Source organism: Ostrea edulis, chromosome 10 (genome assembly GCF_947568905.1).
Source record: "Ostrea edulis chromosome 10, xbOstEdul1.1, whole genome shotgun sequence".
In the NCBI taxonomy this organism is placed as follows: Eukaryota; Metazoa; Mollusca; class Bivalvia; order Ostreida; family Ostreidae; genus Ostrea; species Ostrea edulis.
The window spans coordinates 26,836,025-27,115,748 of NC_079173.1; the positions used below are offsets into that span (position 1 = coordinate 26,836,025).

At 33.7% G+C, this 279,724-nt stretch overlaps 1 protein-coding gene and 3 long non-coding RNA genes across 9 annotated transcripts; 1 reads left to right on the forward strand and 3 right to left on the reverse strand.

Moving 5' to 3' along the window:
- Nucleotides 1-51,051: 51,051 nt before the first annotated feature.
- On the reverse strand, nucleotides 51,052-56,676 carry LOC125665245 (uncharacterized). 5 transcript variants are annotated; one of them, XR_008799484.1, is made up of 7 exons: nucleotides 55,349-56,662; nucleotides 54,830-54,931; nucleotides 54,195-54,315; nucleotides 53,334-53,550; nucleotides 51,868-52,055; nucleotides 51,420-51,625; nucleotides 51,052-51,327 (listed from the first exon to the last, which is right to left on the reverse strand). It is a non-coding gene; the product is annotated as an uncharacterized LOC125665245 (long non-coding RNA). The 5 variants fall into 5 exon arrangements; XR_008799482.1 differs by having other exon boundaries at nucleotides 51,868-52,029; nucleotides 55,349-56,659; XR_008799485.1 differs by having other exon boundaries at nucleotides 51,420-51,639; nucleotides 51,868-53,550; nucleotides 55,349-56,676.
- Nucleotides 56,677-56,746: 70 nt separating this feature from the next.
- LOC130046610 (leucine-rich repeat transmembrane protein FLRT3-like) lies at nucleotides 56,747-205,207 on the reverse strand. 2 transcript variants are annotated; one of them, XM_056152356.1, is made up of 4 exons: nucleotides 205,142-205,207; nucleotides 202,245-202,316; nucleotides 196,915-197,084; nucleotides 56,747-57,045 (listed from the first exon to the last, which is right to left on the reverse strand). In XM_056152356.1, the coding sequence occupies exons 1-4, from the start codon at nucleotides 205,186-205,188 to the stop codon at nucleotides 56,939-56,941; spliced, it is 396 nt and encodes a 131-aa protein (XP_056008331.1). In that variant the 5' UTR covers nucleotides 205,189-205,207; the 3' UTR covers nucleotides 56,747-56,938. The 2 variants fall into 2 exon arrangements, with proteins under 2 accessions (XP_056008331.1, XP_056008332.1); XM_056152357.1 differs by lacking the exon at nucleotides 56,747-57,045 and adding an exon at nucleotides 192,480-192,963.
- On the forward strand, nucleotides 114,490-115,256 carry LOC130051070 (uncharacterized). The gene is made up of 2 exons (XR_008799487.1): nucleotides 114,490-114,624; nucleotides 115,039-115,256. It is a non-coding gene; the product is annotated as an uncharacterized LOC130051070 (long non-coding RNA).
- Nucleotides 187,609-189,953, reverse strand: LOC130051069 (uncharacterized). The gene is made up of 3 exons (XR_008799486.1): nucleotides 189,072-189,953; nucleotides 188,448-188,549; nucleotides 187,609-187,932 (listed from the first exon to the last, which is right to left on the reverse strand). It is a non-coding gene; the product is annotated as an uncharacterized LOC130051069 (long non-coding RNA).
- Nucleotides 205,208-279,724: the final 74,517 nt, after the last annotated feature.

A 279,724-nucleotide genomic window follows, 5' to 3' on the forward strand; every position in this document is an offset into this window, starting at 1 on the left:
GGTGGCAACACCTTAAAAGCAAATTTGCCCTATAACGTGAACCAATGTTGAAAAGTGACTGTAGCATTAAATTTTCCTTATTCTCATTTTGCATGTAATGTAAATAAATATGTTATTTTGCGTATATATTGAGCACACTCCAAATCCTGTTTGGAACCTCTTTTTACTGTGCCCTAATTGGAACCTAACTTGATTGGACTTTAAACCACCAGCCCGTGCGTAATTCAGTTTGGACACGGCAGTCTAGCAGGATTGACGTTTCCATACTTCTCTGCATATCAGTTTATATTGATCAACAAACCTTTTCTGTTCCTATACAAGGCGTATACATGATACAGCATGTGATCCAGCTTTTCTGAGGTAAGGTGTTTTATTTACTATTCAGCAGTTTGTCTATTGTTTTATGTTATTTTAACTGTCCTAAAACATCCAGTTATCGAGTTCCTTAGTGTTAACTTAATTCCATGCATGTGCTTTTCATTCGTTTCAAAATGGTATTAATTGAAACAAGTATTCAGTGTATGGTGCAGTATTATAGTCATAAAGTAGATTTTGTCCAATATCTGTAAATGCATAGCAATGCAGTGTAAAACTTCAATGTCTTTGTGGGGTCTTTCCAATAGACAAAAGTATAAATGTATTGTCTTAAACAGAAGACATGTCAAGGATGTTATCTGCAAATAAGATAATTTTATGTGTGTATTTATGTGTAATGTATCGCCACTCAGTGCGTATAAGTAATATATTACATTATATGGATGTGTATCAAAACAGGTCCTCTCCCTGTGGTATACTACAGTTATCCTCATATAACCAGTGTATGCAGGATGTGGAGAGTAATCGTATAGTACAAGAACAACCAAGCTACAGGAGTGGGTACATCCGTCAAACCCACAGAGGTCTACGCTAATGATCCAAGATTATAGACACTTGTGGAATTAGGATCATGTTCTTTATGAGATATTGTACATAATAAACTCTTTATATCTACATTGTGACTTTTTAATGTGTTACCTTGATATGGTTACAGCCAGTTCGTCCATCTGTGATAGTGACCAGTAAATTCTTAGAACTATAGTTGTTAGATTGTCAACTTTACATTTAGATATATCAAACACGTTTTACCTATTAACAAAATCATTTTCATTCATATATTGATTCGATATATCCAAAAAAAAAAAAACACTAATAAATAAAAAACACCACATATACCTCTACACCTGCTTCGTACTTAGATATTTTATTTAAAATAGATCTTATCAGCAAATTAATGACAGAAGAAATTATTTGAACTTCTCCATTAACTTCCCATATCTACTTAACAGGTAGCAACTAGTCCATCATCAACTATAAATAGTGTATATATCTACTCAACTGATTCGGAATGCAAAACCCTGTTCTCTTTATGATTCTTTTTTAAAGCAAGACGGGCTACTTACAAAATTTCAACAGTCTTGTTTAATTTTAGCATTTTGCAAATTATATGATCGTTATAATGCTCTAGTTTGCAAATACAACCTGTCATTGCAATGTTTGACGCGTTTGGTATCAATTGTTTTTTGTACACACTGATTCTAACTACCCATTATTCTGTTTTCCTTATCAAGATATAGGACTCAGGAAGGATGTGACCGGTCACAGGTATGATTACTCTTTATAAGCATCTTATCCCAACTCTGGTATATCCAGGGGTCCTTATTTGTCAAACTCCTTTTTTTGTATTCCTTATTGGAAAGGTGAAGATAACGAACAGTGATCGATATCATAACTCATATAAGCGGGTCACACTCGCCGTGAGCCCTATATCCTAATCAGGTAAACAAAGTTATCCGTAGTCAAAATAAGTGTGCCAAGAACGGCCTAACAATCGGCATGAAACACGTCAGACAGCATATGACCCAATGATAGGTTGTATTGACGAACTAGATCGTTATAAAGACCATAGTAATTGGGAAATGCTCACTTCAATCGAGACCGTTGAAACCCCTGTACCATCACATTGTTTGTCAATACCTTGCATTGCTTTAATAACTGACCACACGCAAAACAAGATTTTGCTTCAGTTGAGAGATGTGAACATCACATGCAGGTGATACTGGAATATTGTTACATAAATATGGGAAGTTGATGATGGAGAAGATGAACTCATCCTGTTTGTCATACAGTTGAATGGTCAGTTTGCCGTTAAAGCTGACATGAATTAATAAATATAGTGTAATTCTATAGATCCGCCATATTTCTCTGATAATCCGCCATATTAGTTTGATATTCTGTCGTTATATGTATCAGTTTCGCATGGTATACAATGTATAAGGGGGCGGGTTTCGCTACGCTTCACTTCACATCAATGTCTTCGATTTACCTGTGCGAGTAGCTTCGACAGGTAACAAGTACATCTCCGATACTAAATTATAGGACATTAAGAAGAAATGAAATCACGTTTTGGAACACCACACAGTGCTCAAAATTATAGTAAACATATCGTACAGTAGTAAATCATTCTAACAGCTTTGAACAAATATGCATGTGTATATAGAATGCCTTTTCTTTACGTGAATGTGCGTACATTTGTAGTCAATATGTCAAAACTATACAAAAACGCAGAGGAATATTTCATCGATTATCTATTGATAAAATAGAATAAGCAAAGTGTATATATCTATACAATTCACAATTGCATTAAGGAAAAGGCAAATACATAAATACTACTGTACTTATAAACATGACATGTATGCTTGCCAAGCAAACACATAGAATGCGGACGACTGTTTACCTGGGTCTACTCGTAATATCTGTAAAGAACAGCAGATGTACGTGTACACCTGTCGAAATACTCTAAGTAGTTGTAAAACTCCCTTTATTTGCATAATCCATGAAACAAAACGATAAACTCCATTTGCATTCCAACAGTAAATACCATTCTCTATTGTGCAGAATGCGATACACTTAGCCCGTGTCGATCAGTTATCTTCAATCAGGGGAAGTATCAGAGTATTATATTTACCCTGTATTGTGCGCGAATCCTTATACCATATTCTTTACTGGTCAGAATATTGTAGATTTTTAAAAATCAGGAAATGATTTAGGTACATTTATGCATTTAAGAGAGAGAGAGAGAGAGAGAGAGAGAGAGAGAGAGAGAGAGAGAGAGAGAGAGAGAGAGAGAGTATAAAGATAATCTAATATTTTCGGTAGGTGCACATCTCCGATACCTGTTGAATAGACGCCCGTGTTTGACAGGTTTTTTTTTTGGCGAATATACCTTGTGGATTATATATTATGCATATGGCCTACACCTTTATTTTGCAAGAAATGATATAAATAATATATGTTATGCTCTTTGCTTCTTCCATTCTATCAGTATGTTATTGGCAAATGATTTATCTGTATTTATTTTATAAAAAACGAAAATTTATCTCAATTTCATTCTAAGTAGTCTGGAAAGTAGGCAGTGGTTTGTCGAACAAACGGGGACAGTAAAACTGAAAGCTCCTTCATCTGGAGTTCATAAACATTTCCTTGTCTAGAAACAATTATTTGTAATTAACACTAACAGAGAAATAGGAAGTTCCGATCTGAAAGGAAAAATCAGTAAATTACATTGTTTATTACATATAATTTACTAATGGTTCTTTTTCTTCCGATTTTGTTCACCTGTATTCAACTTATATATCAACTACTGAACTTGTGCGCGTTCTTATCTATCTGATTTTGTGTATCACCCGTGTTTTGACAGTAAACATTCTCAGGGATATTGTATTTCACATATTTAGAAGATTAGGTTTTAAAAGAGTGCAAGGGTATATTACATCTCACAAAATTCTGCTCAATTGGGCACGATTCAGCTGTCATCGTTGTTTTTTTTATTTGTACATGTACACATATACCAAAAGTCGTAAGTGTAGATACTGGAAATTTATGCTGGATTTGATGGTTATTTGAATTTTTTACATGCTAAACACAAACATTTTAAAGCGTCTCTAAATTGCGACTTTAAATCAAGCCGGGTTTCGTATATGTTTTTAATAGTTTATTTATTTTTTGTTAACAAAATATCAATTCATATAAATATTGTTCCAATTACTTATGACTATCAATTATCACTCATAATGTGGAAATATCTAACATATGAGCATATGGTGTAGTGCAGTGGATTGTATTTAAAGCGGTCATTATGAAAATAATTGTAGTTGTTGAATGAACGGTGAACTCAGAGCTTGATGCAAAATAACCCCCTCCTCGCTACAAACAAAATATTACTTAGTTTTATTTGATATCGAAGATAATAGACATTAGAATAAGAGAGCTATTGAAGCATGATATCACTACATTATATTACATTTTGTCAATTCCCTGTTTAATTGCTAAGCGCTCGGCATCAAGTGTGAAAGCCACAGGTCCTCGGAGATGACCTTAAAAACAGATTGTCACGGTAGGTGTGGCACCCTAAAAAACCCTCACTGCTCAATGGCCGTAAAATTTTGCCGAGGATAAGCCTAAATTTAAAAGTTCTTCACTGGTCATGGTGACGTCTCCATATGAGTGAAATATTATCGAGCGAGACGTTAAGCAACATGAAAATCAATCACTCCCTATATGATTCATATATTAAACATTCAAGGTGACAATATACGTTTTAGAATCATTGGCTGAGAAAATTCATATAGATATCAAATAATGAATTCAATACCGTATATAGTTTAGCTTCCGGATTTTAGTTGTAATGACGTTAAAAAAAACCCATAAATAGAATTTTAAGAAAATAAGAAATAAACGTACAACTGTGGATAAATAAATTATATGCTTTAGGTATATATTGAGTATTGAAATCCTTCAATATTATTATCAACAAAATATTATTATTTTGTACGTATCAAACTTTCGTTCTGTCTAAATTTACAACATCTCTATCAGGTTTTCCGTTTATCGTGAAAAATGTTTATCGTGTTTTGCGTTTATCAGGTCTGTCGTGAAGATCGATTATCAGGTTTTGCGTTGATCAGGTTTACTGTGTATCCTATCGTATCGTGCGTGTATCCTATCCTATCGTGCGTGTATCGTGTTCTATCGTTTATCATGTCAAGAATAACGTTGCGGGTACTGTATACGGGTAGAGTAAATTAGGCTACCTGAGAGAAATATGGCGGATAAGATGAGAAAGGTGTACGTATTTATTAATTCCTGTCAGCTTTAATATCTACTTTCAATAAGACATCTAAGAATGAAGCAGACGTGGACGACTCTCTGGTGACTTTTATTTCTAGCTCACATGTATATATCGAATCGCTCTATGGATGAAAGTTATTATTGTTAATAGAAAAAACGTTGTCGATATACAGTCTATCTAAAGGTCCAGGCGCATTTAAAACAACTCAAGAGGATCTGAGAATATTAACACATTTTTTTAGAATGGATAACATTATGCCTTTTCTTTTGTTTAGCTTATCAAATCATTGGAAAACTTCAAAACCTTATATTAAAAACGTTAATTTAATCAAAAATTGATAAAAAAAGCCAACTTATTCTAAGGACTACAGAAACCCGGAGTCAACACAAAACACCCCAAAATATAAGTAACGTAGATTACAGGAAACGTAACATAGATTACCAGATTATCATTTAGCAATTAAACACTGCCACCGTCTCCTTTTAAGTCAGCATTTCTCACATTATATGATCGTTGCAACGATCCAGTTTGCCAACTCCTCCTAGGATCTGATTCCCCCTCTGATGTGTCCAGAGGGTCCGCGTTGCCCAACTATCTATTTTGTATTACTTATAATAGTTTTGAGATTGATTACTGTTCCTTATCTTCACCTTCCAACCTATCATTACGTCAAATGCTGACTTGTTTCATATCGATTGTTAAAACGTTCTTGGTACACTGATTTTGACTACGGATAACTACATTTACTTGATGAAGATATAGGGCTCACCACGGGTGTGACCGGTCGACAGGGGATGTTTACTCCTCGTAGACACCTGATCACACCTCTGGTACATCCCGGCGTTCGCATTTGCCCAACCCTCTATTTGTATTGCTTACAGGAATTATGAGATCGGCCTGACGTGTTTCATGCCGATTGCTAGGTCGTTCTTGGCACAATGATATTGACTACGGACAACTCCATTTACCTGATCAAGGTATAGGGCTCAAGGCGGATGTAACCGGGTGACAGGGGATGATTACTCCTCCCAGACACCAGATCCCATCTCTAGTATAGCAAGGGGTTTGTCTTTGCCCAACTCCATTTTTATTGCTAATAGGAGGTATGAGATTGATCAATGTTCGTTATCTTCACCTTTCATCACTGTTCGTTATCTTCACCTTTCATTAATGGCGTGTAGTAAACCTTTATGATCAATTCGTTCATCCGACACCATTGTGAATGTTCTAATTATCGTTGATTTACTGATTGTATATCGTTTAACGATATCAAGAATTTTTCACTGGTGAAAGTTTTGATAATAACTGATTTTTTTGCAGTTGGTACTGAACATGTATGTTGGTGCTGAGAATTACTGACATTTACTGTGGTTTTTACTGTGAATTCTGATATTTAATGATAAGTGCTGTGAGGAAAGTACTTTCGTAATACATTCTCTACACACTGATGGAGACTGATTGATCAACGCTTCAATGATGAAATACATAATTGTCTAAAATGATTCAATACGTGATAGCATGGTATTTGCACTAAATTTGGCTTCAAACAAGTAGTTTAAATCAATAACGAACAATTTGTCCATTTTCTAATAATAATAATTTCCATTAAGGGTGTTGATCAGAAATTATCCAGGCAACTCGAAATAAAAACATCAATTTATCCTCTATCTGTGTTTTATGTCTAATGTTGTTTCTTTATTGTTTTGGGACGTTAATGGTAAACGAACATATAAGGTTTATGGTAGCTAGGGAAAACTAAGGTCCGCCACCATCTCCCTATATGTATATAGAACTATTCCACTATCACCTGGGATGATATATATGTCGATTAACTGATTCGATAAACAAGTGTATGTTCTGGGTATGATCGATTTACTTTGTAATTTTGCATTGACTCAAAACAAATCCTCAACCTATATTTTATATAGATATACGGATTGTAACATCTTATATGCAAATTTGCATTATAATGAGAACCAAAGTTGAAAAGTGACTAGTAATAAGTCGGAATTACAGTTGTTAGGTCTTCCATTCTACACTGAGATATATCGACGACGCTTTGCCTATTAACGAAATAATTTTCATTCCATATTTCCACATAAACTTGAAATAAGAAAAACACCACATATACATCTACATCTGCTTTGTACTAAAATATGTTATTGGAAATAAATCTTTACGACAAACTAACGACACACGGAATTATTTCAGCTTCCCCATCAACTTCCCATATCTACATAACATATAGCAGTATCCCTTTATAACCTGTATATGATGTTTAATATCTCAACTGATTCGATACCCAAAACCTTGTTCTCCTTATGATCTGTTTTATTAAGGCAGGTTTCTGACAAATAATTGCAAGTTGATATTACAGGAGTTGCAACAGTCTCGTTTAAGGAGACCATTTTGCGAATTCTATGCTCGTTATAACAATCTAAGTTACCAATACAACCTGCCATTGAGTCAAATTATGTCTAATGAGTTTCATACTAATTGTTAGGCCATTCTTTACACACTGGTGTTGACTGCGGATCACTCCGCTTATAGAGCTCATGGTAGATGTGACCAGTCGACAGGGGATCCTTACTTTTCTTAAACACCTGTTCCCATGTCTGGTTTACCCAGGGCTCCATGTTTGTCCAACTCTTAATTTCGTATTGCTTATAATAAATATACGATTCATCACTGTTCAACATTGTTCATTATCTTCACCTCCTCTGCATAAAATAATTATTATGTATATAGATATACTTACAATGTCTCTAGCTTCGTCAATGCATCGAAAATTCCATTTGGTAACGTTGCTATTTTATTTCTCCACAAGAATCTGAATCAAAAAGATTTCCTGATTAACCTTAATTGGTCAACGCTCAAATGAAGAAATAAATCATTTTCTAGACTGATCCAATCTGCGACAGTATATTTTGCACTAAATTTGGTTTTAAACAAGTAATTTGAATCCATCACGAACGGTTAGTCAATTATCTAATAATTATATTTTGTTTTAAACGTGTTGATCAGCAATTATCCAGTCAACTCGAAATAAAAACATCACAGAATTCTCTATCTGTGTTTTATATTTGAATCTCTTTTTTATTGATTTGGGACGTTAATGGTAAACGAACAAATAAGTTTTATGGCAGCTAAGAAAAAACTAAGGTCCGTCACGATCAAATTCCTATATGTATGTAAAAATATTTCACTATCACGTGTGTATGATATCTGCGTCACCCAAATGATTCGATAAACAAGCGCATCTGTGTATGACTGATTTTGCTTTTTAATTTCTCATGGACTCAAAAGAAATTCCCAACTTATAGTTGATATAGATGCACGGGTGGCAACATCTTATATGCAATTTGCTTTATATCGTGAACCAATGTTGAAAAATGAATGTTAAATTAAATTCCCCATATTCTCATTGTATGTGTAATGTAAATAATATTCTCTTATTCTGTGTATATAACACACCTCAAATTCTGTTTGGAGCCTTTTTTATTGTGCCCTAATTGGAACCTAACTTCACTGGACTTTAAACCGCCAGTCCGTGCTGAATTCAATTTGGACACGGCAGTCTAGCAGAAAGGACGCTTTTATACTTCTCTGCATAACAGTTTATATTAATCAGCAAACTTTTCCCATTTCTATACATGACATATACGTAATGTTGCATATAATCCAGCTTCTCTGAGGTAAGGTGTTTTATTTACTATTCACCAATTTGTATATTGTTTTATGTTATTTTAAAAGTCATAAAACATCTAGTTGCGGAGGTCCTTTGTGTTAACTTAATTTCATACATGTGATTTTCATTCGTATCAAAATGGCACTACTGTATATCAGGTTTTTTTCCGCGTCATGTTTTTTCCCGCGAGTTCAGAACCTCAAACAGTATATCAAATTTACGCGAATGAAATATTCACTATTTCAAAGTCATAGCGAAAAAATAATTCACGATTATTTAAACTTATAAAGGAGTTGAGGGGAGAAGCTAGCATTTTTACCTATAACTCGTAATTGTTTATGTAAAATTCAGTCAATGAAACGATTTACAAGATTTCTTAGTTACTGTCGCAATTATAATCAAATCTGGATATGGATGATATTCCTATTTCTCTGAATCCGTCTCTGACCATTTCGGGTTTTGTTCGCACGTAATCATATGCATAGAGATTTGTCAGCCATTTTGATCCGAGTGGCTTGATCCGGGTTAGATATAAATCGAACTGCACCTCGTCAATTTCTAAAGACGTGCTCAGGGGATCACCCTCCTGTGCTGCGAACCAGTTTTCAAAAGAATTGTACATTTTCGTTTACACTCAAATGTATTTGCCGGTATAGTAACACAAATCATTGTTCCTTAACTATAATGATACTCATACAAAATATTTATCGATAATTAATTTCAGTTTAAAACGATAAACCATGCACCGTTACATGTATGAGTAGCTCAGGTATAATTATACATTGATTGAAGCAAAGAACGCGGCCCATTTCAATAGATTGTCATATTTTGAACAAACACCAAAGCTTACATACCTGTTACTTGGCGATTATCAGATATAGGGGGAACGGAAGACAGAACTTTCACCGCACTATTACCTTATGCTATATAACTCTACTTCAAAAACAAAACTTTGAATCAAATTTACGAGGATTTATTCTCCGCGATTCGGAAATCGTCGCGAACAAAGTGGAAAATAGATACACGCGGAAAAATCCCTGATATACGGTACTTGAATCAAGTGCTCACTGTATGATGCGGCATTGTAGTCATCAAGTAGACTTTGTCCCACATGTGTAAATGCATAGCAATGCAATGTAAAACTTCTATGTGTTTGTGGAGTAAAAGGTTTATAGAGCCTTTCCAATTGACAAAAGTATAAATGTATAGTCTTAACAGAAGGTATATCCAGGATATTATCTGGAAATAAGCTAATGTTGTGTGTGTATTTATGTGTAATGTAACGCCACTCAGTGCGTATAAGTAATATACATGTATTACATTTTATGTACAGCTAAAAAGTGATGTTCATTTCTTAAATAGATAGTGCTAATTTTTAGTTTTAATTTGTGGGGATATCATATCTACCTTGCTATGCTTCTTCCATGCAATGACACAGTAACTGGGATTGCACCAGAGAATCACACATCCAGTGTAGATGTCGTATATTGTATTGTACGACTTCCACACAATCATTGCACGAACGAAAGTTGCTAATCGGACATTAAACGTACTGTAGTTTAAGTTTGTTGTGCAAACAATTAATTTTACAAATAGTGTAGTGTTGTGGGGCACTCAAAGGGTTTTTCACAGCTCTCGAACGACTTTGGGAGATCGCACAAGGGCTGTTATAAAAGTATTCGATAATCTAACAATTTTCATACGACCATCATACAAATTTCCCCGAACCTCTTTACAATAAGTCGTGCAAAAATAAGAACGGTTTAAAAATTGGTATTACACGTCAGATAACATTTGACCCAATGATAGGTTGTATTGGCAACTAGATCGTTATAACGACCACAGAATTTGCGAAATGCTGAATTTAAACGAGACTGTTGAAACCCCTGTACCATCAACTTGTTTGTCATCGATTTAGAAACTGACCATACACAGAACAGGCTCTTGTGTATCGAATCAGTTGAGAGATATAAACATTATTTGCAGGTGATGATGGAATATTGCGACATAAATATGACAAGTTAACGATGAGAAAGCTGAAATCCTTCCGTTTGTCAAAAGGTTGACTTATTGGTTTGCCGTTAGCATCTACTTTCAATAAAATATAAAGCATAAAGCATGAGTGGACGACTCTGTGGTGTCTTTTATTTAGAGTTCGCAGGGATATATGGAATCGACACATGAATGGAAGTTTTTGTTGTTAATACATGAAACGTCGATGTATCTAAATGTCGAATTACATTGCATGACACAGCAAGAGATTGTTTCTTCTCATGTAGAGGTTTTTGAATAGATTCTGCTTCATAGGATAAAAACAGCTCAGCTAACAAAGGAGCAAAATTGTTGCCCATGGTAAATTACAACATACTGTAGGACGAACTGCTCACCAAAGACCACGAAGATATTGTCAATGGAGCACTTACTGGATACAGCAATGCATCTTTGTTTGTTAGGGTTTTTATAGTTTAGGAATCTTCATATTCATTTAACCCATAGACTGGGATATTAAATATGTCAAAACTGACTAGTTCGTATATAATACAGTTGTAATAATGAGCCTTACAAAGAAATAGTGTTACAAGCGTTGTCAGTTGCAGCCAAAACATATTCCTCATATAACCTATCTAATTCTTTTATCACCTCTGGTTTACTAAACACAAGGGATAGATGGTAGGTACTTTTGTTTTTATATATCTAATGCGGAATTTTAATATTCCTCTTATACTTTTAATCCATTCTGAAAATGTAGCAAGCCCTTTCCTATATACTCCATCGTCTGACATATTCTTCGACATAATTCATAATAGGTATGGACTTCTCTCACTACTTGAAAAACCGAGATTATCTGTATTTATGAGTTTTAGAATAAGTGATTTGAGGTCCTCATATTCAACTATATCAACATCACTAGTAATGACTTGCCCCGCTGAACTATAGTTGAAAAAAAAGAAGAATATGTTGGTGGATTACGTAGAAAATGGTCTATATCTAAGCACTGCAAAGTTTGTTTACAATTAGAAAGTTTAAATGCAATAGTAGAAGTATAGTTGTAGGAACTACTATGTGTATCTCTATCAAATGTAAATTGATATTTTCTAAGTATGTCAATATACATGTATCAGAGTATCCTGATAAAGGACTTTTCACACGCTTGCTACATACTGTGATATGTGTACTGCAAATGTCTGCGTCCATGTGCAAACGTATAAAAACAAATAAAAATTATCCACACTTTCGGCTAATGTGTCCACGCTTTTTCTAATATCCTACTCTGTTTCGATATCTTTATTCTTTTTCTATCAGGATATATAAGACATTGTGCTACAACCAGTCCAATGTGGCACCCGTGTCTTGGGTTTATATAGGAAGAGTAAGATAAAGGCTCGGAAAAAAATGACGAAATTGCTCTATTTAGTTTTTTTTTTACAGCTATGTCTAATTAAAATGTCATTAGAATTTTAATTTAGGAAACTTTGATTATACATACTTGTTATTGAAGTCATCATATCGCTATTAGCTTACCAATGACTTAAAAACGACAAACTTTTATGTCAAGCATTGCATTTCACATTCTTAGATGTATAAAGTACAAACTAGAACACTTACTGCTTATAAAAGAATATTGATATTACAAATAGCATTTTCCTCTATGAATCAACCGATTTCAGCGCAGCATACAATCCGTTCATATTGAATATGAACGGATTATGAATTTGTTTAAAGCACGCAACTTATTTTCAATTTTCAAGCTTTGAAACATTTTATAAATCACAGAATTAAAATGAACTCTTAAATAAAAAGGCCGTTATATTATGTGGTACATGGGAGAGATTCTGAATTGTTTTGCAATCTTTTCAAACATATCACATTTCTCATTTTTAAAAAATAATAATCTGACAATAAACTAAACTATAAAATGAGGTGATCTAATTTGTGGACCTGAGTGATGAATGGACATGTTATGTTAATTCATTGATCAACAAATGATAGAGGATTCTAGAACAGTATCCTGCCGACTACGGCTTAAGGTACATTTCTCCCGCAAGGACTTCTAATATAACAGAGCCTCCCAACCCCAAGATGCAACTGACATTTTAATGTAGCAACCTCTCCACAGACCCAGAAAGACTTGGGAACCACCTCTAGGCAAATGTGGAGTTTTGGAGTCTTATAGATGTAGTGGATAAAGAAATAGACAAAATCCTTTCAATGCCAGATTTAACCCGATACAATCTAAACAAAGAAGAAAGGTCGGCATTGCAACCATTAACAAACCGGGATAATATTGCCATTAAAAAGGCAGACAAAAGTTCTACTGATGTTGTCATTGACAAAGATACTTTCTTAAAGGAGGTTCATCAACAGATCTCGGACGAACGCTTTTACAAAAACTTAAGTGTTATTCTCTGTAAGCATCAAAACGTGGAAAACGACGGACACGGAGTTTGACGAAATTTTACACAAAGTATACATATCATGACACCTTTAAAAATGTGCTTTGGTTTGTGTGTCTATGACAACTAGACATCCGACTTTGTGCAAAGACGTGAGCCTCAACAAATGATGAATTTTCCTTTATAAAAATGTGTGTATTCATTTTTCATTTAACTCCCCATTGCTGTTTGATTAAGCTATGTTGTGTGTAATTTTTGAAAAATAAAATCGATTTCCTGCAACCCCTTGACACGAAACATATGCCCTCAAATACCAAAACAATTCACTGAAAATGAAACAAATTGTTTAAAATTTGTGCAGAAACATAACCACTGGTAGATCGTATCTACCAGTATGACATATAAAAAAATAGAGATGTCAGATTTCATTTTAAGAAAGTAAATTGATTTTAAAACTTGCGCTATTGTGAAATTATACGAGTTTTTCTTAAATCTATATCACCTCGACCCTTGACTGTAATGCGTTTTCCAAGTATATTCATGATCAAGACAGGTTATGTTCCTTTTCCGAAGTGAAAGTAGAAATTCATTAATTTTGATTTGGATATGTTGAGCTAGTTAAAGTCTTTAAATTAACTGGAATTATTCATTTGATACATAAGTGTTTGTCGGAGATCATCATGCTCTTGATGGATAGCGTTCAAAGATGATGTAGCATTGAATTTACGCTGCGATCGTGATTACAACAGGGATAGCTTATATGCAAATATTTCTGAAGAGATTAGCCGAAAAATAAAATCACAGGTGGCATTAAATGTGCCCAATGCCGTTGTCATAACAATTCAGAAGTACTTTATTTTCATTGATTTTGCCTCATTTTGCAAAATAACTAGACCATAAACAAATATATCGTCGACTGTCCTTATTACAATGATTGACCAGAATCAATAACCTTTTGTTTACGTGTGCGTGTTGTCGTTTCCGGGTTTTGATTACGTCATCAAATTCACTGTATTGTTTTCAAACATACACATGTAGAACAAGTCATTTTTTTCGATAATCAACTACTAGAAGGAGAGTATGAAAAAAATACCAACTTGGGCAATCCAAAAATAAGCCTATTTACTTATTACTTTTTCAAGCAAACCTTCAAATCAACATAAAGCCCAACAATATATTTTGTATTGCTTGTAGGAGTTATGAGATTGATCACTGTTCGTTATTTTCACCTTGCATACTAAAAGTTTAAAGTTTAAAGGTCTGCACTATGTTATTTTATCAATTGACGTTTAGTTGCACATTCCACCTGTATATACATTTTTACAGTTACAAACTTTGCAAACCTATATTAACAATGGTCACCGGAATAGGTGACGTTAACGTTTTAGGAGTACAAAGTGACATGTTTTTGTTACAAATATATATTCAATTGACATACCCATGGGATTGGAATTTTTCGATGAAAGTAAAGAAATCTAATTACTTTAAAGGTAGTGTGTTGTTTATTTATATAATCCAAGTGATTAATAAGGAAATCGCGGTTTATCACTAATGTCACCGATACTGGTCCCATATGCAATTCACTGGTGAATATAAGCTTTAAGCAAAATAGTGTACATGAAAAATGCCTGTGCCAATAGAGATTTGTGAATAAGATTGATCACATTAACTTTAAGGGTTGTAAATATTCATAAATCTGTCAATTCAGTTTCATTTTTGAAATTTCCAATTGCTCATTCTGAAGTTATAAATTTGTTAATCAACAAGAACTATTTATTATTTTAGTATACATTTTTAGCGCTGACTTTCAGGGGTGCGAATTCAAGATTGGATGTTCTAATTGAAACTAAGACAGATATGTTTTCTGTTAGGAATGTATTAGACTCAGCATCATCATATGACAACACAACTGTGGGTCATAAAAATAAGTGGATCCAACATGGCTGTAACTTATTTAAAGATTGTTCAGCTGTAATGTGTCCACTGATAAATTACAGAGGCTGAAAATGTTTGGAAATAATTGATGACCTGTTTATTTTTTTTTATTTATTTCTCGTTCCCTTTCATGGAAGGAACTGTACTCAACTGAGCAATGCAACTCTACATGTCCATCCATAGTTTACTGATATATATATATATATAGATAGATAGATAGATAGATAGATAGATAGATAGATATATATATATATATATATATATATATATATATATATATATATATATATATATAAACACTCCGGCCGCCAAAATATGTAGTGTTTGGAATCGAAATGAATTGTTTAGTTGGTTAGTTGTAAGAAATCAGTTCATGGTTTTCATCATCAAGGGAATATATATGATTTAATTTATTGATGATTTCCGCCACATTCAACAATTTTTCAGTTATCTGGTGACGCCTAGTTTTTATTGGTGAAAGAGAGAACCGAGATACAATGTACCTGGGAAGAGACCTCCGACCTTCCGATAGTAAACTGGGAAAGTTTCTCCCTTACCGGCGCGAGCGAGATTCGTGTGGTGTTGAGTGCGATGCTCTAACCACCCGGCTACGGAGGCCCCGAATATATATGGAATAAGTACCAAGAAAATTATGGTGCCCCGTGCATTGCGCAAAGACAGCTGCGTCAAACTGCCTTCCTTAACGAAGAAGAAAAATGATCCAAAAATACATTATTGTGCATGTATATGCATGTCAATGACATACATAATGGTTTTATTTTGTATTGTATTCATAATCAATTTTCATACCATTGTTATGTCATCAATAAATGTGAAGAAATTCATTGAAAGTTTTGACAGTGATTTCTGTACTTATTCATATTTCATTCATTCCATCGACAGAAAAACGAAATGAGTGAAACACCAGTGGCGGTTGCTTAATGGCTAGATATTTCGCTTTCGAGAAGTCATCCTGTCAACACAGCAACATTCGATTATAAATTGTCACATAGATTATCATTAACTCTTTCTGACATAATAGTGTTGATCGAACCTGTTTAATGTTTAATTTTTGAAACCATCAGAGGACATAACTCTATTTCTCCCGATAATGGCTATGGAGGAGACTATGCTGGCTTTTGAGGAAAATGTTAAGATAACGAACAGTGAGGAATTTCATAACTCCTATACAAATACAAAATTAACAGTGGGCCACATTAGGACATCTGGACATACCAGTGATGGGATCCAGTGTCTATATGGGGAATACGCATCTAACGTCGACCGACACACACCCCGTAAAGCCTATATATCGATCATATAAAGCGAGCAATCTAAAATGCTAATTTTAAACAAGGCATAGAAATCCCTGTAATATCAACTTAAACGTATTTCTCAATACCTTGCCTCGATTTAACAAGAGTACCGCAACCGGTATAATATACGCCCGTCGGACAGTGAAATTAAACCTGGAAGTATATTATGCATTCCGAATTGATACAACACATAGTGTGGATGAAAGGTGAAGGAGAGTGAATATAAAAGCCCTAAAGTGGGTCATGATGCACCAGTCCATCTGACACGTGAACAGATTATGTATTTCTCTGAGAGGAAGGTATTAACAAATTTTCAGAGCAATACCTGTGAACATACTGAAGAAAAAATGGGGAAAATGTTTGATTTGATCTTACCCTCAAGTAGTTCATAATGCAACAACCCAACTGAAATGCCAACTGCACTTGTATTCCTCTGAGAGGAAACCTTTGAATAAATACCAGGGCAATATCTGTATCCGTAATAAAAAAAAAAGCGAAAAACTGTTTGAACTATTTTTTCAAATTCATTTCAAAATTAAGGATTATCTCCCTCGTGCATAGCTCTTATTCTTAGACGAATTTGACTCCACTTTTTTGGCACGCTGTTTTTGGCTATAATAGCTCTAAAGCTTCATTGTTTTTTTTTCGGATTTCAAACATTTCGGTTATCACTGAAGAGACATTATTTGTCGAAATGCGCATCTGGTGCATCAAAATTACCGTATAAGTTTTACATTATGACCCCTGGGTCGAGGCCTCTGCTGGTGGACTGTTAGTTCCCGAGGGTCTCTACAGCCGAGTAGCTAAGTACGTCGTTACTAGCTTGAAAACACGGATGTATATTTAATTGCTGTTATAAAAGTTAGAAATTCATTTCAAAATTAAGGATTATTCCCTCATGTATAGCTCTTATCCTTAGACGAATTTGACTCCACTTTTTTTGGCACGCTGGTTTTGGCTATAATAGCTTTAATACTTCATTGTTATTTCGGATTTCAAACATTTCGGTTGAGCATCACTGAAGAGACATTATTTATCGAAATGCGCATCTGGTGCATCAAAATTGAAACCGTATAATCTTTACTTTAGCCTAAAAGTAGGTCAAAGATGGGTCAATCCAGCTGAAATACAAACTGAACTTGTATACTTCCAAGGGGATGTATGTGGCTAAATTTCAGGGCAATATATGTACCATTATAAAAACCCAGAAAACTTTTGACCTACTTTTAATCCCAATGGACGTCACGTACGTACGGGCGATCCAACTGAAACTGAACTTGTATTCCCCTGAAAGGAAGCTTATATGTAAATATGTATTAAGTAACAAAAAAGTGCGGAGGTCTGTTTGACGTACTTTTAGCCCTAAAGTAGGTCTATGATGACCCAATCCATCTGAAATGCAAACTCAATCTTACAGTTCTTGAGGGAGATATTTTGACATAATTTCAAAGTCTTACATGTACATGTACACGCTACGTACAAAAGTCAAACACGTCCGCCAGCCAGACAGAAAGACGAACAAACAGCGTCATAACATAATACGTCCGGTCTAATGACGGCCACATCAAACTGACCATATCCAGAACAAACACATCCTTATTGAATCAGTTGAAAGACATTGACACCACATACATATAATAATGGAATATTGTTACATAGATGTAGACAGTTGTCAAAGGGAAAACAGAAGTGATCCTATTTCTCACAAAGTTGGGTTTCTAGTTTGACGTTAACATCTATATTCAATAAGATGTCTACGTATCAAGCAGATGTGGAAGAATTTGCGGTGTCTTTTATATTGAGTTCACTAGGATGTATCAAATCGACATTTTAATGAAAATGAATATTTTTGATAGATAAAACGTAGTCGATATGGAGTGCTGTATCGGTGCATGTAAACTCGGAATAAATGTTGTATTGTTGACATGGTGACGTAAAAATTTATAACGTTTTCAAATTTAAACATTTTAACACATATTTCCTATTTTCACTTTTACTGGCACTGTGTCATACAAGTAATTATTATTCAGATATAGATACTTACAAGGTCTGTAGATTCGTCAATCCGTCAAAAATCCCATTCTCTAAAGTTGTTATACCATTGTTCCACAACGTTCTGAATGATAAATATATATTGATTAACCTTAATTGAATAACTTTATTATGATGAAATATATCATAATGTATACAATTGAACACATTTATTAAATATCTTGACCTTAATTAAATCCCCTAAAATAAAAACAACATGATCTGGTTTTGTATTATTATGAGACAAAATTTATACAATGTCACCTACATGAAAAAGAAAGAGTTTTTGTTTTGGTTTGCAAGTCAATATTTATATTGATCAACAAACTTTTTTTTATCTATGAACAATTATCAGTAGTCTTGTTTAAAGTCAGCATTTCGAAAATTGTATGGTCGCTATGATAATCTAAATTGTAAATACGGCATACCATTATGTCGAAAGCTGTCTGACGTGTTTCATTGCAATTATACCGTTCTTTTAAATCTGCTTTTGTCTACGGATTACTCTGTTTACTTGATTGAAATACACGGCACACTGCGTGCGTGACCGTCCATATTAGTTTAGGATGATGGTAGTGATTTTATGCAAAATGGTTATTGAAATGCAAAATAACAATCAAACCTTCCTCTGTACATATTTTAAGCATGTTCATATAAGTATATGGTAATATATGGCATGTACTGCGCATGCTTGATTATAACGTCACACCATGACGCTGTGTATTGCTTACTGTAAAGTATGTCAACAAAACGACTTCGACAAAACCACAATACTAGATACCGATTCTGAAGCATATTACTGCACCATTTGAACCGTTCCCATATTAAACCCTTCCGTTTAAACCGTTTAACGTTCCATTTCGAACCCAAAACGTTCCGTTTCCAGACCAAAGCGTTCGTTTCCTTATAGTTTTCGTTGCCGTATAGCCATTCGGAACTCGTGCGTCCGTTTCTTATTGTAGGTCAATATGGCACTTGGTCCAGATAGTAGACTACAACTTCTGATTGAACATATTTTAAAGTTATACAAAGGTGGATAGTTCTACAGTTCAAATCCGTAAGAGTTTACAGACAAATCACCAGCTCATCACGACATGAAAGGATATATTTTAATTTGGGATAAACGGCAAATTTACTTCCATCAAGATTCTGAACGAACACCAACGTACTGAATAAGAAAATATGTGCAATGGGCTTATAATTTTGAAACCAATGATTAAATAGCAGCAATGTTACTGTTGATCAAAAGAAAAAGTTCGTGAAGTGGGGATTCTTTTATCACCATTGCTATTATCATTATCATCAGTGTTGTCAATAGGGGATTTCTAAACAAACAAAATATCAAATTATAAGAGCTGTTGTAAGTGCACATAACTCTTTGACTAATGGGAGTTTGACATATTTCAAAATAGTGAAAATGTTGGGAAATTAAAATGAATTTAACTGGTGTGGTGTCGTCTTCAAAAGAAGTTATAAGGTGATCGAGACACTAAGAGTTGCTAAAGTAACGGTACACGTGTACCAATCTATGGGTGAGTGGTCACGGTGTACACACTATAGGTCCCCGTTTCAGATGAAATTGGCTTTCTTGATATCCCTTTTTAGATTTGGCAGGTTTCGTCAAAGTCTTTTAATGTAGGTGTATGGAATTGGTACATTTACAGATACCATCAAACAACATCAAAACTCACCGTGATACTGAAACAATGAGAGTATTCCCCAATCTGACTTAAACGCAAAATGAATTATTTCTATTGAAGATAATTAATTACACTGGTTTTGAAATTACAATCCTTTATTATCATTTATCCTTAAATTCGATACGCAATAGCTTGTTCTCCTTATGGTAAATTTTTAAATCGAGACAAGTTGATGGTATAGAAGTTTCAACAGTCTCGTTTAAAGTCAGCATTTTGCAAATTATATGGTCGTTATAACGATCTAGTTTGCAAATTCAACCTATCATTGAATCAAATGGAGTTTAGTGTGTTTCATACCGATTTTTAGACTGTTCTTGGTATTCTGATTTTGCCTACGAATAACTCCTTTTACCTTATCAAGAACTCAAGGCGGGTGTGACCGGTCCACTGGGGATCCTTACTCCTCCTAGGTACCTGATCCCACCTCTGGTTGTCCAGAGGTCCATATTTCCCCATTTATCTTTTTTGTATTGTTTCTAGGAGTTAGGAGGTTGATCATTGTTTGTTATCTTTCCCTTTGATGCGCATATATCGATCTCATTTTGGATACATTTATTCTGAATGTGCATGATGAAAATTTCAAATGGGTTGTACATTTGTATAGTATATGAGCATTGATTAAAGGTTACAAAAATGCATGTAATGCAATCATGTACAATCTAAATTCCTCTTTAAAATCGCCTGTCTAAATACCTTTTTGTGTTTCAAATAATCGAAAAAATATAACATTTCATCAGTAAAGAGTGACAATTTTATGATAGGGACAGCGAACAAAACCTGAAATGACGCAATTCGATTTGTATTTGTTGTTGGTGAAAGTTTGAAGTTGTTGTCTATTGATTACATTACATAAATATAAATATCCCAATGTGAAATTTAAGGCACGTATGCTTGTAATATTAATTAACTTCAATTACCTTCCCTTCACTGTTCATGATATCAATAAAAATATGAAACTTTCAGCGTGGCAAATAATATATTTTTCCCTACAATACCTATGTATGAATAAAGAGTACCAAAAATGTCCAAAATGTATAATTTGAGGCCAAAACGTTTGCTCCCATATTTGAACAAAGCGTTCCTTCCCCGATGGGAACCGTTCATTCCCAATCCCAAAGCGTTCCGTTTCCGTTAGAAACCGTCCGTTTTCCCTGAAAACCGTTCCGTTTAAACCCATTAACTTTTTTTTCTAAACAAAACCGTTCAACGTTCGTTCACATTTTCACTGGTGTAGTAGTACGCCTCAGGGTCTGTCAATTGAGACAGTAGTAGAGTGAGAATAAACATCATACACCCCATTCTTTAGCGTTGTTACGCTATCGTAGCTCAGTTCTCTAAATGATAAAGATATATTGATTCACCTTTATTGATCAACGCTACAATTATGCTATACATGTATTATAATATATGAAAATGAAAACCATTATTTGGCTTTAATTACATCTGCTGGAGCAAATTCATATGATCTGGTTTTGTAATATTATGAGGCTTCCGCGTTCAAAATACACTAGGAAAAAATATATACAATATCAGTATGAGAATAGACAAATATATCTACACAATATCGTTTTATCGCACAAATAATCATTCTAATTGATATTTCAAGTGCAACAATCGACTATCGACAAAGTGCGCGATCTGATATACTTTTGAAATGTAATTGAAAGTACATTGCATTACACATTACATATCATACTGATACTAAACAAATGGTTGAAAAATATTTATTTATATTGGATTTATGAATTCAAAAATACAGTAGTATAAGCACACAGTATATCAATGAATTTTAGAAATGTATCTAAGTTATTTATTGCATTTTGTCATCAATATTTCAGAAAACATTGACCTGTTCTGTATATCTTTCATTCAATACTGAACGCAAGTGGCAGGAATAGCTAGGTATCTGATTGTTGTATTAGATATCTACAATTATTGTCTTTCCAGAATTTTACAACACTATCATGCATATCAATACATGGCTCAGACAGATATGTATCAATTCCTGACACTCCACACTTATCTCGAATTATCTCACTAGTTGACTGAGATATAAATCTGAAGAAATATTTCTAAGCTCTCTTTGGCGGAAGTAATTGTTCTTCATCGGCTTCTTCGTTATTATAATTTTCCTGAGATAGAACTGCATATTTCAATGTTTCGTTTTTACTAGCTATTGATTTACTGAGGCTAACACCGCCTTATTTAGAATTTTGGATTTAATACTGCAACTAAAATGAAATACCGATCTTCAAACACAGAAAGTAGCAATGACAAAGATTATTTCAATGAGCTCATCATTTTGTTATTGTACACTAAAGATAAAATATTTGCATGGACTTGGTGTTTAAGTTCAAGAATGAACGGAATAGTAAGACTAACACTTTCATTTCCTTGTATCAGAAGTGTTTCGTATTCAAATGGGTCGAGAATGGATGTTAATTAAGTCCTTAAATATATTACGCTCATATGATGCAAGGAACTACTTATATTGTTGAGTTTCTCTTCAAGACGGACCTCGTCAGTTTCAGCTGAGAGTTCCACTTGATTGCATTTGAGCCCTGTTATCTTCATTCATATCATAAATACTCTGATGCATGATTTGATCTCCTGACAAAGTTAACAATTTGAGATGCTTTGGCAATTATATTGTTTAAATGAAAACAACAATTCTTCAAACCATTATTAAGCACTCCCTGCAGGGAGTGCACATTTAGAATGTTTGGCAAGTGTTCAATATTATCTTCCTTGTCCTCATTTGCTGTGTCATCTATTAAAGGTGAAGATAACAACCGGTGATCAATCTCATATAAACTATGCAAAATAAATAGTTAGACAAACACCAAAGATGGGATCAGGTGCCTATGAGGAGGAGGCATCCCCTTATTGTTGCCCCATACATTATCATTATCTTCAGACTCATCTTCATTGTCAAAATGAAAACCAGGCCAGATAATGAAATATCAAGTAATTCCTATGAAAGCTTCCATCTGTCTATATGGCGGCAAATCCATAGTTAAACATATGCTTTTGGTTTGAAAAGTGGAATTTTAAGATTCCTTTTTAACTCCATATATTTCTCACGAATGATTTGTTTGAAAGACATTTATGACTGGGCATCTGGTATCAGGGGTCGGTACAACTTTCCAACAATTCTCCTAAAATTTGAACTTTCAACAATTGGAAAAGGTAAAATATCTCCAGCTTTTAAAATATAGCAGTGCTGATGTTGTCAGCTTTGTTTTCCATCACTAGTACTATAGTTGGTATCATTAACTGTCTTAAAAAAGGCGAATATAACGAACAGTGATCAATCTCATAACTCTTATAAGCAATACAAAATAGATAGTTGGGCAAACACGGACCCCTGGACACACCAGGGGTAGAATCAGGTGCCTAGGAGGAGTAAGCATTCCCTGTCAACCGGTCACACATGCCGTGAGCCCTATATCATGACCAGGTAAACGGAGTTATCCATAGTCAAAATCAGTGTGCCAAGAACGGCCTAACAATCGGTATGAAACACGTCAGAAAACATTTGACCCAATGATAGGTTGTATTAACGAACTACATCGCTATAATGACCATAAAATTTGCAAAATGTTATCTTCAATCGAGACTGTTGAAATCATTGTACCATCAACTTGTTTGTCAGTAGCTTGCCTCGATTTAACAACTGAATATACGCAGAATAAATTATGTTTTATATGAATATAGAAACATATTAGCTAACAAAGGACCTCGATTCATACCAATGGGAATTCCACCAGACTATTGGAAAACTTCATCACCGAAGACCACAAAGATATTGTCAAAGAGAAACTGTAGCATGTTTTTTATTTCAACTTCAGAGTACTTGTGCGTGGAATCAGAGATTTTTTGGATGAATGATCACTAGATAAGAATATTTCCCTTTTCCATTTTTGTTGAAGGTATTTGCTCATTGGCTCTGACAAATATGTCCACGGGTCTGTGTTTGCCCAACTCTTTATTTTGTATTGCTTATTGGAGTTATGAGATTGATAATGTTCATTATCTTCACCTTTCACTCAGATAGAAAGAACAATTTCTGAAAACAGTTCACAATAGTCTGCGTTGAAACCTTACAAATAACCATAGGGAAACATTCAATAAATATCTGTGTTGATTTACCATATCATTTATATTAGAACTAAAATGTTGTTCATTAAATGCTTTTAACTGTTAAAGACAATATCCATGAATTTAATAATTTTGTTCATAAGGTATAAAAGTCAATCACTAATATAATGAATTGATCTAAACCTCCAAAATATCATCAAATATTTGACGTAAGGTAAATGTGATGGGATATACTGGAATGAGCAAAAGTATTTATCTACAAGTAATTTATTACATTAACATTTCTTGCAATGAAAACATACCCATTACACCCCATTACAGTTAAATTGGATGTCCTTACATTGCCATTACATATTATCATTACCCAATGTCTGGCTACACTAATGAAATATATCAAAATGTATAAAACTGAAAACTACTAACGAATCTCTTGGTCTTCATTCCATCTCCTGGAACAATGGAAAAGCATCTTGCTGTGACCTTTTATTCCTCATTTATATATGTCGACGACATTTTATTGATGAATTCTCAATATAGTCTTTTTTTAAAACCAACATTTTGCTAATTTTATTATTGTCATAATGATAAAATTTGCAAATACGACCTACTACTTTGTCGAATTCTGTCTGACGTTTTTCATAGCTATATATACCGGTCTTTACATTCTGATTTTGACTACAGTTACATGTAACTCCGTTTACCTGATAAAGATATAGGTCTCATGGTGGTTGTGATCAGTAAACACGGGGTGCTAATTCTTCCTCAGCACCTGATCCTATCTTTGGTATGTCTAGTTGTCCGTGTTTGTCATTTGTTTTACTATGAAATTTATGAAATTGTTCGCTATGCATTATCATCACTTGTTCATAGACCATATGCAATAATTAATTGTCAATAAGTCAAACGTCAATTGTGATATACATTCATAATTTATCTATAAAAATAAAATTATGTTGAAAAATTCGAATTTATTTGCATTTACCAGATAAATATGCACTAATGCCAAATTTATAGTAACTTTTTTGGAGGTGTTTCAATATATAATAAACTACATATGAATTAAATTGAAGAATTATATAGGTCACCCACCTTGCACCATACAAACAGAATCAAATTATAAATTTGACTATGCACAACAAATTCACCATCCTCATTATGTTCACTCGTTTTTAAACCTCATGGAAGTGTCCGTATTTTGACATTCATAGAGAAGCGTTTTTGAAGACATCGGTATAGATTCGTATCGTCTCTTACCTAAGTTTTCGATCTCGCAACCCCAAAAGTAGTGCATAATTGATGAGCATGTGTAGCATTACAACGAATCTACATTCCATACTTATCACTTTGGGATCATTACATTTCCGACGTTTTTGCCTTTTGGTATATTTACAAAATGTAACGATAAACAAATATTCACAAACGCAATTTAATTCGTAGTAATACAAGTATGAACGTATATCTACTTGATAGATATACAGTGTATAAGAATGTTGACAGAGGTGAGAGGAAAACGTAAAAGTAAGAAAGAAATTTCATTTTAGGAATGAACTGTGAAAGGTGGAAATAACGAACAGTGATTAATCTCATCAATCAAGAATAAAGGGTTGGGCAAACACGGGCCCCTAAGTGTGATGCTTAACACCGGTATGTGTTATCCTTATTTCTTAAATGAACCTAGAAATGACTTTTAACGACAACATCAATACGCTGATAAAAACCATTGAACGCAGTGTATAGATCCCAATATATTCTTTTTTTAAAGGCGTGTCTTCAAGCACTGACTATTTATGTCCTTTGTTAAAATTAAAAATACGTGTCTTATAACGCTGATGTTTTTATATCACATGTATTTGTTAAGTGCGGAATTTCACTTAAGAAAAAATATATTCCTATAATGCAATAACACAATTAATATAGCTCTATAACAACTATTTAACGTTGTTAACATGTGTTATACTTTCTAAGATGCTTCGAATAACTTACAGAAAACAAGTGTCCGTGGGGATGTTAGTCGGTACTCCGCTCAGTCCTCTAGAAAAACAAAATATATTAGTCCCATTACAGTAAGATGACTGTTCACAGGAACACTCGTCAGGACAGGCGTCCGTCCCCTGGCTGTAAAGCACAGGGAACAAGACATACAGCCAAACCACCAGCCACATAGTTATTACATATGTATGTAATGGAGAGTTCTATCTATCTATTCTCATTAAAGTATAACTATTCAACTTCCTTGTTAGTACAAGAACTGAATCAGCATGGACCCTGTCTCTAACTCAAGGACATACGTCATTTGATCTCGTGTCAGCATGTGCATATTCGTATCCATTAAAACTAATATCGGGAATATCCAAGAAAATACTTGGAATTTTTGCCTTATGATAATTTGTGTAGTGGTAGATATTCAGCACTGGATAGGAGATAATATAAAGGAATCCACCCATTCTCCTTCTCTATTCAGAATGTATGTTTGTAAATCTTTAGTGTTAAAACAGAGAGTAAAACTTGCACAATCAACAGAAAAGACGAAGGATTTACTGTATAGCAGGTTAAAAAAATCGCAAATTTTTCATTTCGCAACAAATCGCGGTCGGTTTAATTCGCGGAAAAACAAATCTTAATACCCTGAACCCAATTTCGTATCAATATGAAATATTAATTCACTGAATGTTGAATTTGCGGAAATTTTGTTTCAGCGAATATAGCGTAAATTACCTCCGCGAGTTAATTTACTGCTATACAGTAATTATGTGCATTCAAATTGAACCGTCTTCAAGAAGTAACCAGACACGCACATCAAGAAAGCGAGACAGATAGTCCGGAGTTAACGTTCACATCAATATAATTACTTAGTCTCTAAACATACAATGTGCTTTAATTCAAGAAAAATGACTTTGTATTCGTCAAGGTTTTACAACAGTAACAAAGCAAATTGGATTTCATTTGCTAAACACGAAATCTTACTGATATCAACTCAGATTATGACAGTATCGAGGTGTTTTAATATTTAGAATGAAGTAGCATGAATAAATAGACATACAGATCGATAGATAGATGTACATTCATTGCTATACACACAAACTCAGACATTTAATGCGACAATTCTCCCCCCCCTCTCTCTCTCTCTCGTATATAATTGTTTATCACAGCATTATTTCTTTTTCAGGAATGAAGGTAATTTTTGCTTATGTTATATGCTATGAAGTAACTTAGGACACTCTGTCTATCATAAACTGCATTGAGAGTCTCAGAAAGTATCATATTAAACGTTAAATTGAGTGTTATTCTACATTGCAACGGACGGAAGTGCAATATCAAAAATTAAATATATCACAATATGTCAACAAAGCGCAATTAGCTAAATTGTCGAAAATGATTGCTATGTAAACCACGGATATATGTTCATTTATTGTAGTGTCTGAAAGTACTCGGAACTTATTAATATCTTCATGACGGACGTTGTATTCCGAATGTTTTATACCAATCAAAGCTTCATTAAAATTGTTTCAATGAAGTTGATAAGAAGCAAATGCAATAGACATGAAATTCATGTCTGATATCCAATATTGTAATTTATTTTCAATTGTGCGTCATTCTTAAAACGGGCAAACGGACATCTTTGTTGATAGAATTTAACACTGCAGATGAAAGTCAGCATTTTGCAAAATGTATGGCCTTTAAACATTTTGATTTACCAATACACCATACCATTGGGTAAAGCACTGTCTCACATCTTTCATACCCATTGAGGCAATTCTTTGCACACTGATGTTCACTACGGATAACTCCGTTTACCTGATTAAAATATAGGGATTACGGTGGGTGTGAACAGTCGACAGGAGCTCTAAGATTGATAACTCTTGGTTAGTTTCACCTTTTCATTGAAACATTATCTGTTTGAACATGTAAACTTGTGGTGTATCCTCGAAGTTTGTGTTAGTTATTTCATTATAAATGTTTACCATACATTATGCAGGGTTGAGTTGGATCCGTGTTATTTTCGCCTTTCTGTATTTGTTGAAGGATTTGCCCCTTTTAAATTCTTTTAAATTTCTGTCAAAAACGATTAGAGGAAAAGCAGATTCGCCCAGTTTTAAATTTGTCCATTGACAACGAAGGCAAAAGAGGCCAAATTAAAAAGAGGCAAAAATGCGTTTCTTAAAACTTCAAAAACAATATCATATGGTAAATATATCTTGTGTATGCTAGGTTATTCCATCGAATTCCGTTTGATAATATTTGAAATAACAAGGGTTGTTTATAAGTTAAAATGGGATACGATGGGAAATGTCGTTATGTGGCGTAATGACTTATGACTGTCGACTTACTTATTTTCTCCAGCTCTGTTGTTTTGATGCATGTATAAGCTATGTTTAATGTTTTCTTATAGTATATAGCATTCGTGAAAAGAAATGCACAGAGTCAAATGATAATGAGATTTTTTTCTTAGATAAGAATTCATAATTCATATTATTATCATCCAATTTGAAATGACGGTTAGCACTTATTTGATGATTTAAACATGCTAGGATCAAACTATTGAGTATTGTTGATAAGAGTAAAAGTGTTGCAGGCAACAGAATCAATACCACTACACATCAAGATAAATGGTTAAATGTAGCGTCCCAGGTCTTTGTACATATCCTATCCATGCAATTTTATGAAATACCAATATTTTATTGCACGTCGGATTCGCACAATTCAATGTCAGTTTTTTTCACCATCAAGGATACCATCGTTTTTCCTCAAATACAGAGTCACTATTGATTGTTTCATTGGATGCAAAGTTCTCCAAACGTTACACTATCTGAAAAGATTATGTTCTGGGGTGAAAAAATATAGCACAAATGGGATGGATTATTGTTTTCGATTTTTTTTATTATTAAAGTCGAATTTGATTAAATTGATATCATTTTCCCTATAACTGTTCATTTACTTAGTATTAGTATACCATGTATTACCAACACATGAATGTGTACAAATAAATCACCAAGTTAATTTTAATTCATATTCTACTACCAATTCTGCAAGTATAATATAAATAAATTGCAGTATGATGATCGATCTATGATAATGGTTGGGAACAGAGATAAGTGTGATTTCATGAATTTTCTTAAAGGGGTCATATAGTGATAAAAAAGAGAGATAAATAGAGAGAGAGAGAGAGAGAGAGAGAGAGAGAGAGAGAGAGAGAGAGAGAGAGAGAGAGAGAGAGAGAGAGAGAGAGAGAGAGAGCTATAATATGTTATGTGTTACCTACATGGTGATCTCAAACATTAAAACTACTATAATATTTTTAAAGAACAAGGTACGATTGTATACATAAAAGGCCCAAAAAAATTCTCTCTTTAAAATGTGTCTGGAATTAACCTTAACCAGCGTTTTAAGAAAATAAAATGTATGCCAGGTATATTGTGTTAACAAAATCAGAATGATATTCCTAATTGAATAGCATTATGACATCATGAACAACACATTTCCCGCTTTTTTTTCCAAAATCAGCCTGAAAATTGTCAAATAGCATACAGATTATTGTTCAGGAAAAGATGTGCGCATTTGTGGAGCAAAATGAAAATGATATATATATTGTGTATTATTTTAAGATGAAAAACATGCTTGAATATGAATTTGCTAGACCCATGCGCTGTATGTTTCCTGAAAGGAAAACCACTTGAATTTCTGGATATTTTAATTGAAAATGGCATTTTTGCAATTTTTTGCCAACTTCAAGCTCTGGTCATATGACACAAATCATATTGCTGATCAAACTGAGCGGATTTGAGGTTTGCTAATATATTCCTGATTTGAATGCCAGGGTTTGAGCTCCAAGTGATAACTCCGTTTACCTGATCAGGACATAGGGCTCACGGCGAGTGTGACCGGTCAACAAGGGATGCTTACCCCCCCCCCCACCCCCAGGCACCTGATCCCACCTCTCGTGTGTCCAGGGGTTCGTATATATAAAGCACAAACAAACACTTATAACACCCAACCTTACGTTTACCCCTAGGATCTAAACGATACATGTGATAATCGTTTATTATGCGCATTCAAATTGAAAGAAAAAGTAACCAGACACCTACATAAAGATGTCTTTAGACTTAAAGCGACATGGATAAAGTCCGTAGTTAATGCTCACATAAATATCATTACTTAGTCTCTAAACACAGACTGTGCTTTCAGGAGTTCATTTTCAGGGGAAAAAATATTATATATAAAGCACTAAATAATCACAACTAGGTACTGGAAATGTTCAGGCTGGGGTGAATATTTCCAGTACCTAGTTGTGATTATTTAGTGCTTTATATATATAAATATATGTATATGTATGTATATATATATATATATATATATATATATATATATATATATATATATATATATATATGTATATATATTGAAAATAAGTTTAGATTAGACAGAGTGTCTTACATTACTTCATAGCATATAAAATAAGGAAAAATTACCTTTATTCCTGAACAAGAAATAATACTGATATATATATATATATATATATATATATATATATATATATGTATATGGGTTAACTCGTTCCACTTGAGATTAATTAAGTTTATTGTTTTTCTTTTCGGACATTTTGGATCAGCTCTTTGGACGAATAAGGCATGTCCTAATTCGCTCCACTTTTAACATTGATTGGCAAGCCTAAAGACCAAAAACATGTAGTCTTCGTTGTAAATACGTTTGTAGATTAGTGTAGTTGTAGTGCTAGATGTATTTATATGTAGTTTTTGTTATTATGCTCTGCTGATATTGACCAAATTATGTAATTGTTTTCGTTTGTCCTGAAGAAGGGACGGGTCTTCCCGAAATTTTGACAATCTCATTGTTCTTGTCGTTGGTCATTTTAGTGTATTGTATACACACACACACACACACACACACACACACACACACACACACACACACACACACACACACACATATATATATATATATATATATATATATATATATATATATATATATGTATATCAGTATTATTTCTTGTTCAGGAATAAAGGTAATTTTTCCTTATTTTATATGCTATGAAGTAACGTAAGTCTAATATAAACTTCTTTTCAACTTTTTTCGAGATTCTCAGAAAGTATAATATTGAATATCAAATTGACTGTTATTCTAAATTGTAACGGACGGAAATGCAGTTTCGAATATTCAACTTATGATATGTCAACAAAGCGCAATTAGCTAAATTGGTCGATAGGATTAACATGGAAACCCAGGATATATATATATATATACTTATACTGTAGTGTATCAAGGTACACGAACTTTATTCATCTATTCACGACGGACGTTGTATTCCGAATGTTTTAATACCAATTGAAGCTTCATTAAAATTCTGTTGACAGGAATTTGATAAAGGCAACTATAATAGAATTAAAATATATGGCTGATATTCAGAGATATATCGCGTGCACACAAATTTACGGTTACCTCATTTCTATAAAGATCAGTTTCTTCAATCAAAGCGTAGAAACACGCTCATTTAGATTGATCAAATCGTCCAATTCAAATTGAATCGTACCTTAGAACAGTCAGCACTCTCATTTAAAGTCAGCATTTTGCAAAATTGATGGTCTTAAAACGTTCTGATTTATCGATATAACCTGCTATTAGCAAAAGTACTTTTTCCCATGTGTCATACCAATTGCGGCCGTTCTTTACACACTGATGTTGACCACAAAATACTCCGTTTACCTGATCAAGACATAGGGATTGCGGCGGATGTGAACAACCGATAGGAGTTATGAAATTGATCTCTGTTTATTATTTTCACTTTTTCATTGAAATATAATCTGTTTTTTATTGAAAATCTAAAATTGTGGTATATCCCCGAGGCTTTTCTCAATTTTTATTTCATTATATATATTTACTGTACAGTATACAGGCTGTTTTCGATCAGTGTTATTTTTGCCTTTCTGCATTTGCTGACTGGGTCACCCCTTTCAAATTCGTTTAGACACAGTTGCCAGAGTTGTGTCAAAAGGGAAAATTGTCCACTGACAACAAGGGCAAACGGGGAAAAAATAAAACGAGAGTAGAACATTCTTTGTGCTCAGTCCTTAAGCATCGTTTTGCCAAACATAATCATGTGGTAAATACATGCTATGTGTCTTTTAAGTTTCCATATTATGGTGTTTGCTTTATCGATCTTTTTCCATTTTGTTTTCATTTTCCAGGTTGTTTATCTGATATTGTCGTGTTGACATGGTGTGTGATAAACTGTCAGTAAACTTCATTGTGATGGAGTGATTTTTCACCTTTATTGATAATGCTTGTCATGATGATCACCACGAATTTCCGCTAACATACGAAAATTTGTGAAGGCGTTTATCGACTTCCCTCTTCCTGAAACACACAGCATCATCCAAATATCCGTCAACATAAATATATATTGGATATGATATTAAAACATTAAGTCATTTGACATAGAAATATACGGCTTCCTCTTTTCGTAACATAAATAATACACTTTCGTAAAAGAAAAGTATATCTTTTCCTAGTTTTTTTAAATGTTTAGAATATATATTATATCTTCCCCTAGTGTTTGTTAAGGGTGTTTACGATAGAAAGTGGATAAACCTAATCACATGGGTGTATACAGTGTGCACTTTTTACAATCATCTTAAACTGACATTGAATATCTCACAAAACTCTTTAAAACTTCAGATCTAGATTGATTTACATATAACAGCGTTGTACTCAGAGCTGACCACACTGGGTGGTTGTAATGGATACCCCAATCGACCATTCACTGTGGGACTGCAGAGTTCACACACTTCAGGACTCTATAATTGTAGAATTTATAACGTTTACCTAATCAGGATATAGGGCTCACGACGGGTGTGACCGGTCAACAGGGGATCCTTACCCCTCCTAGGCACCTAATCCCATCTCTGGTGTGTCCAGGGGTTTGTGTTTGCTCAACTATCTATTTTGTATTGCTTGTAGGAGTTATGAGATTGATCACTGTTCGTTATCTTCACCTTGCATCCAGGGGTCTGTGTTTGCCAAACTATCTATTTGATATTGCTTATGGAAGTTATGATATTGATCACTGTTCGTTATCTTCACCTTGCATAATTCTAGTTTATGTACCTTCTATTTTTTCATCCCTAAGAGAATGGTTTGTTCACACCGGATGTTAACAACTGTAACACAGACTCTGTAATTTTAATTCTTATTTTTTTTCGAGAGATCCATGATCCCCATTATGGAATGCTGAAAAGGTGGCGAAGGTATAGTCTTTACCCGCTGTTTTACTTTGTCCAGTATTCAATGCGGATACATCAGAGATGGGATTAGGTGCCTAGCATGAATAAGCATCACCTTTTGACCGGTCACACACGCCGTGAGCCCCATATCCTGATCAGTTAAACAGAGTTATCCACAGTCAAAATTAGTGTGCCAAGAACGGCTTAACAATCGGCTAAATAAAAAAATGTTACTTTCTGCAACAAAATTCCAACGCAACAGTGTCCTGGGAAATTAACAAAATTTAAAATACATATATTGTTAGGTTTGTTTTCAAGAAGAAACCAATGGATTAAATGGAAAAAGGAACATTTTGTCCTCTTTTTGAAGTTATCGCACAGTCCCTAATTTAATATTTGTTTAATTGTCTCCGGTTTCCAAAATATCATTACCAAAGCTTAGAAACATCATGTAATATATGCAGGTGGATTGTAATATTTTCAATTTCTAAATTACTTATTCTCTGCCCCATACTTGTCATTCTACACATACACACATATATACATATCAAAAGCATTTGACTCAAATAGTGAAATGAACATTACATCCCTTCAAAGTAGTCTCCGCAATTTGAAATACATAATTTCAATCTCGGAATCCATTTCTGAAATGTGTCAAGGTACGCTGATTTAGGTAGAACTCTGAGTCACTGACTGATGGCTGAGTCCAGAGATTTTCGAGACTTGTTACGACGACCAAATAAGAATTTTTTTTAAGTTTTGGAAAAAGGGAAAAGTCGCATGGAGCCAGATCTGGGGAATATGATGGGTTTGGCAAGACAGTAACCTTATCCGACTTCTAAAGGACAGTTCTGTTTCTCTACTCTCATTAGAGTATAGCTATTTAACATTTCTTCCTTGTTAGTACAAGAGCTGAACCATTACGGACCCTGTCTCTAACGCAAGGACCTTGTAAACGCACCTCGTTTCATATCGTGTCAGCATACACGTTTTCGTGTCCATTAAAACAAATATCGGGAATATCACAGAAAATACTTGGAATTGTGGAATCATTTGTGTAGTGATAAATATTCAGCATTGGAAATTATAGGATATAAAGGAATCAGCCCAGTCTCCTCCTCAGATTAGTTACAATGTGTGTTTGTTAATCCTAAAAGTTACAACATAGAGTAAAAATTGCGAAATCAACAGAAAAAAAGACTAAAGATAAATTATGCGCATTCAAATTGAATGAAGAAGTAACCAGACGCCTACATAAAGATATCTCTAGACTTAAAGCGACACTGATATAGTCCGTAGTTAACGTTCACATAGATATCATTACTTAGTCTCTAAACACACACTGTGCTTTCAGGAGTTCATTTTCAGAAGAAAAAACATATTCGTCCAGGTTTTACAAAAGTAACAAAGTAAATTGGATCTTTCATTTTAATTTAGGTAACATTACACCATACACGGAGGTTTGAAAATATCAGCTCATATCATGACAACATCCGGGTGTTTTAGTTGACATTTAGAATAAAGTAGCATGTATGAATAGACATATAGATCGATAGATGTATTTATAGTCATTGCTATATCTAAGAACACTGATACTTAATGCAATATATATATATATATATATATATATATATATATATATATATATATATAAAGCACAATCAAACAATTATAACACCCAACCGTACGTTTACCCCTAGTATCTATATAAAGCACTAAATTATCACAACTAGGTACTGGAAATTTTCAGGCTGGAGAGAAAATTTTCAGTATCTAGTTGTGATTATTTAGTGCTTTATATATATATATATATATATATATATATATATATATATATATATATATATATATCAGTATTATTTCTTGTTCAGGAATAAAGGTAATTTTTCCTTATTTTATATGCTTTGAAGTAACGTAAGACACTCTGTCTAATATAAACTTCATTTCAACTTTTTTCGAGAATGTCAGAAAGTATAATATTGAATATCAAATTGACTGTTATTCTAAATTGCAACGGACATAAATGCAGTTTCTAATATTAAACTTATGATATGTCAACAAAGCGCAATTAGCTAAATTGGTCGATAGGATAAACATGGAAACCCAGGATATATATACTTATACTGTAGTGTCTCAAAGTACATGGACTTTATTCATCTATTCACGACGGACGTTGTATTCCGAATGTTTTAATACCAATTGAAGCTTCATTAAAATTCTGTTGACAGGAATTTGATAAAAGCAACTATAATAGAAATAAAGTCGATGGCTGATATTCAGAGATATATCACGTGCACACAAATTTACGGTTACCTCATTTCTATAAAGGTCAGTTTCTTCAATCAAAGCGTAGAAACACGCTCATTTAGATTGATCAAATCGTCCAATTCAATTTGAATCGTACCTTAGAACAGTCAGCACTCTCATTTAAAGTCAGCATTTTGCAAATTTGATGGTCTTAAAACGTTCTGATTTATCGATATAATCTGTTATTAGGAAAAGTACTTTTTCCCATGTACCAATTGCGGCCGTTCTTTACACACTGAAGTTGACCACAAAATACTCCGTTTACCTGATCAAGACATAGGGATTGCGGGGGATGTGAACAGCCGATAGGAGTTATGAAATTGATCTCTGTTTATTATTTTCACTTTTTCATTGAAATATAATCTGTTTTTTATTGAAAATCTAAAATTGTGGTATATCCCCGAGACTTTTCTCAGTTTTTATTTCGTTATATATATTTACTGTACAGTATGCAGACTGTTTTCGATCAGTGTTATTTTTGCCTTTCTGCATTTGCTGACCGGTTCGTCCCTTTCAAATTCGCTTAGACACAGTTGCCAGAGTTGTGTCAAAAGAGAAATTTGTCCACTGACAATAAGGGCAAAACGGGCAAAAATAAAACGAGAGCAAAACATTCTCTGTGTGCAGTTCTTAAGCATCGTTTTGCCAAACATAATGATGTGGTAAATACATGCTACGTGTATATGTACTTTAAGTTTCCGTGTTATGGTGTTTGCTTCATCAATCTTTTTCCATTTTGTTTTCATTTTCCAGGTTGTTTATCTGATGTTTTCGTGTTGACATGGTGTGTGATAAACTGTCAGTAAACGTCATTGTGATGGAGTGATCTTCCACCTTTATTGATAATGCTTGTCATGATGATAACCACGAATTTCCGCTAACATACGAAAAATTGTAAAGGCGTTTATCGACTTCCCTCTTCCTGAAACACACAGCATCATCCAAATATCCGTCAACATAAATACATATTAGATATAATATTAAAACATTAAGTCATTTGACATAGAAATATACGGCTTCCTTTTTTCGTAACATAAATAATACACTTTCGTAAAATAAAAATATATCTTTTCCTAGTTTTTCTTTTATATGTTTAGAATAGATATTATATCCTCCCCTAGTGTTTGTTAAGGGTGTTTACGATAGAAAGATGATACATGTAGTCACATGGGTGTATACGGTGTGCAATTTTTACAAACATCTTAAACTGACATTGACTATCTCACAAAACTCTTTAAAACCTCATCATGGTCATGACGTCGTTCTATCAAAACTAACACCATCGTTAAAAATGTGTAATCATTGAAGAGCTTAACATACACGGTTTTGAATGTTTTATAGCAAGCAGGACTTCGAAAAAGATCAGTCATGGTTATGGAATATGCCTTTTCCACGTATGTGTTTTGGGGTACTGTAGACATGAACAAAAAAGGTAATATCACTCAAAATATGTCACATTCTAGAGTCGGCTAACATTAAGTTCAAAATGACAAAAGAAATTTTCAACAGAAGACTCTAGGGAAAATCAGCTAATCCAATTGTACACCAAAGTCTGATTTCCCCCAAAGAAGACAAAATAACGAAAATAATACTACGTTTTAGGATGACAAATAAAAATGCAAAACAAAACCAAAGCAGAACGACGGCGAACAAATCAGGCCAAAATAATGTTATAAGATCACAAATAAACACAAACTATTGGCAATCATCTCTTTATCATGACAGTGTATTACAAACGTGTAAAATAAACATCTAAACACATTACATAGCACCATTAACCCACATTGAGGACAGAAAGTGGGGGTGGTGGGTGTTTTAACATATTGATTTTTTTATCCACTCTACAAATTGTGTTACATTGTAATTAAATTTCATGTATATGGAAAGGCTAACGCATGCAAAACACAAGCTATCGCAAGTCTTGTCAAGTCAGTGATTGGCTACAAAAACGTGAGGCCCCTAACGGGATAAAGTTCTGCGTGGTCCCAAATAGGATAATTGACACATATATACTCTATAAGCATACATGTTATTATGTTCCACAATATTGATCCTTTGTTACATCACTACCGTGCACTTAGTCAGAGAAAGCAGAAAAAACCTGTAATTTCAACAGATAGTGAGTTTACAGTTTTCACATTACATCATTCAGCGACAGAATCAGAGAATGGAGAGCTGTAACATACTGTGATATTACAAATCTCGAATTGAGTTTTCACATTATATGTAGGTAATAAAGTTGCGCACAATGGCTGCCGTGAATAAAACCGTCAATCTGTGATGTGATGAATCCTAAATGACTTGTTGTTTAAATAACCGGTGTGTGACACATGGTATGTTTGATGATTTCATTTTATCTATTAATTCCATAAAAACCATACTGCATTAACTAAACAGATATTCATCGTCTGCAGTAGTATTTTGTGGGGACCTGCAGACATGTTCACGAAAAATTCCTAAAATTTGTCGCAATATAGAACTTAGGAAAAAGTTAGGAACATCTCAAGGTCAACTTAGCACACGTCTTAGGATTTTTCTCGGCGATATCTTGGGAACATTTTAAGTTAGGACGTCCTCACTATTCATGGCCATTGCTATTCATTTATATTTTTTTTTATATATGCATATATTTGTGACATATTTCCGAATAGACAATTAACATCTAGACACATACAGGTAAAAAAAAAAGACAAATAATATTCATTTATATAAATTTAGAGATATCGTATATGCAATATAATTATGTTATAAACTAGAACATTGTAAGACCATTAACATATTTCAATAAAGTAAGAAAATATATGAGAAAGAAACGGATATTATATGCGTTTGGCATGTACTAGTATGTTTTTTACAACTTTGATTATTAAAATAAAAAAGATAAACGGATATCGTGATACTTGAACCAATACAAGTGCGTTTCATATACTAGTATATTTATTTCCTTACTTTGAATAAGCATTCTAAAAATATACAGAGATCGTAATACTAGAACACACATATATGTTTCATATACTATTGTGTTGTTTTTTTTAAATGAATTCAATTCGAAACCACTGAGCCACGCATTACCTTTATAGAAATATTTAGAAATGGAACTAATATACCTTGACAACCTGAAAGAATTATTTTAGCACACTAAAACTGATGTCTCCCTTTCCATTTTCCGAAAACAAAATGTTCCAATTGTTTTTATTATTTGACCTTGACATAAAAAGTCAAGGTAAAAAATCATCAAGAATGTCCAAAAACATTGTATAATCTTACCTTTACATAAAAGGTCAAAGTGAGGTCGTCAAAAATAGCACGTGACACACTGTCATATCATGGTATACCAACATATTAAACATCAAAGGCCTATGTCAAAAGGCAAAAATGTTATGGCCCGGACAAACTTTTACTGAGAAGCAGAAGACTAATACACACTAAACAATGTGTTCCCCTTCTGGGAAGAGAAGATATACTTACATGTACTCTCGTCAATGTCATAGATAGAAATGATTGGACAATCGTTATTCAAACAAAGGTCATACCAGTTTGTATTTGATTAGTGAGTTGTGTGGATTAGTATGTTATGAAAGGTGAAGATAACGAACAGTGAACGGCAAGAAGAGGAACCCAAATTTCTCAACTGAATACATTTAAGCAATCTAATGGGTTGTCGTATCTCTAAATATACTTTCAAGATTTCTATGAGTTCTTCATATCAATATCAAGATTGTCGCCATATTTATACAAACAGATTATGATGCCCTAAAGTTAGGATGAACGTATATCGAGGCCCAGATTTAGGAGAACTCAGAGAAACTGATTTAAGACCAGGACGTCTCCCACTACAGCTTCATCAGCACCACTTCAGATCTAGATTGATTTACATATAAGAGCGGCGTACTCAGAGCTGACCATACTGGGTGGTTGTATTGGATACCCCAATCGACCATTCACTGTGGGACTGCAGAGTTCACACACTTCGGGACTCTATCATTGTAGAATTTTTAACGTTTACCTAATCAGGATATAGGGCTCACGACGGGCGTGACCGGTCGACAGGGGGTGCTTACTCCTCCTATGCACCTGATCCCACCTCTAGTGTGTTCAGGGGCCTGTGTTTGCTCAACTATATATTTTGTATTGCTTATAGAAGTTATGAAATTGATCACTGTTCGTTATCTTCACCTTCCATCAATCACCGCGGGAATTTGCGTAATTGAATATGATGCTGAACATTTACCGCGGAACAATGCAGGGTTCATACCATTAAATACTAAATGTGGAATTCAGCAGGGTTTTCAGTGTAACCATTGGTATTTTGTCAACTTAGCTTTAAACGAACTTTAAACATAAATTATCATGATTTGTTATGTCGAAATACAACAGGAGTCTGGAGGGGTTAATATTTTTTTTCCGGTTTCCTTTAATACGGTATGACTTTAAGATACAAACGTCGCCAGATATAGATTGATCACTGTTTGTTATCTTCACCTTTCATAATCATTGCAGTGTAATGTTGTGATGGCCATATAAAGCACGAGAAACTGCACTACAACACTGTACATGCACTACATTTAACAAAGTACCATATATCTTACATTGGTTCTACAACCAGCAATCCTGTGGGATTCCGGGGTAACATATGTCCTTAGCACCCCTTGCGTGTCGTAAGAGGTGACTAAATGGGACAGACCTTCGGATAAGACTGCAAAAGCCGAGGCTTCGTGTCACAGCAGGTGTTTCACGATAAAGATTCATCCCTGCTGAAAGGTCGTAAGCATCGTAATAGGCCTAAATTTTCAGGCCTTCAACAGAAACAGTAACCTCTGCATCTGAGTGAAAGATTCGTAAGCAGAGCGTAAAACAATATACAACAAACAACAAGCCATTATGATTAATCAAATCACAAACTTCTATCATTTATCAGATTTTAAGTTTGATATTTCATGCTAACATTGATGGCCACAAAAAATCTCGTATATGTTTCAAAAAGTGTTTATTTCTAATAAGATTAACTTATAAAATCTTAAAAGATGTCATTTTTATTCCTTTGATAAATAAATGAAATATAGAAGGGGAATATTTCATTCATTTGCTATTGTCAAACTGATAGGAAATGATCTTTCAAAGATGAAATTATCTTTAACCTTTCAAAGTGGTTCAAAGTGGTTTTCACCATACACGTAAACAAATACGACAATAATTCATTGTAAGAATAATGTACTAGTTTTATGCATACGAAAGATACCCCTAACCGCCAGAACTCCAAAAAAAGACCATTGTTGCGAAATAGCATTGTTCCATTTATCTGATCAAGATATAGGAATCATGGCAGATGTCACCGGTCAACAGGGAATGTTTACGCCTTCTACACACCTTATTCCTATTTGGTATGTCCAGGGTGTGTGCTGTCCCTTATTTAGTGTTCTTTATATGATCACTGTCAGTTATCCTCACTTGATCACAATCATGTGCGATGAATCAGTATGATTTCAATATATTTTCGTCACTGTATCGTATAAAATGTTAGAAAGCCTCAGAAACATTGCCCTATTTAGAACATACCTGTTTCCACCTCTGGTTCGTGTTTCCCTTCTCATAATTTCGTATTCTTTGTGGGATATCAGATATTGGTCATTTGTCGTTATAGTTTTTTAGATTACGGCATATATTTCAACTGTGGTGATCAGACAATGAACGCCTTCAATGTTTCACGTCGTTACGTACCCAGATAGGTTTTGAACTTGGGCTCACTGGTCAGCAGTCAGCTTATACGCCGATTCAGGCGTGGTACAAAGGCAGATCACAGTGTTAAACGGAAAATCAAGATAGTCACTGGATTTTCCAACACCTTTTATCACTGTCCACAAAATGGAGTGCATACTCGTAATTTAGTTTCACTACAAATCGATGATCAAACTCAAAGCAGTGCAATACCAGTGAGAATAACGCAATGTCCTGCTATACATCGTTACCGTTTCTTGACATCTGAACATTTAACACATTCAAAAGGTGTGCCCATTATACGAGAGACTCGGATAATCCATAATTTAAAGCTATATACTTTGAATTGTAGATCAGTCAAGAACAAAGCTCTTTCAGTTTCTGATCTTATAATTTCGAACAATATAGATCTTACTACATAAACTGAAACATGGTTGGGAACCGACATAGCTAGCATTGTGCTAGGTGATCTGGTACCAGAGGGTTATGACATATTTAACATTCCTAGGAAGATACGAGGTGGAGGTGTCGCTCTGATATACAATAAGACTATTAGTGTGAGATTATTAACATCTGACTTGACTTTTACACAATTCGAACACCTAGAATGTGTTATAATGTCTCAAAACACGAAACTGCGCCTCTGTATCATCTATCGTCCACCCCCGTCGAAATCCAACAAGTTGTGTGTGTCCACTTTCTTTGAGGAATGGTCGCAGTACTTGTCTCTTCATGCTTTGTCATCTGAAGAGATTATCATCACAGGTGATCTCAACTTTCATCTGGATGTACAACAAGATACAAACTCACAGAGGTTTATACAGTCATTACATGAACATGGCTTGAAACAACTAGTTGATTAACCAACCCATGTCCGAGGGCATATTCTCGATGTAGTTGTCACTCGCGAAAACAGTCGTCTTCTACAGGCAAACCCAATCGTTGATGATAAGTATATCTGGGATTCTAAAGGTATTGCGTCCTGTGATCATAGAGGTATAACATCGCTGATTAACTCAACTAAACCACTGAAACAACAGAAAACCGTATCGATCAGAAATCACCGGAATATTGATGTTGGTGATTTTGAGAAAGACATAGCGTCCGCACTAAAGGTGACAAACGAACTTGGTTTAGATGGTATTGTTGACTTATATCACGAGGGTGTAAAAGCGATCATCGAAAAAGATGCAAAAAATATGTTCGGCGCTTAAGGTCAGTGAGCAGTGAGGGTTCTTTTGTGTACCGTACCTACTGTGACATGGGACATCAGATTTTAATGTGGGTCTTTGTCCTGGATTTTTCGGGTTTAGGTAGCTTTTTTTCTGGAATTGATAAATTAATGAATGTTAATTTGCCCTACTGAATAAAAGCAACTTAATTCAGGATTTCCATATAAATTTTCATTACAGACACTACTGAAGTCATATACCCCTATGTAGATCTTTATGAAATTTATTGGAAACAGTTATTTGTCGTTATTATAAAAGAAAAACAAGAATTTGTTTTAATTACATTTATTTATCAGCAAACATGTCAATAACTAACACATATGTCATTTTCAATATGTTCATCAAGTTTTAGAATAATAAGTACAAAATTATTGAATTAGCGTTATTCTCCAAAATGTTAAAAAAAACGAACAAATATGGACATAATTTCCTTATACAAGGTTTACATATCATGTATTCTGTTTATAGTAATAGATGTACATCTGTTATAGTTATTCATGAGAAAGTCCATACCTCTCCATAATAATTTCAAATTTATAGCTTCTAGAGTATGTATACCCCCATAAAAAAACTGAAGTCTGGAACCATACAGCTGAGCTATTAAAAAGCACTCATGGATTAAAATTTGAAGTAATTCCACAAAAAGACACAGATAATGATTCCTTATCACCTTGGTAAAATGTTTGTGAAAAATAAAGGAAATCTATCGCATAAGGGACTTGATAAATAATTTAATGAAAACAGTTGTTGTCCTTTAATTCAATATTTTGAAACATATCATTGACTTTTCAAATATAGCTAAGACTTTTGAAATATTTATGGCTAACAATGAAGCAATCAACAAGGATAATTTGATTTGAATTTGCACGTTTCTTGCATAAATGAGGATATTTGAAATGTCCCGAGGATAATCGTGTGTTTATGATATCTTTCTCGGTAGTTCTCACCTGCATGTATATAAACTGTGACATTCTTAAGTGTTATGATATATGTTCTCGATATGTACATATGTTAAAGAGAGCACCATAGTGTAAACTAGTTTGTATAACTAATTGTACAATGCTGTATAAATAAAGAATGTTATTATTATAGGGGCAATTCGGGGTAACAAAAGAAAATATATTATATGCAACATTTTTCGTGAGTACTCAGAAGTTGAAATTGAAAAGATATACATGCGTTCTCCATTGACAATATATCCGTGATGTTTGGTGATCAAGTATTTCGACAGTTTTTTTTTTTAGTTTACCAGAGTTTATCAGTTTTAAAGACAAGGGAATATATATATATATATATATATATATATATATATATATATATATATATATAGGGATTATGTTTCAAATTTAAGACACACTTTACAAGGAATCACAGATATGTACATTTTTTGTTTGTTCTATTTAACGCAAATCCTTTAGTATGTAAAGTGTGACGTTAAAATGACGTTAACAGAAATACAAGAAGTGACAAACTCACATATCTGTGTAGCAACATCGTATATATATTATATGCATACAAAACAACACATTTCAATGCTTCAAATCAATATGAAAAACGCCATATCATTAAATCAATCTAAAGACATCATCTAGATATAATCATCTGTAGATGAAATCATGGTACAGTACCCGCAACGTTGTTCTTGACATTCCTATCGTGTTCTATCGTGCGTGTATCCTATCGTATCGTGCGTGTATCCTATCGTATCGTGTTTTGCGTTTATCAGGTTTTCCGTTTTCTATCGTGTTTTGCGTTTATCAGGTATATCGTGTTTTGCGTGTATCAGGTTTTCCGTTTATTGATAAAATCGATTATCGGAAACTATCGGGATTTTATATCAAATCTAATGAAAAAGTACGCTACTTTTCGAAAGCTTTGTTGGTTTTGTTAAAGAAGCTATTTTTAGGAATCGAGAGAAGACAATATATTTAAAGGATAACTTAAATCTGTCGATTTTAAGGCAGAAGAAGAACTATTTATCTGTCCCGAGAGGGTGAAAATTTATCACAATTTCATTCCAAGTAATATGAAAAGTAGGCAGTGGTTTGCCGAGCAAAGCGAGGACAGTAAATCTAAAAGCTACTTCATGTACAGATCATAAACATTTGCTTGTCTAGAAACAATCATTTGTAATTAACACTAACAGAGACATAGGAAATCCGATTTGAAAGGAAAAATCAGTAAAGTACGTTGTTTATTACATATATTTTAATAAAGGCTCGTTTTCTTCCTATTTTTTCCCACCTGTGTTGTATTTATATACCCACCATTGAAGTGCGTGTCTGTGTATCACCCGTGTTATGACTGCAAACATTCTCAGGTACATTGTATTTGACACATTTAGAAGATTAAGTTTTAAAAGGGTGCAAGGGTAGATACTGGAAATTAATACAGGGTTTGATGATTATTTGTATTTTTTTTTTTTACATACTAAATATAATTTTTTAAGCGTTTCAAAATTGTGAATTTAAAAAAAGCCGTGTTTTATTCATTTTTATCCCATAGATTATTTATTTTTGTTATTAAGATATCAATTCAAATACATATGTTCCAATTACTTATGGATATCAATTATCACTCCGTGTAGAAATATCTAACGTAAGAAGATTTGGTGTAATGCAGTGGATCTTTTTTAAAGCGGTCATGATGAAAATAATTGTGATTGTTGAATGATCAGTGAACTTAGAGCTTGATGCAAAATAACTCCCTCCTCGTTACACAAAAAATTTCCTTGGTTTATTTCACATTCAAGATAATAGACATTATAATTAGAGAGCTAATGAAGCATGATATCACAACATTATATTACATTTAATTAATCCCCAGAATGATTTATATATTAAACATTATACAATTTTAGAATCATTGGCTGGGGAAATTCATATAGATATCAAATAATGAATTAAATACCGTATACAGTTTAGTTTTCTGATTTTAGCTGTGATGGCGTAAAAAATTGAAATATTCTTTTTAATACGACCGTGTATTAAGAAATTATACGTTTTAGGTGTATAATGAATATTGAAATCCTTCAGTATTATTACCAAAATAATGTAATTATGTTATCGGTATCAAAATTTCGTTCTGTCTAAATTGATTCTGAATTTACAACATTTCTAATCATTTCCGTTTATAGTGAAGATCGTTTATCGTGTTTTGCGTTTATCAGGTCTATCGTGCAGATCGTTTATCAGGTTTTGCGATTATCAGGTTTATCGTGTATCCTATCGTATCGTGCATGTGTCCTATCGGATCATGCGTGTATCCTATCCTATCGTACATGTATCGTGTTCTATCGTTTATCATGTCAAGAATAATGTTGCAGGAACTGTACTACAATTCAATAAGTGGAACTCGCAATGAATTGAAATTCCCACACCTAGAGATGAAATAATGGTACTATAAATCAATAAACAAAAGTCACCGCATCGTGTTTGCCCAACTATCTGTTTTGTATTGCTTATAGGAGTTATGAGATTGGTCACTGTTTGTTATATTCACCTTTCATATGTACAGTGTGTGTTATACTATTATAACAGCTGTTTATGAGATTTATTATGATGGTTTGAATGCCCTCTGTTCATTCTAGATGAATCGATGTATTACAAATATCGGGAGAAATATCATGACGTAAAATGTACATAGGGATTATGATGTAATCACAACGTTAATATGCGTACGTCTTATTTTGCTAACAAAACACCACTTGCCGGTACATCGAATTCTTTTTTCATGAATACATTATATTCATCATTTTCGGAGAAACAATGTTTCATTTCTTGTGAGCCGATTGTACAAGTTGTCCATTGAAAGAATAATGCGGTGGTGTTGTTATAGATATGCCTTCAAGTACTTCTTAAATGGTAATTTTTTTTCGATATCTGGAATAGTGATGTCCTTTTGTGTGGTGTTTCATGTCCTGGTACGTCTCTCTACGATGATACCTGTCATATGTTGTGTTCATGGGACGAAGTTCGTGACTATATGTGACTCTGTGATGTGATTTTCCTGTTCGTGGATTTTCTGTGATGCACTGTTTGACCGTGACATTTTGTGTTATGAATAATTTTAGACTGCTAGAGTGTTAATGGTTTCATAGAATAAAGTTTTATTATACAGTAAATCATAGGTGTAAATCATGCATTGATTTGCAAAATACATACGATTTTAATGTATAGTGCTGCGGTTAAACTTGTCAGAATTTGAATATTCTACCAAAACATGGGGGGAGGGTGGAGTGGGGGTGGGGGCTTGATGTGATTTGGGAGTAAATTTTAAAAATTGCGGTCTGACTCGGGCTCCTGTGGTATTGTACATGTACGTGCTAATTTATCTGTTCCTTTTACCTGCCAAGGGGAACGTACGTGTTTCTTGGAGCGCAGCACTGTAGTTATAGCATTCGTCTAGTTTGTGTAAAGTGTTTGTTATTCATCAGTTAATATCCTGTGTTTATAAGTTTTTGTGTGGTGTTCAGTTTCTAAAACAATCTTTATTATTAAACACATGTATGTGTGTTCTTCTGACATTTATTCTACAGCAAACCCCCGTTAATCAAAAACGTTAATTAGAAAAGTTTTTATGCTTAATAATATTTTTCAAATGACGAATCCCAACTATTATTTCCATCTGCCTTTTTATTTTTTTTGGTCAGCATCGGTAATGAGAGTGCGGTATGGGCGCTTGAGTCGAATCTGGAAAGTGAATTTGAAACTAGAAAAATGGAGGGGATGTTGTAGATGTTCTCTCCCTGTTTTACCTTCAACATTTTCTGAATTTCCGTTCTAATATATATATTAAAAAGCATGAAAATTTGGTTTAAACAACAACAAAAAATATTCTGTTTTCCTACCGTGTAGACCAATCGTAACCGAGGCAGATTTCTTCATAATCAGATGGTGCTTCCTCGAGTGGTCCAATAGTCGAAAGCCTAGTATTAATCTGGCAACAAAAACTTTAATCCAATGACTGGCAGAGCTGTAGGGGTTAAAGGGATCGCAACCCCCTTTTTATTTGAATGAAAAAGGTCATTATTTCCCATTATTTTGGGGCTGTCGATCTCTGTTCCCTTCCTTTGGCATGAAAGGTACAAACTTTGGGAGTAATTCCCCCTCTCCCCCCCCCCCTTTCAAATTGTTATGGATCCACCGCTGAATGATATAAATATAGCAACAAAATATTGATGCTTACTAGCTTGATCAGGTACACGGAATTATCCGTAATCAAAATCAGTTTACCACGAACGGCCTAACAATCGGTATGAAACACATCAGACAGCATTGACGAACTAGATCGTTTTAACGACCATATAATTTGCAAAATGCTGACTTCAATCGAGACGGTTGAAACCCCTGCACCATCAACCTGTTGTCTTTAGCCTGCCTCATGTTATAAAATTTAGAAATTCATTTCAAAATTAAGGATTATCTCCCTCATGCATAGTTCTTATCCTTAGACGAATTTGGCTCCCCCTTTTATTTTGGCACGCTGTTTTCGTCTATAATACCTCTAAAACGTCATTGTTATTTCGGATCTCAAACATTTCGGTTGAGCATCACTGAAGAGACATTATTTGTCGAAATGTACATCTGGTGCATCAAAATTAGTACCGTATAAGTTTTACATTATGACCCCTAGGTCGAGGCCTCTGCTGATGGACTGTTAGTCCCCAAGGGTCTATACAGCCCAGTAGCTAAGTACTTCGTTACTAGCTTGAAAATACTGATGTATATTTAATTGCTGCTATAAAATTTAGAAATTCTTTTCAAAATTAAGGATTATCTCCCTCATGCATAGCTCTTATTCTTAGAAGAATTTGACTCCACTTTTTTTGGGAACGCTTTTTGTTATTTCGGATTTTTATAATTATTTGTCGAAATGCGCATCTGGTGCATCAAAATAGGTACCGTATAAGTTTTACAGAATTACATACAGATTGTCTTCCTTATGGTGATAATAATAAATTATAATAGTTCGTTCGACGAGATATTGCGAAAATTAATCACAATATAAACTTAAATAAAAAAAAAGTCTAATTAATTAGTTAGGTAGTCGCGTGGTACGTTGACGTCACATACGCCCTTCTTCGATCAACTGATTGTGAAAGTAGTGTGAGATATTAAAAACTCGGCTTTTAAGGGCCTAATTTATTCACCATGGGCAACATTTAAATTGATGTTGACACAAAGTCCGCGTTTTATATGTTTTTGCCACTAGTGTATACAAATAGCGATGGTTATAACCAAATATAGCGAGGAAAGCGAGAATGAAATATCGGCAATATTGCGAGTAAATCATTTTTATATAGGTCGCTGTCTGCACACCATTTGGTAAAGTTATTGCTTTATACATCTGTAATTAATTGGCGCTATAATCAGTGCAATTATTATTTATTTTTGGATTAGACAAATTATGATACGTTACATTGTTGACAACTATAAATAGTACTAGCTACTGCCATGAATGAATTTAGGAAAGAAGAAAAGAAAAGAAAAAAACCCACACACAATTCCATAAAAAAAATCAAATTTAAAGTGGAAATCACAATATTTTATATTAATAAAGCAATCTTGAAAAAATGCGTAAATTGCGATAGTAAATATGCATATCGCAAGATTTAAGTTTCATCGCTTTCAAACTCGAAAACTATTTAATATCTTTCATTAAAAACACATTTAAAGTAGTTTTAGACAAGAAAAGAATTAATTTTGCTGACAACATGAAAAAGTTTAGAAACATACTTTGTGTCCTTTTACCCAGGTACTTGAGGTGGGTTAAAGTTAACACAGAATTAACACAGTGTTAACGCAAACTCGCTTTTGAAAAAGAGTTAATCATATTGTTAAACTTAACACAGAAGTTAACACTGAGTTCACACCGTGTTAAAGTCCACTATCTTTCGAAAACCAGGCCCAGATCACGATATCGGTTCACAGTGGATATGACCGGCCAATATGTTTTCTTACTCCTCCTAAGTATCTGATCCCAACTTTGGTGTGTTTAAAGGCCCGCCTTCGCTCTTCTCTTAATTTTGTATCCCTTATGGGATTCATGAGATTGGTCACTGTCCGTTATCTTCTACTGTTTGTGTTTTATGTTTAGGTGAGTGAGAGATTGTGTTCCTGATATAAGGTATTTATTTTTTTGGCATAGATGTGTTTATGACGAGAGGACCACCATTATTGTGAGGAACGCATGTAAATGAGTGTGGTCGGTCGACAGGGGATGCTTACCTGTCCAAGGCACCTGGACCTACCTATGGTATATTCAGAGGTCCGTATTTTCCAAACTCCTTATTTTGTATTCCTTGTAAGTGTTCTGTTTGACTCAGTAGTTTTCGATCATCTCAATTCTAAACCATTATTGTATCAGTAAAGGTGATTGTGAGGAAATTTCATCGCTGCTACATATGTAATAACAAACGAATGAGCCAATGTATCTAAAATTTTATTACAGTTTGGATTATATTTTTAAAAGACTCATGTTTAATCCTGCAAAACGTGTAAACATTGTTCTGTGATATTCCAACAATGTAACAATATGATATATATAACCAGGGCTATATATAATGCTCATATAAAGACATGGTAGAAAATTAGATATACCCATCAGGTCAAATGCGCTATTTAGCAATGTAACCAAAAATTTAAAAAATATGAATATTATATTTTTTCTAAGCAAGGAATGTTTATCATGACGAATATTTAGACGGTTCATCCATGATCCACACTCTGGTGTGTCCAGGGTTCCATGTTTGCCCAACTATCTAATTTGTATTGCTTGTGGGATTTATGAGATTGGTCACTGTTCGTTATTTTCAGCTTTCAAAGCTTCAAATTTGAGAAATGTAAATCTGCATAATGCTCCCCGTATGTAAAACAGTCATATACCTAGGTTTGATAATATGTGATTTCAAGAATGTACGGATCTAGATTTAAATACAGTTTTAATTGTGTATATTGTTTATGCAGTACATTATATCGTCTCTTGTAGTCAGTTAACTGAAGCTTTGGTGTTTTCCGTCGCGTTGCATATAATTCAGTCATATCTCAGTGGTGATTAAAAATCCAAACTCTAAACAGGCGTTGAAAATTTCTATTAGCCGTGGCTTACTACTTCGAGTTTCATCTTTTCAAAACATTGGATAAATGAAAAAACCACAAATAAAACATACATGATGGTTAAGTCCATGAGGAAACAAAGATTCAACCAATAATTTCGACTCCGCCATGCCTAAATAAAATATTTTATTCAAACAAAACGTAATTTTCTCGCAAGTTGACCACATATTATTACAACACGCATTTTATCTTTTATTTACGATGACAGCCAGTATATCGTGTATCGTCATATAGTTATCACATGTATACACTCCTCAACATATTGGTAGCAATTAAGTTTAATATCTACATCTTAAATCGAGTGCACACAATTATGTGTCCGTCCTGTTGGTTGGTTTCCTGTGGAATTAAATTTTTGTGGAGCCGATTATGGACGATACACCTCCTGTAATGTATTGCATTCAAAACTATTCATTGATGTATTCAATAAAATGAAACGATGTATGGTTCTATGATATCTTCAATCATAAATTGTACCGTGATCCGGGTTAGAATAGGTCCTCAGTATCCCTGCTTGTCGTAAGAGGCGACTAAACGGGGCGGTCCTTCGGATAAGACAACATAACCCGAGGCCCTGTGTCACAGCAGGTGTGACAGAATAAAGACCCCCTGCTCAAAAGTTGTAAGCTCCAATCATAGGCCTAAATTTTGAAGTCCTTCACCGGCATTGGTGACGTCTCCATCTGAGTAAGAAATTCTCAAGATGGACATAAAACAATTTACAATCAATCAAATACCATGCAGATATTTAGTAAATGAGTTTACTGTGTTTGAACTGATCAGGTGTTTCCTCCGTATATTCTTGATTAGCATTGCTAATGGTTTACAATGATATGGTGATTGTTATTTTTCTGGTCATTTAGAACGAACGAGTTCTGAACGAAAATCAATGATCAATTGAAAGAGACGAACTGAGAATAAATACCATGAGAAAGTTTTGTCATCCTGTGGCACTTTTCAGTTTCAGTTCACCATAGGGAATGCGGGTTCTGCATCAACTACATCATTTGAGCTTGGGGTGAAAAACTCTACTATGAATACTTCTGAATCCTACTAGTTGCGGGGGTACTGATGAATTCTGATCATCCTTTGGAATATCAGTGTTAGAATGTGCTTATAAAAAGGAAAATGATAAAAATCACATCAAATACGGACAAAATATACAAGTGTGGCTAGAATCTAAGTTCCGTGCAATAAGTGACACCTGCACAATCATCAACACCGTTGTTTAAATGTTTTAAACATGCATAATCAGGGAAAAAAACTCAAATGCATTTTTTTAAAATTCCAGTAGGGTTTCTTACATGGATTCTACGAAAATGAAAATGGGTGATGCCAAAACTCAGACCGGATAATGGACGGCTTGTGATGGTAGGTTGTCATAAAAAAACTTAAATCCACAAAAAGAACAAAAGAAAAAATAGATAGATTAAGAGAAAAGAATAAACCTACAAAAACCTAAGTCCAAAAAAAGACTAGAATTAGAAGTCAATTTTTCAAAGTTTAGTACATATTTTCTGGCCACCAACTCGACAAAAGATTTAAAATGCCCATCCAATTAAAACAAAATCCCCCCTTTGCTTAACTAGATCTATAAAGATAAATCATGTCCTCAACAATTTTTCTCCAAGCACAGGTTTTTTAAAACGAAAATGTGTTTGATTAAGCTAGATATTCTGAAGATAATTGAAATTGAAATCTGATTATACTTCAAATACTTGATATACATAATCATATATCATATCAAATTTAAAGCAAACGGATGTGATGTTTGAAAATGGTTTGCCTCTGTGATCGAATTATGCAAAGTGAAAGTTCATGCATGTACCGATATCCTGCGAATGTGTTAAACCCAAAAGAAGTACCGCGTTTTAGCAAACCCAACTAAAATAAGCCAACTTTTAAAATTTAAATTACATGGTGGATTCATTGAACACTTTCCAACAAACCAAGCCATTGATGTATTGCAGACTGATAACAAATGCATGTGGTTCTCTGACATTCAGAAGTTTTTCTGTCACATTTGGGATTGGGCTGTAATGAGCTGGTTTCGAAAAACTGATGTGCTTATAATGGACCTACACTTTTCTGATCTGAATTGATATTAATTCAGATGATGTTGTCTTGCATCCATTATATCAGTTAAAACAATTGAATTAAATTTGATATTTCAAACGTAAAGATCTAACATCAACTACAAATTGGATTCGATTAAGATATTTTAAAAATATTTTTCATATCTAAAGCCGTTCTGATCTTCTTAATAAGTTACCCTATTCATGTTTATCACATTTAGTATTAAATAACAACAAGCAATATGTAACGGAAAAACGCAAGTATCATAAAGATAGGCACTATGTCGTCCGTAGCTACGGAGACTGGAAAGCTTACATTGTCATTCCTCGGAATGATAAGTGGTTAACGGATAAGAGTAACAGAGTGAGACACCAGTCCATCACAGTCTAAGCTCTCCCTCCAACCGAAGACAATACTAATTCAATGTACAGCCGAGTGAACTGGAGTGGCAGTCGTGGTATGTCCAGTGGGCAGGGCGCAAATCATCAAATGGCGATATTGCTCCTTCTCTTACTGTTGATGTAATGCTTATCTGTAACAAAGAAGAAACAATTTGGAGCAGTCAACATAGCACTACACTTCATTTCACTGTACCATCTCATTTCCCTGTATTAGAAGCCTTGTGTTAAAATCAACATTATTGTGGTCTCATAGTTACAATGATGTGGATTTAATACTGCTCTTTATGTTATAGAATTGTTAAGCAATATGAGTGAGGTGTTGTGTGAATACCACATAGATGTACGAAATAAATAGTGATTTCCAGAATAGGAGAGGATTTTTTGTGAATTTGCATACAATCACATTAAATTGTTATTTACAATACTTAAATATTGACCATGTATCGTATATATAATATGGGTTGTATATTAAGATTTGACATTAATTGCATGCAAAGATGAAGTCACAAGCCTTGTAGTTATGTTCTGTATTTTAAGTTTACTTTTTGAATGTTTAATAACATCAAATATAACGCGAGAAAATTTCAGACAAATAATTCATAATCAGAAAAGTAGTGGCCAAATATAAAGGAAACTCGAGAAATAATTATATTCTTTGACTGTAACATGTTTTAAGATAGTCTCTAATTCAAATCCTCAGCATTTCGCCAGTTTCATATAAAATCTTAAAATTTAAAACATCCATTTTCCCTCCATAAGTTGGTGCTCGATTTACCTCGTGCTATCCAGTATTCATCATTTATACACCCTTCTCAACATATTGTCCTTGAAATATATTTGGGGATAGTGTAACCAGCAGAATTTGAAGTGATTCCATATCTTCCAAACAGGTTATGCTATAAGTAAATCAGTATAGAATTATGTCTGACAACACATCGATTGATTTTGATAACCAGTTGCCTGATATCTTTGAACCATAAACAGGGTGGTATATTATTTTAAAAATGTTAATACTATACTTTTCATTATTTTTGAATGGTATTACATACTCGTATTTTTGGTTTAAATAAAAATTGAAACTTTGTAACAACACAATTTCTTAAATCCTGAAAAGTGGAATGTATTTTAACAGGAAAAAAAACATACGACGGTATTTTTACGTATAGGTTAATGCCCGAGTACCTATCCATTCCATAAAAGTAATGAAGTAATGGGACCGAGGCCTCGAAGGGTATATTGCTTGTAAGGATTGAACAGTACGATACTCGTACCCACTTAAATTGACCCACTTAAATTTCAGTATCTTATAGAGGACAGATAATTTCTTTTATGCATTATGAATATACATCTTAATATTATATAAGCAAGGACGATGTATATTTTTTTCATATAGAACATCTGTTTAATTACTTCAACAGATGTCATCAACGCCAGCGGCGTAGTGGATAGAGCTTCTGAATTATGTGCGGAATGTAGAATGCACGAATCCCATCTGTGTGTCTGGATTTTAATCTGAAATGAAAATGTTCACGATATTTTGGTAAAATGTAAAAGCTCCATAGTGATAAAGAGGTATTGAAATTTGTACATACAGAAAATGATAAAAATCGACTCAACAGAACAATGTCATGTAGTTGTCTGAAAATCTGTATAATATGATAACACTACAGGTGGATTTTAAACTAAAATACTTGTACTTTTTTTGTGATATCAAGTCACCATGAACTTAAAGGCATGAATTAGTATTATGCTTTATCAAAATGAAATTTGGCCACAATATAAATGACTAGAAATAGCTTATACATTCACTTTCATACAGTTGTATTATTTCTGAATTGATTGGCTTCCCAGATGAATATAAAATTGAGAATAAGACAAACGCGGACTACTGGAAACATCAGAAGTAGGATCAGATGCGTATGAGGATACCTGCCGTGTGTCTTATATCTTGACCATGTAAGCAAAGCAATCCATAGGCAAAATCAGTATATCAAGAACGGTGTAACAAACGGTATGAAAAACCGGCAACCCTAACCCGCCCGTCAGTATCTGGCACCGATCCAAAGAAAAAACCCACAGCAGACCACGCCATTGTTTACCCAACAGTCACATCTTCTTCTTTTCTGATGTCCTGAAATGTTCAAATACGATAATAGAAATAAATAATAAAATAATATTTAAAACTTACCGTATTACATGTTTGTGATTATTGTCGTCATTGTAATAAGTGTAATAAACATGAAAATAATGTGATTTTTTATTCGATCCCTCATCTCTCCAGACGTACAAAATACGCGCACAGCGAGTACATTGTACACGAATAACTTGTATAGACAATGTAAACGTATGCCTTATACACACCGAGTACACTTATAACTAAAGTAAAAGTGGAACTTGAACATACCAAGTGAACGTATACCATGTATATACCGAGAAAACGTATGACATCATAAACACATACCTTATAGACACCAAACAAAAGGTGAACTTGTACATAACAATTAAACGTGTAACTTTTTACATAGTTACATTAAGAATGTTTTGCTTTATATACAGTAGCCTATTCCATAGAGAGAGAAAATAGTTTTACTCACCAGCATTGACAAATGGAATATAAATACACACCAGAGTTGAATATATGGATATAAAGGCCCATCAGCGCTGAAGACAGGGATGCATGTCTACTACGGTCTCTAGGTAGCAGTGCATTGGTGAATCTTCCATGGTTTTATTGATTTGTGAGCTGTTCTAATTGATCACTTTTCATTTTATACAGTGTGTCCGTTTGATGGATTTCAATACATGAATGAAAAAAGTTGTTGCTGTTTTATAATATAGATTACATTACGGACATTTATTTGAAATGTATAAAGGTATCATCATTTTTCCTAATCACATGACGATATGCTACTTTTGAGACAATAACTAACAGTAAATTGTTGTGCAAGTTGACCCCAGGTAAAAAAAAACCAACTTTACAATTAATCAGGATCATGCAAAGATTCAGTTGACTCGTATTGTCAGCTGTATGAGAATGATGACTGTTTCCACGTTTTACTGACAACACCTTAATCAGCGGCATATCAAACAAGACATATCTGATTATGTAGACAGATGTCAGATGTCTGTAATGTTTAAAAGTCATTCGAAATCGCATCAAATTAGATCCTACTCACGGTACACAATGGTATGTGGGACAAATTGTTAACATTAGAGATGTATCTGTACATATATATGTCTGCGCATGTATATGCATTGATAGGGTATGTCATACTATTTGTAAATAACTACATAAAATAACAAACTTACTTCCGATGTCAAGGGCAGTTTAGATATTGGACAATAATCCAATCTCTACACAAGGAGTTTACCTCGTGGATTGGAATTCTTCAAGCTTTAAAGCCATTTCAAATCGATGTTTTCAATGATGTTAGCGGCAAGAGATACAATGTCATTCATTGCTGATAAATTCATGCATCATGTGTCATTGACGTATACTGTAAATTGCTACTTTACAAATCAGTGTTGTATACATTGTTCAAAATGTTTGGTACATGTTGAATACTTGCCAAATCCGGTTATTGTCGAAAAGACAGTTTCTGCATCAGTGGAAACTGGGATGAAATCTAAATAGATAATGATATTCATATACGAAGATGCATGGATATTTCTTAGGTGGATAGGAAAGAAACCACTTCTAAGATTCATTTCAGAGTAACTTGGGCTTCCGGGGGTTTGACACTCAGTACTTAATAACCAAGAACGCAGAATGAAAGGAAAAACACAAATTCTTTTAAGCAACTCCTGTAGATCAGCTTTTGACTCGATTCGTTTGTATTTATGAAAATTGAAGATACCGACCAGTGATAAATCTACATAACTCAAATAAAGAATGCAAAAGTAAGAATAGGGCAAACACGGACTTCTAAACACACAAGAGGTGGGTGGAATCAGGTGTCTAGGAGGAGTAAGCATCCTTTGTTGATAGTTGTATAATTCTAACTCATAGTGATGCTTCACCAGCTGTTTGAAAAGAGCTTCAAAGTTTGTCTCTTTAGTGTAGTGTTAGTGCTAGTGTTTTAGTTTAACTTTTAGCCATGGCACGAGTAGGACCCGACCTGACAACGCCCTGCTTATGAAGCAAATTCTCTACCACTGGGCTACCGCGACTGATCACCGAACCTGGGAATTGTATTGATTAAGTATATGTAATATAATTTTTGGTAAAGTCTATCCTTTTTTAGATATAAATTTGTTTTATTGCTCTAACAAATACACATCACTTTTGATATAGGCGTACCCATACATATCGTACACCCCCCCCCTTCAAAATGAAGTTGTTTACCTTTCATGTTTCTAACAATGAAAAGACGTCATAAAATCCATCAGCATTATACAATTTATTGCATGGTAGCGAGGGAGATACAAAGATTTATTTACCCTATTTTTCTTGGGTGATCAAATCTTCACATCTCCCGAGCATTCATTAAATAAATTGTTATCATACCGAAACAAAGTAAGACTACAAGATGCATTCGAAATTGGAGCCAGGTCATCTATACATTGTATGTAGCTGTGGTCGTCCTAACGGTAACACCGCGCCGTCAACGTATTAGTAGGTACACACAAAGGAATACTGTGATGTATTTCTATTCTGCGTGAATTCTGATTTACTTGCTTGATTTTGTATAAGCCAAAATCAGACGATTTCACTGTGTATCAGAGACCCGCACATTCTGTAGCTTATGGACTGTGAAAATAGAATGACTCGGCCTTATTGTGACATCACAGTATAATATGTCTACCTTGACGTAAAATGTATGGAAAATGCACGAGGCTACCGAAGGGGTGAAACATGATGGGGATATATAATGTTTGGGAGACAAGTGATTGTCTTAACCAGTCAGATTAGGCGTTGCATAGAATTCTCATACTGCGCTATAAAAATCACTTTAGCAGGTCAACAGCTGATATATCCTGCAATATACGCTGGATGTACTTAGCATTGTGAATAGCTACTTGAGATGCATGATGTATATTGAGTTTATTATGGTCTCTATAGCGCGTATAGTTGGATTAGACTCTAGAATATATGGTTTATGATATATGAATTCAACGATTACATGTATTCAGATTAGTACGTTACATGAACGGTGAAGATAACGAACAGTGGAACTGATATACATTGATGAAATATATCAGGGAACAAACTTGTTGTGGAGACCAAACCGGTGTCTGTATTCCCGAGGGTAAATGCTATACCTGAATCACAAATTACTTCTTGGAGTTTCAGGTCCGTCAGCAATGGTTTTCTTAGAGTCACATGGCTGTGACAGGAAGGACTGCGAAACCACTGTAATCGTCTTCTTTTCACCAAGAGAACAATGTCGACTAATGGACAATTGCAAATTAGAGGATTTCCATATAATCCACTGAAAAAGACAAATATCGTGTATTGATGAAAGAGACAAGATTGTATTATAACCATGTGATAGAAAATTGAAACACTGCTATACTTTGTTGCATTTGCCGGGGGAGGTGCAGTGATAATATTATCATGATATGTGTCCTTTCATTGAGTAATCTATTCCACATTCGTTTGAAAGTGTATATACTATAAACCAATTCAAGATACAATGTATGTGTGTGTGGGTACGATATAACACAATGGTGAAGTAAAGCTAACTCCACATGGCCAGGACCCATATTTACTAAAGTTCGTAGACGTAAACGTAAACGTAGGATTTACGTCTGACTTAAGATTAGAGTTACGTACTCATAAAATGGTATTCACAAAACCGTTCGTAGCCACAAACGTAACTTACGATGTACGATTGCACTTACGCGTACGCAGTGGCTATTTTCACTTCGAAGCGTAAAAAGTGCCGCATTATGACGAAAAAGAACACAGAACTTTGTGAGAAAGCAACGAATTTCAACGTATACGTATGCCTGCCAACGGCATGTCGATCAACTGTACCGTTATTCAGTGTTGTTTACAAATCCAAATGGAAGGTTCATCAAATCTAACGCATTTGACTTGTGTATGGATCTGCGATGTTGTAGGTGTTCAAAAAGAAGTCGGCATGGACTGACAAATAAGTTAAGTTGTTTGTGTAGTAATAACCTTAAATGTTTTACCACTGACTACTCGTCACTAGGCCCCTAAATAATGTTAAATTGACTTCAAGGGGATTCAGTACATGACACAAATGACAAAATCACAGTCCCTTATTCATTTTGTTCTCAACCTATGTAACTGCTATAATGCCTGGATCTTAATTTCTAAATAGTGAGCACATATGTGTTAGTTATTTACAATTTAATATGTGCCCACTATTAACACATTAAGACAAAAGCTCATTTGTGTACATGGTAACTTCAAACTTATTTGACTTGTGTATGGATCTGCGATGTTGTAGGTGTTCAAAAAGAAGTCGGCATGGACTGACAAATAAGTTAAGTTGTTTGTGTAGTAATAACCTTAAATGTTTTACCACTGACTACTCGTCACTAGGCCCCTAAATAATGCTAAATTGACTTCAAGGGGATTCAGTACATGACACACATCGCAAAATCACAGTCCCTTATTCATTTTGTTCTCAACCTATGTAGCTGCAATAATGCCTGGATCTTAATTTCTAAATAGTGAGCACATATACATATGTGTTAGTTATTTACAATTGTATATGTGCACATTATTAACACATTAAGACACAAGCTCATTTGTGTACATGGTAACTTCAAAGTTTTGACAATACCACAATTGAAATTCAAAATTATTTATCCCATTTTTTTTAAATTTCATGACTGGGACAACATCAAAGCAGTAGCATAGCTACCTGTACACAAGTACTCACATGCTTTCACATCATTTCGCAAAAAGAAAAACAAGAATATTGGTGAAAAATGAATCTAAAATATACATTATATATACAGGCACTAATTCTAAAATGTGTGATTTGTACGTGCCTCTCTATTGCATGGTTATAAAATATGAAAATTATTATTGCTTTAACAATATATACTCTGGGCGAACAGGTAGATAGGGTGAATGGACTCGGTACCAGATGAGAACAGTTACAGTCTCTTTTAGCATCATTTCAATTATTGCTTGTGCACACCCATGTGCAAAACTTTCAGCAAATATTGTGACACAAAATCGCATTCAAATACAGTTGTACAACTGTGTGAAGTCAGTGTTAATTTATTTAATGTAGAATAACATTGACTATATATTAATTGGAGATATTAGGTGTGATATACATGTAACATGCACTAGATATCCAAGTTAGCTGACCTCTGTTATTTTTCAAAGGATCATAAAGATGGTCAAGAAATAAATTGCCAACAAACAGTAGCATTCCTTGATTTAGATGCATTTCTCTTCATGTCCTCTCCTGAAAGATTTTTCATGATGCCTCAGGGTTAGGATTGGGATGCAAGATGTACAGTACATATATATGATGTAAGTATATCCACTGTTTGTACATATTTAATCATTTCTGTACTTACAAAGTTTTAAAAAATCCAAAACAAATTATGGTACATGATGTAATGATTTTTGTAATGCATTGATGGTTAAATCCTTAGGCAAAGATTTAAGAACATAAATTTATGAGTTTTTATGATCAAAGTTTGTTCATTTTGCATGTTTTGTACCTGTCTGTCTAAGCATATCTTCACCTTTTTGGCAAAGAGAAATTTAACCAATCTAAGGACATACACTATGTTTCTTTGAAATTATTTTTTATCTCCTCGATATTAAATTTTTTTTGCATGATTTCCAAAATAATAGCTGTAATTTTGTCACCAAAATTTTAAATCAAGACTCAATAAAAATTGCTCTATATCATATATTTCTGATCAGTAATAACACATGTATTCAGTTATTTGAAACACCTTTTAATCTCAAAGCAAGCAAATGAATATATGTAATTTTGGTGATTAAGGTAACTCCATACTCGCAGTTTTATCTGATAAAGGTTTAAAATGTGTATTTATTTCCATTCATTACAGTTAAATCTAACAAATTATCAAATAAAATAATTAGGTCATCACACTTTTGAAGATGTAAGACGTACATAAACAGAATCGTATATCACCGTCAGAAAATTGCAATTTTCCTTGAACAGTGTTATTAAAATTCCATACAAACTGGTTATGACAATATAGCAGCATTCATAACAATTACATGAAACTGTATCTTCGCAAAAATATACAAAATGTCTGTAAAAAATAAAGGAAATCATCGCATAATAGACTTGATAAAGAAATCAATAGAAACAGAGTTATTGCCCTTGGATTCAATATTTTGAAACGTATCATTGATTATTCATCTATAACTTAGACTTTTGAAATATTTTATTTTTAACAAGATTTTTTACAATAACCATAGGAAAAGACTCCAACAAAATTTATGTTCCTATCATGCATAAATCTAAACAAATCATTGATTTTGGAAAATCTGATGACATCACAGGAGGGTGGAATTACTTTAAATAATTATTATCTTGCAAGCCAATAATTCTTCCTTATATATTTCTTTACACTAAAAGCGGTTATCAAATGTACTTTTATTAGGTCACCTGAGTTTACTCAGTAACCTATTGCAATTAGTTTTCATTCGTCGTGCGTTAACAATTGAACATTTTTAACTTCTTAATAATTACCAGTCCAATTCTTTTCAAATTTGGTATGAAGCATCATTGGGACAAGGGGGACCAATTTTCAAAAATCTTCTTATCAAGAAACACACATATATAAGAAAAACTAAATGCATAGTGATGTAGAGCAGGTAAGCCTCTACCAAAATTGTAAATTTTATGATCCCCGAGGTAGGGGTTTGACCCCAGGGCGGGGTAAATCTTGTTATATAGTGTTTATGTGTATGCAAGGTGAAGATAACGAACAGTGATCAATCTCATAACTCCTACAAGCAATACAAAATAGATAGTTGGGCAAACACAGACCCCTGGACACACTAGAGGTGGGATCAGGTGCCTAGGAGGAGAAAGCATCCCCTGTTGACCGGTCACACCCGCCGTGAGCCCCATATCCTGATCAGGTAAACGGAGTTATCCGCAGTCAAATTCAGTGTGCCAAGAACGGCTTAACAATCGGTATGAAACACGTCAGACAGCATTTGACCCAATGCGAGGTTGTATTGACGAACTAGATCGTTATAACGACCATAGAATTTGCGAAATGCTGACTTCAATCGAGACTGTTGAAATCCCTGTACCATCAACTTGTTTGTCAGTAGCTTACCTCGATTTAAGAACTGACTATACCCAGAACAAGCTCTTGCATATCGAATCAGTTGTATAAAACACTTAAATTACATCTGCTTTAATGCTATTGATACTAAATTGAAACTAAATGGATAGAGCAGGTAGTCTTTTACCAAAATTGTAAATTTGATTTCTCCCAGAGTAAGGGTTTTGACCCCAGGGTGGGGCCAAACTTAGTATATAGTATTTATGTGTAAGTTTGCTGAAACTGTATAAAATATAAATGCAGAAAAGGATGTACAAAAAAAATGGTGAATTTCACAACCCAGGGTTATGACTTTAAGATGAGTCGAAATTAGTCATATCTTTTGATGTTTTCATGTGAATACACCCATTTAAAGCCTTTCATCAGTGTATGCACTTTGAGGGATGTGAAGTTTTAAGAACACATCTTGTTTTATACTGTTGCTGAACATTAGATTATAATTAGCTTAGATATTTATAACAGGAATTTTTTTTCTAGATTTCATTGTCCATGGAAGTAATGATACTTTTCCACTAGTATTCAGGTGACCGATAAGGCCTGTGGGCCTCTTGTTAGGTTTCTGTTGTTTGGTTTTTTTATTTTACTAAAGAAATATTTTATTAGTCAGTAATACATATTCCTTTGCCATTGGGAGATTTTGAGAGATAAAAATGGTTGCCATCACTTTCACAGCAAATATGCCCCTTTAAATTTATAATGTTGTACTACCATGTATTATATGTCAGCCTGAGTAGCTCAGTGCAAAGGTACCAGGTTCAATACTCAATTGTGCTTAAGAGTTTTCTCACCTTCTTTGCTACAGTAAAATCACATTCATATACCTTACTGCAGTACATATCAGCTGATTTTACATTTTTACTTGCCACAATCAGGAACTATCAACTAACTCTAGACAAATTAAACCTGAGAATTTTGTAGAAAGAAAATAGAATGCAAGTGAAATATCACAAAAAATATCTTTTATTTATAAACGTGAATGACCTTAACTGAAACTTACCATTCTTGGTAAAAAGTATTTTTTTCTGGTTTGGAAAGAAGCCAATTTCATTACAAGGGGAATGGTTAATGAAAAAATACTAAAGTTGACCTTGGGGTCATTTGAAATCTTTTTCTTAATATGGGCTCTTGGGTTATAAATCATTAAAATTAGAAATTGTAGGTGATACTTAATGATATCTTCCCAGATATGATGTACGGTAGATACATATAATGTAAATAAAATCAGTATTATCACAATTTTACAGTTTATTTAACTAACAATTATGTTGCATGTATTTTTCAAGCCTTATGAAATTTGATTGCAGTGTAATGACAGTTGTTTATTTAAATCAATGTAATACTATTATTTTTCTAGGTCTATGGGTACATTGCTGTAATGGCCTGAAAAATATTTTGCGAAACCGAGAAATGTTCATCTTCCATTGCCTTGATTGTGTAAAAGGACGAGCAGAGGAATGATTCAAAAATATATGGCAGGATTGAGAATCTAACCCATGACCCGTAGTATGGTACTCTACCCACTGATCAATCCATGCTGATGGTCCATCTGCTACATTGATGTCATCTTATATATTTATTTATTCATTTATATCATATGGACATTTAAAAATTGACAGTAAAATAAAAAAAGTTTGATATTCAGCAAAATAGAATTTGTTACAATACATGTTTAAGATATTAAGTACATGTACATGCATTGTTATGCATACAATTATGTACATGTAATTATATTTGTTAATAGATAAATTTTTAGATGAATTTTCATGTTGTTATTGATATTGACATGTATATGTATTACTTCCATTTCTAGAATGATTTTAACATCTTGATATTAAAAAGATGACATAATAAATAAATCTTAAATATTTGTCAACAAAGTTATCTGGTGGGTTAAACTTTGTAAAGAGGAGCATTAGTACATATGTCGGTTTAATGTGAGAAGCCTTCAGAATGAACTTTTATCAGTGAGATTTTTGTAAATTGGGGGGGGGGTGGGCTTCAACAAAATAATATGTATGTTGAAGGCATCATCCTTGGAGTTTGGTAATATACACTGCAAAGACTTTTACCTAGCTGATCACATATAAAGGTCAATTACATACAAATTATGAATGGTAGAAATATTCATATATATGCATTATCAATGAAGGTTTGACTCCTGTAGGATTATAGTTAAAGGAAATGGCACTCTGAAAGATTGAAAGTCTACACATGACTACACTAGTAGGTATCACAATTGCTCTGTGCAACAAATTACACAAAATTGTATTCTTGGAATGAAATGCATATCTTTTTTTTTAAGAAATATTTATTTAGAGGCTCATTTCCCTGTTGTGTAAGTTACAATGTAACAAATAGTTATTTGGACTACCAATATTTGTTTATAACCACAAAGTAAAGATCACATATCTATAAGTAGAAATAGTTTTTCTATAGCTGTCAATCACCATGTATTCTTGTACACACAGTGACTCCCTTCTTTTCAAATCTAAAACATTGCATGTTTGATTGCATATATATATACATTAATTCTACCATATTTGGAAAAATAAATAAAATGTATTTCCCTGAAAGATGCTAGACCTACCCTATATAATAAGATAAATGGCAAATATTCTTTTTTTAAATAACCTGCATGACTAAAATAAATTATTTCTAAAGGCAAGGTTAGATCGACCCAGTCTGATTAAAATCAAATTTCGCACTTTGCTCGATATACGGACAGCGACTGTCCGTATATCGAACGAAGTGGGAGGTTTGATTTTAAATCAGACTGAGATCCGCCACAAGGTAAATTAGATCGGGCTCAAAATTTTGAGAATTGTCACACAGATGATCTCAAAGAAAACGATAATCTGAATAAATACAATTAATTTGTGTATTACTAACCAGCTTATATGCATCTAGAGGGTTTGTAAGGTCTTTACGCAAGAAATTATCGATAAAAATGACAAGTCGCCATTTGCTTTTTTTATTCTTAAATTTACGATCAGCTTACGTGTACTAGTATAGCACACGTAGAGTTACGCTTATTTCTGACGTAAATCTACGTCTACGACTGTTAGTGAATACCGTCCCACACGTAAACGTACGCTACATCTAGATTTACGCTACGTTTACGTCTACGAACTTTAGTAAATATAGGCTCAAGAGTCCTTGTTTACGTTTTTCTATTTTGTATTCGTTACAGGAACATTGAGATTGATCACTGTTCTTTATGTTCACTTTTCCATTCATTGTGAATATTCTCGGAAAATATCGCTTACTGTTTCATTTAAAAAATGTTGTTAAACTTTGATATTTAGTTATATTTTACTAACAACATAATTACAATGTTGAACCCAAGGGAAGTTCACAATGTCTATTAAGTATGATGTCGGAGTAGATCTTCAGGTTATGTTGTTTGTTTGTTTTTTGGGTCAGGAACATCTCCAGGTCAATATCATTAGAATTACAATTTGGAAGAAGGTAATCACTGAATCAAAATATTTTTAAAGATGCCATTATATAAGCCATTATATATTCAATTTTATGAGAGCTCAGATAGAATAATTTCTTCAGACGAATTAATTTATATGAGCAACTTACATAATTTTGCATCATTCATTATAAGATATATCACTGTTCGTTATTTTCACCTTTCATTGGGTAAAGTAACAAAAATCAACACCATTTTCAAATTTACACTTTTCGTACAATTACTCTCATCGACAATATTGAATTGTCATACAAATAATCGGTATCTATATAGATATCCTTACAATATTCATAGTTTCGTCAGTGTATCGATGATTCCACTCTTTAACGTTTTATGTACTAATTAAGTTTAATTGATCAACACTACAATGATGAAATATATTAATCTGTAAACTGATTTAATACACGAGCGCATAAATATGGTTTTAAAGATGGGAATTAGATCCATCGGCCACCATTTATTTATTTTCTAACAAATATAATTTTCATACATATATTGAATAGAAATAACACAGTGAGTTCCAAAATAAAACACCACAGAGATGTTATTCTATATTTGGATATTTTTTTTTCTTTACAGAACGGAGACGTTGATGGCAATTGAACTCATACACATTATGGCAAATGGGATATTTTCACGTTCTCCATCATCAGTTCCTATATCTATGTAGCGATATTCAATTATCACCTAGTCACCGTACCTGTGTCTCTCAACTAATTCATTTCATTAACGCAATTTTTCCTTATGATCTATTTGGATTGTAATTGTGAACTGCCTCAAAATAACATCTCAAACAATGAAAGGCGAAGATAACAAACAGTGATCAATCTCATAACTCCTATAAGCAATACAAAGCAGAGCGTTGGGCAAACACGGACCCCTGGATATACCAGAGGTGGGGTCGGGTGAATAGGAGGAGTAAGCACCCCCTGTCGACCGGTCACACCCACCGTGAGCCCTATATCTTGATCAAGTAAATGGAATTATTCGTAGTCAAAAATAGTGTGCCAAGAAACAATCATATGCATATGTCACATCTGTCAAGATATATCATATCTGAAAGTTTCAAAATGAAATATTTGAACGTTTATGAAATAATGCCTCGACAAAATCTTTTTTTTAAATCAAAACTCGGACATATCACAAGTCAATTTTCAAAACAAAAAAAAAATACTGACGTTACTCTAGAAATAGATAATGTCAATGGTATATGTGAAAATCAAATCAAACACTTGATTTATGAACGAGATGTATAGGGACGAAGAAAGACCAATTTTCAACATTTTACTCCATAAACCGGAAGTTACTATTTTTAACAGTAAGTATTTTTTCCGGCAAGTATTACATTTCTGAAACTATGAAAGAGACCTAATCATACCATGCAAGTTTTGTTTTAGACACATAGTTTTGAAATTTGACGTTTTCTTTATTCATTTCCGGTGACGAGCGGAAGCGACGGCCGAAAAAAATTATATGCGTATGTCACATCTAGAAGTCGAGATACATTATCTCTAAAAGTTTCAAGATTCAATCTTAAACCATTTATGACAAAAAAATTGAACAAAATGATCTTTTAAAAACGGTAGATCGAACGTAATTAACGATCAGAAGTAAATATCGAAAAAGGAAAAGGAATGTAGTTCATTTTATGGTGCATCTTTCCTGACAGTTTGATGAAAATCTGTCAAGTCATTTCCAAGAAGTCGTGTCCACAAAATCGGGAAGAAAAAGACCAATAATCAAAATAATAAGAAAAAGAGGACAAGAAACATAAAAATAAGAAAAAGGTCTTCAGTTGGAAACGGAAGACCTTAATAAGAAACAGAGTAAAAACAATATGTTCCCAACTTTGTTTGGGGAACATCATAATGATAATACAAGGTGAAGATAACGAACAGTGATAAATCTCATAACTCCTACAAGCAATACAAAATAGATAGTTGGGCAAACACGGATCCCTGGACACACCAGAGGTGTGATCAGGTGCTTAGGAGGAGTAAGCATCCCCTGTTGACCGGTCACACCCGCCGTGAGCCCTATATCCTGATCAGGTAAACGGAGTTATCCACAGTCAAATTCAAGTGCCAAGAACAGCTTAACAATCGGTATGAAACACGTCAGACAGCATTTGACCCAATGCGAGGTTGTATTGACGAACTAGATCGTTATAACGACCATAGAATTTGCGAAATGCTGACTTTAATCGAGACTGTTGAAATCCCTGTACCATCAACTTGTTTGTCAGTAGCTTACCTCGATTTAAAAACTGACTATACACAGAACAATAATAAGAAACAGAGTAAAAACAACATGCTCCCAAACTTTGTTGGGCAACATAATAATAATAATAATAATAAAAATAATAATAACAATAATGATAAGAAACAGAGTAAAAACAATATGTTTCCAAACTATCATGGAAAAAAAAGATGCACAGTTTAGAATACATTGTATACAAAGTTGTTTGAAAATGTGACCCACCAAAGCATTACAAAATAGACAGTTGGGCAAACACGGACCCTGGACAAATCAGAGGTGAGATCGGGTGCCTAGTAGGAGTAAGCATCCCCTGTGTGATGTAAAACTTTTATTTTGGTACATTTTTCGTATGGAAAAGAGAGAAATCAATCTCTATTGATCAGTCAATCAAGAAATTCTTTTGTTCAACAGCACCCTGACTCTGCAAACACGTACTCAGAAGTTGATTTTAAAAAGAGGTTGGATTTTCTCACTGATAAGACATCTCCGTAGTCTGTGTTGACAAGGTCTTCCAACAGTCTGTTAGAATTCAAATGGACACAAATTGTGCTCCTTTGTTAGCTGACCTGTTTTATATTTTCATGAGGTAGAATTTATTGAAAGAATTCTACATGACAAATACTATCTTTCCTAACCTTCCAATCGACATTTCGATATATTGTGAAGTCGAACTAAAAGAAACTGTATAGCCTACTACTTCTGTATCGTACTTAGGAATTTTATTGAACATACATTTTAAAAGAAAACTAAGCACTCAACCTGATGACAAACACGATGACTTTAGCTTCTCCATCGTAAACCTTGATTTATATCTATTTAGCAGTATTCAATTATCACTTTTATTAGGTATTTATGTCCCTGAACTGAGTCGATGCGCAAGAGATTGTTATGCTTATGATAATTGTTTAAATCGAGGCAAGGTACTGAAAAAAAATGATATTACAGGAGTCTCAACAGTCTCCATTAAAGTCAACATTTCGCAAATTCTATGCTCGTTATAACGATCTAATTTACCACTTCAATCTGCCGTTGAGTCAAATGATGTATAATGTGTTTCATATTAATTGTTAGGTCATTCTTTACACACTGATTTTGACTACGGATCACTCCGCTTATAGAGCTCATGGTAGATGTGATCGGTCGACAGGGGATACTTAGTCGGTCAATTGGGAATGCTTACTCTTCTTAAACACATGTTCCCTTGTCTGGTTTACCCAGGGTCCATGTTTCTCCAATTCTTAATTTCGCATTGCTTATAATACATATAAGGTTCATCTCTGTTCAATAGTCTTCATTATCTTCACCTCCTCTGCATACAAATAATTATTATGTATATAGATATACTTACAGTTTCTGTAGCTTCGTCAATGCATCAAAGATTCCATTTGGTAACGTTGTTATGTTATTGTTACCCAAGTCTCTGAATAAAAAATACTCCTGATTAATCTTCATTGATCAACGCTCAAAGGATGAAATATATAATTTTCTAGAATGATTCAATATGCAAAAGCATGATATTCGCACTAAACAAGTAATTTACATCCATCATGAATGCTTTGTCTATTTTCTAAAAATTATATTTTCCATTAAATTTCTTGATCAGAAATTATCCAGTCAACTCGAAATGAAAGCATCACACAATGCTCTATCTGTATTTTATATTTGAATCTATTTCTTTATTGATTTGGGACATTAATGGTAAACGAATACATAAGGTTTATGACAGCTAAGGAAAATTAAGGTTCGTCACCATGAACTTTCTATATGTATGTATAAATATTCCACTATCACCTGGGATGATATCTACGTCACCCTACTGGATTGATAAACAAGTACATGTTCTGCGTATGATATATTTCGTTTGTAATTTCGCATTCACTCAAACACATTCCCAACTTATAGTTTATATAGATGCACGGATGGCAACACCTTAGATGCAAATTGGCATTATAATGAGAAACAATGTTGAAAAGTGACTAGTAATTTGTCAGAACTACAGTTGTTAGGCCTTCAATTTTACATTTAGATACATCGACGACGTTTTACATATTAACAAAAATAACATTCATGTAAAACTTATACGGTACCAATTTTGATGCACCATATGCGCATTTCGATATGTCGATTCGATATGTTAGGCCTTCAACTCTACATATAGATATATCATCGATGTTTTACCTATTAACACAATCATTTTCATTCATATGTCGATTCGATATTTCCACATGAACTTGAAATAAAAAAAGCACCACATATACCTCTACATACGCTTCGTACTTAGATATTTTATTGAAAATAGATCTTAACGGCAAACTGTTGACATACTGAATTACTTCAGCATCTCCATCAACTTCCCAAACATAACATGTAGAATATTCCATTATCACCTGTATATGATGTTTATATATATCAACTGATTCGATACGCAAGAGTTTGTTCTCCTTATGATATTTTTTTTTATCAAGGCATACTTCTTACAAACAATTGCAAGTTGATATTACAAGAGTTTAAACAGTCTCGTTTAAAGTCAATATTTCGCAAATTCTATGCTCGTTATAACGATCTAATTTACCAATACAATCCGCCGTTGAGTCAAATTATATCTAATGTTTCTCATACTAATTGTCAGGCCATTCTCTAGACACTGGTGGTGACTGATTGATCAACGCTTCAATGATAAAATATATAATTGTCTAAAATGATTCAATACGTGAAAGCATGGTATATGCACTAAATTTGGCTTTAAATAGTTCAAATTAATCATGAACAATTTGTCCATTTTCTAATAATAATAATGTCCATTAAGAATGTACTGTAGTGGTAATTTTACCGCGAGTGGGTCGTCATACTTTTTAAAGTCGTAAATCTGGGAATGCCTGTATTTTATTTTGTATGCACACAGTAGAAAAATAAAATGTGTTTTTATTTGTAGGTAATGTAAATAAACTAACAAAAATTAATTGAAACATGACAAATTTTTTCTTCTTTTCCCTCAGCTTACGACATTCATGATGACGTTACGATTGTAAAGAAACTCGAGCTCCAAGACGCACACTACGATGTCGCATGGAAAGTCTATTCTAAAGCAGTCCAGAAACATATAGGGCAATTCGTTAGAAGTAAAACGGCTGTTATAGATCAGGCTGCATCCGATATTCTCACAAGTGAATGGAAGACAAAGAAAATTACAGACAAGCAACCATAACCACACACATGGTGACACAGTACGTGTACTGTACATAGTGTCGGACGAGAGGGGAGAATGGAAGCATTTTAACGATGTAGTACCCGAACCAGAGTTGCTGATATAGTGTTGAATGAATTTATAAGTTTTTCAATATACAAGAACTTTTTTGTGAAAATAAAATCTATAAACTATGTAGATCTGTACCTAAATTGATCTGCGATTTTCCCGATCCCGCCAAGTCGGTCATGAGTGAATCTCGCTCCTAACGTTCAATGTATCATTATTGAAGCATCATTTTGATTAAAAAGTGTAATCTATATCATTGTTTTAAAACAATCGCCAAAGTATACAGCGAATTTAATTCATTAAAAAGAGTACAAAGGGAAAAAAAGTGGGGGGGGGGTCTCCCAGCTAGAGAATTATGGCACGCCATTCGTGTATAAATTAGTTAAAACAAAAGATAACTTTGTTGACTATATATACATGTATAGATCTGTTTCTTTTGGGCTACTAGATTGATAATTTGTTTCTAATCAGTTCTGGAAAATTGAATTATTTTATCAAAATATGATTTTAATTATTCCTCCAAAGTTTAATTGTCAAAAAGTTTTTATAATGTTAAAATTTGTTTATAGGGTATTGAAAATGCACAATTAAAAAAATCCTGATTAGAATTTCAGCATATATTTCATAAACAGTCATTTATGCACTAACAAATTCATATATAACATTTTGCATAAGAAATTCTTTTAGAGTAACAATTTGTTGAACAAGGCATTGAAACATAATCCCTGGCTAGACAAAAATTGGAGTTAGTTGAAGTTGGTGTATTAGCAGTCTGGTGGTAAACCTAATGATATATTCTGTTCTATTGTTAAAAATTTACAGTATTGATAGAAATTGAGTCCAATGTTTGCTTTTTAGCTACATCCATTTGGTAACTACAGTGAGAGGGATGAGTTGTACTATCATCACATGAAGAACCATACCAGGAAGTGCAGATTTCTTCCTCATGGCCACATGGAAGTTGACTGTTAAAAGTACATGCATACAATATACATGTAGTTCCTGGATAATTCAAGTACTTTGTATTCTATTCAAACCAATTTTGGACACATGGATACATACAAATAAGGAAAAATGCCTATCAGTTTTGGGGTCAGAAGGTCAAAGATCAAGGTCACATTGGATGGAAATTAGAAAATTATGATGCGGGGGCATTTGTGTTTTACACATTCTATAGATATAAATGAATTAGTATTGTGTATATGTATATATTATTTATGTTTTCTGATTATGTATCATATAATGAAATACATTTATAGAATTTGTAAATATGAATTGAAAAATAAACATTTAATAACAAATCGTATAATGTTATTGTTTAGAATGTATGTCAGTGTAAGAGAGGGGGTGGGGACACAAAATGGTGAAAATCTTTCTTCCAATACACACTATCCCACACATTTTTTTCATTTAAATTAAGCATAAATATGATTCAAATCTACATTAGTAATTTCAGAAAAAAGTTCGAAAAAAATGTTCTCCCTAGGTTGAATTTTTTGATGAAATAGGTCTTCACATTTGTGTGATAATTTATACAATTATGTTAATTAATACTTGATTTTTTGTAGAATTGGTCATATATTGTATGTGAAAGTTATTGAAATAATCAATTATACTTACTTTTATAATATAAAAGAAAATCAACATTATTATGTCCTTAATATTTGTTTTATATTGTGTTTCTTGTGAAAATTGGTGATTTTCATGAAAAATTAAGTTTCAGCAAAGGGACAACTTTGAAAAGCTGTAATTCTCTGAAGTTCACACTAACATACTCCTTTTCATCTTTTAAATGTCTTTCGGATAAGGATGTATCAGTTAAAATGGTTTATCAAAAAAGTTTGATACTTCTGAAAATAAAATCAAACCAGGAGAGAACATCCTTAAACGTGTTGATCAGAAATTATCCAGTCAACTCGAAATAAAAACATCAATTGATCATCTATCTGTGTTTTATGTCTGAAGCTTTATTTTTATTAATTTGATACGTTAATGGTAAACGAACATATAAGGTTTATGGTAGCTAGGGAAAACTAAGGTCCGCACCCATCTCCCTATATGGATGTAGAAATATTCCATTATCACGTGGGATGATATATACATCGCCCAACTGATTTGATAAACAAGAACATGTTCTACGTATGATCGATTTGGTTTGTAATATCGCATTGACTTAAAACAAATTCCCAACTTATATTTTATATAGATGCACGAGTAATTTGTCAGAACTACATTTGTTAGGCCTTCAACTCTACATTGAGATATATCGACGACGTTTTACCTATTAAGAAAATCATTTTCATTCATATGTCGATTCGATATTTCCACATGAACATGAACTTGAAATAAAACAAACACCACATATACCTCTACATCTGCTTCGTACTTAGATATTTTATTGAAAATAGATCTTAACGGCAAACTAACTACACACGGATTGCTTTCAGCTTCTCAATCAACTTCCAATATCTACATAACATGTAGCAGTATTCCATAATCAACTGTATGTAGTGTTTATATATCTCAACTGATTCGATACTCAAAACCTTGTTCTCCTTATAATCTTTTTTATTCAAGGCAGGCTTCTTACAAACAAGTTGATATAACAGGAGTTTCAACAGTCTCATTTAATTTCAACATTTAACAAATTCTATATATGCTCGTTATAACGATCTAATTTACCAATACGATCTGCCGTTGAGTCAAATTATGTCTAATGTGTTTCATACTAATTGTTAGGCCATTCTTTACACACTGGTAATGACTGCGGATCAGTCCGCTTAAAGGGCTCATGGTAGATGTGCCCGGTCGACAGGGGATTCTTAGTCGGTCAATAGGGAATGCTTACTCTTCTTAAACACCTGTTCCCATGTATGGATTTCCCAGGAGTCGATGTTTGTTCAATTCTTAATTTTGCATTACTTATTATAGATATCAGATTCATTACTATTCGACATTGTTCATTATCTTCACCTTCTCTGCATACAAATAATTGTTATGTATATATATATATATATATATATATATATATATATATATATATATATATATATACTTACAGTATCTCTAGCTTCGTCAATGCATCAAATATTCCATTTGGTAACGTTGCTATTTGATTTGCCCCCAAATATCTGAATCAAAAAGATTTCCTAATTACTCTTAATTGATCAAAGTTCCAATGAAAACAAATCATTTTCTAAACTGATTGAATTTGCTGCAGCATGATATTTGCACTAAATTTGGTTTTAAACAAGTAATGTTAATCTATCACGAATGGTCAGTCTATCATCTAATAATTATATTTTCCATTAAATCAGAAATCATCCAGTCAACTTGAAATAAGAACATCACATAATTCTCTATCTGCTTTTTATATTTGAATCTCTGTATTGATTTGGGACGTTGATGGTAAATGAACACATAAGGTTTATGGCAGCTAAGAAAAATTAAGGTCCGTCACCATCAACTTCCTATATGTATGTAGAAATATTCCATTATCACATGTGCATGATATCTGCTCAACTGATTTGATAAACAAGCGCATATGTGTATGAATGATTTTGGTTTGTAATTTCTCATTGACTCAAAACAAATTCCCAACTTATAGTTTATATAGATGCACGGATGGCAACACCTTGAATTCAACTTTGCTCTATAACGTGAACCAATGTTGAAAAGTAATTGTCACATCAAAGTCCCCTAATTCTCATTTTGTATGTAATGTAAATAAATATGTTGTTATTTTGTGTATACATCGAACACACCCCAAATCCTGTTTGGGGCCTTTTTTACTGTGTGCTAATTGAAACCTCACTTCACTGTATATAATCCAGCTTCTCTGAGATAAGATGTTTCACTTACTACTCAGCAGTTTGTCTATTGTTTTATGTTATTTTAACTGTCCTAAAGCATGCAGTTACGGAGTTCCTTAATGTTAACTTAATTCCATGCATGTGATTTTCATTCGTTTCAAAATGGTACTAATTGAAACAAGTGTCCAGTGTATGGTGCAGAATTATAGTTATCAAGTAGACTTTGTCCAATATCTGTAAATACATAGCAATGCAATGTAAAACTTCAATGTATTTGTGGAGTCTTTCCAATAGACAAAAGTATAAATATATTGTTTTAAACAGAAGACATGTCCAGAATGTTATATGCAAACAAGATCATGTTTTTAGTGTATTTATGTGCAACGTAACGCCATTCAGTGCGTATAAGTAATGTATTACATTCTATGGATGTGTATCAAAACAGGTCCTCTCCATGAAACTCCAGTTATCCTGATGTAACCAGTGTATGCAGGATGTGGAGAGTAATCGTAAAGTACAAGGACAACCAAGTTCCAGGAGTGGTACCCACCGGTCAAACCCACAGAGGTCTAAGCTAATGAGCCAAGATCATCGACACTTGTGGAATTAGGATCGTGTTCTTTATGAGATATTGTACATGATAAACTATATATATACATTGTGACGTTTTAATGTGTTAGCTTGACATAGTTACAGCCACCTCGTCCATCTATGACAGTGACCAGTAAATTCTTAGAGCTATAGTTGTTAGGCTGTTAACTGTACATTTAAATATATCAACCATCTTTTACCTATTAACAAAATCATTTTCATTCATATGTCGATTCGATATATCCAAACAAATTAGAAATAAAAAAACCCACCACATATACCTCTACACCTGCTTCGTACTTAGATATTTTATTTAAAATAGATCTTAACGGCAAACTAATGACACGCGGAATGATTTGAGTTTCTCCATCAAATTTCCATATCTACTTAACAGGTAACAACTAGTCCATTATCACCTGTAAATGGTCTTCATATAACTCAACTGATTCGCAACACAAAACTTTTTTCTCTCTTTATGATCCCTTTACAAAGCAAGACGGGCTCCTTACAAAATAGTTGAGGTTAAAGGAATCTCAACAGTCTTGTTTAATGTTAGCATTTTACAAATTATATGGTCGTTATGATGATCAAGTTTGCAAATACAACCTGTCATTGTGCCTAACGATGTTTGACGTGTCTCGTAAAAATTGGTAGGTCTTTTTTATACACAATGATTCTGACTACCCATTATTCTGTTTTCCTCATCAAGATATAGGACTCAGGAAGGATGTGACCGGTCACAGGTATGATTACTCTTTCTAACCATCTTATCCCAACTCTGGTATATCCAGGGGTCCTTATTTGTCGAACTCTCTATTTTGTATTCCTTATTGGAAAGGTGAAGATAACGAACAATGATCAATCTCATAACTCATATAAGCGGGTCACACTCGCCGTGAGCCCTAGATCCCAATCAGGTAAACGACGTTATCCGTAGTCAAAATCAGTGTGCCAAGAACGGCCTAACAATCGGTATGGAACACGTCAGACAGCATTTGACCCAATGAAAGGTTGTATTGACGAACTAGATCGTTGTGGCGACCATAGAAATTGCAAAATGCTCACTTCAATCGAGACTGTTGAAATCCCTGTGCCATCACATTGTTTCCAGGGGATACTTAGTCGGTCAATAGGGAATGCTTGCTCTTCTTAAACACCTGTCGCCATGTCTGGTTTACCCAGTTGTCCATGTTTCTCCAATTTTTAATTTTGTATTACTTATAATAAATATATGATTCATCACTGGTCAGCATTGTTCATTATCTTCACCTCCTCTGTATACAAATAATTGTTATGTATATAGATATACTTACAGTGTCTCTAGCTTCGTAAATGCATCAAAAATTCCATTCGGTAACGTTGTTATGTTATTGCTACTCAAGCTTCTGAATTAAAATACTCCGTATTAACCTTGATTGATCAACGTTCCAATGATGAAATATATAATTTTCTAGAATGATTCAATATGCAAATGCATGATATTTGCACTAAACAAATAGTTTAAATCCATGATGAATGATTTTTCTATTTTCTAAAAATTATATTTTCCTTTAAATTTGTTGATCAGAAATTATCCAGTCAACTCGAAATAAAAGCATTGCATGATTGTCAATCTGTGTTTTATATTTGAATATCTTTCTTTATTGTTTGGGACGTTAATGGCAAACGAACACATAAGGCTTATGACAGCTAACAAAAATTAAGGTCCGTCACCATGAATATTCCACTATCAGCTGGGATGATATCTACGTCACCCAACTGGATTGATAAACAAGTACATGTTCTGCTCATGATCGATTTCGTTTGTAATTTCGCACTGACTCAAACAAATTCCCAACTTATAGTTTATGTAGATACACGGGTGGCAAGACCTTAAATGCAAATTTGCATTATGATGGGAAACAATGTTGAAACAGGAGTTTCAACAGTCTCGTTTAAAGTAACCATTTCGCAAATTCTATGCTCGTTATAACGATCTAATTTACCAATACGATCTGCCGTTGAGTCTAATGTGTTTCATACTAATTGTTAGGCCATTCTTTACACACTGGTGTTGACTGCGAATCAGTCCGCTTAAAGGGCTCATGGTAGATGTGCCCAGTCGACAGGGGATTCTTAGTCGGTCAATAGGGAATGCTTACTCTTCTTAAACACCTGTTCCCATGTATGGTTTACCCAGAAGTCGATGTTTGTTCAATTCTTAATTTTGCATTACTTATTATAGATATCAGATTCATTACTGTCCGACATTCTTCATCATCTTCACCCTTTCTGCATACAAATAATTATTATGTATATAGATGTACTTACAGTGTCTCTAGCTTCGTCAATGCATCAAAGATTCCATTTGGTAACGTTGCTATTTGATTTGCCTCCAAGTATCTGAATCAAAAAGATATCCTAATTACTATCTGCTTTTTATATTTGAATCTCTTTATTGATTTGGGACGTTAATGGTAAACGAACACATACGGTTTATGGCAGCTAAGAAAAATTAAGGTCCGTCACCATCAACTTCCTATATGTATGTAGAAATATTCCACTATCACATGTGTATGATATCTGCTCAACTGATTTGATAAACAACAGCATATGTGTATGATTGATTTTGGTTTGTAATTTCTCATTGACTCAAAACAAATTCCCAACTTATAGTTTATATAGATGCACGGATGGCATCACCTTGAATTCAACTTTGCTCTATAACGTGAACCAATGTTGAAAAGTAAATGTCACATCAAAGTCCCCTTATTCTCATTTTGTATGTGATATAAATAAATATGTTGTTATTTTATGTATACATCGAACACACCCCAAATCCTGTTTGGGGTCTTTTTTACTGTGTGCTAATTGAAATCTCACTTCACTGTATATAATCCAGCTTCTCTGAGATAAGATGTTTTACTTACTACTCAGCAGTTTGTCTATTGTTTTATGTTATTTTAACTGTCCTAAAACATACAGTGACGGAGTTCCTTAGTGTTAACTTAATTCCATGCATGTGATTTTCATTCGTTTCAAAATGGTATTAATTGAAAGAAGTGTTCAATGTATGGTGCGGAATTCTAGTCATCAAGTAAACTTTGTTCAATATCTGTAAATACATAGCAATGCAATGTAAAACTTCAATGAATTTGTGGAGTCTTTCCAATAGACAAAAGTATAAATGTATTGTCTTAAATAGAAGACATGTTCAGAATGTTATCTGCAAACAAGATCATGTTTTGTGTGTATTTATGTGCAATATAACGCCATTCAATGCGTGCAAGTAATATGTTACATTCTATGGATGTGTATCAAAACAGGTCCTCTCCATGAAACTTCAGTTATCCTGATGTAACCAGTGTATGCAGGATGTGGAGAGTAATCGTAAAGTACAAGGACAACCAAGTTCCAGGAGTGGTACCCACCGGTCAAACCCACAGAGGTCTAAGCTAATGAGCCAAGATCATCGACACTTGTGGAATTAGGATCGTATTCTTTATGAGATATTGTACATAATAAACTATATATATACATTGTGACGTTTTAATGTGTTAGCTTGACATAGTTACAGCCACCTCATCCATCTATGACAGTGACCAGTAAATTCTTAGAGCTATAGTTGTTAGGCTGTTAACTGTACATTTAGATATATCAACCATCTTTTACCTATTAACAAAATCATTTTCATTCATATGTCGATTCGATATATCCAAACAAATTAGAAATAAAAAAACACCACATATACCTCTACACCTGCTTCGTACTTAGATATTTTATTTAAAATAGATCTTAACGGCAAACTAATGACACGCGGAATGATTTGAGTTTCTCCATCAAATTTCCATATCTACTTAACAGGTAACAACTAGTCCATTATCACCTGTAAATGGTCTTCATATAACTCAACTGATTCGCAACACAAAACTTTTTTCTCTCTTTATGATCCCTTTACAAAGCAAGACGGGCTCCTTACAAAATAGTTGAGGTTAAAGGAATCTCAACAGTCTTGTTTAATGTTAGCATTTTACAAATTATATGGTCGTTATGATGATCAAGTTTGCAAATACAACCTGTCATTGCGCCTAACGATGTTTGACGTGTCTCGTAAAAATTGGTAGGTCTTTTTTATACACAATGATTCTGACTACCCATTATTCTGTTTTCCTCATCAAGATATAGGACTCGGGAAGGATGTGACCGGTCACAGGAATGATTACTCTTTCTAACCATCTTATCCCAACTCTGGTATATCCAGGGGTCCTTATTTGTCGAACTCTCTATTTTGTATTCCTTATTGGAAAGGTGAAGATAACGAACAATGATCGATCTCATAACTCATATAAGCGGGTCACACTCGCCGTGAGCCCTAGATCCCAATCAGGTAAACGACGTTATCCGTAGTCAAAATCAGTGTGCCAAGAACGGCCTAACAATCGGTATGGAACACGTCAGACAGCATTTGACCCAATGAAAGGTTGTATTGACGAACTAGATCGTTGTGGCGACCATAGAAATTGCAAAATGCTCACTTCAATCGAGACTGTTGAAACCCCTGTGCCATCACCTTGTTTCCCAATAGCTTGCCTTGAATTGTGTTGCTTTGTTAGCTGACCTGTTTTATATTCTAATGAGGTAGAATTTATTCAAAGGATTCTACATGACAGAAACATCTTTCCTGATCTTCGAAATAAAAAAAACCCGCATAGCATTCTGTTTCTGTATCGTACTTAGACATTTTATTGAACATACATTTTAAAAGGAAACTAAGTACTCAACCTGATGACAAACACGATGATTTCAGCTTCTTCATCATAAACCTTGATTTATATCTATTTATCAGTATTCAATTATCACTTTTATTAGGTATTGATGTCCCTGAATTGAATTGATGCGCAAGAGATTGTTATGCTTATGATAAATTTTTAAATCGAGGCAAAGTACTGAAAAACAGTTGATATTTCAGGAGTCTCAACATCTCGATTAAAGTCAACATTTTACAAATTCTATGCTCTTATAACGATCTAATTTACCACTACAATCTGCCGTTGAGTCAAATTATGTCTAATATGTTTCACACTAATTGTTATGCCATTCTTTACACATTGGTGTTGAGTACGGATCACTCCGATTATAGGGCTCATGGTGGATGTGACCGGTCGACAGAGGATACTTTGTCGGTCAATAGGGAATGATTACTCTTCTTAAACACATGTTCCCATTTCTGGTTTACCCAGTGGTCCATGTTTCTCCAATTTTTAATTTTGTATTACTTATAATAGATATATGATTCATCACTGTTCAGCATTGTTCATTATCTTCACCTCCTCTGCATACAAATAATTGTTATGTATATAGATATACTTACAGTTTCTGTAGCTTCGTCAATGCATCAAAGATTCCATTCGGTAACGTTGTTATGTTATTGCTACTCAAGCTTCTGAATTAAAATACTCCGGATTAACCTTAATTTATCAACGTTCCAATGATGAAATATATAATTTTCTAGAATGATTCAATACGCAAATGCATGGTATTTGCACGAAACAAATAGTTTAAATCCATGATGAATGATTTGGTATTTTCTAAAAATTATATTTTCCATTAAATTTGTTGATCAGAAATTATCCAGTCAACTCGAAATAAAAGCATTGCATGATTGTCAATCTGTGTTTTATATTTGAATATCTTTCTTTATTGTTTGGGACGTTAATGGCAAACAAACACATAAGGCTTATGACAGCTAACAAAAATTAAGGTCCGTCACCATGAATATTCCACTATCACCTGGAATAATATCTACGTCACCCAACTGGATTGATAAACAAGTACATGTTCTGCGCATGATCGATTTCGTTTGTAATTTCGCACTGACTCAAACAAATTCCCAACTTATAGTTTATGTAGATACAGGGGTGGCAAGACCTTAAATGCAAATTTGCATTATGATGGGAACCAATGTTGAAACAGGAGTTTCAACAGTCTTGTTTAAAGTAACCATTTCACAAATTCTATGCTCGTTATAACGATCTAATTTACCAATAGAACATGCCGTTGTGTCAAATTAGATCTAATGTTTTTCATACTAATTATTAGGCCATTCTTTACACACTGGTGTTGACTGTGGATCACTCCGTTTTTTAGTACTCATGGCAAATGTGCCCGGTCAACAGGGGATGCTTAGTCAGCCAATAGGGAATGATTACCCTTCTTAAACACCTGTTCCCATGTATGGTTTACCTAGGAGTCCATGTTTGTCTAACTCTTAATTTTGTATTATTTATAATAGATATAAGATTCATCACTGTTCAGCATTGTTCATTATCTACACCCCCCCCCCCCCTGCTTACAAATAATTATTATGCATATACATATATTTACAGTGTCTTTAGCTTCGTCAATGCATCAAAAGTTTTTTTTTTGGCGAATATACCTTGTGGATTATATATTATGCATATGACCTGCACCTTTATTTTGCAAGAAATGATATAAATAATATATGTTGTGCTCTTTGCTTATTCCATTCTATCAGTATGTTATTGGCAATTGATTTATCCGTATTTATTTTATAAAAAACTGCAAATACATGAATGCACTGACAAGTATGCAAGAACAGCTTTTTTTTGTTTTTTGTTGTTGCTTTTTTGTCGAACTTATCTAAACTTCCAGAATGTTGCATTGGTATACCATAAATATTTTGTAATTTTGAGCAAAGTATAATGTTTTCAAATGTGATTTTATGTGTCTCTCATTCCCTATATATTACTATCGGAGATGTGCACTGGTCAAATCCACCTAGAAAAATCACTCAGGTGTGACAATCACATTTGGGGTATACAGTACCCGTAACGTTATTCTTGACATTCCCATCGTGTTCTATCGTGCGTGTATCCTGTCGTATCGTGCGTGTATCATATCGTATCGTGCATGTATTCTATCCTATCGTGTATCAGGTTTTGCGTTTTCTATCGTGTTTTGCGTTTATCAGGTCTATCGTGTATCGTATTTTGCGTGTATCAGGTTTTCCGTTTATCGTGAAAATCGTTTATCGTGTAGCTTCGGAAACTATCGGGATCGTATATTAAATCTAATGAAAAAGTAAGATACTTTCCGAAAGCTTTATTCGTTTTGTTGAAGAAGCTATTTTTAGGAATCGAGGAAAGACAACTTATATTTGAAGTAGAACATAAAGCTGTCGATTTTAAGGCAGAAAAAGAGCTATATGTCTGTCCAGAGAGGGCGAAAATTTATCGCAATTTCATCCTAAGTAGTCTGGAAAGTAGGCAGTGGTTTGCCGAGCAAACGGGGACAGTAAAACTGAAAGCTCCTTCATCTGGAGTTCATAAAATTTCCTTGTCTAGAAACAATTATTTGTAATTAACACTAACAGAGAAATAGGAAGTTCCGATCTGAAAGGAAAAATCAGTAAATTACATTGTTTATTACATATAGTTTAATAATGGTTCTTTTTCTTCCGATTTTGTTCACCTGTATTCTACTTATATATCAACTACTGAACTTGTGCGCGTTCTTATCTATCTGATTTTGTGTATCAACCGTGTTTTGACAGTAAACATTCTCAGGGACATTATATTTCACACATTTAGAAGATAAAGTGTTAAAAGAGTGCAAGGGTATATTACATCTCCCAACATTATGCTCAATTGGGCACGATTCAACTGTCATGGTTTTTTTTAATTATTATTTGTACATGTACACATATACCAATAGTCATACGTCTAGGTACTGGAAATCTATGCTGGTTTTGATGGTTATTTGAATTGTTTACAATTATGCTCAATGGCCGTAAAATTGTGCCGAGCATAAGCCTAAATTTAAAAGTTCTTCACAGGTCATGGTGACGTCTCCGTATGAGTGAAATATTCTCGATCGAGACGTTAAGCAAGATAAAAATCAATCACTCCCTATATGATTCATATATTAAACATTCAAGGTGACAATATACGTTTTAGAATCATTGGCTGAGAAAATTCATATAGATATCAAATAATGAATTCAATACCGTATATAGTTTAGCTTCCGGATTTTAGTTGTAATGCCGTTAAAAAAAGAACCATAAATAGAATTTTAAGAAAATAAGAAATAAACGTACAACCGTGGATAAATGAATTATATGCTTTAGGTATATATTGAGTATTGAAATCCTTCAATATTATTATCAACAAAATGTTATTATTTTGTATGCATCAAACTTTCTTTCTGTCTAAATTGTTTCTAAATTCACAACATTTCTATCAGGTTTTCCGTTTATCGTGAAGATTGTTTATCGTGTTTTTCGTTTATCAGGTCTGTCGTGAAGATCGTTTATCAGGTTTTGCGTTGATCAGGTTTACGTGTATCCTATAGTATCGTGCGTGTATCCTATGGTATCGTATCGTGCGTGTATCCTATCCTATCGTGCGTGTATCGTGTTCTATCGTTTATCATGTCAAGAATAACGTTGCAGGTACCGTACACGAGTAGAGTAAAATAGGCTACCTGAGAGAAATATGGCGGATACGATGAGAAAGATGTACGTATTTATTAATTCATGTCAGCTTTAATATCTACTTTCAATAAGATATATAAGAATGAAGCAGACGTGGACGACTCTGTGGTGCCTTTTATTTTTAGCTCACATGCATATATCGAATCGCTCTATGGCTGAAAGTTATTATTGTTAATAGAAAAAACGCTGTCGATATACAATGTATCTAAATGTCCAAGCCCATTTAAAACAACTCAAGAGGATTTGAGAATATTAACACATTTTTTTTTTAGAATGGATAAAATTATGCCTTTTCTTTTGTTTAGCTTATCAAATCATTGGAAAACTTCAAAACCTTATATTAAAAACGCTAATTTAATCAAAAATTGATAAAAACGCCAACTTATTCTAAGGACTACAGAAACCCGGAGTCAACACAAAACACCCCAAAATATAAGTAACGTAGATTACAAGAAACGCAACATAGATTACCAGATTATCAACGATCCAGTTTGCCAACTCCCCCTAGGCATCTGATTCCACCTCAGATGTGTCCAGAGGGTCCGTGTTGCCCAACTATCTATTTTGTATTGCTTATAATAGTTTTGAGATTGATTACTGTTCGTTATCTTCACCTTCCAACCTATCATTAGGTCAAATGCTATCTGACTTGTTTCATATCGATTGTTAAAACGTTCCTGGTTCACTGATTTTGACTACGGATAACTACATTTACTTGATGAAGATATAGGGCTCACCACGGGTGTGACCGGTCGACAGGGGATGTTTACTCCTCGTAGACACCTGATCCCACCTCTGGTACATCCCGGCGTCCGCATTTGCCCAACCCTCTATTTGTATTGCTTACAGGAATTATGAGATCGGCCTGACGTGTTTCATGCCGATTGCTAGGCCGTTCTTGGCACACTGATATTGACTACGGACAACTCCATTTACCTGATCAAGGTATAGGGCTCAAGGTGGATGTGACCGGCCGACAGGGGATGATTACTCCTCCCAGATACCAGATCCCATCTCTAGTATAGCAAGGGGTCTGTCTTTGCCCAACTCTATTTGTATTGCTAATAGGAGGTATGATATTGATCAATGTTCGTTATCTTCACCTTTCATCACTGTTCGTTATATTCACCTTTCATTAAAGGCGTGTAGTAAAACTTTATGATCAATTCATTCATCTGACACCATTGTGAATGTTCTAATTATCGTTGATTTACTGATTGTATATCGTTTAACGATATCAATAATTTTTCACTGGTGAAAGTTTTGATAATAAGTGATATCTTTACAGTTGGTATTGAACATGTATGTTAGTGCTGAGAATTACTGACATTTACTGTGGTATTTACTGTGAATTGTGATATTTAATGATAAGTGCTGTGAGGAAAGTACTTTCGGAATACATTCTCTACACACTGGTGGAGACTGATTGATCAACGCTTCAATGATGAAATACATAATTTTCTAAAATGATTCAATACGTGAAAGCATGGTATTTGCACTAAATTTGGCTTCAAACAAGTAGTTTAAGGACGACAGACCTAATTCGAAATTTTGCACTTCTGCGCAGAAAGCCACGCACATCGCTATTTACAGTCTCCGTGCATTGTGACGTCGCTGCAATTATTTCATCACACTATGAACATGCGATATTTACGAACTGAACTTGAGACTGTATAATTCTTTCATTATACAAGCAATACATCTTATCTTAATCCATATTTCGTATGAATTCTTCAATAAATGTATAGCATTTCCGTAACTTTTGTATCTGTGAATCCGTGACTTTAAAAAATCTGTCCGTGATTCTTCCGTGTTTTATGTGTAATTTCTGGGATTCCGTAATTGTCCGTGTTTTACAACCCCCCCCCTCCCCCCCGCGCATATGCCATGAATAAAACTGTCATAGGTATGCACAACAAAATTTAAAAAAAAATAGAATCTTTTGTTATTAAGATTTTACTTCTGAATATAGTTTAATATCATGAATATTCTTAGCTATTAATAGTAATTACTGTATTACTCTATAAACAATAATTATTAACGATTTACGGCATGCACCAGAAGCGTATTACTCAAAAACCCACGATAATTTCTATTTACAACCAACTGCGGAGAAGAGCAGAATTATATTTTGAAATCTTTCGAACATCCATTAAAACGACACAGAAAAAATGACTAAAACCGTATCAATCAACAACAACTGAAGAACAGAGGCAAGGCCAGGGTAGTTTCTCTCTCGGCTGACAATAAACACGCTATTGCCCCTACCCATTGGATAGATATTTTATTATTATACCAAAGCAGAATAATTCCCCTCCCGACAACAAAGCAAATCGTCCCATCATAATGTTTTGAACAGCTGCTATAGTTGTGCCGTTGAATACGCCTCTGGGCTTTGTATTTGACGTCACAATGCCGAATTGCGCGAAAAATCGATGCTGCCGTTGAATAGTTTGAAGACTATCACCCTAGCGCAGTTTATTTATATAGTTTATATAGATGCACGGGTGGTAACATCTTATATGCAAATTGCATTATAATGAGAACCAATGTTGAAAAGTGACTAGTAATAAGTCGGAATTACAGTTGTTAGGTCTTCAACTCTACATTGAGATATATCGACGACGCTTTACCTATTAACGAAATAATTATCATGCCATATTTCCATATAAACTTGAAATAAGATAAAACACCTCATATATATCTGCATCTGCTTTGTACTAAGATATCTTATTGAAAATAAATCTTTACGACAAACTAACGAAACACGGAATTATTTCAGCTTCTCCATCAGCTTCCAATATCTACATAACATATAGCAGTATCCCATTGTAACCTGTATCTGATGTTTAATATCTCAACTGATTCGATACCCAAAACCTTGTTCGCCTTATGATGTAAAACTTATACGGTACCAATTTTGATGCACCAGATGCGCATTTCGAAAAATAATGTCTCTTCAGTGATGCTCAACCGAAATGTTTGAAATCCGAAATAACTATGAAGTTTTAGATCTGTTTTATTAAGGCAGGTTTCTTACACACAATTGCAAGTTGATATTACTGGAGTTTCAACAGTCACGTTTAAGGAGACCATTTTGCGAATTCTATGCTCATTATAACGATCTAAATTACCAATACAAACTGCCATTGAGTCAAATTATATCTAATGTGTTTCATACTAATTGTTAGGCCATTCTGTACACACTGGTGTTGACTGCGGATCACTCCGCTTATAGGGCTCATGGTAGATGTGACCGGTCGACAGGGGATCCTTACTTTTCTTAAACACCTGTCCCCATGTCTGGTTTAACCAGGGGTCCATGTTTGTCCAACACTTAATTTCGTATTGCTTATGATAGATATAAGATTCATCACTGTTTGACATTGTTCATTATCTTCACCTCCTCTGCATACAAATAATTATTATATATATATATATATATATATATATATATATATATATATATATATATATATATATATATATATATACTTACAGTGTCTCTAGCTTCGTCAATGCATCAAAAATTCCATTTGGTAACGTTCCTAGTTTATTTCCCCACAAGTCTCTGAATCAGAAAGATTTCCTGATTAACCTTAATTGATCAACGCTCAAGTGAAGAAATAAATCATTTTCTAGACTGATCCAATCTGCCACAGCATATTTTGCACTAAATTTGGTTTTAAACAAGTAATTTGAATCCATCACGAACGGTTAGTCAATTATCTAATAATTATATTTTGTTTTAAACGTGTTGATCAGAAATTATCCAGTCAACTCGAAATAAAAACATCACATAAGTCTCTATCTGTGTTTTATATTTGAATCTCTTTTTTATTGATTTGGGACGTTAATGGTAAACGAACATATAAGTTTTATGGCAGCTAAGAAAAAAATAAGGTCCGTCACCTTGCTATATGTATGTAAAAATATTTCACTATCACAAATGTATGATATCTGCGTCACCCAAATGATTCGATAAACAAGCGCATCTGTGTATGATTAATTTTGCTTTTTAATTTCTCATTGACTCAAAAGAAAGTCCCAACTTATAGTTTATATAGATGCACGGGTGTCAACATCTTATATGCAATTTACTTTATAATGTGAACCAATGTTGAAAAATGAATGTTAAATTAATTTCCCCATATTCTCATTGTGTGTGTAATGTAAATAATATTATCTTATTCTGTGTATATAACACACCTCAAATTCTGTTTGGGCTTTTTTTTTTATTGTGCCCTAATTGGAACCTCACTTCAGTCCGTGCTCAATTCAATTGGATACGGCAGTCCAGCAGAAAGGACGCTTTTATACTTCTCTGCATAACAGTTTATATTAATCAGCAAACTTTTTCCATTTCTATACATGACATATATGTAAAGCTGCATATAATCCAGCTTCTCTGAGGTAAGGTGTTTTATTTACTACTCAGCAATTTGTATATTGTTTTATGTTATTTTAAAAGTCATAAAACATCTAGTTACGGAGTTCCTTTGTGTTAACTTAATTTCATACATGTGATTTTCATTCGTATCTAAATGGCACTACTGTATATCAAGTTTTTTCCGCGTCATGTTTTTCCCGCGAGTTCAGAACCTAAAACAGTAAATCAAATTTACGCGAATCAAATATTCACTATTTCAAAGTCATAGCGAAAAAAACAATTCACGATTATTTACACTTATAAAGGAGTTGAGGGGAGAAGCCAGCCTTTTAACCTATAACTCGTAATTGTTGATGTAAAATTCAGTCAATGAAACGATTTACAAGATTTCTTAGTTACTGTCGCAATTATAATCAAATCTGGATATGGATGATATTCCTATTTCTCTGAATCCGTCTCTGACCATTTCGGGTTTTGTTCGAACGTAATCATATGCATAGAGATTTGTCAGCCATTTTGATCCGAGTGGCTTGATCCGGGTTAGAGATAAATCGAACTGCACCTCGTCAATTTCTAAAGACGTGCTCAGGTGATCATCTTCCTGTGCTGCGAACCAGTTTTCAAAAAGAATTGTACACTTTCGTTTACACTCAAATGTATTTGCCGGTATAGTAACATAAATCATTGTTCGTTAACTATATTGATACCCATACAAAATATTTATCGATAACTATTTTCAGTTTAAAACGATAAACCATGCACCGTTACATGTGTGAGTAGCTCAGGTATAATTATACATTGATTGAATCAAAGAACGTACTCCCATTTGAATAGATTGTCGTATTTTGAATAAACACCGAAGCTTACATACCTGTTACTTGGCGATTATCAGATATAGGGGGAACGGAAGACAGAACTTTCACCGCGCTATTACCTTATGCTATATAACTCTGTTACAAAAACAAAACTTTGATTCAAATTTACGAGGATTTATTTTCCGCGATTCGGAAATCGTCGCAAACAAAGTGGAAAATAGATACACGCGGAAAAATCCCTGATATACGGTAACTGAATCAAGTGTTCACTGTATGGTGCGGTATTGTAGTCATCAAGTAGACTTTGTCCCACATGTGTAAATGCATAGCAATGCAATGTAAAACTTCTATGTGCTTTTGGAGTAAAAGGTATACAGAACCTTTCCAATTGACAAAAGTATAAATGTATAGTCTAAACAGAAGGTATATCCAGGATATTATCTGGAAATAAGCTAATGTTGTATGTGTATTTATGTGTAATGTAACGCCACTCTGCGCGTATACGTAATATACATGTATTACATTTTATGTACAGCTAAAAAGTGATGTTCATTTCTTAAATAGATACTGCTAATTTTTAGTTTTAATTTGTGGGGATATAATATCTACCTTGCTATGCTGCTTCCTTGCAATGACACAGTAACTGGGATTGCACCAGAGAATCACGCACTCCGTGTACATGTCGTATATTGTATTGTACGACTTCCACACAATCATTGCACGAACGAAAGTTGCTAATCGGACATTATACGTACTGTAGTTTAAGTTTGTTGTGCAAACAATTAATTTTACAAATATTGTAGTGTCATGGGACATTCAAAGGGCTTTTCAGAGCTCTCGAACGACTTTGGGAGATCGCACAAGGGCTATTATAAAAGTATACGATAATCTAACAATTTTCATACGACCATCATACAAATTTCCCCTAACCTCTTTACAATAAGTCGTGTAAAAATAACACTGAAATATAAACAATATGCAATAACTTCTTGGGATGCCCTAAATCGTACAGAAAACAGCATACTAAATAATCACAAGACCACCGTTGCCAATGTAAACCGAGCTTTATAGAACAGTTCTTCTCATTATACAACAGGGGCGATAACCGTCCAACATGCGTTGAATTATTGATATCACACACGTTTTAATTATGTGTTTGTAAATACTGAAAATTGTGCAACTACTAGTAATTGAGATGGATTAGCGGAACTATTTGCCCCAGTGATAGGAACAATGAAAATACATTGTGACATCGGAATAGAAAAACTGCACATGAAGAGAATAGTCATGGTTTTAATGGTTGAAGAACGTCCATGGAGTTAATGTGGGTCAGTACGTTTCTACTTGCTACGATAATCATAGATTTGTTCCTTAAAGTTGACGAAAACGACGATGAAGTTTTCATTACTTTTTTGCACGGAAGACAGAAACATTACCAGGAGCGCGAACCTTGTTTAAATTGTCAAGTAATCCTGACGAGCTACGAGTTTAACAAATTAAAGCAAATAACAAAGTCTCTGAACCCATTAATCATGACAGAATTGGAAATAAATTTTAAAAAGGAAAAGCGACGACAAAGTGTGCGTTTAAAGTAACAGAGTAAAAGGGTCTGGTGTTTGATGGTTATAACGTACTCTGTATTGCTTGAAATTTTGTAATGTTGTTGGATAAGGAATTCAGGTAATAAATGACATTATTAGAGGTAGTAAAAGTGTTTTAAAGACAATAAGAGAATTTATCTTCAATTACTCATCTAAATATTCATTAGTTTTAGTATTTAATTGCTAAATGATAATCTGATAAACTATGCTGCGTTTCTTGTAATCTACTTCCCTTATGTTTTTGAGTAACTTTAGTATGACATCCGCATTTGGGGAGTCCTTAGAATAAGATTTTTTTTAAATATCAATTTCTGATTAGATTAGCGTTTGCAATAGGACCTATTTGAAGGTTTGCAATGATTTGTAAGATAACCAAAAGAAAAAGCGATATATCCCAGTGAACTCGAAATAAAGACACCACAGAGTCGTCCACTCCTGCGCCATACTTAGATATTTTATTAAAAGTGGATATTAACGGCAAACCAACAACTCGATTTTACGACAAACGGGATGATTTCAACTTCTCCATCGTCAACTTCTCCATCGTCAACTTCCCATATTGATGTAGCAATATTTCATTATCACCTGCATATGGTCATTATATATCTCGACTGATTCAATACACAAAAGCTTTTTCTGTGTATGGTTAGTTTTTGAATTGAATCAGGCTACTGACAATGCCTCGTTTAAAGTCAACTTCTATGGTCATTATAGCTATTTAGTTTGCAAATACAACCTATAGTTGTGTCAAATGATGTCTGACATGTTTCATATCGATTGTTAGGCCGTTCTTGGTACACTGATTTTGACTACGGATAACACCGTTTACCTGATCAAGATATAGGGCTCACGGCGGATGTGACCGGTCAACAGGGGATGCTTACTACTTCAAGGCTCCGGGTCCCACATCCGGTATATGCAGGGGTCTGTGTTTGTCCAACTCTCTATTTTGTATTGTGTGTATGAGTTGTAAGATTGATCACTTTTCGTTATATTCACCTTTCATGAATATGCAATGCTTGATATATCAGCTCTTTTATAATGGAGGTTCATTCACTATTCTTTCATTATGCTAGATATAACGATTAGGGTGTAAAAAAGTGAAGATACAAACAGTGACCAATTTCAATCTAAACAATGAAATTATGTGATGTAAAATATAGCATAAATTCTTTTCTTTTTTTTCAAATTCGGTATTAGTTCGATTTAAATTGGTTGATATGCATTATCATCAGTGTTCGTATTATTATTGTAACAAGATTATGATTTAATCCTATTATTATTGCCATTCACGGTGAAAGTACAGTGCCATATTTTACGCTCATCAGTCTTGTCCCGTTGACATGTTTACATTTGTTTCAGCGAGCCATTTCCAACCTGATCATCGTTTAAATCATGACTTTGTTTATTTGATCACTTATAAGGGTTTTTATAATTACCGAGTGAATCTCATCCATCTTTCTGTGGACTCTGTATGCCGTATTTCTGCTGTAAATCAGTATTTACCGCTCTCAAACTTTCTCGTGTGCTGCCTGTATTGACGTCCGACAGACCGATTCACTCCGGACTCTGACTGCCTGCATTGTGTTCCGGTGCTTGATTTTAATATATTACTACTTATTGTGCATTATTTATATATGAATCGTTGTAAGCAGATGCTGACCAACCTTTTTGTATGAATTTTATCCCGATAAAACCGCTTATCTGTCTTATTTTTTCATGTAATCCGAGTCCTAAATTTTTGTATCTCACTTTCGTTTTCTTCGATATTCCTACGTGCATTATTCACAGGGCGCTTAAATTCAAAATGTTAGAAGTCTAATAAATACTACGATAGTGAACAATTTCCAAATATGAATTTTAGTTATCAATTATGGCTTTATTTAATGAATTACATCCGGACAAGGCTTTGTATATATCTTATATGGTTTTATTGTCATTAAAATTCACATGTCCGGAATTTATGATAGTCTTGTCTGGAATGTCCGTATCCGAACAATTATTTGATTGGATAACTTTTATCCGGTCAATAAGGACAAACAGTGATTGGTTGGACAAGTCTATATAAGGAAGCTCAGTCTCAGTATCCATCATCTTCTCCTAGGGAACACATCTCATTAAGCAGAACAATCAAGGTAGATAAAAAAAAATGAACTTGGTAGTTGATGACGCTAATTTCTATAAGGACTTTATTCGTCCGGACAGTCCGTATCATTATTCAGTCATGAATTTAGATTTCACTAAGTAGGAAATTATTATAGTTCTTATCAATATTTTAGTCTATTGAAGACTTTGTGTTACGAAGTTTAACTTGGATGATAAGTTGTCCGGAATGTTGTCCGGGACGTTTTACAGCGTTTAAGAATCACTTGTTTGGATTCCAGTTCCTAAGAGTCAAGTTGTATAAATTAGATGTCAGAGTTTATGACCGCAGGAGTAGTAATTAAGTTACTGTGATATTCACTTTAGGTTTTAGCTGGTGATGTAGGAGTTAAAGACAGGTAGTAAAACAAAGGGGGAGGGGGGGGGAGTCAAGTCTGTTATATCACAGTTAAACTTTCGACTGTCCGGATCGACACTTTTAATATTTCCTTTTGATAAACTATTTAGAGTATCTATAGTAAATAACCAAAGCATAATTTCAGTCTGCATGTTTATTAAGCTGAGAGCGTTAGTCCGCGGAGATACACGTTTTAGGATTTCTCAGCCTAAATGTCACGAGTCATTCCCCTTTGGTCATGCATTGTTGAAGGGTCAGCATCTCGGTCTATGTGTTGTTGTTTTATCCTGACATATTGTTATTTGGAGTTGTGAGCCATCCTGAATAAATTGTTGGTTGTTTTTAACTTGTATATGGTGTTTATTTCTTCCTTTCTTTGTGACTAGGAACCGCTCGACTTGTTACATTATTAATTAACAGCGTAAGTTTACATCGTTTTAATCACAAAATAAATCACAATCAAGGTTAGATTTAAGCTTAACTATCATAATGACATTTAGTTATGTCTAAGATACATGTACATGTTTTGATATGTATAGACTTACGGTTGTTTAGATGATAAAAAAACTGTTTTGTTATTAATTTTCCTATGGGATTCTTCTATTGAAATATGAAGATCTATTTCTCTGCCACTTACATAATGTTATAAAAAGAAGCTATGAAATTTTCCCTTTTAAAAATTCTTGATCGTAAAGTTGCTGAAATGCACTTCCAATTCAAAATGCCCATCCAACCTTAAGATGAATAAGTGAAATGTATATAGAAATACTTACAATATCCGTAAATTCGTCAATGTGTCAAAAACTCCGTTCGGCAACGTTGCTATCTTATTCCCAAACAGATATCTGCATAACAATGATATATTAATTTACGTGAATTGATTAACATTAAATTGCTGAAATGATGTTTCGTGTATAAAACCCGGGTCTATGATTGAATGAGTTGATCTTGGAAATTTTGATCTCAGTAATATCAGACAAATCATCGAATGGTTATGGATATGCAAGGTGAAGATCCATATTCCTGCATATTGATTACGAGGTATATTCAATCATAGGCACAGTTCAGTTTGTACAGATATACTTGATAAAATAGGATAATACTAGCATGAAAGGTGAATATAACGAACAGTGATCTCATAACTTTTAAGCAATACAAAATAAGATATTTGGGCATACAAGGAGTCTTGGATATACGATAGGTGGGATCAGGTGTCAAGGAGGAGAAAGCATTCCTTGTCGACCGGTCACACCCGACGTAAGCTCTATATCCTCAGGAACGGCCTAACAATCGGTATGATTGAAGTCGGACAGCATTTCACCCAATAATAGAATTGTAGTAACCACTAATTATGTTAAATCCAGTGAGGATAAATTTTGCATTAACGGATGCATTTGTGTTTTCTTATGCAAAAACTGAGATCATTAATGATGGGTCATCATAACTATAAATCATTAACAAATGAAAAACTTATTTCTCATTAGAGGAAAGACGAATAATCCATTAATGATGAAAATTGAAATTAGAAAATATGTACAGTGTCGTCCACTAATGATAAAAAATATTAAATTTTCATAGTTAATAAACGACGCACCTATCCTCTAATGCTATTTTTGCCAATGGAGAACGATAAAGAACCAATAGTTCATTGTGCGTAAATATTAATTATGTTAATGCTCAAAGGCCTGAAGGGCCTGAGAGTCGACTCGCACTTCATTGTTCACTAGAATAAGTAATATTGAAGGCACGAGATACCAGTAATCAAGGATGACGAACATTGTGTGTGTGAGATAGGATATGCACGCTTCGTTTCACAGGATTTATACTTTAATGCATCATGCCTGTGTAAAGTGACTAAATTTGACTAAGTCATGACCACTACAATTTAAATTACATGTACATATCCAACATTGATGTAAAAGGGCATTGCTAACTGATGCTTGTGCTAAACAATCCATGATGTACAAATGCTAGGAATTGGAGGAAAATCAGTATGTAGTCATATAGTATTTACATCACAAAGAAACCCTCAAATAAGCAGCACAGTGGTTGTAAGAAGATACCATCCTGCAACAAGAGGCTCATGGGTTACATCGTCCACCTGAGTCACCTTGTCTCATATCTAAAGATGTTTCATATATATATATAGTGGAGCCTCGGTAATCCGGACGCCATTAATCCGGACGCTTCAACTTCCGGACGATTTTTCTAGGGAACAAAATTTTTATACTTTATTTTGCATCTTTAATCCGGAAATTCGCGTTCCGGATCCGGACGGTCACTTTTTACTACAAAACGTTATAATGCAATGAAAATTGTACCGTTAATCCGGACGGTAATTATGTTTAGGGAAGGTCTGTGTCGGACAATTTTAGCAAGGCGTAAATTATAAAGAAAACAAGCCAAACTGTCTAATTGAAGCGATTACCTGTACCCTGTCAACACTTCCCTCCAATTAGGTGGTGTGTGATGATAAGTCCGTTAGATAGCACGTGCCGATCGAGACATTGTATTGCCAATTTTCGCACATAAGATCTTTATTGCGTGTAGTGTTGAATTTTGTAAATAAATCTGTAGCATATTATTTTATAGTCTTGAGCAATACCCTAATAGTATTAATAAATTAAACATCACGCCGTAATGATATTTTTTAACTGCTACACATATCAGTTGTACTGATTCGTAAATTGATATCGGCTTATTCAAATCTAAAGAGTGTAGATTATACTTCTAGATTCTGGATTTTATACTGTTGATTGGCGTGAAATATACATGTATGTTCATGCACATGTATATGTAGTAAGTTTTTAATGTTTAGAATGTCACGCATGTAGAATGTACCTGTGTACGATTGAATCTTCTTACGATGTTTTAGAGCTTTATTGCTTTCGAATGTTTAAACTCTGGGTAGAAGTGAGAAAATTACCATTTTAAGGAAATGACAGTTAAAGTTTGTATATACCCGTAATGTTAGTTTCACCCGAGTATTGTTCCGTTATTATTGCATCATGAAAATAATAGGTGCACGTGACTAGAACAAAGCAGTAGTAAGTCTTGATATTACAAGCTTAAATTATTTTGTTCTCCCGATATTGTCTTGGATGATTATAGAACAAGAAATATAAACTCTGGCAGATTGAATTTTGGTTAAAGAATGTTGTCAACTGACATGATAATTACGAAATTCTTATATCAACTTTGGACGATGGAGATTGTTTTAACAGACCGCCGAACCCATGCATCGTGACAGATGGAAATTACCGGCCTCTTTAAGAAGTAAAAGTGTGATGAAATGTTTGAAGTGTAAATGATTATGTTAGTTACTAATGATTCATTTATTTATAGTTACATAAAGTGCTTTATTATTTGTTTTTGTGCATATAGTACAGTTTTGTATATTCATTTGTAGGGATCATACGTATGTACAATGTAAGCACAGGCAAATACACCGAACACGTATATTAAATTTTAGTGCTTTGAAATACATGTAAATGTAAACATTATCATAATTTATTTACTAATGCAAATGGTGAAATTCAATGATAGAATATGCTTAATTCACTATGCATCAATAAAGTAGCCACATATCGGCTACTTATGCAAAGCTAGAAAATATGTGATTCAAATATCCGGACGCTTCATTTATCCGGACGATTTTGCTGGGAACCAAAGTGTCCGGATTAACGAGGCTCCACTTTTCAAAACATATCCTCTCTCTCTCTCTCTCTCTCTCTCTCTCTCTCTCTCTCTCTCTCTCTCTCTCTATGTATATCATCATACTCAATAAAGAGCAACTTTTGTATTCTAGAGAAATTCTTTATAATATGTCATCCCGAAAAATCTTCATTGAATAAGCGTTCAGAACTTGTCAGCACTTGCCGTCATTTCCATAAATTTCTATTTACTCAATCCTGTGTGTAATCATGCTTAGCAACTATCCAGTATGTTTCTGTGTAGCATATATTCAACCATGCGTATGTTTTTCGTTAGATGTCATTTTTCTAACAAAGAGTGAGGGGAAACCATTCCCTTACGAAACAGCCTATAGAGACATAAATGTTATGTGATTGAACTCCATCTGATCATCAATTTATGTATCTCCGTGAGGCCAGGTCGAGCACTATAGAAGATTATATTGGAGATTGATCCCACTATATATATAAATGTAAAACTTTGATCCCTATTATGGCCCCAAACTACTCCTGCGGGCCATTTTTTATTGAATCTGGACTATGTCAGGAAGCTTTCATGTGAATGTAAACTGTTCTAGGCCAGTGATTTTTCAGATTTTTAAAATGACTTCCCCCATATATTTGTATGTTAAAAGTTTGATCCCCTATTGTCGCCTCATCTTACACCCGGGGGCCATGATTTTGATAAAATTCAATCTGCACTATGTCAGGAAGATTTCTCGTAAATTTCAACTTTACTGGACCAGTAGTTTTTTTTAGAAGATTTTTAAAGATTTCCCCTATGTAAAACGTTGATTTCCTAATGTGACCCATCCTATCCTCGAGGGCCATGATTTTAATAAACTTCAATCTGCACTATGTCAGAAAGATTTCATGTCAATTTCCATTTTTTTGGCCCAGTAGTTTTTGAGAAGATTTCAAACAATTCTCCCTATATATTTCTATGTAAAGGTTTGATCCCCCTTGTGGCCCCGTCCTCGCTCCAGGGCCATGATTTTTACAAATTTGAATCTGCACTGTGTTAGGAAACTTTCATGTAAATATCAGCTGTTCTGGGTCAGTGGTTCTTGAGAAGAAGATTTTAAAAGATTTTCCCAATATATTTTTACAGTGTATATAAAACTTTGATCCCCTATTGTGAACCCATCCAACCCCAGGGGGCATGCTTTTAACAAATTTGAATCTGCATTATTTCAGGAGGCGTTAACGTAAATATCAGTTTGTCTAGCTCAGTGGTTCTTGAGAAGATATTTAAAGATTTTTGCTACATATTTGTATGTAAAACTTTGATCCCCTATTGTGGACTCATCCAACTCCCGGGGTCATGATTTTAACGGACTTGAATCTGCACTATGTTAGAGTACTTTCACGTAAATGTCATCTTTTCTGTCTCAGTGGTTCTTGAGAAGATTATTAAAGATTTTTCCTATATATTTCTATGTAAAACTTTGAACCCCTATTGTGGCCCCATCCAACCCCAGGGGGCATGATTTTAACAGACTTGAATCTGCACTATATCAGGAAACTTTCACGTGAATTCGTAAATTTTAATTTTTTCTGGCCCAGTGGTTCTTGAGGAGAAGATTTTTAAATGACCCCATTAATTGTAATTATTTCCCCTTTCAAAGGAGCATGCCCCTTCATTTGCACAAACCTGAAATCCCTTTACCCAAGGATGCTTTTGGCCATGTTTGGTTGAAATTGATTCCAGGGTTCTGGAGCAAAAGTCGAAAATGTAAAAAAGTTTACAGACAGACGGACAGACGGACAGACGACATATATTGAACGGACAGTATATTCATATGTTCAGAGTGGACACTTTTTGACCTAAAAATCAATAGAGACCCTCTTCTACTCATAACCAACCAACATATGAAATATCATAACGATCAAGTGAATGGTTCCCAAGATATTGAGCGAACATGAGGTCTGCCGAACGACAAGTACAAAGTAACCTCTCATTTTCTTCTTTGAAAGGGGCATAAGTAATTATTTACATAATCTTATATAACTCCGGACATTTTACTCACAAACTGAATAAAAGTGCGAAGCACTTTTATATTAAATTTGTGAGTAAAATGTTTACACATCGATAAATTCTTCTAAAAGAATGCTTGATTCTTATAATTCCAATTCATTCACTTTATCAACGATTGCAAAAAAAATTGAATAGTTTCCCCGCACTATGTTATTTGTTTTCAGGCGTGTACGAATATATCGGGTTTTCGGATTTATTGATGTTTAAACTCTTGTTTAGCTTTATTTTTGTCCAATCAAAACAATTGTAATACATAACATTGGAATTATATTGTTATAAAAATGCCAACATACTTGGATGATATGCCTTCAAAACTTTATGAAGCTGTTAAAAAAGCCGACTGAAAAATCAGAAATGATGCGAGATGATGGTACCGTTCCAACCTCTGCACTTGATCGCCTGTACACTGTAAGCTTTTAAGTGTAAGAAGTGTGTGCTATTTTATCTCCTCGAATATAGGGGATATATTAATGACATTATTTGTATGTGTGTTTGTGCGTTGGGGGTGTAGTTGAGTGCGTTTTAATATTGAGCTGATAGACAGTCTATACTACACAAGCTTTTTCACTCGAGTTATTTGATACTTCACATCTAGCTTTGTTATCAAGAGATGAAGAGCCCTATTGATTCCGGGGTTGGCACACTGATTTTGACTGCGGATAACTCCGTTTACCTGATCAGGATATAGGACTCACGGCGGGTGTGACCGGTCAACAGTGGATGCTTAGACCTCCTAGGCACCTGATCCCAGCTCAATTGTGTCCAGGGGTCCGTGTTTGCACAACTATCTATTTTGTATTGCTTATAGGAGTTATGAAATTGATCACTGTTCGTTATCTACACCTTACATACACTTTATGGCAAATGGGATAATTCCAGGTTATCCATCATTAGTTCAAATATCTATGTAGCGATATTCCATCATCACGTAGTTATCGTACCGATGTATCCCAACTGATTCATTTCACTAGTGCATTTGTTTTTTCTTATGATCAATTTGAATTGTGATTTTGCACTGCCTCAAAATAACATCTCAAACAATGAAGGGCGAGGATAACGGACAGTGATCAATTTTATGAGAGATCAGATAGAATCATTTCTTCAGACGAATGAATTTGTATGAGCAATTGAAATAATTTTGCATCATTCATTATAAGATATATCACAGTTCGTTATTTTCACCTTTCATTGGGTAAAGTAACAGAAATCAAGACCAATTTCAAATTTACACTGTTCGCACAATTACTCTCATCGACAATATTTAATTGTCATACAAATAATCGATATCTATATAGATATCCTTACAATATCCATAGTTTCGTCAGTGTACCGATGATTCCATTCTTTAACGTTTTATGTACTAATTAAGTTTCATTGATCAACACTACAATGATGAAATATATTATTCTGTAAACTGATTTAATACACGAGCGCATAAGTATGGCTTTAAACATGGGAATTAGGTCTATCGGCCACCATTTATTTACTTTCTAACAAATATAATTTTCATACATATATTGAATAGAAATAACCCAGTGAATTCCAAAATAAAACACCACAGAGATGTTATTCTATATTTAGATATTTCTTCTTTACAGAACGGAGACGTTGATGGTAATTGAACTCATACCCTTTATGGCAAATGGGATATTTTCACGTTCTCTATCATCAGTTCCTATATTTATGTAGCGATATTTAATTATCACCTATTTACCGTACCTGTGTCTCTCAGCTGATTCATTTCATTAGCGCAATTTTTGCTTATGATCTATTTGGATTGCAATTGAGCACCGCCTCAAAATAACAAACAATGAAAGGCGAAGACAACGAAAAGTGATCAATCTCGTAACTCCTATAAGCAATACAAAGCAGAGAGTTGGGCAAACACGGATCCCTGGATATACCAGAGGTGGGATCGGGTGCATAGGAAGAGTAACTACCCCCTGTCGATCGGTCACACCCACCGTGAGCCCTATATCTTGATCAGGTAAACGGAATGATCCGTAGTCAAAAACAGTGTGCCAAGAACGGCCTAACAGTCGGCATGAAACACGTCAGGCAGCATTGGACCCAATCTTTTATTACGTCAATATATAGATACACATATTATCTACCTATGCTGTGAATAACAACTAATTCGCATCATTCATAAGGGAGTTACAGACATTTTAGTATTATCCAATCAAAATGAAGCGCACGTGCAAGTGCATGCAGATTGGTAATTGTGACCATTTAGATCAGTTAAGGATATCAATACCTACCTAAGACCTGGATTTCAAACCATTTCCACGAACAACAAAAAGTGAGACTGATTACAAAGTTAGCGTACGAAAATCGTTTTTCACATCTACAAATGATATACTATCATCCTATAAAGGTTTCATATCGATCCCTTGTATATTCTGATTTTCCAATTTTTATACCCAAATTCTAATGCACGTGCGTGTGCGTGCATGCATGTGCGAACAAAATGACTATCGTTCTGCACATTTACAAACACCATACTACCACCCTTGAAAGTTTCATATCAATACCTTTTGTAGTTTCTGGGAACACTCCCAGACACAAAAGTACTGGAGAAAAATAATAATAATAACTACACTCGATCTCGTTGCAAGCAACGAGTAGATCTTTTATCCAATTTCTAACGAGACAGGATATTAACTGGAATAATTCAATTAGTGAAGATTGACTTGATATGAAAGGAATAAATATCTACATTATTAAAAATAGAACGATAAACAAATAAAATATTTTATTTGTCAATGATAAACAACATACGTTTTATTTTATTCACTTCCGGTATCTCGGAAGTCCATAAAACGACTAAAAAGTCCACATTGAGTGTGCAGAAATCCCCACTAAATGTCTTGATGAAAAATACAGAATTTTTCGACAAATTCCGGTTTCTAATAATCAACTTCCGGTTGAAATAATGACTTGTTATACTCTACTAGACGATATTATGAGCATTGGAAATGAAAAAAATGAAAAATTACATATTTAAGCTACTTCCGGTGGACGACCGAATTGACGGAAACGGAAGTGAAACTCGTATGTTACGTATACAAGTCACTATTTAACAACTCTGAAATTTTCAAGACTCAATATTAGACGGTTTACGAGAAAATAGCCGCAGAAAATATTAACAAATATTGGACATATCTCACAAATGACAGTGAATTTTGAAAAACAAATTGACGGTGGTCTTAAAATGGATAATGTTAATAATATATGTGAAAATCATATTAAACACATTATTTACAAGCGTGATTTATGAGGACAAAGAAATAACCATTTTTTGAAGTTTTTCTCAATAAACCGGAAGTTGCTGTTTTAACTTCCGGTAAGTATTGCACTTTTGAAACTATAAAAGAAACCTTATTTCATCATGCCAATTTCGTCTCAAGCACAGAGTTTTGAAATTTGACGTTTTCTTTGTTCACTTCCGATGACGATCGGAAGTGACGGCCAACATAATTATATGTGTATGTCACATCTGTCAAGATCTATTATCTCTAAAAGTGAAATATTTGAACGTTTATGACAAAACGCCTTGACAAAATCTCTTTTTAAAATCGAAAATCGGACATATCTCATGTATTGAAGAAACATTTTGGAAAAAAAATGGACGTTACTCTAGAAATAGATAATGTCAATAATATATGTGAAAATAAAATCAAAGACTTGATTTATTAGCGAGATTAATAGTGACAAAGAAAGACCAGTTTTTCAACATTTCTCTCCATAACCCGGAAGTTACTTTTTTTAATACTAAGTGTTTTTCCGGCAAGTATCACATTTTCTGAAACTATTAAAGAGACCTAATCTTACCATGCAAGTGTCGTTTTAGACGCATAATTTTGAATTTGACGTTTTCTTTGTTCACTTCCGGTGACGATCGGAAGTGACGGCCAACATAATTATATGTGTATGTCACATCTGTCAAGATCTATTATCTCTAAAAGTGAAATATTTGAACGTTTATGACAAAACGCCTTGACAAAATCTCTTTTTAAAATCGAAAATCGGACATATCTCATGTATTGAAGAAACATTTTGGAAAAAAAATGGACGTTACTCTAGAAATAGATAATGTCAATAATATATGTGAAAATAAAATCAAAGACTTGATTTATTAGCGAGATTAATAGTGACAAAGAAAGACCAGTTTTTCAACATTTCTCTCCATAACGCGGAAGTTACTTTTTTTAATACTAAGTGTTTTTCCGGCAAGTATCACATTTTCTGAAACTATTAAAGAGACCTAATCTTACCATGCAAGTGTCGTTTTAGACGCATAATTTTGAATTTGACGTTTTCTTTGTTCACTTCCGGTGACGAGCGAAATTGACGGCCGAATAAATGCTATGCGTATGTCACAACTTGAAGTCGAGATATATCATCACTGATATATTGGACGTAATTAACGACCGGAAGTAAATATCGAAAAAAGAAAAGGAATTTAGTTCATTTTATGGTGCATCTTTCCTGAAAGTTTGATAAAAATCTGTCAAGTCATATCCAAGAAATCGCGTGCACAAAATCGGGAAAAAACAATAATAATAATAATAATAATGACAAAAAAGAGGACAAGAAACATAAAAATAAGAAAAAAGGTCTTCATATGGAAACGGAAGACCTTAATAAGAAAGAGAGTAAAAACAATATGTTGCAAAACTTTGTGTGATAATAATAAGAAACAGAGTAAAACAATGTTCCAAACTTAGTTCGGGAACATAATAATAATGATAATAATAATAATAAGAAACAGAGTAAAACAGTGTGTTCCCAAACTTTGTTGGGGGAATATAATGGGGGGAAAAAAGATGCACATTCTGGGATACATTGTATAGAGAATTGTTTTAAAATTTGACCTACCAAAGCAATACAAAATAGACAGTTGGGCAAACACGGACCCTGGACACAACAGAGCTGGGATCAGGTGCCTAGGAAGAGTAAGCATCCCCTGTGTGATGTAAAACATCGATATTGCTTTTATTTTGTTACACATTTCGTATGGAAAAGAGAAATATTAATCTCTATTGATCAGTCAATCAAGAAAGCATTTTGTTCAACAGCACCCTGACTCGGCAAACACGTACTCTGAAGTTGATTTTAAAAAGATGTTGGATGTTCTCACTAAAAATATATATCCGTAGTCTTTGGTGACCAGGTCTTCTAACGGTCTGTTAGAATTCAAATGGACACGAATTATGCTATTTTGTTAGCTAACCTGTTTTATATTCTCATGAAGTAGAATTTATTCAAAGGATTCTACATGACAAATAACATTTTTCCTGGCCTTCAAACAGTCATTTCGATATATTGTGAAGTCGAAATAAAAGAAACCATATAGCCTTCTATTTCTGTATCGTACTTAGAAATGTTATTGAACATACATTTTAAAAGGAAACTAGGCACTCAACCTGATGACAAACACGATGACTTCAGCTTCTCCATCGTTAACCTTGATTTATATCTATTTAGCAGTATTCAATTATCACTTTTATTAGGTATGTATGTGCCTGAATTGCTATGCTTATGATATTTTTTTTTAAATCGAGGCAAGATCCTGAAAAAAAGTTTATATTGCAGGAGTCTCAACAGTCTCGATTAAAGTCAACATTTCGCAAATTATATGCTCGTTACACCGATCTAATTTACCAGTACAACCTGTCGTTGAGTCCAATTATGTCTAATATGTTCCATACTAATTGTTAGGCCATTCTTTACACATTAACGTTGACTACGGATCACTCCGATTATAGGGCTCATGGTGGATGTGACCGGTCGACAGGGGATACGTAGTCGGTCAATAGGGAATGCTTACCCTTCTTAAACACCTGTTCCCATGTCTGGTTTACCCAGGGGTCCATGTTTCTCCAATTCTTAATTTTACATTGCTTATAATACATGCAGATATAAGATTCAACACTGTTCAACATTGTCTTTTATCTTCAATTCCTCTGCATACAATTAATCTACTTACAGTTCCTGTAGCTTCGTCAATACATCAAAAATTCCATTGGGTAACGTTGTTATGTCATTGTTACGCAAGCTTCTGAATGAAAAATATTTCCTGATTAATCTTAATTGATCAACGCTAAAAGGATGAAATATATAATTTTCTAAAATGATTCGATACGCAAATGCATGATATTTGCAGTAAACAAGTAGTTTAAATCAATCATGAATGGCTTGTCTATATTCTAAAAATTATATTTTCCATTTGGTCGAGGCCTCTGCTGGTGGACTGTTAGTCCCCGAGGGTCTCTACAGCCCAGTAGCTAAGTACTTCGTTACTAGCTTGAAAATACGGAAGCATATTTAATTGCTGTTATAAAATTTAGAAATTCATTTCAAAATTAAGGATTATCTCCCTCATGCATATCTCTTATCCTTAGACGAATTTGACTCCACTTTTTGGGCACGCTGTTTTTGGCTATAATAGCTCTAAAACTTCATTGTTATTTCGGATTTCAAACATTTCAGTTGAGTATCACTGGAGAGGCATTATTTGTTGAAATGCGCATCTGGTGCATCAAAATTGGTGCCGTATAAGTTTTACATTATGACCCCTGGGTCGAGGCCTCTGCTGGTGGACTGTTAGTCCCCGAGGTTCTATACAGCCCAGTATTTAAGTACTTCGTTATTAGCTTAAAAATACGGATGTATATTTAATTGGTACCGTATAAGTTTTATATTGATCAGAAAGTATCCAGTCAACTCGATCTAAAAGCATTACATAATTTTTAACACACTCCTCTATCTGTGATTTATATCTGAATCTCTCTCTCTTTTTTTATTATAATTTTTTTTTCCATATTCACATAATCATCAGTAATAGTTATGAAGATACATATTAATCATTTTATACATTCTCACACTCTTTCACACTACTAGTTCAGCATTATTGGTTGAATACTTCTTATTCTAGGTTACAGATCAAAAATAATGTTCCAGTTTTCCCAAAGTCTGTCAAATTTCAAAACTTCACATGATTTAAGAGCCACTCTCTGTAACCACTTAAAAAAATTCAGCACGCATAGTCACCGATTTTCACGAAACTCACCTGAATGAAACATCCATATAACATATTCAAGAAAATATATTTTAAAATTAGATAGTGATCATGGTTGCTATGGAAACAGGTACAATTTTATCAAGTTTGGCTATTTTCTAGAATTTGGTAGTTTTGGCACAAAAGTTGAATATAAAAGATTATGAATAGTCTTACAATTCTAATTTTCATATTAAATTATAAAACAGATCCCATCTTTTTCATTTAAGAAAAAAAAATGAATAATTGACAATCCTAAATGATTTTTGTATTTGAACAAATCTGTAAAATTGTGTTTAAATTCAATGGTTTTTATGTCTTAATAACTTTTATTCGCATCCACCTCAAATAAAGTGACACAAGTTTTTAAAACAACTAATCTACTTTCTTAATAAATCTAAACTAAAACTTTTGGGAATCTACCTATTTCATACAATTTGAAGTGAATTATTTATGGGGGAAATGCATTATGTAACCAAGAGTTATTCCCCTTTGAAACTCTTCAATGTGATAAGGCAGTAAAATCACATAGAAACACAAATAATATGGCGGGATAATGTCTTACTGCATGCTGACAGAAGTTTAGACGAAGACATGTGGCATTCAAAATATTCTCTCCACTCACCCACACGAAAGGAGAAGGTGTGAGAGACATATCTCCGAGTACCAGCGTTCTAGTAATACAGGTAATTAATATATTTACTTTGAAATTCATTCACAAGCCTTGAATTAATCAACTTGATCACAATCATTTGATGTCAAATGTTTTCATAGACATCGTGTTTCTCTAGATCTGCCAATAGCATGGCACATGTATATGATGTGCGTGCGTGCTAAATATTCACTCTTCAACTTCCCACTGCTTCAGTTGTATTGATATGACGTCAAAATGTAGATTGTGGCGTCACACATTACAGTACTTAGATCTACTTAGGCCTAATGCAGCACACTTTATTATGTAGGGGATCGTATGACTAGGACGAAATTGAAATAATAAATGCAAAATCGTTATCATTATTTGTTTTATAATAGAATTAAGTAATAGAATCATTAAAAAAATCATAGATATTTATTAATTTGAAAACTGCATGAGCTTTCGTTATTATACATATTACATAAAAGAAAAGAGACGCCCTGTTGTGATTAAGCCATTGCATACTTTTTTCCATTGATACATGAGAAAACATTGAATAAGCTCTCCTTCGTGAAATAAAGTACTGGGTCATAACATTGAATTTTATCTCTAATCTTTTCTACTTGTATTAATTCGGGGGTGGGTGGGGGGGGGGGGTGTTATACATGTACAGATGATACTCAACTCAGAAGTGAATTGAGGTGGGGACACTATTCAGTTTTATTACACATCCATGTATTAATTATTCTTTACTTTTGACGATACTTAAAAAAATTATCAATTCTATGAATATAAATTCAATTAATTAAACAGAATTGAAATATTGTAGAAATACCAATACTGATACACCTTAGTCTATACATGTTATGCATGGAAATTTACTCTATTTGTTTTTATTTTTATTTTTTGTTCATCTTGATTTTGTTTTCATTTTACACATGCCACTAACAAAGCAAAATTATTTATTAAGGACATACAAGCAACATTTCTGATATTTTCTCAGGATTGTTCTCCACATCTTCTTGATATAAAGAGCTATTGTATGATTTCGGGAAATAAATTCAAATTTTACCGGCCTGTCCTTATATATACAACCTGCTGTAATATTTGATTGCAACAGTTAGAAACTATCAAAATACTGAGTAGCAGTATGCTATCTCTAAAACAGACATGGTAATACAACGTGCATCAAGATTTTTTTTTGTACAAACGAGACAGAGCGCACATTCATGAAAATTGATATATATTATTGAGAAACGTCGCATAAGTCCTCAAGTGATAAAACACCGCAAAACAATTCTCACTGTTTTGAATATTATAATTAACCCATGTGTTGATTAAATGAGGTCATACAATCACCTTAGAGTTTAGATAAAACTAAATCTAGATAAGAATACATGTATTTAAGTAAGTTATTACCTACCGTAAGAAAAGGGTTTGAATAAGATTTCATTCAAACATATAATTTAAGGAATACATATTGCAGCTACATGTAGTAGTAGATGCAGATGACATGGGGAGAACAAATAATACATTTTAGATGGGACATAAGATTTTGTTATGCTTGCATATATTCATCTTGGTATTTCTCTTAAAATTAATATTATTTATTGATTTTGTATGAAGTGCCGTATTGTCATTTTGGTGGAAGTCAGAAGCATCAGTGTATCTTCGATGCTTATGTTGCCGCAAAGGATATGATAGGGTGTGGTTCATTTAACCGGAAAGAATTTCTATCAGGTCAGCAGATCACATTATATTTTAGTTGCCTCTATGCCATCGAGAAGACGATTAGCTATGATGACTATATATGCGCAAAATTAGAAAATGAAAAAGATTGTATGTGATTATCTTGTGTATTTTGTAATATATGATTCTAAAATAAAGGTATACCATTTATAATAGGATACGATTATGAAATATTCATCATCGGAACCCACTGCTCAAAGGCCGTAATTTAAGCGCCGAGCATAGGCCTAAATTTTGCAACCCTCACTGACAATGGTGATGTCTCCATATAAGTGAAAATTCTTCGGCGGAACGTTAAATGATAATCAATGAATCAACCCGTGGTTTCCAACGATGTCAGATATTAAAGATATTCACTTTCCCAGCATACTAAATGACTTCAATATGACCATCATTGGTATGTTACAGTTAGAAGCAAAGTCTTCGTATGATGTTGAAATATAATTCACATGCCTATGTTCAAAAAGATACGTTAAATGAGTGAAAAATGATGAACGTCCAGACTCTAAAAAATATAGGCCCTCAATTGTTTTGAATCAAATGCCAAGGTCACGATTCAAGGTCAAAATACTTCCTCATAAGTAACTGTAAATTGTCAAGTCATGTATTAAGAAATGTTAGTTTAATAGATTTCATAGATGGTACTGGCATAATATTTCTTGCACATACATAGTAAGCAGAGCTAATATTGAACTGCAGAGAGGGGGGGGGGGGGGTAAGTCCTCATGAATCAATGATAAATTACAATCTTTATGTATCCTAATTAGTTTATTTAACTTGAACAATTTTTTCAGATCAATGATTCAATTTCAATGTCACACTTAATTCGATTGGCAAGGTGAAAAAATGTACATGATAGTTTGAAATAACTGAAATATTCAAATATGCATTTTCTAAATATGGTAGTTATTTTGATGAATTCTTAAGATATACAATGCAATTTGTGATACATGTACAATACACAAATAAAAATCATGCACATTTGAATAAAAAAAAAATAAATAAAAAAACCCCAAAACTATGCATTGATTTAATTATCTGTTACAAATTAAGAGTTTTTATAATTGAATAACATGCATGATGTATAACAAAATGAGATTTACTTGAAAAGAATGTGAACATCAAGTTTGTTGTTTTGTGATATTTTATTACCATAGCAACAATGTAATATAAATTATATATCAGTATTAATATTTTATCAACTATAACATTGACTTCAGTTGAATCTGTCTATAAAAGCATTTTTTTTTGGTCTAAAAATTTATTTACTTTGCATGGATTTCGAATTTGAAAAGAAATAGCAATTTTCGTTTCCATGGCAACCAACATGAATTCTCACATTAAACTTGTTAAAATTTAAAATCTAACATCAGCAGCAGTCGGTTATTAAGATTATATACTTTGAATACATAGAAAATTGTATTTGGAATTACATTGAAAAATGCATCTCTACTGTCATATCATGACGAAATGCATCATTTTGTTTCCATGGAAACACAGCTTAGATGGTAGATTCCCAAACATGTCTCATTGTTATATGATAGTACTCTATCTAATGTATGTTGTACAAGCATTTATATATTTCAAGCTGAATGCGGGAATTTTTATCCATCATTCAAATTTGCCTCTAAATTAGCTTTTTCAGAATGTATCAAACAACCCTCTTTTTCAGACAGAATGAAAATATAACAGAATTATTCAAACCTTTATCTAAATATCAAACTAAATAACAAAAATGCTATATAGTATCATTTGATAATGATTAAATAAGAACTAAAACAGCTTAATACAGTATAGTTGAATAAAAAATGGTCATTTTTCATGTGAAAATTGACTCTTTTGTGACCTGAATGGCATGCACGTGTTACCATGACAACAGAGTTGCATAGCAACCAAATTATGATGATTTTACATTACTTATGCCAGATTAAGTCGATGTGCCAAATTTGAAAAAAATCGGTGACAGTGCGTGCCGGACCCCTTATATAAATGTTTAAGTGGTTACAGAGAATGGCTCTTAATTGCTACAAATTTTTCAACTTTGTATTTGAAAGAAAGATAATATATCAGTCCAGTGATATGAGGAATTTTGTTTTGTTTTGAACAATTGAAAACATATTGTTTGGTATACATAATTATGAAATTAACAACTTTATTACACAAACTGAGAGGTGTTTCACCCAAAATAACATTACTAACATTAAAACCAATTCTTTTTTATGTTTTTTTTCTGAAAATATGCATGCAAAGATTATTCCACAGTGCTAAAGTATAAGAACAAGACATAAACATATGTTGCATTGTTTCTACATTTTCTTTACAAAACGAACAACAGTCATTTGAAATTATACTGATTTTCTTGGGGTAATATTTCGTAGGAAGAAGCTGGTAAAGAATTCGGTACTGCAACCACTGAACTTGGGTATCAGTACTTGTTTTAAAACAAACTTTAAACAGCTCTTTGACAGAAACATTGCCTTCTAAATGTAAAACTTGTACGGTACCAATTTTGATGCACCAGATGCGCATTTCGACAAATGATGTCTCTTAAGTGATACTCAACCGAAATGTTTGAAATCCGATATAACTATGAAGTTTTATATCTAAATATAGCCAAAAACAGCGTGCCAATCAAGTGGACAGATAATTCAGTGTTCCATTTTTGAATTGATTTGGGTATGAGATCATTACTATTTATCATATCATATAACACTCTGGAACATTTATCATTCAACAGTATAAATTCAAAGTAAAAAGGAATAAATGGTATACAATTTTCTTTAACATCTGATCTCTTAACAGACAAAGTCTTTAAAAACTTAGATATAGTACTGGTAATACTGTTGTATTGCATTGTGCATACATTTGCTAGTCTAAATTTTTGTGAAAAATCTTGTAGTAATAAAAAAAATTCCATCTTTATCTAAAAAGTCTCCAATTATTTTCACACCATGTTGATACCATGTTTTAACACAAATGTCTTTATTACCAACACACATATTTGTGTTATGCCATACTGGAATAGAACTGAGTTTTTGCATGAAATACTTTTCATCCATTGCTCGAATCATTGCTAACCATGATTGAAAAACATCACGCCAAAAATCATTGCTATGGTTTATAATAGTATAAATATATTCATCTCCAAAATCTATCATTTTTTTACCACCTCACTGCCATGTACTGCCAAAGAATATCCACCCATGGTTTGTGACTGTTTGTTAATCTTTTAATCCAAGAACATTTTAAAGACATTATAAAATTGTTCACCTCAACCATTTTCACGCAACCTTTTAAGTAATCTTAGGTGACAATTTGTCTCTTGACCTTGTCAATCTTTGAATTCCATATAAATTAAAAAAAAAAAACAGTTATTCAGAAAAGACAAGATATCTTTATCAGGATTTGGTAGTGTAATAAACAGATGGTTTAGCTTAGGTAAAATCAGTGATTTGGTGACTGTGACTCGACCAATGGGGGTGAGTATTCTTCTATTCCACTGGCGTATCAACGCTTTAATTTTTGGTATCTGAATATTATAATTTAAATCGACTATTTTTTTTCATATCCACAGAAAATTCTATTCCTAGTAAGTTGAAAGTAGTGCATCCCCTCTCTAGTTTCCATCTTGTGTGGTGATATACTTGACTAGAGAATTCTTCAGAGCCTATCCAAACAATTTTTGTTTTTGAGCTGTTTATTTTTAATCCAGAGAAACTTGATTAGTAATCTATAGTGTCAAGTGCAGCAAAAAGAGATTTTGGTGAACCATCAAGAGCCAAAGTTGTGTCGTCAGGGAAATTTTGTGTTCCTTACCATTTACTATTATACCTTTGATATCTGTATTCTGTTTCAGAAGAATAGCTAAAATTTCTGCACAAAGAATAAATAAATAAGGAGGAATAGGGTCGCCTTGTCTACAGCCGCTCTGTATATCAAATTGCTCTGATAGGAAACCACTTTGTAATACAGATGCTTTAATATTTGTATTTAAGGTTTATATCCAAGTAATTATGCAATCCCCAAAACCAAAATAACTTAAAACCTTATATATAAAATTCAAAATCTATCAGTACAAGTAAACCTGGTGTGTTGCTGGGTTCAGTGAAAGACATGAGATCATACACATACCTAGTGTTTTCTCCTATGTACCGGCCTTTTATAAACCCAGATTGAGTTTCCGATATCAAATAATCTAAGGTAGATTTTATTCTATAACTGAGACACCCCGATATAAGTTTATAAAGCACATTTAGAAGAGTAATTGAACGCCAGTTTTTCAGAAATTGTCTGGCTTTGTCATCTTTTGGCAAACATGTAATAATCCCCAGTCTTTGTGATAAAGGGAGTTCCATTTTCTCAAAAATATGATTAACAGCTGATATAATGTGGTTTTTGAGGTCCTTCCAAAACAATTAAAAAAATTCTACGGTGGAGCCATCACTTCCTGGTGATTTATTATTTTTTATATTTTTAAGAACTGTATATATTTCACTTTCATATATCTTGTCATCCAAAGAGTTTGAAGCTGTCTTGTCTTACCTAGGGGTGTCCGAGACATTTATAAAATCTTTCAAATTTATATCTAAGAGATCTGAATCTTTACATGTGTAAAGAGTTTCATAAAAATCTTTGACATGATGAAGAATATCCGCTTGGTCATATATGACCTGATCTTTATGTGTTTCTACTTTTTTGATAGTTTTGTTTAAAAAATTACGGGATTCTAAATAACAGAAATATTTACTAGGTTTTCCCCCTTCTTCTACCCATTTAGCCCGCGATCTAATGATGTGACCTTATAATTTTTCCTTCCTTACAATTTCAAGTTCAACCTTTTTTTCCTCTAAAAGTTTAAAATTAATGTTATAGTCCGACTCTATGATTTCAATCTCTTCCAGTAATTTTTTTTCAAGCCTGTCTCTTTCTTTTTTCTTAAAAGAAGAGTGTGAAATTGTTATACTTCGAATTTCCATGAGAACTTCGAGAAAAATACTATGATTGTTGTCTGTATTGAATCTCTCTCTTTATTGATTTGGGATGTTAATGGTAAACGAACACATAAGGTTTACGGCAGCTAAGAAAAATTAAGGCCCGTCACCATCAACTTCCTATATGTATATAGAAATATCCCACTATCACTTGGGTATGGTATCTACGTTCCTCAAATGTTTCGAAAAACAAGCGCATTAGTGTTTGGCTAATTTTGGTTTCTAATTCCGCATTGACTCAAAACAATTTACCAACTTAAAGTTTAAATATATGCACGGGTGGCAACACCTTATAATCAAATTTGCCATATAACGTGAACCAATGTTGAAAAGTGACTATCGCATTAAATTCTACTTTTTGGAACCTCTTTTTACTGTGCCCTAATTGGAACCTAACTTGATTGGACTTTAAACCACCAACCCGTGCGGAATTCAGTTTGGACACGACAGTCTAGTAGGATTGACGTTTTCATACTTCTCTGCATATCAGTTTATATTGATCAACAAACCTTTTTCCGATTCTATGCATGGCGTATACATGATACAGCATATGATCCAGCTTTTCTGAGGTAAGGTGTTTTATTTACTACTCAGCAACTTGTGTATTGTTTTATGTCATTTTAACTGTCCTAAAGCATCCAGTTACTGAGTTCCTTAGTGTTAACTTAATTCCATGCATGTGATTTTCATTCGTTTCAAAATGGTACTAATTTAAACAAGTGTTCAGTGTATGGTGCAGTAATATAGTCATAAATTAGATTTTGTCCAATATCTGTAAATGCATAGCAAAGCAATGTAAAACTTCAATGTCTTTGTGGGGTCTTTCCAATAGACAAAAGTATAAATGTATAGTCTTAAACAGAAGACATGTCCAGGATGTTATCTGCAAATAAGATAATTTTATGTGTGTATTTATGTGTAATGTAACGCCACTCAGTGCGTATAAGTAATATATTACATTCTATGGATGTGTATCAAAACAGGTCCTCTCCCTGTGGTCTACTACAGTTACCCTCATATAACCAGTGTATGCAGGATGTGAAGAGTAATCGTATAGTACAAGGACAATCAAACTCCAGGAGTGGGTACATCCATCAAACCCAGAGATGTCTTCGCTAATGAGCCAAGATCATAGACACTTGTGGAATTAGGATTATGTTCTTTATGAGATATTGTACATAATAAACTCTTTATATCTACATTGTGACTTTTTAATGTGTTAGCTTGATATGGTTACAGCCAGTTTGTCCATCTGTGATAGTGACCAGTAAATTCTTAGAACTATGGTTGTTAGATTGTCAACTTTACATTTAGGTATATCAACCACGTTTTACCTATTAACAAAATCATTTTCATTCATACATCGATTCGATATATCAAAAAAAGAAATAAAAAACACCACATATACCTCTCCACCTGCTTCGTACTTGTGTAATAATTGAACACACGTAAAACAAGAATTTGCTTCAGTTGAGAGATATGGACATCATATGCAGGTGATACTAGAATATTATTACATAAATAGGGGAAGATGACGATGGAGAAGGTGAACTCATCCTGTTTGTCATACAGTTGAATTGTAAGTTTGCCGTTAAAACTGACATGAATTATTAAATCTAGTGTAATTCTATAGATCCGCCATATTTCTCTGATAATCCGCCATATTAGTTTGATATTCTGTCGTTATATGTATCAGTTTCGCATGGTATACAATGTATAAGGGGACGGGTTTCGTTACGCTTCACTTCACACCAGTGTCTTCGATTTACCTGTGTGAGTAGCTTCGACAGGTAACAAGTACATATCCGATACTAACTTATAGGTCATTAAACTTTGAAACTATTTGTTGTACTCAATATTAGACTATATTGATAGCATTTTCATCAATGTATTTCGTGGATTTAAGAATAACTCGTCATTTTGATAGAATATATATATCTTGATACCTTGTCGAAATGGATCAAAAGTATAATAGGAGTATCAAAATCCAGCATTAGGCACATCCAAACGAAAGTACGTACAATCTATTTTTTCCGTGTAAACCAGAATTAATAAAAGAATTAGATAGCTTACATGAGGAATGTGTCTTGGTTCTAACTGAAAAAGCTTGTAACAAAATTTTGTTTGCTTTTAAGGCTCATTATTACAACTGTATTTTAAACAAACTTGGCATTAATTCTACTTTTGGTAAGCGTAGTTATCCTTCAACTACCCTTTCCAAAGTTTAAATTCTTCAAAATCATGCTTCAGTTTTAGACACAATTGATGTACCAATTTTAGACATATTCAATATTCTAGTCAATGGTAATGTTCTATAGGCATTGTCTGAAATTTTGGGAATATGACTTCAACGTTCAGAGGTGTGTATTTTCTAATGGATTGCCATATAAATAACAAAAATCGACCTCATAACAAGTTTTTTGTAATATTTCATTTAAAATAAAACACTAGTTTTTGTTAATGATTAACATACATAGTTGAATTTTGATCATAAAATGGACATAGAACATTTCATTTGAGAGGAGTTTGATTTGATTTCAAAATTAAAATGTTTTTGGACATAGAACACTTAGGTGTAAATAAACGAATTTTTTTTCACTCTTTGGACTTAAAAATACTTTCTTTACAACTGAAAACAATATGACACATTTCTAATGCATTTTATTGAAAAAAAAAGTCAATTCAAACATTTTTAAAAAATCAAAACACTACTAACAATATCAAAAACTATTTAGAACATTATATTAAACTGTGTAGCTCTTTGGACTCAGAAATTCATTTTGTTCAAATGAATGAAAGGTGAAGATAACGAACAGCGATAAATCTCAGAACTCCTATAAGCAACACAAAATAGATAGTTAGGCAAACACGGACCCCTGGACACACCAGAGGTGGACTCAAGTGCCTAGGAGGAGTAAACATCCCATGTCGACCGGTCAAACTCGCCGTGAGCCCAATATAATGTGAAGCATTTTAAATGCAGCTTAAAGTCGATTAAAACATTTTTGAAAAATCAAAACTACAACATCAAAAGTAATTTTCAATACAATGTAAATGGCAACGATAATAAACTCTTTCCACAAAATTTGATATTAGGACATTCTTGTCTGGTTTTGTATACAAAAATCGAATAATTTATAGAATTTATTTTTCCTTTGTAATTTTAAACAATATATACATGTACAAAACCAAATTGTTTTTAAGATGATAAAATACAATAAATTTCAAACGAATAAATCAAATTAGATTTAATTGGCAGGAACATATTTTAAACTTGCCTATTCTGAGAATCAAATCATTTATTTGGAATGTATTTCTGTAACACAATGAACACATTCAATGTCCATTAGCGACGAGCAGTGATCATAAATCATGACAAAGCACTAAATTATATTTTTGTCACATAAACACACAAAAATGATCGTTTTGTAAACAACACAACACACACACACACACACACACACACACACACACACACATTATCTACTTTAACTCTAACAGTCCCTGTATATGTATAATTTCACTTCTTTTGGTTTTTTGATAATTTGCGTGACATTTCAAAATATTCCTTGCCTTGTGCAGGCATACATTTCAGCATGGACACATACTATTTCTTTCTTCTTGGCTAGACGGTAAGTTTCCTCGACTTCAAAAATTAATTCACATTCAGAAAATCCTTCAATCCATATATTCAAATCCTAAATTGTTAGGGCGAGGCGGGAGAGAGGTCGATGCAGTTCAAAACCAGGTATTTTTTCTGTCTGATAGACAAAAAGGCGACCACTTCGATTATTCTAATTTTGCATGTAAACAAGGAAAAATAATGTGTGCATAAAGTCCACGTTAAGTATCAGAATAGTATATTTCATTCAAACTTGAAAATAAACATTAAATTAACTTTATTCGTTCCTGTCTTGTACTATAATAATCTTTATTTAAGAAATGAAATTTCACTTTTAAAAACAATCAGCCTGAAAATCTGCATATGCTAATTGTTAAAAGTAGTTTTTAAATACAATTTTCTATATTACATATGGATATTATATTCTCCAAACTCCTCGTGTGGTTTTTAATGTCGATAATAAGTTTAACAGTGTTCAACTTTTATCAAGATTGAAGAGATTCATTGCGTTTGAACATAAGCAGAATAAACTTTTTGAAAAGAGATATATGTATTCTGCATTTTCAATGTTAAATTTAGTATATATTTGCAATTAACACATTTCAATTATTTTTTTTTCTTCTCTTTTTTTCACTTTGTTTTTTACATTTCTTAAGTTTCACAAGTTTAAACGATCGGAATCTGTAAAATTTTATTTTCACGGTTTTCAGTAACTCTAATGATCAAGTGTGAAAATAAATGTGACACCGTAATCGTAAACAAGAATACAACTTTTAAAGTTTAGGCATTGCTTTGTTAAATCAACCACAGAGAAAAAGGAATTTATTGTATGAAGTTTGTTAAATCAACATCAAAGTCGTCCGACTCACGATCGTATTACCAGATATCTCTTGATATTTTACATTGCTTATAGGTGTTATAAGATTGCTCATTGTTCATTATCTTCAACGTTCATGTTTTTTATTCATATAGAAAGCATTTGTATACATTTCTACTTTTATTCTTATCTGTATGATGGTTTCAAGGACCTTCAACCATCTGATGTAAGTATGCTATTCATTTTTTGTAAACATTCATATAATGTATGTTTGAAAACAGATTTAGCAAACAAACAAAAACACACAGTAAATATATTCATAAAATAATGTATGACATATGTATTCGAATATGTAACGCAAGTGTTCGTGTGTACATGTGTCATATTTGGTTTTACAATATGTATAGTATGTGGTCAGAATGCGTGTCTGATTTGTAATGTATGTGTCAGGTATGTGAACTGTATGTATTATTTGAGAACAGATACATTTAATGGCTTAAATATATTCTCAATAACCTGCAGTGCATTATCTATATCAATGTTATTCATGAAATGATATACAACCACTGCTATTTCATAATTTCTAAAGGGATTCATGAATAAGTGTGTATAGAAATAGTATATATTTGATGCTATTTACATTATGTTATCAAACAGGAAATAATGTTTTAAAGTTTTTATAATTTTCATTACTCTCTGTTATATTCACCCTTGCATTGTAAATAATTGGTATCTATATCAAAATACTTACAGTGTATGTAAATTTGTCAAGATCGGTTGGTACCAGTGTGTATTGAATTTGAGAGCTGAACAGAAAGCACATGCCTTAGGCCTACATGTTACAGTGCGTAGCTTCGATATAACCATTTTCTCGCAGTCTATCTACGTATTTGTCCAAGTGCTTGTTTGAAAGAGTACAGGGACAAAACCTACTGTTTTTTATTGGAAAGTCGTTGTGCCGACAAAAAATATTCAAGGAAGTTTTGTGTAGCTAGTGTAGGGCGGGTTATCATAAGTCTCTGAGGACACCAGTTAACTACATTCAAAATGATGACAGCAGCATTAAAAATCACGAGAACGATGATTCTGAATAAAGTATTCAAGAACCATCTAACACTAACTCTGTCCCATAAATACTGTGTTGTTGTAGAAAAATGTGAAGGAGTGAGATTCTGTGGTATCCCACTGAGTGAAATAACACAGGCTTTCATACACAATTCACTTTTTGTAAATATAAAGACAAGGTGTTGCTCCCCTCATTTAGAAGGACAACATTTTTCACAAACTGTTTTGGTAGCTTTGAAATCCAAGAATTCAACGTCTTATTTCAATCGTACTGATATACTTTCACTTCTTGAGATTGTGAGGACAACTCTGTCAAGGACTGCTGTGTTAAATTTTGACAACGCTTCATCATTGACTGAAGACGATTATTACAACATGACAGACTAAACAAAAGATCAGTTTGAAGATTTAGCAGCTTTGCCACTTCCATTCGTCATTCAAACATCAGATCAGTCCGAGCATACATAGCTGCACTTCTAACAAAGCTAAGGACAGTTTGCCCAACCATATTCTTGGAACAATATTTTCCTTGAAAAAGTGTCAGGTTCAACGATGTGTTCAGAGAGCAAGACCCCCCCCCCCCCCAAAAAAAAACAAAAAAAAAAAAACTGTTCGTTTTTCGAAACGATGGATTTCATCACATCAGTTATGATGAATTAGCAAACAAACAAAAACACACAGTAAATATATTCATAAAATAATGTATGACATACGTATTCGAATATGTAACGCAAGTGCTCGTGTGTACATGTGTCATATTTGGTTTTACAATATGTATAGTATGTGGTCAGAGTGCGTGTCTGATTTGTAATGTATGTGTCAGGTATGTGAACTGTATGTATTATTTGAGAACAGATACATTTAATGGCTTAAATATATTCTCAATAACCTGCAGTGCATTATCTATATCAATGTTATTCATGAAATGATATACAACCACTGCTATTTCATAATTTCTAAAGGGATTCATGAATAAGTGTGTATAGAAATAGTATATATTTGATGCTATTTACATTATGTTATCAAACAGGAAATAATGTTTTAAAGTTTTTATAATTTTCATTACTCTCTGTTATATTCACCCTTGCATTGTAAATAATTGGTATCTATATCAAAATACTTACAGTGTATGTAAATTTGTCAAGATCGGTTGGTACCAGTGTGTATTGAATTTGAGAGCTGAACGGAAAGCACATGTCTTAGGCCTACATGTTACAGTGCGTAGCTTCGATATAACCATTTTCTCGCAGTCTATCTACGTATTTGTCCAAGTGCTTGTTTGAAAGAGTACAGGGACAAAACCTACTGTTTTTTATTGGAAAGTCGTTGTGCCGACAAAAAATATTCAAGGAAGTTTTGTGTAGCTAGTGTAGGGCGGGTTATCATAAGTCTCTGAGGACACCAGTTAACTACATTCAAAATGATGACAGCAGCATTAAAAATCACGAGAACGATGATTCTGAATAAAGTATTCAAGAACCATCTAACACTAACTCTGTCCCATAAATACTGTGTTGTTGTAGAAAAATGTGAAGGAGTGAGATTCTGTGGTATCCCACTGAGTGAAATAACACAGGCTTTCATACACAATTCACTTTTTGTAAATATAAAGACAAGGTGTTGCTCCCCTCATTTAGAAGGACAACATTTTTCACAAACTGTTTTGGTAGCTTTGAAATCCAAGAATTCAACGTCTTACTTCAATCGTACTGATATACTTTCACTTCTTGAGATTGTGAGGACAACTCTGTCAAGGACTGCTGTGTTAAATTTTGACAACGCTTCATCATTGACTGAAGACGATAATTACAACATGACAGACTAAACAAAGGATCAGTTTGAAGATTTAGCAGCTTTTGCCACTTCCATTCATCATTCAAACATCAGATCAGTCCGAACATACATAGCTGCACTTCTAACAAAGCTAAGGACAGTTTGCCCAACCATATTCTTGGAACAATATTTTCCTTGAAAAAGTGTCAGGTTCAACGATGTGTTCAGAGAGCAAGACCCCCCCCCCCCAAAAAAAAACACTGTTCGTCTCTCGAAACGATGGATTTCATCACATCAGTTATGATGAATTTGCAGATCTTCATACTACTCCTCAGGCTAGATATCTTTTATTTGGCAAGAATGAAAAGTCAGCAATTTTAGTTATCGATGGAACATATATTTTCATTCAAAAAAAATTATATCTATAAGTCCCAACGCCAGTCGAACAGTCTGCACAAGCATCGTCCTTTGGTGAAGCCAATGGTCATCGTTGGAACTGATGGATATATACTGTCTGTATTAGGCCCATACTTTTCAGATGGTAAGCATAATTATGCAGCAATTAAAAAGCACATGATCACTTTAAACGCCAAGAGATTGAATGATTGGCTTCAGGAAAATGATTTGAGCATAATAGATAGAGGTTTTCGGGATGTGGTGGAGTTTCTTGAGGAACAGGGATTGTCAGTACATATGTCAATGTGTTTGAAGAAGGGTGTCAAACAACATTCTACGGAAAATGTAAATGCTAGTCACCTTGTTATAAAAACCAGATGGATTTGTCGAGAGTGTGAATGGAAGGCTGAAGCAGTGGCAAGTTTTCGACAAAGTTGCTTCTAATCATTACATACCATATATCGGTGAATTAATTAGATTGGTTTCAGCAATATGAAATAGATATCGACCGCCGCTTGCAAGACAAAATCCAGACGGTGTCAAATTAGCAGAGGCAATGCTTGAAAAGAGTAAACAGGGAAACCATATCCAGAGTCTGTTAGAACAAGAAGGCTTGCTGAAGAAGAGATCAGTGTATACAGTTGTAGACGGATCGTCTGACCCGCTGAACGACTTCACTGTACTTACTGAGGAAAAACTGCGTCAAATCACATTAGACATTTATCAATTAGAGGAAGCGCCATTATATGCGATAGCGCAAATGAAGAAGAACAACTCATACGACCTGAATGTTTGTAAAATCAAAGAAAACCTTCTAAACATCAAAATGCAGTCTCGTCACAGAAATAGTATCTCACACACTTTGTTGGTACAGAACAACTTAGATGGAGAAATAACTGGATGGTACTGCACGTGCAAAGTTGGAGTCAGAGTGGCAAAATATGCCCATGTTTCCAGTGTACTTTGGTACCTAGGGTATCAAATGTTACAAGGACAACAGTATGATTCAGGCTTAATTTTTCCTAAATCTTTATTATATGCTAGTGATATTCCGCAAAGTGATTTTGACTGTAGTTCTGTTATGGAGGAGTAAAACACAGTTTTCTGAGTGTAACACTCCCCTAATTATTGATAACAGAATGTTAGTTAATTGTTGACGTGATACTGACGTTTGATTGCTTAGAAACAAATGATACAGATAATTAAATGTTGGTGAGCTATTTGTTAATGTACAACGTTTTGAAGTTGGCTATGGAATTTATTTCTTTTGTTTTAAAACAAGTTTGTTTCAAATCTTACTGGATGGTATAGTAAAACACAACATAACGTCACTATCAGTTAACATGACGTCACAATCAGTTGTTATTTTCACTAGAGAAAATATAAATTATGATTTTATTTTTGGTTAAATGGATAAATATTAGCATTTCATTGTTGAAAGTGTAATAAATCAGTTTTATTTAATGCCATATGTTAGATGTATATATTTACAATATGAACTGTTGCTAAGGAATACTTGTGCATAACTAAGGAAAATATGACTATTGAACACCTAAAAAAGTACTATCGTTAATTTTTGTTCAAATACAAGGTGATGGAATTTGAAATTGATAAAATGTTATCATTCCAGTTTAAAAATTTGAACTTTCGGTCTTGCATTTAAAATATATATGGAAATGAACAATTTCATTGTTGATATGTTCAATGCTTTGTTAAGCAATCAATATTAAAGGTATCAAAGTAAATCATGTATTTTTTTATCCACACATGTGTACTGTAGATAGAAATGAGTAAATTTGAAAATCGGCCATAAATGCCTCTTGTCCTATCTAGCCCTTTATTTCCTCACAAACTGATTTAATACACAGCAACATATTGTTTGCACAAAATGTGGCTTTAAACATAACATTTAGATACATTAACGGTGATTTATCTATTACAATGATCATTTTCACTGATATGTCGATAAGACATACTCCTGTCAGCTTCAAATAAAAACCACATACTGTATTCAAGTGAGTAAGTATCCCCTATAAACCGTTCACACCCGCCGTTAGCCATATATCTTGATCAGGTGAACGGAGTTATCCGTAGTCAAAATCAATGTGCCAAGAACGGTTTAAAAATTGGTATGATACACGTCAGATAACATTTGACTCAATGATAGGTTGTATTGGCAACTAGATCTTTATAACGACCATAGAATTTGCGAAATGCTGAATTTAAACGAGACTGTTGAAACCCCTGTACTATCAACTTCTTTGTCATCGATTTAGAAACTGACAATACACAGAACAGGCTCCTGTGTATCGAATCAGTTGAGAGATATTAACATTATTTGCAGGTGATGATGGAATATTGCGATACAAATATGACAACTTAACGATGCGAAAGCTGAAATCATTCCGCTTATCAAAAGGTTGACGTGTTTGTTTGCCGTTAACATCTACTTTCAATAAAATATAAAGCATAAAGCATGAGTGGACGACTCTGTGGTGTCTTTTGTTTAGAGTTCGCAGGGAATCGACACATGAATGGAAGTGTTTGTTGTTAATACATGAAACTTCGATGTATCTAAATGTCGAATTGCATTGCATGACACAGCAAGAGATTGTTTCTTCTCATGTAGAGGTTTTTGAATAGATTCTGCTTCATAGGATAAAAACAGGTCAGCTAATAAAGGAGCAAAATTGTTGCCCATGGTAAATTACAATATACTGTAGGACGAACTGCTCACCAAAGACCACGAAGATATTGTCAATGAAGCACTTACTGAATACAGCAATGCAACTTTGTTTGTTAGGGTTTTTATAGTTTAGGAATCTTCATATTCATTTAACCCATTGACTGGGATATTAAATGTGTCAAAACTGACAGGTTCGTATATAATACAGTTGTAATAATAAGCCTTACAAAGAAATAGTGTTACAAGCGTTGTCAGCTGCAACCAAAACATATTCCTCATATAACCTATCTAATTCTTTTATCACCTCTGGTTTACTAAACACGAGGGCTATATGGTAGGTACTTTTGCTTTTAAGTAAAACTTATACGGTACTAATTTTGATGCACCATATGCGCATTTCGACAAATAATGTCTCTTCAGTGATGCTCAACCAAAATGTTTTACAGCTATTATAGCCAAAAACAGCGTGCCAATAAAGTAGAGTCAAATTCGTCTAAGGATAAGAGCTATGCATGAGGGAGATAATCCTTAATTTTGAAATGAATTTCTAAATTTTATAACAGCAATTCAATATACTTCCGTATTTTCAAGCTAGTAACGAAGTACTTAGCTACTGGGCTGTAAAGACCCTCGGGGACTAACAGTCCACCAGCAGTGGCCTCGACCCAGGGGTCATAATGTAAAACTTATACGGTACTAATTTTGATGCACCAGGTGCGCATTTCGACAAATAATGTCTCTTCAGTGATGATCAACCGAAATGTTTGAAATCTGAAATAACAATGAAGTTTCAGAGCTATTATAGCCAAAAACAGCGTGCTAAAAAAGTAGATTCAAATTCGTCTAAGGATAAGAGCTATGCATGAGGGAGATAATCCTTAATTTTGAAATGAATTTCTAAATTTTATAACAGCAATTCGATATACTTCCGTATTTTCAAGCTAGTAACGAAGTACTTAGCTACTGGGCTGTAAAGACCCTCGGGGACTAACAGTCCACCAGCAGTGGCCTCGACCCAGGGGTCATAATGTAAAACTTATACGGTACTAATTTTGATGCACCAGATGCGCATTTCGACAAATAATGTCTAATGCGGGATTTTAATATTCCTCTTATACTTTTAATCCATTCTGAAAATATAGCAAGCCCTTTCCTATATACTCCATCGTCTGACATATTCTTCGACATAATTCATAATAGGTATGGACTTCTCTCACCATTTGAAAAACCGAGATTATCTGTATTTATGACTTTTAGAATAAGTGATTTGAGGTCTTCATATTCAACTATATCAACATCACTAATAATGACATGCCCAGCTGAACTATAGTTGAAAAAGAGAAGAATAATATGTTGGTGGATTACGTAGAAAATGGTCTATATCTAAGCACTGCAAAGTTTGTTTACAATTAGAAAGTTTAAATGCAATAGTAGAAGTATAGTTGTAGGAAATACTATGTGTATCTCTATCAAATAAATGTAAATTGATATTTTCTAAGTATGTCAATATACATGTATCAGATTATCCTGATAAAGGACTTTTCACACGCTTGCTACATACTGTGATATGTGTACTGCAAATGTCAGCGTCCATGTGCAAACGTATAAAAACAAATAAAAATTATCCACACTTTCGGCTAAAGTGTCCACGCTTTTTCTAATATACTACTCTGTTTCGATATCTTTATTCTTTTTTTATCAGGATATATAAGACATTGTGCTACAACCAGTCCAATGTGGCACACGTGTCTTGGGTTTATATAGGAAGAGTAAGACAAAGGCTCAGAAAAAAAGACGAAATTGCTCTATTTAGTTTTTTTTAAACACTTATGTCTAATTAAAATATTATTAGAATTTTAATTTAGGAAATGCAAACTTTGATTATAGATACTTGTTATTGAAGTCATCATATCGCTATTAGCTTACCAATGCCTCAAAAACGACACACTTTTATGTCAAGCATTGCATTTCACATTCTTAGATGTATAAAGTACAAACTAAAACACTTAATGCAAGGTGAAGATAACGAACAGTGATAAATCTCATAAGTCCTACAAGCAATGCAAAATAGATAGTTGGGCAAACACGGACCCCTGGACACACCAGACGCGGGATCAGGTGCCTAGGAGGAGTAAGCATCCCCTGTTGACCGGTCACACCCGCCGTGAGCCCCATATCCTGATCAGGTAAACGGAGTTATCCGCAGTCAAAATCAGTGTGCCAAGAACGGCTTAACAATCGGTATGAAACACGTCAGACAGCATTTGACCCAATGCGAGGTTGTATTGACGAACTAAATCGTTATAACGACCATAGAATTTGCGAAATGCTGACTTCAATCGAGACTGTTGAAATTCCTGTACCATCAACTTGTTTGTCAGTAGCTTACCTCGATTTAAAATCTGACTATACCAAGAACAAGCTCTTGCATATCGAATCAGTTGAGATATATAAACACCATATGCAGGTGATAATGGAATATTGCTACATAAATGTGGGAAGTTGACGATGGAGAAGCTGAAATCATCCCGTTTGTCATACAGTTGAGTTGTTAGTTTGCCGTTAATGTCTACTTTCAATAAAATATCTAAATATGAAGCAGAAGTGGACGACTTTGTGGTGTCCTTTATCTCGAGCTCACAGGGATATATCAAATCGACATATGAATGAAAGCTATCATTGTTAATAGACAAAACGTCATCGATATATTTAAAAGTCGAAATGAAGGTCACAGCGAGAGATTTTTTCTTCTCACGTAGAAGTTTTTGAATAGATTCTGCTTCATATGAATATAAAAACAGGTCAGCTAACAAATGAGCACAATTCGTGCCCATGGGAATTCCAACAGACTGTTGGAAGACCTGATCACCAAAGACCACGAAGATATTGTCAATGAGGAACTCTAGCATATTTTTTATTTCAACTTCAGAGTACTTGTGCGTGGAATCAGAGTGGTGCTTAACAAAGTAAGTTTTTGAATGACTGATCACTAGATATGAATATTTCCGTTTTCCGTTTTTGTTGAAGAAGCAACTGTCTATGATGTCAAAAAGTCCAGTCTTTAATTTATCGCGAGGAATGGTTGTGTATAGTGTTGAAAATTCATAGGTTTTAATGCTATTGATTTGGGAAAAATTCTGTGATTTCAAGTTTACTAAAAGTTCTTTAGAATTTTTTAGAATCCGCATTTGATTAACACCACTTCTGGCATATGTAGTCGCACAGTAAGTTTGAAGTTTCTCCTTCACAGCTGTTAACATTTTCGTGAGGAGCAAAGATAGGGGCTTGGTAGAGCACTTACTGGATCCAGCAATGTATCTTTGTGTGTAAGGGTTTTAATGCTTATACAACAATATTGATATTACAAATCGCATTTTCCTCTATGAATCAACCAATTTCAGCGCAACATACAATCCGTTCATATTGAATATGAACGGATTATGAATTTGTTTAAAGCACGCAACTTATTTTCAATTTTCAAGCTTTGAAACATTTTATAAATCAGAGAATTAAAATGAACTCTTAAATGAAAAGGCCGTTATATTCTGTGGTACATGGGAGAGATTCTGAATTGTTTTGCAATCTTTTCAAACATATCACATTTCTCATTTTTTAAAGATGATAATCTGACAATAAACTAAACTATAAAATGAGGTGATCTAATTTGTGGACCTGAGTGATGAATGGACATGTTATGTTAATTCATTGATCAACAAATGATAGAGGATACTAGAACAGTCTCCTGCCGACTACGGCTTAAGGAACATTTCTCCCGCAAGGACTTTAAATATAACAGAGCCTCCCCCAACCCCAAGATGCAGCTGAAATTCTAATATAGCAACCTCTCTACAGACCCAGAAACACTTGGGAACCACCTTTAGGCAAATGTGAAAAAAACTTGTATGTGAGAAGAAAAAATATCTTAATGTTGCCTTCATCATCAGAGTTATATGTCGTCAAAATCAATGTACCAGGAACGATCTAACAATCGGTATCATAAAAGTCGGACAACAATTCACCCAGTAATATGTTTGTAGCAACCACTAATGATGTTAAATCCAGTAATGATAAATTTTGCATTAACGGATGTATTAATATTTGCTAATGCAAAAACTTTAATGATGGTCCATCATAACTATAAATCATTCACCAATGGAAAAACCTTTTTTTTTTCATTGGAGGACAAACGAATAATCCATCACTTTGTATCAAATAGCAATTGTTAGACTCAAGATGAAATTGATTGATTACGTTTGAACATAAGCAGAATAAAATATTTTCAAACAAAACATACATTCTGCATTTTCAATGTTAAATTTAGTACATATTTGTAAGTAACACATTCAAATTAATTTCTTTTTCGCATTTGTTTAAGTTTCAGATCGTTTAAACGTTTAAACGATCGGAATATGTGAAATTCGATTATCTCGGTTTTCAGTACTTCTAATGGCCAAGCGTAAAAAAAAATTATGACACCGTAATCGAAAACAGGAATACATCTCTTAAAGTTTAACCATTGCTTTATTAAATCGATAACAGAAAGAATGAATTTCTTGTATGGATGTAGTTAAAATCACCATCAAAGTCGTCCGATTCACGATCGTATTACCAGAGAGATCGATCGAGATTTTATATTGCTTATAGCTATTATGAGATTGATTATTGTTCGTTATCTTCAACTTCCGTGTTTTTTATTCATATAGAAAACATGCGTATACCTGGTTACTTTCATTCTTATATGTATGTTGATTTCAAGGAGTTTTAACCATATAAGGTAAGTATGCTATTCATTTGTTGTAAACATTCATATAAAATATGTTTGAAAATAGATTTGTCAAGCAAACAAAAACATACGTTAAACATATTCATAAAACAATGCATGACATACATACTCGAATATAGAACGCATGTTCTCACGCGTAGATGTGCCATATTTGTTTTTACAATATGTATATTATGTGGTTAAAATGCAGGCGTGATTTGCAATGCATGTGTCAGGTATGTGAAATGTATGTATTATTTGAGAACAGAGACATTTTATGATTTAGATATATTCTCAATAGCCTGCAGTGCATTATCTATATCAATGGTATTCATGAGATGATATGTAGCCACTCATTTCATAATTTTTAAAGGGAATCGTGAATAAATGTATAAAGAAATATCATATATTTAATGTTATTTACATTATGTCATGAAACAGGAAATAATATTTTAAAGTTTTTATAATGTCCATTACTCTCTGTTGTATTGTAAATAATTGGCATCTATATCAAAATACTTACAGTGTATGTAGATTTGCCAAGTCCTCGAAGATTCCAGTTTGCAACGTTGCTATGTTATTGTCAACCAGATATCTGAATTAGAAATATTTTCTGATTAATTTTGATTGATCAACACTACAGTATTAAAGGACTGGATTGGACAAACTACAAAAACTGGCTCCCATTTTCCTTGAAAATTACATATGTGTAAAAATTACAATTAATGGAGCAAATCTTCTAATTTCTATCCTATCTTGTTGTAACCAGATTTGTTTTATTTTTACCAAACATTTTGCTTTAGCATGATATTGGGCTCCAATTTTAGTATAATTTGGAAAAGATTGGAAATTTATCGATTTTCAAGCACTTATATTGAGTTTTTTATACGATGAGCAAGAACCTAAACCACGACTATATTTGGACAATATATTTGTCTGAATACATAATAATTTTCTGCATAAAAGTTTTCGTGGTTTGCTATCTTGCTCATATTAATAATTAATAGAACAGTTGTTGTTATGTAAACCATTTTAAATTCAAAACCGTAAACGGACCGGATTCATCGACACTAGTTTTTCGAAACAACTCACGAGAGACGTTTTTCTTCCAGAATTCCAGAGTTATTAGGTAAGAGATTACAGATTGTTTCCTAAAAACTTTATTTAACGACTTGATTTTATATAAACATATGATCAATTATATTTCACTCCCGTTTTTGCTCTAGATAGGCCTACACCGTAGATTTCGTCTATAAGTAAAAATAATTTAGCTGAGGGAATAGCTATTTTGAGAGTTTGTCAAGAATGACCAGCCCACATATACCAAACGTTAGAAGAAATGCTGCGGAAAGGGTGTGAAATAAAACATCAAAAGGCTTTAAACATTCAATCTCTTCAAAAAAAGTACCAGATCCGCCACTGTTTTCGCAGATCGCCGATGCATGTAAACAAATGACCGGGACTGTGCTTCAACATGCCGTGCTCAGTACATGGGCTAGTTTTATGATGAGTACATTACAATATCGTATTTTCCCATGTTTAATACCCCTCCCCCAAATATACCATTTATAACGAGTTAATGTACATAAGGATATGTTGTGCTACATATTCGCAGACGATTGAAGTTACAACCAGACGAATCTTCTTATAACTCACTTACTCAGCCGTACAAATAATTAGATATATGAAATAAATGTGCTTGTTTGTAGATAAAGTTGAAATACTTGTTTCCACTATAATGTATATGATGCAAAAATGTTTTGTTGAATTACACACCTATTATATATACTGTGTAGCCTTACAAACAATTATATTTAACTTTTGCATAAAAGTATACACTTCGTGGTGGTGGTGCAGTGGTTAGCGTAATTGCTCAACAAGCAGAGCTTTCCGTGTTCAAATCCCCCGGCGGTGAAAGTTTTTATTCCCCATTCATACATCATCCTAAAGGTCACATCTCGTGTTTTCAAAGTATACAGAAGTATGTATTTTGTCTTCGTTATGCTTGTAGAAATTAATTGTAATAGTTCGTTCGCTGAAGTATTGCGATAATTAGCCACAATATGCGACCTTCGTCGATCAACTTATTGTAAAAGTAGTGTTAGATACTTTTAAAAACTCGGGTTTTAAGGGCCTGATTTATTTACCATGGATAACATTTATTTCGATGTTGAAACATTTCCCAAGTTTTATATCTTTTAGCCACCAGTGCATACAAATAGCGACCAAAATGTTGCGAGGAAGGCGAGTATGAAATCTGCATTTGCGAGTAAATAATGTTTACATGGAATCGCTGTCTAAACACTATTTGGTATTGTCTTTTCTTTAAACAACTGTAATTAGCGTTGTAGAATTTCTAAAATAAACAGTGCAATTATTATTAGATTTATTTTTGCATGAGTTAAATAGGCCTAAATTATGATAAGACTACGTATCATTGACAAATAGGCCTACTTGTCAGGTGTGCATTTCGAAAAAAATAAAAATGATCAAATTTATGTAGTAGAGTGCGTCTGAACATATTTTCCGTATTCCGGGTTTTGTTTTTAGGCACTGTGTATAGAGTTCCCCTCACATGGCGTGAGTTCCATGAATGTGTATTACTGCCTGCTTTAGCCGCATGTTGGGTAAGTTTTACTTGATAGTTTGATATCTTAGTATGTCTTAGATGACGGCAGTTATGCATATCTTGTGTATATTAATTGTCTTAGTTTACAACTTAGAAATACATTACACAGATAGCCAATGCTTACTGTATGTGTATTCCCGCAAAAATGTATTGTTTTATTTGTTTGTTGTATCACATGTATGAAACTCGTCCCAAATAGGTGTTGAGGTTTTTTAATAATACTCATGAATATTTCTAGATGCCAAATTGTGAGAGTGACTTGGCTGTATTATTTAGCCATTATTACATGTCATGTACATTTTGAAATGGTTAGTTATATTGTTTATTTAGTCAAACCATGTTTGTTATATCTAGTAAATCTAGGCAAAATATTTGGTATCAACTGGCACAACTCTCACAATGGTCATTGTAAGTTATGAGTGAGGAATGTTTGTAAATGTGGATTTCTAATCAAAGGTCTTGATAGTCATAGTTACATAGGTGATGTACTGTGTTTGTATTATTACACAATAATGTTGTTAGAAATCAAGACACATAGGGTTGTACTATATTTTAGGTATCATAATAATAAGCTTGAAGTAGCATATGTATTTATGTAGTCTTACCTACATTATCTTAAGGATATGTAAGTCAAATCTGTTTACACACAAAACTGAGTATATATCATATGCACCCTAGTACATGAGCCATTTGGGGTAGTGCCTCTATCAATGTTTCTCAATGATAGCTCACATGAAATATTCTCTTGTTTACTCATTTATTCTATACATGTTTATTTGTGTTTTAGTGCAGTCATATGTACAACTTGTTCTTCTTTATGTTTCAGGTTTCCATGTACACTGCCACCTTTTTGTGAATAAACTTTATGAACCAATCCACTCGTTCACATTTATAGTGAAAATCACAATATATTTAAATTATTTTATTCAAGCAATTTTATTAATCATCATTTTTTTTATCTACACGTTGTTACTTAGGTAGTGGGAGCGCGGAGTACTGTTGTTACGTATGCGTTCCTTAGAAAAATTGAAAGCATTATGATTAAATTCAAAGTTGGGAAATATCATATTTTATCATTTATAATTGAAAGTTCAATTATTTTTTTATCTTTAAATTTCTTTTTTAAAACTACCAGTTGGTAGAAACTGCAAACACAAGTTCTGCCTATGTGTTGTCACAAGGTGAAGGTTGGTTGGTGCGAGTGTGTATTGAATTTCAGAGCTGAACAGAAAGCACATGCCGTAGGCCTATATGTTACAGTGCGTAGCTTCGATAGAACCATTTTCTCGCAGGTTGTCTACGTCTTTGTCCACGTGCTTGTTTGAAAGATTACAGGGACAAAATCTACTGTTTTTTTTATTGGAAAGTCGTTGTGTTGACAAAAAAAAAATCCACGTCTTGTCCTTCATGCCTTCCTTCGAAAGTCGAAAAAAACACAGTCCAAATCCTCTCTATTGACAACAAGTACACCCTTAAACGGCAGAAAACACCCTGATGCAGTGTTATTTACAAACCGTTAATGTGATAATTGTTGTTTTTTTTCAAATTAAATCTAATCTGTTTATGAAATGGCTAACAATTGTTTTCAAATCTTCTCGCTCGAGATCACATATGCCGTCACATATAATGGCGCGTAAAATATCGAAGAAAATCGCTTTCAAACTCGAAAACTACGCAAACTGTTTCATTTCAAACACATGCACAGTAGTTGTAGGCATGAAATGCATTGATTTCGCTGAACAAAATTAATAAGTTTAGAAAAATGCGATGGGTCCTTTAAGACTAACCAAAACATATATCTTGTACTTGCACATGAATCAAAGTTATGTGTTTGTTGAAATATTACAATTAAAACCTGATAAAAGAATAATTACATAAACAGTCTTGTTAATGTTTAAATTTCTGAATAAGGAGTAATAGATACAAATATATCATTACAAAACGACCAGTCACTGTACAGTACAGTGTTATAATTAAATGGAGTTGCACATATTAAATAAATATCAATTAAAACGGTTTAATATACATATATACATGTAATATATACGTGAATATTATACAACTGTCTTTTAAATAAATATCTATTGTAAAACAAGAAGAGAACTGTAATTTGTTGATTGTGCTTACTTATTCATTATTTTAGATCTATACAATCTCGTCATGTAGTCTTGATTTTTTCCTCAATATATTCATAATAATTAAGTAACATTTTCAGAGACACATGTATTTAAAATTACATGTACGTATATTAAGAGTAGTTTAGAACTTTTCCAGATGCCAAAATCATACAGCTGTACCTTGTGTGGAATATCGATTGTGAAAATAGACATCCACTGATATTACCAGATATATGTAGCAAAACGAGTAGGAAGGAAAGTTGGTGTCACACGGAAGTTTTGTGTAGCAAGTGTAAGGTGGGTTATCATAAGTATCTGAGGACACCAGTTAACTACACTAAAAATTATGAGAGCAACATTAGAAATCATGAGAATGAGGATTCTCAATATTGTGTTCCAGAACCATCTAACACTAACTCTGTGAGTACGAAAACAATTCAGTTAAACATTCAGTCAACATATTCGTCCCATAAATACTGTGTTGTTTGTAGAAAAAACTATCGAAGAGTGAGACTTTGTGTAATACCACTGAGTGAAAGAACGCAGGCTTTCATACACAATTCACTTTTTGTAAATACAAAGACAAGGTGTCGCTCCCCTCATTTAGAAGGACAGTATTTTTCACAAACTGCTTTGATAGCTTTAAAATCCAAGTATCCAACGTCTTACTTCAATCGTACTGATATACTTTCACTTCTTGAGATTGTGAGGACAACTCTGTCAAGGACTGCTGTGTTAAACTTTGACAACGCTTCACCATTGACTGAAGACGATTATTACAACCTGACAGGCTTAACAAAAGATCAGTTTGAAGATTTAGCAGCTTTTACCACTTCAATTTGTCATTCTAACATCAGATCAGTCTAAACATGCATAGCTGTACTTCTAAAAAAGTGAATGACAGGTTTTCCCAACGATATTCTTGGAACAATATTTTCCTTCAAAAGGTTTCAGGTTCAACGATGTGTTCACAGTGCAAGAACCCCTCCCCCAGCTGTTCCTTTCTCGAAACGTTGGATTTCATCACATCAGTCATGATGAATTTGCAGATCTTCATACTACTCATCTGGCTAGAAACCTTTTCTTTGGCAATAATGAAAAGTCAGCAATTTTAGTTATCGATGGAACATATATTTTCATTCAAAAAAAGTTCTAATTATAAGTTCCAACGCCAGTCGAACAGTCTGCACAAGCATCGTCCTTTGGTGAAGCCAATGGTCATCGTTGGAACTGATGGATATATACTGTCTCCATTAGGCCCATATTTTTCAAATGGTAAGGATAATTATGCAGCAATTAAAAAGCACATGCTCACTTTAAACGCCGAGAGATTGAATGATTGGATTCAGGAAAATGATTTGTGCATAATAGATAGAGGTTTTCGGGATGTGGTGGGGTTTCTTGAGGAACAGGGATTGTCAGTACATATGTCAATGTTTTTGAAAAAGGGTGCCAAACAACATTCTACGGAAGATGCAAATGCTAGTCACCTTGTTCTAAAAATCAGATGGATTTGTCGAGAGTGTGAATGGAAGGCTGAGGCAGTGGCAGGTGTTCGACAAAGTTGTTTCTAATCATTACATACCATATATAGGTGAATTAATTAGATTGGTTTCAGCAATATGAAATAAATATCGACCGTCGCTTGCAAGACAAAATTCAGACGATATCAAATTAGCAGAGGAAATGCTTGAAAAGAGTAAACAAGGAAACCATATCCAGAGTCTGTTAGAACAAGAAGGCTTGCTGAAGAAGAGATCAGTGTATACAGTTGTAGACCAATCTTCTGACCAGCTGAAAGACTTCCCTGTACATACTGAGGAAAAACTGCGTCAAATCACCTTAGACATTGAATTAGAGCAAGCGCCATTATATGCGAAAGAGGACATGAAGCAGAACAACTCATACAAACTGAATGTTTGTAAAATAAAAGAAAACCTTCTAAAGATCCAAATGCAGTCCCGTCACAGCAATAGTATCACACACACTTTGTACAGTACAACTTAGATGGGGAAATAACTGGATGGTATTGCACGTGGAAAGTTGGAGCCAGAGTGGTATGAAGTTGTGCCCATGTTTCAAGTGTGATTTGGTATTTGGGGTGCATGCACCAAAGGTTACAAGGACAACAGCGTGATTCAAGCTTTGATTTTTCTAAATCTTTATTATATGCTGGTGATATTCTACAAAGTGATTCTGACTGTAATTCTGTTATTGAGGAGTAAAACACAGTTTTCTGATTGTAACACTCCCCAAATTATTGATAACAAAATGTTAGTTAATTGTTGACGTGATACTGACATTTGATTGCTTAGAAAGAAATGATACAGATGATTAAATGTTGGTGAGCTATTTGTAAATGTACAATGTTTTGTAGTTGGCTATGGAATTTATTTTACTCGTAAGACAGTTTCTTTTATATCTTTACGAATGCAAAGCACGACTCAATATATAAAAATAATATTGTCTTACGAGTGGATACAACGCATTAGATTTTCTGTTTATTACATTTTCTTTCAAGTTTTTTTCAACTCTTACATGATGGTATAGTAAAACACAACATAACGTCACTAACAGTTAACATGACGTCACAATCAGTTGTTATTTTCACTAGTGAAGATATAAAGTATAATTTTATTTTTATTGAATGGATAAATCATAGCATTTCACTGTTGAAAGTGTAATAAATCAGTTTTAATTAATTTCAAATTAATTTAATGCCATATGTTAAATGTATATATTTACAATATGAACGGTTGCTAAGGAATACTTGTGCAGTAACTAAGGAAATATGAGCATTGAACACTTAAAAAAGTACAATCGTTATTTTTTGTTCAAATACAAGGTGATGGAATTTGATATTGATAAAATGTTATAATTTCAGTTTAAAAATTTGAACTTTCAGTCTTACATTTGAAATATTTATGGAAATGAGCAATTTCATTGTTGATTTGTTCAATGCGTTGTTAAGCAATCAATATTAAAGATATCGAAGTAAATCGTGTATTTTTTTATCCATACACATGTACACTACCACTGTGATAGAAATGAGTAAATTTGAAAATGGGGCATAAATGCCTCTTGTCCTTTATTACCGCGCAAACTGATTTAATACACAACAGCATATTATTTCCACAACGCAGTTGTGTTAAGTAGGGCCATAGAAATATGTCAGGAAAAAAGCGTTAATAAACAGATCAATTTGTGACAAATTCTGTAAACACAACCCTTTTATACAAAAACAATATGTATATATCATTAAGTGCATATTTACCTCCTATACATTTTTTAACCAGACCGACAGTCTCTACATCAACTCTGTACCACGTGATCAAACAACAAGATAAAAACGTATTGTGTATGTATAAATCGTTGAATTAGCACGATATCCATATATCAATGCAAGTTTAAGTTAATATAACTTCAAAGCATATTAATTTCCTAATTTGAAAAGTACTGAGAGCAAGTTTATTGTGACTTGTAACATGTCTAATATTTGTATTGAATATGCAAGATGCAGCGATTTTTGCGCATACGAAGTTGAATCTAGCCTGAAAAACATATTTTCTGTCGAAGAGAGAACTTGCTCTCCTAACTTTCCTTTGGCACTGAAGTTCACATGTCACATAAATCAAACATCTTTCACTTAAAAACCTCGGGATGTCGTGCCAATGATGAAATTGTTATGTATGGAAACCCTGTTTATTCCATTGTGAAAGTAACAATACGTGTAGATTAGGGGCGATATCAAGATCACAATATAATATGGATATCACTTTAACATGTATGCTACATAAAGAAGAAATTTAAACTTTTTCAATATCAAAGACAATTAATACAACCCATTTGACAGAGACTTTTACGCGATTGCAGTTTACCGTTTGACAGCGGTGGTAAATAACGAAACAATATTTTGACATTTCCAACCACAAAAGGACTGTAGATATGTACGTCATGACCTTCGTCATGACGTATTTTTCATTGTGACGTCGTGCAATATGCCTGTACGGTAAAGTATATTTATGTACAGCACTATTATTAAAAATTTTATGGGGAAAGCCTTAACTTAACCGCGAAAATGTGGCTTTAAACATGATATTTAGATACATTAACGATGATTCATATATTGCAATGATCATTTTCACTGATATGTCGACAAGACATACTCCTGTAAACTTCAAATAAAACACCACATACTGTATTCACGTGAGTAAGCATCCTCTATAAACCATTCACACCCGCCGTTAGCAATATATCTTGATCAGGTGAATGGAGTTATCCGTAGTCAAAATCAATGTGCCAAGAACGGTTTAAAAATTGGTGTGATACACGTCAGATAACATTTGACCCAATGATAGGTTGTATTGGCAACTAGATCTTTATAACGACATTAGAATTTGCGAAATGCTGAATTTAAACGAGACTGTTGAAACCCCTGTACCATCAACTTCTTTGTCATCGATTTAGAAACTGAACATACACAGAACAGGCTCTTGTGTATCGAATCAGTTGAGAGATATAAACATTATATGCAGGTGATGATAGAATATTGCGACATAAATATGGCAAGTTGACGATGAGAAAGCTGAAATCATCCCGTTTGTCAAAGGGTTGACTTGTTTGTTTGCGGTTAATATTTACTTTCAATAAAATACAAAGCATAAAGCAAGAGTGGACGACTCTGTGGTGTCTTTTATTTAGAGTTCGCAGGGATCTATGCAATCGACACATGAATGAAAGTTTTTGTTGTTAATAGATGAAACGTCGATGTATCTAAATGTCGAATTACACTGCATGATACAGCAAGAGATTGTTTCTTCTCATGTAGAGGTTTTTGAATAGATTTTGTTTCATAGGATAAAAACAGGTCAGCTGATAAAGGAACAAAATTGTTGCCCATGTACTGTATTGTAGGACGAACTGCTCACCAACGACCACGAAGATATTGTCAATGAGGCACTTACTGGATACAACAATGTATCTTTGTTTGTTGGGGTTTTTATATAGTTTAGGAATCTTCATATTCATTTAACCCATTGACTGGGATATTAAATGTGTTAAAACTGAAGCATGGTTTTGAAGAATTTCATCTTTTGAAAGGGGAGTTGGAGTATAAGTACGATTATCAAAAGTGGAGTTACTGCCAAGTTCGTATATGATACAGTTGTAATAATGAGCTTTACAAAGAAATAGTGTTACAAGCGTTGTCAACTGCAACCAAACATATTCCTCATATAACCTATCTAATTCTTTTATCACCTCTGGTTTACTAAACACAAGGGATAGATGGTAGGTACTTTTGTTTTTATATGTCTAATGCGGGATTTTAATATTTGTCTTATACTTTTAATCCATTCTGAAAATGTAGCAATCCCTATTTCTATATACTCCATTGTCTGACATATTCTTCGACATAATTCATAATTGGAAATTCTCTCACCAATTGAAAAACCGAGATTATCTGTATTTATGAGTTTTAGAATAAGTGATTTGAGGTCCTCATATTCAATTATATCAACATCACTATTAATGACTTGCCCAGCTGAACTATAGTTGAAAAAAGATGAAGGATATGTTGGTGGATTACGTAGAAGATGGTCTGTATCTAAGCACTACAAAGTTTGTTTACAATTAGAAAGTTTGAATGCAATAGTAGTAGTATAGTTGTAAATAGTTGTAGGAAATACTATTTGTATCTCTATCAAATGTAAATTGATATTTTCTAAGTATTTCAATATACATGTATCAGACTATCCTGATAAAGGACTTTTCACACGCTTGTTACATACTTTGATATGTGTACTGCAAATGTCTCCGTCCATGTGCAAACGTTTAAAAACAAATAAAAATTATACACATTTTCGGCTAAAGTGTCCACGCTTTTTCTAATATACTTTTTTGTTATTGAAAGTAGACATTAACGGCAAACTAACAACTCAACTGTATGACAAACGGGATGATTTCAGCTTCTCCATCGTCAACTTCCCACATTTATGAAGCAATATTCCATTATCACCTGCATATGATGTTTATATATCTCAACTGATTCGATATGCAATAGCTTGTTCTGGGTATAGTCAGTTTTTAAATCGAGGTAAGATACTGACAAACAAGTTGATGGTACAGGAATTTCAACAGTCTCGATTGAAGTCAGCATTTTGGAAATTCTATGGTCGTTATAACGATCTAGTTCGTCAATACAACCTTGCATTGGGTCAAATGCTGTCTGACGTGTTTCATACCGATTGTTAAGCCGTTCTTGGCACACTAATTTTGACTGCGGATAACTCCGTTTACCTGATATGGATATGGGGCTCACGGCAGGTGTGACCGGTCAACAGGGGATGCTTACTCCTGCTAGGCACCTAATCCCACCTCTGGTGTGTCCAGGGGTCCGTGTTCGCCCAACTATCTATTTTGTATTGCTTGTAGGAGTTATGAGATTGATCACTGTTCGTTATCTTCACCTTGCATACTACTGTGTTTCGATATCTTTATTCTTTTTTGATCAGGATATATAAGACATTGTGTTACAACCAGTCAAATGTGGCACCCGTGTCTCTTGTTTATATAGGAAGTGTATGACAAAAGATCGGAAAAAAATTGACGAAATTTTTCTATTTTTTTTTTTTTTTACAGCTATGTCTAATTGAAATGTCACTAGAATTTTAATTTAGGAAATGCAAACTTTGATTATACATACTTGTTATTGAAATCATCATATCGCTATTAGCTTACCAATGCCTCAAAAACGACAAACGTTTTTATCAAGCATTGTGTTTCACATTTTTAGATGTATAATGTACAAACTAGAACACATAATGTTTATACAAGAATATTGGTATTACAAATCGCATTTTCCTCTATGAATCAACCAATGTCTACGCAGCACACAATCCGTTCATATTGAATATGAACGGATCATGAATTTGTTTAAAGCACGCAACTTATTTTCAATTTTGAAGCTATGAAACATTCTATAAATCACAGAATTAAAAGGGAATCTTAAATGAAAATGCTGTTATATTATGTGGTACATGGGGGAGATGCTGAATTGTTTTGCAATATTTTCAAGCATATCACATTTCTACTTTTTTAAAAAACTAATCTGACAATAAACTAAACTATAAATGAGGTGATCTAATTTTTAGACCTGAGTTATGAATGGCCATGTTATGTTAATTCATTGATCAACAAATGATAGAGGATACTAGAGCAGTCTCCTGCCGACTGCGGCTTAAGGAACATTTCTCCCGCAAGGACTTTAAATATAACAGAGCCTCCCCCAACCCCAAGATGCAGCTGAAATTCTAATATAGCTACCTCTCTACAGACCCAGAAACACTTGGGAACCACCTTTAGGCAAATGTTTATAAAAACTTCTATGTGAGAAGAAAACACATCTCAGTGTTGCTTTCATCATCAGAGTTATATGTAGTCAAAAACAATGTACCAGGAACGGCCTAACAATCGATATGATAGAAGTCGGACAACAATTCACCCAGTAATATGCTTGTAACAACAACTAATGATGTTAAATCCAGTAATGATAAATTTTGCATTAACGGATGCATTTATGTTTGCTAATGCAAAAACTTTTATGATGGTCCATCATAACCATAAATCATTCACCAATGAAACAAACTTTTTTTTTTCATTGGAGGGCAAACGAACTTTGTATCAAATAGCAATTGTCAGACTCAAGATCAAATTGATTCATTACGTTTGAACATAAGCAGAATAAAATGTTTTCAAAGGAAACATACACTCTGCATTTTCAATGTTAAATTCAGTACATATTTGTAATTAACACATTCAAATTAATTTCCGTTTCGCATTTGTTTAAGTTTCACAAGTTTAAACGATTGGAATATGTGAAATTCAATTTTCCCAGTTTTCAGTAATGCTGATGGTCAAGCGTAAAATAAATGTTGCATTGTAACCGAAAACAGGAATACAACTCTTAAAGTTTAGCCATTGCTTTATTAAACCAATAACAGAGAAAACTGAATTTATTGCATGAATGTGGTTAAAATCAACATTAAAGTCGCCCGACTCACGATTGTATTACCAGAGAGAGATCGAGGTTTTGTATTGCTTATAGCTATTATGAGATTGATCATTGTTCGGTATTTTCAACTTTCATGGTTTTTATTCATATAGAAAACATGTGTATACCTGGTTACTTTCATTCTTATGTGTAAGCTGATTTCAAGGAGCTTTAACCATATAAGGTAAGTATGCTATTCATTTGTTGTAAACATTCATATAAGGTATGTTTGATTTGTCAAGCAAACAAAAATATACGTTAAACATATTCATTAAACAAAGTATAACATACATACTCGAATATTGAACGCATGAGAACATGCGTGTATGTGTCATATTTCTTTTTACAATATGTATTGTATATGGTTAAAATGCAGGTGTGATTCGCAATGTATTTGTCAGGTATGTGAAATGTATGTATTATTTGAGAACATACATTTTATGATTTAGATATATTCCCAATAGCCTGCAGTGCATTATATATATATCAATGTTATTCATGAAATGATATATAACCACTCATTTCATAAGTTTTAAAGGGAATTATGAATAAGTGTATAAAGAAATAGCTAATATTCAATGTTATTTACATTATGTTATGAAACAGGAAATACTATTTTAAAGTTTTTATAATCTCCATTATTCTCTGTTGTATTGTAAATAATTGGTATCTATATCAAAATACTTACAGTGTATGTAGATTTCCCAACTGATCAAAGCTTCCATTCTGTAACGTTGTTATCTTTTCTAAGCTCAGGTGTCTAAATCAGAAAGATTTCCTGATTAACTTTAATTGATGAACACAACGATATTAAAATATATTACTGTGCAAATTGATTCAATACACCTACGCTGATGACACTCAAGATTATCCAGTGATCAAGACGCTCGATAACTGGAACAATATATCCAGATACCTTGAGGCTTCCTTGTCAGATATAAGTGTGTGGATGAGCTCAAATATGTTAAAATTAACCCAGGACAAAACCGAACTTATCGTGTTTGCGACTCGACATCAAGTAAACGAAATAAACGATTGTCATCTTTCGTTTGATGGATCCGTTGTGCATGATGTTTCGTTTGTTACAAACCTGGGTGTATTTTTTGACAGAACACTAAGCATGTGAAAACAGTAAATCGCTATATCAAAGGCATGCTTTTTTCAGATCCGAAACATTGGACGCATAAGACCATTCATTTCTGAAGACGCCTGCAAGATTTTGGTCAGTTCGCTAGTGACTTTGCGTTTAGACTATGGAAACGCCCTTTTCTATGGTGTTAATTCTGGCATAGTGTCAAAGTTACAGCGTGTGCAGAATTCAGTCAAACGGCTGATTACAAGAACTAAGAAAAATGAGCACATAACACCAGTTTTAGTGAAACTCCATTGGCTTCCAGTACATTTCAGGGTTCAGTACAAACTGTTAATGTACACATTTGAAGCTCTCCATGGTCTTGCACCTGTCTACCTTGAAGAACTGGTCAGTCCATACAATCCATCAAGGTCTTTACGATCCGAAAACGCCATGCTTTTTCAAACACCAAGAGTTAAGACCAAAACGTATGGCGACAGGTTTGACAAAGCAACCGCCACACTCTGGAATAACCTTCCACGTTACATCCGCAACGAAAATTCTTTCGAACTTTTCAAGAAAAATTTAAAAACTTACTTCTTCAGACTTGCTTATCACGATTTTATGTAAGCCATTTCCAGTGCCAGTATTAACATTCTTTTTTATGAAGCCTTTTTGTATGTGTTTTCTGTAGTTTAATCATGATTTTGTGTAAGCCAGTGATAAAATTCATATTCTTTTAATGAAACAAATATTTTTAAACTGTTTTAGATATGTTCAATTTTTCATTGTAGTTTATTGCTGTTTTAATGTAAAGCGCTTAGAGTAATTTTCTTTTTTTATTATATAATGTGCTATATAAATATTGTAAATGAAAATAGATAAATAAATAATTAAGTATGGTTCCACGTAAAAATCAGGCAAAATCGCATTTTCGTGATAAGCCCATGTTCACGAAATGAACCCAAACTTAGCATAATAACTCACGGTAATATGTTTAGCAAATATACAAAGTAGTTTTGATTTATTTCGCCTTGTTCCAAAATTATGGACAGATAACTATGAACATGGAGAATTCACGCTTAGTGCAAATCTATACAAACCATTACTTGTAATCCCTTTGAAATCTAAAAACAGCAAAGCGGGTATGGAAATATATCATTATATAACATTAAACAAGTAAAAAATGCATGCTCTGATATAAATATGTTTTTTTTTTAAGTTTCAATATAACATTTAAAAACCTCTCTGAATGTTTCGATTTTAATGCAATTTCGGTTATCGTTCTTGAATTCTACCTCGATGATCGCTAGGGGCGCTGTGTTATCAACACGCTAAGTGCGCGGAATATGGCGGATCCAAAACTGAATGCCGCGTAGGACAATATTCCGACAGAGTGTGATCTACCCTCAAGCCTTATCTAAATGAAACGAATATATTTACCTTCGGAGAGTGTCAGAAATGCATTGATGCATATAGCGTCACTGAAGATAGACCGTGTGTTGTGGAGCAGCCGACAACGAAGACCGAGCAACATATCTTATATGACGTGTCATCAAGTCGGCGCATTCTGGTAATTTCAAATGGTGTGATATACATATTTAATAAGTCAAAATTCGCAATATTTATTATTACTAGCATAAAAATCATAACGAATGTTGTATTATACAATGTAGCATTCTATGAGACGACTGTGTACAGATGACACCCTCTCCCTTGTTTCAAAAAGTCATACTTTCAACAGTTACACTATGATATGTTTTAGGCCTAGGCTAATCGACGGCATGTTTCATTTGTAATGGTCTGCAATAGTAGCAGACATCTACGTATTCTCCACACATACGCTTCCTGTCTCAGATAGAAATGTAGATTATACCTAACTGAGGATCAATAGGAGTAGGTATCATCTCAAAAGAGTGTGGTTTTATGTACTACATGTAGATTTCAGTCCAATTTGCATATAAAAATTTAAGACACGATATGACTTTCTGAGATGCAATGCTTAGTATATAATGTAATCCACTTTTATTCAATTCTCAGATAGCGTAGTGGTTAGGTAACTAGAATGATAAATCATCCATTGAAAAGCGATGGGAAACTGTATGGGTGTTATACAAAACACCAGATATTACTGAACTGGATTTCAAAATGTTTCACAATATTATATTTACATATGAGAAACCTTTTAGGATATGGAAGTCTGATTCTAAAATATGTCCAATTTGTATGCTAGAATGCGAGGACATAATGCGTTTATTTATTACATGTAAAGAGTTGGCTGAATTTAAGAATAATTTTGTTATTTATCATCTTGAATCGTTATTGAAATATTGTGAAAGTGATGTTTTTAACAGATTAAACTTTGAAGAAATATTCATGACAGCATTACATAAGGGTATCAAAAACGTGAATGCATTTTTGGTAAATTATTTTATATCAGTATGCAAATTTTGTATTTATAGAAGAAGACAGCTTTTTTGCAAAGTGAAAAGAAAATTGATATTGAAGGGCTTTGTAGATATACATTGAGACATTACATTTCATATAACCATTATCAATTGACTGTTTTAGAAAAGAAAATCAACCTGTTTAAAAAGTTTTTCTTACATAGAAATCCTCTATTGAAAGAAACAGAGGGAATATTATTGTTCATATTTTAGATACAAAGTGTTTTAAATGTGATTGTAACTGATGATCTGTTTAAATGTTAATCAATAAAAGAGAAACAAAGGTAACTAGGTTGGCATACCGGAGGTACCGGGTGCAAATCTCAAATTTGACAGGATTTTTTTCTCCAATTTATTTTATATACACATCATTGTTTTCCTTCAAAGTGTTCTATATAAACACACACAATTTTTTAAATATTATTTTATATGCACAAAATCATGTTTTAGTGGTCACCATCCAGCTCTTGACAAATCAGAATTCATATTTTAAAAATATATGCATGCTATTAGACATATCAAAGAAAATATCTAGGGTCTGTAATTTTTAAAGAATTCCATTTTATTGTCAAACAATTCATAATGTTAATCATAAATCTTCATATCAATCAATAAAACTAAGTTGAGTCTTCTTGACATTTTTATTAAATATCTATTATATTACTATCTTTAAAAAGTCTGCCTCTGAGTCAATATTTGATATGGTCATGGGGACTGGTCAATGCATGGGTTCTTGAATGTATATTTCTAATAATAATATATAAATATAACAAAGATTAAGTCATTTAGCTAATGTATATTTCTTTAAAGTTTTCATACCAGCATCATGGAGTGTCATTACCATCACTACATGCATTGAAAACCTCTGTGGTAATAACATAACTGTAAATACATGTAGCACATATGTACCAATGAATCTACAGTGTAAATGTTTTATAAACCTCAAACTTGGTAGAGCAGCTTTATATAAATAATCCTGATATACAAGCACTATATGACCCCTTCTGATAATGAGGTCAAAGGTACCCCATTATAGGAAAATATTGGTCACTCAGAAACCAGACTCAAAACCTGATACAGCTGCTGCCCTGACTAGTATCTGAACCTACTTGTCACTGATTTAGAATATTTGGAACACCTTCTCAATGCTATATACAAGTTTCTTTAAGCATTTCTTGTTTTCAAAAGTGTTATATGCTGTTTTAGTATTTTTATTCTTTCTAACTACATGTATAATTTAAATATCAATGTGGACTATGATTACTAAGCTCTGAGGTGTGTACTTTAATTGAAAGTTTTATGATATAAAATTTTAAACATTCTCAAAAACTAAAGAAATATATATTATATATTGAGGAGAGAAAAAAAAGTAAATTCTTGTTTCCTGAAAACCAGTGTCTATCTTATTGTATTATAGGTCTCTGCAAAACCCAAGGACATACTTAAAGTGGTGACAGGAGGAAAATCCATCAACCAAGTGAAAGTACAAGACAATATTACAAAGCAAAGTAGTCCATAAATCCAATGTGGGAACATCAAGACAGTCTAAAAAATTCAATCCAAACAAAATATCAAAACGTTTTGAAGAAATAAACGACAAATTGTCAAATAAACATGAAAGCATTCTTATATATGGTGTTTATTCGAATTATGTCAACTGAAATTCCAAATGTACCTAAATTCGAAAGGGATACAACTTATGAAAAAATTAAACACCAATGGGTTAAATTGTGTAATCAAGTTGTGTTGACATGCAAAAATACATGTATAATGTAATGCATCATAGAATGGCTCAAATGGTCTATTTTATGCAATTTTGGGGCTCTTCACCCATCCCTTTCTGGACGGAGAAGGTGCAGACATGAGTCACAACCCCTCCATTCCCATCCTTATATTTTTTTTCTGGATCTGCCTCTGCTTTGTAAATATGTTCATAACAAATATATTTCTGTGCTCGTTTGTTCCTTTATCATGTTTATGCCTTGTTTGGGGTTACACTTTTAAAAAAATATGATTTTGAAATAAATTTTTAAGATTCAAAGAACTCTTCCGTGTACATTTATCAGTATACAGTTTATAAAGGATCTAAACTTAAAAGTTGCAACTGTTAAAAAATGTTATAGATAATGGAATGTATTGATGAAATAATTAAGAATTGATTTTCAATTCACTTTACAGACACTAATATGTAAAACACAATTGTTTTGTCATCTGAAAGCAACCTGTAATCATACTTGGTAAAAGATAGTGCCATAGACATGATAAATGAGTCAACTTACATTTTTGAATTTTAAAACAATCCCATTTCTACATTACATGTATTTTCATAAAAGTATATAAAGTCAATATAAACTGTCCAAATATTACAATATTGCTGAAACAAATATCTGCAGTTTCTGTTCTCAGTTTTATTTTTTCCTGAACAACCATATACATTATACGACTGTAAAAACGTACATTTCACTAAAAGTTTTTGTTCCACTCTTACAAAGTGCTAAAAAGTTTATTTTAAAATTTGAGCCGTATCATGTTTCTAGAATTGTTAGCTAAAGTTTTAAATGTCCAGATGCTTTGTAATAAATGTTTATAAATTTCATATTACATAGAGCAAAAATGAATTCAAAATGATTTTTCAAATAAAATATATCTTCAATGAATTATATAGGGTAAAACACAAAAGTTAATAAATTATATCTTTGTTTTATCATAAAGGATTCCCTTGAACATGTTGAATGTATTTTCAGATTTGTTTTTCTGAAGATATACGTTTTAAAAGAGCATGGGCATTCATTCTCTTTATACTCGGGACTATAATGCAAATCTCTTGTCATTCGAGCAACCTACAACGAACGTCGTTGTGACCAGCCTCACAAGAGTTGTTGATAGGTGAATTTCAAATGAAAAACAATTGCCAACCAAGCATTTTTTCTTTAATCTGTTAATTACCCACCCACTCCAAACTACCCAGCCAAAAATACTTGCAAGTTAAATTCGCCATTCAATGCAAAATATCATATAAATGCCGGTCTAATAAGTTGTTTACAATAACCTGAGGAAATCTGAAAGAAATGGGTTAAAAATAAACGGACTTTTGATCCCGACCCAAAATGCTATGCATCGTTTCTCGCATTTACATCTATAGATATATCATTATGGTATGTAAACACATAAAGAAGATAATTTTAGATATTAATGAATATGATAATTACTAGAACATGACAGAAAAGTGTGCTTGTTGAATAGTTTGTAAGTAGAAGAAAACTGAAAAACATGAAAATATAGTATTTTCCCACCATTTTTCACAATCTTCATATATTTTTTTTCGAGTACAGTAAATACTTTCAAAAAATATTGATTAAGAATTATTCAATAGCATATACTTTATCCGTCTATTTATAAATCCTTTTTGAAAGTGTTTGCTGTTTCGACAAAAATGGTCTTAAAGTTGAAATGTTTTACCATTAGAAAATCCCTTTGTTAACTACAGCAATGGTTACCATGATAACACATAACAAATACTCACTATCACAACAGAAATTCGTAAACAGTAGCCTTCTTCTTCATTTTATATAAGTCATTTGAAAATGTATGATCTTTTCATTTAACAAAACCTTTAAGAATATATAGCATTTTTATGAATCAGTTTTGGTCAAAACATGGGTGTTCTATTTTTAGTAACACAGCTCTGTGAAGGTGCATCGTATGAAAAAAATATTATCACCGAATGATTTCCTATAAACAATGTTACTATATATATAAGTATCGGCTCAATCCCTGACGGTCGACTTATCACCATCTGCTTGATTTTTACATGAAACCATACTTAATACAAATACGCGAAAGCTTAGCGTTTGCACAAAATATGGCTTTAGACTTGATCTTTAAGTACATCAACGATGATTTATCTATTACATGCATCCAAAAATAATCATTTTCACCGATATGTCAATAAGGCATACTCCTGTAAACTTCAATTAAAACACGGTATATCCTTCCAAATGAAAAGTGAATATAACGAACAGTGATCCATTGTTTCATATTTTGATGTTTTACTTTCCTCCACTGTATATAATGCATTAATTGAAAAAAATGCAGATGAAATTCATAGCAAAGGATTATTTCAGTTTCTCCACTTACCCTTTACATATCGATGTAGTAATATTCCATTATCACCTATCCAACTAATTCGATACACAGGTATATTTTTTGCGTTTGATGAATATGATTTATAATTTTGCACTGAGTTAAAGCAAGTTTCCAAAGTACAATTTATATGAAAATGATGTATTGGTGCCAACACCTTATTTCAAATGTTGAAAAGAAACTACCAGCTTTATATCAAATTATCATGGGATTTTATGTACTCAGTATTATACTATATTGAGAACATTTTCAACAATGCATGTTGTGGTTTTAGGAAAGGTGGTATATCACCTAGTTTCGGAATAACTCGTCATTATTATAGAATTCTTATCTCTTGATACCTTGTCAGGATTAATTAAAAGTATAAGAGGAATATTATATTTCTGTATTCGACACATCCAAACAAACATATGTATCGTCTATTATTCTGTGTTTAATAAACTAGAAGTGATAAAGGAATTACATAGGTCACAAAAGGAATACATTTTGGTTGCTGCTGACAAAGCTTGTAACAACATTGTTTTTGTTTGCAAGGTCCATTATTACAAAGACATTTTAAACGAATGTGGAATTAATTCCACCTTTGGTAATCGTACTTATATTCTAAATGTCCTTTCCACAAAAGAAATTCTTCAAAATAATACTTCGGTTTTAGACATATTAAATATCCTAGTCAATGAGATATTTAATAGGAGTTATCGTACCTTTGCTGGATTCTTGATCTAAACTACATCAATCAAATACCCGATTTATTAATGTTAAAAGATTTTGAAAAAGCACCAATATCCCGGGATTTATATATGAAACACTTGACTTCTTCAATTTTGGTACATCAATCAAGAACTACATAAAAACCTTCTCTAGTAACATAAAATATTGTGTCATACAAAATGGAATAACCTCAAAGTATTTTCACACAAAAAGAGGCTGGAGGCAAGACGACCCCATATCACCTGATCTTTTGTTTTTGCTCTGTGTCCTTGGAATAATGATACATGTAAATATATAAAAGGAAAACCAATTGAGAGGGAAAAATACAAATGTTTACAGTATGCCGATGATACCTCATTGTTCTCAGATGGATCACCTGAATCCATGGACGGTATCCGTAGAGAGCTAGATACTTCACCAAAGTCCCTAGTCTTAAAAAACATTTTTTTCTAAAAATAAAATGGTATGTAGTTTTTAAATCAACTGGAATTTTTCATTTGATACATAAGTGTCGGAGATCATTATGCTCTTGATGGGTGACTTTCAAAGATGATGTAGCGGTGAATTTACGCTGCGATCATGATTACAACAGGGATAGCTTATATGCAAACGCTTCTGAAAAGATTAGCCGAAAAATAAAATCACAGGTGGCATTAAATGTGTCCAATGCCGTTGTCAAAACAATTCAGAAGTACTTCATTATAATGGATTTTGCCTCAGTTTGCAAAATAACTAGACCGTAAACAAATATATCGTCGACTGCCCTTATTACAATGATTGACCAGAATGAATAACCTTTTGTTTACGTGTGCGTGTTGTCGTTTCCGGTTTTTGATTACATCATCAAATTCATTGTATTGTTTTCAAACATACACATGTAGAACAAGTCTTCAATTTTTCCGATAATGAACTACTAGAAGGAGAGTATGAAAACAAAATCATAATGGGAACCCCAAAAATAAGCCTATTTACATATTACTTTTTCAAGCAAACCATCAAATCAATATAGAGTATACTAAAAGTTTAAAATTTTACACTATGTTATTTTATCAATTGACGTTGACCAAACGTCAAATTGACCAAATTGACCAAAAATACATTATTGTGTGTATATGCATGTCAATGACATACATAATGCTTTTATTTCGTATTGTATTCCTAATCAATTTTCATACCATCGTTATCTCATCAATATATATGAAGAAATTCATTGAAAGTTTTGACAGTGATTTCTGTCCTTAATCATTGTTTCAGTCATTCCATCGACAGAAAAACGAAATGAGTGAAACACTATTGGCGATTGCTTAATGGCTAGATATTTCGCTTTCGAGAAGTCATCCTGTCAGCACAGCAACAATCGATTATATATTTTCACACAGATTATCATTGACTCTTTCAGACATAATAGTGTTAACCGAACCCGTTTAATGTTTAATTTTTAAAACCATCAAAGGACATAACATATTTCTCCCGATAATGGCTATGGAGGAGATTATGCCGGCTTTTGAGGAAAATGTTAAGATAACGAACAGTGACGAATCTCATAACTCCTATACAAATACAAAATTAACAGTAGGGCACATTAGGACATCTGGACATACCAGTGATGGGACCCAGTGTCTATATGGGGAATACGCATCTAACGTCGACCGACACACAAGCCTATATGTCGATCATGTAAAGTGAGTAATCTAAAATGCTGATTTTAAACAAGGCATAGCAATCCCTGTAATATCAACCTACACGTATTTCTCAATACCCTGCCTCGATTTAACAAGTACAATATACGCCCTTCGGACAGTGAAATTAAACCTGAAAGTATATTATGCATTCTGAATTGATACAACACATATTGTGAATGAAAGGTGAAGAAGAGTGAATATGAAAGCCCTAAAGTGGGTCATGATGCACCAGTCCATCTGACACGTCAACAGATTATGTATTTCTCTGAGAGGGAGGTAGTAACAAATTTTCAGAGCAATACCTGTGAACATACTGAAGAAAAAATTGGGAAAATGTTTGATTTGATCTTACCCTCAAGTAGTTTATAATGTAACAACCCAACTGAAATGCCAACTGCACTTGTTTTCCTCCGAGAGAAAACCTTTGAATAAATACCAGGGCAATATCTGTATCCGTAATAAAAAAAAAAGCGAAAAACTGTTTGAACTATTTTTCAAATTCATTTCAAAATTAAGGATTATCTCCCTCGTGCATAGCTCTTATCCTTAGACGAATTTGACTCCACTTTTTTGTCACGCTGTCTTTGGCTATAATAGCTCTAAAACTTTCAAACATTTCGGTTAAGCATCACCGAAGAGACATTATTTGTCGAAATGCGCATCTGGTGCATCAAAATTTGTACCGTATAAGTTTTACATTATGACCCCTGGGTCGAGGCCTCTGCTGGTGGCTGTTAGTCCCCGAGGGTCTCTACGGCCCAGTAGCTAAGTACTTCGTTACTAGCTTGAAAATACGGATGCATATATAATTGCTGTTATAAAATTTAGAAATTTATTTCAAAATTAAGGATTATGTCCCTCATGTATAGCTCTTATCCTTAGACGAATTTGACTCCACTTTTTGGCACGCTGTTTTTGGCTATAATAGCTTTAATACTTCATTGTTATTTCGGATTTCAAACATTTCGGTTGAGCATCACTGAAGAGACATTATTTGTCGAAATGCGCATCTGGTGCATCAAAATTGAAACCGTATAATTTTTACTTTAGCCTAAAAGTAGGTCAAAGATGGGTCAATCCAGCTGAAATACAAACTGAACTTGTATACTTCCAAGGAGATGTCTGTGGCTAAATTTCAGGGCATTATCTGTACCATTATAAAAGCCCAGAAAACTTTTGACCTACTTTTACTCCCAATGGAGGTCACGTACGTACGGGCGATCCGTTCAAATCCGTAAGAGTTTACAGACAACTCACCAGCTCATCACGACATGAAAGGATATATTTTAATTTGGGATAAACGGCAAATTTACTTCCATCAAGATTCTGAACGAACACCAACGTACTGAATAAGAAAATATGTGCAATGGGCTTATCATTTTGAAACCAATGATTAAATAGCAGCAATGTTACTGTTGATCAAAAGAAAAAGTTCGTGCAGTGGGGATTCTTTTATCACCATTGCTATTATCATTATCATCAATGTTGTCAATAGGGGATTTCTAAACAAACAAAATATCAAATTATAAGAGCTGTTGTAAGTGCACATAACTCTTTGACTAATGGGAGTTTGACATATTTCAAAATAGTGAAAATGTTGGGAAATTAAAATGAATTCAACTGGTGTGGTGTCGTCTTCAAAAGAAGTTATAAGGTGATCGAGACACTAAGAGTTGCTAAAGTAACGGTACACGTGTACCAATCTATGGGTGAGTGGTCACGGTGTACACACTATAGGTCCCCGTTTCAGATGAAATTGGCTTTCTTGATATCCCTTTTTAGATTTGGCAGGTTTCGTCAAAGTCTTTTAATGTAGGTGTATGGAATTGGTACATTTACAGATACCATCAAACAACATCAAAACTCACCGTGATACTGAAACAATGAGAGTATTCCCCAATCTGACTTAAACGCAAAATGAATTATTTCTATTGAAGATAATTAATTACACTGGTTTTGAAATTACAATCCTTTATTATCATTTATCCTTAAATTCGATACGCAATAGCTTGTTCTCCTTATGGTAAATTTTTAAATCGAGACAAGTTGATGGTATAGAAGTTTCAACAGTCTCGTTTAAAGTCAGCATTTTGCAAATTATATGGTCGTTATAACGATCTAGTTTGCAAATTCAACCTATCATTGAATCAAATGGAGTTTAGTGTGTTTCATACCGATTTTTAGACTGTTCTTGGTATTCTGATTTTGCCTACGAATAACTCCTTTTACCTTATCAAGGACTCAAGGCGGGTGTGACCGGTCCACTGGGGATCCTTACTCCTCCTAGGTACCTGATCCCACCTCTGGTTGTCCAGAGGTCCATATTTCCCCATTTATCTTTTTTGTATTGTTTCTAGGAGTTAGGAGGTTGATCATTGTTTGTTATCTTTCCCTTTGATGCGCATATATCGATCTCGTTTTGGATACATTTATTCTGAATGTGCATGATGAAAATTTCAAATGGGTTGTACATTTGTATAGTATATGAGCATTGATTAAAGGTTACAAAAATGCATGTAATGCAATCATGTACAATCTAAATTCCTCTTTAAAATCGCCTGTCTAAATACCTTTTTGTGTTTCAAATAATCGAAAAAATATAACATTTCATCAGTAAAGAGTGACAATTTTATGATAGGGACAGCGAACAAAACCTGAAATGACGCAATTCGATTTGTATTTGTTGTTGGTGAAAGTTTGAAGTTGTTGTCTATTGATTACATTACATAAATATAAATATCCCAATGTGAAATTTAAGGCACGTATGCTTGTAATATTAATTAACTTCAATTACCTTCCCTTCACTGTTCATGATATCAATAAAAATATGAAACTTTCAGCGTGGCAAATAATATATTTTTCCCTACAATACCTATGTATGAATAAAGAGTACCAAAAATGTCCAAAATGTATAATTTGAGGCCAAAACGTTTGCTCCCATATTTGAACAAAGCGTTCCTTCCCCGATGGGAACCGTTCATTCCCAATCCCAAAGCGTTCCGTTTCCGTTAGAAACCGTCCGTTTTCCCTGAAAACCGTTCCGTTTAAACCCATTAACTTTTTTTTTCTAAACAAAACCGTTCAACGTTCGTTCACATTTTCACTGGTGTAGTAGTACGCCTCAGGGTCTGTCAATTGAGACAGTAGTAGAGTGAGAATAAACATCATACACCCCATTCTTTAGCGTTGTTACGCTATCGTAGCTCAGTTCTCTAAATGATAAAGATATATTGATTCACCTTTATTGATCAACGCTACAATTATGCTATACATGTATTATAATATATGAAAATGAAAACCATTATTTGGCTTTAATTACATCTGCTGGAGCAAATTCATATGATCTGGTTTTGTAATATTATGAGGCTTCCGCGTTCAAAATACACTAGGAAAAAATATATACAATATCAGTATGAGAATAGACAAATATATCTACACAATATCGTTTTATCGCACAAATAATCATTCTAATTGATATTTCAAGTGCAACAATCGACTATCGACAAAGTGCGCGATCTGATATACTTTTGAAATGTAATTGAAAGTACATTGCATTACACATTACATATCATACTGATACTAAACAAATGGTTGAAAAATATTTATTTATATTGGATTTATGAATTCAAAAATACAGTAGTATAAGCACACAGTATATCAATGAATTTTAGAAATGTATCTAAGTTATTTATTGCATTTTGTCATCAATATTTCAGAAAACATTGACGTGTTCTGTATATCTTTCATTCAATACTGAACGCAAGTGGCAGGAATAGCTAGGTATCTGATTGTTGTATTAGATATCTACAATTATTGTCTTTCCAGAATTTTACAACACTATCATGCATATCAATACATGGCTCAGACAGATATGTATCAATTCCTGACACTCCACACTTATCTCGAATTATCTCACTAGTTGACTGAGACATAAATCTGAAGAAATATTTCTAAGCTCTCTTTGGCGGAAGTAATTGTTCTTCATCGACTTCTTCGTTATTATAATTTTCCTGAGATAGAACTGCATATTTCAATGTTTCGTTTTTACTAGCTATTGATTTACTGAGGCTAACACCGCCTTATTTAGAATTTTGGATTTAATACTGCAACTAAAATGAAATACCGATCTTCAAACACAGAAAGTAGCAATGACAAAGATTATTTCAATGAGCTCATCATTTTGTTATTGTACACTAAAGATAAAATATTTGCATGGACTTGGTGTTTAAGTTCAAGAATGAACGGAATAGTAAGACTAACACTTTCATTTCCTTGTATCAGAAGTGTTTCGTATTCAAATGGGTCGAGAATGGATGTTAATTAAGTCCTTAAATATATTACGCTCATATGATGCAAGGAACAACTTATATTGTTGAGTTTCTCTTCAAGACGGACCTCGTCAGTTTCAGCTGAGAGTTCCACTTGATTGCATTTGAGCCCTGTTATCTTCATTCATATTATAAATACTCTGATGCATGAATTGATCTCCTGACAAAGTTAACAATTTGAGATGCTTTGGCAATTATATTGTTTAAATGAAAACAACAATTCTTCAAACCATTATTAAGCACTCCCTGCAGGGAGTGCACATTTAGAATGTTTGGCAAGTGTTCAATATTATCTTCCTTGTCCTCATTTGCTGTGTCATCTATTAAAGGTGAAGATAACAACCGGTGATCAATCTCATATAAACAATGCAAAATAAATAGTTAGACAAACACCAAAGATGGGATCAGGTGCCTATGAGGAGGAGGCATCCCCTTATTGTTGCCCCATACATTATCATTATCTTCAGACTCATCTTCATTGTCAAAATGAAAACCAGGCCAGATAATGAAATAGCAAGTAATTCCTATGAAAGCTTCCATCTGTCTATATGGCGGCAAATCCATAGTTAAACATATGCTTTTGGTTTGAAAAGTGGAATTTTAAGATTCCTTTTTAACTCCATATATTTCTCACGAATGATTTGTTTGAAAGACATTTATGACTGGGCATCTGGTATCAGGGGTCGGTACAACTTTCCAACAATTCTCCTAAAATTTGAACTTTCAACAATTGGAAAAGGTAAAATATCTCCAGCTTTTAAAATATAGCAGTGCTGATGTTGTCAGCTTTGTTTTCCATCACTAGTACTATAGTTGGTATCATTAACTGTCTTAAAAAAGGCGAATATAACGAACAGTGATCAATCTCATAACTCTTATAAGCAATACAAAATAGATAGTTGGGCAAACACGGACCCCTGGACACACCAGGGGTAGAATCAGGTGCCTAGGAGGAGTAAGCATTCCCTGTCAACCGGTCACACATGCCGTGAGCCCTATATCATGACCAGGTAAACGGAGTTATCCATAGTCAAAATCAGTGTGCCAAGAACGGCCTAACAATCGGTATGAAACACGTCAGAAAACATTTGACCCAATGATAGGTTGTATTAACGAACTACATCGCTATAATGACCATAAAATTTGCAAAATGTTATCTTCAATCGAGACTGTTGAAATCATTGTACCATCAACTTGTTTGTCAGTAGCTTGCCTCGATTTAACAACTGAATATACGCAGAATAAATTATGTTTTATATGAATATAGAAACATATTAGCTAACAAAGGACCTCGATTCATACCAATGGGAATTCCACCAGACTATTGGAAAACTTCATCACCGAAGACCACAAAGATATTGTCAAAGAGAAACTGTAGCATGTTTTTTATTTCAACTTCAGAGTACTTGTGCGTGGAATCAGAGATTTTTTGGATGAATGATCACTAGATAAGAATATTTCCCTTTTCCATTTTTGTTGAAGGTATTTGCTCATTGGCTCTGACAAATATGTCCACGGGTCTGTGTTTGCCCAACTCTTTATTTTGTATTGCTTATTGGAGTTATGAGATTGATAATGTTCATTATCTTCACCTTTCACTCAGATAGAAAGAACAATTTCTGAAAACAGTTCACAATAGTCTGCGTTGAAACCTTACAAATAACCATAGGGAAACATTCAATAAATATCTGTGTTGATTTACCATATCATTTATATTAGAACTAAAATGTTGTTCATTAAATGCTTTTAACTGTTAAAGACAATATCCATGAATTTAATAATTTTGTTCATAAGGTATAAAAGTCAATCACTAATATAATGAATTGATCTAAACCTCCAAAATATCATCAAATATTTGACGTAAGGTAAATGTGATGGGATATACTGGAATGAGCAAAAGTATTTATCTACAAGTAATTTATTACATTAACATTTCTTGCAATGAAAACATACCCATTACACCCCATTACAGTTAAATTGGATGTCCTTACATTGCCATTACATATTATCATTACCCAATGTCTGGCTACACTAATGAAATATATCAAAATGTATAAAACTGAAAACTACTAACGAATCTCTTGGTCTTCATTCCATCTCCTGGAACAATGGAAAAGCATCTTGCTGTGACCTTTTATTCCTCATTTATATATGTCGACGACATTTTATTGATGAATTCTCAATATAGTCTTTTTTTAAAACCAACATTTTGCTAATTTTATTATTGTCATAATGATAAAATTTGCAAATACGACCTACTACTTTGTCGAATTCTGTCTGACGTTTTTCATAGCTATATATACCGGTCTTTACATTCTGATTTTGACTACAGTTACATGTAACTCCGTTTACCTGATAAAGATATAGGTCTCATGGTGGTTGTGATCAGTAAACACGGGGTGCTAATTCTTCCTCAGCACCTGATCCTATCTTTGGTATGTCTAGTTGTCCGTGTTTGTCATTTGTTTTACTATGAAATTTATGAAATTGTTCGCTATGCATTATCATCACTTGTTCATAGACCATATGCAATAATTAATTGTCAATAAGTCAAACGTCAGTTGGGATATACATTCATAATTTATCTATAAAAATAAAATTATGTTGAAAAATTCGAATTTATTTGCATTTACCAGATAAATATGCACTAATGCCAAATTTATAGTAACTTTTTTGGAGGTGTTTCAATATATAATAAACTACATATGAATTAAATTGAAGAATTATATAGGTCACCCACCTTGCACCATACAAACAGAATCAAATTATAAATTTGACTATGCACAACAAATTCACCATCCTCATTATGTTCACTCGTTTTTAAACCTCATGGAAGTGTCCGTATTTTGACATTCATAGAGAAGCGTTTTTGAAGACATCGGTATAGATTCGTATCGTCTCTTACCTAAGTTTTCGATCTCGCAACCCCAAAAGTAGTGCATAATTGATGAGCATGTGTAGCATTACAACGAATCTACATTCCATACTTATCACTTTGGGATCATTACATTTCCGACGTTTTTGCCTTTTGGTATATTTACAAAATGTAAAGATAAACAAATATTCACAAACGCAATTTAATTCGTAGTAATACAAGTATGAACGTATATCTACTTGATAGATATACAGTGTATAAGAATGTTGACAGAGGTGAGAGGAAAACGTAAAAGTAAGAAAGAAATTTCATTTTAGGAATGAACTGTGAAAGGTGGAAATAACGAACAGTGATTAATCTCATAAATCAAGAATAAAGAGTTGGGCAAACACGGGCCCCTAAGTGTGATGCTTAACACCGGTATGTGTTATCCTTATTTCTTAAATGAACCTAGAAATGACTTTTAACGACAACATCAATACGCTGATAAAAACCATTGAACGCAGTGTATAGATCCCAATATATTCTTTTTTTAAAGGCGTGTCTTCAAGCACTGACTATTTATGTCCTTTGTTAAAATTAGAAATACGTGTCTTATAACGCTGATGTTTTTATATCACATGTATTTGTTAAGTGCGGAATTTCACTTAAGAAAAAATATATTCCTATAATGCAATAACACAATTAATATAGCTCTATAACAACTATTTAACGTTGTTAACATGTGTTATACTTTCTAAGATGCTTCGAATAACTTACAGAAAACAAGTGTCCGTGGGGATGTTAGTCGGTACTCCGCTCAGTCCTCTAGAAAAACAAAATATATTAGTCCCATTACAGTAAGATGACTGTTCACAGGAACACTCGTCAGGACAGGCGTCCGTCCCCTGGCTGTAAAGCACAGGGAACAAGACATACACCCAAACCACCAGCCACATAGTTATTACATATGTATGTAATGGAGAGTTCTATCTATCTATTCTCATTAAAGTATAACTATTCAACTTCCTTGTTAGTACAAGAACTGAATCAGCATGGACCCTGTCTCTAACTCAAGGACATACGTCATTTGATCTCGTGTCAGCATGTGCATATTCGTATCCATTAAAACTAATATCGGGAATATCCAAGAAAATACTTGGAATTTTTGCCTTATAATAATTTGTGTAGTGGTAGATATTCAGCACTGGATAGGAGATAATATAAAGGAATCCACCCATTCTCCTTCTCTATTCAGAATGTATGTTTGTAAATCTTTAGTGTTAAAACAGAGAGTAAAACTTGCACAATCAACAGAAAAGACGAAGGATTTACTGTATAGCAGGTTAAAAAAATCGCAAATTTTTCATTTCGCAACAAATCGCGGTCGGTTTAATTCGCGGAAAAACAAATCTTAATACCCTGAACCCAATTTCGTATCAATATGAAATATTAATTCACTGAATGTTGAATTCGCGGAAATTTTGTTTCAGCGAATATAGCGTAAATTACCTCCGCAAGTTAATTTACTGCTATACAGTAATTATGTGCATTCAAATTGAACCGTCTTCAAGAAGTAACCAGACACGCACATCAAGAAAGCGAGACAGATAGTCCGGAGTTAACGTTCACATCAATATAATTACTTAGTCTCTAAACATACAATGTGCTTTAATTCAAGAAAAATGACTTTGTATTCGTCAAGGTTTTACAACAGTAACAAAGCAAATTGGATTTCATTTGTTAAACACGAAATGTTAAAGATATCAACTCAGATTATGACAGTATCGAGGTGTTTTAATATTTAGAATGAAGTAGCATGTATAAATATACATACATATCGATAGATAGATGTACATTCATTGCTATACACACAAACTCAGACATTTAATGCGACAATTCTCCCCCCCCCCCTCTCTCTCTCTCTCTCGTATATAATTGTTTATCACAGCATTATTTCTTTTTCAGGAATGAAGGTAATTTTTGCTTATGTTATATGCTATGAAGTAACTTAGGACACTCTGTCTATCATAAACTGCATTGAGAGTCTCAGAAAGTATCATATTAAACGTTAAATTGAGTGTTATTCTACATTGCAACGGACGGAAGTGCAATATCAAAAATTAAATATATCACAATATGTCAACAAAGCGCAATTACCTAAATTGTCGAAAATGATTGCTATGTAAACCACGGATATATGTTCATTTATTGTAGTGTCTGAAAGTACTCGGAACTTATTAATATCTTCATGACGGACGTTGTATTCCGAATGTTTTATACCAATCAAAGCTTCATTAAAATTGTTTCAATGAAGTTGATAAGAAGCAAATGCAATAGACATGGAATTCATGTCTGATATCCAATATTGTAATTTATTTTCAATTGTACGTCATTCTTAAAACGGGCAAACGGACATCTTTGTTGATAGAATTTAACACTGCAGATGAAAGTCAGCATTTTGCAAAATGTATGGCCTTTAAACATTTTGATTTACCAATACACCATACCATTGGGTAAAGCACTGTCTCACATCTTTCATACCCATTGAGGCAATTATTTGCACACTGATGTTCACTACGGATAACTCCGTTTACCTGATTAAAATATAGGGATTACGGTGGGTGTGAACAGTCGACAGGAGCTCTAAGATTGATAACTCTTGGTTAGTTTCACCTTTTCATTGAAACATTATCTGTTTGAACATGTAAACTTGTGGTGTATCCTCGAAGTTTGTGTTAGTTATTTCATTATAAATGTTTACCATACATTATGCAGGGTTGAGTTGGATCCGTGTTATTTTCGCCTTTCTGTATTTGTTGAAGGATTTGCCCCTTTTAAATTCTTTTAAATTTCTGTCAAAAACGATTAGAGGAAAAGCAGATTCGCCCAGTTTTAAATTTGTCCATTGACAACGAAGGCAAAAGAGGCCAAATTAAAAAGAGGCAAAAATGCGTTTCTTAAAACTTCAAAAACAATATCATATGGTAAATATATCTTGTGTATGCTAGGTTATTCCATCGAATTCCGTTTGATAATATTTGAAATAACAAGGGTTGTTTATAAGTTAAAATGGGATACGATGGGAAATGTCGTTATGTGGCGTAATGACTTATGACTGTCGACTTACTTATTTTCTCCAGCTCTGTTGTTTTGATGCATGTATAAGATATGTTTAATGTTTTCTTATAGTATATAGCATTCGTGAAAAGAAATGCACAGAGTCAAATGATAATGAGATTTTTTTCTTAGATAAGAATTCATAATTCATATTATTATCATCCAATTTGAAATGACGGTTAGCACTTATTTGATGATTTAAACATGCTAGGATCAAACTATTGAGTATTGTTGATAAGAGTAAAAGTGTTGCAGGCAACAGAATCAATACCACTACACATCAAGATAAATGGTTAAATGTAGCGTCCCAGGTCTTTGTACATATCCTATCCATGCAATTTTATGAAATACCAATATTTTATTGCACGTCGGATTCGCACAATTCAATGTCAGTTTTTTTCACCATCAAGGATACCATCGTTTTTCCTCAAATACAGAGTCACTATTGATTGTTTCATTGGATGCAAAGTTCTCCAAACGTTACACTATCTGAAAAGATTATGTTCTGGGGTGAAAAAATATAGCACAAATGGGATGGATTATTGTTTTCGATTTTTTTTATTATTAAAGTCGAATTTGATTAAATTGATATCATTTTCCCTATAACTGTTCATTTACTTAGTATTAGTATACCATGTATTACCAACACATGAATGTGTACAAATAAATCACCAAGTTAATTTTAATTCATATTCTACTACCAATTCTGCAAGTATAATATAAATAAATTGCAGTATGATGATCGATCTATGATAATGGTTGGGAACAGAGATAAGTGTGATTTCATGAATTTTCTTAAAGGGGTCATATAGTGATAAAAAAGAGAGATAAATAGAGAGAGAGAGAGAGAGAGAGAGAGAGAGAGAGAGAGAGAGAGAGAGAGAGAGAGAAAGAGAGAGAGAGCTATAATATGGTATGTGTTACCTACATGGTGATCTCAAACATTAAAACTACTTTAATATTTTTAAAGAACAAGGTACGATTGTATACATAAAAGGCCCAAAAAATTTCTCTCTTTAAAATGTGTCTGGAATTAACCTTAACCAGCGTTTTAAGAAAATAAAATGTATGCCAGGTATATTGTGTTAACAAAATCAGAATGATATTCCTAATTGAATAGCATTATGACATCATGAACAACACATTTCCCGCTTTTTTTTCCAAAATCAGCCTGAAAATTGTCAAATAGCATACAGATTATTGTTCAGGAAAAGATGTGCGCATTTGTGGAGCAAAATGAAAATGATATATATATTGTGTATTATTTTAAGATGAAAAACATGCTTGAATATGAATTTGCTAGACCCATGCGCTGTATGTTTCCTGAAAGGAAAACCACTTGAATTTCTGGATATTTTAATTGAAAATGGCATTTTTGCAATTTTTTGCCAACTTCAAGCTCTGGTCATATGACACAAATCATATTGCTGATCAAACTGAGCGGATTTGAGGTTTGCTAATATATTCCTGATTTGAATGCCAGGGTTTGAGCTCCAAGTGATAACTCCGTTTACCTGATCAGGACATAGGGCTCACGGCGAGTGTGACCGGTCAACAAGGGATGCTTACCCCCCCCCCACCCCCAGGCACCTGATCCCACCTCTCGTGTGTCCAGGGGTTCGTATATATAAAGCACAAACAAACACTTATAACACCCAACCTTACGTTTACCCCTAGGATCTAAACGATACATGTGATAATCGTTTATTATGCGCATTCAAATTGAAAGAAAAAGTAACCAGACACCTACATAAAGATGTCTTTAGACTTAAAGCGACATGGATAAAGTCCGTAGTTAATGCTCACATAAATATCATTACTTAGTCTCTAAACACAGACTGTGCTTTCAGGAGTTCATTTTCAGGGGAAAAAATATTATATATAAAGCACTAAATAATCACAACTAGGTACTGGAAATGTTCAGGCTGGGGTGAATATTTCCAGTACCTAGTTGTGATTATTTAGTGCTTTATATATATATATATATGTATATATATATATATATATATATATATATATATATATATATATATATATATGTATATATATTGAAAATAAGTTTAGATTAGACAGAGTGTCTTACATTACTTCATAGCATATAAAATAAGGAAAAATTACCTTTATTCCTGAACAAGAAATAATACTGATATATATATATATATATATATATATATATATATATATATATATATGTATATGGGTTAACTCGTTCCACTTGAGATTAATTAAGTTTATTGTTTTTCTTTTCGGACATTTTGGATCAGCTCTTTGGACGAATAAGGCATGTCCTAATTCGCTCCACTTTTAACATTGATTGGCAAGCCTAAAGACCAAAAACATGTAGTCTTCGTTGTAAATACGTTTGTAGATTAGTGTAGTTGTAGTGCTAGATGTATTTATATGTAGTTTTTGTTATTATGCTCTGTTGATATTGACCAAATTATGTAATTGTTTTCGTTTGTCCTGAAGAAGGGACGGGTCTTCCCGAAAATTTGACAATCTCATTGTTCTTGTCGTTGGTCATTTTAGTGTATTGTATACACACACACACACACACACACACACACACACACACACACACACACACACACACACACACACACACACATATATATATATATATATATATATATATATATATGTATATCAGTATTATTTCTTGTTCAGGAATAAAGGTAATTTTTCCTTATTTTATATGCTATGAAGTAACGTAAGACACTCTGTCTAATATAAACTTCTTTTCAACTTTTTTCGAGATTCTCAGAAAGTATAATATTGAATATCAAATTGACTGTTATTCTAAATTGTAACGGACGGAAATGCAGTTTCGAATATTCAACTTATGATATGTCAACAAAGCGCAATTAGCTAAATTGGTCGATAGGATTAACATGAAAACCCAGGATATATATATATATATACTTATACTGTAGTGTATCAAGGTACACGAACTTTATTCATCTATTCACGACGGACGTTGTATTCCGAATGTTTTAATACCAATTGAAGCTTCATTAAAATTCTGTTGACAGGAATTTGATAAAGGCAACTATAATAGAATTAAAATATATGGCTGATATTCAGAGATATATCGCGTGCACACAAATTTACGGTTACCTCATTTCTATAAAGATCAGTTTCTTCAATCAAAGCGTAGAAACACGCTCATTTAGATTGATCAAATCGTCCAATTCAAATTGAATCGTACCTTAGAACAGTCAGCACTCTCATTTAAAGTCAGCATTTTGCAAAATTGATGGTCTTAAAACGTTCTGATTTATCGATATAACCTGCTATTAGCAAAAGTACTTTTTCCCAGGTGTCATACCAATTGCGGCCGTTCTTTACACACTGATGTTGACCACAAAATACTCCGTTTACCTGATCAAGACATAGGGATTGCGGCGGATGTGAACAGCCGATAGGAGTTATGAAATTGATCTCTGTTTATTATTTTCACTTTTTCATTGAAATATAATCTGTTTTTTATTGAAAATCTAAAATTGTGGTATATCCCCGAGGCTTTTCTCAATTTTTATTTCATTATATATATTTACTGTACAGTATACAGGCTGTTTTCGATCAGTGTTATTTTTGCCTTTCTGCATTTGCTGACTGGGTCACCCCTTTCAAATTCGTTTAGACACAGTTGCCAGAGTTGTGTCAAAAGGGAAAATTGTCCACTGACAACAAGGGCAAACGGGGCAAAAATAAAACGAGAGTAGAACATTCTTTGTGCTCAGTTCTTAAGCATCGTTTTGCCAAACATAATCATGTGGTAAATACATGCTATGTGTCTTTTAAGTTTCCATGTTATGGTGTTTGCTTTATCGATCTTTTTCCATTTTGTTTTCATTTTCCAGGTTGTTTATCTGATATTGTCGTGTTGACATGGTGTGTGATAAACTGTCAGTAAACTTCATTGTGATGGAGTGATTTTTCACCTTTATTGATAATGCTTGTCATGATGATCACCACGAATTTCCGCTAACATACGAAAATTTGTGAAGGCGTTTATCGACTTCCCTCTTCCTGAAACACACAGCATCATCCAAATATCCGTCAACATAAATATATATTGGATATGATATTAAAACATTAAGTCATTTGACATAGAAATATACGGCTTCCTCTTTTCGTAACATAAATAATACACTTTCGTAAAAGAAAAGTATATCTTTTCCTAGTTTTTTTAAATGTTTAGAATATATATTATATCTTCCCCTAGTGTTTGTTAAGGGTGATTACGATAGAAAGTGGATAAACCTAATCACATGGGTGTATACAGTGTGCACTTTTTACAATCATCTTAAACTGACATTGAATATCTCACAAAACTCTTTAAAACTTCAGATCTAGATTGATTTACATATAACAGCGTTGTACTCAGAGCTGACCACACTGGGTGGTTGTAATGGATACCCCAATCGACCATTCACTGTGGGACTGCAGAGTTCACACACTTCAGGACTCTATAATTGTAAAATTTATAACGTTTACCTAATCAGGATATAGGGCTCACGACGGGTGTGACCGGTCAACAGGGGATCCTTACCCCTCCTAGGCACCTAATCCCATCTCTGGTGTGTCCAGGGGTTTGTGTTTGCTCAACTATCTATTTTGTATTGCTTGTAGGAGTTATGAGATTGATCACTGTTCGTTATCTTCACCTTGCATCCAGGGGTCTGTGTTTGCCAAACTATCTATTTGATATTGCTTATGGAAGTTATGATATTGATCACTGTTCGTTATCTTCACCTTGCATAATTCTAGTTTATGTACCTTCTATTTTTTCATCCCTAAGAGAATGGTTTGTTCACACCGGATGTTAACAACTGTAACACAGACTCTGTAATTTTAATTCTTATTTTTTTTCGAGAGATCCATGATCCCCATTATTGAATGCTGAAAAGGTGGCGAAGGTATAGTCTTTACCCGCTGTTTTACTTTGTCCAGTATTCAATGCGGATACATCAGAGATGGGATTAGGTGCCTAGCATGAATAAGCATCACCTTTTGACCGGTCACACCCGCCGTGAGCCCCATATCCTGATCAGTTAAACAGAGTTATCCACAGTCAAAATTAGTGTGCCAAGAACGGCTTAACAATCGGCTAAATAAAAAAATGTTACTTTCTGCAACAAAATTCCAACGCAACAGTGTCCTGGGAAATTAACAAAATTTAAAATACATATATTGTTAGGTTTGTTTTCAAGAAGAAACCAATGGATTAAATGGAAAAAGGAACATTTTGTCCTCTTTTTGAAGTTATCGCACAGTCCCTAATTTAATATTTGTTTAATTGTCTCCGGTTTCCAAAATATCATTACCAAAGCTTAGAAACATCATGTAATATATGCAGGTGGATTGTAATATTTTCAATTTCTAAATTACTTATTCTCTGCCCCATACTTGTCATTCTACACATACACACATATATACATATCAAAAGCATTTGACTCAAATAGTGAAATGAACATTACATCCCTTCAAAGTAGTCTCCGCAATTTGAAATACATAATTTCAATCTCGGAATCCATTTCTGAAATGTGTCAAGGTACGCTGATTTAGGTAGAACTCTGAGTCACTGACTGATGGCTGAGTCCAGAGATTTTCGAGACTTGTTACGACGACCAAATAAGAATTTTTTTTAAGTTTTGGAAAAAGGGAAAAGTCGCATGGAGCCAGATCTGGGGAATATGATGGGTTTGGCAAGACGGTAACCTTATCCGACTTCTAAAGGACAGTTCTGTTTCTCTACTCTCATTAGAGTATAGCTATTTAACATTTCTTCCTTGTTAGTACAAGAGCTGAACCATTACGGACCCTGTCTCTAACGCAAGGACCTTGTAAACGCACCTCGTTTCATATCGTGTCAGCATACACGTTTTCGTGTCCATTAAAACAAATATCGGGAATATCACAGAAAATACTTGGAATTGTGGAATCATTTGTGTAGTGATAAATATTCAGCATTGGAAATTATAGGATATAAAGGAATCAGCCCAGTCTCCTCCTCAGATTAGTTACAATGTGTGTTTGTTAATCCTAAAAGTTACAACATAGAGTAAAAATTGCGAAATCAACAGAAAAAAAGACTAAAGATAAATTATGCGCATTCAAATTGAATGAAGAAGTAACCAGACGCCTACATAAAGATATCTCTAGACTTAAAGCGACACTGATATAGTCCGTAGTTAACGTTCACATAGATATCATTACTTAGTCTCTAAACACACACTGTGCTTTCAGGAGTTCATTTTCAGAAGAAAAAAAATATTCGTCCAGGTTTTACAAAAGTAACAAAGTAAATTGGATCTTTCATTTTAATTTAGGTAACATTACACCATACACGGAGGTTTGAAAATATCAGCTCATATCATGACAACATCCGGGTGTTTTAGTTGACATTTAGAATAAAGTAGCATGTATGAATAGACATATAGATCGATAGATGTATTTATAGTCATTGCTATATCTAAGAACACTGATACTTAATGCAATATATATATATATATATATATATATATATATATATATATAAAGCACAATCAAACAATTATAACACCCAACCGTACGTTTACCCCTAGTATCTATATAAAGCACTAAATTATCACAACTAGGTACTGGAAATTTTCAGGCTGGAGAGAAAATTTTCAGTATCTAGTTGTGATTATTTAGTGCTTTATATATATATATATATATATATATATATATATATATATATATATATATATATCAGTATTATTTCTTGTTCAGGAATAAAGGTAATTTTTCCTTATTTTATATGCTTTGAAGTAACGTAAGACACTCTGTCTAATATAAACTTCATTTCAACTTTTTTCGAGAATGTCAGAAAGTATAATATTGAATATCAAATTGACTGTTATTCTAAATTGCAACGGACATAAATGCAGTTTCTAATATTAAACTTATGATATGTCAACAAAGCGCAATTAGCTAAATTGGTCGATAGGATAAACATGGAAACCCAGGATATATATACTTATACTGTAGTGTCTCAAAGTACACGAACTTTATTCATCTATTCACGACGGACGTTGTATTCCGAATGTTTTAATACCAATTGAAGCTTCATTAAAATTCTGTTGACAGGAATTTGATAAAAGCAACTATAATAGAAATAAAGTCGATGGCTGATATTCAGAGATATATCGCGTGCACACAAATTTACGGTTACCTCATTTCTATAAAGGTCATTTTCTTCAATCAAAGCGTAGAAACACGCTCATTTAGATTGATCAAATCGTCCAATTCAATTTGAATCGTACCTTAGAACAGTCAGCACTCTCATTTAAAGTCAGCATTTTGCAAATTTGATGGTCTTAAAACGTTCTGATTTATCGATATAATCTGTTATTAGGAAAAGTACTTTTTCCCATGTACCAATTGCGGCCGTTCTTTACACACTGAACTTGACCACAAAATACTCCGTTTACCTGATCAAGACATAGGGATTGCGGCGGATGTGAACAGCCGATAGGAGTTATGAAATTGATCTCTGTTTATTATTTTCACTTTTTCATTGAAATATAATCTGTTTTTTATTGAAAATCTAAAATTGTGGTATATCCCCGAGACTTTTCTCAGTTTTTATTTCGTTATATATATTTACTGTACAGTATGCAGACTGTTTTCGATCAGTGTTATTTTTGCCTTTCTGCATTTGCTGACCGGTTCGCCCCTTTCAAATTCGCTTAGACACAGTTGCCAGAGTTGTGTCAAAAGAGAAATTTGTCCACTGACAATAAGGGCAAAACGGGCAAAAATAAAACGAGAGCAAAACATTCTCTGTGTGCAGTTCTTAAGCATCGTTTTGCCAAACATAATGATGTGGTAAATACATGCTACGTGTATATGTACTTTAAGTTTCCGTGTTATGGTGTTTGCTTCATCAATCTTTTTTCATTTTGTTTTCATTTTCCAGGTTGTTTATCTGATGTTTTCGTGTTGACATGGTGTGTGATAAACTGTCAGTAAACGTCATTGTGGTGGAGTGATCTTCCACCTTTATTGATAATGCTTGTCATGATGATAACCACGAATTTCCGCTAACATACGAAAAATTGTAAAGGCGTTTATCGACTTCCCTCTTCCTGAAACACACAGCATCATCCAAATATCCGTCAACATAAATACATATTAGATATAATATTAAAACATTAAGTCATTTGACATAGAAATATACGGCTTCCTTTTTTCGTAACATAAATAATACACTTTCGTAAAATAAAAATATATCTTTTCCTAGTTTTTCTTTTATATGTTTAGAATAGATATTATATCCTCCCCTAGTGTTTGTTAAGGGTGTTTACGATAGAAAGATGATACATGTAGTCACATGGGTGTATACGGTGTGCAATTTTTACAAACATCTTAAACTGACATTGACTATCTCATAAAACTCTTTAAAACATCATCATGGTCATGACGTCGTTCTATCAAAACTAACACCATCGTTAAAAATGTCTAATCATTGAAGAGCTTAACATACACGGTTTTGAATGTTTTATAGCAAGCAGGACTTCGAAAAAGATCAGTCATGGTTATGGAATATGCCTTTTCCACGTATGTGTTTTGGGGTACTGTAGACATGAACAAAAAAGGTAATATCACTCAAAATATGTCACATTCTAGAGTCGGCTAACATTAAGTTCAAAATGACAAAAGAAATTTTCAACAGAAGACTCTAGGGAAAATCAGCTAATCCAATTGTACACCAAAGTCTGATTTCCCCCAAAGAAGACAAAATAACGAAAATAATACTACGTTTTAGGATGACAAATAAAAATGCAAAACAAAACCAAAGCAGAACGACGGCGAACAAATCAGGCCAAAATAATGTTATAAGATCACAAATAAACACAAATTATTGGCAATCATCTCTTTATCATGACACAGTATTACAAACGTGTAAAATAAACATCTAAACACATTACATAGCACCATTAACCCACATTGAGGACAGAAAGTGGGGGTGGTGGGTGTTTTAACATATTGATTTTTTTATCCACTCTACAAATTGTGTTACATTGTAATTAAATTTCATGTATATGGAAAGGCTAACGCATGCAAAACACAAGCTATCGCAAGTCTTGTCAAGTCAGTGATTGGCTACAAAAACGTGAGGCCCCTAACGGGATAAAGTTCTGCGTGGTCCCAAATAGGATAATTGACACATATATACTCTATAAGCATACATGTTATTATGTTCCACAATATTGATCCTTTGTTACATCACTACCGTGCACTTAGTCAGAGAAAGCAGAAAAAACCTGTAATTTCAACAGATAGTGAGTTTACAGTTTTCACATTACATCATTCAGCGACAGAATCAGAGAATGGAGAGCTGTAACATACTGTGATATTACAAATCTCGAATTGAGTTTTCACATTATATGTAGGTAATAAAGTTGCGCACAATGGCTGCCGTGAATAAAACCGTCAATCTGTGATGTGATGAATCCTAAATGACTTGTTGTTTAAATAACCGGTGTGTGACACATGGTATGTTTGATGATTTCATTTTATCTATTAATTCCATAAAAACCATACTGCATTAACTAAACAGATATTCATCGTCTGCAGTAGTATTTTGTGGGGACCTGCAGACATGTTCACGAAAAATTCCTAAAATTTGTCGCAATATAGAACTTAGGAAAAAGTTAGGAACATCTCAAGGTCAACTTAGCACACGTCTTAGGATTTTTCTCGGCGATATCTTGGGAACATTTTAAGTTAGGACGTCCTCACTATTCATGGCCATTGCTATTCATTTATATTTTTTTTTATATATGCATATATTTGTGACATATTTCCGAATAGACAATTAAAATCTAGACACATACAGGTAAAAAAAAAAGACAAATAATATTCATTTATATAAATTTAGAGATATCGTATATGCAATATAATTATGTTATAAACTAGAACATTGTAAGACCATTAACATATTTCAATAAAGTAAGAAAATATATGAGAAAGAAACGGATATTATATGCGTTTGGCATGTACTAGTATGTTTTTTACAACTTTGATTATTAAAATAAAAAAGATAAACGGATATCGTGATACTTGAACCAATACAAGTGCGTTTCATATACTAGTATATTTATGTCCTTACTTTGAATAAGCATTCTAAAAATATACAGAGATCGTAATACTAGAACACACATATATGTTTCATATACTATTGTGTTGTTTTTTTTAAATGAATTCAATTCGAAACCACTGAGCCACGCATTACCTTTATAGACATATTTAGAAATGGAACTAATATACCTTGACAACCTGAAAGAATTATTTTAGCACACTAAAACTGATGTCTCCCTTTCCATTTTCCGAAAACAAAATGTTCCAATTGTTTTTATTATTTGACCTTGACATAAAAAGTCAAGGTAAAAAATCATCAAGAATGTCCAAAAACATTGTATAATCTTACCTTTACATAAAAGGTCAAAGTGAGGTCGTCAAAAATAGCACGTGACACACTGTCATATCATGGTATACCAACATATTAAACATCAAAGGCCTATGTCAAAAGGCAAAAATGTTATGGCCCGGACAAACTTTTACTGAGAAGCAGAAGACTAATACACACTAAACAATGTGTTCCCCTTCTGGGAAGAGGAGATATACTTACATGTACTCTCGTCAATGTCATAGATAGAAATGATTGGACAATCGTTATTCAAACAAAGGTCATACCAGTTTGTATTTGATTAGTGAGTTGTGTGGATTAGTATGTTATGAAAGGTGAAGATAACGAACAGTGAACGGCAAGAAGAGGAACCCAAATTTCTCAACTGAATACATTTAAGCAATCTAATGGGTTGTCGTATCTCTAAATATACTTTCAAGATTTCTATGAGTTCTTCATATCAATATCAAGATTGTCGCCATATTTATACAAACAGATTATGATGCCCTAAAGTTAGGATGAACGTATATCGAGGCCCAGATTTAAGAGAACTCAGAGAAACTGATTTAAGACCAGGACGTCTCCCACTACAGCTTCATCAGCACCACTTCAGATCTAGATTGATTTACATATAAGAGCGTCGTACTCAGAGCTGACCATACTGGGTGGTTGTATTGGATACCCCAATCGACCATTCACTGTGGGACTGCAGAGTTCACATACTTCGGGACTCTATCATTGTAGAATTTTTAACGTTTACCTAATCAGGATATAGGGCTCACGACGGGCGTGACCGGTCGACAGGGGGTGCTTACTCCTCCTATGCACCTGATCCCACCTCTAGTGTGTTCAGGGGCCTGTGTTTGCTCAACTATATATTTTGTATTGCTTATAGAAGTTATGAAATTGATCACTGTTCGTTATCTTCACCTTCCATCAATCACCGCGGGAATTTGCGTAATTGAATATGATACTGAACATTTACCGCGGAACAATGCAGGGTTCATACCATTAAATACTAAATGTGGAATTCAGCAGGGTTTTCAGTGTAACCATTGGTATTTTGTCAACTTAGCTTTAAACGAACTTTAAACATAAATTATCATGATTTGTTATGTCGAAATACAACAGGAGTCTGGAGGGGTTAATATTTTTTTTCCGGTTTCCTTTAATACGGTATGACTTTAAGATACAAACGTCGCCAGATATAGATTGATCACTGTTTGTTATCTTCACCTTTCATAATCATTGCAGTGTAATGTTGTGATGGCCATATAAAGCACGAGAAACTGCACTACAACACTGTACATGCACTACATTTAACAAAGTACCATATATCTTACATTGGTTCTACAACCAGCAATCCTGTGGGATTCCGGGGTAACATATGTCCTTAGCACCCCTTGCGTGTCGTAAGAGGTGACTAAATGGGACAGACCTTCGGATAAGACTGCAAAAGCCGAGGCTTCGTGTCACAGCAGGTGTTTCACGATAAAGATTCATCCCTGCTGAAAGGTCGTAAGCATCGTAATAGGCCTAAATTTTCAGGCCTTCAACAGAAACAGTAACCTCTGCATCTGAGTGAAAGATTCGTAAGCAGAGCGTAAAACAATATACAACAAACAACAAGCCATTATGATTAATCAAATCACAAACTTCTATCATTTATCAGATTTTAAGTTTGATATTTCATGCTAACATTGATGGCCACAAAAAATCTCGTATATGTTTCAAAAAGTGTTTATTTCTAATAAGATTAACTTATAAAATCTTAAAAGATGTCATTTTTATTCCTTTGATAAATAAATGAAATATAGAAGGGGAATATTTCATTCATTTGCTATTGTCAAACTGATAGGAAATGATCTTTCAAAGATGAAATTATCTTTAACCTTTCAAAGTGGTTCAAAGTGGTTTTCACCATACACGTAAACAAATACGACAATATTTCATTGTAAGAATAATGTACTAGTTTTATGCATACGAAAGATACCCCTAACCGCCAGAACTCCAAAAAAAGACCATTGTTGCGAAATAGCATTGTTCCATTTATCTGATCAAGATATAGGAATCATGGCAGATGTCACCGGTCAACAGGGAATGTTTACGCCTTCTACACACCTTATTCCTATTTGGTATGTCCAGGGTTTGTGCTGTCCCTTATTTAGTGTTCTTTATATGATCACTGTCAGTTATCCTCACTTGATCACAATCATGTGCGATGAATCAGTATGATTTCAATATATTTTCGTCACTGTATCCTATAAAATGTTAGAAAGCCTCAGAAACATTGCCCTATTTAGAACATACCTGTTTCCACCTCTGGTTCGTGTTTCCCTTCTCATAATTTCGTATTCTTTGTGGGATATCAGATATTGGTCATTTGTCGTTATAGTTTTTTAGATTACGGCATATATTTCAACTGTGGTGATCAGACAATGAACGCCTTCAATGTTTCACGTCGTTACGTACCCAGATAGGTTTTGAACTTGGGCTCACTGGTCAGCAGTCAGCTTATACGCCGATTCAGGCGTGGTACAAAGGCAGATCACAGTGTTAAACGGAAAATCAAGATAGTCACTGGATTTTCCAACACCTTTTATCACTGTCCACAAAATGGAGTGCATACTCGTAATTTAGTTTCACTACAAATCGATGATCAAACTCAAAGCAGTGCAATACCAGTGAGAATAACGCAATGTCCTGCTATACATCGTTACCGTTTCTTGACATCTGAACATTTAACACATTCAAAAGGTGTGCCCATTATACGAGAGACTCGGATAATCCATAATTTAAAGCTATATACTTTGAATTGTAGATCAGTCAAGAACAAAGCTCTTTCAGTTTCTGATCTTATAATTTCGAACAATATAGATCTTACTACATAAACTGAAACATGGTTGGGAACCGACATAGCTAGCATTGTGCTAGGTGATCTGGTACCAGAGGGTTATGACATATTTAACATTCCTAGGAAGATACGAGGTGGAGGTGTCGCTCTGATATACAATAAGACTATTAGTGTGAGATTATTAACATCTGACTTGACTTTTACACAATTCGAACACCTAGAATGTGTTATAATGTCTCAAAACACGAAACTGCGCCTCTGTATCATCTATCGTCCACCCCCGTCGAAATCCAACAAGTTGTGTGTGTCCACTTTCTTTGAGGAATGGTCGCAGTACTTGTCTCTTCATGCTTTGTCATCTGAAGAGATTATCATCACAGGTGATCTCAACTTTCATCTGGATGTACAACAAGATACAAACTCACAGAGGTTTATACAGTCATTACATGAACATGGCTTGAAACAACTAGTTGATTAACCAACCCATGTCCGAGGGCATATTCTCGATGTAGTTGTCACTCGCGAAAACAGTCGTCTTCTACAGGCAAACCCAATCGTTGATGATAAGTATATCTGGGATTCTAAAGGTATTGCGTCCTGTGATCATAGAGGTATAACATCGCTGATTAACTCAACTAAACCACTGAAACAACAGAAAACCGTTTCGATCAGAAATCACCGGAATATTGATGTTGGTGATTTTGAGAAAGACATAGCGTCCGCACTAAAGGTGACAAACGAACTTGGTTTAGATGGTATTGTTGACTTATATCACGAGGGTGTAAAAGCGATCATCGAAAAAGATGCAAAAAATATGTTCGGCGCTTAAGGTCAGTGAGCAGTGAGGGTTCTTTTGTGTACCGTACCTACTGTGACATGGGACATCAGATTTTAATGTGGGTCTTTGTCCTGGATTTTTCGGGTTTAGGTAGCTTTTTTTCTGGAATTGATAAATTAATGAATGTTAATTTGCCCTACTGAATAAAAGCAACTTAATTCAGGATTTCCATATAAATTTTCATTACAGACACTACTGAAGTCATATACCCCTATGTAGATCTTTATGAAATTTATTGGAAACAGTTATTTGTCGTTATTATAAAAGAAAAACAAGAATTTGTTTTAATTACATTTATTTATCAGCAAACATGTCAATAACTAACACATATGTCATTTTCAATATGTTCATCAAGTTTTAGAATAATAAGTACAAAATTATTGAATTAGCGTTATTCTCCAAAATGTTAAAAAAAACGAACAAATATGGACATAATTTCCTTATACAAGGTTTACATATCATGTATTATGTTTATAGTAATAGATGTACATCTGTTATAGTTATTCATGAGAAAGTCCATACCTCTCCATAATAATTTCAAATTTATAGCTTCTAGAGTATGTATACCCCCATAAAAAAACTGAAGTCTGGAACCATACAGCTGAGCTATTAAAAATCACTCATGGATTAAAATTTGAAGTAATTCCACAAAAAGACACAGATAATGATTCCTTATCACCTTGGTAAAATGTTTGTGAAAAATAAAGGAAATCTATCGCATAAGGGACTTGATAAATAATTTAATGAAAACAGTTGTTGTCCTTTAATTCAATATTTTGAAACATATCATTGACTTTTCAAATATAGCTAAGACTTTTGAAATATTTATGGCTAACAATGAAGCAATCAACAAGGATAATTTGATTTGAATTTGCACGTTTCTTGCATAAATGAGGATATTTGAAATGTCCCGAGGATAATCGTGTGTTTATGATATCTTTCTCGGTAGTTCTCACCTGCATGTATATAAACTGTGACATTCTTAAGTGTTATGATATATGTTCTCGATATGTACATATGTTAAAGAGAGCACCATAGTGTAAACTAGTTTGTATAACTAATTGTACAATGCTGTATAAATAAAGAATGTTATTATTATAGGGGCAATTCGGGGTAACAAAAGAAAATATATTATATGCAACATTTTTCGTGAGTACTCAGAAGTTGAAATTGAAAAGATATACATGCGTTCTCCATTGACAATGTATCCGTGATGTTTGGTGATCAAGTATTTCGACAGTTTTTTTTTTTAGTTTACCAGAGTTTATCAGTTTTAAAGACAAGGGAATATATATATATATATATATATATATATATATATATATATATATAGGGATTATGTTTCAAATTTAAGACACACTTTACAAGGAATCACAGATATGTACATTTTTTGTTTGTTCTATTTAACGCAAATCCTTTAGTATGTAAAGTGTGACGTTAAAATGACGTTAACAGAAATACAAGAAGTGACAAACTCACATATCTGTGTAGCAACATCGTATATATATTATATGCATACAAAACAACACATTTCAATGCTTCAAATCAATATGAAAAACGCCATATCATTAAATCAATCTAAAGACATCATCTAGATATAATCATCTGTAGATGAAATCATGGTACAGTACCCGCAACGTTGTTCTTGACATTCCTATCGTGTTCTATCGTGCGTGTATCCTATCGTATCGTGCGTGTATCCTATCGTATCGTGTTTTGCGTTTATCAGGTTTTCCGTTTTCTATCGTGTTTTGCGTTTATCAGGTATATCGTGTTTTGCGTGTATCAGGTTTTCCGTTTATTGATAAAATCGATTATCGGAAACTATCGGGATTTTATATCAAATCTAATGAAAAAGTACGCTACTTTTCGAAAGCTTTGTTGGTTTTGTTAAAGAAGCTATTTTTAGGAATCGAGAGAAGACAATATATTTAAAGGATAACTTAAATCTGTCGATTTTAAGGCAGAAGAAGAACTATTTATCTGTCCCGAGAGGGTGAAAATTTATCACAATTTCATTCCAAGTAATATGAAAAGTAGGCAGTGGTTTGCCGAGCAAAGCGAGGACAGTAAATCTAAAAGCTACTTCATGTACAGATCATAAACATTTGCTTGTCTAGAAACAATCATTTGTAATTAACACTAACAGAGACATAGGAAATCCGATTTGAAAGGAAAAATCAGTAAAGTACGTTGTTTATTACATATATTTTAATAAAGGCTCGTTTTCTTCCTATTTTTTCCCACCTGTGTTGTATTTATATACCCACCATTGAAGTGCGTGTCTGTGTATCACCCGTGTTATGACTGCAAACATTCTCAGGTACATTGTATTTGACACATTTAGAAGATTAAGTTTTAAAAGGGTGCAAGGGTAGATACTGGAAATTAATACAGGGTTTGATGATTATTTGTATTTTTTTTTTTTACATACTAAATATAATTTTTTAAGCGTTTCAAAATTGTGAATTTAAAAAAAGCCGTGTTTTATTCATTTTTATCCCATAGATTATTTATTTTTGTTATTAAGATATCAATTCAAATACATATGTTCCAATTACTTATGGATATCAATTATCACTCCGTGTAGAAATATCTAACGTAAGAAGATTTGGTGTAATGCAGTGGATCTTTTTTAAAGCGGTCATGATGAAAATAATTGTGATTGTTGAATGATCAGTGAACTTAGAGCTTGATGCAAAATAACTCCCTCCTCGTTACACAAAAAATTTCCTTGGTTTATTTCACATTCAAGATAATAGACATTATAATTAGAGAGCTAATGAAGCATGATATCACAACATTATATTACATTTAATTAATCCCCAGAATGATTTATATATTAAACATTATACAATTTTAGAATCATTGGCTGGGGAAATTCATATAGATATCAAATAATGAATTAAATACCGTATACAGTTTAGTTTTCTGATTTTAGCTGTGATGGCGTAAAAAATTGAAATATTCTTTTTAATACGACCGTGTATTAAGAAATTATACGTTTTAGGTGTATAATGAATATTGAAATCCTTCAGTATTATTACCAAAATAATGTAATTATGTTATCGGTATCAAAATTTCGTTCTGTCTAAATTGATTCTGAATTTACAACATTTCTATCAGGTTTTCCGTTTATAGTGAAGATCGTTTATCGTGTTTTGCGTTTATCAGGTCTATCGTGCAGATCGTTTATCAGGTTTTGCGATTATCAGGTTTATCGTGTATCCTATCGTATCGTGCATGTGTCCTATCGGATCATGCGTGTATCCTATCCTATCGTACATGTATCGTGTTCTATCGTTTATCATGTCAAGAATAATGTTGCGGGAACTGTACTACAATTCAATAAGTGGAACTCGCAATGAATTGAAATTCCCACACCTAGAGATGAAATAATGGTACTATAAATCAATAAACAAAAGTCACCGCATCGTGTTTGCCCAACTATCTGTTTTGTATTGCTTATAGGAGTTATGAGATTGGTCACTGTTTGTTATATTCACATTTCATGTGTACAGTGTGTGTTATACTATTATAACAGCTATTTATGAGATATATTATGATGGTTTGAATGCCCTCTGTTCATTCTAGATGACTCGATTTATTACAAATATCGGGAGAAATATCATGACGTAAAATGTACATAGGGTTTGTGATGTAATCACAACGTTAATAGGCGTAGGTCTTATTTTGCTAACAAAACACCACTTGCCGGTACATCGAATTCTTTTTTCATGAATACATTATATTCATCATTTTCGGAGAAACAATGTTTCATTTCTTGTGAGCCGATTGTACAAGTTGTCCATTGAAAGAGTAATGCGGTGGTGTTGTTATAGATATGCCTTCAAGTACTTCTTAAATGGTAATTTTTTTCGATATCTGGAATAGTGATGTCCTTTTGTGTGGTGTTTCATGTCCTGGTACGTCTCTCTACGATGATACCTGTCATATGTTGTGTTCATGGGACGAAGTTCGTGACTATATGTGACTCTGTGATGTGATTTTCCTGTTCGTGGATTTTCTGTGATGCACTGTTTGACCGTGACATTTTGTGTTATGAATAATTTTAGACTGCTAGAGTGTTAATGGTTTCATAGAATAAAGTTTTATTATACAGTAAATCATAGGTGTAAATCATGCATTGATTTGCAAAATACATACGATTTTAATGTATAGTGCTGCGGTTAAACTTGTCAGAATTTGAATATTCTACCAAAACATGGGGGGAGGGTGGAGTGGGGGTGGGGGCTTGATGTGATTTGGGAGTAAATTTTAGAAATTGCGGTCTGACTCGGGCTCCTGTGGTATTGTACATGTACGTGCTAATTTATCTGTTCCTTTTACCTGCCAAGGGGAACGTACGTGTTTCTTGGAGCGCAGCACTGTAGTTATAGCATTCGTCTAGTTTGTGTAAATTGTTTGTTATTCATCAGTTAATATCCTGTGTTTATAGGTTTTTGTGTGGTGTTCAGTTTTTAAAACAATCTTTATTATTAAACACATGTATGTGTGTTCTTATGACATTTATTCTACAGCAAACCCCCATTAATCAAAAACGTTAATTAGAAAAGTTTTTATGCTTAATAATATTTTTCAAATGACGAATCCCAACTATTATTTCCATCTGCCTTTTTATTTTTTTTTGGTCAGCATCGGTAATGAGAGTGCGGTAGGGGCGCTTGAGTCGAATCTGGAAAGTGAATTTGAAACTAGGAAAATGGAGGGGATGTTGTAGATGTTCTCTCCCTGTTTTACCTTCAACATTTTCTGAATTTCCGTTCTAATATATATATATTAAAAAGCATGAAAATTTGGTTTGAACAACAACAAAAAATATTCTGTTTTCCTACCGTGTAGACCAATCGTAACCGAGGCAGATTTCTTCATAATCAGATGGTGCTTCCTCGAGTGGTCCAATAGTCGAAAGCCTAGTATTAATCTGGCAACAAAAACTTTAATCCAATGACTGGCAGATCTGTAGGGGTTAAAGGGATCGCAACCCCCTTTTTATTTGAATGAAAAAGGTCATTATTTCCCATTATTTTGGGGCTGTCGATCTCTGTTCCCTTCCTTTGGCATGAAAGGTACAAACTTTGGGAGTAATTCCCCCTCTCCCCCCTTTCAAATTGTTATGGATCCACCGCTGAATGATATAAATATAGCAACAAAATATTGATGCTTACTAGCTTGATCAGGTACACGGAATTATCCGTAATCAAAATCAGTTTACCACGAACGGCCTAACAATCGGTATGAAACACATCAGACAGCATTGACGAACTAGATCGTTTTAACGACCATATAATTTGCAAAATGCTGACTTCAATCGAGACGGGTGAAACCCCTGCACCATCAACCTGTTGTCTTTAGCCTGCCTCATGTTATAAAATTTAGAAATTCATTTCAAAATTAAGGATTATCTCCCTCATGCATAGTTCTTATCCTTAGACGAATTTGGCTCCCCCTTTTATTTTGGCACGCTGTTTTCGTCTATAATACCTCTAAAACGTCATTGTTATTTCGGATCTCAAACATTTCGGTTGAGCATCACTGAAGAGACATTATTTGTCGAAATGTACATCTGGTGCATCAAAATTAGTACCGTATAAGTTTTACATTATGACCCCTGGGTCGAGGCCTCTGCTGATGGACTGTTAGTCCCCAAGGGTCTATACAGCCCAGTAGCTAAGTACTTCGTTACTAGCTTGAAAATACTGATGTATATTTAATTGCTGCTATAAAATTTAGAAATTCATTTCAAAATTAAGGATTATCTCCCTCATGCATAGCTCTTATTCTTAGACGAATTTGACTCCACTTTTTTTGGGAACGCTTTTTGTTATTTCGGATTTTTATAATTATTTGTCGAAATGCGCATCTGGTGCATCAAAATAGGTACCGTATAAGTTTTACAGAATTACATACAGATTGTCTTCCTTATGCTGATAATAATAAATTATAATAGTTCTTTCGACGAGATATTGCGAAAATTAATCACAATACAAACTTAAATTAAAAAAAAGTCTAATTAATTAGTTAGGTAGTCGCGTGGTACGTTGACGTCACATACGCCCTTCTTCGATCAACTGATTGTGAAAGTAGTGTGAGATATTAAAAACTCGGCTTTTAAGGGCCTAATTTATTCACCATGGGCAACATTTAAATTGATGTTGACACAAAGTCCGCGTTTTATATGTTTTTGCCACTAGTGTATACAAATAGCGATGGTTATAACCAAATATAGCGAGGAAAGCGAGAATGAAATATCGGCAATATTGCGAGTAAATCATTTTTATATAGGTCGCTGTCTGCACACCATTTGGTAAAGTTATTGCTTTATACATCTGTAATTAATTGGCGCTATAATCAGTGCAATTATTATTTATTTTTGGATTAGACAAATTATGATACGTTGCATTGTTGACAACTATAAATAGTACTAGCTACTGCCATGAATGAATTTCGGAAAGAAGAAAAGAAAAGAAAAAAAACCCACACACAATCCCATAAAAAAAAATCAAATTTAAAGTGGAAATCACAATATTTTATATTAATAAAGCAATCTTGAAAAAATGCGAAAATTGCGATAGTAAATATGCATATCGCAAGATTTAAGTTTCATCGCTTTCAAACTCGAAAACTATTTAATATCTTTCATTAAAAACACATTTAAAGTAGTTTTAGACAAGAAAAGAATTAATTTTGCTGACAACATGAAAAAGTTTAGAAACATACTTTGTGTCCTTTCACCCAGGTACTGGAGGTGGGTTAAAGTTAACACAGAATTAACACAATGTTAACGCAAACTCGCTTTTGAAAAAGAGTTAATCATATTGTTAAACTTAACACAGAAGTTAACACTGAGTTCACACCGTGTTAAAGTCCACTATCTTTCGAAAACCAGGCCCAGATCACGATATGGGTTCACAGTGGATATGACCGGCCAATATGTTTTCTTACTCCTCCTAAGTATCTGATCCCAACTTTGGTGTGTTTAAAGGCCCGCCTTCGCTCTTCTCTTAATTTTGTATCCCTTATGGGATTCATGAGATTGGTCACTGTCCGTTATCTTCTACTGTTTGTGTTTTATGTTTAGGTGAGTAAGAGATTTTGTTCCTGATATAAGGTATTTATTTTTTTGACATAGATGTTTTTATGACGAGAGGACCACCATTATTGTGAGGAACGCATGTAAATGAGTGTGGCCGGTCGACAGGGGATGCTTACCTGTCCAAGGCACCTGGACCTACCTATGGTATATTCAGAGGTCCGTATTTTCCAAACTCCTTATTCTGTATTCCTTGTAAGTGTTCTGTTTGACTCAGTAGTTTTCGATCATCTAAATTCTAAACCATTATTGTATCAGTAAAGGTGATTGTAAGGAAATTTCATCGCATATGTAATAACAAACGAATGAGCCAATGTATCTAAAATTTTATTACAGTTTGGATTACATTTTTAAAAGACTCATGTTTAATCCTGCAAAACGTGTAAACATTGTTCTGTGATATTCCAACAATGTAACAATATGATATATATAACCAGGACTATATATAATGCTCATATAAAGACATGGTAGAAAATTAGATATACCCATCAGGTCAAATGCGCTATTTAGCAATGTAACCAAAAATTTAAAAAATATGAATATTATATTTTTTCTAAGCAATGAATGTTTATCATGACGAATATTTAGACGGTTCATCCATGATCCATACTCTGGTGTGTCCAGGGTTCCATGTTTGCCCAACTATCTAATTTGTATTGCTTGTGGGATTTATGAGATTGGTCACTGTTCGTTATTTTCAGCTTTCAAAGCTTCAAATTTGAGAAATGTAAATCTGCATAATGCTCCCCGTATGTAAAACAGTCATATACCTAGGTTTGATAATATGTGATTTCAAGAATGTACGGATCTAGATTTAAATACAGTTTTAATTGTGTATATTGTTTATGCAGTACATTAGATCGTCTCTTGTAGTTAGTTAACTGAAGCTTTGGTGTTTTCCGTCGCGTTGCATATAATTCAGTCATATCTCAGTGGTGATTAAAAATCCAAACTCTAAACAGGCGTTGAAAATTTCTATTAGCCGTGGCTTACTACTTCGAGTTTCATCTTTTCAAAACATTGGATAAATGAAAAAATCACAAATAAAACATGCATGATGGTTAAGTCCATGAGGAAACAAAGATTCAACCAATAATTTCGACTCCGCCATGCCTAAATAAAATATTTTATTCAAACAAAACGTAATTTTCTCGCAAGTTTACCACATATTATTACAACACGTATTTTATCTTTTATTTACGATGACAGCCAGTATATCGTGTATCGTCATATAGTTATCACATGTATACACTCCTCAACATATTGATAGCAATTAAGTTTAATATCTACATCTTAAATCGAGTGCACACAATTATGTGTCCGTCCTGTTGGTTGGTTTCCTGTGGAATTAATTTTTTGTGGAGCCGATTATGGACGATACACCTCCTGTAATGTATTGCATTCAAAACTATTCATTGATGTATTCAATAAAATGAAACGATGTATGGTTCTATGATATCTTCAATCATAAATTGTACCGTGATCCGGGTTAGAATAGGTCCTCAGTATCCCTGCTTGTCGTAAGAGGCGACTAAACGGGGCGGTCCTTGGGATAAGACAACATAACCCGAGGCCCTGTGTCACAGCAGGTGTGACAGAATAAAGACCTCCTGCTCAAAGGTTGTAAGCTCCAATCATAGGCCTAAATGTTGAAGTCCTTCACCGGCATTGGTGACGTCTCCATCTGAGTAAGAAATTCTCAAGATGGACATAAAACAATTTACAATCAATCAATTGCCATGCAGATATTTAGCAAATGAGTTTACTGTGTCTGAACTGATCAGGTGTTTCCTCCGTATATTCTTGATTAGCATTGCTAATGGTTTACAATGATATGGTGATTGTTATTTTTCTGGTCATTTAGAACGAACGAGTTCTGAACGAAAATCAATGATCAATTGAAAGAGACGAACTGAGAATAAATACCATGAGAAAGTTTTGTCATCCTGTGGCACTTTTCAGTTTCAGTTCACCATAGGGAATGCGGGTTCTGCATCAACTACATCATTTGAGCTTGGGGTGAAAAACTCTACGATGAATACTTCTGAATCCTACTAGTTGCGGAGGTACTGATGAATTCTGATCATCCTTTGAAATATCAGTGGTAGAATGTGCTTATAAAAAGGAAAATGATAAAAATCACATCAAATATGGACAAAATATACAAGTGTGGCTAGAATCTAAGTTCCATGCAATAAGTGACACCTGCACAATCATCAACACCGTTGTTTAAATGTTTTAAACATGCATAATCAGGGAAAAAACTCAAATGCATTTTTTAAAAATTCCAGTAGGGTTTCTTACATGGATTCTACGAAAATGAAAATGGGTGATGCCAAAACTCAGACCGGATAATGGACGGCTTGTGATGGTAGGTTGTCATAAAAAAACTTAAATCCACAAAAAGAACAAAAGAAAAAATAGATAGATTAAGAGAAAAGAATAAACCTACAAAAACCTAAGTCCAAAAAAAGACTAGAATTAGAAGTCAATTTTTCAAAGTTTAGTACATTTTTTCTGGCCACCAACTCGACAAAAGATTTAAAATGCCCATCCAATTAAAACAAAATCCCCCCTTTGCTTAACTAGATCTATAAAGATAAATCATGTCCTCAACAATTTTTCTCCAAGCACAGGTTTTTTAAAACGAAAATGTGTTTGATTAAGCTAGATATTCTGAAGATAATTGAAATTGAAATCTGATTATACTTCAAATACTTGATATACATAATCATATATCATATCAAATTTAAAGCAAACGGATGTGATGTTTGAAAATGGTTTGCCTCTGTGATCGAATTATGCAAAGTGAAAGTTCATGCATGTACCGATATCCTGCGAATGTGTTAAACCCAAAAGAAATACCGCGTTTTAGCAAACCCAACTAAAATAAGCCAACTTTTAAAATTTAAATTACATGGTGGATTCATTGAACACTTTCCAACAAACCAAGCCATTGATGTATTGCAGACTGATAACAAATGCATGTGGTTCTCTGACATTCAGAAGTTTTTCTGTCACATTTGGGATTGGGCTGTAATGAGCTGGTTTCGAAAAACTGATGTGCTCATAATGGACCTACACTTTTCTGATCTGAATTGATATTAATTCAGATGATGTTGTCTTGCATCCATTATATCAGTTAAAACAATTGAATTAAATTTGATATTTCAAACGTAAAGATCTAACATCAACTACAAATTGGATTCGATTAAGATATTTTAAAAATATTTTTCATATCTAAAGCTGTTCTGATCTTCTTAATAAGTTACCCTATTCATGTTTGTCACATTTAGTATTAAATAACAACAAGCAATATGTAACGGAAAAACGCAAGTATCATAAAGATAGGCACTATGTCGTCCGTAGCTACGGAGACTGGAAAGCTTACATTGTCATTCCTCGGAATGATAAGTGGTTAACGGATAAGAGTAACAGAGTGAGACACCAGTCCATTACAGTCTAAGCTCTCCCTCCAACCGAAGCCAATACTAATTCAATGTACAGCCGAGTGAACTGGAGTGGCAGTCGTGGTATGTCCAGTGGGCAGGGCGCCAATCATGAAATGGCAATATTGCTCCCTCTCTTACTGTTGATATAATGTTTATCTGTAACAAAGAAGAAACCATTTGGAGCAGTCAACATAGCACTACATCTCATTTCCCTGTATTAGAAGCCTTGTGTTAAAATCAACATTATTGTGGTCTCATAGTTAAAATAATGTGGATTTAATACTGCTCTTTATGTTATAGAACTGTTCAGCAAGATGAGTGAGGTGTTGTTGTGAATACCACATAGATGTACGAAATAAATGATGAATTCCAGATGAGGAAAGGAATTTTTGTGAATTTGCATGCATACACATTAAATTGTTATTTACAATACTTAAATATTGACCATGTATCGTATATATAATATGGGTTGTATATTAACATTTGACATTAATTGCATGCAAAGATGAAGTCACAAGCCTTGTAGTTATGTTCTGTATTCGGAGTTTACTTTTTGAATGTTTAATAACATCAAATATAACGCGAGAAAATTTCAGACAAATAATTCATAATCAGAAAAGTAGTGGCCAAATATAAAGGAAACTCGAGAAATAATTATATTCTTTGACTCTAACATGTTTTAAGATAGTCTCTAATTCAAATCCTCAGCATTTCGCCAGTTTCATATAAAATCTTAAAATTTAAAACATCCATTTTCCCTCCATAAGTTGGTGCTCGATTTACCTCGTGCTATCCAGTATTCATCATTTATACACCCTTCTCAACATATTGTCCTTGAAATATATTTGGGGATGGTGTAACCAGCAGAATTTGAAGTGATTTCATATCTTCCAAACAGGTTATGCTATAAGTAAATCAGTATAGAATTATGTCTGACAACACATCGATTGATTTTGATAACCAGTAGATTGATATCTTAGAACCATAGACAGGGTGGTATATTATTTTAAAAATGTTAATACTATACTTTTCATTATTTTTGAATGGTATTACATACTCGTATTTTTGGTTTAAATAAAAATTGAAACTTTGTAACAACACAATTTCTTAAATCCTGAAAAGTGGAATATACTTTAACAGGAAAAAAAAACATACGACGGTATTTTTACGTATAGGTTAATGCCCGAGTACCTATCCATTCCATAAAAGTAATGAAGTAATGGGACCGAGGCCTCGAAGGGTACATTGCTTGTAAGGATTGAACAGTACGATACTCGTACCCACTTAAATTGACCCACTTAAATTTCAGTATCTTATAGAAGACAGATAATTTCTTTTATGCATTATGAATATACAACTTAATATTATATAAGCAAGGACGCTGTATATTTTTTTCATATAGAACATCTGTTTAATTACTTCAACAGATGTCATCAACGCCAGTGGCGTAGTGGATAGAGCTTCTGAATTATGTGCGGAATGTAGAATGCTCGAATCCCATCTGTGTGTCTGGATTTTAATCTGAAATGAAAATGTTCACGATATTTTGGTAAAATGTAAAAGCTCCATAGTGATAAAGAGGTATTGAAATTTGTACATACAGAAAATGATAAAAATCGACTCAACAGAACAATGTTATGTAGTTGTCTGAAAATCTGTATAATATGATGACACTACAGGTGGATTTCAAACTAAAATACTTGTACTTTTTTGTGATATCAAGTCACCATGAACTTAAAGGCATGAATTAGTATTATGCTTTATCAAAATGAAATTTGGCCACAATATAAATGACTAGAAATAGCTTATACATTCACTTTCATACAGTTGTATTATTTCTGAATTGATCGGCTTCCCAGATGAATATAAAATTGAGAATAAGACAAACGCGGACTACTGGAAACATCAGAAGTAGTATCAGGTGCGTAAGAGGATACCTGCCGTGTGTCTTATATCTTGACCATGTAAGCAAAGCAATCCATAGGCAAAATCAGTATATCAGGAACGGTGTAACAAACGGTATGAAAAACCGGCAACACTAACCCGCCCGTCAGTATCTGGCACCGATCCAAAGAAAAAACCCACAGCAGACCACGCCATTGTTTACCCAACAGTCACATCTTCTTCTTTTCTGATGTCCTGAAATGTTCAAATACGATAATAGAAATAAATAATAAAATAATATTTAAAACTTACCGTATTACATGTTTGTGATTATTGTCGTCATTGTAATAAGTGTAATAAACATGAAAATAATGTGATTTTTTATTCGATCCCTCATCTCTCCAGACGTACAAAATACGCCATCATAAACACATACCTTATAGACACCAAACAAAAGGTGAACTTGTACATAACAAGTAAACGTGTAACTTTTTACATAGTTACGTAAAGGATGTTTTGCTTTATAGCAGCCTATTCCATAGAGAGAGAAAATAGTTTTACTCACCAGAATTGACAAATGGAATATAAATACACACCAGAGTTGAATATATGGATATAAAGGCCCATCAGCGCTGAAGACAGGGATGCATGTCTACTACGGTCTCTAGGTAGCAGTGCATTGGTGAATCTTCCATGGTTTTATTGATTTGTGAGCTGTTCTAATTGATCACTTTTCATTTTATACAGTGTGTCCGTTTGATGGATTTCAATACATGAATGAAAAAAGTTCTTGCTGTTTTATAATATATATTACATTGCGGAAATTTATTTGAAATGTATAAAGGTATCATCATTTTTCCTAATCACATGACGATATGCTACTTTTGAGACAATAACTAACACTAAATTGTTGTACAAGTTGACCCCAGGTAAAAATCACAACTTTACAATTAATCAGGATCACGCAAAGATTCAGTTGACTCGTATTGTCAGCTGTATGAGAATGATGACTGTTTCCACGTTCTAATGACAACACCTTAATCAGCGGCATATCAAACAAGACAGGTCTGAGTATGTAGACAGATGTCAGATGTCTGTAATGTTTAAAAGTCATTCGAAATCGCATCAAATTAGATCCTACTCACGGTACACAATGGTATGTGGGACAAATTGTTAACATTAGAGATGTATCTGCACACACACACACACACATACATATATATATATATATATATATATATATATATATATATATATATATATATATGCGCATGTATATGCATTTATAGGATATGTCATACTACAGACCCTGAAACGTGCTACTACACCAGTTGCACGGTACGGTTCGGTACGCTTTATGAACGGTACGGTTCGTTTTCTGAACGGTACGGTTCGTTTCTTGAACGGTACGGTTCGTTTCTTGCACGGTACGGTACGCTTCTTGAACGGTACGGTTCGCTTCTTGCACGGTACGGTTTGCTAAAAATAGCTGCACGCTTTGTGAACGGTTTGCACGTTTTATTAATAAGGTGGGCGTGGCCTGAACGCTTTGACTTCGTATAAATTGTACGTTTCAATAGTTTGTTTTCACTCGATCGGTCTTATTCGGCTCTTTGATTATCGGCTGCAGGATTTGTGGTTGTGTTAGAATGTGCACATGGGGAAATGAGACGTTATTTTTGATTGCTTCGATGGAATAATTCCATATTGATAACGTACATAAAAGTTATGAATACAAGTTTTTAGAATTTGCTTAAGTCTAAGTCTTAATGGTTATTATTACGTTTCAATTTGTTTTTCATTTCTCATCAGACATTTATTAATTTACGATTTTATAAAAAGTTGTTACATGAACTGCTCCCCGACATGGGCGTGCGTAAGTGTAAAAACAAAGCGTATTAAGTTTCCGGATATAAATTACAGTGCCTAAATTGGAAAAGTTTTTAAGAAGTGAATTTTGTTTTGAATACACTAAAGTCGCAAATGACACAATGATTATTTTCTGCACTTCACATTTATTGTGATTTATCATCAGCATTATGAAAGATCCAGGATATCTGCACGTGAAGTTTGTACGTCCTTTTTTGTCAGCATTCAGTCATTCAAAATTAATAATGTTAGATAGCTGTTGCATTTGTCTTTGAATCAAATAAAATGATGATAATACATATATATTCCTATCCTTTATCACGTGAAGTCAGATTTTCATTTCCCTGACTTTATTTTTGATCACTGAAAATTGAATTTAAAAAAATTAACAGAAAAGTAAGGCAAGTGTATAGTTTGCAATAAAAATGTTTCATATACCTTTTCTATATATTGTTGAAATACTTGAAAATGCTGAAATGAATAATGTTTTGCTGCCGATTTGATGCTTTGCATCAATTTAACTTGTTTACATTCTTTTACACATGTATGTATCTATTTATTTCTCTGTCGATGTAATTAAAAATTGTTTATTAGTGTATATAATAAATCCGCCAATCTACATCTATCTATATGGGTCGTTATCAATGTAGAAGAGAAAAAGATATGTCAAAATTATTGCTAATAAAGTAATGAAAATATTACAGTGTAGAACGTGACAATTTTTCTAATCGGTCTAGAAATTTCTCATATGATTCAGACACTGTACGTAGGAAAGTACATATTGAATACATTAACGCTACAAATATCAATTTCATCTTCTTACGGCAAGCCCTGTGCCATACGTGTAGTAGCATTATCAGGGACGTCGACGTCCCTGATTATATGAAGAAATTAAATAGGCTACTTGTAAGTACTATTACAGTATTGTAGTTAACTTCACCCTTGAATTTAAAAGAATTGATTGAAACAGAAATTCCGTTAAAACAACGAAATGCCCCTTGGTTCACTCTTTAAAAGTCTGCAAGTGAAATATACATCCACAGTACACAGGACTGGCTGCAGAAGCATGCATGCAAAATCCGTGCAGTGATCTGACGTCTATTTCTGTTAACAGTTCACAGTATAAAACGAATTTTTATGCATAATTCAGTCAAAACTTGGGTACTTGTTGATAACATACATACACATATATGCACTGAAACAATGTGACATTTACGGAAAGTAGTTTAAAAAAAAATATCAAAGATGTTTTAAGCATCTCGGTGATTTTCACAGTTGATAACCCAGCTTCGTGATGTTTGAGGATAATGCTTCGAATAGCCAGCGATAGTCTACGACCTCCTTTCCCATCGGGCGCCATTGTGAAAATAATATACTGTGGCTGAAAAAGTGGGTCACGTGGCATAAATTGCACGCTTTCTGCACGGTACGGTACGCTTTCGGGCTTTTGGGGGCGGGGTTTGCATAATATTATCCTGCACGCTTTCTGAACGGTACGGTTCGTTTCTTGAACGGTACGGTTCGTTTCTTGCACGGTACGGTACGCTTCTTGAACGGTACGGTTCGTTTTTTGCACGGTACGGTACGTTTCTTGAACGGTACGGTTCGTTTCTTGCACGGAACGGTTCGATTCGTTTTTAAGGTGTAGTAGCACGTTTCAGGGTCTGTATTTGTAAATAACTACATAAAATAACAAACTTACTTCCGATGCCGAGGGCAGTTTAGATATTGGACAATAATCCAATTTCTACACAAAGAGTTTACCTCGTGGATTGGAATTCTTCAAGCTTTAAAGCCATTTCAAATCGATGTTTTCAATGATGTTAGCGGCAAGAGATACAATGACATTCATTGCTGATAATTTCATGCATCAAGTGTCATTGACGTATACTGTAAATTGCTACTTTACAAATCAGTGTTCTATACAATGTTCAAAATGTTTGGTACATGTTGAATACTTGCCAAATCCGGTTATTGTCGAAAAGACAGTTTCTGCATCAGTGGAAATTTTTTTTTCTCTTTTAATATAGAAAACTTGACGAAGGAAGAATTAGAACAAAGGCTAACTGTCCTAGGTTTTAAGCTACATGTACCACCAGTAATCACACAACCTTTGATTAAATTGATCCAAAATACGTACCAGGAACTCTTGTTTCCACGCGGATAGAACCGGTGGTGGAATCTGAAATGATACAGCTTTCATTAATCTGTGGAATATACATGTACAAATACTGTTAGGTGTATATTCATTTCGTTTTCGAATCAAAGACAAATAAACGTTACAATCATAGCTTCATTGTGCAGTCGTTTCTACATTGACATTGTAAATTAGTGCATTGGACTAGTAGGGCGTGTCCTATTTCGCTCCCTATAAAACATCCATTCGCATACCAAATCCAATAAAAACGTAATTTGTAAATACGTTTGTATATTTAGTGCAATTTTAGTGCTAGTGTTTTAGTAAAGCTTTAGCCATCTGATGTAAACCTTTTTGTTTGCCATGAGGTTGGGACATATCCTACCAAAAAAGGATGATCTAATTCTTCGCGTCGTTGGTAATTGCAACGATTAATTGATTAATCGTATCATGCTTAACGTCTCGCTCGATAATTTTTTCACTCATATGGGGACTTCACCTAGACCGGTCAAGGACTTCAAGTTTAGGCCTATACTCGGCGCTTACGGCCATTGAACAGTTAGGGTTCTTTAGCGTGCAACACCTACTGTGACACGGGGCATCCGTTTCTAAGGTCATGTCAGAGGACCCGTGACGTCATATTCATACCTGGTGCCGATCGTTTGGCGATGGAACTGTCACTACCGGTTTTAACGAATTAGGTTTGTCGCCACCGGAATTTGAACATTGGCCTTCAGCATGCTGGGGGAAAGCTAGAACCTTTTGGCAACCACGGTGGTTGTCATTGTAAGGAAGTAGAGTACTTCAAGCATATCCAATATTCGCAGGAAGGAGCCGAAATCATGTATCGGGGGTAAGTTTTTGAAAAGTATTATATCGTTTGCATAGAAACAATTCAACTTACACACAATAACAAACATGGTATGTCGCTTAAAGGGAGGTATGTCCGAGTATTATACAACTCTTTTTTTCTCACTCGAAAACCCCACCTGGAAATCTGACCAATGTATCTTGACAATGTATATACTACTCTGTGAAAATTGTTTTTATTCAACAGCACAATTACTTTGAATAATTACGTCTTCAATATACCATTGTTTTTACGGTAGCGACACTGTTTTCCATTGAATTATATAGATAATAATAGTGATTGACTTTACTCAGTGCAGAATTCAACTTAAAATAGACAGAATTTGTTGTTGTTCATTTGGATGATATAAATAATAAAGCGAAACAAAAACAAATGGAAAAATTTATTTGAAAAAATATATGGGGTAATCGAGTTTGTTTTTTAAACAAAAAAGATGTCAAAGTTTGATAAAAACTATCAAATCAGCAGTTTTTAACAAATAACGTTACACATATTCGCGAAGTCATTTAACGATATTTATTTTTCATGCATCCCTTCAAAAAGAACTCAAAACAATCAAATATTTATGGACAAAATAATCAATTATTTTCAAAATAAATATCACAAAATGTCTTGATATATATAAATGTGTACATGTTATGCGTTATATATCTTAACTGTGTTGCACGGCTAATAATTGAAATACTTTTAGTCTTTTATGATCACAGAAACAATGAATAAACTAATATAATAGTATAATGTTATTTTTGAATCTCATTATGATTAATTTTTGCAATTTCATATAGTTTAATCATGTCTCAATATGCTATTCTAACCAGAAATACTACTAAAGTTGTTTCTATTTTACAATATATTTATGTTTATTTAACACACACACCCTCCCCCGTCACGTACTCACTTTCCCAAGTCAAACAACTCCTCCAAAACATGAACGCGGTTTAAAAATATTATTATGTTTAGCTTGTATTGCACATTCACTTGAATTTTTTTCTAATTTTCACCCAACTTCATTCTCTTGTTCTTTTTACACTTAAAGTCTTGAGTCCATTGCAGTGTTTGAAATAACAGTGAGCCCGACCGCACGAAACGCATACATTTTACAACGGGCGAAGACATTTCTTTATATAGACGTCCGATCGGAGATGATAAAATTCCCGCTAAATGAAATTTAGATGAATCAACTTCATTATTGTACCTGTAACAAAATGGACAAACCTCATCAATTTAGTACATTTTACTTCATTTTCTACCCTATATCAAATTTCAATAAAATATAATGTACTAGAAACGAATTAGGTAGTTCGTATTTCATTAGACGATATATACATGTAGTAATACATGTAAAAGTAATTTTTAAGAATGCAGTTATTTTCACAGGGCTAGTTGGTCTTTGACAGGGCTAATAACCTTTACAAGCAGTCAGTCCTGCATGTTTAGCTAATTTTACAGCGAATTTCAAACACACCTTAAGTATGGCAGTGGTAAGTTTCAATTTTGCTAGAATACATAGATTGTTTACTTGCTGTTCCCCTATACCGGTGTTATAGAGCCAGACTCCCACAATAATGAGATTTCTCCCGGAAGTAAGGATTTAGAGTGAGCCTTTCCCCTGCGAAAGTATGGCTCTAGAGTGAGCCTTCCCCCCGGAAGTTTAACTCTAGAGTGAACCTTTCCCCAGCAGATTTGCTCTAGAATAAACTGTACCTCTAGGGGGGAAACTCACTCTAGAGCCGAAACATTCTCTTGAAGTCTCGCTCTAGAGGGACATCCCACTTTCACCCCCTTCTGCGCAAACTATGAATCTCTCTCTCTCTCTCTCTCTCTCTCTCTCTCTCTCTCTCTCTCTCTCTCTCTCTCTCTCTCTCTCATTCGCTCCTTATAAAACATTCATTCACAAGTCAAAACCAATAAAAACTTTTTCCGTGGAGTAAATACGTTTGTATATTTAGTGTAGTGTTAGTACTAGTGTTTTAGATTAACTTTTAGCCATGGCACGAGTAGGACCCGACATGACGACGCCGTGCTTATGAAGCAAATTCTCTACCACTGGGCTACCGCGACTGATCACTGAACCTAGGATTTGTATTGATTAAGTATATGTAATATAATTTTTGCTAAAGTCTATCCTTTTTTAGATATAGATTTGTTTTATTGCTCTAACAAATGCACATCACTTTTCATATAGGCGCACCCATACATACCGTACCCTCCCCTCAAGATTAAGTTGTTTACCTTTCATGTTTCTAACAATGAAAAGACGTCATAAAATCCATCAATATTATACAATTTATTGCATTGTAGCGAGGGAGATATAAAGATTTATTTACCCAATTTTTCTTCGGTGAATAATTCTTCACATCTCCCGAACATTCATTAAATAAATTGTTTATCATACCGAAACAAAGTAAGACTACAAAATGCATTCAAAATTGGAGCCCGGTCACCTATACATTGTATGTAGCTGTTGTCGTCCTAACGGTAACACCGCGCCGTCAACGTATTAGTAGGTAAAGACAACGAAATATAGTGATGTATTTCTATTCTCCATGAATGCTGATTTACTTGCTTGCTTTTGTATAAGCCAAAATCAGACGATTTAACTGTGTATCAGAGACCCGCACATTATGTAGCTTGCGGACTATGAAAATAGAATAACTCGGCCTTATTGTGACATCACAATATAATATGTCTACCTTGACGAAAAATGTATGGAAAATGCACGAGGCTACCGAGGGGGTGAAATATGATGGGGATATATAATGTTTGGGAGACAAGTGATTGTCTTAACCAGTCAGATTAGGCGTGGCATAGAATTCTCATACTGCGCTATAAAAATCACTTTAGCAGGTCAAGAGCTGATAAATCCTGCAATATACGCTACTTGAGATGAATGATGTATATTGAGTTTCTTATGGTCTCTATAACGCATATAGTTGGATTAGAATCTAGAATATATGGTTTATGATATATGAATTCAACGATTACATATATTCAGATTAGTACATGTACATGAAAGGCGAAGATAACGAATAGTGGAACTGATATACATTGATGAAATATATCAGGGAACAAATTTGTTGTGGAGACAAGACCGGTGTCTGTTATCCCGAGGGTAAATGCTATACCTGAATCACAAATTACTTCTTGAAGTTTCAGGTCCTTCAGCAATGTTTTTCTTAGAGTCACAGGGCTGTGACAGGAAGGACCGAGAATCCACTGTAATCGTCTTCTTTTCACCAAGAGAACAATGTCGACTAATGGACAATTGCAAATTAGAGGGTTTCCATATAATCCACTGAAAAAGACAAATATCATGTATTGATTAAAGAGACAAGATTGTATTATAACCATGTGATAGAAAATTGAAACACTGCTATACTTTGTTGCATTTGCCGGGGGAGGTGCAGTGATAACATTATCATGATATGTGTCCTTTCATTGAGTAATCTATTCCACATTCGTTTGAAAGTGTGTATACTATATACCAATTCAAGATCCAATGTATGTGCGTGTGGTTACGATATAACACAATGGTGAAGTAAAGCTACCTCCACATGGCCAGGAGTCCCTGCTTACGTTTTTTATTTTGTATTCATTACAGGAACATTGAGATTGATCACTGTTCGTTATGTTCACTTTTCCATCCATTGTGAATATTCTCGGAAAATATCGCTTACTGTGTCATTTAAAAAATGTTGTTAAACTTTGATATTTCGTTATATTTTACTAACAACAGAATCACAATTTTGAACCTAAGGGAAGTTCACAATGTCTATTAAGTATGATGTCGGAGTAGATCTGCAGGCTATGTTGTTTGCTTGTTTTTTTGGGCCAGGAACATCTCCAGATCAATATCATTAGAATTACAATTTGGAGGAAGGTAATCACTAAATCAAAATATTTTTAAAGATGCCATTATATAATCAATTTTATGAGAGATAAGATAGAATCATTTCTTCAGACGAATTATTTCATATGAGCAGCTTAAATAATTTTGCACCATTCATTATAAGATATATCACTGTTCGTTATTTTCACCTTTCATTGGGTAAAGTAACAAACATCAACACCATTTTCAAATTTACACTTTTCGTACAATTACTCTCATCGACAATATTGAATTGTCATACAAATAATCGGTATATATATAGATATCCTTACAGTATCCATAGTTTCATCAGTGTATCGATCATTCTATTCTTTAACGTTTTATGTACTAATTAAGTTTAATTGATCAACACTACAATGATGAAATATATTATTCTGTAAACTACACGAGCGCATAAGTATGGCTTTAAACATGGGAATTTTCTCATGAAAAAAAAAATGATGGGAATTAGATCCATCGGCCACCATTTATTTATTTTCTAACAAATGTAATTTTCATACATATATTGAATAGAAATAACCCAGTGAATTCCAAAATAAAACACCACAGAGATGTTATTCTATATTTAGATATTTCTTCTTTACAGAACGGAGACGTTGATGGTAATTGAACTCATACCCTTTATGGCAAATGGGATATTTTCACGTTCTCCATCATCAGTTCCTATATCTATGTAGCGATATTCAATTATCACCTATTTACCGTACTTGTGTCTCTCAGCTGATTCATTTCATTAGCGCAATTTTTGCTTATGATCTATTTGGATTGCAATTGAGCACCGCCTCAAAATAACAAACAATGAAAGGCAAAGACAACGAACAGTGATCAATCTCATAGCTCCTATAAGCAATACAAAGCAGAGAGTTGGGCAAACACGGATCCCTGGATATACCAGAGGTGGGATCAGGTGCATAGGAAGAGTAACCACCCCCTGTCGACCGGTCACACCCACCGTGAGCCCTATATCTTGATCAGGTAAACGGAACTATCCGTAGTCAAAATCAGTGTGCCAAGAACGGCCTAACAGTCGGCATGAAACACGTCAGACAGCATTGGACCCAATCTTTTATTACGCCAATATATAGATACACATATTATCTACCTATGCTGTGAATACCAAATAATTCGCATCATTCATAGGGGAGTTACAGACATTTTAGTATTATCCAATCAAAATGAAGCGCACATGCAAGTGCATGCATATTGGTAATTGTGACCATTTAGATCAGTTAAGGATATCAATACCTACCTAAGACATGGATTTCAAACCATTTCCTCGAACAACAAAAAGAGAGACTGATTACAAAGTTAGCGTACAAAAATCATTTTTCACATCTACAAATGATATACCATCATCCTATTAAGGTTTCATATCGATCCCTTGCATATTCTGATTTTCCAATTTCTATACCCAAATTGTAATGCACGTGCGTGTGCATGCATGCATGTGCGAACAAAATGACTATCGTTCTGCACATTTACAAACGCCATACTACCATCCTTGAAAGTTTCATATCAATACCTTTTATAGTTTCTGGGAACACTCCCAGACACAAAAGTACCGGAGAAAAATTATAATAATAACTACACTCGATCTCGTTGCGAGCAACGAGTAGGTCTTCCATCCAATTTCTGACGAGACAGAATATTAACTGGAATAATTCAATTAGTGAAGAATTACTTGATGTAAAATGAATAAACATCTACATTATTAAAAATAGAGCGATAAACAAATAAAAGATATTATTTGTCAATGATAAACAACACCCGCTTTATTTTATTCACTTCCGGTATCTCCGAAGTCCATAAAACGACTAAAAAGTCCACATTGAGCGTGCAGAAATCCCCACTAAAAGTTTCAATGAAAAATACAGATTTTTCGGACAAATTCCGGTTTCTAATAATCAACTTCCGGTTGAAATAATATGACTTGTTATACTCTACTAGACGATATTATGAGCATTGGAAATGAAAAAATGAAAAATTACATATTTAAGCTACTTCCGGTGGACGACCGAATTGACGGCGTGGGAAGTGAAACTCGTATGTTACGTATACAAGTCACTATTTAACAACCCTGAAATTTTCAAGACTCAATATTAGACCGTTTACGAGAAAACAGCCGCAGAAAATATTAACAAATATTAGACATATCTCACAAATGACAGTGAATTTTGAAAAAAAAAAATTGACGGTGGTCTTAAGATGGATAATGTTAATAATATATGTGAAAATCATATTAAACACATGATTTACAAGCGTGTTTTATGGGGACAAAGAAATAGCCATTTTTTGAAGTTTTCCTCAATAAACCGGAAGTTGCTGTTTTAACTTCCGGTAAGTATTGCACTTTTGAAACTATAAAAGAAACCTTATTTCATCATGCCAATTTCGTCTCAAGCACAGAGTTTTGAAATTTGACGTTTTCTTTGTTCACTTCCGATGACGATCGGAAGTGACGGCCAAAATAATTATATGTGTATGTCACATCTGTCAAGATCTATTATCTCTAAAAGTGTCAAAATGAAATATTTGAACGTTTATGACAAAACGCATTGACAGAATCTCTTTTTAAAATCGAAAATCGGACATATTTCACGTATTGAAGAAACATTTTGGAAAAAAATGGGCGTTACTCTAGAAATAGATAATGTCAATAATATATGTGAAAATAAAATCAAAGACTTGATTTATTAGCGAGATATATAGTGACAAAGAAAGACCAATTTTTCAACATTTCTCTCCTTAACACGGAAGTTACCTTTTTTGACAGTAAGGGTTTTTCCGGCAAGTATCACATTTTCTGAAACTATTAAAGAGACCTAATCATACCATGCAAGTTTCGTTTTAGACGCATAATTTTGAATCTGACATTTTCTTTGTTCACTTCCGGTGACGAGCGAAATTGACGGCCGAATAAATGATATACATATGTCACATCTAGAAGTCGAGATATATCGTCACTGATATATCGGACGTAATTAACGACCGGGAGTAAATATCGAAAAAAGAAAAGGATTTTAGTTCATTTTATGGTGCATCTTTCCTGAAAGTTTGATAAAAATCTGTCAGGTCATTTCCGAGAAATCGCGTGCTCAAAATCGGGAAAAAACAATAATAATAATAATAATAACAAAAAAGAGGACAAGAAACATAAGAATAAGAAAAAAGGTCTTCATTTGGAAACGGAAGACCTTAATAAGAAAGAGAGTAAAAACAATATGTTCCCAAACTTTGTGTGATAATAATAAGAAACTGAGTAAAAACAATGTTCCCAAACTTTGTTGGGGAACATAATAATAATGATAATAATAATGATAATGATAAGAAAAAGAGTAAAACAGTGTGTTCCCAAACTTTGTTGGGGGAATATAATGGGGGAAAAAGATGCACAGTCTGGAATACATTGTATAGAAAGTTGTTTTAAAATTTGACCCACCAAAGCAATACAAAATAGACAGTTGGGCAAACACAGACCCTAGACACACCAAAGGTGGGATCAGGTGCCTAGGAATAGTAAGCATCCCCTGTGTGATGTAAAACATCGATATTGCTTTTATTTTGTTACACTTTTCGTATGGAAAAGAGAAATATTAATCTCTATTGATCAGTCAATCAAGAAATCATTTTATTCAACAGCACCCTGACTCGGCAAACACGCATTCTGAAGTTGATTTTAAAAAGATGTTGGATTTTCTCACTAATAATATATCTCCGTAGTCTTTCGTGACCAGGTCTTCTAACGGTCTGTTAGAATTCAAATGGACACGAATTATGCTCCTTTGTTAGCTGACCTGTTTTATATTCTCATGAAGTAGAATTTATTCAAAGGATTCTACATGACAAATAACATCTTTCCTGACCTTCCAATAGTCATTTCGATATATTGTGAAGTCGAAATAAAAGAAACCATATAGCCTTCTATTTCTGTATCGTACTTAGACATGTTATTGAACATACATTTTAAAAGGAAACTAAGCACTCAACCTGATGACAAACACGATGACTTCAGCTTCTCCATCGTTGACCTTGATTTATATCTATTTAGCAGTATTCAATTATCACTTTTATTAGGTATTTATGTGCCTGAATTGCTATGCTTATGACATTTTTTTTAATCGAGGCAAGATACTGAAAAAAAGTTTATATTACAGGAGTCTCAACAGTCTCGATTAAAGTCAACATTTCGCAAATTATATGCTCGTTACAACGATCTAATTTACCAGTACAACCTGTCGTTGAGTCAAATTATGTCTAATATGTTTCATACTAATTGTTAGGCCATTCTTTACACATTGACGTTGACTACGGATCACTCTGATTATAGGGCTCATGGTGGATGTGACCGGTCGACAGGGGATACTTAGTCGGTCAATAAGGAATGCCTACTCTTCTTAAACACCTGTTCCCATGTCTGGTTTACCCAGGGGTCGATGTTTCTCCAATTCTTAATTTTACATTGCTTATAATACATGCAGATATAAGATTCAACACTGTTCAACATTGTTTATTATCTTCACCTCCTCTGCATACAAATAATTCTTATGTATATATATATACACTTACAGTTTCTGTAGCTTCGTCAATGCATCAAAGATTCCATTTGGTAACGTTGTTATGTTATTGTTACCCAAGTTTCTGAATCAAAAAGATCTCCTGATTAATCTTAATTGATCAACGCTCCAATGATGAAATAGATAATTTTCTAAAATGATTCAATACGCAAATGCATGCTATTTGCAGTAAACAAGTAGTTTAAATCTATCATAAATGGCTTGTCTATTTTCTAAAATTTATATTTTCCATTTGGTCGAGGCCTCTGCTGGTGGAGTGTTAGTCCCCGAGGGTCTCTACAGCCCAGTAGCTAAGTACTTCGTTACTAGCTTGAAAATACGGATGGATATTTAATTGCTGTTATAAAATTTAGAAATTCATTTCAAAATTAAGGATTATCTCCCTCATGCATAGCTCTTATCCTTAGACGAATTTGACTCCACTTTTTTTGGCACGCTGTTTTGGCTATAATAGCTCTAAAACTTCATTGCTATTTCGGATTTCAAACATTTCGGTTGATTATCACAGGAGAGACATTATTTGTCGAAATGCGCATCTGGTGCATCAAAATTGGTACTGTATCAGTTTTACATTATGACCCCTGGGTCGAGGCCTCTGCTGGTGGACTGTTAGTCCCCGAGGGTCTCTACAGCCCAGTAGCTAACTACTTCGTTATTAGCTTAAAAATACGGATGTATATTTAATTGATACCGTAGAAGTTTTACATTGATAAGAAATTATCCAGTCAACTCGATCTAAAAGCATCACATAATTTTTTAACACACTCCTCTATCTGTGTTTTATATCTGAATCTCTCTTTTTATTGATTTGGGATGTTAATGGTAAACGAACACATAAGGTTTACGGCAGCTAAGAAAAATTAAGGCCCGTCACCATCAACTTCCTATATGTATATAGAAATATCCCACTATCATTTGGGTATGGTATCTACGTTCCTCAAATGTTTCGAACAACAAGCGCATTATTGTTTGGCTAATTTTGGTTTGTAATTCCGCATTGACTCAAAACAACTTAAAGTTTAAATATATGCATGGGTGGCAACACGTTATAAGCAAATTTGCTCTATAACGTGAACCAATGTTGAAAAGTGACTGTCGCATTAAATTCTCGTTATTCTTATTTGTATGTAATGTAAATACATATACTCTTATTTTGTGGATATATCGAACACCCCCCAAATCCTGTTTGGTGCCTCTTTTTACGCTGCTCTAATAGGAACCTAACTTCACGGGATTTTAAACCACTATCCCATGCGGAATTCAGTTTGGACACGGCAGTCTAGCAGGATTGACGTTTTCATACTTCTCTGCATATCAGTTCATATTGATCAACAAACTTTTTCCGATTCTATGCATGGCGTATACATGATACAGCATATGATCCAGCTTTTCTGAGGTAAGATGTTTTATTTACTACTTAGCAGCTTGTCTATTGTTTTATGTTATTTTAACTGTCCTAAAACATCCAGTTACGGAGTTCCTTAGTGTTAACCTAATTTCATGCATGTGATTTTCATATGTTTCAAAATGGTACTAATTGAAACAAGTGTTCAGTGTATGGTACAGTATTATAGTCATAAAGTAGACTTTATCCAATATCTGTAAATGCATATAAATGCAATGTAAAACTTCAATGTATTTGTGGAGTCTTTCCAATAGACAAAAGTATCAATGTACTGTCTTAAACAGAAGATATGTCCAGAATGTGTTATCTGCAAATAAGATAATGTTGTGTGTGTATTTATGTGTAATGTAATGCCACTCAGTGCGTATAAGTAATTCATTACAGTTTATGGATGTGTATCAAAACAGGTCCTCTCCCTGTGGTCTACTACAGATATCCTGTTGTAACCAGTGTATGCAGGATGTGGAGAGTAATCGTATAGTACAAGAACAACCAAGCTACAGGAGTGGGTACACCGGTCAAACCCCACAGAGGTCTAAGCTAATGAGCCAAGATCATGGACATTTCTGGAATTATGACCATGTTGATTAGGATAGATCATACATAATAACATTTTCATATCTACATTGTGACTTTGTAATATGTTAGCTTGATATGGTTACAGCCATCTCGTCCAATTATAATAGTAACTAGTAAATTATTAGAACTATAGCTGTTGAGCCTTCAACTCTACATTTAGATATATCGACGACGTTTTACCTATTAACAAGATAATTTTCATTCAGATATGGATTCGAAATATCCAAACAAATTTGAAATAAAAGACACTACATATACCTCTACACCTGCTTCGTACTAAAATATTTTATTGAAAATATATCTTAGCGACAAACTAATGACACACGAAATGTGTTCAGCTTCTTCTTCAACTTCCCATATCTACATGACATGTAGGAACTAGTCCATTATCACTTGTATATGATTTTTATATATCTTAACTAATTCGATACCAAAAACCTTGCTCTCTGTATGTTCCTTTTTAATCAAGGCAGGCTTCTTACAAACAAGTTGATATTAAAGGAGTTTCAACAGTCTTGTTTAAAGTTAATATTTCGCAAATTACATGCTCGTTATAACGATCTAATTTGCTAATACAACCTGTTGTTTAATCAAATTATATCTAATGCGTTTCGTACTAATTGTTAGGCCATTTTTTACACACTGGTGTTGAATGCGGATCACTCCGTTTATAGGGCCTATGGTATATGTGACCGGTCGACCCGGGATGCTTAGTCGGTCAATAGGGAATGCTTACTCTTCTTTAACACCTGTTCCCATAGTTTGTTTACCCAGGATCCGTGTTTGACCCATCTCTTAATTTTGTATTACTTATAATAGATATAAGATTCATCACTGTTCAACATTGTTCATTATCTTCACCTCCTCTGCATACAAATAATTATTATGTATATAGATGTACTTACAGTGTCTCTAGCTTCGTCAATACATCAAAAATTCCATTTGGTAACATTGCTATTTTGTTGCTTCTCAAGTCTCTGAATAAAAAAAGATTTCCTGATTAACCTTAATTGATCAACGCTCCAATGATGAAATATATAATATTCTAAAATGATTAAATAGGCAAAAGCATGATATTTGCCTTAAATTTGGTTTTAAAGAAGTGATACAATTCCACCGTGAACGATTTGTCTATTCTTTAATAATAGATATATCCATTAAAACTTGTAGATCAAAAATTATTCAGTCATCTTGAAATAAAAACATCACATTATTCTCTATCTCTGTATTATATTTAGATATCTTTCTTTATTGATTTGGGACGTTAATGGTAAACAAACACATAAGGTTTATGACAGCTAGGATAAATTATGGTCCGCCACCATCAACTTCCTATAACCATCTATTTTGTATTGCTTGTGGGAGTTATGAGATTGATCACTGTTCGTTATTTCACCTTGCATGTATGTAGAAATATTCCACTATCACCTGGAATGATATCTACGTCGTCCAACTGATTCAATAAACAAGCGCATGTTCTGCGTATGATCGATTTGGTTTGTAATTTCCCATTAGCCCAAATCAAATTCCCAACTTATAGTTTATATAGGTGTACAGATGGCAACACCTTAGATACAAATTTGCATTATAATGAGAACCAATGTTGAAAAGTAACTAGTAATAAGTCAGAAGTACAGTTGCTAGTCCTTCAACTCTATCTATCGAGATACCAACACCCTTTTACCTATTAACAAAATCATATTCAATCTTCTGTTGATTGGATATTTCCACATGGACTTGAAATAAAAAAAAACAACAACATATACCTCTACATCTGCTTGGTACTTAGATATTTTATCGAAAATAAATCTTTACGACAAACTAACGACACCTGGAATTATTTTAGCTTCTTCATCAACTTCCCATATCTACATTACACGTAACAGTATTCCATAATCACCTGTATGTGGTGTATATATATCTCAACTGATTCGATACCCAAAACTTTGTTCTCCGTATGATCTTTTTTTATTAAGGCAGACTTCTTACAAACAGTTGCAATCTGATATTACAGGAGTTTCAACGGTCTTCTTTAAGGTCAACATTTGGCAAATTCTATGCTCGTTTTAACGATCTAATTTACCAATACAATCTGCCGTTGAGTGAAATTATGTCTGATATGTTTCATACTAATTGATAGGTCATTCTTTACACACTGATTTTGACTGTGGAACACTCTGCTTATAAGGCTCATGGTAGATGTGACCGGTCGACAGGGGATGCTTAGTCGGTCGATAGGGAATGCTTACTCTTCTTAAATACCTGTTCCCATGTCTGGTTTACCCAGGGGTCCATGTTTGTCCAACTTTTAATTTTGCATTGCTTATAATAGATATAAGATTCATCACTGTTTAACATTGTTCATTATCTTCACCCCCTCTGCATACAAATAATTGTTATGTATATACATATACTTACAGTGTCTGTAGCTTCGTCAATGCATCAAAAATTCCATTTGGTAACGTTCCTAATTGATTCCCCTCAAAGTCTCTGAATCAAAAAGATTTCCTGATAAACGTAACCGATCAACGCTCCAGTGATGAAATATATACTATTCTAAAATGATTAAATACGCAAAAGCATGATATCTGAACTACATTTGGTTAAAACAAGTGATAAAATTTCACCGTGAACGATTTGTCTATTTTCTAATAATAATAATAATTTCCATTGAAACCTGTACATCAAAAATTATCCAGTCATCTTGAAATGAAAACATCACATCATTCTCTATCTGTGTATTATATTTAAATATCTTTCTTTATTGATTTGGGACGTTAATGGTAAACAAACACATAAGGTTTATGACAGCTAGGAGAAATTATGGTCCGCCACCATCAACTTCCTATAACTATCTATTTTGTATTGCTTGTAGGAGTTATGAGATTGATCACTGTTCATTATCTTCACCTTGCATGTATGTAGAAATATTCCACTATTACCTGGAATGATATCTACGTCGTCCAACTGATTCAATAAACAAGCACATGTTATGCGCATGATCGATTTGGTTTTTAATTTCCCATTAGCCCAAATCAAATTCCCAACTTATAGTTTATATAGGTGTACGGGTGGCAACACATTAGAGGCAAATTTACATTATAATGAGAACTAATGTTGAAAAGTAACTAGGAATAAGTCAGAAGTACAGTTGCTAGGACTTCAACTCTACCTATCGAGATACCAACACCCTTTTACCTATTAACAAAATCATTTTCAATCTTATATGGATTGGATATTTCCACAAGAACTTCAAATAAAAAACCCACAACATATACATCTACATCTGCTTTGTACTTAGTTATTTTATTGAAAATAAATCTTTACGACAAACTAACGACACACGGAATTATTTCAGCTTCTCCATCAGCTTCCAATATCCTCATAACATGTAGCAGTATCCCATTGTACCCTGTATATGATGTTTAATATTTCAACTGATTCGATACCCAAAACCTTGTTCTCCTTATGATCTGTTTTATTGTCGCAGGTTTCTGACAAATAATTGGAAGTTGAAATTACAGAAGTTTCAACAGTTTCGTTTATGGTCACCATTTCGGAAATCCTATGCTCGTTATAACGATCTAATTTACCAATGTAATCTGCAGTTGAGTCAAATTATGTATAATGTGTTTCATACTATATGTTAGGTCATTCTTTACACAATGATTTTGACTACGGATCACTCCGCTTATAGAGCTCATGGTAGATTTTGCATTGCGTATACTAGATATAAGATTTATTACTGATCAACACTGTTCATTATCTTAATCTCCTCTGCATACAAATAATTGTTTTGTATATACATATACTTACAGTATCACTAACTTCGTCAATGCATCAAAGATTCCATTTGGTAACGTTGCTATTTTATTTGCCCACAAGTATTTAAATCAAAAAGATTTTCTGATTAACCTTAATTGATCAACGCTCAAATGATGAAATAAATCATTTTCTAAACTGATCCAATCTGTGACAGCATATTTTGCACTAAATTTGGTTTTAAACAAGTAATTTGAATCCATCACGAACGGTTAGTCAATTATCTAATAATTATATTAAACGTGTTGATCAGATATTATCCAGTCAACTCGAAATAAAAACATTATATAATTCTCTATCTGTGTTTTCTATTTGAATCTCTTTTTTTTTTTTATTTATTTGGGACGTTAATAGTAAACGAACAAATAAGTTTTGTGGCAGCTAAGAAAAATTAAGGCCCGTCACCATCAACTTCCTATATGTATGTTACAGTATTTTACTATCACATGTCTGCGTCGCCCAACTGATTCGATAAATAAGCGCATCTGTGTATAATTGATTTTGGTTTGTAATTTCTCATTGACCCAAAAGAAATTCCCAAATTATAGTTTATATAGATGTACGGGTGACAACACCTTCAATGCAAATCTGCATTATAATTCCAACCAATGTTGAAAAGTGACTAGTTTCTCAGAACTACAGTTGTTAGGCTTTCATCTTTACATTTAGATACATCGACGACGTTTTACCTATCAACAAAATCATTTCATTCATATGTAGAGTTGATATTTCCACATGAACTTGAAATAAAAACACCACATATACCTCTACATATATTTCGTACTTAGATATTTTATTGAATATAAAACTTAACGGCAAACTAATGACACACGGAATGGTTTCAGCTTCTCCTCAACTTCCCATAGCTACAAAATAGGTAGCAGTATTCCATTATCAACTGTATATGATGTTTGTATATCTCAACTGATTCGATACCCAAAACCTTGCTCTCCTTATATTTTTTTTTAAATCAAGGCAGGATTCTTACAAAGAAGTCGATATTACAGGAGTTTCAACAGTCTCGTTTATGGTCAACACTTCGCAAATTCTATGTTCGTTATAACGATCTAATTTACCAATACAATCTGCCGTTGTGTCAAATTATATCTAATGTTTTTTCATACTAATTATTAGGCCATTCTTTACCCACTGGTGTTGACTGCGGATAACTCCATTTTTAAGGCTCATGGTAGATGTGACCGGTCATCGGGGGATGCTTAGTTGGCAGATAGGGAATGCTTACTCTTCTTAAACACCTGTTCCTATGTATGGTTTACCCAGGGGTCCATGTTTATCCAACTCTTAATTTTGTATTGCTTATAATAGATATACGATTCATCACTGTTCAACATTGTTCATTATCTTCACCTCATCTGCATACAAATAATTCTTATGTATATAGATATACTTACAGTCTCTGTAGCTGCGTCAATGCATCAAAAAGTCCATTTGCTAACGTTGCTATTTTATTTATCCCCAAGTATCTTAATCAAAAATATTTAAATGGTAAACGAACACATAAGGTTTATGGCAGCTAAGACAAATTAAGGTCCGTCACCATCAACTTCCTATATGTATATAGAAATATCCCACTATCACTTGGGTATGGTATCTACGTTCCTCAACTGATTCGATAAACAAGTGCATTAGTGTTTGATTAATTTTGGTTTGTAATTCCGCATTGACTCAAAACAATTTACCAACTTAAAGTTTAAATATATGCACGGGTGGCAACACCTTATAAGCAAATTTGCCCTATAACGTGAACCAAAGTTGAAAAGTGACTGTCGCATTAAATTCTCCTTATTCTCATTTTGCATGTAATGTAAATACATATACTCTTATTTTGCGTATATATTGAACACACCCCAAATCCTGTTTGGAACCCCTTTTTACTTAGGCCTAATTGGAACCTAACTTGATTGGACTTTAAACCACCAGCCCATGCGGAATTCAGTTTCGACACGACAGTCTAGCAGGATTGACGTTTTCATACTTCTCTGCATGTATGTAATGTAAAACTTATACGGTACCAATTTTGATGCACCAGATACGCATTTCGACAAATAATGTCTCTTCAGTGATGCTCAACCGAAATGTTTGTAATCCGATATTGATCAACAAACTTTTTTGATGCTATACAAGGCGTATACATGATGCAGCATATGATCCAGCTTTTCTGAGGTAAGGTGTTTTATTTACTACTCAGCAGTTTGTCTATTGTTTTATGTTATTTTAACTGTCCTAAAACATCCAGTTACCGAGTTCCTTAGTGTTAACTTAATTACATGCATGTGATTTTCATTCGTTTCAAAATGGTACTAGTTGAAACAAGGGTTCAGTGTATGGTGCAGTATTAGAGTCATAAAGTAGATTTTGTCCAATATCTGTAAATGTAAAACTTATACGGTACCAATTTTGATGCTCCAGATGCGCATTTCGACAAATAATGTCTCTTCAGTGATGCTCAACCGAAATGTTTGAAATCCGAAATAACTATAAAGTTTTAGATCTAAATATAGCCCAAAACAGCGTTCCAAACAAGTGGAGCCAAATTCGTCCAAGGATAAGAGCTATGCATGAGGGAGATAATCCTTAATTTTGAAATGAATTTCTAAATTTTATAACAACAATTAAAGATACATCCGTATTTTCAAGCTAGTAACGAAGTACTTAGTTACTGGGCTGTAGAGACCCCCGGTGACTAACATTCCACCAGCAGAGGCCTCGACCCAGGGGTCATAATGCAATGTAAAACTTCAATGTCTTTGTGGAGTCTTTCCAATAGACAAAAGTATAAATGTATTGTCTTAAACAGAAGACATGTCAAGGATGTTATCTCCAAATAAGATAATTTTGTGTGTGTATTTATGTGTAATCTAACGCCACTCAGTGCGTATAAGTAATATATTACATTTTATGGATGTGCATCAAAACAGGTCTTCTCCCTGTGGTCTACTACAGTTATCCTCATATAACCAGTGTATGCAGGATGTGGAGAGCAATCGTATAGTACAAGGACAACCCAGCTCCCGGAGTGGGTACATCCGTCAAACCCACAGAGGTATACGCTAATGAGCCAAGATCATAGACACTTGTGGAATTAGGATCATGTTCTTTATGAGATAGTGTACATAATAAACTCTTTATATCTACATTGTGACTTTTTAATGTGTTAGCTTGATATGGTTACAGTCAGTTCGTCCATCTGTGATAGTGACCAGTAAATTCTTAGAACTATAGTTTTTAGATTGTCAACTTTAAATTTAGATATATCAACCACGTTTTACCTAGTAACAAAATCATTTTCATTCATATATCGATTCGATATATCCAAAAAAAAAAAAAAAAAAAAGAAAGAAATAAAAAACACCACATATACATCTACACCTGCTTCGTACTTAAATATTTTATTTAAAATAGATCTTATCGGCAAACTAATGACATAAGGAATGATTTGAACTTCTCCATTAACTTCCCATATTTACTTAACAGGTAGTAACTAGTCCATCATCAACAATAAATAGTGTATATATCTACTCAACTGATTCGGAACGCACAACCCTGTTCTCTTTATGATTCTTTTTTAAAGCAAGACGGGCTCCTTACAAAATTTCAACAGTCTTGTTTAATGTTAGCATTTTGCAAATGATATGGTCGTTATAATGATCTAGTTTGCAAATACAACCTGTCATTGCCTCAAACAATGTTTGACGTGTTTCGCATCAATTGTTTTTGTACTCATTGATTCTAACTACCCATTATTCTGTTTTCTTTATCAAGATATAGGACTCAGGGAGGATGTGACCGGTCACAGGTATGATTACTCTTTTTAACCATCTTATTCCAACTCTGGTATATCCAGGGGTCCGTATTTGTCCAACCCTCTATTTTGTATTCCTTATTGGAAATGTGAAGATAACGAACAGTGATCGATCTCATAACTCGTATAAGCGGGTCACACTCGCCGTGAGCCCTATATCCTAATCAGGTAAATAAAGTTATCCGTAGTCAAAATCAGTGTGCCAAGAACGGCATAACAATCGGCATGAAACACGTCAGACAGCATATGACCCAATGCTAGGTTGTATTGACGAACTAGATCGTTATAACGACCATATAAATTGGGAAATGCTCACTTCAATCGAGACTGTTGAAACCCCTGTACCATCACTTTGTTTGCCTTGCTTTAATAACTGACCACACGCAAAACAAGCTTTTGCTTCAGTTGAGAGATATGAACTTCATATGCAGGTGATACTGGAATATTGTTACATAAATATGGGAAGTTGGCGATGGAGAAGCTGAAATCATCCCGTTTGTCATACAGTTGAATTGTCAGTTTGCCGTTAAAGGTGACATGAATTAATAAATCTAGTGTAATTCTATAGGTCCGCCATATTTCTCTGATAATCCGCCATATTAGTTTGATATTCTGTCGTTATATGTATCAGTTTCGCATGGTATACAATGTATAAGGGGACGGGTTTGAAACACTACGTTTCACTTCACATCAGTGTCTTCGATTTGTCTGTGCGAGTAGCTTCAACAGGTAACAAGTACATCTCCGATACTAAATTATAGGACATCAAAAAGAAATGAAATCACGTTTTGAAACACCACGCAGTGCTCAAAATTATAATAAACATATCGTACAGTAGTAAATCATTCTAAAAGCTTTGAATAAATATACATGTATATATAGAATGCCTTTTCTTTACGTTAATGTGCATACATTTGCTGTCAATATGTCAAAACTATACAAAAACTCAGAGAAATATTTCATCTATTATCTATTGATAAAATGGAATAAGCAAAGTTTACATGTATATATCTAAACCATTCACAATTACTTTAAGTAAAAGGCAAATACATAAATACTATTGTACTTATAAACATGACATGTATGCTCGCCAAGAAAACGCATCGAATGCGGACGACTGTTTACCTAGGTCTACTCGTAATATACTCTAAGTAATTGAAAACTCCCTTTATTTGCATAATCCATGAAACAAAACGATAAACTCCATTTGCATTCGAACAGTAAATACCATTTTCTATTGTACAGAATGCGATACACTTAGCCCGTGCCGACCAGCTATCTTCAATCAGGGGAAGTATCAGAGTATAATATTTACCCTGTAATGTGCACGAATCCTTATACCATATGATTTACTGGTCAGAATATTGCAGATTTATAAATCAGGAAATCATTTAGGTACATCAATTGTGTATGTATATAAGAGAGAGAGAGAGAGAGAGAGAGAGAGAGAGAGAGAGAGAGAGAGAGAGAGAGAGAGAGAGAATCTAATATTTTCGGTAAGTGCACATCTTCGATACCTGTTGAATAGACGCCCGTATTTAATAGGGTGTTTTTTTTTTTTGGCGAATATACCTTGTGGATTATATATTATGCATTTAACCTGCAAAATAATAATATATTTTATGCTCTTTGCTTATTCCATTCTATCAGTATGTTATTAGCAAATGATTTTTCCGCATTTATTTGATAAAAAAAAACTGCAAATACTTGCATGCACTGGCAAGTATGGAAGAAAGGCTTTTTGTTTTGCTTTTTTGTCTAACTTATCTAAACTTCCAGAATGTTGCATTGGTATACAATACATATTTTGTAATTTTGAGCAAAGTATAATGTTTTAAAATGTGATTTTATGTGTCTCGCATTCCCTATATATTACTATCGGAGATGTGCACTGGTCAAATCCACCTAGAAAAATCACTCAGGTGTGACAATCACATTTGGAGTATATACGGGTAGAGTAAATTAGGCTACCTGAGAAAAATATGGCGGATAAGATGAGAAAGGTGTACGTATTTATTACTTCATGTCAGCTTTAATATCTACTTTCAATAAGATATCTAAGAATGAAGCAGACGTGGACGACTCTGTGGTGTCTTTTATTTCTAGCTCACATGGATATATCGAATCGCTCCATGGATGAAATTTATTATTGTTAATAGAAAAAAACGTTGACGATATACAGTGTATCTAAAGGTCCAAGCCCATTTAAAACAACTCAAGAGGATCTGAGAATATCAACACATTTTTTTTGTAAATGGATAAAATTAGGCATTTTTTTTGTTTAGCTTATCAAATCATTGGAAAACTTCAAAACGTTATATTAAAAACGCTAATTTAATCAAAAATTGATAAAAAAGCCAACTTATTCTAAAGACTACCGAAACTCGGAGTCAACACAAAACACCCCAAAATACAAGTAACGTAAATTACAGGAAACGCAGCATAGATTACCAGATTATCATTTAGCACTTAAATACTGCCATTGTCTCCTTTTAAGTCAGTACTTCTCACATTATATTTAAAAACATCCCCCGATATGTATATTGTTTTTCAGCCTATTGATTCGATTACAAAGATACCAACCACTATACATATTCATGAGAAATCCTGGTTTTCGAAGATTAGAATGAACAATTTTATTCCCCTTGCACGGTCATTGATAGTGGAAGTATTTATCAGTAGATCGCAGTACCAACAGTGCATTCCTCAGCACTTATCAGTAAATATCAAAACCCACAGTGTGAACCACAGTAAATATCAGAAACCACAGTGTAAACCACAGTAAATATCAGAACCCACAGTACAAACCACAGTAAATATCAGAACCCACATTACAAACCACAGTAAATATCAGAACCCACAGTACAAACCACAGTAAATATCAGAACCCACAGTGTAAACCACAGTAAATATCAGAACCCACAGTACAAACCACAGTAAATATCAGAACCCACAGTACAAACCACAGTAAATATCAGAGCCCACAGTGCGAACCACAGTAAATATCAGAGGCCACAGTGCGAACCACAGTAAATATCAGAACCCACAGTGCGAACCACAGTAAATATCAGAACCCACAGTGCGAACCACAGTAAATATCAGAACCCACAGTGTAAACCACAGTAAATATCAGAACCCACAGTACAAACCACAGTAAATATCAGAACCCACAGTACAAACCACAGTAAATATCAGAGCCCACAGTGCGAACCACAGTAAATATCAGAGGCCACATTGCAAACCACAGTAAATATAAGTAATTCTCAGCACCAACAGAAATTTTCAGAATCAGCAGTAAAAATATCAGTAATTATAAGAACTTATCAGCACAAACAGCACGATAACAGTAATTTTCAGCAAATATTAGCAAAATTTGACACTCTCAGTACATGTTCCATCCAGTAGTGAGATGACCTATTCTAACACACTAATTTAGATTTAAGTGAGATTATCACAAGCAATGACATTGACTCATGCTCTCATGTCTGTAAATCTATGATGTTTCTAGTTTAGCATTCTTGATCACAGATTTCCTGAAACACAGTTACTGTTTAGTTGTCACAGAACTACGTGATATTCATTTATACTTACAGGAATTCTAAATTCGTCAATACATCAAAAATTCCATTTGGTAAGATGGCTTTATCATTCCTCCAGAGAAATATCTGTTTGACATGAATTTAGGAATGTTGAGTAGTTGAAAAGCTATTAATAGTATAACAGTTGAAAAAATGAATGAAAACATTGGTGCCAATGATATCCACCAGAAAAGTAAATGAGTGGTTATTGATATGAAATTAGAAACTAATTAATTGATTGATTGATTGATGTTTTCCACCACACTCAACATTTTTTCCAGTTATATGGTGGTGCCCAGTTTTTATTGGTGGAAGAGAAAACCCAGATACAATGTACCTTGGAAGAGACCACCGACCTTTCTCACTTACCGGCGCGAGCGGGATTCGAACCCACGCCACTCGGCTACGGAGGCAGAATGACATACAACTCTATTTGACACATGACGGGAATTTAAAAAAAAATATGATTACCTGATATCATGACACGTGAAAATACAGGGAAATAATTTACCCATCAATATGTATGGTTTAAAGTTCAGAATTCAATACACTGATAGCAATAGTGGTATTTAGTACTACAGTCCCCTTTTAAAAAATGACGATAACGAAGAATGACCAATCTTTAAATTTCCATAATGAGTAACCTTAAGGTAGGATAATGTTATATGCATAAAATGATGAAACCCACTTTGCAGGACATGGGGACACATAACTTTAAAGTCCTGTGAAATCCGCAAAGTCTATTCCAGTATGAACCGCAAATCCAAGAGTGGACACAGGGTGAAACTGCGTTATCCAATAAACTGAAAGGGTACTGAATGGTTACTGAAAGATGAATGGATGGTAGAGTTCTGTCATTGAGTCACATGCCCAGGTCTTTCCGTGAACTTTCAGGCGACGGAATTGCGCATTTTCATCATGTTGTAAATTTTTTGTGGTAAGCATCAAGGTGTTTTGATAGCTTATCATACCATGCATTTCAAACAACTCTAACCATTCGGAAGTTTTTCAAGTATTCTACCTTAACAGATTCCAAATCAATAGCTGTAAACGTCAAAGCCATACACTTAAGTCTCTTTCATGGGTTGGTCCACATCGTTTACTTTTAGGGGTTTTCCATTGATTCTTTATCAAATATTTGTTTTCATATTTTCTTTTATTATTTTTTTTTAAATTAAAGATTTTAGTTTATTTTAAAGGTATTCAATGTATAATGAACATATTTCATTTTTAATAAATGAATCATATGGTTGTTGAAATCATGATATCATTTTGAAAGAATGTATCAAATGAAAATAACCCACCATAGAAATTCACAAAATTTTGACGTCTGCTTAATTTATTTCACCTTCACATTTACATTGAAATCTTTGGGAAGAGCATGATTTATTAAAATATCTTTAAAAGAAATGTATTTTAATACAAATCTTAAATTATTCAACCTAGTTTTAACCTTTAGAATATGTTCCTGCTCTTTTCCTTGTATAACATTGTCCGTAGAAAGGTTGTAAAGTGGGAGTGTTTTGAAATGTCCGCTACAGGATATACATTTATCTAGACGTTTGCTTGATTTTATTTTCCGGTATTCCGGGATTGAATATGTTGTTTATGAACATCGATTCTGGCTCGCTATGTTATTCCCGTCTTTCCGATGTAGAATTGGCTATAGTTTCAGCAGGTTATAACATAGATAAGACAGTGTATGTATTTTATTGCCTATTGCCTATTGCCACAATTTACGCAACAATGTATCCTCCTTAGCTACTCTGCGTCAATAGACGTTCAAAATGTTAATCTTTGTTTTGTAAAACGTCCGAAAACATTAACCCTTCCTCTACCGGCACATTTTAAAAATTCCAAAGACTAAATGAGAATATTTTTAAATAGATTTGAATCTTTATGTGCCTCAATATGAGGTAGGGACATGCCGTATAATTTTGTTTAGATTTTTACAGGGAACACTTTTTCATAAATCTTATCATGGTTGACCATGACCGTAAAGAGATATACGGGGTCAAAGGTAATATAATTCCTGCTTTTTGCAATCTTTTCTTTGAAATTTAGTATAATTCAGCCTTGAGATGAATAAGTGGAATGTAAATAGACATATTTATAATGTCGGTAAATTTGTCCCCGTTAAAGACTCCTTTCGGCAACGTTGCTATTTTTATTCACAGAGAGATATCTGCATAACAATGATATATTGATTAACGTAAATTAATGAACATTAAATTTGTTGAAATTATCTTTGGTGTTTAAAACCTGAGTCTATGATTGAATGAGTTGATGTTGGAAACTTTGATCTCAGTAATATTAGACAACTCATTCAATGGTTATGGATTGGACAGGTGAAGACCCAGTCTCGTGGATATTGGTTAAGGATTATATTCAATCATAAACAAGGTTCATTTTGTAAGATATACTTGATAAAATAGGATAACATTAGCATGAAAGGTGAATATAACGAACATTGATTTTATAACTCTTTTACGCTATACAAAATAAGAGATTTGGGCATGCAAGGAGCCCTGGATATACGATAGATGGGATCAGGTGTCTAGGAGGAGAAATCATTCCCTGTCGACCGGTCACACTCGCCGTGAGTTCTATATCTTCATCAGGTAAACGGATTTATACGTAGTCAAAATCAGTGTGCGAGGAACGGCCTAACAATCGGTATGATAGAAGTCTGACAGCATTTCAACCAATGATAGGTTTGTAGTAACCATCAATGAAGTTGATTCAGTTTTGCTGATTTAGCGTTTTATATTTTTCGTTTGTTTTGATTCTGATGCGAAGAGTTATCGTAAGAGTGAGTCGGGTGCGAGTTATGTTTGGTTGCTAGTATAAAAGGGACCGATTTGGCTGGCTGTAAGTTAGATGGGGCACGGTAACGACATCAGCCGGGTGCTACGTTGACAGGTCCTACAATTTCAGGGGATGGTTATATTCTTGTCAGATTTTATGTATGAGATTTGGAGAAATATAACTACTGCAATAGGAGTTTGTTCGGAGGGCACATCTTTTTCCTAGCCGTTGAGCGTGTTTTGTTTGTTTTCTGATAGTTCGTGAGTATTAATAATTAGTCTAGCACGGTCTTGTTATTTGGAAGCTTTCGGTTTCCTTTATAGCTGGTAGTTTTTATGAAATTAATTTCAGTGCGTACATGGGTGTTTAGAAAAACCAGTTTCAACCCGAAGGCAGGCAGAGAGGTGCGAGATTCGGATATACGGAGATCAATGCGGATGTTGTGCTACAATATGGAAGGGTGTGTTGTAGCGCCGTAGATGATAACCCGAGACTTGGGAGGCATCGGAACCCTGTTGTCTAGTCAAGAGTTGACGATAGGTCATGCAAGGCTTGCATGGTGGTGGATTGTTTTCTGTTCTGGGTGTGCTTATGGCAAGTTAGCGATAAACCGGAACACTGTCTTCAGAGTGCAGATTAGTTACATTATAAAGTAAAGTGACTCGAAATTTAGAAACAAAACCAGAGAATATTATATTACAGAAAAGGGGAATATTTGGAACTTTTTTCTTAATTAGACTCCTTTTGAAAATTATTTGAACTTGAAAAGTTAATACATGTATATTTTCTTTACAACTGATACGTACTATCGAACTTTTCAAATGAGAACTGTGTTTACAAAATATCAGATATCAATATTGGCAATTGCTTATTCATGTAAATTTGTGTTGAGAGTGAAAGGAGTAAGTGTGTGTATTTTTATATCATTTATTTATTTAATTAATATTTTTTTTATTGTTTATTCTACAGCTTATCGTTAGTCTTTGCTCAATCTAACAAAATCCAAAAAGAACTCATTACAGTTATTAAATCCAGTAAGGATACATTTTGCATTAACGGATGCATTTGTGTTTGCTAATGCAAAAACTTATATCATTAATGATGAACCATAACAATAAATCATTCATTAATGAAACACTTTTTTCTCATTAGAGGAAAGACGAATAATCCATTAATGACGAAAATTGAAACTAGAAAATATGTACAGTGCACTAATGATAAAAAATAATCAGTCTTCATAATTAATACATAATATATCTATCCTCTAATGCTATTTCTTTTCAATGGAGAACGATAAAGAACCAATAGCTTATTGTGCGTACATGTTAGTTATGCTAATGATTAAAGGCCTGAAGGGCCTGAGAGTCGACTTGCACTTCATTGTCAACTGGAATAGGCAATCTTGAACGGGCAAGATAGTAGTAATCAAGGATGACGAACATCGTGTGTGTGAGTTCGCATATACATACTTCTTTTAGCAGGATTTATACTTTAATGCATCGTGTCTATGTAAAGTGATTAAATTTGACTACGTCCTGACCACTGCCATTTTAATTACATATACATATCCAACATGAATGTAAAGATTCATTGCCAACTGATGATTGTGCTAAACAATCCATGATGTACAAATGTTAAGGATTGGAGGAATATCATTATCACATAAGCATCACAGTGGTTGTAAGAAGATACCATCCAACAAGAGGCCCATGGGCCGCATAGCTCACCCGAGTCAAATTGGCTCATATGTAAAGATTTTCCTATATATTTGCATGTAAAACCTTGATCCCTATTGTGGACCCAAACTACTCCTGCGGGCCAGGATTTTTCCTCAGATTGAATCTGCACTATGTCAGGAAGCTTCCATGTGAATGTATTTTTTTCTTTCCCAGTGATTTTTCAGAAGAAGATTTTTAATGATTTCCTTATATATTTGTATGTAAAACTTTGATCTCCTATTTTCGCCTCATCTTACACCCGGGGGCCATGATTTTAATAAACTTAAATCTGCACAGTGTCAGGAAGCTTTCATATAAATTTTCACTTTCTTGGCCCAGTACTTTTTGAGAAGATTTTTAACGATTTTCCATATGTATTTCTATGTAAAACGTTGACCCCCTGTGGCCCCATTCTGCCCCCTGGGACCATGATTTTTACAAAATGGAATCTGCACTGTGTTATGAAGCTTTCATTTGAATTTCCACTTTCCTGGCCCAGTAGTCTTTGAAAATAATATTTTTAAATATTTTCCATATATATTTGCATGCAAAACTTTCATCCCACGTGTGGCCCCATCCTACACCAGGGGGCCATGCTTTTAGCAAACTTAAATTTGCACTATGCCAGGAAGCTTTTATGTAAATATCAGCTGTTCTGGCTCAGTGGTTCTTAAGAAAAAGATTTTTAAAGATTTTTGTCTACATACTTGTATATAAAACGTTGATCCCCTAGTTTAGTCCCATTGTACTCCTGGGGGCCATGCTTTTAACATACTTGAATCTACACTATGTCAGGAAACTTTTATGTAAATTTTAGCTTTTATGGCTCAGCGGTTCTTAAGAAGAAGAAACTTGATCCCTATTGTGGCCCCATCCAACCCCCGGGTACCATAGTTTTAACAAACTTTAATCTACACTATGCAAGGTGAAGATAACGAACAGTGATCAATTTCATAATTCCTACAAGCAATACAAAATAGATAGTTGGGCAAACACGGACCCCTGGACACACCAGAGGTGGGATCAGGTGCCTATGAAGAGTAAGCATCCCCTGTTGACCGGTCACACCCGCCGTGAGCCCCATATCCTGATCAGGTAAACGGAGTTATCCGCAGTCAAAATCAGTGTGCCAAGAACGGTTTAACAATCGGTATGAAACACGTCAGACAGCATTTGACCCAATGCGAGGTTGTATTGACGAACTAGATCGTTATAACGACCATAGAATTTGCGAAATGCTGACTTCAATCGAGACTGTTGAAATCCCTGTACCATCAACTTGTTTGTCAGTAGCTTACCTCGATTTAAAAACTGACTATACCCAGAACAAGTTCTTGCATATCGAATCAGTTGAGATATATAAACACCATATGCAGGTGATAATGGAATATTGCTACATAAATGTGGTATGTTGACGGTGGAGAAGCTGAAATCATCCCGTTTGTCATACAGTTGAGTTGTTAGTTTGCCGTTAATGTCTACTTTCAATAAAATATTTAAGTATGAAGCAGAAGTGGACGACTCTGTGGTGTCCTTTATTTCCAGCTCACAGGGATATATCAAATCGACATATGAATGAAAGTTATCATTGTTAATAGACAAAACGTCATTGATATATCTAAAAGTGGAATTGAAGGTCACATCGAGAGATTTTGTCTTCTAAAAACAGGTCAGCTAACAAAGGAGCACAATTCGTGCCCATGGGATTTCCAACAGACTGTTGGAAGACCTGATCACCAAAGACCACGAAGATATTGTCAATGACGAACTCTAGCATATTTTTTTATTTCAGCTTCAGAGTACTTGTGCGTGGAATCAGAGTGGTGTTTAACAAAGTAAGTTTTTGAATGACTGATCACTAGATATGAATATTTCCGTTTTCCGTTTTTGTTGAAGAAGCAACTCTCTATGATGTCAAAAAGTCTAGTCTTTAATTTATCGTGAAAGAATGGTCGTGTATAGTGTTGAAAAGTCATAGGTTTTAATGCTATTGATTTGGGAAAAATTCTGTGATTTCAAGTTTACTAAAAGTTCTTTAGAATTTTTTAGAATCCACATTTGATTAACACCACTTCTGACATATGTAGTCGCACAGTAAGTTTGAAGTTTCTCCTTCACAGCTGTTAACATTTTCGTGAGGAGCAAAGATAGGGGCTTGGTAGAGCACTTGCTGGATCCAGCAATGTATCTTTGTTTGTAAGGGTTTTTATGTAGTTTAGGAATCCAGTATAGGAATGGTAACTCATATTCATTCGACCCATTGACTGGAATATTAAATGTGTCTAAAACTGAAGCATGGTTTTGAAGAATTTCGTCTTTTGAAAGAGCAGTTGGAGGTAGTTTTTATGTAAATTTCAGCTTTTCTGGTCCAGTGATTCTTGAGAAGGTTTTTAAATAATCCCGGACTATTTTTGCATTTTTGTGATTATCCCCCTTTGAAAGGAATGTGTTCCTTCATTTGAACAAACCTGAAAGCTTTTTACCCAAAAATGCTTTGGCGAAGTTTGGCTGAAATTGGCCTCCTTGTTCTGGAGAAGAAGTCGAAAATGTAAAAAAAAGTTTACAGACAGATTGACAGACGGATAGACAGACAACGACAGACAACAGGGTATCAGAAAAACTCACTTGAGCTTTCAACTCAGGTGAGCTAAAAAGGTTTAGCAAATTAATTCCTTGAGCTTAAACCTTAGTAAATTTTACAATGACTATGCAGTTGACATATGTAAGAAACATCGCTGTTTTACTGTACTGACTCTCCGTGCATATTTTGAGAGTTTATTCAACAACTAGTCATAAAATGCTACCATCAAAACAATAAAGAAAACAAAAAATGTTTGTCAAACAATACAAACATACACCCACCCACCCTACCCTAACGTGGTGCAGAATTGAAAACGGTTATACACATGCATCATTTAATTGATAATAGTACCAAACCAATTGAAGTGAAGATGTTGAGTGGACAACATCTTCATATGTCCATAATGGACTCACCATTGGCCTTTGACAATGTGATCTAAAATAAATAGAAGTCATCTACTCCATATGATGTACCAGTGTACCAAATTTGGTGTCAATCAAGCTACTGATTCTTGAAATATAGGAGACATTATATTACTATGTCCAGTTTAACCCTTCATCTTTAACCATGTGACCTAAAAATCAATAGGAGTAATCTACTTCTGACGATGTATCAGTGTTCCAAGTTTGATGTCCGTCAATCAAAGGGTTCTCGATATATTGAGTTGATTGTACATTTCTATGTTCATTTTAACCCTTGACATTTAACCATATGACCTTAGGGTAATCTACTCCTTAGGATGTATCAGTATTTCTCGTGAAGTTAAATGCAATTGTACACACAAACAATGGTATTTACACAATTTTCAGGCCCCAAAAGGGATACGTATATTAAATATATTCGACAAAATACGGTAAATGTGATTATCTATATCTGACTGTAGAATAGTCTGAAAGCGAAAACATAACAAACTGAACGTGCGTTCTTCGTCTCACTACGGTGGATTCCCGCAGAAATTGCCGCATGGTTTAGGCTTTGACACACATTCGAAGAGGCCTCGACGGGAAGTATGATCGGTCGTAATAGACCAATACCATTTTCAAATATTTACTATGTTTTTCCAACCGAAAAAAGCGAGATATTACTTGCTTTACTATAAAATATTTACCTACAACTATTTGTTTCATGTTGACGAATCTATTTTTGTAGTTGATATATGTATACACACGTACGTCACAATCGCCTGTGGCACTCATTGACTTAATTTGCTTACATCATGTATTCAGACGCACTATGTTAAGTTTATTTAAACGTATTGGGGGACTCATTTAAATTACAGTGTTAGAAGAATGTCAACATACATGAATGATATATCTTCATAACTTAATGAAGCTGTTCAAAAAAGCAAATTATTTTTTTGGAAGATCTTTGTGCGCGGGATTTATTTCCTGTCGGTGGGAGAATAAACAGAAAGTTTGTGAGCCGCGATAAATGCGCAAGGCGTTGACATCAAGGAGCATCTCGTTTTACGAACCGACTCAAAAATGAGAAATGATGCGAGATGATGGTACCGTTTCAGCCTCTGTACTTGATCGTCTGTGCCCTGTACGACTTTTAACTGTAAGACAATTCCAAGAAAGTAAAAGAGTATTGGGTGTGATATTTTATCTCCTCGCATATAGGAGATTTAGTAATGACACAATTTGTATGTGGGTTTGTGCATGGGGGGTATAATTGAGTGTGTTTTAATATTGAGCTTATAGACAGTCTATACTTCACAAGCTTTTTCCCTCGAGTTATTTGATACTTCACATTTAGCTTTGTTATCAAGAGATAAAGAACCCTATTGATTCTGGGATTAAAAGATCGAAGGTTAAGGTTACAGTATGAAAACTTGTAGACACTCATTGTGAGGGAATACCCCACCTTGCAGAGCTCTTGTCTATATTACTTACGTACTTAGTAATATGTCCCGGCTGTATATCCTTTGGTATTTGGTGTTGACTGAATGTTTACTATTGTTTGCTCGGATCACCCCGGTGTTTTAACTCAAAATTCATTCAGATGAGATAAAGTCCCAACATCGAAATTTCTTCGTAAGTAGGACATATTTGATATTGCTTCGGTCATTTATATTCATTTATATTTTATATTCATTATGAATTATCCAAGCAGGTAAATTATTGCAGGTATTCTACTCACTATTTAAACATTTTATGATTTACTTTTTTCTGAACACATGCGGATTTCCATTAAAGACATAATTAACAGTGGAAGGTAATTGACATAAAAGCGGTAATAAATCTTTTGTAATAAATCGAGTTGGAACAACTCGATTTAGACACGTAGAATCAGGGAGGAAACTTTTTTGACAATGTTCATTTTCCGTTATTTCTACATGTAAAGTTAGTTTATATTCTCACATCCAATGTAAGGTGTATTGTGTGACTACCCCCTTTCACTGTGTTTAATAGTAGAATCTAATGATAAGATTTCAAGATTGAATATTTTTATTTAACCTACATGTATGTAGTGCAGTAGGACGCCCTCCCTACAATCTAGGATTTTGAAGTTTGGACAAAATAAACATCTTTGTTAAATGTGGGTTTTTTTGCTTGCTAAGAATTTTAGACAATTGAAGTCAGTTGCAGCCCCCCGACCACCTGTTCCCTCCCACACACACTTTGAAAAACAGTTCTACGTACCTACCATTATTGATATATCAAACCGAGGGTTTCAAGTATTGGTATAGACATCTAACAACATTCAGAAAATTCTTATATCCAAATCCTAAATCCTCAGAGGTCGATTCAGTTGAAGACCAGGTTAAGTTTTTCCTGTCTTATAGACAAGGGGGGGGGGGGGGGGGCTCCGATTATTCTAATTTTACAGGCAAAAAAAATTACTATATACATAAATTCCAAATTAAGTATCAGAATATTAAATTTTATGCAAACTTGAAATTGAACATTAAATTAACTTATTTGTTTCTATATTGTACTAGAATGATTTTATTAAGAAATGATATTTTAGTTTTAAAACCAAACAACATTTAAATCTCTATATAATCATTGTTAAAAGTAGTTTTCAACTATATTTTTCTACGTTACATATGGATTTTATATCCCCTGTGGGTTTTAATGTCGATATTAACTTTAACAGGTCCCACTTTGTATCAAGATAACAGAGATTCATTACGTTTGAACATAAACAGAATAAACTTTTTCAAAAGAAAAATATGCATTCTGCATTTTCAATGTTAATGGTAGTAAATATTTGTAAACAATACAGTCAAATATTAGTTTCTTTTTAATTTCTTTCTTTCTTTTTTTAAGTTTCACAAGTTTAATCAATAGGATTCCGTGAAATTTGATTTTCTCAGTTTTCAGTACTTTTGATGGCAAGTGTAAACATAAATGTGACACTGTACTCGAAAACAGGAGTACAACTCTTAAGGTTTAGCCATTGCTATATTAAATCAACCACAGAGAAAGGGGAATTTATTACTCACGATCGTATTACCAGAAAGAGATCGGAATTTAGTATTGCTTAAAGATGTTACAAGATTGATCATGGTTCGTTATCACCAACTTCCATGGTTGCTATTCAAATACAAAGCATTTGTATACATTGTTACTTTTATTCTTATCTGTATGTTGATTTCAAGGAGCATTAATCATACCAGGTAAGTATGCTATTCATTTTTTGTAAACATTCATATACGGTATGTTTAAAAATATATTTGTCAAGCAAACAAAAACATACGTTAAACATATTCATAAAATAATGTATGACATACATACTCGAATATGGAACGCATGTTCTCATATGTACATGTGTCATATTTGTTTTTACAATATGTATAGTATGGGATTAAAATTCAGGTATGATTTGTAATGTATGTGTCAGGTATGTGATATGCACGTAGCACATTTATTTGAGAACAGATACATTTTATGTCTGGAATATATTCTCAATAACCTCCAGCGCATCATCTATATCAATGTTGTTCATGAGATGATATATATCCACTGTCATTTCATACTTTTTAAAGGGAATTATGAATAACTGTATAAAGAAATAGTATATGTTATATATATATATATATATATATATATATATATATATATATATATACCAAAATACTTACAGTGTATGCAGATTTGCCAACTTATCAAACCTTCCAGTTTGTAAAGTTGTTATCTTATTGAAGCTCAGGTCTCTGAATCAGAAAGATTTCCTGATTAACTTTAATTGATGAACGCTACAATATTAAAATCGATCACTGCGTATATTGATTCAATACGCACAAGCAAAGTGTTTGCACAAAATATGGCTTAAGACATGACATGTAGGTACATCAACGATGATTTATCTATTACATGCATCCAGCTATCATCATTTGCACGGATATGTTGATATGACATAATCCTGTAAACTTCAAATTAAACACCATATATTCTTCCAAATGAAAGGTTAAAATAACGAACAGTGATCATGTTTCATATTTTGGTGTTTTACTTTCCTCCACTGTATAGGATACATTAATTGAAACAAATACAGATTAAATGAAAAGGATTATTTCAATTTCTCTATCTTACCCTTTACATATATATGCAATAATAATTTATTATCACCTGGGTGTGGTATCCTACTGATTCGATAATCAGGTACATTTTGTGCGTATGAGCAAAATGGCTTGTAATTTCGCACTGACTAAAAGAAAGTTTCCAAACTATAATTTCAAATAAAAATTATGTATGGGTGGCACCACCGTATTTGCAATTTTGCTTTCAAATGTTGAAAAGGGATTACAGACTATCTACCAACTTTATATCAAACGTTGAAACTATTGTATGTACTCAATATTAGATTATATTGATAGCATTTTCATCAATGTATTTCGTGGATTTAAGAATAACTCGTCATTTTGATAGAATACATATATCTTGATACCTTGTCAGAATGGATCAAAAGTATAATAAAAGTATCAAAACCCCGCATTAGGCACATCCAAACGAAAGTACGTACAATTTATTCTTCGGTGTAAACCAGAAGTAATAAAAGAATTAGATAGCTTACATGAGGAATATGTTTTGGTTCTAACTGACAATGCTTGTAACAACATTTTCTTTATTTGTAAGGCTCATTATTACAACTGTATTCTAAACAAACTTGGCATAAATTCTAAATTTGGCAAGCGTACTTATCCTTCAACTACCCTTTCCAAAGACAAAATTCTCAAAAATCATGCTTTAGTTTTAGACACAATTGATGTCCCGATTTTAGACATATTCAACATTCTAGTCAATGGGATGGGTTACGTCGCCTGGAAATTATAATGTTCTATAGGCACTGTGTCAAATGTTGGGTAAATGGCTTCAACGTTCAGAGGTGTGCATTTCCTAATGGATTGCCATCTGAATAACAAAAATCGACCTCATAACAAGTTTTTTGTCATATTTCATTTAAAATAAATCACTTGTTTTTGTTAATTATTAACATAGTTGAATTTGGATAATAAAAATGGACATAAAGCATTTCATTTGAGAAGAGTTTGAATGTATTTCAAAATTAAAATGCTATTGGACATAGAACATGTAGGTGTAAATGAACGAAACTTTTTTTTCACTCTTCGGACTTAGAAAATACTTTCTGTACAACTGAAAACAATATGATATATTTTTAATGCATTTTATTGAAAAAAAGTCAATTCAAACATTTTTGAAAAATCAAAACACCAACAACAATATCAAAAACTATTTAGATTATATTAAACTATGTAGTTCTTTGGACATAGAACGTTCATTCTCTTCAAATGAATAAAAGGTGAAGATAAACGAATAGAGATCAATCTCATAACTCCTATTAGCAATACAAAATAGATAGCTGGATAAACACGGACCCCTGGACACTCTAGAAGTGGGATCAGGTGCCTAGGAGAAGTAAGCATCCCCTGTTGACCGGTCACAAACGCCGTGAGCCCTATATCTTGATCAGGTAAACGGAGTTATCCGCAGTCAAAATCAGTGTGCCAAGAACGGTTTAACAATCGGTATGAAACACGTCAGACAGCATTTGACCCAATACGAGGTTGTATTGACGAACTAGATCGTTATAACGACGATATAATTTGCGAAATCCTGACTGTTGAAACCCCTGTACCATCAACTTGTTTGTCAGTAGCTTACCTCGATTTAAAAACTGATTATACGCGGAACAAGTTTTTGTATATTGAATCAGTTGAGATATATAAACAATATAATGAGAAGCATTTTAAATGTAGTTTAAAGTCAATCAAAACATTTTTTTGAAAAATCAAAACAACAACATTAAAAATAATTTCAATACAATGTACATAGCAACGATGATAAACTCTTTCCACAACATTTGATTTTAGGACATTCATATTACTTGTATACAAAAATCAAGATTGGTTGGTGCCAGTGTGTATTGAATTTGAGAGCTAAATGTAATGCACATTCCGTAGGCCTATATGTTACAGAGCATAGCTTCGATAGAACCATTTTCTCGCAGTCTATCTACGTCTTTATCCACGTGCATGTTTGAAAGAGTACAGGGACAAAATCTACTGATTTTTATTGGAAAGTCGTTGTGCCCACAAAAAATATTCACGTCTTGTCCCTCAAACTTTCCTTCGAAAGTTGAAAAAAACACAGTCCAAATCCTCTCTATTGACAACAAGTACACCCTTCAACGACACAAAACACCCTAATGCAGTGTTATTTACAAGCCGTTAATGTGATAATTGGTTTTTTGTCACTTAAAACTAATCTGTGTATCAAATGGCTAACAACTGTTTCCAAATTTTCTCGCTCAAGGTCACATATGACGTCACAGATAATGGCGCGTAAAATATCGAAGGAAACCCTTTCAAACTTGAAAACTACGCAAACTGTTTCATTTAAAAAACATGTAAAGTAGTTTTAGGCATGAAATGCATTAATTTTGCTGAACAAAATTGATAAGTTTAGAAACATGCGATGTGTCCTTTAAGAGTAACCAAAACGTATATCTTGTACTTGCACATGAATCAAAATTATGTGTTTGTTGAAATATTACAATTAAAACCTGATTAAAGAATAATTACATAAACAGTCTTGTTAATGTTTGAACTTCTGAATAAGGAGTAATATATACATATATATCATTACAAAACGACCAGCCACTGTACAGTGTTATAGTTTAATGGAGTTGCACATATTAAATAAATATCAATTAAAACGGTTTAATATGAATATATACATGTAATATCCATGTGCATATTATTCTGCTGTCTTTTAAATAAATATATATTGTAAAACAAGAATAGAGCTGTAATTTGTTGATTGTGCATATTTATTCATAATTTTAGAATTATACAATCTCCATGTAGTCTTGATGTTTTTGATCCATATGTTCATAATAATTAAGTAACATCTTCAGAGACACATGGATTTAAGATTACATGTATGTATAGTCATAGTTGTTTAGTAATTTTCCAGATGCCAAAATCATACAGCTGTACCTTATGTGGAATATTGAATGTGAAAGATAGACGTCCACTGAAATTACCAGCTATTAGAAAATATGTAGCAAAACGAGTAGGAAGGGAAGTTAGTGACACGGAAGTTTTGTGTAGCAAGTGTAGGGCGGGTTATCATAAGTCTCTGAGGACACCAGGTAACTGCACTCAAAATGATGACAGCACCATTAGAAATCATGAGAATGATGATTCTGAATATTGTGTTCCAGAACCATCTAACACTAATTCTATGAGTCCGAAAACAATTCAGTTCAACATTCCGTCAACATATTCGTCCCATAAATACTGTGTTTGTAGAAAAAAATATCAAAGAGTGAGGCTTTGTGTAATCCAACTGAGTGAAAGAATGCAGGCTTACATACACAATTCACTTTGCTCCCCTCATTTAGAAGGACAGTATGTTTCACAAACTGTTTTGGTAGCTTTGAAATCCAAGTATTCAACGTCTTACTTCAATCGTACTGATATACTTTCACTTCTTGGGATTGTGAGGACAACTCTTTCAAGGACTGCTGTGTTAAATTTTGACAACGCTTCACTTTTCAGATGGTAAGAATAATTATGCAGCAATTAAAAAACACATGATCACTTTAAACGCCGAGGGATTGAATGATTGGCTTCAGAAAAATTATTTGTGTATAATAGATAGAGGTTTTCGGGATATGGTGGAGTTTCTTGAGGAACAGGGTATTGTCAGTACATATGTCAATGTGTTTGAAGAAGGGTGTCAAACAACATTCTACGGAAGATGCAAATGCTAGTCACCTTGTTATAAAAATCAGATGGATTTGTTGAGTATGAATGGAAGGCTGAAGTAGTGGCAGGTTTTCGACAAAGTTGGTTGTAATCATTACATACCACGTATCGGTGAATTAATTAGATTGGTTTCAGCAATATGAAATAGATATCGACCGCCGCTTGCAAGACAAAATCCAGACGGTATCAAATTAGCAGAAGAAATGCTTGAAAAGAGTACACAGGGAAACCATATCCAGAGTTTCGTAGAACAAGAAGCCTTGCTGAAGAAGAGATCAGTGTATACAGTTATAGTTTTTATGTATGGAAACCCTGTTTATGCAAATGAGTCCATTGTGAAAGTAACTCTGCGTGTAGATTAGGGACGATATCAAGATCACAATATAATATGGATATCATTTTAGCATGTATGCTACATAAAGAAGAAATTGAAACTTTTTCAATATCAAAAAGAATGAATATAACCCATTTGACAGAAACCTTTACGCGATTGCAGTTTACCGTTTGACAGCGGTGGTAAATAACTAAACAATATTTTGACATTTCCAACCACAAAAGGACTGTAGATATGTACGTCATGACCTTCGTCATTACGTATTTTTCATTGTGACGTCGTGCAATATGCCTGTGCGGTAAAGTATATTTATGTACAACACTATTATTAAAAATTTTATGGGGAAAGCCTTAACTCAACCGCGAAAATGTGGCTTTAAACATGATTCTTAGATACATTAACGATGATTCATATATTGTAATGATCATTTTCACTGATATGTCGATAAGACATAATCCTGTAAACTTCAAATAAAACACCACATACTGTATTCAAGTGAGTAAGTATCCCCTATAAACCGTTCACACCCGCCGTTAGGAATATATCTAGATCAGGTGAACGGAGTTATCCGTAGTCAAAATCAATGTGCCAAGAACGGTTTAAAAATTGGTATGATACACGTCAGATAACATTTGACTCAATGATATGTTGTATTGGCAACTAGATCTTTATAACGACCATAACATTTGCGAAATGCTGAATTTAAACGAGACTGTTGAAACCCCTGTACCATCAACTTGTTTGTCATCGATTTAGAAACTGACCATACACAGAACATGCTCTTGTGTATCAAATCAGTTGAGAGATATAAACATTATATGCAGGTGATGATGGAATGTTGCGACATAAATATGGCAAGTTGACGATGAGAAAGCTGAAATCACCCCGTTTGTCAAAAGGTTGACTTGTTTGTTTGCCGTTAATATCTACTTTCAATAAAATATAAAGCATAAAACATGTGTGGACGACTCTGTGGTGTCTTTTATTTAGAGTTCTCGGGGATATATGGAATCGACACATGAATTAAAGTTTTTGTTGTTAATACATGAAACGTCGATGTATCTAAATGTCGAATTGCATTGCATGCTACAGCAAGAGATTGTTTCTTCTAATGTCGAGATTTTTGAATAGATTCTGCTTCATAGGATAAAACAGGTCAGCTAAAAAAGGAGCAAAATTGTTGCCCATGGTAAAATACAACATACTGTAGGACGAACTGCCCACCACGAAGATATTGTCAATGAAGCACTTACTGGATACAGCAATGCATCTTTGTTTGTTAGGGATTGTATATAGTTTAGGAATCTTCATATTCATTTAACCCATTGTTTCGGATCTTAAATGTGTCAAAACTGAAGCATGGATTGGAAGAATTTCAGCTTTTTAAAGGGCAGTTGGAGTATAAGTACGATTACCAAAAGTGGAATTAATGCCAAGTTCGTATATAATACAGTTGTAATAATGAGCCTTACAAAGAAATAGTGTTACGAGCGTTGTCAGCTGCAACCAAAACATATTCCTCATATAACCAATCTAATTTTTTTATCACCTCTGGTTTACTAAACACAAGGGATATATGGTAGGTACTTTTGTTTTTATATGTCTAATGCGGGATTTTAATATTCGTCTTATACTTTTAATCCATTCTGAAAATGTAGCAAGCTCTATTTCTATTTACTCCATCATCTGACATATTCTTCGACATAATTCATAATAGGTATGAAATTATCTCACCAATTGAAAAACCGAGATTATCTGTATTTATGACTTTTAGAATAAGTGATTTGAGATGCTCGTATTTAACTATATTAATATCACTAATAATGACTTGCCCAGCTGAACTATAGTTGAAAAAAGATGAAGAATATGTTGGTGTATTACGTAGAAAATGGTCTATATCTAAGCACTGCAAAACTTGTTTACAATTAGAAAGCTTAAATGCAATAGTAGAAGTATATTTGTAGGAAATACTATATGTATCTCTATCAAATGTAAATTGATAGTTTCTAAGTATTTCAATATACATGTGTCATACTACCCTGATAAAGAACTTTTAACACGCTTGCTACATACTTTGATATGTATACTGCGAATGTCTGCGTCCATGTGCAAACGTATGAAGAAAAAAAAATATCCACATTTTCGGCTAAAGTGTCCACACTTTTTCTATTATACTACTCTGTTTCGATATCTTTATTCTTTTTTATCAGGATATATAAGACATTAGGTTACAACCAGTCAAATGTCGCACCCGTGTCTTGGGTTTATATAGGAAGTGTATGGCAAAAGATCGGGGAAAAAATTGACAAAATTTCTCTATTGTTTTTTACAGCTATGTCTAATTAAAATGTCACTAGAATTTTAATTTAAGAAATGCAAACTTTGATTATACATACTTGTTATTGAAATCATCATATCGCTATTAGCTTACCAATGCCTCAAAAACGACAAACTTTTATATCAAGCATTGTGTTTCATATTCTTAGATGTATAATGTACAAACTAGAACACATAATGTTTATACAAGAATATTGATATTACAAATCGCATTTTCCTCTACGAATCAACCAATTTCAGTGCAGCACACAATCCGTTCATATTGAATATGAACGGATTATGAATTTGTTTAAAGCACGCAACTTATTTTCAATTTTCAAGCTATGAAACATTCTATAAATCACAGAATTAAAATGGATTCTTAAATGAAAATGCCGTTATATTAAGTGGTACATGGGGGAGATTCTGAATTGTTTTGCAATATTTTCAAACATATCACATTTCTAATTTTTTAAAGAAAATAATCTGACAATAAACTAAACTATAAATGAGGTGATCTAATTTGTGGACTCGAGTTATGAATGGACATGTTATGTTAATTCATTGATCAACAAATGATAGAGGATACTAGATCAGTCTCCTGCCGACTGCGGCTTAAGGAACATTTTTCCCGCAAGGACTTTAAATATAACAGAGCCCCCCCCCCCCTCCAACCCCAAGATGCAGCTAGAATTTTAATATAGCAACCTCTCTACAGCCCCAGAAACACTTGGGAACCACCTTTAGGCAATTGTGAACAAAAACTTCTATGTGAGAAGAAAATATATCTTAGTGTTGCCTTCATCATCAGAGTTATATGTAGTCAAAATAAATGTACCAGGAACGGCCTAACAATTGGTATGATAGAAGTCGGACAACAATTCACCCAGTTATATGTTTGTAGCAACCACTAATGATGTTAAATCCAGTAATGATAAATTTTGCATTAACGGATGCATTTATGTTTGCTAATGCAAAAACTTTAATGATGGTCCATCAGAACAATAAATCATTCACCAATGAAAAAACCTTTTTTTTTTCATTGGAGGACAAATGAATAATCCACCACTTTGTATCAAATAGCAATTGTCAGACTCAAGATCAAATTGATTAATTAGGTTTGAACATAAGCAGAATAAAATGTTTTCAAACGAAACATACATTCTGCATTTTCAATGTTAAATTTAATACATATTTTTAATGAACACATTCAAATTAATTTCTTTTTCGCATTTGTTTAAGTTTCAGATCGTTTAAACGTTTAAACGATCGGGATATGTGAAATTCGATTATCTCGGTTTTCAGTACTTTTGATGGTCAAGCGTAAAAACAATGATGACACCGTAATCGAAAACAGGAATACAACTCTTAAAGTTTAACCATTGCTTTATTAAATCAATAACAGAGAAAAATGAATTTATTGTATGAATGTGTTTAAAATCACATTACCAGAGAGAGAGAGAGAGAGAGAGAGAGAGAGAGAGAGAGAGAGAGATATTTTATATTGCTTATAGCTATTAAGAGATTGATCATTGTTTGTTATCTTCAACTTTCATGTTTTTATTCATATAGAAAACATGTGTATACATTGTTACTTTCATTCTTATCTGTATGCTGATTTCAAGGAGCTTTAACCATATAAGGTAAGTATGCTATTCATTTGTTGTAAACATTCATATAAGGTATGTTTGATTTGTCAAGCAAACAAACACATACGTTAAACATATTCATAAAACAAAGTATAACATACACACTCGAATATTGAACGCATGTGTCATATTTGTTTTTACAATATGTATAGTATATGGTTAAAATGCAGGTGTGATTTGCAATGTATGTGTCAGGTATGTGAAATGATTTAGATAATTATATTCTTAATAGCCTGCAGTGCATTATCTATATCAATGTTATTCATGAGATGATATATAACCACTCATTTCATAAGTTTTAAAGGGAATCGTGAATAAGTGTATAAAGAAATAGTTAATATTCAATGTTATTCACATTATGTTATGAAACAGGAAATACTATTTTAAAGTTTTTATAATCTCCATTATTCTCTGTTGAATAATATAGTATTTTGGTATCTATATCAAAATACTTACAGTGTTTGTAGATTTGCCAACTGATCAAAGCTTCTATTCTGTAACGTTGTTATCTTATTGTAACTCAGGTCTCTCAATCAGAAAAAAATTCCTGATTAACTTTAATTGATGAACACAACGATATTAAAATATATTACTGTGCAAATCGATTCAATACACCTACGCTGATGACACTCAAGTTTATCTAGTGATCAAGGCGATCGATAATTGGAACATTATATCTAGAAGCCTTGAGGCTTCCTTGTCAGATATAAGTGTGTGGATGAGCTCAAATATGCTGAAATTAAACCAGGACAAAACCGAACTTATCGTGTTTGCGCCTCGACATCAAGTGAACGAAATAAAAGATTGTCATCTTTCGTTTGATGGATCCGTTGTGCATGATGTTTCGTTTGTTAAAAATCTGGGTGTATTTTTTGACAGAACACTAAACATGCGAATACAGTTAACTACTATATCAAAGGCATGTTTTTTTTCAGATCCGAAACATTGGAGGCATAAGACCATTCTTTACCATTCATTTCTGAAGACGGCTACAAGATTTTGGTCAGTTCGCTAGTGACTTTGCGTTTAGACTATGGACACACCCTTTTCTATGGTGTTAATTCTGACATAGTGTCAAAGTTACAGCGTGCGCAGAATTCAGCCGCACGGCTGATTACAAGAACTAAGAGAAATGAGCACATAACACCTGTTTTAGTGAAACTCCATTGGCTTCCAGTACATTTCAGGGTTGAGTACAAACTGTTAATGTTCACATTTAAAGCTCTCCACGGTCTTGCACCTGTCTACCTAGAAGAACTGGTCAGTCCATACAATCCATCAAGACCAAAACGTATGGCGACAGGTTAGACAAAGCAACCGCTACACTCTGGAATAACCTTCTAAGTTACATCCGTAACGAACAACCTTTCGAACTTTTCAAGAAAAATTAAAAAACTTACTTCTTCAGACTTGCTTATCACGATTTTATGTAAGCCATTTCCAATGACAGTATTGATATTCTTTTTTATGAAACCTTTTTGTATGTGTTTTCTGTAGTTTAATCATGATTTTGTGTAAGCAAGTGATAACATTCATATTCTTTTAATGAAACGAATTTTTTTTTTTACACTGTTTTAGATATGTTCAATTTTTAATTGTAGTTTATTGCTGTTTTAATGTAAAGCGCTTAGAGTAGTTTTCTTTTTTATTATATAATGCGCTATATAAATGTTGTAAATGAAAATAAATAAATAATTAATTAATGAAAATACGCGAAAGCATAGCGTTTGCACAAAATATGGCTTTAGACTTGATCTTTAAGTACATTAACGATGATTTATCTATTACGTGCATCCAACAAATAATCATTTTCACCGATATGTCGATAAGACATACTCCTGTAAACTTCAATTAAAACACCATATATTCTTCCAAATGAAAAGTTAAGATAAGGAACAGTGATCCATTGTTTCATATGTTGATGTTTTACTTTCCTCCACTGTATATAATACATTAATTGAAAAAAATACAGATGAAATTCATAGCAAAGGATTATTTCAGATTCTCCCCTTACCCTTTACATATCTATGTAGTAATATTCCATTATCACCTGGGCATGGTATTCAACTAATTCGATACACAGGTACATTTTTTGCGTTTGATGAATATGATTTGTAATTTTGCACTGAGTTAAAGGAAGTTTCCAAACTACAATTTATATGAAAATGATGTATTGGTGCCAACACTTTATTTCGAATGTTGAAAAGAAACTAGCAGCTTTATATCAAATTATCATGGGATTTTATGCACTCAGTATTATACTATATTGATAACATTTTCACCAATGCATGTTGTGGTTTTAGGAAAGGTGGTATATCACCTAGTTTCGGAATAACTCGTAATTGTGATAGAATACTTTTCCCTTGATACCTTGTCAGGATTGATAAAAGTATAAGAAGAATATTATATTTCTGTATTCGACACATCCAAACAAACATACGTATCGTCTATAATTCTGTGTTTAGTAAACAAGAAGTGATAAAAGAATTACATAGGTCAAAAAAGGAAGACGTTTTGGTTGCAGTTCACAAAGCTTGTAACAACTTACAGTGTTTTTGTTTGCAAGGGTCATTATTACAACTGTATTTTAAACGAATTTGGTATTAATTCCACCTTTGGTAATCGTATTTATATTCCAAATGTCATTTCACAAATGAAAGTCTTAAAAATCATACTTTGGTTTTAGACATATTAAATATCCTAATCAATGGGGTATTTAATAGGAGTATCGTACCTTTGCTGGATTCTTGATATACACTACATCAATCAAATAACTGATTTGTAAATGTTAAAAGAAATATATGCGTCATTTGAGAACAGAGACATTTTATGACTTAGATATATTCTCAATAGCCTACAGTGCATTTTCTATATCAATGTTATTCATCAGAAGATATATAACCACTCATTTCATATTTTTAAAAGGGAATCGTGAATAAGTGTATAAAGAAATAACATATATTTAATGTTATTTACATTATGTTATGAAACAGGAAATAATATCTTAAAGTATTTATAATCTCCATTACTCTCTGTTGTATTGTAATTGATTGGTATCTATATCAAAATGCTTACAGTGTATGTAGATTTGCCAACAGATCAAAGTTTCCATTCTGTAACGTTGTTATCTTATTCAAGCCCTGGTCTCTGAATCAGAAAGATTTCCTGATTAACTTTAATTGATGAACACAGCAATATTAAGATATATTACTGTACAAATTGATTCAATACCCTTACGCTGATGACACTCAAGTTTATCCAGTGATCAAGGCGCTCGATAATTGGAACAATATATACAGTCACCTTGAGGCTTCCTTGTCAGATATAAGTGTGTGGATGAGCTCAAATATGTTAACATCAAACCAGGACAAAACCGAACTTATCGTGTTTCCGCCTCGACATCGAGTGAACGAACTAAAAGATTGTCATCTTTCATTTGATGGATCCGTTGTGTATGATGTTTAGTTTGCTAAAAACCTTGGTGTATTTTTGACAGAACACTAAGCATGCGAAAACAGGCAACTCCTATATCAAAGGCATGCTTGTTTTCAGATCCGAAACATTGGAGGCATAAGACCATTCTTTACCATTCATTATTGAAGACGTCTGCAAGACTTTGATCAGTTTGCTAGTGACTTTGCGTTTAGACTATGGAAACGCCCTTTTCTATGGTGTTAATTCTGACATGGTGTCAAAGTTACAGAGTGTGCATAATTCAACAGCACGGCTGCTTACAAGAACTAAGAAAAATGAGCGCATAACACCAGTTTTAGTGAAACTCCATTGGCTTCCAGTACAGTTCAGGGTTGAGTAGAAATTGTTAATGTACACATTTAAAGCTCACCACGGTCTTGTACCTGCCTACCTTGAAGAACTGGTCAGTCCATACAAACCATCAAAATCTTTATGATCCGAAAACGCCATGCTTATTTAAAAGAGTTAAGACCAAAACGTATGGCGACAGAAGGTTTGACAAAGCAACCGCCACATTCTGGAATAACCTTCCAAGTTATATTTGCAACGAAAATTCTTTCGAACTTTCAAGACAAATTTAAAAACTTACTACTTCAGACTTGCTTATCACGATTTTATGTAAGCCATTTCCAGTGACAGCATTAATATTCTTTTTTATGAAACCTTTTTGTATGTATTTTCTGTAGATTAATCATTATTTTGTGTAAACCAGCGATATAATTCATATTCTTTTAATGAAACGATTTTTTAAACACTATTTTAGATATATTCAATTTTTAATTGCAGTTTATTGTTGTATTATTGTAAAGCGCTTAGAGTAATTTTCTTTTTTATTATATAATGCGCTATATAAATACTGTAAATAAAAATAAATAATTAAATAATCAATAAAAATACGCGAAAGCATAGCGTTTGCACAAAATATGGCTTTAGACGTGATCTTTAAGTACATCAACGATGATTTATCTATTACATGCATTCAACAATAATCAATTTCACCGATATGTCGATAAGGCATACTCCTGTAAAAATTAAAACACCATATATTCTTCCAAATGAAAAGTGAAGATAACGAACAGTGATCCATTGTTTCATATTTTGATGTTTTACTTTCCTCCACTGTATACAATACATTAATTGAAAAAAAAAATACAGATGAAATTCATAGCAAAGGATTATTTCAGTTTCTCCCTTTACCCTTTACATATCTATGTAGCAATATTCCATTATCACCTGGGCATGGTATCCAACGAATTCGATACACAGGTACATTTTTTGCGTTTGATGAATATGATTTATAATTTTGCACTGAGTTAAAGCAAGTTTCCAAACTACAATTTATATGAAAATGATGTATTGGTGCCAACACCTTATTTCAAATGTTGAAAAGAATCTACCAGCTTTATATCAAACTATGATGGGGATTTTATGCACTCAATATTATACTATATTGATAACATTTTCACCATTGCATGTTTGTTGTTTTATGAAAGGTGATATATCACCTAGTTTCGGAATAACTCGTAATTGTGATAGAATACTTTTCCTTTGATACCTTGTCAGGATTGATAAAAGTATAAGAAGAATATTATATTTCTGTATTCGACACATCCAAACAAACATACGTATCGTCTATAATTCTGTGTTTAGTAAACAAGAAGTGATAAAAGAATTACATAGGTCAAAAAAGGAATACGTTTTGGTTGCAGTTCACAAAGCTTGTAACAACTTACAGTGTTTTTGTTTGCAAGGGTCATTATTACAACTGTATTTTAAACGAATTTGGTATTAATTCCACCTTTGGTAATCGTATTTATATTCCAAATGTCATTTCACAAATGAAAGTCTTAAAAATCATACTTTGGTTTTAGACATATTAAATATCCTAATCAATGGGGTATTTAATAGGAGTGTCGTACCTTTGCTGGATTCTTGATATAAACTACATCAATCAAATAACTGATTTGTAAATGTTAAAAGAATTTGAAAACAAGCCCCAATCTCCTGGGATTTATATATGAAATACTTGACTTCTTCAATTTTGGTACATCAATAAAGAACTAGATAAAAACCTTCTCTAGTGACATAAAATATTGTGTCATACAAAATGGAATAACCTCAAAGTATTTTCACACAAAAAGAGGCTGTATGCAAGGCGACTCCATATCACCTGATATTTTGTTCTTGCTCTGTGTCCTTGGAATAATGATACATATATAAAAGGAATACCAATTGAGAGGAAGAAATACAATTCTTTTTTACAGTATGCTGATAATACCTCATTGTTCGTAGATGGATCACCTGAATCCATGGACGGTATCCGTAGAGAGCTAGATACTTCACCAAAGTCCCTGGTTTTAAAATAAATTTCTCTAAAACTAAAATGGTATGTATCGACAATATAGACATTTCAGATGAAGATTTCCATCGGTCCAGATGGAAAATTGACTGGCAAATTACAACATTTGATCATGTAGGGATTAAATTTTCTGTATACCTTAATGAAGTAGTTGAACTGAACTATAACATAAAAATATCCTCACTATATGTTAAAAATAAATTATAATTTCTGGAAACAATGGTTTTCCAGTTGGATCAAAATCATAAGCAATGAATCCAGCATTGTGTTTTTGTTTGTTAGGGTTTTTATATATTTTACGAATTCTCATATTCATTCATATTCATTCAAAGAAAGAGTTAGATGTCTTTGAACATATATGGTCTAACTCAAATATCAAAATAAACAATAGTCCTATCTTCTGGAAGAGAAGTTGTAAAGCTGGTATGATATATGTAATTGGTCTCTTTGATTCTAATGACTACTTCAATAGCTTCAAGGCACTCAGTGATTCAGGTATCAAAACAAATATTGTATATCTGAGACAGGTAGTCATTGAAAAAAAAAAACTAGACATGTAAATATAAAAGAAAGTAGAAAAACAAATTAAACTGTTTATCCCTAAAAACAATTTCTATATTTTTTTTAATGAAAAGGGATGCAAAGAAATGTACAATGCTTTAATAGATAAAAAACGGGTACCAATTATCTCAGTATCAAAATGGGTAGATAATGCTGAACTGTATGGAATAAAAAAAATTGAATTCCCCTTTACGGTAAAAAAGGGTCAAAGTTTCAATAGTTACAATTTCAAATACTTCATTGAATAATTCCTACCAATAATTATCTTAAACTTAAATCAATCAACTCTCCCATTTGTACGCTTTGCAAAAGTAACATAGAAACAATTGACCATTGTTTTGTAGATTGTTTTGAAGTAAAGAAAATCTGGTAGAAGTTTTTAAATCAACTGGAATTTTTCATTTGATATATAAGTGTTTGTCGGAGATCATTATGTTCTTGATGGGTAACTTTCAAAGATCACCTAGCAGTGAATTTACGCTGCGATCATGATTACAACAGGGATAGCTTATATGCAAACGCTTCTGAAAAGATTAGCCGAAAAATAAAATCACAGGTGACATTAAATGTGTCCAATGCCGTTGTCATAACAATTCAAAAGTACTTCATTATTATGGATTTTGCCTCAGTTTGCAAAATAACTAGACCGTAAACAAATATATCGTCGACTGCCCTTATTACAGTGATTGACCAGAATCAATAACCTTTTGTTTACATGTGCGTGTTGTCGTTTCCGGGTTTTGATTACGTCATCAGATTCATTTATTGTTTTCAAACATACACATGTAGAACAAGTCTTCATTTTTTCCGATAATGAACTACTAGAAGGAGCGTATGAAAAAAAAATCAACATGGACACGAAAGAGGCATTAAAGCCGAAATCGCTAACAGTGAAATGTTATTCAAGTTTTGTGTTTCTTGACTTTTATTATTGGATGTATTTACTGTATCAAATACGAATTCTTTTTTACAAACTATATATATATATATATATATATATATATATATATATATATATATATATATATTTATATATATATTAAGAATCGATGTTCTGTTAGGTAAAGTATATGAATGGAACTAATAAATACATGATGTTTGAATTGGTTTTAAGGTTTTTACTGCTTGAATAATAGATTAAGAAATTGAAATCGCCATATACGGGTATATATATTGACAATACATTCAATGACACAAGAAAGGTAAACTCGTGAAGAGGTTTTTGTTTTAAACACTCCGGTCGCCAAAATATGTAGTGTTTTGAATCGAAATAAATTATTTAGTTGGTTAGTTGTAAGAAATCAGTGCATGATATTCATCACCAAAGGAATATATATGAATTAATTGATTGGTGATTTCCGCCACAATCAACAATTTTTTCAGTTATGTGGTGACGCCTAGTTTTTATCGGTGAACGAGAGAACCGAGATACAATGTACCTGGGAAGAGACTTCCGACCTTCCGAAAGTAAACTGGGAAAATTTCTCCCTTACCGGCGCGAGCGAGATTCGAACCCGTGCCTGTAGAGGTGAGAGACCGTATGGTGTTGAGGCCGATGCTTTAACAACTCGGCTACGGAGGCCCCGAATATATATGGAATATGTACCCAGAAAATTATGGCGCCCCATACAGTTGCGCAAAGACAGCTGCGGCAAACTGCCTCCCTTAACGAAGAAGAAAAATGATCCAAAAATACATCATTGTGTGTATATGCATGTCAATGACATACATAATGCTTTTATTTCGTATTGTATTCATAATTAATTTCCATACCATTGTTATGTCATCAATATATATGAAGAAAATCATTGAAAGTTTTGACAGTAATTTCTGTAATTATTCATTGTTTCAGTCATTCCATCGAAAGAAAAATGAAATGAGTGAAACACCATTGGCGGTTGCTTAATGGCTAGATATTTCGCTTGCGAGAAGTCATCCTGTCAACACAGCAACAATCGATTATAAATTTTCACATAGATTATCATTGACTCTTTCTGACATAATAGTGTTAACCGAACCCATTTAATGTTTAATTTTTGAAACCATCAAAGGACATAAATCTTTTTATCCCGATAATGGCTATGGAGGAGATTATGCCGGATTTTGAGGAAAATGTTAAGATAACGAACAGTGACGAATCTCATAACTCCTATACAAATACAAAATTAACAGTAGGACACATTAGGACATCTGGACACACCAGTGATGGGACCCGGTGTCTATATGGGGAATAAGCATCTCCCGTCGACCGACACACACCCCGTAAAGACTATATATCGATCATATAAAGTGAGTAATCTAAAATGCTGATTTTAAACAAGGCATAGAAATCCCTGTAATATCAACCTACACGTATTTCTCAATACCCTGCCTCGATTTAACAAGAGTACCGCAATATACACTCGTCGGACAGTGACATTAAACCTGGAAGTATATTATGCATTCTGAATTGATACAACACATATTGTGAATGAAAGGTGAAGAAGAGTGAAGATAAAAGCCCTAAAGTGAGTCATGATGCACCAGTCCATCTGACACGTGAACAAATTATGTATTTCTCTGAGAGGGAGGTAGTAACAAATTTTCAGAGCAATACCTGTGAATATACTGAAGAAAAAATTGGAAAAATGTTTGATTTGATCTTACCCTTAAGTAGTTCATAACGCAACAACCCAACTGAAATGCCCACTGCACTTGTATTCCTCCGAGAGGAAACCTTTGAATAAATATCAGGGCAATATCTGTATCCGTAATTAAAAAAAAGCGAAAAACTGTTTGAACTATTTTTCAAATTCATTTCAAAATTAAGGATTATCTCCCTCATATATCTTATCCTTAGACGAATTTGACTCCACTTTTTTGGCACGCTGTTTTTGGCTATAATAGCTCTAAGCTTTGTTGTTTTTTCCGATTTCAAACATTTCGGTTGAGCATCACTGAAGAGACATTATTTGTCGAAACGCGCATCTGGTGCATCAAAATTGAAACCGTATAATTTTTACTTTAGCCTAAAAGTAGGTCAAAGATGGGTCAATCCAGCTGAAGTACAAACTGAACTTGTATACCTCCAAGGGGATGTCTGTGGCTAGATTTCAGGGCAATATCTGTACCATTATAAAAGCCCAGAAAACTTTTGACCTACTTTTAATCCCAATGGAGGTCATGTACGTACGGGCGATCCAACTGAAACTGAACTTGTATTCCCCTGAAAGGAAGCTTATGTGTAAATATGTATTAAGTAACAAAAAAAAGTGCGGAAGTCTGTTTGACCTACTTTTAGCCCTAAAGTAGGTCTATGATGACCCAATTCATTTGAAATGCAAACTCAATCTTACACTTCTTGAGGGATATATTGTGACATAAATTCAAAGTCGTACATGTACATGCTACGTACAAAAGTCAAGCCAGAAACCAGCCAGACAGAAAGACGAACAAACAGCGCCATAACATAATACGTCCGGTCTAATGACGGCCACATCAAACTGACCATATCCAGAACAAACACATCCTTATCGAATCAGTTGAAAGACATTGACACCACATGCATATAATAATGGAATATTGTTACATAGATGTAGACAGTTAAGTTGTCAAAGGGAAAACAGAAGTGATCCTATTTCTCACAAAGTTGGGTTGCTAGTTTGACGTTAACATCTATATTCAATAAAATGTCTACGTATCAAGCAGATGTGGAAGAATTTGCGGTGTCTTTTATATTGAGTTCACTTGGATGTAACAAATCGACATTTTAATGAAAATGAATATTTTTGATAGATAAAACGTAGTCGATATGGAGTGCTGTATCGGTACATGGGAACTCGGAATAAATGTTGTATTGTCGACATGGTGACGTAAAAATTTATAACGTTTTCAAATTTAAACATTTTAACACATATTTCCTATTTCCACTTTTACTGGCATTGTGTCATACAAGTAATTATTATTCAGATAGAGATACTTACAAGGTCTGTAGATTCGTCAATCCGTCAAAAATCCCATTCTCTAAAGTTGTTATATCATTGTTCCACAACCCTCTGAATGATAAATATATATTGATTAACCTTAATTGAATAACGTTATTATGATGCAATATATCGTAATGTATACAATGGAACACATTTATTAAATATCTTGACCTTAATTAAATCCCCTGAAATAAAAACAACATGATCTGGTTTTGTATTATTGTGAGACAAAATTTGTACAATGGCACCTACATGAAAAAGAAAGAGTTTTTGATTTGGTCTTCAATTCAATATTTATATTGATCAACAAACTTTTTTTATCTATGAACAATTCTCAGCAGTCTTGTTTAAAGTCAGCATTTCGAAAATTGTATGGTCGCTATGATGATTTAAATTGCAAATACGGCATATCATTATGTCGAAAGCTGTCTGACGTGTTTCATTGAAATTATACCGTTCTTTTAAATCTGCTTTTGTCTACGGATTACTCTGTTTACCTGATTGAAATACACGGCACACGGCGGGCGTGACCGTCCATGTTAGTTTAGGATGATGGTAGTGATTTTATGCAAAATGGTTATTGAAATGCAAAATATAAATCAAACCTTCCTTTCTACATATTTAAAGCATGTTCATATAAGTATATGGTAATATATGACATGTACTGCGCATGCTGGATTATAACGTCACACCATGACGCTGTGTATTGCTTACTGTAAAGTATGTCAACAAAACGACTTCGACAAAACCACAATACTAGATACCGATCCTGAAGCATATTACTGCACCATTTGAACCGTTCCCATATTAAACCCTTCCGTTTAAACCGTTTAACGTTCCATTTCGAACCCAAAACATTCCGTTTCCAGACCAAAGCGTTCGTTCCCTCATAGTTTTCGTTGCCGTATAGCCATTCGGAACTCGTGCGTCCGTTTCTTATTGTAGGTCAATATGGCGCTTGGTCCAGATAGTAGACTACAGCTTCTGATTGAACATATTTTAAAGTTATACAAAGGTGGATAGTTCTACAGTTCAAATCCGTAAGAGTTTACAGACAAATCACCAGCTCATCACGACATGAAAGGATTCATTTTAATTTGGGATAAACGGCAAATTTACTTCCATTAAGATTCTGAACGAACACCAACGTACTAAATAAGAAAATATGTGCAATTGGCTTATCATTTTGAAACCAATGATTAAATAGCAGCAATGTTACTGTTGACCAAAAGAAAAAGTCCGTGCAGTGGGGATTCTTTTATCACCATTGCTATTATCATTATCATCAATGTTGTCAATAGGGGATTTCGAAACAAACAAAATATCAAATTATAAGAGCTGTTGTAAGAGCACATAACTCTTTGACTAATGGCAGTTTGACATATTTCAAAATAGTGAAAATGTTGGGAAATTAAAATGAATTCAACTGGTGTGGTGTCGTCTTCAAAAGAAGTTATAAGGTGATCGAGACACTTAGATTTGCTAAAGTAACGGTGCACGTGTACCAGTCTATGGGTGAGTGGTCACGGTGTACACACTATAGGTCCCCGTTTCAGATGAAATTGGCTTTCTTGATGTCCCTCTTTAAATTTGGCAGGTTTCGTCAAAGCCTTTTAATGTAGGTGTATGCAATTGGTACATTTACAGATACCATCAAACAACACCAAAAGTCACCGTGATACTGAAACAATGAGGGTATTCCCCAATCTGACTTAAACGCAAAATGAATTATTTTTATTGAAGATAACTAATTACACTGGTTTTGAAATTAGAATCCTTTATTATCAACTATCATTAAATTCGTTACGCAATAGCTTGTTATCCTTATGGTAAATTTTTAAATCAAGGCAAGTTAATGGTATAGAGGTTTCAACAGTCTCGTTTAAAGTCAGCATTTTGGAAATTATATGGTCGTTATAACGATCTAGTTTGCAAATTCAACCTATCATTGAATCAAATGGTGTTTAGTGTCTTTCATACCGATTTTTAGACTGTTCTTGGTATTCTGATTTTGCCTACGAATAACTCGTTTTACCTTATCAAGGACTCAAGGCGGGTGTGACCGGTCCACTGGGGATGCTTGCTCCCCCTAGGTACCTGATCCCACCTCTGGTTGTCCAGAGGTCCGTATTTCCCCATTTATCTATTTTGTATTGTTTCTAGGAGTTATGAGGTTGATCATTGTTTGTTACATATTCCCTTTGATGCGCATATATCGATCTCGTTTTGGATACATTTATTCTGGATGTGCATATGATGAAAATTTCAAATGGGTTGGCACGCTATATTAACTGTAATGTACATTTGTATAGTATATGAGCATTGCTTAAAGGTTACAAAAATGCATGTAATGCAATCATGTACAATTTAAATTCCTCTTTAAAATCGCCTGTCTAAATACCTTTTTGTGTTTCAAATAATCGAAAAAATATAAAATTTCATCAGTAAAGAGTGACAATATTTTATGATAGGGACAGAGAACAAAGCCTGAAATGACGCAATTCGATTTGTATTTTTTGTTGGTGAAAGTTTGAAGTTGTTGTCTATTGATTACATTACATAAATATAAATATCCCAATGTGAAATTTAAGGCACGTATGCTTGTAATATTAATTAACTTCAATTACCTTCCCATCACTGTTCATGATATCAATAAAAATATGAAACTTTCAGCGTGGCAAATAATATATTTTTCCCTACAATGCCTATGTATGAATAAAGAGTACCAAAAATGTCCAAAATGTATAATTTGAAATAGAGGCCAAAACATTTGCTCCTATATTTGAACAAAGCGTTCCTTTCCCGATGGGAACCGTTCATTCCCAGTCCCAAAGCGTTCCGTTTCCGTTAGAAACCGTCCGTTTTCCCTGAAAACCGTTCCGTTTAAACCCATTAACTTTTTTTTTCTAAACAAAACCGTTCAACGTTCGTTCACATTTTCACTTGTGTAGTAGTACGCCTCAGGGTCTGTCAATTGAGACAGTAGTAGTGTGAGAATAAACATCATACACCCCATTCTTTAGCGTTGTTACGCTATCGTAGCTCAGTTCTCTAAATGATAAAGATATATTGATTCACCTTTATTGATCAACGCTACAATTATGCTATACATGTATTAAAATATATAAAAATTAAAACCATTATTTGGCTTTAATTACATCTGCTGGAGTAAAATCATATGATCTGGTTTTGTATTATTATGAGGCTTCCGCGTTCAAAATACACTAGGAAAATATATACAATATCAGTATGAGTATAAACAAATATATCTACACAATATCGTTTTATCGCATAAATAATCATTCTAATTGATATTTCAAGTGCAACAATCGACTATCGACAAAGTGCGCGATCTGATATACTTTTGAAATGTAATTGAAAGTTCATTGCATTACACATTACATAACATACTGATACTAAACAAATGGTTGAAAAAATATTTATTTATATTGGATTTATGAATTCAAAAATACAGTAGTATAAGCACACAACATATCAATCAATTGCAGAAAACGTATCTAACTTATGTATTGCATTTTGTCATCAATATTTCAGTAAACATTGATCTGGTCTGTATATCTTTCATGCAATACTGAACGGAAATGGCAGGAATAGCTAGGTATCTCATTGTTGTATTAGATATCTACAATTATTGTCTTTCCATAATTTTACAACACTATCATGCATATCAATACATGGCTCACACATATATGTATCAATTCCTGACACTCCAGACTTATCTCGAATTATCTCACTAGTTGACTGAGACATAAATCTGAAGAAATCTTTCTAAGCTCTCTTTGGCGGAAGTAATTGCTCTTCATCGGCTTCTTGATTATTATAATTTTCCGGAGATAGAACTGCATATTTCAATGTTTCGTTTTTTACTAGCTATTGATTTAATGAGGCTAACACCGCCTTATCTAGAATTTTAGATTTAATACTGCAGCTAAAATGAAATACCGATCTTCAAACACAGAAAGTAGCAATGACAAAGATTATTTCAATGCGCTCATCATGTTGTTATTGTACACTAAAGATAAAACATTTGCATGTACTTGGTGTTTAAGTTCAAGAATGAACGGAATAGTAAGGCTAACACTTTCATTTCCTTGTATCAGAAGTGTTTCGTATTCAAATGGATCGAGGATGGATGCTAATTAAGTCCTTAATATATTACGCAAGGAACTATTTATATTATTGAGTTTCTCTTCAAGACGGACCTGGTCAATTTCAGCTGAGAGTTCCACTTGATTGCATTTGAGCCCTGTTATTTTCATTCATATTATAAATACTCTGAGGCATGAATTGATCTCCTGACAAAGTTAACAATTTGAGATGCTTTGGCAATTATATTGTTTAAATGAAAAGAAGAATTCTTCAAACCATCCTTAAGCACTTCCTGCAGGGAGTGCACATTTAGAATGTTTTGGCAAGTGTTCAATATTATCTTCCTTGTCCACATTTTCTGTGTCATCCATTAAAGGTGAAGATAACGACCAGTGATCATTCTCATATAAGCAATGCATAATAGATAGTTAGACAAACACCAGAGATGGGATCAGGTGCCTAGTATTAGGAGGCATCCCCTTATTGTTGCCCCATACATTATCATTATCTTCAGACTCAAACCAGGCCAGAGAATCTTATATATATTAACCATATTTGAGTGATTTTCAGTAACTATGGTGCACATTTTGTTTGCAATATCAAACTGCAAGTGTTTGTTTATAATCTCCTCGGGTCTTCTCTGCAGAATGTTTGTCTTTAAACAGTTTGCAGCACAGTGTTACAGAATAAATTGTTCAATATATAATGAAATAGAAAGTAATTCCTATGAAAGCTTCCATCTGTCTATATGACGGCAAATCCATAGTTAAGCATATGCTTTTGGTTTGAGAAAGTGGAATTTTAAGATTCCTTTTCACCTCCATATATTTCTCACGAATGATTTGTTTGAAAGACATTTATGACTGGGCATCTGGTATTAGGGGTCGGTCCAACTTTCCAACAATTCTCCTAAAATTTGAACTTTCAACAATTGGAAAAGGTAAAACATCTCCAGCTTTAAAATATAGCAGTGCTGATGTGGTCAGCTTTGTTTTCCATCACTAGTACTATAGTTGGTATCGTTAACTGGCTAAAAAAGGGGCGAATATAACGAACAGTGATCAATCTCATAACTCCTATAAGCAATACAAAATAGATAGTTGGGCAAACACGGAGTCCTGGACACACCAGAGGTAGAATCAGATGTCTAGAAGGAGTAAGCATCCCTTGTCAACCGGTCGCAAATGCCGTGAGCCCTATATCCTGACCAGGTAAACGGAGTTATCCATAGTCAAAATCAGTGTGCCAAGAACGGCCTAACAATCGGTATGAAACACGTCAGAAAACATTTGACCCAATGATAGTTTGTATTAACGAACAAGATCGCTATAATGACCATAAAATTTGCAAAATGTTATCTTCAATCGAGACTGTTGAAATCATTGTACCATCAACTTGTTTGTTAGTAGCTTGCCTCGATTTAACAACTAAATATATACGCAGAAGAAATTATGTTTTATATGAATATAGAAACATATTAGCTAACAAAGGGCCACAATTCATACCAATGGGGATTCCACCAGACTATTGGAAAACTTCATCACCGAAGACCACGAAGATATTGTCAAAGAGAAACTGTAGTATATTTTTTATTTCAACTTCAGAGAACTTGTGCGTGGAATCAGAGATTTTTTGGATGAATGATCACTAGATAAGAATATTTCCCTTTTCCATTTTTGTTGAAAGTATTTGTTCATTGGCTCTAGCAAGTATATCCATGGGTCTGTGTTTACCCAACTCTTTATTTTATATTGCTTATAGGAGTTATGCTATTGATACTGTTCATTATCTTCACCTTTCACTCAGATAGAAAGAAGAATTTAGATAGAATTTCTGTTCACAATAGTCTGCGTTGAAACCTTACAAATAATCCTAGGGAAACTTTTAATAAATATTTTCTGTTGGTTTACCATACCGTAGGTATTAGAACTAAAATGTTGTTCATTAAATGCTTTTAACTATTAAAGACAATATCCATGAAGTTAAACGTTTTGTTCACAGGGTATAAAAGTCAATGACTAATATAATGAATTGATCTAAACCTCCAAAATATCATCAAATATTTGACGTATTGTAAATGTTATGGCATATACTGGAATGAACAAAACAATATTTATCTACAGGTAATTTATTACATTAACATTTCTTGCAATGCAAATAGACCCATTACACCCCATTACAGTTAAATTGGCTGTCCTTACATTACCATTACACATTATCATCCCTCCATGCCTGGCTACACTAATGAAATATATCATAATGTATAAAACTGAAAACTATTAAAGAATCTCTTGGTCTTAATTCCATCTCGTGGAACAAATGAAAACCATCTCGCTGTGACCTTTTATTCCTCATTTATATATGTCGACGACATTTTATTTATCAATTCTCAATATAGTCTTTTTTAAAACCAACATTTTGCTAATTTTATTATTGTCATAATGATAAAATTTGCAAATACGACCTACTACTTTGTCGAATTCTGTCTGACGTATTTCATAGCTATATATACCGGTCTTTACATTCTGATTTTGACTACAGTTACATGTAACCCCGTTTACCTGATAAAGATATAGGTCTCATGGTGGTTGTGATCAGTAAACATGGGGTGCTAATTCTTCCGCAGCACCTGATCCTATCTTTGGTATATCTAGTTGTCCGTGTTTGTCATTTGTTTTACTATGGAATTTATGAAATTGTTCGCTATGCATTATCCTCACTTGTTCATAGACCATATGCAATAATTAATTGTCAATAAGTCAAACGTCAGTTGGGATATACATTCATAATTTAACTATAAAAATAAAATTATGTTGAAATATTCGAATTTACTTGCATTTACCAGATAAATATGCACTAATGCCAAATTTATAGTAACCTTTTTGGAGGTGTTTCAATATATAATAAACTACATATGAATTAAATTGAAGAATTATGTAGGTCATCCACCTTGCACCATACAAACAGAATCAAATTATAAATTTGACTATGCACAACAAATTCACCATCCTCATTATGTTCACTCGTTTCTAAACCTCATAGAAGTGTCCGTATTTTGACATTCATAGAGAAGTGTTTTTGAAGCCATCGGTATAGATTCGTATTGTCTCTTACCTAAGTTTTCGATCTCGCAAACCCAAAAGTAGTGCATAATTGATGAGCAATTGATGAGCGTGTGTAGCATTACAAGGAATCTACATTCCATACTTATCACTTTGGGATCATTACATTTCCGACGTTTTTGCCTTTGGTATATTTACAAAATGTAATGATAAACAGATATTCACAAACACAATTTAATTCGTAGTAATGCAAGTATGAACGTATATCTACTTGATAGATATACAGTGTATAAGAATGTTGACAGAGGTGAGAGGAAAACGTAAATCTAAGAAAGAAATTTCATTTTATGAATGAACTGTGAAAGGTGGAAATAACGAACAGTGATTAATCTCATAAATCAAGAATAAAGAGTTGGGCAAACACGGACCTCTAAGTGTGATGCTTAAAAGTGGTATGTGTTGTCCTTATTTCTTAAATGAACCTAGAAATGACTTTTAACGACATCAATACGCTGATAAAAACCATTGAACGCAGTGTGTATATCCCAATATATTCTTTATTTTAAAGGCGTGTCTTCAAACACTGACTATTTATATCCTTTGTTAAAATTAAAAATGCGTGTCTTATAACGCTGATGTTTTATATTATTTGTTAAATGCGGAATTTCACTTAAGAAAAAATACATTCACATAATGCAATAACACAATTAATATAGCTTTATAACAACTATTTAACGTTGTTAACATGTGTTATACTTTCTAAGATGCTTCGAATAACTTACAGATCACAAGTGTCCGTGGGGATGTTAGTCGGTACTCTGCTCAGCCTTCTAAAACCACAATATACATAAGTCCCATTACAGTAAGATGACTGTCTACAACTACACTCGTCAGGACAGGCGTCCGCCCCCTGGCTGTAAAGCACAGGGAACACGACAGACACCCAAACCTCCAGCCGCATAGTTATTACATATGAATGTAATGGACAGTTATATCTGTCTATTCTCATTAAAGTATAACTATTCAACTTCCTTGTTCGTACAAGAGCTGAATCATTATGGACCCTGTCTCTAACGCAAGGACATACATCATTTGATCTCGTGTCAGCATCTGCATATTCGTATCCATTAAAACAAATATCGGGAATATCCAAGAAAATACTTGGAATTTTTGCCTTATAATAATTTGTATAGTGGTAGATATTCAGCACTGGATAGGAGATAATATAAAGGAATCCACCCATTCTCCTTATCTATTCAGAATGTATGTTTGTAGATCTTTAGTGTTAAAACAGAGAGTAAAACTTGCACAATCAACAGAAAAGACTAAGGATTTACTGTATAGCAGGTTAAAAAAATCGCAAATTTTTCATTTCGCAACAAATCGCGGTCGGTTTAATTCACGGAAAAACAAATCTTAATACCCTGAACCCAATTTCGTATCAATATGAAATATTAATTCACTGAATGTTTTATTCGCGGAAATTTTGTTTCAGTGAATATAGTGAAAATTAACACCGCGAGTTAATTTCCTGCTATACAATAATTATGTGCATTCAAATTGAACCGTCTGCAAGAAGTAACCAGACACGCACATCAAGAAAGCGACACAGATAGTCCGGAGTAAACGTTCACATCAATATAAATACTTAGTCTCGAAACATACACTGTGCTTTAGGGAGTTCATTTGAAGAAAAATGACTTTGTATCCGTCCAGGTTTTACAACAGCAGCAAAGCAAATTGGACGTTTCATTTGCTAAACACGACATGTTAGGGATATCAACTCAGATTATGACAGTAGCCAGGTGTTTTAATATTTAGAATGAAGTAGCATGAATAAATATACATACAGATTAATAGATATATTTATATCCATTGCTACACACACAAGCTCTGACACTTAATCTCTCTCTCTCTCTCTCTCTCTCTCTCTCTCTCTCTCTCTCTCTCTCTCTCTATATATATATATATATATATAATTGTTTATCGCAGTATTATTTCTTTTTCAGGAATGAAGGTAATTTTTGCTTATTTTATACGCTATGAAGTAACTTAGGACACTCTGTCTATTGTAAACTGCATCGTAACCCTATTCGAGAATCTCGAAAAGTACCATCTTAAACGTTAAATTGACTGTTCTACATTATGACGGACGAAAATGCAATCTCAAAATTAAATTCATCACAATATGTCAACAAAGCACAATTAGCTAAATTGTCGAAAACGATTGTTATGGAAACCATGGATGTATGTACTTATATTGTAGTGTCTGAAAGTAATTGGAACTTATCAATATATTCACGACGGACGTTGTATTTCGAAAGTTTTTATACCAATCGAGGCTTCATTAAAATGGTTTCAAGGAATTTGATAAGAAGCAAATGCAATAGATTTGAAATTCATGTTTGATATCCAATATTCTAATTTATTTTCAATTGTACGTCATTCTTAAAACGGACAAACGGACATCTTTGTTTACAGCATTCAACACTCCAGTTGAAAGTCAGGTTTTTACAAAATTTATGGCCTTTAAACTTTTTGATTTATCAATACACCATACTATTGGGTAAAGCATTGTCTCACACCTTTTATACGTATTGAGGCCATTCTTTGCACACTTATGTTGACTACGCATAACTCCGTTTACCTGATTAAAATATAGGGATTGGGGTGGGTGTGAACAGTCGACAGGAGCCCTAAGATTGATAACTCTGGGTTAGTTTCACCTTTTCATTGAAACATCATCTGTTTGAACATGTAAACTTGTGGTATATCCTCCAGGTTTGTGTTAGTTATTTCATTATAAATGTTTACCATACAATATGCGGGATTGAGTCGGATCCGTGTTATTTTCGCCTTTCTGTATTTGTTGAAGGTTTTGCCCCTTTTAAATTCTTTTAAATTTCTTTCAAAAACGATTAGAGGAAAAGCAGATTCGCCCAGTTTTAAATTTGCCCATTGACAACGAAGGCAAAAGAGGTCAAATTAAAACGAGGCAAAAATGCGTTTCTTAAAATTTCAACAACAATATCATATGGTAAATATATTTTATGTATGCTAGGTTATTCCATCGAAATCCGTTTGATAATATTTGAAATAACAAGGATTGTTTATAAGTTAAAATGGGATACGATGGGAAATGTCGTTATGTGGCGTAATTACTTATGCTTGTCCACTGATTTCTTTTCTCCAGCTCTCTTGTTCTGATGCATGTATAAGATATGTTTAGCGTTTTCTTATAGTATATAGCATTCGTGAAAAAAATGCACACAGTCAAATAATAATGAGATTTTTTTCTTAGATAAGAATTCACAATGCATATTATTATCATCCTATCTGAAATGACAGTTAGCACTTATTTAATGATTTAAACATGCTAGGATCAAACTACTGAACACTGTTGATAAGAGTAAAAGTGTCACAGGCAACAGAATCAATACCACTACACATCAAGATAAATGGTTAAATGTAGCGTCCCAGGTCTTTGTACATATCCTATCCATGCAATTTTATGAAATACCAATATTTGATTGCACGTCGGATTCGTATAATTCAATGTCAGTTTTTTCACCATCGAGGATACCATCGTTTTCCCTCAAATACAGAGTCACTACTGATTGTTTCATTGAATGCAAAGTTCTCCAAACGTTACCCTATCTGAAAAGATTATGTTCTGGGGTGAAAAATATAGCACAAATGGGATGGATTATTGTTTTCGATTTTTTTTTTATTATTAAAGTCGAATTTGATTAAATTGATATCATTTTTCCTATTACTGTTCATTTACTTAGTATTAGTATACCATGTACTACCAACACATGAATGTGTACAATTAAATCACCAAGTTTAATTCAAATTCTACAACCAATTCTGCAAGTATAATATAAATAAATTGCAGTATGATGATCGATCTATGATAATGGTTGGGAACTGAGATAAGTGTGATGTCATTAATTTTCTTAAAGGGTTCATATAGTGATAAAAAAGAGAGATAAGAGAGAGAGAGAGAGAGAGAGAGAGAGAGAGAGAGAGAGAGAGAGAGAGAGAGAGCTACAATAAGTTATGTGTTACCTACATGCTGATCTCAAACATTAAATTATTATAATATTTTGAAAGAACAAGGTACGATTGTATACATAAAAAGGCCGCAAATTTTTCTCTCTTTAAAATGTGCCTGGAATTAACCTTAATCAGCGTTTTAAGAAAGTAAAATGTATGCCAGGTATACTATGTTAACAAAATCGGAATGATATTCCTAATTGAATAGCATTATGACATCATGAATAACACATTTCCCGCCATTTTTCCAAAATCAGCCTGAAAATTGTCAAATCTCATACAGAGTATTGTTCAGGAAAAGATGTGCGCATTTGTCGAGCAAAATCAAAATGATATATGTTGTGTATTATTTTAAGATGAAAAACATGCTTGAATATGAATTTGCTCGACGCATGCGCTGTATGTTTCCTGAAAGGAAAACCGCCTGAATTTGTGGATATTTTAATTGAAAATTGCATTTTTGCAATTTTATGCCAACTTCAAGCTCTCGTCATATGACACAAATTATCTTGCTGATCAAACTGAGCGGATTTGGGGTTTGCTAATATATTCCTTATTTGAATGCCAGGGTTTGAGCTCCAAGTAATAACTCCGTTTACCTGATCAGGATATAGGGCTCACGGCGGGTGTGACCTATCAACAGGGGATGCTTATCCCTCCTAGGCACTTGATCCCACCTTTGGTTTGTCCAGGGGTTCGTGTTTGCCCAACTATCTATTTTGTATTGCTTGTAGGAGTTATGAAATTGATCACTGTTCGTTATCTTCACCTTGCATCCAGGGGTCTGTGTTTGTCAAACTATCTATTTCATATTGCTTATGGGAGTTATGAGATTGATCACTGTTCGTTATCTTCACCTTGCATAATTCTAGTACATGTACCTTCTATTTTCTCATCCCTAAGGGAATTGTTTGTTCACACCGGAGGTTAACAACTGTAACACAGGCTCTGTAATTTTAATTCTTTTTTTCTTTTTTTCGAGAGATCCATGATCCTCATTATTGAATGCTGAAAAGGTGGCGAAGCTGTAGTCTTTACCCGCTGTTTTACTTTGTCCAGTATTCAACGTGGATACATCAGAGGTAGGATGAGGTGTCTAGCATGAATAAGCATCACCTTTTGACCGGTCACGTCCGCCGTGAGCCCTATATCCTGATCAGTTAAACAGAGTTCTCCACAGTCAAAATTAGTGTGCCAAGAACGGCTTAACAATCGGCTAAATAAGAAAAATGTTACTTTCTGCAACAACATTCCAACGCAACAGTGTCCTAGGAAATTAACAAAATTTAAAATACATATATTGTTAGGTTTGTTTTCAAGAAGAAACCAATGGATTAAAAGGAAAAAGGAACATTTTGTTCTGTCTTTGAAGTAATCGCACAGTCCCTAATTAGATATCTGTTTATTTGTCTCCGGTTACCAAAATATCATTACCAAAGCTTAAAAACATCATGTAACATAAGCAGGTGGATTGTAATATCACTACGCTGACATTTTCAATTTCTAACTTACTTATTCTCTGTCCCATAGTTGTCATTCTACACATGCACACATATATACATATCAAAAGCATTCGACTCAAATAGTAAAATGAACATTACATCCCTTCAAAGTATTTTGCGCAATTTGAAATACATAATTTCAATCTCTGAATCCATTTCTGAAATGCGTCATGGTACACTGATTTAGGTAGACCTCTGAGTCACTGACTAATGGCTGAGTCCAGAGATTTTCAAGACTTGTTACGACGACCAAATAAGAATTTTTTTTAAGTTTTGGAAAAAGGGAAAAGTCGCATGGAGCCAGATCTGGGGAATATGGTGGGTTTGGCAAGAAGGTAATCTTATCCAACTTCTAATGGACAGTTCTGTTTCTCTACTTCCATTAGAGTATAGCTATTTAACATTTCTTCCTTGTTAGTACAAGAGCTGAACCATTACGGACCCTGTGTCTAACGTAAGGACCTTGTAAACGCACCTCGTTTCATATCGTGTCAGCATGCTCGTTTTCGTGTCCATTAAAACAAATATCGAGAATATTCCAGAAAATACTTGGGATTGTGGAATCATTTGTGTAGTGATAAATATTCAGCATTAAAAATTATAGGATATTAAGGAATCAGCCCAGTCTCCTCCTCAGATTAGTTACAATGTGTGTTTGTTAATCCTAAAAGTTACAACATAGAGTAAAAATTGCGAAATCAACAGAAAAAAAGACTAAGGATTAAATTATGCGCATTCAAATTGAAAGAAAAAGTAACCAGACACCTACATAAAGATGTCTTTAGACTTAAAGCGACATGGATATAGTCCATAGTTAATGCTCACATACATATCATTACTTCTCTAAACTATCTCTAAACACACACTGTGCTTTCAGGAGTTCATTTTCAGGAAAAAAATATTCGTCCAGGTTTTACAACAGTAACAAAGTAAATTGGATCTTTCATTTTAATTTAGGTAACACTACACCGTACACGGAGTTTTAAAAATATCTACTCATATCATGACAGCATCCGGGTGTTTTAGCTGACATTTAGAATGAAGTAGCATGTATGAATAGACATACAGATTGATAGATGTATTTATAGTCATTGCTATACCTAAGAACACTGACACTTATTGCGACATATATATATATATATATATATATATATATATATATATAATTCAGACAGACAATTATAACACCCAACCATACGTTTACCCGTAGGATTTAAACGATACATGATCAATTAATTATATATAAAGCACTAAATAATCACAACTAGGTACTGGAAATGTTCAGGCTGAGGTGAAAATTTTCAGTACCTAGTTGTGATTATTTAGTGCTTTATATATATATATATATATATATATATATATATATATATATATATATATATATATATCAGTATTATTTTTTGTTCAGGAATAAAGGTAATTTTCCCTTATTTTATATGCTATGAAGTAACGTAAGACACTCTGTCTAATATAAACTGCATTTCAACTTTTTTCGAGAATCTCACAAAGTATAATATTGAATATCAAATCGACTGTTATTCTAAATTGTAACGGACGGAAATGCAGTTTCGAATATTAAACTTATGATATGTCAACAAAGCGCAATTAGCTAAATTGGTCGATAGGATTAACATGGAAACCCAGGATATATATACTTATACTGTAGTGTATGAAGGTACACGAACTTTATTCATCTTTTCACGACGGACATTGCATTCCGAATGTTTTAATACCAATTGAAGCTTCATTAAAATTATGTTGACAGGAATTTGATAAAGGCAACTATAATAGAATTAAAATCGATGGCTGATATTCAGAGATATATCGCGTGCACACAAATTTACGGTTACCTCATTTCTATAAAGATCAGTTTCTTCAATCAAAGCGTAGAAACACGCTCATTTAGATTTATCAAATCGTCCAATTCAATTTGAATCGTACCTTAGAACAGTCAGCACTCTCATTTAAAGTCAGCATTTTGCAAAATTTATGGTCTTAAAACGTTCTGATTTATCGATATAACCTGCTATTAACAAAAATACTTTTTCCCATGTGTCATACCAATTGCAGCCGTTCTTTACACACTGATGTTGACCACAAAATACTCCGTTTACCTGATCAAGACATAGGGATTGCGGCGGATGTGAACAGTCGATAGGAGTTATGAAATTGATCTCTGTTTATTATTTTCACCTTTTCATTGAAATATCTGTTTTTTATTGAAAATCTAAAATTGTGGTATATCCCCGAGGATTTTCTCAGTTTTTATTTCATTATATATATTTACTGTATAGTATGTAGGCTGTTTTCGATCAGTGTTATTTTTGCCTTTCTGCATTTGCTGACTGGGTCGCCCCTTTCGAATTCGCTTAGACACAGTTGCCAGAGTTGTGTCAAAAGGGAAATTTATCCACTGACAACAAGGGCAAACGGGGCAAAAATAAAACGAGAACAAAACTTTCTTTGTATGCAGATCTTAAGCATCGGTTTGCCAAACAGAATCATGGGGTAAATACATGCTATGTGTATGTGTCCTTTAAGTTTCCGTGTTATGGTGTTTGCTTCATCGATCTTTTTCCATTTTGTTTTCATTTTCCAGGTTGTTTATCTGATGTTTTCGTGTTGACATGATGTGTGATAAACTGTCAGTAAACTTCCTTGTGATGGAGTGATCTTTCACCTTTATTGATAATGCTTGCCATGATGATAACCACGATTTTCCGCTAACATACGAAAAATTGTAAAGGCGTTTATCGACTTCCCTCTTCCTGAAACACACAGCATCATCCAAATATCCGTCAACATAAATAGATATTAGATATAATATTAAAACATTAAGTCATTTGACATAGAAATACACGGCTTCCTTTTTTCGTAACATAAATAATACACTTTCGTAAAATAAAAGTATATATTTTCCTAGTTTTTGTTTGATATGTTTGAAATATATATTATATCCTCCCCTAGTGTTTGTTAAGGGTGTTTACAATAGAAAGAAGATAAACCTAATCACATGGGTGTATACGGTGTGCAATTTTTACAATCATCTTAAACTGACATTGAATATCTCACAAAACTCTTTAAAACCTCATCATGGCCATGACGTCGTTCTATCAAAACTAACACCATCGTTAAAAATGTGTAATCATTGAAGAGCTTAACATACACGGTTTTGAATGTTTTATAGCAAGCAGGACTTCGAAAAAGATCAGTCATGGTTATGGAATATGTCTTTTCCACGTATGTGTTTTGGGGTACTGTAGACATGAACAAAAAAGGTAATATCACTCAAAATATGTCACATTCTAGAGTCGGCTAACATTAAGTTCAAAATGACAAAAGAAATTTTCAACAGAAGACTCTGGAGAAAATCAGCTAATCCAATTGTACATCAAAGTCTGATTTCCCCCAAAGAAGACAAAATAACGAAAATAATACAACGTTTTAGGATGACAAATAAAAATGCAAAACATAACCAGAGCAAATCGACGGCGAATAAATAAGCCCAAATAAAACGTTATAAGATCACAAATAAACACAAATTATTGACAATCATCTCTTTACCATGACACAGTATTACAAACGTGTAAAATCAACATCTAAACACATTACATAGCACCATTAACCCACATTATATAGAAAGTTGCACAGCACCGGGGTATTCTTCAACATTGAGGACAGAAAGTTGGGGTGGTGGGTATTTTAACATATTGATTTTTTTATCCACTCTACAAGTTATGTTACATTGTAATTATATTTCATGTATATGGAAAGGCTAACGCATGCAAAACACAAGCTATCGCAAGTCTTGCCAAGCCAGTGATTGGCTACAAAAACGTGAGGCCCCTAACGGGATAAAGTTCTGCGTGGTCCCAAATAGGATAATTGACACATATATACTCTATAAGCATAAATGTTATTATGTTCCATAATATTGATCCTTTGTTACATCACTACCGTGTACTTAGTCAGAGAAAGGAGACAAACCTGTAATTTCAACAGATACTGAGTTTACAGTTTTCACATTACATCATTCAGTGACAGAATCAGAGAACTGAGAGCTGCAACATACTGTGATATTACAAATCTCAAATTGAGTTTTCACATTATATGTAGGTAATAAAGTGGCGCACAATGGCTGCCGTGAATAAAACCGTCAATCTGTGATGTGATGAATCCTAAATGACTTGTTGTTTAAATAACCGGTGTGTGACACATGATATGTTTGATGATTTCATTTTATCTATTAATTCCATAAAAATCATACTGTATTAACTAAACAGATATTCATCGTCTGCAGTAGTATTTTGTGGGGACCTGTAGACATGTTCACGAAAATTTCCTAAAATCTGTCGCAAGATAGAACTTAGGAAAAAGTTAGGAACATCCCAAGGTCAACTTAGGACAAATCTTAGGATGTTTCTCGATATCTTAGGAACATTTTAAGTTAGGACGTCCTCACTATTCATGGCCATTGCTATTCATTTATATTTCTTCATATATGCATATATTTGTGACATATTTCCGAATAGACAATTAAAATGTAGACACATACAGGTAGAGAAAAGACAAATAATATTCATTTATATGAATTTAGAGATATCGTATATGCAATATAATTATGTTATAAACTAGAAAATTGTAAGACCATTGACATATTTCAATAAAGTAAGACAATATATGAGAAAGAAACGGATATTATATGCGTTTGGCATGTACTAGTATGTTTTTTACAACTTTGATTATAAAAATAGAAAAAGATAAACGAATATGGTGATACTCGAACCAATACAAGTGCGTTTCATATACTAGTATATTTATTTCCTTACTTTGAATAAGCATTCTAAAAATATACAGAGATCGTGATACTAGAACACACATATATGTTTCATATACTATTGTGTTGTGTTTTTTTTAAATGAATTCAATTCGAAACCACTGAGTCACGCATTACCTTTATAGAAATATTTAAAAATGGAACTAATATACCTTGACAAGCTGAAAGAATTATTTTAGCACACTAAAACTGATGTCTCCCTTTCCATTTTCCGAAAAAAAAAATGTTCCAATTGTTTTTATTATTTGACCTTGACATAAAAAGTCAAGGTCAAAAATCATCAAGAATCTCCAAAAACATTGTATAATCTTACCTTTACATAAAAGGTCAAAGTGAAAGGTCGTCAAAAATAGCACGTGACACACTGTCATATCATGGTATCAAAAGGCAAAAATGTTATGGCCCGGACAAACTTTTACTGAGAAGCAGAAGACTAATACACACTAAACAATGTGTTCCCCTTCTGGGAAGAGGAGATATACTTACATGTACTCTCGTCAATGTCATAGATAGAAATGATTGGACAATCGTTATTCAAACAAAGGTCATCCCAGTTTGTATTTGATTAGTGAGTTGTGTGAATTAGTATGTTATGAAAGGTGAAGATAACGAACAGTGAACGGCAAGAAGAGGAACCCAAATTTCTCAACTGAATACATTTAAGCAATCTAATGGGTTGTCGTATCTCTAAATATACTTTCAAGATTTCTATGAGTTCTTCATATCAATATCAAGATTGTCGCCATATTTATACAAACAGATTATGATGCCCTAAAGTTAGGATGAACGTATATCGAGGCCCAGATTTAGGAGAACTCAGAGAAACTGATTTAAGACCAGGACGTCTCCCACTACAGCTTCATCAGCACCACTTCAGATCTAGATTGATTTACATATAAGAGCGTCGTACTCAGAGCTGACCATACTGGGTGGTTGTATTGGATACCCCAATCGACCATTCACTGTGGGACTGCAGAGTTCACACACTTCGGGACTCTATTATTGTAGAATTGTTAACGTTTACCTAATCAGGATATAGGGCTCACGACGGGCGTGACCGGTCGACAGGGGGTGCTTACTCCTCCTATGCACCTGATCCCACCTCTAGTGTGTTCAGGGGCCTGTGTTTGCCCAACTATATATTTTGTATTGCTTATAGAAGTTATGAAATTGATCACTGTTCGTTATCTTCACCTTCCATCAATCACCGCGGGAATTTGCGTAATTGAATATGATACTGAACATTTACCGCGGAACAATGCAGGGTTCATACCATTAAATACTAAATGTGGAATTCAGCAGGGTTTTCAGTGTAACCATTGGTATTTTGTCAACTTAGCTTTAAACGAACATTAAACATAAATTATCAAGATTTGTTATGTCGAAATACAAGAGGAGTCTGGAAGGGTTAATATTTTTTCCGGTTTCCTTTAATACGGTATGACGTTAAGATACAAACGTCGCCAGATATAGATTGATCACTGTTTGTTATCTTCACCTTTCATAATCATTGCAGTATAATGTTGTGATGACCATATAAAGCACGAGAAACTGCACTACAACACTGTACATGCACTACATTTAACAAAGTACCATATATCTTACATCGGTTCTACAACCAGCAATCCTGTGGGATTCCGGGGTAAAATATGTCCTTAGCACCCCTTGCGTGTCGTAAGAGGTGACTAAATGGGACAGACCTTCGGATAAGACTGCAAAAGCCGAGGCTTCGTGTCACAGCAGGTGTTTCACGATAAAGATTCATCCCTGTTGAAAGGCCGTAAGCATCGTAATAGGCCTAAATTTTTCAGGCCTTCAACAGAAACAGTAACCTCTGCATCTGAGTGAAAGATTCGCAAGCAGAGCGTAAAACAATATACAACAAACAACAAGCCATTATGATTAATCAAATCACAAACTTCTATCATTTATCAGATTTTAAGTTTGATATTTCATGCTAACGTTTATGGCCACAAAAAATATCGTATATGTTTCAAAAAGTGTTTATTTCTAATAAGATTAACTTATAAAACCTTAAAAGATGTCATTTTTATTCCTTTGATAAATAAATGAAATATAGAAGGGGAATATTTCATTCATTTGCTATTGTCAAACTGATAGGAAATGATCTTTGAAAGATGAAATTATCTTTAACCTTTCAAAGTGGTTCAAAGTGGTTTTCACCATACACGTAAACAAATACGACAATAATTCATTGTAAGAATAATGTACTAGTTTTATGCATACGAAAGATACCCCTAACCGCCAGAACTCCAAAAAAAAAGACCATTGTTGCGAAATAGCATTGTTCCATTTATCTGATCAAGATATAGGAATCATGGCAGATGTCACCGGTCAACAGGGAATGCTTACGCCTTCTACACACCTTATTCCCATTTGGTATGTCCAGGGTTTGTGCTGTCCCTTATTTAGTGTTCTTTATATGATCACTGTCAGTTATCCTCACTTGATCACAATCATGTGCGATGAATCAGTATGATTTCAATATATTTTCGTAACTGTATCCTATAAAATGTTAGAAAGCCTCAGAAACATTGCCCTATTTAGAACATACCTGCTTCCACCTCTGGTTCGTGTTTCCCTTCTCATAATTTCTCATTCTTTGTGGGATATCAGATATTGGTCATTTGTCGTTATAGTTTTTTAGATTACGGCATATATTTCAACTGTGGTGATCAGACAATGAACGCCTTCAATGTTTCACGTCGTTACGTACCCAGATAGGTTTTGAACTTGGGCTCACTGGTCAGCAGTCAGCTTATACGCTGATTCAGGCGTGGTACAAAGGCAGATCACAGTGTTAAACGGAAAATCAAGATAGTCACTGGATTTTCCAACACCTTTTATCACTGTCCACAAAATGGAGTGCATACTCGTAATTTAGTTTCACTACAAATCGATGATAAAACTCAAAGCAGTGCAATACCAGTGAGAATAACGCAATGTCCTGCTATACATCGTTACCGTTTCTTGACATCTGAACATTTAACACATTCAAAAGTTGTGCCCATTATACGAGAGACTCGGATAATCCATAATTTAAAGCTATATACTTTGAATTGTAGATCAGTCAAGAACAAGGCTCTTTCAGTTTCTGATCTTATAATTTCGAACAATATAGATCTTACTGCATAAACTGAAACATGGTTGGGAACCGACATAGCTAGCATTGTGCTAGGTGATCTGGTACCAGAGGGTTATGACATATTTAACATTCCTAGGAAGATACGAGGTAGAGGTGTCGCTCTGATATACAATAAGACTATTAGTGTGAGATTATTAACATCTGACTTGACTTTTACACAATTCGAACACCTAGAATGTGTTATATTGTCTCAAAACACGAAACTGCGCCTCTGTATCATCTATCGTCCACCCCCGTCGAAATCCAACAAGTTGTGTGTGTCCACTTTCTTTGAGGAATGGTCGCGGTACTTGTCTCTTCATGCTTTGTCATCTGAAGAGATTATCATCACAGGTGATCTCAACTTTCATCTGGATGTACAACAAGATACAAACTCACAGAGGTTTATACAGTCATTACATGAACATGTCTTGAAACAACTAGTTGATTAACCAACCCATGTCCGAGGGCATATTCTCGATGTAGTTGTCACTCGCGAAAACATTCGTCTTCTACAGGCAAACCCAATCGTTGATGATAAGTATATCTGGGATTCTAAAGGTATTGCGTTATGTGATCATAGAGGTATAACATCGCTGATTAACTCAACTAAACCACTGAAACAACAGAAAACCGTATCGATCAGAAAATACCGGAATATTGATATTGGTGATTTTGAGAAAGACATAGCGTCCGCACTAAAGGTGACAAACGAACTTGGTTTAGATGGTATTGTTGACTTATATCACGAGGGTGTAAAAGCGATCATCGAAAAACATGCAAAAAATATGTTCGGCGCTTAAGGTCAGTGAGCAGTGAGGGTTCTTTTGTGTACCGTACCTACTGTGACATGGGACATCAGATTTTAATGTGGGTCTTTGTCCTGGATTTTTCGGGTTTAGGTAGCTTTTTTTCTTGAATTGATAAATTAATGAATGTTAATTTGCCCTACTGAATAAAAGCAACTTAATTCAGGATTTCCATATAAATTTTCATTACAGACACTACTGAAGTCATATACCCCTATGTAGTTCTTTATGGAATTTATTGGAAACAGTTATTTGTCGTTATTATAAAAGAAAAACAAGAATTTGTTTTAAGTACATTTATTTATCAGCAAACATGTCAATAACTAACACATATGTCATTTTCAATATGTTCATCAAGTTTTAGAATAATAAGTACAAAATTATTGAATTAGCGTTATTCTCCAAAATGTTAAAAAAAACGAACAAATATGGACATAATTTCCTTATACAAGGTTTACATATCATGTATTCTGTTTATAGTAATAGATGTACATCTGTTATAGTTATTCATGAGAAAGTCCATACCTCTCCATAATAATTTCAAATTGATAGCTTCTAGAGTATGTATACCCCCATAAAAAAAACTGAAGTCTGGAACCTTACAGCTGAGCTATTCAAAATCACTCATGGATTAAAATTTGAAGTAATTCCACGAAAAGACGCAGATAATGATTCCTTATCACCTTGGTAAAATGTTTGTGAAAAATAAAGGAAATCTATCGCATAAGGGACTTGATAAATAATTTAATGAAAACAGTTGCTGTCCTTGAATTCAATATTATGAAACATATCATTGACTTTTCAAATATAGCTAAGACTTTTGAAATATTTATGGCTAACAATGAAGCAATCAACAAGGATAATTTGATTTGAATTTGCACGTTTCTTGCATAAATGAGGATATTTGAAATGTCCCGAGGATAATCGTGTGTTTATGATATCTTTCTCGGTAGTTCTCACCTGCATGTATATAAACTGTGACATTCTTAAGTGTTATGATATATGTTCTCGATATGTACATATGTTAAAGAGAGCACCATAGTGTAAACTAGTTTGTATAACTAATTGTACAATGCTGTATAAATAAAGAATGTTATTATTATAGGGGCAATTCGGGGTAACAAAAGAAAATATATTATATGCAACATTTTTCGTGAGTACTCAGAAGTTGAAATTGAAAAGATATACATGCGTTCTCCATTGACAATATATCCGTGATGTTTGGTGATCAAGTATTTCGACAGTTTTTTTTAGTTTACCAGAGTTTAACAGTTTTAAAGACATGGGAATATATATATATATATATATATATATATATATATATATATATATATATATATGGATTATGTTTCAAATTTAAGACACACTTTACAATGAATCACAGATATGTACATTTTTTGTTTGTTCTATTTAACGCAAATCCTTTAGTATGTAAAGTGTGACGTTAAAATGACGTTAACAGAAATACAAGAAGTGACAAACTCACATATCTGTGTAGCAACATCGTATATATATTATATGCATACAAAACAACACATTTCAATGCTTCAAATCAATATGAAAAACGCCATATCATTAAATCAATCTAAAGACATCATCTAGATAAAATCATATGTAGATGAAATCATGGTACAGTACCCGCAACGTTATTCTTGACATTCCTATCGTGTTCTATCGTGCGTGTATCCTATCGTATCGTGCGTGTATCCTATCGTATCGTGTTTTGCGTTTATCAGGTTTTCCGTTTTCTATCGTGTTTTGCGTTTATCAGGTATATCGTGTTTTGCGTGTATCAGGTTTTCCGTTTATTGATAAAATCGATTATCGGAAACTATCGGGATTGTATATCAAATCTAATGAAAAAGTACGCTACTTTTCGAAAGCTTTGTTGGTTTTGTTAAAGAAGCTATTTTTAGGAATCGAGAGAAGACAATATATTTGAAGGATAACTTAAATCTGTCGATTTTAAGGCAGAAGAAGAACTATGTATCTGTCCCGAGAGGGTGAAAATTTATCACAATTTCATTCCAAGTAATATGAAAAGTAGGCAGTGGTTTGCCGAGCAAAGCGAGGACAGTAAATCTGAAAGCTCCTTCATGTACAGATCATAAACACTTGCTTGTCTAGAAACAATCATTTGTAATTAACACTAACAGAGACGTAGGAAATCCGATTTGAAAGGAGAAATCAGTAAAGTACATTGTTTATTACATATATTTTAATAAAGGCTCGTTTTCTTCCGATTTTTTCCCACCTGTGTTGTATTTATATACCCACCATTGAAGTGCATGTCTGTGTATCACCCGTGTTATGACTGCAAACATTCTCAGGTACATTGTATTTGACACATTTAGAAGATTAAGTTTTAAAAGGGTGCAAGGGTAGATACTGGAAATTAATACAGGGTTTGATGATTATTTGTATTTTTTTTTTTACATACTAAATATAATTTTTTAAGCGTTTCAAAATTGTGAATTTAAAAAAAGCCGTGTTTTATTCATTTTTATCCCATAGATTATTTATTTTTGTTATTAAGATATCAATTCAAATACATATGTTCCAATTACTTATGGATATCAATTATCACTCCGTGTAGAAATATCTAACGTAAGAAGATTTGGTGTAATGCAGTGGATCTTTTTTTAAGCGGTCATGATGAAAATAATTGTAATTGTTGAATGACCAGTGAACTTAGAGCTTGATGCAAAATAACTCCCTCCTCGTTACACAAAAAATTTCCTTGGTTTATTTCACATTCAAGATAATAGACATTATAATTAGAGAGCTAATGAAGCATGATATCACAACATTATATTACATTTAATTAATCCCCAGAATGATTTATATATTAAACATTATACAATTTTAGAATCATTGGCTGGGGAAATTTATATAGATATCAAATAATGAATTAAATACCGTATACAGTTTAGTTTTCTGATTTTAGCTGTGATGGCGTAAAAAATTGAAATATTCTTTTTAATACGACCGTGTATTAAGAAATTATACGTTTTAGGTGTATAATGAATATTGAAATCCTTCAGTATTATTACCAAAATAATGTAATTATGTTATCGGTATCAAAATTTCGTTCTGTCTAAATTGATTCTGAATTTACAACATTTCTATCAGGTTTTCCGTTTATAGTGAAGATCGTTTATCGTGTTTTGCGTTTATCAGGTCTATCGTGCAGATCGTTTATCAGGTTTTGCGATTATCAGGTTTATCGTGTATCCTATCGTATCGTGCATGTGTCCTATCGTATCAGGCGTGTATCCTATCCTATCGTACATGTATCGTGTTCTATCGTTTATCATGTCAAGAATAATGTTGCGGGAACTGTACTACAATTCAATAAGTGGAACTCGCAATGAATTGAAATTCCCACACCTAGAGATGAAATAATGGTACTATAAATCAATAAACAAAAGTCATCGCATCGTGTTTGCCCAACTATCTGTTTTGTATTGCTTATAGGAGTTATGAGATTGGTCACTGTTTGTTATATTCACCTTTCATGTGTACAGTGTGTGTTATACTATTATAACAGCTGCGATCATTAAATTATGGATTTGACCAAGGAGAACTATCATCAACACAAAAACAAGGAATTATAACTTGCATACCCAAAGAGGGAAACTCAAAATTCTCTCTAAACAACTGGAGACCAATTTCTCTTCTCAATGTTACATATAAAATTGGGTCAGGCTGTATAGCAAGAAGAATAAAAACTGTGCTTAGTAAAATTATTAGTAATGATCAAACAGGTTTCATACCTGGAAGGTACAAAGGAGAAAACAGTAGATTAATATATGATCTAATGAATCATACAGAAACAAATCATATTCCTGGAGTGTTAGTTATGATAGATTTTGAAAAAGCCTTTGATTCTGTTTCTTGGAAATTTGTAAAAGATACTTTGCAATACTTTAATTTTGGACCTTATTTCTGTAGTTGGATTACAACATTTCACTATAATGCGGTTTCATGTGTGACACAAGCAGGCTTTTTATCTAATTTCTTTAAACTAGGACGTGGTTGTAGGCAAGGGGACCCACTATCACCTTACATATTCTTATTATGCGCTGAAATTTTGGCTATAAAAATTAAAAATAACAGAAGTATAAAGGGAATTCTAATCAATAACACAGAATATCTAATGTCACAGTACGCAGATGATACATCCATTATCCTTGACGGATCGGAGGTTTCATTGAGAGAAACCTTGAAAGAACTTGATGAATTTTATAAATGATCTGGTCTCAAAATAAACCGAGATAAAACTCAGATTGTATGGATAGGAAGTAAAAAATATTCAGATGAAAGATTATGTTCTGATATGAATTTCAAATGGACAACTCGATTTAAACTACTAGGAATCCATTATGATGTGGATTTAAATAAAATTTTGAAATTGAACTATGACAAAAAACTTGTGAAGATTAAGTCAATTATTGACCAGTGGAGTAAACGAAAGTTGACTCCAGTTGGGAAAATAACTCTAGTGAAATCACTCCTAATTTCACAACTAAATCATTTATTTATTGCCTTACCAAACCCAAAGAATGCTTTCATAAAAGAACTTAATACTATTTTATTTGAATTTGTCTGGAATTCAAAATCTGATAAAATTAAAAGAAAAGTTGCCACACAAAAGTATGCATATGGGGGACTAAAAATGGTTGATCTAGATTGTTATATCAAAGGACTAAAGTCGACTTGGATAAGGAGATTGGTTATGGAGGACAACTCAAAATGGAAAAGTCTCCTTAGAAATAATGTAAACTTGGACAAATTAATATATACAGGTTCAGACTATATCTTACAGATAGTTGAAAATGTAAAAAATGACTTCTGGAAAGATGTCATGGTGGCTTTTAAGGAAATTCAAGAAAAAGTTGTCATTAAATCTTGGGAGGACTATATGAGCCAACCTTTATGGAATAATCATAAGTTCAAGATAGAAAGTCAGTCCATCTTCTATAAAACATGGTATGATAAAGGAATAAAAAATGTACATGATCTACTTGACGAAAAAGGAGAAATTATAAATTTTAAAATATTTAAAGACAGATTTAACCTACAAATGAATTTTTTAACATATATGGGTATAACACAAGTAGTAGCCACAGATATGAAAAAGTATAACTTTACAAATAAAGCATCTGTGCAAAACCCCTTATTCCCTTGAATATCAAACTATTTGTTTTAACAAAGAAAGGGTCGAAACCTATGTATGACACTCTCAATAAATCAGATGCTATACCCACAGGAAAAAAGAAATGGAGTAGATATTTCATTACCTCTGATAACCAATGGAAGGCAATCTTTTACCTGCCATTCTTGACTACATTGGATTCTAAATTATTATGGTTTCAATACAGAGTTAACCACCACATTTTAACTACTAATAGATATATGTACAAATTAGGTAGAGTAGATTCTAAACTATGTACCTTTTGTGATAGGGAAGACGAAACAATTTACCATTTACTTTGGGATTGTCCAAAAGTACAACAATTATTATCAGAATTTATCAGATATTGCAATTCAAAGGCGATTGAAATAGAATTTGATGTCAACACTTTTATATTTGGTGATACAAAACAAAAACATTTCAGGTCATACAATGCATTACTTATAATAATCGAGATTATTTGAGTTTATATCAAATAGTCCGTATTAATTTTGATACACCCTGTAGGTCGGGTCTACGTGACTTTAGCGGCTAGATGGTACAAGTTAATTTGTATGCACTACGTCACACTCGGTACTCCCTGTGATCGAACCCATTCATTACACTTTTTCCAACCGAAGCAGCAACGTGGTTCTTGTATTAGAGGCGGAAACCAAGCACGTGGCCGAAGTTTTTCTCTCCCCTTTTTGGATTTATTCCCTACACATAGCTTTTTGACAATTTTTTCCTGCATTAGGAATGCCACCTATAAAACGAGCAGCGACCCAGAGATCCCCGGCCAGGGGGGTCGGGATGAAACGTAATCGTCGGACAACAGCTCAACTCCGGGAACGAAGTCCAAATCACACGGCCACACCTTGGACGGATCGACTAGCCCCTGCAGAGGGGCAGCCACAGCCCCCTGAGGAGGTCCCTCGATTCCCAATCGATAATTCATGTACACCGGATAACCCGGGTGAGTCTTGCAATTTTTTGTTGAACCAAGCGGCATATTTACCCTTGGCTTTACCTTGTCAAATTACATCTGCATGCGATGATATCGGCAGTCATGTCTCGCTTAAACTCAAGCAAAAAATATGGGAGGGGGGATTTATTGATCTGTCTGTCCTACTCAAAATCTGCTACGGAATTGGAGCAGTTTGAGTCCCACGGGGATTTACAACTTGTCAATGGTAAGCTATGCGTAGTCAAGCGCCAACTTAACTCCTTTTTGAGCATTGAAAAGCGGACATCAGCCTTCATGATTTACATGAGCATTGTACTTCAACATAGTCAAACGGCCCAAGAAATGCGAGATATAAAGCTTGCAGCTAATCGTTCACAAAATTGGCAAAAGTATGACGACCAATTCCGACTCCGTAAGGCCTCCAACCCTGCTGTGTATTGGGGCAAAATTCACAGCGAATTCTGGTGGATGTACATAAACAACCAATCAAATTTCTCTCATCCCTAGAAGGTGTCAAGCGGTTTATAGGTGTCTCAATATATCAAGACTTCCTATATCTTTTTTTTTTTCAGCAGCCTTTTCATTGGCATTTTTACGGTTTGCGCAGTCAGTAAGTTTTGTCATCGTGGATTCCACAAGTTTCTCAAACCTAGCTAGGTCAAGCGTTGGTATTTTCACATAGATCCAAGACCAACCAAACCGGCAAACCCCTAGTTTGTCAAATTATCTGCCCAACACTACCAATTAAGGCATATTTATAGCCCCCCTCCCCCTCCCATTACTTATATATTGCTCTTTTCATGCGGATGGCTCTCCTACGACACGTTTTCAGTACCTAGAACATATTGGCATGATGCCCATAGTTGCATCATAAAAATTTATGGCTAACCAGGTTAGAGGTTTGTACATTGGACACAACCATGACATCAAGGCTACTGAGATTGAGTTGTTCCGAACAGATGGTACTCGTCTGTATGTCGGTGCTGGGAAATGAATTATTTCTCAACAATATCAAGCGGCCTTGGAATTTTTCTTTTTTTTTTCTTTCTTTCTTTTTCTTCAAATGTCAAGGTTTTTCTTACCCGCCGCACAAGTAATTATCATTTCGTGCTTGTTGCTGTTTGCCAATTGTGCGTTTAATGTAATTTTTGTGCAACTCCAGTTTCAAGTACTGTGGTTTGGTCAACTGACTTATTCTTATCCATGTAATTCTTTATTATGCCCCCTTTGAAAAAGAGGGGGCATATTGTTTTGCACCTGTCGGTCGGTCGGTCTGTAGACCACGTGTTGTCCGCTCAATATCTTGAGAACCATTCACTTGATGATAATGATATTTCATATGTGGGTTAGTTATGAGTAGAATAGGATCCCTATTGTTTTTCAGGTCAAAGGTCAAGGGTCAATCTACTCTGGACATAGGAATATAATGTCCGCTCAATATCTTGAGAACCCTTTGCTTGAAAGACATCAAACTTGGCACACTGGTACATCCTAACGAGTAGATGACCCCTATTGATTTTGAGGTCACATGGTCAAAGGTCAAGGGTCAAACTGGGCATAGGAATATACTGACCATTCAATGTCTAGAGAACCCTTTACTTGACAGACATCAAACTTGGTACGCCAGTATATCTTCAGAAGAAGATGACCCCCATTGATTTTGAGGTCACATGGTCAAAGGTCAAGGGTCAAACTGGACATAGGAATATACTGTCCGCTCAATATCTTGAGAACCCTTTGCTTGACAGACATCAAACTAAGTACAGTGGTGTATATTCAGGAGGAGATGACTCCTATTGATTTTGAGGTCACATGGTCAAAGATCAAACTGAACATAGTAATATACTGTCCACTCAATATCTTGATAACCTTTTTGCTTGACGGACATCAAACTTAGTACACTGGTACATTTTCAGGAGAAGACGACCCATATTGATTTTGAGGTCAAAAGTCAATTGTTGAACTGGACATAGTAATATCTTGTTTCCTATATTTTAAGAATTGTTTGCTTGATTGACACCAAACTTGGTACACTGGTACAGCATAAGGAGTAGATGACCCATATTGTTATTTAGGTCACATGGTCAATTCACTCTTGACATAGGAAGATATTGTCTGCTCAATATTTTGAATTGATGATACTACTATCAATTAAATGATGTGTGTGTGTATAACCCTTTTCAATTTTGCACCATGGGGGGGGGGGTATATGTGTTTTACAAACATCTCTTGTTGTATTTTGAGTTTCACTCAGTTTTTAATCCTACAAGTTTTTTGTGGGGGACATTGTTCCAATGTCTGTGGCCGAACTGTTGAGTCGGTAATGGTATGTGATGACTGTTTCCGCTCCAAAACCTGGTTGTTTCCCCCACCTGCTTCTAAAGCAGGGGGCAATTTACAGTACTAAAAGTCGTACAAGTTAAAACAAGTAAACTAATAGTGGGGCCACCACCGGGGACGGTTGGGCCCACATCCACCTCACTTCAGTGAGGGGATGCTACAGTCCGATGCATGTTTGGGGCTTATGTCCAACATGATAATGTACATACCAGGTAGCACTGCAGGAGACAGGGTGAGAAGGGCGGGTCTCGCTTGCCTCCTTAGAACGCTGGCGTCCGTTCAGGTCTGGGCACTGAATGCTTTACTCGGGCCCCCCAGCGTACCCCTTACAAGTTAAGTTAAACTGGCTCACTGGGCGACTCCCCAGTTACCCCACAAAAGTTACACATGCGGCCGATATTGTCCATTTCAGTATATCCCGGATGTGTCATTGCTGTTATATGAATAAATTGGTAAATGTTGCTTGTGTCTGTTATTCACTGCAATGAGTCATGGACTGTTATTACAGCCAGTTTTTTGGTTTTATCTATCAGGCGGATTCTTTAATTAATCAAAAAATATATATATATAGGAATAGATGTCAAAAAAATCAGCTAACACTTAAAGCCCTTATAAATGATTGGAAACAATTGTATCAAATCAACCTGGATAGTTATAAGGAAAGAAATGAATTAGATAAATTTAAAACGGACTCGGAAAAATGGTCTCCATTAGTCAATTGACTCCCTCCTCTCTCTCTTCTCTCTCTCATAAAAAGAAAATGAACATTATAATATATATATGTACGCTTAAATATATTCATATTCTTTTGTATCTACTTTTGTGCAAATGTATGTCGATGAATAAAATCTTTATTTGGGGAAAAAAAAAATTATAACAGCTGTTTATGAGATTTATTATGATGGTTTGAATGCCCTCTGTTCATTCTAGATGAATCGATTTATTACAAATATCGGGAGAAATATCATGACGTAAAATGTACATAGGGATTATGATGTAATCACAACGTTAATATGCGTAGGTCTTATTTTGCTAACAAAACACCACTTGCCGGTACATCGAATTCTTTTTTCATGAATACATTATATTCATCACTTTCGGAGAAACAATGTTTCATTTCTTGTGAGCCGATTGTACAAGTTGTCCATTGAAAGAGTAATGCGGTGGTGTTGTTATAGATATGCCTTCAAGTACTTCTTAAATGGTAATTTTTTTCGATATCTGGAATAGTGATGTCCTTTTGTGTGGTGTTTCATGTCCTGGTACGTCTCTCTACGATGATACCTGTCATATGTTGTGTTCATGGGACGAAGTTCGTGACTATATGTGACTCTGTGATGTGATTTTCCTGTTCGTGGATTTTCTGTGATGCACTGTTTGACCGTGACATTTTGTGTTATGAATAATTTTAGACTGCTAGAGTGTTAATGGTTTCATAGAATAAAGTTTTATTATACAGTAAATCATAGGTGTAAATCATGCATTGATTTGCAAAATACATACGATTTTAATGTATAGTGCTGCGGTTAAACTTGTCAGAATTTGAATATTCTACCAAAACATGGGGGGAGGGTGGAGTGGGGGTGGGGGCTTGATGTGATTTGGGAGTAAATTTTAGAAATTGCGGTCTGACTCGGGCTCCTGTGGTATTGTACATGTACGTGCTAATTTATATGTTCCTTTTACCTGCCAAGGGGAACGTACGTGTTTCTTGGAGCGCAGCACTGTAGTTATAGCATTCGTCTAGTTTGTGTAAATTGTTTGTTATTCATCAGTTAATATCCTGTGTTTATAAGTTTTTGTGTGGTGTTCAGTTTTTAAAACAATCTTTATTATTAAACACATGTATGTGTGTTCTTATGACATTTATTCTACAGCAAACCCCCGTTAATCAAAAACGTTAATTAGAAAAGTTTTTATGCTTAATAATATTTTTCAAATGACGAATCCCAACTATTATTTCCATCTGCCTTTTTATTTTTTTTTGGTCAGCATCGGTAATGAGAGTGCGGTAGGGTCGCTTTAGTCGAATCTGGAAAGTGAATTTGAAACTAGGAAAATGGAGGGGATGTTGTAGATGTTCTCTCCCTGTTTTACCTTCAACATTTTCTGAATTTCCGTTCTAATATATATATATTAAAAAGCATGAAAATTTGGTTTGAACAACAACAAAAAATATTCTGTTTTCCTACCGTGTAGACCAATCGTAATCGAGGCAGATTTCTTCATAATCAGATGGTGCTTCCTCGAGTGGTCCAATAGTCGAAAGCCTAGTATTAATCTGGCAACAAAAACTTTAATCCAATGACTGGCAATGGGGTTAAAGGGATCGCAACCCCCTTTTTATTTGAATGAAAAAGGTCATTATTTCCCATTATTTTGGGGCTGTCGATCTCTGTTCCCTTCCTTTGGCATGAAAGGTACAAACTTTGGGAGTAATTCCCCCTCTCCCCCCTTTCAAATTGTTATGGATCCACCGCTGAATGATATCAATATAGCAACAAAATATTGATGCTTACTAGCTTGATCAGGTACACGGAATTATCCGTAATCAAAATCAGTTTACCACGAACGGCCTAACAATCGGTATGAAACACATCAGACAGCATTGACGAACTAGATCGTTTTAACGACCATATAATTTGCAAAATGCTGACTTCAATCGAGACGGTTGAAACCCCTGCACCATCAACCTGTTGTCTTTAGCCTGCCTCATGTTAGAAAATTTAGAAATTCATTTCAAAATTAAGGATTATCTCCCTCATGCATAGTTCTTATCCTTAGACGAATTTGGCTCTCCCTTTTATTTTGGCACGCTGTTTTCGTCTATAATACCTCTAAAACGTCATTGTTATTTCGGATCTCAAACATTTCGGTTGAGCATCACTGAAGAGACATTATTTGTCGAAATGTACATCTGGTGCATCAAAATTAGTACCGTATAAGTTTTACATTATGACCCCTGGGTCGAGGCCTCTGCTGATGGACTGTTAGTCCCCAAGGGTCTATACAGCCCAGTAGCTAAGTACTTCGTTACTAGCTTGAAAATACTGATGTATATTTAATTGCTGCTATAAAATTTAGAAATCCATTTCAAAATTAAGGATTATCTCCCTCATGCATAGCTCTTATTCTTAGACGAATTTGACTCCACTTTTTTTGGGAACGCTTTTTGTTATTTCGGATTTTTATAATTATTTGTCGAAATGCGCATCTGGTGCATCAAAATAGGTACCGTATAAGTTTTACAGAATTACATACAGATTGTCTTCCTTATGCTGATAATAATAAATTATAATAGTTCTTTCGACGAGATATTGCGAAAATTAATCACAATACAAACTTAAATAAAAAAAAAGTCTAATTAATTAGTTAGGTAGTCGCGTGGTACGTTGACGTCACATACGCCCTTCTTCGATCAACTGATTGTGAAAGTAGTGTGATATATTAAAAACTCGGCTTTTAAGGGCCTAATTTATTCACCATGGGCAACATTTAAATTGATGTTGACACAAAGTCCGCGTTTTATATGTTTTTGCCACTAGTGTATACAAATAGCGATGGTTATAAACAAATATAGCGAGGAAAGCGAGAATGAAATATCGGCAATATTGCGAGTAAATCATTTTTATATAGGTCGCTGTCTGCACACCATTTGGTAAAGTTATTGCTTTATACATCTGTAATTAATTGGCGCTATAATCAGTGCAATTATTATTTATTTTTGGATTAGACAAATTATGATACGTTGCATTGTTGACAACTATAAATAGTACTAGCTACTGCCATGAATGAATTTCGGAAAGAAGAAAAGAAAAGAAAAAAAACCCACACACAATTCCATAAAAAAAAATCAAATTTAAAGTGGAAATCACAATATTTTATATTAATAAAGCAATCTTGAAAAAATGCGAAAATTGCGATAGTAAATATGCATATCGCAAGATTTAAGTTTCATCGCTTTCAAACTCGAAAACTATTTAATATCTTTCATTAAAAACACATTTAAAGTAGTTTTAGACAAGAAAAGAATTAATTTTGCTGACAACATGAAAAAGTTTAGAAACATACGTTGTGTCCTTTCACCCAGGTACTGGAGGTGGGTTAAAGTTAACAAATAATTAACACAATGTTAACGCAAACTCGCTTTTGAAAAAGAGTTAATCATATTGTTAAACTTAACACAGAAGTTAACACTGAGTTCACACCGTGTTAAAGTCCACTATCTTTCGAAAACCAGGCCCAGATCAC

What these genes read in the sequence shown, in the direction of transcription:
- LOC130046610 (XM_056152356.1), bottom strand. Translation starts at nt 205,188, where the DNA reads ATGTTACCAAATGGAATTTTTGATGTATTGACGAAGCTAGAGACACT. An exon ending in TTGACGAAGCTACAGAAACT is followed by an intron (nt 197,085 to 202,244) that starts GTAAGTGTATAT and finishes TGTCTTTTTCAG; the next exon opens with TGGATTATATGGAAACCCTC. An exon ending in AGAAGTAATTTGTGATTCAG is followed by an intron (nt 57,046 to 196,914) that starts GTATAGCATTTA and finishes TTATCTATTTAG; the next exon opens with ATTTCATCCCAGTTTCCACT.